The sequence below is a fragment of the Canis lupus genome, chromosome 33 (genome assembly GCF_011100685.1).
Source record: "Canis lupus familiaris isolate Mischka breed German Shepherd chromosome 33, alternate assembly UU_Cfam_GSD_1.0, whole genome shotgun sequence".
In the NCBI taxonomy this organism is placed as follows: Eukaryota; Metazoa; Chordata; class Mammalia; order Carnivora; family Canidae; genus Canis; species Canis lupus.
In genome coordinates this window covers 14,603,493-14,891,850 of record NC_049254.1, presented here as the reverse complement: position 1 = coordinate 14,891,850, position 288,358 = coordinate 14,603,493, and the positions used below count along the sequence as shown (strand labels likewise).

At 39.7% G+C, this 288,358-nt stretch overlaps 3 protein-coding genes, 1 long non-coding RNA gene and 2 pseudogenes across 6 annotated transcripts; 3 read left to right on the top strand and 3 right to left on the bottom strand.

The window, feature by feature from the left end:
• Positions 1-30,945: 30,945 nt before the first annotated feature.
• LOC607153 lies at positions 30,946-37,640 on the bottom strand (annotated as a pseudogene).
• A 6,520-nt stretch (positions 37,641-44,160) lies between these two features.
• Positions 44,161-58,562, bottom strand: C33H3orf85 (chromosome 33 C3orf85 homolog). The gene is made up of 4 exons (XM_038582480.1): positions 58,516-58,562; positions 58,363-58,415; positions 46,435-46,568; positions 44,161-45,018 (listed from the first exon to the last, which is right to left on the bottom strand). Exons 2-4 carry the CDS (start codon positions 58,409-58,411, stop codon positions 44,929-44,931), a joined length of 273 nt encoding a protein of 90 aa, XP_038438408.1. The 5' UTR covers positions 58,412-58,415; positions 58,516-58,562; the 3' UTR covers positions 44,161-44,928.
• A 16,893-nt stretch (positions 58,563-75,455) lies between these two features.
• Positions 75,456-257,680, top strand: MORC1 (MORC family CW-type zinc finger 1). Of its 3 annotated transcripts, XR_005383257.1 has the most exons (27): positions 75,456-75,585; positions 79,169-79,222; positions 81,420-81,454; positions 87,503-87,571; positions 91,222-91,312; positions 91,956-92,064; positions 96,174-96,333; positions 98,377-98,482; positions 115,122-115,247; positions 130,427-130,506; positions 131,397-131,467; positions 133,628-133,692; positions 135,038-135,181; positions 137,584-137,738; positions 159,117-159,245; positions 162,407-162,512; positions 167,402-167,540; positions 188,365-188,607; positions 207,722-207,788; positions 210,033-210,099; positions 213,245-213,391; positions 221,924-222,011; positions 224,087-224,140; positions 230,147-230,341; positions 233,311-233,910; positions 237,833-237,895; positions 257,553-257,650. XR_005383257.1 is itself a non-coding variant. In XM_038582752.1 (25 exons), exons 1-25 carry the CDS (start codon positions 75,521-75,523, stop codon positions 233,446-233,448), a joined length of 2,703 nt encoding a protein of 900 aa, XP_038438680.1. In that variant the 5' UTR covers positions 75,456-75,520; the 3' UTR covers positions 233,449-234,312. The 3 variants fall into 3 exon arrangements, 1 of the variants encoding a protein (XP_038438680.1); XR_005383256.1 differs by lacking the exon at positions 237,833-237,895 and having other exon boundaries at positions 257,553-257,680; XM_038582752.1 differs by lacking the exons at positions 237,833-237,895; positions 257,553-257,650 and having other exon boundaries at positions 233,311-234,312.
• On the top strand, positions 144,292-144,747 carry LOC106558161 (annotated as a pseudogene).
• On the bottom strand, positions 230,506-233,632 carry LOC111093738. The gene is made up of 3 exons (XR_005383258.1): positions 233,086-233,632; positions 231,328-231,427; positions 230,506-230,837 (listed from the first exon to the last, which is right to left on the bottom strand). It is a non-coding gene; the product is annotated as an uncharacterized LOC111093738 (long non-coding RNA).
• GUCA1C (guanylate cyclase activator 1C) lies at positions 237,188-271,683 on the top strand. The gene is made up of 4 exons (XM_038582753.1): positions 237,188-237,767; positions 257,553-257,702; positions 261,843-261,930; positions 271,048-271,683. The coding sequence occupies exons 1-4, from the start codon at positions 237,564-237,566 to the stop codon at positions 271,215-271,217; spliced, it is 612 nt and encodes a 203-aa protein (XP_038438681.1). The 5' UTR covers positions 237,188-237,563; the 3' UTR covers positions 271,218-271,683.
• The last annotated feature ends 16,675 nt before the right edge of the window (positions 271,684-288,358 follow it).

Here is a 288,358-nt window from a genome sequence, read left to right as displayed (position 1 = left end):
CCTAATTGCAAAGCTATTAACAACTTGACAGTTAACCCCATCAAGAAAGGTTCAAGGCAGGAAAGGCCTTGGGTCTCCCAGCATGCGGCCATGTGGCCTCTACAATTTTTCAGGGATTACCCGTTGAAAGCCTATGACCAGGCAATCACAGAAACCTAACTAGGCTTTCACACAGCCTGCTATGCCTTTATTACCTATTACCTACTTATTACCTATATAGATGCTAAGTGTAGGTTCAGGCACTTTCCACCGAAAAAGAGGAAACAAGGCTATGGGGTTTACTAGCCATCGTCTGTTAGGTTGCAACCTGATACACACTCACACGTTTCTGTTTTCTGGTCCTAAGATGGACCATTACTGACAAATTTCAGGAATGTGTAAATGGGGTAGCTTTTGAGGTATGGGACATGAGCAATATGCTCGTTCAGGCTAAACTGGACTCCATGGCGGGTGGTTCATGAAGCCAACACATTCCAATGTTTATTATAAATCAGGCCTTGGCATCAAGATACATGAATGCACATCTCCAAAGACACTTTATAGAGGATGATAAAAGTACTGCTTGAAAAGAGCCAAAGCAATGTATGATTCAGAAGGGGCTGGAAGTCCTCTTGAAGGGATTATGGTCAAAATTTGGATGGTTTTTCCCTGTCCCCAATAATTCAATGTCTGAGGCAAGCCTCACTACCTTAAGGCAGGCAGGGTGGAGCAAAGCCCCAAGAGGTTCTACTTCATCTCCAAGGGTCTTCAATGTTTCCTGCAAGCCTGGAGCGGAGCAGAACCGTGTGTGGCGGAGGCTGTACTAAGCACCGACAACAGTGCTCTATCGGAGGGTAACCCAGACAGATGGGGGCTTTGTTTGTTCTTTCAGAAATGTCTATCATTACAGAAGTAGTATGTTTGTGTTGCAGAAAGTTAATATGGGCAGGCACAAATGAAACCCTTACATTCCCTCCTCCAGAGATCCCTTTGTCACACCTTCATGCTTGTCCCCTCAGAACTTTCTCTGTGTATAAAATATGTACGTACATATGCTTACATACATGTGCATAGAATATATACATATATAAAATACACTCATGCTATAAACTTGCTTTTTACAATATGTTATTTAGAAATAATTTCAAACTTACAGGAAAGTTACAAAATAAAGATATTACAAATAACATCAATATACCCTTTACCCAGATTCACTTACCGTTAATTTTTTGACTCAGTTTGCTTTATAATTTGTACTACCTATCCAATGATCTAGCTCCCCTTCCCCCACTCCCTGAACCACTTGAGGGTAAGCTTTGCACATCCTTTGTCCTTAAATACTTCTGAACTGTATTTTCTAAAATGTTCCTTAGTTTGAAGAGGTCTAGAAGGTAGATGACTTGGATTTTTTTTTTTTTTTTTTGGTGACTTGGATTATTGGGGAAGGAAAGTACTAGAACTAATCTAGACTTGAACTACAATGCTAGAAAATACTAAATCCAAAAGCAAGGCTTGTACTCACCGTGTCCAGCAAGGAGCCAGCCCATTCTGGCTGCTTAACTGGAGATAATTTAAAGCAGAAGCCACTGAAATGAGTGCACATTGATTTTCTGACCTTGGACCCTGGTACTTGTAATCTGATCTGGTTACCTGTTTTTTTTTTTTACAGGCTACCTTAAGTGGGAACACATATATCATAAACATGAGCGTTTGAAGCCCGAAAAGTTTGACCTTCCTTCTAAAAACAAACTTGTTTGTTTTCCACCCTGCAGAAAAGGTGAGATATCTAGAAAGCTGGTTTGGAGGGAAGAGGAAGGGTAAATTTACTTGGAGTAGTGAAAAGAGGGAGGAGAGAAGGATGGCTGAGTGATGAGATACAAAAGATATGTATACAAATGTTCTAATTTTTCTTAAGTCAGTTTTTACAGTGTGGCTTTATTTTCTGGTTTCAAACACGGTGACTTCCCCCAAAGTCAATTTCACAAAAGGAAATTAATAATTCTTAAGCCAGATGGAAATGACTTTTGATTATCTACACTCCTGTTCATCTCTGATAGCGCCAATAATCAGGAGCTACCGAATGAAAGCAGGCTCAGATCTCCAGCTACAGAAAATAGGATCAAGGAAGATGCAGCCTATCAATTAAGGTCTGGTGCTAAAATAATAATAAACTAGGAATAAAACGTTCATATTCTAACTTCTGTTAGAGTCACTAATTTTCACCATGTTTCTAATGAGCACTGATTATTTTAAAAATATAGAAGTTCTGCTCTTTCACAATGCTGAGCACGCTGCTGGCGGGCATTGTATTCAATGTATCACTGGGGCTAGAAATGAAAAAGTCCGATTAGGTCATCTTGTCCACTTCCTGGGGACATGACTATGTCTATTCAACTGCAATGGCTCAGCTGATGAAAATTTCATTGTGGGCTGAGAACTGATTGCCCTGGGAATCAGGCTGAACGAGAAGATGGAATGGGCTTATTTTTAAAAAGAAAAAAAAAAAAGAGGAAGCAGATTGGGAAAACACCAGAGTAGATCATTTGTAGGATCACAGCTCTGTATGTAATGGTTAGAGGTCATAATTCATCTGTGGACAAGACTGTTGAGTTTATTCTAACTAAAAATGAAAAGTATTGTGTATCTTCCTTAGGAAGACTCTTCAACAGAACCAAGTTCCTGGCAGTCCCTGAAATCAGTTCTCTTTGGTTTTATTCTCATAGCTGAATTTTATATCAGGATGCAAATAAAAAGGTCTAGCAGAAAATGGATTTTTCCCTGACACACAAAGAAATTTAGCTCCCTGAAGTTTGTGTGGCTTTCCATGACCTCAACCTGATACCTATCTTCTGCATTTGTAACCTGCTAGGCCATTAGAAAAAATATATTATGAGTGTCCCTAACAATCGGAGGGAAACCCTCAGGCTTCACTTTAGCTTCACCTGATCGCAGTTTCTGTTTTGTCACCTCTTTGGCTTTAACTTTACCTGCTCACCTCCACCACCCAACTCTACTCCAGCTGTGTGGGCCTCCTTCCTGTTTCTCAAGCATGTCAGGGACTCTCCCACCTTAGGGACATTGTATTTGCCATTCCCTCTGCCTGGATGGCTTTTTCTTCGAATACAGGCATCACATCCTTCAGGTCATCTTCTCAATGAGACTATTCTGGGAAATCTTGTCTAACATTTTAGTCTTCCTCTGTAATATCTATACTCCTTACTTCTTGTGCTAATTTTTTTTCCTTTAGTACTTATAACACAGAATATGTAATTTACTTATTATTATTTTTATCCATGAATTTCTTCCACACTAGAATATAAACCTTGTGAAAATAGGAGTCTTATCTTTTAATTTTTGTTCCATTTCCCAGAACCTGGGAGAGTGGCTGATACATGAAAGGTATTCGATATATATTTATTGGATGGATGGGTGGATGGATGGTTGGATAGAGTTGTCTTTTGAGGCAAGAGTCCCATAGCTGGAAGGACTTTCTAACATTAACTCCAAATTTCCATACCTCAACTTCACCACTCACAGTCTACACTTAAGATCAGAAAAACCCTTGCAGAAAAATTCAACCGGAAATCTCAAGGAAAAAATGTACCTAAAGAAACAAGTAGTAATTGAAAGTGCTAGAGTCTAGATTTAGAGACATGAGTCTGAAAAGACAGAGACGTCAAAAAAAAAAAAGTAATCTACAAAATCTGAGTTTTTATAAGGAGAGACCCCATGTTAGATTTTAATTTCAAAGATTTATCTATTTACTTGAGAAAGAGAGAGAGAGAGAGAGAACTCAAGCAGGGGAGAGGCAGAGGGAGAGGGCCAGGGAGAGACTCGCAAGCAGATTCCCCGCTGAGTACAGAGACCATCATGGGGCTCAATCCCACAACCCTGAGGTCATGACCTGAGCCGGAATCAAGAGTCAGACCCTTAACCCACTGAGCCACCCAGGCATTCCTAGATTTTTATTTCAGATCCTTTCTAATGAGCAGAATAAGAAGTGTGAGGACAATCTATTAATCTCTGTGACATTGATTTGTTGAATGTATTTTTCCCTCCAGCCATATTGAGTGAGCTAAATCATGTTTTTTCTTAGGAGCTTCAACCTCTAGAAAATTATTTATTAGTCTGTTTTCTTAATGACTTGTATGAATCCATTGATTTGCTAATGAATGGGTAACTTATATAATTTTTTTAAAAAGATTTAATTAATTTATTTTTGAGAGAGAGACCACAGTGTGAGGGGAGGGTAGAGGAGGAGGGAGAGGGAGAGAATCCCAAGCAGGTTCCATGCTAAGCACAGAGCCAAACTCAAGGCTTGATCCCATGACCTGAGTCAAAACCAAGAGTCAGATGCTCAACTGACTGAGCCATCCAGGCACCCTAACGTATGCAGTTTCTAAAAGAATAGGATCAACTAAGTTTGTGGATACTTCCTTGGATGCTTTGTAGGAGACGTGCATCTTGGTACATTGAGATGAATCAGCAGCTTCTGACCCTTGAGATGTTGCCTAACACAGCACCATAGGAATTTGACTGTTTTGTAAAACAGTGAACTAATTTTTGAGGGGAGGGATGGGAGAGGAAGAGAGAGAGAGAGAGAGGATCTCAAGCAGACTCCACACCCTGTGCAGAGCCCAACCTGAGGATCAATCTCATGATCCTGAGATCATGACCTGAGCAGAAACGGATGGTGGGCAGCCCTACAGATACCTCAGCCCCACAGTTCTCTGTCTTCTGTTTTAGCACTGTCAATACGTGGCCTCCATATGTCTTAAGTCCAGGTGGCTTCTAGAGCCGTAACCATCATATCTGAATTCCAGGCTGATATGGGGAAGAAGAAAAATAGTCCTTCCTTTTCCTTTAAGGAAACTTTTCAGAAGTCTCACATCACCTACACATAGGACAGACTGCTGAGTAGAGTTGGGAAAGATGCAAAATGTAGATTCTGAGCTGGGTATTTTGCCAATTCCTCATAAATACAAGGTTTTTGATAGGAAAGAAGAGTCCAACTCACAACTTTAAAAGCCAGCTAAAATGCCTTTCTTTGTTCCTGAACTTTCCCGTGCTTACCAAACATTTGGTATTTATCTCATATATATGAGAAATACATATATCTAAACTTCTGTTTCTCTTACCATAGGAAGACTTTATAAGTAGCCTTTTTAAGATTTTATTTATTTATTCACAATAGACAGAGAGAGGCAGAGATACAGGCAGAGGGAGAAGCAGGCTCCATGCCAGGAGCCCAATGCGGGACTCGATCTGGGACTCCAGGATCGCACTGTGGGCCAAAGGCAGGCACCAAACCGCCAAGCCACCCAGAAATCCCTATAAGTAACCTTATACAAGTTGACATCTGGGCAGCCTGGGTGGCTCAGCGGTTTAGCGCTGCCTTCGGCCCAGGGCGTGACCCTGGAGACCCAGGATCGAGTCTCACATCAGGCTCCCTGTGTGGAACCTGCTTCTCCCTCTGCCTGTGTCTGCCTTTCTCTCTGTGTTTCTCATAAATAAATAAATAAAATCTTTAAAAAAAAAAAGTTGACATCTACTTTATAGTAGTCTTTATAAAAGTTGGCACTTTTGATCTTGGCATCTAGCGCACAGTGAGCCTCTGGTAAATGTTTGTTGAATCACTGCCTGCCTGTGTGCCTAAAACGACTGCTCCCGAGGTGGTGGATGAATGGCAGTTCAGGCCGTGATAAGTCCAGGCCTTATTTTTGGGTGGGAGCCGAACCCGAGGCTGGCGAGAACCCCAGGGTCAGGGTCTCTGTGCACGGTTGTGCTGGTTGTTTACTGCATCAAAAAACCAAAGGATGCCTGAGGTCTGAAATTCAGCCCTTGCTCTTTGTCCCAGAGGGTTACCCTGGAGCAGGGCTGCGGGGGCCTAGATGGGCCACTTTCTTTGGCCGAAGTCGCCCTGTGGCCACCGCACCAGGCTGCCCAGGGGGATCTCAGAGGCATTGGAGGTCACTCACCCCGGTGCGCGCTGCTCCAGCTGGCCCTTCCCTGGGCTGCGGGGAAGGGACAATATGCTGAGCCCGGGAAGCAGGAAGCAGAATCTCGTCTCCCCACCTCTTCTCTTCCTCTTGCCCTCCCCGAAGCACACCCTTTTCTTACAGTTCAACTTCCAGAACACAGGCTTCCACTGCTAAAAGCCAGGGTTATTATCTCTCTTTGGGGAGCCAGAGATTTAAGTCAAAGGAGGGGGGGAGGGGAAAGCATATGAAGACACAGGGGGTAACTGGATGCGGAACTGCCTCTTGACTCAGAGGCACGACAGGTGGCAGGAGGGCCTGGGGGGCGAGAAGCACACCTGGGGGGCGGGGGGCGCACCTGGGGGGGAGGGCACACCTGGGGGGGGGGGCGCAGGATCCTCCCGCCTGCCGTCGGGGGCCAAGAAGGGGCCTTCTGCGCTGCCTTCGTCTGCTTCTCTGGCATTGGCGACCCCTGTGACCCTGAGTGACCGACGCGTGAGCGGGGGCGGAGGCCTGTGCCCCCTCCTCCAGGAAGCCGGCCCTCCCGGAGTGCGTTGGGACCTGGAGACCCGGGGTCGAGTCCCACGTCGGGCTCCCGGTGCATGGAGCCTGCTTCTCCCTCTGCCTGTGTCTCTGCCTCTCTCTGTGTGTCTCTCATGCATAAATAAATAAAATCTTAAAAAAAAAAAAAAAAAAAAAGAAAGCTTCCTTTCAAAGGCGCACCTGCCAGCTTCCCCGGTGGCCTTGGAAGGATGCGCACCCGGGACTCCTCTGACAGCGGGGCCTCCTCTGACAGCTGGGCCTCCGCTGACCCCCGCGGCCTGGGATGCTGATTGTGGGGGCGGGGGTGGCGTTTGGGGTCAACAGGGCCGAAGGCGACAGCATTCTGAATCCCACGGAAGGAAGGGAACTCAGTCATAATTTCCAATTTCCCCTCCCAGTTTTGTTTTCATTTCTGTTCTTTCTAATATGATGTTCATTGATTCAGAATGACAAAATAAACTCATTACAGACACTCTGTAAGGTGCAGCTGGAGATTTGGGGAAAAAAAAAAGCATCTGTAACCCCATGTACCATGGTGAGAACTACGATGTGTTTTATTGAATATCTGTTGTCACTTTTCCCTCTTGGCAACGTTGAGTTCACCCTCTCTATGATGCAACTTTCCTATTTTACTGTTGCGGCTTTATTTTTTTTTTAATTTTTATTTTATTTTTAATTTTTATTTATTTATGAAAGTCACTCAGGAGAGAGAGAGAGAGAGGCAGAGACACAGGCAGAGGGAGAAGCAGGCTCCATGCACCGGGAGCCCGACGTGGGATTTGATCCCAGGTCTCCAGGATCGCGCCCTGGGCCAAAGGCAGGTGCCAAACCGCTGCGCCACCCAGGGATCCCCCCTGTTGCGGCTTTAAAATGTTAAAGTTCAACAAATACAAATTTTTTATTTTATTTTATTTTATTTTATTTTATTTTATTTTATTTTATTTTATTTTATTAAGATTTTATTAAGATTTTATTTATTTATTCATAGAGACACAGAGAGAGAGAGAGAGACACAGAGACACAGGCAGAGGGAGAAGCAGGCACCATACAGAGAGCCTGACGTGGGCCTGGATCCAGGGTCTCCAGGATCACGCCCTGGGCTGCAGGTGGCGCTAAACCACTGCACCACCAGGGCTGCCCAACAAATACAAATTAAAAAAAAAAAGATTTCTGTTGACCATTACAGTGCATGGTAATATCTTAATTTACTTAGCCATTGTCTAATTGCTGAACAGTAAAATTTCTCCAACATTTGCTCTTTTAAATAATTCTATAATGAACATCTTTGTGCATAAAACTTATTTCTGTATTTTAGATTTTGTCCTTAGGATTATTTCCTTGAGGTAGAGTGACTACACCCATTTTAAGGAAAATTTATTGCCAGATTGCCTAAAAATATATAGAAGCACCAGCTTCAGAGTTTCTTTAACAATGGATATTCTCTTTCTTCTTTGAAATTTTAGCTGATTTGGTGTATTTTCCCACCTCAAAACTGTCAAGAATTAAAAGCTAGATATGGGTTGAAGCACCAAACCTACTCTGCTGCACCAAAACTTCATTTTACCACGTTCCAACCAACGGATCTAGGAGTACCATCTAAGCAAGATTCAGAAGTAGGGATGCATTGTGAGGCCCTGTGCCTGAAAGGGATGTGCTATGCTCAAAGGCCCAGCGCGGTGCTCATCTTTGAATGTTGCTTTCTCATTGGCTCACCTCCATTAGCTGGCTCTGTGGCAGTCATTGATAGCCCTAGGTCTTTAATGGCTCCTTCCCGAGGCCAGGTGGCCCTACCTACCGGGAACAGCATGAGTGCTCTGCAGAGTGGGGAGTTAGTGCCAAGTTGGGCATGGTGGTTGGCTCTCCGAATAGAAGTTCAGCAGGAGAGCTGGAGTCCTGCTATGAGGCCAGGCTGCTTCGGAGGCACTGGGGTGAGAGGCCAGCACACCTGGCTTCTCTGGACTTAAGTCGATGCCCCCCCCCCCCCCAAGAGCTCAGTGGGTGGTGATGTATAATCCTGTTAGCCTATTGTTATTCCATCCATCAATAGCCTCAGTTCTGTTTCTTTAATTCTATCTTTCCTGAGCCTCTAAAATCTCTCACTAATTAGTACAGCTTTTCCGCCACTATCCTTGTTCAAATTTGTGCTCCTTCTCCTCCTGACACACCAAATCTTTCTTATCTTCCCAGGGCACCTCCAATCCTATTTTAGGTAATGTATCCCAGTAATTCTGAACTGCCGTTGTCTCTCTCTTTTCTATGTCTCCAGAGCTTTAAAAATTATTGCTGTTGACAAACGTTTTGGCATTTGATCACCTGCCATCTTGTATTTTCTTCTGATTTGTCTCTACAGGCAAGTCTTACGGCCTCAAAAATATGACTATTTTTTAGAAGAGAAATCTGAGTCTTTGTTTTATATTTCTAGTTTATCCTGGCATACTCAAGCTTGGATTTGTTGGACTGACATCCTTCTTAACTCCCTAGCTCTCACCCCAATCACCAACACAAAATTTACATACCTGAAATTCAAATTTACAAAATGTGTCCATCCCCACTGCAAATCTAACTGGTCTACTCAAACCTACTGGATCCCATCCAGTCTTCTGCAACCAGTGATCTTTGCAAACTATCAATTTGATCATGTTATGATGATCAACTTCTACACAACCTATTTTAAACCTGTTAATAGTGGCTTCTTTTTTTCTTTTGAAATTTATTATTGTAAAGAATATATAGACAACAAAATTTGTCATTTTAACCATTTTTAAGTGCAAATTCAGTGAAATTAAGTACATTCATGCCATATAGACCTTATTTCCAAAATTTTTCATCATCCCAAATTGAAACTCTGTAACTATTAAGCAATAATTCCTCATTGTCCCTATCCCAGTGCCTGGAAATGTCTAACCTACTTTCTTTCTCTATGAATGTGCCTATTCTAGATATTTGATATAGGTGGAATCATATGATATTTGTCCCTTTGTCTGGCTTTTTTTTTTTTTTTTTTTAATTTTTACTTATTTATGATAGTCACAGAGAGAGAGAGAGAGAGAAAGAGAGGCAGAGACACAGGCTCCATGCACCGGGAGCCCGATGTGGGATTCAATCCCAGGTCTCCAGGATCGCGCCCTGGGCCAAAGGCAGGGATCCCACCCAGGGATCCCTGGCTTTTGTTTTTAAACTTAATATGTTTTTGAGGTTTATCCATGTCATAGTACCTATCAGAATTTCATTATTTTTTAGGGCTGAATAATATTCTGCTATACAGATATAGCACATATTGTTGATTCATTCACCTATTGATGAACACTTGGTTTGTTTCCACTTTTGGACTATTGTGAATAATGCTGCAATGAAAATTGGCCTACAACTATCTGTTGGAGTGCCTGTTTTCAATTCTTTTGCCTTCTTTTTAATTTACTTTTTAAAAACAAATTTTGTAACCTAACCTATTAGACTGGCCTCTCCTATGTCCCATGGCCAGCACCTTCTATTCTCACATTTATTTGAATCCTTATTCCTGTATGCTTTCTTCTTGCATCAAGGCCTTGGCACAGGTCAGTGCATGTGTCTGTAACCCTCTCCCTTCCTGCATTTTACAAGTTAACTCATTCTTGCCCTTCAGACCTTCACTTATTTATTTATTTTTTTTTAATCTCAAGGAAGCCTTTGTTGATTCACCTGAGTGAATGCTCAGCTGAGTCCAGTGCTCCTGTTACAGGGTCTCAGAACATTCATATTTCTCTTTAGTAGAACTTATAACATTTCACATTTTTATGTATTTGTCTTTTCCAGAAGTTTTAAAATTCTTCATGGATAGAATTCATCATCAGGGTTTAACTCATCCTTGAATTCCTACTGCCTAACACTGGTGAATGGCACTTGCTAGATAATAAGGAAATATTTATTAAAGGACAGAATAAATATATATTTTTTCTAAGTCTCTTATAGATCTTATAATAGCCCATGGCATGTATCATAGATTCAATAATATTTGCCTTTCTCAAAATTCAAATTAGCCAACATCCATTTTATTTTGAATAAATAGGATGTTGAATATCAGAAGAAGAAAAACAGAGTTTGGGATGCCTGGGTGGCTCAGTGGTTGAGCGTCTGCCTCTGGCTCAGGGCATAATCCCAGGGTTCTGGGATCGAGTCCGGCATTGGGCTCCCCACAGGGAGCCTGTTTCTCCCTCTGCCTATGTCTCTGCCTCTCTCATGAATAAATAAAAAAAATCTTAAAAAAAAGAAAAAAAGGAAAACACAAAGTTTCTGGAATGCAAGAGGTGATAGTAATTTAAATATCTTTCTTTAGAGACAGTTGTAACTTCATACCTGCTGGATGAGATACCCTCTGTCAGGTGCCAGAGGGGTAGTGGCTGAGAAAGAGCATGGATTCCAAAAGGGGTTTAACACTGAGTTACCATATGAGCCAGCAGTTCCACTCCAACATATATACTCAAAAGAAATGAAAATACATGTCTCCATAAAAACTTCTACACAAATGTTTATAGCAATGAAATTCAATATAGCCAAAAAGTAAAAACAACCCAGTGTTCTTTAACTGTGAATGGATAAATAAAATGTGGTATATCTATGCAATGAAATATTCAACAATACAAAGATCTGGAGTACTGATACATGCTATAACATGGGTGAATCTTGACAACACTGTGTGTGCTAAGTGAAAGAAGCCCATTACGAAAGACCACATATTGTATGATTCCAATTTATTTGAAAATCCACAGAAACAGAAAAAACATTAGTGATTGCCTTGCTGGGGAGCTAGCAGGGAAAGGGAAATGATCTCCAAGGAGTTTAGAGTTTGTTTTGGAGTGATGAAATATTCTACGGTTGACAGTGTGCAACTCCACAATATTAAAAATCATTGAATTATATATTTGAAAAAGGTGAATTTTATGATATGAAAACTGTCTCTAAATATATTAACATCTTTTTGAAAAGTATATGAAAGTTAAAATCTTAAAAAACAAAACAAAACAAAACAAAACAATGTGGGCTCTGGAGCCACATTGTCTGAGTTCAGCTCTTGGCCCCTTGACTTCCTAATTATGTGGCCTTGGGCAGGTTACTTAATCTCTCTGCCTCTCAGAGATAGTGATATCTTTTTGATAAAGTTATGGTGAGAATTAAATGAATTAACATCCATAAAAGCCTCAGGTAAGGACCTGGCACATAGCCAGCGTTCAATAAAAGTTAACGTTATTGTTTTTTCACTGTTCTAGAACTAGGATTCCTCTGCAGGTGCCTAGATCTTCAAATGTGCAGGTTAGTTTTGACTTACTCTGGAAATGGTTCACTAGTGATTACTTTTCTATAGTTTATCTTATTGGTGGCCAGTTTCCTTTTCCCCACCTCTCCTACCAGAAAATTCACCTTTCTTCTGATTTTAATCTGGAAAATAGATCTTTTTTTTTGTTGTTGTTGCTACAACCCTCAAGTCTCTAGAGCATCTTTAAATGAGGTTATTATTATTATTTTTTTGCCATTGAGTTATAGACGTACTTTATATATTTTGACAATTAATCCCATATCCAATAAATGGCTTGTAAATATTTTCTCTCATTCTTTAGGTTGTCTTTTCACTCAGTTGATTGTTTTCTTTGCTGTGCAAAAGCCTTGTAGTTTAATGTAGCCCCATTTTTCTATTTTGGCTTTTGTTGCCTGTGCTTTTCATTATCATATCCATAAAATCATTGCCACAATGAATGTCATGAAGTATTTTCCCTGTTTTCTTCCAGAAGTTTACAGTTTTAGGTCTTACATTTAAGTCTTTAGCCTATTTTGAGTTGGATTTTTGTATAGATGGTGTGTAAGAGAAGGGTCTAATTTCACTCCCTTGCTTGTGGATATCTAGTTTTCCCAACATCATTTATCAAAGAGACTGTCTTTTCTCCACCGTGTATTGGTAACCTTCTTGGCAGTTGACCGTTATGTGTGAGTTGGTTTCTGGACTCTCTCTTCTATTGAATTGGTCTATCTGTCTGCTTTTTTTTTTTTTTTTATATCTGTCTGCTTTTATTCTGATAACATACTGTTTTAATTACTGTAGCTTTGTAGCATATTTTGAAATCAAGAAGTATGAAGCCTCCAATTTTGTTCTTTCTTAAGATTGATTCTAGAAATTGTTACATTCATAAAAACATACAATCTACCAAGACAGGGCCATAAAGAAATAGAAAGTCTTGGGATGCCTGGGTGGCTCAGTGGTTGAGTGTCTGCCTTCAGCTCAGGCTGTGATCCTGGTCTGGGATCGAGTCCCACATCGGGCTCCCTGCGAGGAGCCTGCTTCTCTCTCTGCCTATATCTCTGCCTCTCTCTCTCTGTGTCTCTCATGAATAAATAAATAAAATCTTAAAAAAAAAAGAAATAGATAATCTTGATAGACCAATAATGATTAAGGAGATTGAGTCATTAATAAAAAATCTTACAAGAAAGAAAAGCATGGGACCAAATAGCTTCACTAGTAAATTCTACCAAATATTTAAAGAAAAATTAATTCCAAACTTTATCAAATTCTTCCAAAAAATATGAAGGGCAGGGAACACTCAAATACATTTTGTAAGTGCAGCATTACCTTGATACAGAACCCAGACAAATGCACTACAGGGAAAGAAAATGCAAACCACATTTTTCAGCTTCCCTTGTGATTGCTACATATGGTTATCTGTAAGCTTTGGTCAGTAAGATATAATTAGAGGTGTACATGTCCTTAAAGATAAGGGGAATGCTTTTCCCTTTCCTTTTTTTCTTCTGAAGGAGGAGGAAAAGGAAGAGGGGAAGAAAACTACAGGCCAATAGCCCCGATGAATACAAATGCAAAAATTCTCAACAACAACAAGATACTAGCAAACCAACTCCAACATCACATTAAAAGGATCACACCATGACTGATAAGAATTATCCCTGGGGTACAAGGGTGGTTCAACATACACAAATCAATATACAACATTATCAGAATAAAGGATAAAAGTGACATGATTGTCTCAGTAGATATTGAAAAAATACTCTTTTTTTTTTAAAAAAGGATTTTATTTATTTATTCATGGGAGACACAGAGAAAGAGAGGCACAGACACAGGCAGAGGGAGAAGCAGGCTCTATGTAGGGAGCCTGACGTGGGATTTGACCCAGGGTCTCCAGGATCAGGCCCTGGGCTGAAGGTGGTGCTAAACCGCTGAGCCACCCGGGCTGCCCAGAAAAAAATATTCTTAATACCTTCTCATGATGAAAAACTTTCAACAAACTAGGAATAGGAGGAAAGTACTACAAATAATAAAGACCTTATATGAAAAGCCCATAGCTTAAAATCATACTCAATAGTAGAGAACTGAAAGCTCTTCTTTAATATCAGGAACAAGGTGAGGATGCCCATTCTTGCCACTTTCATTCAACATACTATTGGAATTCCTAACCAGAGCAATTAGGCAAGAAAAAGAAACAGAATCCATCCAAATCAGAAAGGAAGAAGTGATCAGAAAGGAACTAAGAGGTGAGTTGTAAACTGAGAACTACAAAACGTTGATGAGAGAAATCAAAGAAACAAATAAAAAGACGTCCTGTGTTTATGGATTAGATTTAACATATTAAAACGGCAGATTTTTAAGTTTCCCTATGGCTGCTTTTTTGAGAAAGGGGACAAGGGTTAGGACACAGTTTCTATAATCCTCATAGCACATCACAATTTTATAACAGTGTAAGTGTTGGTAAACATTTAGATTCTGGATATATTTTGAGTGTAAATTTAACAGAATTTGCTGATAGATTGGATGTGTAGTGTGAGAAATAGGAGTCAAGAACAAAACCAAAAACTATCAAACTCTTTTCAAAAGTGGCTGTATCATTTTGCATGAGCACAGCGATTTATGAGTAATCCACTTTTTCTGCAGCCCTGCCAGCATTTGGCTTTATTACTGTTTTTTATTTTAGCTCTTCTGGTAGTTCATTATGGTTTCAATTTGCATTTCCCTTTTAAAAAACTCTAAATAAGACAAACAACAACAAAAAAGAATGAGTGAAATGTAAGTAGACAGATGATGGCTTCACAGCTTTGTGACTATACTAATAGCCACTGAATTATATACTTCATAAGAGTGAATTTTATGGCACATCAATTATATCTCAACTGAGAGGTAGTGATTGCTGAACTCTTTTTTTTTTTTTTGTATTAAACAACTGGAAGAGTCTATCGGCAATCACCGAGATAGGAAAGAAGGGCAAGAGAGAAGATTTTTGCGGAAAAAGGAAGGGAATAGCAGTTGTAGATATATAGTTTGAGATGCCTCTTAGCATGTAGTTGGATGTACGAATCTGAAATGCCAGGGCAAGTTTCAGTTTGGAGATAGGAATTGGACATCGTCAGAATGTGGCAATTGTTTAAAGCCACAAGACAGGATGAAGTCACGTGGGGAAAGAATGCAAATGAGAAGAACTTGGCCTACAGGCAGTAGAGCACATAGAGGTCAGAGGGATGTGAAAAATCAGCAAAAAGAGACTGAAAAGGGGGTATTTGTGATGTAAGAAGAGAACCTGATGTCCCAAATACTATCTAAAGACCATGCTTTGTGAAGCAGAAGTCATCAATTCTGTCAAATGTTGCTAATGGGTAAAGTAAAATAATCACTAACTGACCATCAGATTTACAAATTGGTGATCATGTGTATCTTTGGGGTAAATCCCCAACAGTGCAATTGCTGGGTCGTAGGGCAGGTCTATTTTTAACTCTTTGAGGAACCTCCGAAGTAAGTCAGTCGGAGAAGGACAAACATTATATGTTCTCATTCATTTGGGGAATATAAATAATAGTGAAAGGGAAAATAAGGGAAGGGAGAAGAAATGTGTGGGAAATATCAGAAAGGGAGACAGAACATAAAGACTGCTAACTCTGGGAAACGAACTAGGGGTGGTAGAAGGGGAGGAGGGCGGGGGGTGGGAGTGAATGGGTGACGGGCACTGGGTGTTATTCTGTATGTTAGTAAATTGAACACCAATAAAAAAAAATAAAAAAATAAAATAAAAAAAAAAAAATAAAAAAAAAAAAAAAAAAAAAAAAAAAAAAAAAAAACAAATTGGTGATCATGACAAAAACTTTTTTGATGGTATTGGGAAGGAAAAGCCCACTGAGAGTTTCATAGGTGAGAAAGAGAGGAGGAATAGGAATTAATGGAAACAGAAATGGAGAAAGGAGAGGGAGAGAAATATGGGATCAACAGAGGTTTTTCTCCCCCTTTCTTTTGAAATGGGAGAAATGTATCAGGTTTATAGGTTGATGGTAAGAATCATAGAAAGAGACAAAATTGATGAAGCAGGAGAAAGAAAAGAGAATGTCTGTAGTGATAGTCTTGAATACAGGTGAAGAGGATGGAGTCCAGAGGCAAGTGAAGGGTGTCCTTGGGTAGGAGTCCAGACAGTTTATACCTTGCATAACAAGAGGAATGAGAGTGTACAGGGGCATGGATCTCGGTAGGCTGGTAGATGTATTTAGGAGTGTGTAGTTTTCTTCATATTAATTCTATTTTCTTAGAGAAATAGAAACCAAAACCACTGGCCAAGAGTAAGGATGGAGAAGGATATCCTGGAGGTTTGCCAAAGAGGAGGATATTAAAAGCCTAACTAGGGCAGCCCGGGTGGCTCAGTGGTTTAGCACCACCTTCAGCCCAGGGTGTGATCCTGGAGACCCGGGATCGAGTCCCACATCAGGCTCCCTGCATGGAGCCTGCTTCTCCCTCTGCCTGTGTCTCTGCCTGCCTCCCTCTCTCTCTCTCTCTCTCTGTCTCACATGGATAAATAAATAAAATCTTTAAAAAATAAAAATAAAAGCCTAACTAGAAGAGTGAGAGAAGGAAGGGATAAGGGATATGTAGTTGACTTTTTAGGCAGTGCCATGGGCCCATGTGAGAGATTACTCATCGTGAATTTATTTATTTTTTAAAGTTTTATTTCTTTATTCACGAGAGAACAGAGAAAGAGGCTGAGACACAGGCAGAGGGAGAAGCAGGCTCCCTGCAGGGAGCCCGATGTGGGACTCGATCTGGGGACTCCAGGATCATGACCTGAGCCAAAGGCAGACGCTTAACCCTTGAGCCACCAAGGTATCCCTCATCATGAATTTAAAGTGAGATCTATTGGCATAGTTCTGTGTTTTTTTCCTCCACCACAACACAGGTACAGGTGTGGAGTAAGCAGAGAGTTGGGTTCATCAGAATTGGGAGATATTTTTCAGATGAGTAGCCTGGGAAAGCATGTGCAGAATTGTGGGTATAGATGAGGAAGTGTTACAATGATGGACCCTGACTTCTAAGCCTGGAAAAGAGGAGAGCAAGGAGGGAAGGGCAGTGAATACAGTAGGCATACCAACTCTGCTTCATCTCTAGACATCTAAATCCAGCAGCACAAGCCTACTAAAAACTCAAGACTCATTGTAATATCTTTTACATGAACTCAGATGATGATATTCAAAGTTACAAATTAAAATCCTTTTACACATTTTTTCTTATAGGGAACAACAATTGGATGTGTGTTATCATTGCTCAAGGCAAGAAAACAGCAGTAGTCTGTTCATGACTAAACATGTTGGTGCTTAAAAGGACTCTGAGTCAATATTTAATGAACAAATTGCCATGCTCATTTCACAGATGGCATGATATGAGAAGGTTATCTATAGAATGAAGAACTAATGAATCCCTGTCAGGAAAACATGGGAACTTTATATATATATATATATATTGAGCTGCAGCTGCTGGAAACATCCTCATGTCAGAATATCTAAAAAAAGCAGTTTGTGCAGAATGCAGGAGACTTCTCTTCTGTGGTCTAAATCTGGAATACAATAAAATATCCCATACACAGTAGGCATAAAACAAGTATTTGTTCAATGAGTTGAAGGAATGAATACACAAATGATGATGAGTCATCTTTCTTAAGATTTTATTTATTTATTTATTTATTTATTTATTTATTTATTTAATCATGAGAGACATAGAGAAAGAGAGAGAGACAGAGACAGAGACAGAGACACAGGCAGAGGGAGAAGCAGGCTCCATGCAGGGAGCCCGATGTGGGACTCGATCCCAGATCCTGGGATCACGCCCTGAGCCAAAGGCAGACACCCAACTGCTGAACCATGCAGGCGTCCCATGAGTCATTTTTCCAACATGACATTTGTATATAACAAAATTTCCTGTTTTGCCTGCCCTGTGTAGGTTCAATGTCTTTTTGAGATTTTTGGTCCAATTTCTGGTTGGTGATTGAGGATGGTAGAAAGGCTGGTCAGAATGAAGAGGCCTCTAGTTGTTCAGGCATCATGATTCCCTGGCCAGGCAGGGCTTGTGCAAGTACTATTCTTTGGGAAATTGCTTGTTGTGAACCCTCAGCATTGTCAGCCTCACCACTGCTCACCTCCCTCCAGCTTGTCCACCTGGAAGCGGCTTTCTTTCCAGCAGTGATGCAAGCTCACCTCCACTGGGAAGCCGTTTCAAATCTACCTGTCTCTGGCCCTGGTACCTCTCCAGATGTGCCGGACTCTTCTACTTTGTAGACATCAGTCGCTTGCCTGGCTGAGAGCCTTTCCTCTACCATCCTCTGCACCTCCTCTGCACACAACCCCTGGCCCTGCCATCTTTCTGAGCCTTGCCCAGGGGAGGGCTGGACTCTGGCATGGCTCCATGACACCCACCATGAGAGCACAGGGAAGACCCTGGAGCTCGGGCCCAACACACTGTGCCCTCTCCCCTCCAGCTGCTCTGGCCACTCCCAGAAGCAGATGAAGCACCATGCAGTGGGGTCTGAGTTCTGACCCCCCCAGTCCTGGTCCATGCTATGTAATTCAGAAGTACAAGAGAGGAGATTCCCTCAACTGTAGCCAAGGAGAGACTGGTAGATTCCTATCTCCTCTTCCCTGTATGCCAGCCCCACTCAGACACTCGACGGCACCGAGGTTTTCATACAGCTGTCTGGAGATGTCTAGTGTGACCATACAGCATCCGTGTTTTATTGTAAATGCATCACCTTTGTTTCCTCCTCTTCTTGGTGCTCAGTAAAGGGTTAATGCAGGAGCTTTGGCCTAGGTTCTATTTCTGCGGAAGTGTCCATCCTCCAAAATTCCATAGCAACCAAGGCATACCTCTAGCTTAACTTTCAATAACCTTTGTTGTGAGCGTTAGTTTACTTTTAGAGAGATTCTCAAGGGCAGAGACTTCTGTTTCCTTCCATCTCATTACCAAGGGCCACGTTTGGAACATAGTAGGCAACTGAAGAAACAACCGTTAGTTAATAAATGGCCGTAATATCAAACTAATGTGTAATGCACTTAGTGCCAGAAGGTTCCTTAGGTATTTTTATTTTAACTCTTTACTACATTGAGGAACAAAGCTGAGGCTGAGAGAAACTGAGGGACTTTTTCCAAGGTCATGCAGCACCTGAGTAACCTGACTAGAGCCAGAACATTCCCTTCATCACATAGCACTATTTCCTTAATTGAAAGTGATTACTTCCATTTAGATGCCAAGTAAACAATACCAGGACCAATCTGACAAACCGGGGTTTCTCCCAGCTGCTTTAAGCCTCTGGATTAAAATATAGAGTTGGGGTGCCTAGGTGGCTCCATTGGTTAAGTGTGTGCCTTTGGCTCAGGTCATGATCTTGGGGTCCTGGGATAGAGCCCCCTGTCGGGCTCCCTGCTGAGCGGGGAGTCTGCTTCTCCCTCTGTTTCTGCCCCTCCCCCTGCTTGTGCTCTCCCTGTATCAAATAAATAAATGAAATCTTTAAAAAAAATAAATAAAATATAAAACTGGTTAACACTAACAATAGGAAACCATTTCTTTGGCTCTGTCCCCACCATACTACAAAGTCCTTGGGGTCTCTTTTTACTGGGTGTCTCTAGGTGGCATCTTTTTACTGGGTGTCTGTAGGTGGCATCGTCTGAAACGGTGAAAGTCTCCTGCACCTCCTCAACTCTAGCACCATGTTCTGGATCTCAGGGGACAGAGTATTGCTGCCCCAGCTCCTGGAGTACAGCAGAATTATCTGTTAGTTTTTTTTTTTTTTTTAAGATTTTATTTAGTTATTTGAGAGAGAGAGAGAGACAGAGATAGCAACAGAGATAGCAAGATGTGTAAGATGTGTAGAGATGTGTAAGATGTGTAGAGATGTGTAAGATGTGTTTGCAATCACACAGTCCTGCCAACTCCCACAGGGCACCTATCAATGCATTCCTTTCTTTCCTTTTTTTTTTTTTTTTTAAGATTTTATTTTTTTATTCATGAGAGACACAGAGAGAGGCAGAGACATAGAAGGAGAAGCAGGCTCCCTGCGGGGACCCCAATGTGGAACTCGATCCTGGGATCATGACCTGAGCCAAATGCAGACACTCAACCACTGAGCCACCCAGTGCCCCTGCATTCCTTTTCTACTTCAATTTCTAGCATGGTGTCCACAGCCAGGGCTTCCTAGTGCACGTCTGCAGGCTTGGCACACCTGCAGAGCCTCAAGTGCTCCTCCTGCTGCTGCACAGCACTCAGGCCTGCTGTAGGCCCGGCTCTATTCCTCAGGATACCTCTATACTGATTGGCTCCTGGCCCAAGAGTCAGTGTGTGGAGGCCATTCTCCCGTAGTGACCTGAAACAGCAAAAGTCTCCTGCACCTCCTCAACTCTAGCACCACGTTCTGGATCTCAGGGGACAGAGTATTGCTGTTCTGGCTCCGGCTCCTGAAGTACAGCAGAATTATCTGTCTACTCTTTTTTTTTTTTTTTTTTTAAGATTTTATTTAGTTATTTGAGAGAGAGAGAGAGAGAGATAGCAACAGAGATAGCAAGAGAGCATGGGCAGGGAGGAGAGGGAGAAGCAGGCAGCTGGCCGAGCAGGGAACCTAATGCGGGGCTCGATCCCAGGATCCTGGGATCATGTCTTCAGTCAAAAGCAGATGCTTAACTTACTGAGCCAGCCTGGTGCCCCTCTGTTTATTCATTCTTAACCACATCTTGAGGTCTCAGATGTGAATCTCCAAGATTGGATCAAGGCCACTGGACAATCTGAGTAGAGTCATGATTGTGGAATAGAGAGGTCCGGTGGAAGGGAGGCATAACAAGCCCCTGGCCCCATCACAACATGCTCCCCAGGATACCCAATGTCTGGCGCAGAGGTCGGCCCATGGCCTATCTTTGTCCGACCATGAGCTAAGAATGAGTTTTATGCTAAGGTGGTAAACACAAAGGACAAAGAGGAATATGCTCTAGAGACCCACGTGACACACAAAGTTTAAAACATTTAATCTGTCCCTTTACAGAAGGAGTTTGTGTACTCTTGTCCTTGAGAGAAAACAAAATGCAACAATTAGAAATGGGAGCCATAGCAATGCACGGTATGGACTATGCAATCATAAACTATATATCGCTTTCATATGTTTTGCAACTATACTAAAATCTGGCATTTTCCAGCATGGTGGGAACCAAAAGCATCGAGAAATAACTTTCATCTGATGATGACTTATCACAGCCACAGTAGATGACGGCTCTGCCTCCAGCCATTCTGAACTTGCGGGGCCTCCAATCTTAGAACCTGACCTGGCATCGGAGGGAAACTCCATCCTCTCACATTCTGTCCCATTCTTCTTCCTCTTCTTTGTTTTTTATACATTTATTTTCTGTGATTTTTCAGGGGAGTGGCTGAGCCTATTGCATTTTCTATTTCTTAACTGAATATAGTTGAAAACCGTAATAGGGAAAGTAAGTATCATCAGTATTCCCATAGTCAGGAGATGACCACTGACAACACATGGCTCTATATCACACTCAAGGCATTTTTCTACCCATATTACATGTGTTCATATATACTTTTCAAATGCTACAGGTAGTTTAATAAGTGGAGCTCTAGGACCACCAAGCAGGAGAAAAGCACAGGTGTCACACAGGTGGTGACATAGTGGGGACCAGGATGGGCTTAGCATGGAAATGGGGGAAGGGGCATCTGGGAGATGTGGCTGTCTCCTTATTCTGGAACCAAAAGGGAGTGCTCTACATAGGATGAGTACTTAGGATGAGTAGCCCTCTCCTCTTCAGGCTTGTCTGTAGATAAGACTCTTGGGTCTTAGACCACAGGTTCTTCAGCTCTATCAAGAGAGGAATTAATCTAAAAACAAACACAGTTGAGAGTCACACTGAAGCCCCTGCTACACATAAAAATAGATTTGATTTCTGTTTAACTTTATCCCAGTTGGGTTTAAAATAGACTAAAATTATAAATATTTGTTTCCTCTTCGTTGCAAACTTCCTTCCAGGCCTGACCTAAATGAAAAATTTAATATTTTTTGCAAATGTGAGGATGATTATTTTCCATTTATATTTACTTTGCCTTTGAAATTTAAATTCCTGAACCCTTTTTGGCTGGTTGTTTGCTAGTTCATCATTGGTAGATAAAGGTTCCATACGCCAAGAAATATTCTAGGTGCCAGGAACACAAGAAAAAGAAAACCTTGCCATGTGTTACTGGTTTATTTATTCATTTGAGCTTATTATTCCATTTCTGTTTTCTAAGTGTCAATTAAAAATAGCAACAAAGTAATGTCTTCTTTTGGCTAAGGAGAAAAAGAGACTTCAACCCTATTTCAGGAAATACCGCAGCTTACTGATGTTAGATTAAAATAATAAAGATTGTGACACTAGGGTCACGAATGTGCTTAACTTTATCATGTGTTGCTTTTTTAAAGTGGAATGAAAAGAGGAGTTTCTGTACCAGTAGCACCAAGCTGTTGTGAGTGAACTCCTGCTGGCTCTGTGGTCTGGTCTCTAATTAGCCAATTTCTTCTGTGAGCCTCAATGTCTTTTTTTTTTTTTTTTTTTTTTTTTTGGTAAAACACAGTGTCAAATTTGTTATTTATCAATCCCTTTTGGAAGACATTTAAAGAGAGAAATGAAATAATGTCCACAGCGTGTCATGTTTTATGTTTCTTGGAAGAGAGGTTCTTGGTAGCATTTTAAGGACAAGTTCCCTGGAAAAACATGAAGATTCACCCGAGCTGGTACTGGAACCCCCACTGAGAACACAGACTGGGCAAATGAACCTGCCTAGGTGGTTGACGATGGTAAGCAACCCAAAGCCTTGTGCCACTAGCTTTTCAGCTCAAACATCTCTTTAGTTATTCTTCAGTCACGATCCCCTTTTAAATCCTAGATGAAAGAAGAGATTTGATTTGATACCACATATTGGTATCTTGGACACCACGTACTCGGAATAAATACATCTCACAGTGGTACCTGTATCTTACTTCAGCTTCCTGGAGACCTCTTTCTTTCTTTCTTTCTTTCTTTCTTTCTTTCTTTCTTTCTTTCTTTCATTTTATTTATTTGAGAGAGAGAGAGAGAGAGAGAGAGAGCAGGGGGAGGGGCCGAAGAAGAGAGAGAAGCAGCCTCTGAGCAGGGGAGCCTGACATGGGGCTCCATCCCAGGATGCTGAGATCATGACCTGAGCCGAAGGCAGATGCTTAACCAACTGAACCACCCAGGCACCCCATGGAGACCCACTTTCTATCTCTTCTCCATCCTAGCTTGTTGTGGAGCTCCTCTCACTGAACCACAATAGAACCTAAGCAAATCAGACCAAAAAAAGAATCAAATTGTTTTAAAAAACAAGCAACAGAAAAAAACTACTGGAGAAGTTTTCTCAGATGATTCTCTGGATTAACCAGCGTTCATGTTCACTGTGCAAACAATCCCAACTGATGTCCATAGCCTGCTGAACACTTGCTGTTCTTTATTAAGTTTATTTACTTCTCCCACCAATTGAGTTGTATGTTTACCAAGATTCTTTTTTTTTTTTAAAGATTTTATTTATTTATTCATGAGAGACACAGAGAGGCAGAGACATAGGCAGAGGGAGAAGCAGGCTCCATGCAGGGACTGATCCCCAGGACCCCGGGATCATGTCCTGAGCCAAAGGCAGACACTCAACGGCTGAGCCATCCAGGTGTCCCTGTTTACCAAGATTCTGTTGTGTTTACCTTCAAACTGGATTAGGCTCCTGGTATTTGTTATTATAATTACCTAATTTGATGAAATTTTGCTAAAACTTGTTAAAATGAGTTTGAAAATTGTTTTTCCCAATAAAAGCTATAGATACTCAGGAATATAAAAATGAATCTTAAAAATAATTACTATTGGATTATATTTAGACAAGTAGCTATAGAAGATTGGGGTGAAGTAACAGAAATCTGGGATAGCAATTGAATTGTTTAAAAAACACGGACAGCCCAGGTGGCCCAGGGGTTTATCTCCGCTTTCTGCCCAGGGGGTGATCCTAGAGAATTGAGTCCCACATTGGGTTCCCTGCATGGAGCCTGCTTCTCCCTCTGCCTTGTGTCTCTGCCTCTCTGTCTCTCTCTCTCTCTCTGTGAGTCTCTCATGAATAAATAAATAAAATCTTTTTTTTAAAAAAAGAGAGAAAAACATCTACAAGTTCTTGTTTCATTAAAAACAAACAAACAAACAAAAACCAGAAACATAAAGCTGGAAATTATAGAGGTGAATTATAGATATGCTATAAGAAAGAAAAATAATATGGAACTCCAATCAGAAGAAGCATAATTAAAGAAGATACCAGTAAAAGAATAAGAAAAGATAGAAATCATTCGATATACACACAGTGATGTGGCTGAAACTCAAAAATATGATGCTGAATGAAAAAAGACATTGAATAAGAACAATAAAACCATACCAACTGTAAAAATTTAAATTCATAGACATGAAATAAAATTGCACATTTAAAATTTTTTTTTAAAGATTTATTTATTCATGAGAGACATGAATGGTGGAAACTAACCAGAAGCAAGCTGATTCTTGCTATAGAAGGTCAACAGACTCAGCAACAAGAGACCCCACGTATGTCTGGAGGCAGGGATGCAGGTACAGTTGGAAATGGGATTGATTGAAATTTCACTCAAAGAACAGATTCAACCTTGGGTCCCTTCCTCCAACCTATGCAGTCAGACAGCTTCCCTTCTTTCAGTGTCAGGGAAGCTGAGAAGTTTTACTTTCTAGAATGGAAGATCACAGTTGATTGGAGTGAGAATAAGACCATCTGAAAACTGGTAAATAGAGAAAAATAGTCTTATTCAATGGTGCATCTCTTCAGCTTCCTTTCTTTCTTGTGTTCTAGGACCCTATCAACTGGGTTTATACCTATACCTGCATCCCCAATTAAGACATTGGAGAATCTGACTCAGCAAGAGAAAAGACCCCTGGATAGTGACCACTGGGGAATCTGTCAGTGAAATGGTCAGGTCCTGCCCTACCACCTACAGTGAGCAAGCCAACTTGTTCCCGAAACACAGAGCTTTCAATTGGCTTCTTGGCAACTCACTCTTGACTACATGGGTAGTCAAGGATCACCAGAAATCCATTTTGGATAGTAATTTTACATTATAAAAATAGATTCTGGATTATTTGCTGTTCTGAATTATCCATGCCTTTGTCCTCTTTCCCTTGTCTAAGATTTTGCCTCTGATCTTTACATGAATGAGGATCCATGTCAATCTTCACCACATTCCCTAATATTAGTGTCCTACATCTCCTTGGCTAAAATGATCTCACAAGTGTTCACTCCAGGAGAACAAATGAAACTTAAATATGGAGGAAAATGTATTGTATTCTTTTTTTTTTTTTTTGTATTGTATTCTTTTAACTTCAATTCTGTAGCAGGTGGCCTGTCCTCATCACATTTCCATCAGCTGAGAACCTCCTGTAATGATGTGGGGCTTCCAGTTGGACTAAAACAGGAGACAATTGTATTTGGTTCAGACACATTTTGATTGGGGCCAAAGTTGGAATATTCCATCATCTGCCATTTTGAGTAGGTATATATGGGTGGGTGTTTGTGAGTGTATGTATGTACATACCTATACACCCAGGTGTGCACACATAACTATGCCCCAGTGCAAATGAGTGAGTGCTTGTCAAGCTTTTTGAAAGGAAATACACCAGCCGCTGGTGCACCTTGCCTTTTTTCCCTAAGAAATCAGGAATTTAACAAAGCAGTCAGAACCCCAGAAGAAATGCCCTGTTTGATGAACATGGAGCCATCCATGTGGTCATTCAGCAGGACTCTGCCAGTTTTGTCATCAGTGAACATCATGGCTGATGAATTAAGGCCTGGATACAATCTCTAAAGAGTATCTCTAGCTTTACTATAGGATAAAAGAGAGAGAGTGAAAGAAATGCTTGAAGAAGGACTTTCTTATCATAGCTTTGGTTTTCCCATTAATCTTCCTTTCCACCCATGATGCCCTTGTGCACTGTTATCTTGAAGAGTGTAAGCTGGAAGTACTCCTGCAGGATGATTGAATTGTTCAAATTTCCCTCTCTTAGTTTCCTATGGAAAGTATGGAGACAAGTGTTCCTGCTGCAGACTAAGACAAAAGCACTACTGAGTTTCTTGGAAGTACATTAACTCTGCTTTCTGTTTTCTGAATTCTGATGCTTTGACATTTAAGGTCTTGCAGACCCTGGAGGACTGCCCCTTGCAGGGCTAGACAATTTAGGCAGAGTAAGCAACTGGCCTGTGAGGATGCCTTTCAAATGCAAACCAACCACTTCAGAGCCCAGAGTCCTAATCACTTCCTTTATCAGCCTCTCAAACTATGGGCCATTATCTACTAATCACCTCAGGCCCAGATACCAGACAAGGGAGAGCGTCTATACCCCAGAGCCCATTGAAATTATTCAACGTAGTGGATTCTAAGCCTGTTTACTCTGCTTCTCTTGTTCCTTCCCATGGAAGCCATAATAAAGACTGTACCCATGTTTTCCACCACTCCCTCTGCCTCCTAACTGACCCTGGTGCTTCTCCATGTAGCCCTCCATGACGTGGCATGTCCCTTCTCCTGAGAATTATGAGTAACTATCATTTCAATGGCTATGGTCTCCTAATCTGTTGGCCTAAGCATCCCTAAGTAATAATAAAACAATTTAAAACAGGAATGCATGCTATACTGAGTGGCAAATCACAAGAAACTATATCTTGAGGTATAGTTCTTCCACGAGACTTTCTCTGATCCCATCAACTTACAATGACCTTATCCTCTTATGAACATCTAATATCACTGCCTATGACTCTCATTTAGAGACATATAGACATTTAGATATATGCCACTTCACAATAATGTTGTTTAAATTTCTTGTGTATGTTCTTGTTCTTCAGATGAAATGTAAATTTCTCAGGTGTACAATTTCTATCTTCCAATAACTAATGAACTAATGAATGAATGAACAAATGTAACTTACTAAATTTGACCCAAAACTTACAAAGATCTTACTTTGTTTTTCCTGAACTTTCTCCCTTTTTTTTTTCATTTTTAAAGAATATTTTATTTATTTATTTACTTGAGAAAGAGACAGAGAAAGAGAGAGAGTGAGCAGGAGCCAGGGGGAGGGGCAAAGGGAAAGGGAGAAGCAGTCTCCCCACTGATCAGGGAACCTGATGCAGGGCTTGATCCTAGGAACCAAGGATCATGATGTGAACCTAAGGCAGAAGCTTAACCAGCTGAGGCACCCAGGTGCCCTTTTTTTTTTTTTTTAAAGTAGATCCCATCTCCAGTGTGGAGCCCAATGTGGGGCTTGAACTCATGACCCTGAGATCAAGAATTGAGCTGAGATCAGAGTTGGACACTTAAGCAACTGAGCCACCCAGGCACTCCTGAACTTTCTCTTTGCGGATCACTTTGTATGACTGTGACAAGCCCAAAACTGCAAATCTGGCTGTTTTCTTCAAACAAACAAACAAACAACCCAATAAATACTGAATTATTTCCCTGTACTTGTAATCACATATAATTGTCATGAGCATCCATAGTTATTTACTGTCTGTAGGAATAGCATAGCAATATTGGGTGCTGGTTAAGAGTGCTGTTTTGGATTTAGACAGACTTAGTTTAAATACTAGCTCTATTACTTATTAGTTACATCTTTGGTCATTTTAGATCTTCAATTTCTTCATCTATAAAATGGGGATAATAATACCTATCCTAGAGGGATTTTATAAGGATTACATGTGTAAAGTTATTAGCATAGTACTGGTGTATGGTAGGTGCTCAGTAAATAGTATGATTATACATCTTGCTTTGCTTGGGACACTATTCCTGTTGTTCTAACATCATTATTAACACACTTTTTTCCCCCCCTAAATTTTGAAGTTTAGGCAATAAATTGTTCTATTATAATAAATGTACTTTTGAACTTTTTATACTGATCACTACTTAAATATGTGTGAAAATAAAATATATTTATAAATGAATACATGGTTATGTTGGGGCTGTGTTGTAATCCTTTGCAATACAGTCCACCCCATTCATTTGTCTCCATTGTGGAGAAGCAGAATACAGTATAGTGTCTAAGAGCACTGACTTAGGAGTCAGACAGCCTGGACTTAAATCCCAGCCATGCTATGTCCTACCTGTGTAAATTTAGATCATTTATTTACCTAGTATGTCTTAGTTCCCTCACCAGTAAAATGGGAACAATAAAAATGGTACTTTTATCATAGGGTGTCATGAGGCTGAAAATCAGGACATGAATTTTAAAATGCTTACAATAGTGTCTAGCACATAGTAAGTCCTCTGTTAATCTGAGTGGTTATCGTTGCCTCCATGTCAGTGGCACCTAAATTGAAGTCAGCTTGATTCTGTTTCCTGTGAATTGCCACCGGTATAGAAAGCAACCCTAATATTGCCTTCAGTTTAGCTTACGAGTCTGCATAAGTGTCTTAGATGATAAAGTCTTAGAGGAGTTTTGCACAATAGTGTGTGTGATTCTACAAGATATAAATATGTTTTACCAATGCCACGGACTGAATTATAGCCCCTCCATTTGTATGTTGAAGCCCTGACCCCCCGTGTGACTTTATTTGCGGGTAGGGCTATTAAGTATCTAATATTAAATGAGGTCATAAGGTTGGGACCCTAATATGATAGAACTGGTGTCCTTATAAGAAGAAGAAGAGACGCCAGAGATCTCTTTCTCTCTCTGTGCATACACAGAGAAGAGGCCATGTGAGAAGAAAGCAAGAAGGTGGGTGTCTACAAGTCAGGAAGAGAGTCCTCACCAGAAACCAACCCTTGAGCACAATAGCTTTGGAGTTCTAACCTCCAAAACTGAAAAAATAAAATTTCTGTTGTTTAGGCCACTTAGTCTGTGACATTTGTTATGGCAGTCTGGGAATTTAATACAGATAATAAAGGTTGTGCTCCCAAGATTAAGCATATAAAAAAAATCTGTGTATAATTTGGGAATTAGACTAAAAACAGTAGAGGAGCCCTCTGTTTATGGGAGAATTAGATCAAGGGACATCAAATAAAACATTGATATTGTACATCTGTGAATCTGCTCAAGGATGAGAGAACTGTGGTCAACCAGACAGTACACATCCTGTTTAAAGACACTAAAATCTAATCTTCCAAAGTCCCCATACAGGCTAAACAGAACACATCAAGAGGATACTGGTCCTGTGGCCCTGCTCTAGCAAATGTCTTTGGAAGTACTGATGAGTTGGATCGTCCTCTGGAGAGCACAGATATGGGGGTTTCGTGAGTGAATAGAATCTACACAGTAGAGAGATGAGGACGGAGGGTATGAGAGAGGCAGCCTGGTAGGGAGGAGGCTGCCGACAGAATTGACTGCTAGGGCTGGAAAGGGATACAGATCCATTTTGTCAGAGGAGAGGCATCATATAAAGAAGACTGGAAAACACGGATGGAAAGGTTCAGTCTGCATTTGGCTACAAGTTCTAAACTAATAAATTTGGATATCAAGTGGTTCATTTGAGAGAAAGTTATCATGAAAACATTGTTTTTAAATAAATTGTAAAAAAAAAAAAAAAAAAAAAAAAAAAAAAAAAAAAAAAAAAAAAATAAATAAATTGTAAGTGCTTGTTAGGATGTTTGGGAGAAAGAAGGAATTGGAATGAGTTCCTGAGACTGCACACACTCACCTAGAGGCTGGTTTGCCACTTGGTGGGCAGTGGTAGATGGCCGGAAGGCACATCACCTGGGGATTTTGTTAAGCTGTAGAGGATCATCTCAGCAAGTCTGAGATGAGGTCTGAGGTTCTACATTAAATAAACTGATGCTGATGATCCTGCTGGTACCTAACCACACCGCAGATTGCAAGGAAATGGATGACCTCTAAATTTACTGGTAGCTCCTTGATTTTACTACCTATCATGCTGAGAAAACTGACTGAAAATTTACATTCAGCACCAGCTTGAGTCATTCTGCCCGTCCCTAGTGATGAAATTGGGTATTCTAGAATGCCAACTCAAACCTTGCAGAAAAATGACTACACACACCTCCTTGCTTTGCAAAGACAGCACCACATACTGTGGGTTAACAGGAGCAAGGAGAAAGTACACACAAGATTTTGGAAAGAATGGAACTAGATTTGGACTTAATGATAAAAGAAACATTGTAATCTCTGGATGGAAAGATATAAAGGGAAGAATTATGGGACTTAACGATAGATTACTTTTGTTTAAGAGTACAGTTTGTATGCGGAATATAAAGAAAAAATGGTCAAAATCAGAGAAACAAAGTAGAAAAGCGGTTGCCAGGGTTGGGGAAATAGAGGTTGGTAAAAGGTACAGACTTTCAGCTATAAGATGAATAAAGTCTGAGGATCTAATAATAATGTGCTGACTATAGTTGATAACACGGTATGTACAATCGAAATTTGCTTAGAGAATAGAACTTAAATGTTCTCACCAAAGGAGGAAAAAAAAAGATATGTGTGTGGGGTGATGAATGTGTTAATTAACTCAGTGGGGGAACTCCTTCCACGATGTATACGTATATCCAATCACCATTAGGTACACTTTAAATATCTAACAATTCTATTTGTCAGTTATACTTCAATGAAGCTGAAATTTAAAAAAAAAAGAATATTGCTTTCTCACTGACTATAAAACTTAATCTCACTATATCATCATATAATCTGCATTAAGCTAGATGTGAACAAAATATTTTCTCAAATCATTTTTCCTAATAGCTCCTTTTAGACCTTGAAAGTGTAGTTATACAGAAAACACTTCATCAGCGGCATGCTAAAAAATATTTAAGAATCACAAACTTTCATTTTTTTTTTAAAAAAAAGGTTGTATGGATTTATTCGACAGAGAGAGAGAGAGAGAGCGAGAGAACCAAAGAGCACAAACAGGGGGAGGAGCAGAGGGAGAGGGAAAAGCAGGCTTCTGGCTGAGGAGGGAGCCCGACTTGGGGCTCAGTCTGAGGACCCCAAGATCATGACCTGAGCGGAAGGCAGAAGCTTAACCGACCGAGCCACCCAGGTGCCACACAAACTTCATCCCCCTAGCTACCCCTACCACCACTCCCCATCCCCGGCTGACGGAGAACCATTTATTACTTTTATGTACAAAAAATTCGACAGTGTCCACTCAGCCCAGTTTGGTGGCCAGTTCTTTGGCCTTTGCTCTTTCCAGCTTGGTGATGAGAGTTACTGAGGTCGGACCCAGGACGTTGCCTCCCCAGTTGCAGCAGATGCCATCATATCTGTCACTGTAATTGGTCCTGATGACTTAGCCCGAGCTCCTCTGTCTTCCGAGCTAACCTGTGTGAAGGCAACAGTGGTGCAGGTCCTCCTGTGGACTAGATGCCCAAGGCCTTCCGCCTGATAACAGAGTAGGGAACCCTCTGTCTTATGATACAGGATGGGCAGGAAGACCAGCAGCTCAATGGGATCCACAGAATGGGTGATCATTCCCAGCTGAGCCTTCTTGGTTTCCACCAAGATGGTGACAGTATTAACCCCAGCTTGAAGGACCGACAGCCTCTCCTTTGCCTGCAGCTTTCCTCTCAGCCCGGAACAAGCTCTGCTTTTTCTCTTGCTGTCTCTGGTCTGTGTTTGTGGGCCAGTTTAAGCAGTTGGGCTGTTGAAGGCCTGGGTGAACTGGTTAATTGTGGGAGGCACTTCTAGATGTTTATAGAGAATAGCCCTTTGCAGTTGTAGCTGGATGTAGTGGGGCCATTTGACAAAGCGGTTGAGGTCCCTCTTGGGCTGGATGTCCTGTCCGATGCCAAAATACTTGGGCCTTTTCTCACACAGGGGATTGACCACCTTCTTGGCCTCATGTTTCTTCACAACAGCAGGGGCCAGGGCCGCCGGCTTCTCCTTTCCCTTCTTTCCTTGGGTTGCTGGAGGATTGAGTCAAACTTTCATTTTTTAGGAGTTTTTCACCTAGGTACTTTTTCCCTTTTAATTCTTTGAGACACGATCACTTTTATAAAGTTAGTTAAAAATCACTACTTTAATACTTGCTTAATCCACTCTTCAAAAGTGCCTATCCATCGTTTTATCATATGGAAAGGTATGAAGTGGATCTTACAGAGGAATTGAGATGAAGGCTGATGATGGGCCGAATTATATTTAACATGGAATATTATGAAAAGGTGAATATAAAATAGAACATGGTGATAGTGACTTGTTTCTAAATCAAAAGGATGTTGAATTTTTAACAATAGGAGTAGTTTCTATGATTTTTGTTTATATAAAGTACCTCAACTCTAGAAAAGTAGAAGTTAAGGAATGGAAAATATTCTTTGAAATCATGTGTTTCATGACCTTCATTTTACAAATGAGAAAGTCAAGGCTCACAGCATCACAGTGACTTGCCCATGACCATTCAGTATATGAGTAGCAAAATTAGGAGTGTGGTTCTCTCTTTGCAGTAAAAGAGCTGTTTCCTTGATACCATATTGCTATCTTTTGGACAACCAGTAATGTTACCATTACTAAGATTAAATATTGTCCCTCAATATGCTTTGTCATTTTGGGAGAGACATGAATGATACCTGTGTGCATTCTGAGAAGATTTTATAGAAGAAAGAGGCCTTTTTCTTTCTAAAAAAAAACCTAAAAAAGAAGGTTTTTAGGACCCAGAGATGGCAATGTTAGCTCAAGCTCCAAGAGCAAAAGTAGCAGGAGATAATCCTGAGACCTGAGGACAGTGAGTACCTGGAACGATTGGTCAGCAAAATTGGGTGAGAAGGTGGGGCCAGCAATAAAAAATCTAGGAAAGCCAGGAAAGGAGTTGGACTCAAAGTCATAGCTCAGAGCCAGAACCGGTGGTGAACTGGGAACCAGTGGAAACCAGCTGTCAGAGCTTCTTGTCCCAACTTAGAGTTCAGTAACATCACATCAGCAGCTTGAAACTGGCCATGGTGGGAGTATTTACACCATGGGACTCGGCAAACTCTACTAACAAGGAGTTTTTTTTGTTGTTGTTCCTGGAGAGCCAAGGCACCACCATATCCAGACAAAATGAAAATCTACACTCCAGTAGCTGTCCTAGAGCCTGCAGGAGGAAGGAAAAATTGATAGGAGGACTGGGGAGATGGGAACCTCCACTGTGCAGTCTGTTGAGAAGTTTTCAAGGCATGTTTTCTCATCCAATTTTCATGGTAAATATTACGTATATGTCCATGGCCCTTTAATTTGTAGAACCAAGAGATCCTAATTTCCAGATTATTCAGTCGGGTGCTATCCATAGCATTCTGGATTTTTCAGACTTTGGCTCAATTCCAAAGTGCTTCAGGTAGGAAGAGAATGAGGATCCCCATCAAGACAAGAATAAGCTATGGGACTCCTAGGTGGCTCTGTGGTTGGGTGCCTCTGCCTTCAGCTCAGGGCATGATCCTGGAGACCCGGAATCGAGTCTCACATCAGGCTCCCTGCATGGAGCCTGCTTCTCCCTTTGCCTGGGTCTCTGCTTCTCTCTCTGTGTATCTCTCATGAATAAATAAATAAAATCTTTTTTTTTTTAAGAAAAGAATAAGCTAAGAAAAAGAGAGTCTAAAGACTGAAAATAATTTTGTATTACATTAAACTCTAACTCATATCTATCATGCCTAAGGCAAGGTAAGATTTTCATCAAAAATTACCATTATATTAACTTCAATCAGGTGGAAAACTCCCAGCATACCATACCCCACATCATGATTTTCCTTGTTACCATCAACACATCACCGCCACCAGAAGCAATAGCACTATCATTTATTGAGCAACTACCTTAAGCCAAGCCTTATGCTAGTCATTCAATAATTATTTATTAAATGGTTATCATGTGCCAGGCTTGTACTAGATTAGTAGTTCTCAGTTTCCTTGGTCCCAGGACCCCTTTACACTCTTAAAATTTGTTTAAGGCCTCAAAGAGCTCTGATAATGTAAGTTATAGCCATTGATACTCACTGTATTCAAAATTAAAACTGGGATATTTAAAAATATGTGTTAATTCATTTAATTATAATAATGTAAGCCCATTACATGTTAACATAAATAACATATTTTGTATGTAAGATAACTATATTTTCCAAAAGGAAAAAATTCTGAGAAGAGTGGTATTTGCTTTATAATTTTGCAAATCTCTTCTGGTTTACAGGAAGGCAGCTAGACTTTTTCATATCTGTGTCTTCATTCTATTGGTTGCAATATCTCTCATATGTGGTTTCTGGGAAACTCCATTTTACACTTGTGAGAATGGGAGTGGAAAAGGCAAATAATGTCCTAATGTTTGTACTAAAGGCAGTTTTGACCCTATGGGTCCCCTTCCAAAGTTTAGGGACCCCAGGAGTCTGCAGACCACACTTTACAAACTACCATATTACATTGGGTATTTAACCGTAGGGACCTTACATTGTAAGGCTAAGTCTCTCTTATGATGTATTTAAGCCCATAATCCTATAAGATAACTACTTCTATTGCCTCTATTTCTAACATGGGGAAACCGAGGAGCAGAGAAATATATAATATGAAGGTATTATTGGTAGGATTAAAAGTGGCAGAGCTGGTACTCAGCCTAGGTGTGTCTGATTCCTGAGATGATGCTTGTATCTGCTATACAAGCTGCTTCCTAATGCACACACAAAGAGCAAACAAAGTTCATTAACTACTTTTTGAAAATCCCACCTAGCCAGGAAAGCTCAACCATCTTTTGAAGAGATTCTTTACAAAACAAGTTCTAATCCAGTAGCTGCTACTATTCTTTTGTCATAACTGAAAATATGATGTCTAGGCAGGCCTTTTGTTTTGGTTTGGTTTGGTTTTTGAAGGATGGCAAGTGTCTGGGATGGCTGATGTACTCTGAGAATTTGGAAGTGAAGAACATGACCTGACCAGGAGATGACAGTCTTTGAAACAAGCCTAGCTGTATTGAGATCAAATAAGGAAAAGGTTGGTTTGGAGTTTTCGGGCAGTGAGAATAGTGAGGTGCCATGGTCAGCAGAGCTCTCTATTTCCCCAAGGATTCCTTTCTGGCTGCAGAGGTGTAGTGGCACAAATTAATAGCTTTTCTTTACTGAGACCAGGTAATAAATCTGGGTGCCATCCATGATGGTACTTAAGGGAAAAATGGGTTACAGATGTCATTATTGTCAGATGGCCCAGGGATGGTGCAGACAATAACTGTGACATCATCATAATCTATTGACAAAATTTCTCAGGGGTTTTATAAAGGAGACTCTCTTTACATATAATCTCTACTTTCTACTACCTCAGTAGTGTAGCTACCACAGAATTCTTTCAAGAATTATAAGGTCTGGAAAGAATGTTCAAAGATCACCTGGCTTTTCTCCAGCATTCTAATACTACAGTAGAAAGTGCATGAGCTTTGGAGTCATAGAGATGAAGGTGTAATTGCAGGATCTGCCAGTGATGAATTGTATGGTCTTGGATAAATGAGCTCCTGAGCTTCAGCTTTTCCATCTGCAAATTGGGGAAGACAAAATCATCCTCGCGGGAACATTGTGAGGCTTAAATGAGACACTAAGGAAAGGGCATAGCCCAGTTCCTCGCATTCGAAGACAGATGTTAAAGAGACATTACTTCCCTTTTTCCTTCTAAGTACAGCGACTGTAATTTATCATCCCAAATGAAATATTTCTGAGAACAAGGAGAGGCTCAGTTAATAATTATACCTGAATACCTGATGTAAGCTGAGAACATCTTGGGCAATCCAGGTGCATGATCGCCCTTTCTTTGTGTAAACTATTCTGGAAGGCAGCTGCGCATTGGTACTGACATAATTTTGTAATGTCAGAATAGTGCTTTTTTTAATTAATAAAAATTAATAGACCAGTTTCTAGAATAGTTGTAGATTTACAGAAAATCAAGGAGGTAGTAAGTACATAGAGTTAGTTTCCATATACCACCACCCTATACACCAGTTTCCGCTACTAACATTTTGCATCTGTGTGGTACATTTGTTACAAGTACTGAACCAATGGTGATATATTATTGTTCACGAACGTACATGATTTACACTAAAGTTCACTCTGTGTTGAATAGTTCTATGGATTTTGACAGATGCGTAGTGTCATGTTTGTCTCCTATGTCAATATCAAACAGAATGGTTTCAACATCTAAAAATCCCCTGTGGTTTACCAATTTATCCCACTCTGTCCCCAACCACTGGCAGCCACAGATCTTTTTGTCTCATATAGTTGAAATCATGCAACATTATAGTCTTTTCACACTGGCTTTTTAAACTTAGCTATATGCATTTAAAATTCGTCCATGTCTTTTCATGGTTTGATAGGTTCTATCTTATTGCTGAGTATTATTCTACTTGTTTATCCACTCACCCATTAAAGACATCTTGGTTGCTTCCAGTTTGGGGATATTATGAATAATGCTGCTATAAACATTCATATGCAGGTTTTCATGTGGATATAAGTTTTTAACTTGGGAAAAAAAAACCCTAGGAGTGTGATTGCTGGATCACATAACAAGACTATGTGTAAGCTTTGTAAGAAACTGTCAAGGGGAACCTGACTGCTTCAGCTGGGTGAGTGTCCAACTCTAGGTTTGGCTCAGGTCATGGTCTCATGGGTCATGAGATGGAGCCTTGGGCTGGGCTCTGCGCTCAGTGAGGAGTCTGCTTAAAGATTCTCTCCCTCTATTGCTCCCCTGACTCATGCACACATACATACACACACACACACACACACACACACACACACACACACACACACACATACTCTCTCTGGAATAAATAAATAAATCTTAAAAAAGAAAAGAAACTGTTTTCCAGTGTGATTGTACCCTTTGGCTTCCCATCAGCAATGAATGTGTCTCTGTTGCTTGATATCCTCACCAGGATTCAAACTAGGCAGTTCTCTCATTCTTTTTGTTTCTCACAGATCATCACTAATTCATGCAGTCCTCAATATACAACTAGCAATTCCTTAACTGTATAAATCATTTTGTGCTTAAGCTAGTTGAATCCCCTTCCCTAACTGGTTCCCTGAAATGTTATCAATCATGATTAATCTAAAAAGCCAGTTTTAAACATCAACAATAAGGAGGGTCATGATTATTTTTGCTCAAAGAATTGCATACAAATTTAGTGGTTTCTATGAAACTATTGTTTTGGGGTTTTTTTTGTTTTTTTGGTACAAGAGTGGTTTTATTTATTTTTTATTTTTTTAAATAATAAATTTATTTTTTATTGGTGTTCAATTTGCCAACATACAGAATAACACCCAGTGTTCATCCCATCAAGTGCCCCCCTCAGTGCCCGTCACCCATTCACCCCCACCGCCCGCCCTCCTTCCCTTCCACCACTCTGGGAAACGAACTAGGGGTGGTGAAACTATTGTTTTTAAAACAATTCATTTTTCTTAAACCGGAAAGTAATAGAATCCAAAACAATTAATATTTGAATTTTCACATATTTTATTAAATGTTCAAAATTAATCAGTTGAGAAATGAGAGACAAAAGGAGAGAGGTGAGGGAAAGGTTTCGCTACTTATCAAATACCTTGGGTTTTTTATTTGTTTGATGTCTGACCTGTTCTGCTTTCGCCAGAGTAGCACTAGCCAATTGTGCTTTTCATATGAAAATTTTGATTAGGAAGTGAGTCTATAACTCCCCAAATCTAACACCTGTCTTTGTGCTTAATATGATCTGAGTAGATAGTAGAACGAAATGAGAATGGAGCATGAAACCAAATGTTTAAAACCGAACACATCATCTCCTGACCTCATGAACCTATCAGAGTTTCCTGCTGTCATTTCTCCGTTCTGTTTTTGAAACCTCATTACCCATGTCACCCGCATTTGAAACTGTGCTGTCATCTTCGACTCTCTTCTCTCTCCCTTACCACTTAGTTATAAGCTGTCTTTGTACAGCAATGTTGTTTTGTTTTGATTATACCATTGCATGGTTGGAGCAAATGAGAAAAAGACAGCTACAATGTCTTGCCAAATGTAACTTTGGATGACATTGCTAGACTGGAACATATAAAACTGAATCTTTTAGTTCTTTCTTTTTTTTCCTCTCTCTCTCTTATATACCCTGTCTTCTTTAAGATTTCAGGAAATCTTAAGAAGGCAACTGAATATGCTTCCCCAAATCTTGCCCAGTTGCTAGGGGAAAGAAGAAAATGATCTCCAATAGTCACTATTATAATACACATTACCTAGAAAAAAGAGATGGATTTTCTACTAACAATTCTCTGTTAACACTTTGGCATTCATTCATTTGTCAGATTTATCAGTGAAAACCATGGAAAATAGGACAAAACTCACTTTCTGGGCTTCCATTTGGCTTTCCTCCAAATGATCTTCTTCTTCTTCTTTTCTTTTTTTAAGATTTTAATTAATTAATTTATGAGAGACATGCAAAGACACAGGCAGAAGGAGAGGCAGGCTCCTCACAAGGGGCCTGATGCAGGACTCAATCCCGGGACCAGGCTCATGCCCTGAGCCGCAGGCAGACGCTCAACCACTGAGCCACCCAGGCATCCCCCAAATGATCTTCTTTGACAATGACACCGGTGACATAGTATCTTTTCAAATACAGAGGCAATCAAATTACTCCTCCATCTAGAATCCTTCAATGGCTCTCATTACATGCAAGATGGAGTCTGGAAAGATTTTGGTGATTTGCCTCGGACTCATTTTTTCCAGCCTCTCATCCTTGGCTTACTCCTTCAAAAGCAGTGCTGTCATTCTCTGATGAGTCCGCTCTCTCCTGCACATGCTGTGAAGTTCACTTGACAATCCCCTTATAATCAGGACTTAAATTAGGCAGCGTGTCCTTTCTATAGCTTGTGCCAATTATGAAGGCAGAGTTTACTTACTCACTTAACAAGAATTCACTGAGAGCCTACGCTGTGCCAGATGCCACTCCAGGGCCTGGGGATGCTGCTGTGATCAAGGCAGACCAAATTCTCATTCTCAAGAATATAGACTAGTGTAGAGGAAATGGGTGGAAGGGGGAATTTTCACCTAATAAAGAAATACATGCTAATAAGTAAATTATAGGTAAATAAATAAACAAGAGAATTTCATGTAGTGCTATAAAAAATAGCAAGAAAGTAAAAAGCATAACAGACAGAAACTGCTAGAAGTTGAAGTGTGGCCGGTAGAATAATGAGTCCCTGAAGATGTCCACCTCCTAATCCTGGGCTGTATGTTATCTTGCATGGCAAAGAGGATTTTGCAGACGTGATTAAGGTTAAGGACCTCAAGATAGGGAGAGCATGGTGGATTATTCGAGTGGTTCCAATCAAATCACAAGTTCTTAAACAAGGAGGAGCTTTCCCAGCTCTGGTCAGAGAAAGAGAATGGTAGAAAAAGGAGCAGAATTGCTGGTTATGAAGATGAAGGAATGGCACCATGAACCATAGAACAAAATGTCCTACACAGTGGAAGAGGCAAGGAAGCGGATCCTCCCCAGGATGGGCCTGAAAGCAATGCAGCCTGCTGACATGTAGCACCTGTGACACCAGTGTCAGTCTTCTGGCCTACAGGAATGTAAGATTATAAATGTATGTTGTTGAGGCCACTAAATTGAGCTACTTATGACCAGGTAATCAGGGATGTATTCTCTGAGGAGGAACCCTTGAGCTGAGAGCTGAATGATAGTGGGAAACCAACTCATGAACTTCAAAGGAAGTGTAGTCCAGACACAGGGAAGCCTAAATGTCTGAGGTTGGAGCAAACTTGGTATGCTTAAAAATGACGTGGAGGCCACAATGGCTGGCATGTGTTCATGAGAGGGAGAGCAGTCCAGGATGAGATCGGAGCTCCAGGCGGGCCCAGGCTGTCAAGAGCCTTTTGCTGCTTTAACTTCCATTGTGGTTTTGCCATCATGGGATTGTGCACACATGGAGCGTCCCCAGTTCACTGTGAGTCCCTTGAGAGCCTGAAGAGCAGGGACCAGTCTCATTCATTTCTGGACCCCCCACCCCCCAGCATAAAGTTGTTGTAGCGCCTCAAACATACAAGCTCAAATGTACAGCTGTGGGATAGATGCTGGAGATTCTTTAGAAAAGCAGAACAATAGTAAGATTAATCTGTTTGGCATTACCAACTACTGAGAGTTCCCTGAATTTTAATTTCTTGCTTGTCATCATTGGGTAACCATTTTAGGGCATATTAAGGAAAAGTGATTTGTGGTAGTATGGTAGATCAAAAAGCAGCAATTCAGATGATAAAAAACAAAATTGTTGTCTGAGGTCCCTGGTGGGATTTTCTTTAACACTGCTATCATAATCAGGTTTATTTCTAGTTTTAAAAAATAGCAATAGCCCTTGGGTGTTTATTAAATAAAAAATTTTCCTAACAGAACTATTTTGAAAACCAAAGTGGAGATAATGTGCATTCTATTATTGCAAGCAAGTATTTGTAGAGGGCCTATTATGTGCCAGAAGCTTATCTCAAGCAAGCCCCACTCCACTCGGCTGAGGCTGAGGTTGGTGCTTTTATCATTTTCATTTCAGAGATAGGAAACTCAGCCACAGGGGGGAAATATGACCCCAGGTCTCTTGCTCCAGAAGCTACATTCTTAAATACCAGGTTACTTCCCTCCCTTCCCCCAAGAAAGGGGTAGAACCAGAAATTTTTTTTATTTTTTTAAATTTTTTTAAAATTTTTATTTATTTATGATAGTCACACACACACAGAGAGAGAGAGAGAGAGAGAGGCAGAGACACAGGCAGAGGGAGAAGCAGGCTCCATGCACCGGGAGCCCGATGTGGGATTCGATCCCGGGTCTCCAGGATCGCGCCCTGGGCCAAAGACAGGTGCTAAACCACTGCGCCACCCAGGGATCCCTAGAACCAGAAATTAAACATAAAGTCTCTCAGGAAAATGTATGGTATTTAAAGAGATTTAAAATTTCAACTCTACAAGTTCTGTTAATTTTTTTCTCTCTGTAGTTACTGTCTGTTTAAAGATCATCAAAGAATCCCTTGTAAAATATACTCTATGATGGAGCAAAACAGGATAGGGCTATGAAGGCATACCTTCCCTGAAATTGTCTGTTAAAAAATAATTAGCTTGGGTTTTAATATTATGATCAGAAGAAGAAAATGCTGCTGCTTTTGTCACTGATGGATGGGATGAAATATTTTGAATTCAGATAATTTATTTCTTTTTTACATTTGAACTGCCTTCTAAGACAGTTCCAATTTGTGATCTAATCTCCAAACATTTATTTTTTATTTTTTGTCTCTAATTTGAAAGAGTCTGGCAATATCTCTGCTTCAGACTGGTAGTTTGTATATTTAACCAGTCAATGCTAAATTACTTTCTATAAAATTAATTCAGGCTGTCACTATCATTGAAGATAACAGTGTGAGATATATATATTCTTTGCCTGGTTCAGTTGCCTGAGATGTTTTAGATCAATTTGGGGAAAATAAATGGAATAAATAAAATCAACAGATGAAAATAAATACCTTCATTTTTAATTTGTTCTATATGTACGGTACTCCCATCCATTAGTTATTCTATTTAAATTACAATGAATTGGTAGAGGAAGATGGATATCTTTTAAGATTGGGTCTGATGTGTTGGTGAAACTGAAGTCCAGAAATGAAAAATATTGAGTTCTTATTCAGTTCTTTTATCGATTCACTGGACAGCATGTGGATAAATTATATCACATCTTATTTGTTTGTCCTGCTACTGATATAAGAAAGTGTCTTAGTGTGTTCACGCTGCTATAACAGAACACCATAGACTGGGTGACTAATAAACAATAGAAATTTATGTGTCATAGTTTGGGAGCTTGGGAAGTCCAAAATCAAGGTGCCAGGAGATTTGATGTCCAGTGAGGGCTAACTTTCTGGTTCATAGATAAGTGTCTTTTTGCTAACTCCTCACATTGTGTAAGGGTCAAGGGAACTCTCTGGGTTTTTAGTTTTTATCTGTAAAATGGGATCTGTAGGACATGCCTTAGCTTGCTCCTCGTTAGACCTCAGAATGGAAACTTACTTCAGAAGAATTCAGAGTCACCACAGCATTGTGTTCTGTTTTTGAAGAGAGGGAGAGCACAGGCAGAGGAATCAGGACTTGATACCAGGCTCATGACCTGAGCTGAAGGCAGACACTTAACCGACTCAGCCACCCAGGTTCTGCAGGGCATTTATGTTTGTTTTATAAATATTTTATTTATTTGTTTGACAGAGAGAGAGAGAGAGAGAGAGAGAGAGAACCAGAGAGCACAAGTGGGCAGAACGGGAGAGGGAGAACTAGGCTTCCCCACTGAGCAGGGAGCCCAATGTGGGGCTCCATCCCAGGACCCTGGGATCATGACCTGAGTCGAAGGTGGACACTTAACTGATTGAGCCACCTAGGCAGCCAGAGCATTTATGTTCTTCTTTCTTTTCTTGTTCTCTTTTTTTTTAATACTGCAGTAGAACCTGAGAACATCCTGACTGCAGAGGCTGTATAGTCTCAGGAAGTGAGAAAAGGGGTAGCTTCTGATCCTCTCTATTTTTACTAATATTGTGTGATTGCTGTAATTTGTTCTGGGCTCTTAAAAAATGTTGAATGTGTCTTTAGTCTTGAAAAAAATAGATTTTACATGGAGTTTATAAATTAGATACAGATTAGAGCAAATCAGAAGACACTCCCCACCCCCCCACAAATCACTTACCATTTTGAGAAAAAAAAAACATCCGTTAAATTGAGTCAGCCAGATAATTGGTCCCTCAGTACAATCAATGTCTTTAAACACTGAATTAAAAATTGTTCCGGTCGAAACTAAATTTGCATGCAGACACTAAATATGTGGCACTTAGGTTTTCTTAAATCCTAAAAAAAACTAAATACCCTAAAAAAAAATGGAACACTGCCCATTTCCTGCTCAGCTGCGTGGAAGTTTAACTGCTGGATTTCTAGAGAAATTATCTTATGTAGACCAAGATTCTTTTCATTTGTTTGTTTTCTGATATCATATAAATTTCCAGTAATTTCTTGTGAAACTATGTTTGGATAAGAAACTTCCTTTCCATGCTTGTTTAATCCGATAACAACCTAACTGTAGAACTACGTTTTAGTGCTCGCTAAGTCAAAATTACCTTGGCAGCTGATTTATAATTTCACATTATTGGTGGCCCACAACTCACCCAGCATCTTCCTTGTTTTATGCTGACCAAAATGCATGAATTAAAGTCCTTTTCTTTTTCTCCTCCACATGTTGCCTTCATCACAGCTTCGTGAGTGTGTATGTGCGTGTGCACATGTATTTAAAATAGGTTGTAATGGTTAATGTATGTGTCAACGTGGCTGAGCCACTATGCCCAATGTGAGTGAGGTCAAGCATTATTCCGGATGTCTCTGTGATGGTGTTTTTGGATGAGATTAACATTTAAATTGGTGGACTTTGAGTAAAGCATATTGCCCTCCATAATGTGAATGGGCCCATCCAATAAGTTGAAGGCCTAAATAGAACAAAACACTGACCTTCCACAAGAAGGAGGAATTCTGACAATACAAGGCCTTAGGACTCAAACAGCAAAATCAGCTCTTGACTGGAGTTCTGGTCTGATGACCTTCAGACTTGAACTGTGACAATGGTTCTTCTCTGGTTTCCAGCTGGCCAGCCATTCCTACAGATTTTATACTTGCCAGCCTCCATAATCACATGAGCCAATTCCTTAAAATAAATCTTTTTCTCTGTATATACACATTCTATTGATTCATTCTCTGGAGAATCCTGATCAATACATAGGCATTCTGAATGGAACTTTGTGGCAGCAAATGTATATTATCTTTGAAACCCTGAGATGTATTAATATACAATCTCAACTTTCTTACTACAAACCCAAATGATTTATCTTCTTTCTTTTGTCCATCCAGTTGTGTTTTGATTGAAAAATCTATGTTTATATATTGGAAATGGGTAACAGTTAAATGGATAAATTATGTATCAGCCTCAACTTTCTCACTGCAAATTCCTCTAGGGCATGGAATAGGAAATGGGGAATACCAAATAGCTGCCAGCGTCCTCTTGAAGAGGAGAGTGCTGGGCTATAGTCTTCACATTGCAGCCTCTTAATGTTTGATTTTTCTGACATACTTGCTGCTGGAAAAGTGCTTAGGACTATTGTAAAACCACATAAGACCCACTATGGTCTTGGGGGGATGCTTCTGTTTACCAAAAGAAATCCCTCAGAGAACAATTGGCCTAGGTACATAGAGAGAAATTGACTTTGAGAAAACAAAATTTCCATCTATCTGTGATTTTGGCGGGCAATCTAAGTTACTGGTCATATCATCTCCTCAGTCCTCAAACTAGAGTACTGAAATGGTATTTTATGGGCATATGGAAAACTATAGCATAAATATAGTCCACTTTTCTTTAGAGTCAATTTTTCAGTTTTATTGAAAACCATAATAAATATCCCTAGCCAGCAAGTTAAAAGTGTTGTTTCAAATTGAAATAAATATCAATATATTATGGACTAGACTGCAAAACTTGCAAAATTTTACAAAACTCCTAAGGGCTTTGCACTTACAGATGAATGTTTCCAATGGGTTCCCAGTCATCATCTGCTCCCAAATAGGAGTTAAGATGATATTCTCTACTGCCCTCAGCAATACACCTTTGATGGAAAAGTTTCAAAAGCACTATTTTAAAATAGGCTGCCTTTAGAAAGTGAAAAGTATTGAAGAAAAAGGAGAGAACCAACTCCATTTGAGAGTTCTCTCTTCCTTTAATTAGTGAACTCTCTCAAAAAGGAAGCAATGGAAAGTAAACTATCAACAGTGAGTTTTAAAGACATTATGGTTTTGTTTTTAATTTCCTTCTCCGTAAAAGCCCCCTTTTTATAAATGTTATTTTAGTTCTCATTTTAAGAGCTATAATTTATTGAGGACTTTTAATTCTAGGTTTTCTATAATTTATTGAGAACTTCTAATCCTACTTGGGTTTTCATATTTACTCCTTTCAACAGCTCTATGAGATGGACATATTAAATAATCTTTAACAGCTCCATGAGACAGATGTATGAAATAATCTTGTGAGTGGCATGGATTTGCCTCCAGGTCTCCAAAGCCCATGGTTTGGGTTCATTGCCATGTTGACTTCCCCTATTTTTGCTCTCCTGGTTGAACCATCAAAGCACATTTACTGGGCAGTGGATACGTCAAGAGTGAAGGAATTCATATTCAGATAATACTCTGCTGTTGTTTTCAAAGCAGTCCATGTTTCATGAACCTGCAACAAAAGAAACTTCAAGTCATGATCTCTGAGTATGGAGAGTGCATGTTATATCAATTGTGTTTGGGTTATTGTACAGATAATCCTAAAAGATTAGGAAGTAGAGTGGAAGAATAATACCAAATAAGGTTTGGTTAACATACTTTTAGTGACCTGTATACTTGGTGCTTAAGTGTTTTCCAGTATTTTGGGGCCACTGTAGGAACCAATGTGGCAGTGTCCTATTATATTTGTCAGTTGATCATAGCACTGGCCTATAATTATAGGCAGGAGTACACTTGAAAATTTCAGTATTCCATAAAGAAGACACAGTCTACCCGCTTATGTAATATTTAATTTGCCAAATAAACAAATGTCTGGTTTTAATATCTCTAAATGATGCTTGTTGGAGAAAAACATGCATAAAACTAAATGCATTATTCAAGCTGGTGGTTTGCATCAGCAAATGCTAACCAGCAATGAGCCAATCCTGGTAGACCAGTTAAAACTCAACCATGCAGAGTAAGGACAGGACCCAGGCCCCAGAAAAACAAAAACAGTCATTTTTTTTTAAATGACTTTATACAACCCTCTAATGTAATGATAGAACCTGATACATGTGTAAAAGGGCAAACAAGTGAAGGGATTAATTAATTTGTTATACATTTTTATTTTCTGAACAGCTCAATTTTAAGAGGGAAATCATGAATAATTGAAATACTCAGACAATTCAGCAATTTCATTTGGCCTGGAGTTTCAGTGTTTTCTTTCATCAAAAAAGTAAACATGGAATAAAACTGGCTAAGGTACATTTCTTCTTTATTTCTCTTGAAGTGAGACTTCCAAATGAATAGAAAACTGTACAAAGGCAAGCAAATGAAGGAATGACATTAAGGGTTTGCATAATTATCACAGTGGAAAATAAGCTGTTGAATAACTGAAAGGGAACTAAAATGTGACTGTGATTCTTTCATCCACCTACACAAACGTGCAGTAATCTACTGAGATTAGACCGAGTAACAGTCATTTTGATAGTTCTTGAGAATAATGACCTTGATGGATAAGTTGTGCACCTTACTTCTGTAGCCGAGGTAAGGGAGGCTGGGTGCACAAGGCAAGCTAATCCCAGTGTGATAGTTACAGAGCGATTCACACATGAACGGCATGCAAAGGAGAGAAAGGAAAGAAGGGCAAAAAAGAAGCCCAGGAAAGAAGGGTAAGGCTTCAGAAAGGAGGGAAGCATTTGATTTTAGTCTTGGAGGAAGACGTGATGTTTACTGCACAAAAGTCACTTTATGGTGAGGAAAGGTCAAGTATAGCTCAGAGTGGCTAGAGAGAAAAAAATCATAGGTTGGGCTGGTGGTGTGCTGATGCCTGCTGTGGCAGTGTCTACTTAGCAAGATAGAGATGGTGCGTTGTTTCTAATGCAAATACCTGATCGGCCAGCGTGTTTCCCCACATATTTGGATTGTGATCTGGGTCCCAGTAATTCTGCAAATATATATGTCTTTTGAGATGTAGGAACTGGTTTGCTGGGTCCTCCGACAAAAATGGTGCTCCCAATGCTCCTGTAATTCAGAGTCCAAGAGCACAGCATCTTTTAGGGCAGTAGTTTACATCTCAATGTTTATCTTTTTAAGAGACACAGCTATGGCCTTTGGGAGGTTGGGTGCCTGAGAAGCGAGCCCTGAGAAAGCTATACACGGAGAAAGGTGACTTCTCCTCAGCTTTCCTCTATCACTGTGCTATCATCACCCTACATGTCCTCAATATAGTGCAGCATCAAAGCTAGTGCTAGATGGGAAAAATTTTTTAGAGCCTTCTGTACCTGCATGGGAGCCCACACACCTGGATTCAAATTCTAGCTCTATCACTTTTTTTGGACAGGTTGCTTAATTTCTCCTAGCTGTAATTTTCTTGCATATAAAAAGAAAAAAAAAGAAAAAAAAAAGAAAGAAAAGAAAAGCATAGTAATAACACAGTAACACAATAATATAGGATTACCATAAAGGGTTGGCTCTATTAATGGTTGTAAACCATTTGGCTCAAACCAGGCAGTCAACAATCTTAGTCTTCCTTTCCGAGCCTTCCAAAAGAGAAACATATCTTTCAGTTTGAAGTAGACTGCTTCCAAATCTGGCACCATGGCTTAAATTGTTAGTATTGATAGGTCTGTCATTGAATTGAAGAGGTTTGCATTTTGTATTCCTTCCCACTCCAGGATTAAGGAAGAAAAATGATTGTTTTTAAAACCTAGACATTTTTAGTATCTTGAAATTTTAAGTCTATATTGTATTTTCATTTCCAGATAAAACACAACCACATTCAGAGTTGTAATCTGAATCAATATCAAGGAAGAATACACTCCTGACCTATTTGTGGTAACAATACAATCTGTTCATTGCTTGTGATAAGCATTTATTACAAATGTCATGTTCAGTACTCCAAGCTTCATCATTAATAAGACTCTATTGACCAGGGTTATAGTGAACTATAAGATACGAAACCTCCCCTCTGTAGGGCAAGGGTATGAGGGAGTCCAAGATTCAAAATAAAACAAGGCAACATAGCATTTGATTGTGCCAAGGGAGTTTAGGAGAAGGTGTCATTATTGAGCTTTGGAGCTCTGAGGCACCAACAGACATTTTCATGGTCAGAAAAATTGCTGAACCTATTCCTTAAAGAAAAGATTAAATTTAGTGGGATAGGAGAAGGAGAAAGACTTTCGATTTTAAGCTGGAGGAATGGTGTGGCACTGGGAATCTGTAAAACAGATATCTGAACACAATGGTTATAGGTGGCTAAATTACTTGTGCGTGTGTGTGTGTGTATATATATATATATACACACACACATACACACAAATAACAATGAGAGTTGACATTTATTGAGCATTGTGCTAAAAAATACCTGAACTACCTTATTTAATACAACAAACCTAAGGAGCAGTACTGTCAATCATTTCATTTTGCAGACAAGGTAACTATATCACAGGAAAAGTTAAATACTATGTTCAAGGCCACATAGCTAGTAGGAAGGGGAGATGGAATTCTCCCTTTAAAGCCACTGTGCGATATTATAACTAAGAGACGGGAAGGCTTGGGGCCAAAGAAAAGCAGCAGCAGCAGTAATAGTAGTAGTACTACTACTACTAAATAATAATAATAATATTAGTCTTATGCATTTATAGAAAAGAGACAATCATTACTTATACATTTCCTATGATATCATGCTTTTCCAAGCTTGACCTTGAGTACTAAGCAGGGCTCTAATTATTAGCTCTATTACTTTTAGCTTAATTTGTTACCCTGCTAAGTTCTAGTTTTAACTACCTACTTATTGAAAATGACAACCTCTGTGGATGTTATACATCACTCAGGCTGCCTCTAGGTGCAAAACACTAGTGATGGAGGGTAGAAAAATGACTTACACATATTCTCTATGAATAGGGGGTTAACAATTTTAGTTATTCATGGTTTAAAAAAGAAAGGCAAAAGTCAACTTTCAGAAGATATTAGTAACAGATGATAGAAGTAATAGTGTCCTGCTTCTAGGTCATCTAATTCAATATAACTAAGCTAGCATGCCTGGGGAAGCCATCCTCTAAGATGTCCCCCAAAGACCACTGCCTTCTTGGTATCCATACCTTCTGTGGTCTTCTTTCATTCAGTAGGGCAGACCCTGGAACTGTGGAAATGACAGTGTGTGCTTTCTGTGGCTAGCACAAAATAGGTGTTACAGCTCCTGCCTTGTGCCTTTCTTGGATCACTTGCTCTAATGGAAGACCACTACCATGTTGTGAGGACACTCAAGCAGCCTGTCAAGGAACTGAATCCTCCCACCAACAGTCATACAAACAAACCACCTGGGAACTGGATGCTTTCATTCCAGTTAAGCCTTCAGATCACAACAGTCCTCACTGACGTCTATACTGTTATCTCATGAGAGAGCCTGAGTCACAATCTGTGACCTAAGCCACTCCCAGATTCCTAGAAACTGTAAAATAATAAGCATTGATTATTTTAAGTTGCTACGGTTTGGAGAGGTTGTTAGGTCATAGTAGATAACTAATACAATGCATTATGAGTGCCTACTGATGTCAGGATAAACTGCTAACCACCAGACCTGAGCCCCAGATGAAGCAAGTGAGTCCACAAATAGAAGAAGAAACTGGCTTCTAAGCTTACACAAATTTTGTGCCATGAGATCTCTACTTGCTCTGATAATCCTCATTGCATAGAAAGAGAAACAAAAAACAACCCTTGCCGCTAAGTAACTCACATGATATTCAGAGTTCATAAATAATTTATAAGGAAATATACTATGACCATACAGTTTGAAGGAGGAGTGATTAGTTCTGATATTGGCATGGAGGTAGCATGGAGGTAGCATGGAGAAATTGGTTTTGAGTTGAGCTTTCATGCTTATGGAATGTCTCCACAGTTAGGAAGAAGGGAGTGGAAGCAAAGAGCATGTGTTCCGGGCTGAAGAAGATTGGTGAGCCAAGGAACAGAGAAGCACAGTAAGGCTCAGATTTGGTGACCCCGACTTTGCCAATGTGATGGCAGGGTAGAGCTGAGGTGTGCATGTGGTCAGAGAGAATGTTGGAGGATTATTACTGTCACATCAAGGAGGTTGGACTTTATTCTTCAAGTAATATTTCTGAACAAGAAAATGATAGGACCAGATTTACTTGCAATTTTTTTGGTTTGATTATGATAAAATATGCATTATATAAAACCGTTTTAACCACTTTTAATTGCATAGTTTAGTGGCATTAAGCACATTCACAGTGTTTTCCAATCATCATCACTATCTCAAGAACTTCTCCCTAAATGGAAACTCAGTACCCTTTAACAATTCCCATCACTCTCTCCTCCAGCCCCTGGTCACCACCATTAGCTTTCTATCTCCATGAACTTGCTTATTGTAGGTACCTCATGTAAGAGGAATCATGTACTCTTTGTCCCTTTGTGTCTGATTTATTTTACTTAGTAGAGTATCTTCAAGATTTGCATGTTGAAGCATATATAAGCATCTCATTCCTTTTGAAACTTGAATAATATTTTGTACCTATATGCCAACATTTTGTTTACCCATTCACAGATACTTTTGAAAACTCCTTTGTCAGTCGTGTTAGAAAGCAGATGGTAAAAGGAAGACAGTGAGAGACACAGGTTGGAGCCTCTCGTAATGGTCTGGTGGAGAGATAAGTAGGGCCTGAATCAGGTGATTGACACCAGGGATGGGAAGACAGGGCTGATTGGAACAGAATAGAGAACTCATCCATTGGGCTCGCTGGTGCAGAACCACCAGCACTGAAGTTCTGGTTTTAACTGAGATGTGTTCATAGGCGACTTCCAGATTTCTCTTCATTCTCTTTGAAGAAAAGGTGTCAATTACAGTGTGACATGTGTAGTGTGTTCATATTCTGTTAAAAAAAAAAGGAGGGGGGTTTCAAAATGAAGAGAGTATTTAGGCAAAGAAGATCCAATATCGATATCTAATAAATATTTCTTTTTTTAAGATTTGTTTATTTGCTTGAGAGAGAAAGAGAGAGTGTGAAGGAGCAGGGGGAGGTGCAGAGGGAGAGGGAGAGAGACACCCAAGCAGACTCTCTGCTGAGCGCAGAGTGAGAAGAGAGGCTCAATCTCATGACCTGGAGATCACAACCTGAGCTGAAATCGAGTTGGCCACTTAACCGACTGAGCCATCCGGGCGCCCCTCTAATAAATGTCTCTACATAAATTATGCTTACAATATAATTTATAGCAAGATAAAGTACAGTAACCACTTAAGGTAGTGTTACTTGGAATCATCCAAAAGTAAAACCAATATTCTGTACCGTGGTTGTCCCGGTGCATTGTATAATCGCTAAGGGAAAAAAAATGCTATGACATAAATCTTGACAGAGAAGCATGCTTTAAAATATAAGTCATAGCTATTTTCAGCTCTAATAATTCTGTCTTTTGTAAATCTTCTCTCTTTTTGCTCACGGAAAATGTTTCACTGATATAATCTCCCCCTCCCCATCCCCCTGCCCCTGAACAAAGCGCCTACCTCACCATTATGCGCCCAACAGGCATCCAATAAATATTAATTGATGGCGATAATAGCATCACCCACAAGAGAGACAGAAAGTAGTATTTATTGTCCTACTTTACAAATGAGAAAATTGACACACGGAGATGAAATGACTCACTCAAGGTCACCTAGTAAGTCATTGGCAGGGCTGGAAATAAAATGCAAGTGATACAGAAGGGCACGCTATTATCCTCTCTGCTTGAGAAACTTCTCCTCCCTTTTTCATCCTGTCTGACAAACCTTGAAAGTTAGTGAGAGCAAGATCAGAGTTTGTGTTTGTAAGCCTATATAATACTGCTGGGGTTTGAAAACTGAACCCTGACTTTTATTAGTTTGTTGGTTTTTAAATTTTTTTTAATGTAGGCAGTATCAGCCAGGTTAATGTCTTTTTTTAAAAGTTAGAATCATAAGCTATAAAAAAAAATCTCCCTCTTTTTTCTTTCCAACTCCCTACACACCCTCCTTCCTTTCATCCCATATCATAGTAGTTTTAATAGGATCTGTCAAGCTTAGTTCTGCTATCTAAACATGTCTCAAATATCCTCTGCAGAAAATTCTGTGAGTCAAAATGAGGCAGACACTTCAGAATGTGGAGACGTTGGAGATCACAGCTCTTGCCACACAAACCAAGAAGGATCAGAGATGGGAAAGTCTTATCCTGGCCCTGCCAGTGATTAGTTGGATCATTAGTTGGTTACTCCTACCCCCCACCCCCGTTTCCTACTCTGTAAAACAGGGATGGATCATAGGAAGCTAACTAAGATGTCTTGTGCCTCTGATATTTTTAACTGGAATGTATTCATAATCAATAGGTCATTAATTGAAAACTACTTTCTCTGCATGATATTAGGGCATCAAAATATGTAGAATTTGCTTAATGGGTACAGCTCCTAGTACTGTCAAGGAGCTCACATGCTGAGAAATTCAGCACTGAGAGAGACAGAAATAAGTGAAAGAGAAGTCAGAATAGATCTAGCCAATAATTAAAGCAATACAAGTAAAAATGTATTCACGTTACACACAGAGATGAGAACCCATCATGGGCTGAGGAGCAGCATGCTGGTAATGGAAGATGTATAGTTAGAAATGGAATGCTTCCCTATTTTGCTATCACCCAGGGAGGGCTGAAAAAGAGTCTTTAAATTTGATAGTGGAGTCATAACTGAATAGTCTTTATACTGTGCACGTGACCATGAAGATGATCCTCGTGGTAGGAACCTATCTGCTAAAAAGGTTCCGGAAAGCCTGATGTGAAATGTTAAGATACAGAATCCAAGGACAGAGTCTGAGGGCAGAGTCCTGTTTTCTTCTCTGTGGAGGGAGCTCTTTTAGAGTAGCCTCTAACCACTCATCTCCCCTTTGTAGACAGTGCCCCTCGGAAGGGGCAGTGCCCCAGGTAACTGGTAGGTCCAAGAGGCATAACTTGGCATGTCCAGTCAGCTCCTACTTCTTCCTCTTGAGAGTTAGCTGCGCTCAGAGATCACACTTTCTCTTCTGGTTCCACAACCTGCAACCGGAGATGAAATTTGCCAAATTCTGGGGTCCAGTCAGCAGGCCCTTTCTATCTTACACTGCTATATATTCCAAATTAGCCTTTCCCAGTAATAAAGGGAATTGATTGCCTTCTATGATCATCTTTGATTTATTTTTCAACTAGATCAAAAGCAGGCCAAGAAAGGGGACAGGAGTTCTATGTGTCAGACAACAGGTCTATTGTCTCAGAGCCTCACTAAGAAATAGGAAAAAAAAATATAGCACAGACTGGGCACTCCAGCCAATAAGAGCCTGTCATCCCTGGAAAGCCACAGCTGTGAATATTCATAGGCAGTTACATGAGGGAAGGAATTGTATGTCTGTGAATAAATGTGATGGGATTTAGCAGGGGTAGAAGACACAAAAATGACCAGCAAATCCACAGGATGGGCCATAGCTAGCTATTTCCCGGAGAGGTGAGGTGACGCTGCTATTTGTAGTGGTACTTGATGCCTGGTGCCAGAGATGGAGAATAAGCATGACAGTCCTGCTACAAGCTTAAAAATACTCGGTATGGGATGCTGAACACAAAGCACTTAGCATTCAGCATAAGCAGTTAAAGAATAACAGTTATTGTTTACTATTTTTATTTCACTGAGTTTTAGTCACTTCCTGTAACATGTCTATGTCTTTAGAAAAAAAAAGACGAAATAAATGCTCAAGCACATAAATTAAGTATTAAAACAAAGTATAAATGGTCACTAGGGATTAAATACAAAAGAGGATCAGGAAAAAGTATATACAGGCATCTTGGCAATATGGCAAAATTTTCAAAGATCGCTCTAAGTGTAGGAGAAATTTTATAATTTTGTGAGTGATTCAAGTACATGTCATGTTTAGGTTCATATGTTTAAAGTTGAATCTTTTATTCTCTGGGCTAAGTAAATAATTTTTGTTATAAAATAGTTATCTTTTTCTTCCCACTCTAAATTTTCATCACTGACCCAAAAATTTATGGCAGAAGACAGAAGAGCTATATTTAGTATAATAGGCTCTCTCACTTTGCTGCAATTGAGATTAAAATTAATGAGAGAGAATGAGAGAGAAGAAATTTGGGGTTTGAGACAGAAAGAAGGAAACAGGAGAAATCAAGAAAAGAAATCAAAGAAAGGAGAGACAAAGAAGGGAAGTTACAAAAATGAAAGGTTACGAAAGGTGAAAAGCCATGGGGAAAGGGAACAGAGAAGTAAAAAGACAGAGGGCAGGATGGATGAAAGTCAGCTGGAAAGGAAGAAAGAGACACTGAACTTGGGGACCAGCTCTCAAATCCCATGGTTTTACTAAACTGTTAATGAAATGCTTTCGTATTTTGTAAATGAACTTTTAACTCAGGGAACTTTGGTTTTAGTGACGTTACAATTGCTGGTGTGTTGACTACTTTGCAAAGTAAACAGGAGCTAGTGTTGCTTGAGTTGGAGTTCAGTCTGTCTCGACCTGCTCTCAACGTGCTAACATACACCCACACACGTGCTCACATGCACTACCATGTCATTCCCTGAGGCATGTTTTGGACCTGGTAGATCTTTTATTAACTTTTGATTTTGTGGGCAGCAAAATGTGTAACTCACGAAAGACAGTGTTTTATATGAGTCAATAGTAACCCCTACTGGGTCATTGCCTGTGTGTGTTGATGGAATTTCCAACTCCAGTGCCATGACAAATGATGCAATGTGGGCAGGAAAATAGATGGCTTTTCGGCAACACCCAGAGAGCTCAACGGATCTAGTCATAGGCAATGATATTTTTCTCTAACTGAGATATTTCCCAGGTTATTCTCACTACTTGCTTTCTTGAGAACATCGATCAATCTGAAGCCAAAGTGAGTAGATAAAATTAAGAATGAGTTCTTATAAAAAAAAAAGCAAAACTATATCCAGAAATATAGACTCTTCAAGGAATGGGGCAGTGAAGGGGGGAGGGGTGGCTGGGTAACTGGGAAGGGCCCTTCCTTCCATGGATGGTGCTAAAGGCAAACTTGCAAGCACTGGCGGGGCCGAGTGGGTCAAGGGGAAGAAAATGTGAGCTTAAAGCTGTTATCTCAAAAACCCAAGCTGGGACGCCTGGGTGGCTCAGTGGTTGAGCATCTGCCTTTGGGTCAGGGTGTGATCCTAGGGTCCTAGGATCGAGTCCTGCATCAAGCTCCATGCAGGGAACCTGCTTCTCCCTCTACCTATGTCTCTGCCTCTCGTGAATAAATAATAAATAAAATCTTTAAAAACAAAACACCAAACCAACCCAACGACTCAGAGAAACAAAAACCTTCAGGACAAATTGCTCTTGGTTACTAGGTGTAGGGTGAAAAGTAAGAGCTAGAGTAATGCTAGAGAAACAGGCAAAAGGCAGTTCACTTCCCCTGTCTAAAACCAGAAGACATGCTTGCACTTCATGTGATCTGATCACAGGTCAACAATATGGGCACGAACCTCCAAATTGTCTCACATATGGGTCAACTTCACTGGTTTATTTACTCTGTGAAATACTTTCCAAATATGTGTATTTTCCATATGTCTTCTTTGTGTGAAATGGGGCTGTTTGATTTTGATGAGTGTCCTATGGAGGTGGAACATATGAGTTTAGGACTTCTGTTTACCCTCACCACAACTAGAAACTGCCATAGAAGGCTTCTGGTTATATCTCAGTGTGGCTCTGTTTATTCACCTAAAGTCACCCAGCTCCCTAACTCCTGGCTTGTTCTTGTAGAACCAATGGCTGTGATACTGGCTTTATTCCTTTTTCATGAGGAGGTCTTGTTGTGTGCTCCTTTGCCTATACCATAGCTACATATTCCATATCTAGCATGGCAGCACCAAGGGGACAGTTTGTTTGTTTATTTGTTTATTTATTTTTGGGGGGGACAGTTTGTTTAGATGAAAGAAGGGTTTTGTTACCGGAAGAGCTAGCTGTAGAATTTGCACATGAGTCCAGCATCCACCATGGATTAGCTGTACAGCTCACTTAACTTCTCTAAGCCAAAATTCCCTTATACAATGAAAATCATAATACTTATTTGCAGAGTGATTATGAGAGTTGACTTAAAGTAACATATGGAAAACCCCTGCCCACAGAATAAAGACTTAAAAGAGTAGTATTAATGCTTGCTGGGTTTATTATAGAAGGCAATTCTTGACCTAAATGCTGAAGAGAGGGTTTTTGTTTTTGTTTTTTAATCAAATCATGACACTCGGATTTCTAATTCTCTGACCGAGGAACCAGTTCCTATGTGTATAAATTACTATTTTAAGAAAATCAATAAAATGATTTGAGGACTGTGTTTATAAATGTAATTACTTGGGGAAGGTTCTTCATCATTTTTGGCTTCAGCATTCCCATTAGGAAAATGGATAATGAGATCTTTTCCCTATTTGCTTCAAATTAAGTTCTAGACAAAAGTAATTTGTTAGACAATTAATCTGTAATGGAGAAAACTTTTTTTAAATATAAAAACAAACTTTTAAAGATGGTTATTTTCTTATGATAAGTAGAAGTTTCCAGGGAAGTGTAGATCAATAGGTAGCATTCTTAAATGAAAAATGGGAGGGAGAGAAAAAGGGAAGAAAGTTGACCCAAGCTAGGATTTCCTACTTGAGAGCTGTATGATTTAGAAAGTGTCAGTTAAACAAATTATTAGTGTAACAAATGAATCTGGTTCTAACGACTTCCATGTACTCAGCCTACATGCAGGAGAGGCTTCTTTCCTGAGATCTGAAGGGCTAACCCCACCTTGTCAATGTTCCTCTGTCCTTAGGCTCTAATTCTCAACTTATTATTTCACGAACTCTCACCACATAATTTTATTTATTTGTGTTTTAAGTGAAGTCAGTCAAACCAGTTATCTTTCTAGATAGACATATTTGTATCTCAGCTGGAGCTAAACTTAATTCTGACTTGTTTCTTAGGAAAGTCCCTAAAATGGCCTGGGTGGCTCAGTGGTTGAGCATCTGCCTTTGGCTCAGGTTGTGATCCCAGGATCCTGGGATCAAGTCCTGCATCAAGTTCCCAAAAGGGAGCCTGCTTTTCCCTCTGCCTCTGCCTTTCTCTCTGTGTCCCAAATAAATAAATAAATAAATAAATAAATAAATAAAATCTTAGAAGAAAGAAAGAAAAAAGAAAGAAAGGAAGGAAGGAAGGAAGGAAGGAAGGAAGGAAGGAAGGAAGGAAGGAAGGAAGGAAGGAAGACTGTCCCTAAAAGGGCTCCTTTCAAATAAAATAAAATAAAATAAAATAAAATAAAATAAAATAAAATAAAATAAAATAAAATAAAATAATAAAATAAGATAAGATAAAATAAAATAAAAAATAAAATAATAAAATAAAATAAAATAAAATAAAATAAAATAAAATAAAATAAATAAAATAAAATGGCTCCTGGGTGGCTTAGCGGATTGAGCATCTGCCTTCAGCTCAAGTCATGATCTCAGCGTCCTGGGATCGAGTCTAGAGTTGGGCTCCTCAGCAGAGTGTCTACTTCTCCCTCCACCCCTCCGCATTGCTTATGTTCTCTTTCTCTCAAATAAATAAATAAAATCTTTTTTTTTTAAAGTCTCTAAAAGTCATTTTGCAGCACAAATTCCCTTTTGCCAGATATCTTTGACCCTGCACGTTCACAGGTGAATGTAGACCAGCAGCAGTGCTTTTAGCCTTGCGCTAATACACCATCACCCACTCTAAAGCCAACTGCATGGATCAGCAGGTAAAGCAAAGCAATAACTGATGGATTATAACTAGCCCATGACTCCTCATACACTCACTTAAACTGAACCAGCCTCACTTTCTTCATCTGGAGAGGTGGGCTGTAACCGGGTATGATTACACATCTTGATGATAATTGCCTAATAATAACTTGGCTAAAAATTTCTAAATCATTTATTTAAACATGTCCCAAATGCAAAGTATAACATTGGTAATTAAAATGATTTATCAAAATTATTTACATGCTTAAGAATATAAGGCTAGTTATATACACATACATATATGCCCACATATCTAGATTCATATTCTAGGTATATACCTATATCCTTTTATTTAGGACACACACATCTCTGTGTGTCTGTGTCTGTGCACCTCAAGAAAAATATGTAACTTTTTTGCATGGGCCTCAAGTTTATCATAAAGGTAGAAATTTATTCTTATTTAAGCATCATATCAGAAGTATATATAAATTGTAGAGATTTAACTGTGAAAATAATTTACACCTTTGTAAGTATTTTCAGTTTTGGTTACAAGAAAAACAAATGACCTCTCAGTTCCATTCAGATATAAGTCACTGAATTATTGGGTCAATTTGGCAGCAAATCATCTGACCTTCAGTGCCTTCCTTGATCTGTCTTTAAAACACCACTTCTCTGAGCTACAGCTTGCTCTAAAGGTTAATGAATTCACACTCTCAAAGTACCTTGAGGTCTCCACATAATGGTACTATGTAAGTATTACAGTTTCTAAAAAGCATTTAAAATTTTTCTTTGTTCAAGGACACAAGAGTACTTCTTTGGAGGCAACCCTTAAATAGATTTCTTAGCAATAGTGACACATTAATACGTTGATACATAGAAATAAAATGATCACACACAATTAACACTAACATGTTCAAAACCATAGCACGACACGATAGTTTGGTTGTCCTAATGTTCTAGAATTGATCTGTGGATAAAACCTATCTGTTCATTTCTTTGAAAAAGTCAAAAGGGGTTATCTGTCAACCTAATCTTTGTAAAAGACATGATAAATAAAAAAGAAATGGATTCTTACCTATAAGCAATGTTGAACACAGGGCTACTTGAAGCATTTTATAGGCCATAATCCTGTTTTGAAAAGAAAAGATTTATTTATTTTAATTTAGACCAAGCAAAGCTTCAGGGCATACCGGCTACTTTCCAGGACTATGAAGCATTTGCTGCATACCTGGCAGCCCTGTGAGCTGAGATAAGTCAGAGAGGCCGTTGCTTAAGATGGCTTTTTTATATGACTCCCGTCTTTTTACCCTTTGGACTTTTTGGACTGACTTTTTACGAGCTTCTTATATGGGCCATGTATTTACTTACTAATTTTATCATCCATCCAGACTAATGTCATACAATGTAAAAAAAAAAAGGGTGGAAAAACTGAATCACTCATACATTGCTGGTGGGAATATAAAATGGTACAGTCACTTTGAAAAAGAATTTGGCAGTTTCTTATAAATCTGAGCACGCAATTACCATACAACCCGGCAATTGCACGACTGGGCATTTGTCTCAGAGAAATGAAAACTTATGCTCATAGAAAAACTTGTACGAGAATGTTTCACTACATTTTTATCAGTAGTAGGCAAGAAGTGGAAACAACCCAGATGTCCTTGACAGCCGAGTGTTTAACATACCGAAATGCTTCTATACCATGAATTACAGTAACGATAGAGTAAAAATTACTGATAGACACAACAACTTAGAGGAATCTCAGGGGAATTATGATGGGTGATGGGTCCCAACTGGTCAAATATGGCATGATTCCATTTATGTAACTTTCTTGGAAATGATGGAAATTATGGAAATAATGAATAGATTAGTAGTTGCTAGGGGTTAGGCATGGAAAGGGATGGAAGATGTTATAAGGGGCAGTATGAGGGACCCTCATAATAATAGAACTACTTGGTATCTTAGCTGTGGTGGTGGTAGACCCAAACATAAATGTGATAAAATTGCACAGGACCAAATACAGATGTCTCAGATACATACATGCAAATGAGTACACCTAAAACTGGGGAAATCTGCATAGGATCAGTGCATCGCATCAATGTCAATGTCTTGGTTGTGATATTGCATTATAGTTTTGCAAGATGTTACCATTGGGAGTAATTGACTGAAGGGCACACAGGATCTCTCTATTATTTCTTACAAATGCATGTGGTTCTACACATCTCAAAACAAAATGTTTAAAGACAAAGGAATGTGTGGGGTGCCTGAGTGGCTCAGACGGTGAAGCCGTGAAGTGTCTGACTTCCGCTCAGGTCATGATCCCCCAGGATCCTGGGATTGGGTCCTGCATCAGGCTCTGGCAGAGAGTCTGCTGCTTCTTTTTTCTCTGCCACTCCTCTACCCTCGCTCATGCTCTCTCTCTCTCTCAAAGTAAAAACAAACAAACAAACACTTAAAAAAATGACAAAGGAATGTTTAACTGCATTATGGAATGTGTTTCCAACAAAAATTCACAATGAATAAAACCAGGACACTTTTTTAAAATTTGAGTTTTAGGGGCGCCTGGGTGACTCAGCGGTTGAAACTTTAGTGTAGGTCGTGATCCCAGGGTCCTGGGATCGAGTCCTGCATTGGGCTTCCTGCAGGGAGGCTGCTTCTCCTTCTGCCTGTGTCTCTGCCTCTCTCATAAATAAACAAATAAAATCTTAAAAAAAATAAAATTTGATTTTTTAAGCAACTACCCTTTTCTGTGGCATGATTAACAGTTAACTAAATCAATTTATTATTATACAATTTATTCTTAACAGCAAATCATGCATCTGTTAGCCAGTCTCATCAAAATTATGCAATCTGAAACGAACAGGTATAGAGATATAAAAGTGGTAGAAAATAACTTTCTTATCTATCTTAGAAACCTGGGTCTACCTTGTTGAGAGTTACACCTCTAATTACTGATAGAAGGTTTGGGAAGACAGATATTTGGAAATAGGCATGGTGAAATTTTGGCAGCTTATCCCATGTGTCCATCTATGTGTCCAGCTGTGGCCACATTTCTGTGATTCTTGTTTTTTATTTGATGGAGAGGTATAAATATGTCATTATGTCATAGACTAGAAAAATCTTAGGAAAATCAAAAGAAGAGTATTTTTATAACAAGAAGTACACTCACTCAAAGGAGGAATTCATCTTCGCCTCTTTTCTTCCATCCATTATTCTTCAACTTTTGGAACTGAAGTGAAGCTTGCCTGGAGTGGGAATAAGGGTGGGGACAGGGTTGCCCCCATCTCTTTCACCCTACTCTTCTCACAAAAGAGGTTATTAGTCTGTTATTTTGGTTGGGATGTAGAATGCAAGTATAAAATAACAATGGCCTTTCTGTGAACTTTATATATATTGTCTCATTTAATCCTCATGACAATGCAATGATGAAAGCATTATTATTATTTTACAGATGAGTAAATTGAGGCTCAAAGAGAATTTATAACTTGTCCAAAGAGCATTCAGAAATTACAGGGTAAGGGGCATCTGGGTGGTCAGTTGGTTAAACGTCTGCCTTCGGCTCAGGTCACGATCCCAGGGTCTTAGGATCGAGCTCCGCATCGGACTCCCTGCTCAGAAGGATCTGCTTTTCCCTCTCCCTTTGCCTGACACTCTGCCTGCTTGTGCTCTCTCCCTCTCTCTCTGTCACATAAATAAAAATAAAAATAAAATAGAATAAAATAAAATAAAAAATTACAGGGTGAAACTCTGCAGCAGAAGTGGAGCGACTGCGTGGCTGAGAGGCACAAACCAGTGAAATGAAACAAATTAGGTGACTGAGACCCCAGTGTGGTCTACAGGTGAAGGTGGCTTGGGCAACTCAATTTCACAGTGATTATGTATCATACGAGATCCTGTTTGAGCCAGAAAACATTGTCCTTCCTGGTGAACGAAGCCTTCTCTGATTCCCCAAATCAAATTTGGCTTCTCTTTCTCACATCTGCATCCTTTGGCAGTTGGGCCATGTCTCCCTGTACTATGCGTGGTTTCATATGTGTATTTCAGTGTTCCTGAGTGGATTCTTTCTGAAAGCTGCTTCTGCATCTTACTCCTATTTGTATGCCTTCGATGCCTAGCAGGGTGCTTATCATATAATAGCCCTCAATAAACATGATTGAACTGAATTGAATCAACTGATTCAAATTAAACGCAACTACGTTAAATCGAATCAGTATTTTCCTGCACTGGCCTATCAGTATTACAACCTTATCCGACTGGCTGTAAAAAGGCAAGTATAATGTAGCAGTTTTGTTTTTATGTTGCTGCTTGGGTTTTAAATAGTGTTTCCCAGAGCTTGCCTCTTCTTATGATCTATAAAGGAAAAAAGTTAGATGCATGAAAATTGGCAATATTTAATTATAAAGACATGGAAATGCTCTTTGAAATGAAATTGGAATATCTATCTTTGAGAAATACAAAGATCAAGTGGCATGAATTAATGAAGCTCATCAATGGAGTCTGTTTATAACTTTGATGATTTATACTTAGAAATTATTATTTTAATATGACACAATGGACCTTGGTAAGCTCCCATGGTCTTTTTCATATCAATGAAATATAAATGTGAAAAAAATGTGAGATCAAATCCAGTATTATAAAAACAATTTAAAGAAGAAAAAAGAAAAGAAGGAAAACTTTATTTTACCACGGAGCAAACAACTTGGTTTCTGCTTTGTCATGCCAGCAATACAATCAGATCCAATAAACTGCAAAGCTCTGGAGAATGCAGTGTTCATTTATAAAATTCTGATAAGAAGTGATGAAGGGCATGGTGCAGGCTCGCATCATTTAGTGACATCATCGGCATCAATAAAAGGTGAAGAGTCCACCAACATGTTGGAGGAGAGGATACTCACCCTTTATAAACATTGTACTAAACTTTTGACCGTGTTCACAATTGAAAATAAACCTGTGATAGGACTTCTTCTTATGAGATTACTTGAGATTTTTGAAGAATTGCTATGTGGGAACAAAACAAGTCAGTTTTAAACTGATTTGACTGCAATGAGTTTGTTGTCATTGATAGTCTAAGAGTTTAAGATGCCATCATTATCAGGTCAAACCTCAATTTAGGGATACACTTACTCTTCTGGGATGGATGGAATATCTCATCATAGCTGGCTATTGAGGCAGAGAATGTCATAGCAACTACGTTCCAAGAAGGAGTAAGGGTTTCCATAAGGTCTTGTGCTACATGCAGAAAGTAGCTTTGAGAAGGCCCATGGTGGTACATTATGACTTGGTTGGTATGATGCAGAAACTACTTTTGTTTATTTACTTATTTTCAAAGATTCTTTTTTAATTTTCAAGGAATCTCTATACCCAAACGGGGGCTTGAACTCACAACCCCGAGATCTAGAGTTACATGTTTTACCAACTGAGCCAGCCAGTTGCCCTAGAAACTGCTTTTATTTTATTTGTACTCTTTTTAAAGATTTACTTATTTATTTTGAGAGAGAGAGAGACAGAGACAGAGGGAGGGGCAGAAGGAGAGAGGAGAGAGGGGGAGAGAGAGAGAGAGAGAGAGAGAGAGAGAGAGAGAGAGAGAAGCGGAATTCTCACTGAGTATGGAGCCTGATTTATGACCCTGAGATCACTGCCTGATCAAGAGTCAGACCCTCAAGCGACTGAGCCACCCAGGCCCCCAGCCCTCCAAAACTACTTTTAAAGTACTTTGTAGAATATTGTTTAGCCTTGGAAGCTAGAGTTCCTGCTCCACCCCCCTCAATTTGTGAATAAAATAAAGCCTTGCTGAGAGCCAACAGAAGATATAGTCTCTCTTTAGCCTGTCCCCTCCACGTAAGTACATTGTACTCCCTCTTATCTATTGAGCCTTCAGGGCTTCTGTCTCCAAGTCATGGGGGGCCATGTACTCATCACAGTAAGAGCTGGATTAATTTAGAGAAATTACCTAAAACGTTGGAGAAATACATTCTGTATTTGTATTCATTTTTAGTGTGACTGTTGCAGATTTAAAAACTCGATATGGTGTGAGATGCCTTAGTTTTAATGTGGTTTGGAAATGTAGTGTAAGGACTTACATAATAGGCTTCTTGTTTACTAGATGTAGTTAGTTCAGGGTCTTTAAAAGATTAAATTGATCTTATCTGGTTTGGGGTGGGGGGTTGATTGTCATCTTGAGATCTAGGCCCTGGTATTGGCCAGGGCTCCCTTCTGCTCCCTCTTTCCCATTTATCTGCTGATTTGTGTCTCCACCACAGAGCAGTATATAAAGACAGACCATGAAGAGTTTTATAGACTTCTCCTTCAGGTATTATTCATTCATTCAACATCTATTTTACTTGGTCCTTCCTATGTTCTGGGTACTTGTCAAAATCCATCTATTTTGAACACATTTGATATACATTGTTCCAAGAACTAGAGTTACAAAGATCTATCAACCATTGTTTCTTCTATATGAGAAAGTAATTTCAGGGCAACTTTCCAGGGAGATGAGTTGCAGTTTTCCATGAAGACAGATATAGTTGGGGGACGAGGAAAATTTTAGGAATGGAAAGAGCTTGGTAAAAGATCAAGAGGCTTGAATGGAGGGAAGGCATTACTCAGCCATCATCTGAGGCTATCACAACATTTGTGAGTACTGTACTGGCCTTCTCTAAAAAGTCTCCATATTATTGATGTTTAATAATTTCAGTGATTTCTCTTGGTTATTGCTATAAGTAAATCAGAGTAATTTTTTAAAAAGATTTATTTGAGAGAGGGGGAGAGAAAGAGAGAGAGAACACTCACGTGCATTTTTGCACAAGTAGGTGGGGAGGGGCTGAGGGAGACGGAAAAGCAGGCTCCTTGCTCAGCCAGGAGCCCAACGCGGGGCTCCATCCCAGGACCCTGGGATCATGACCTGAGCTGAAGGCAGACGCTTAATCGACTGAGCCACCCAGGTGCCCCAAATCAGAGTAATTTAAAGATATACACCATTGATAGAAATGTACACAGTTTAGCAGTTTAAGCAAAGATGTCAATCTGTTTTATGCTATGGTGTTGGAATCCCAGGCTTCTTGATTAAGCTTTGAGGTACTGCGTGTCAAGGCATTTTCTTCATTACACACTGAATAATCGATAGTTGACAATATGTGACATTTATTGAGCATCTGCAATTCACTAGCTAGTTTACAGAGCACAGAATGATCAAGGGGCCCTGTCCATCAGCTCACTATCAAAACTCAGTCTGTCATGTGCTAGGTCTTTCCTCCTTCACTAAACTAAAAGCAAAGAAAGCATTTTTCGAGATCACTACAGGAGAGAATGGGGCCATATTTTCTCTACAGGTAGCTCTGTGGGCATTAGTATTAGTTCCATAGGGAAGCAATCTTTTCCCATGGTTCTGGTAATCTCAGAAGATAAATTTGATGATCTAGAATAGATTCGAAGTAAAGGCCGTTCTATCATTTCATGATGCTTTTTCTGCTCTGATCTGCAGGCAAGCCCTTGCCACTGTGATTTTCTGAAGATCAAAATGTAAGTACAGGTGTTTTAGTCTGGAACATATAAAAACAATAGTTGGTTTAGCTTTAAGAGATTTAAAGTATCACTTGAAATTTCTACTTCCTTGGGGAAAAAGAAGGGGATTTAAGATAAAGGAGAGTAATATGGAAGAAGGCATATAAAAAATTAAATAGTGGAGCACTTGGGTTGTTCAGTGGTTGAGCATCTACCTTTGGCTCAGGTCATGATCTGGGGGTCCTGGGATCAAGTCCTGCATCGGGCTCCCTTCAGGGAGCCTGCTCCTCCCTCTGCCTATGTCTCTGCCTCTCTGTTTGTCTCTCATGAATAAATAAATAAAAACCACAAGAAATAAAAATAAAATAAAAATGAAATACTAGGAGAGGGTAAAGGATCTGGGGAGAGTGAGAACATTCTTCAAACTGAGAATGTTGACTTCTGGGTTGGAGGTGGTGGAGGTTAGAAAGAGGGATGGCACAGTGGCTGGAAAAATGGCAGCAATTGCTTCCCTTTAATTGTTTTTGGGCAGCTGTGTTAGTTTGCAAGGGCTGGCCATAACAAATATCACAGACTGGTGACTTAAATTATAGAAATTTCTTTCTCACTGTCCTGGAGACTAGAAATCCAAGATCAAGGTGTTGGCAGTTTTGGTTTTCCGAGGTCTCTCTTTTTGGCTCTTTATTGGCTGCCCTCCTGCTGCCTCTTTGCAAGAACATCTCTCTGTGGGATCCCTGGGTGGCGCAGAGGTTTGGCGCCTGCCTTTGGCCCAGGGCACGATCCTGGAGACTCGGGATCGAATCCCACATCGGGCTCCCGGTGCATGGAGCCTGCTTCTCCCTCTGCCTGTCTCTCTCTCTCTCTCTCTCTCTCTTTCTGTGTGTGTGTGACTATCATAAAAAAACAAAAAAAAAAAATCTCTCTGTGCATTCATACATCCCCGGTATCTCGCTGTATGTCCGAATTCCTCTTTTAAATATACCAGTCAGCTTGGATTAGAGCATATCCTAATGACCCCATTTGAACTTAATTACCCCTCTAAAGACCCTATCTCCAAATTCAGTCACATTCCAAGGTAGGAATGTGTTAAAGATTCAACATATGAATTTTGGAAGGACACAATCCATCCCATAGCAAAGAGAAAAATCCATCAAATGTGAGTACTTCTGCTTTCTACTAACCCTTGTTTTTGCTTAAGGAATAGGAGTGTGGAGGCTGATAGAGGAAATTTGAGGGGAAGAAGAGTCCCCATGAGCTCCAATGAGGATTTGTCAGCTGGTGATGTCTCCTTCGTGAGATCGCCTTTCTCTCTTGGGTGGAGGAAAGTTCTTCTACAGTCCCCCTCTCCATCTCCGCTGAATCAGTTTCCATCCCAGGAATTCCAATATTGTTCAATGATTTATATCTCTGGCTCATGTGTTGGGCTAATGTAAAATTTTAGTTCTCCTTCCCATTGAGGTTGACTAACAAGTTAATGGGTTTGTTTCTTTTCTTTTTTTTTTATTTTTTATTTTTTATTTATGATAGTCATACAGAGAGAGAGAGAGAGAGAGAGAGAGAGGCAGAGACATAGGCAGAGGGAGAAGCAGGCTCCATGCGCCGGGAGCCCGATGTGGGATTCGATCCCGGGTCTCCAGGATCGCGCCCTGGGCCAAAGGCAGGCGCCAAACCGCTGCGCCACCCAGGGATCCCGGTTTGTTTCTTTTCCTAGCATATGATGGCATGCCTCTTTCTAGGAAAAAGTCTTGCTAGTGCACTGGAAGTTGATAATAATCATTATTCATCTTCTCTGGTATTTATGGGGATTTTTATCTATAAGAATTAGATACAAGAGGAAGGGATATACCACTTTAGGGTGGTGATATCTACTCCAAATATCACACTTCATTGGTGAGAGCCAACCTAGTGATGGGGGTCTGTTAAATGATGGAGTGACTAGCTTTGGCAGGAAATGATGTTCTGAATAAGGCAACAACCTAATTTACCAATACTAACCAATTCAGTGGTTAGTGATCACAGGGTGGAGAATGTTTCTTCTAGAAATGCGGAGGGGGAAAGCTGGAGGATTAAGAAGAAAGGGATAGCCCCCCCAAAGAAAGAGATGCAAAGAGAAGCATGTTACAGAGACTGATGCAAAGTCAGGAGGCTTCTGTGGAAACGATTCAGGCTCTAAGCAAACCACTCTCCACCTCCAACCTCCCTGTGCCACACCAAAACTGAATGATTTGGGGTGAAAAGGTATGGAATTTGGAAGCCTGAGAGGTGTGGATTCTCAATCCCGGTATGTACACTTCACATCAAAGCCTATTGGCATTTTTTGTTGTTTAGATGTTTCCTATAGCATTATATGTTATCACTCACCAGACCCAGGAAGATGCTCCGTCATTAGCCACGTGTCACCAGCATCAGGTCTGAGAGCACGCTGCCCACTCTGGACATGGCTTCAGTCCCCATCCAAGGTGGGAAGATCCAGCAAATGTCCTTGAGCCAGAAGAGCAGGATAACTTCAGTGTTTCAACTCAGAACCTTGCAAGTAGCTACTTCTCCCTTCAGCTCACACCCTATTATTTCTTCCAGCAGGATCTGTGAAATGAAAGTCTTTATGCCTTGTTGAAGAAATTTCAGGCTACAAATAAAAAGAAGGTGGAGTGCTGGGCCGATGGCAGAAGATTCCTGACATCATATCACAGGCTCATTTCTTTCACATGTTGGATTTTTTTCATTCTTTTATCATTATGTTATATTTATAGTGCAACAGAGATAATTTACATTCAACAATAAAATAAATCAAACCAAAAACTATTTTGAAACTGTTATGTAGCTTTAGTTATAGATAAAAGCTATGCTTGATCTAACTTTTTTTTTTTTTAAGATTTTATTTATTCATGAGAGACACAGAGAGAAAGAGAGGCAGAGACACAGGCAGAGGGAGAAGCAAGCTCCACGCAGGGAGAGCCCGATGTGGGACTCTATCCCGGGACTCCAGGATCACTCCCTGAGTTGAAGGCAGGTGCTAGCTAAACCGCTGAGCCACCGAGGGATCCCTGATCTAACTTTTTAAATTATCATTGCAAAATTCTTTGAGTTTACCTCAAATAACAGAATTCTGGCAATTTAATATAGGAAGAATATGATAACAGTAAAAAAAAAATATATATATATATATATATATATAGGTAGTCAGCAAATTTTACATCAGAAACGAAAGTTTATTTGAGTGTGTAAAACACATTAGGCATCTTCTGGATGTTGTGTTATGATATGACGGAAAGACAATGCAATTATGGGCAAGAAAGATCCCTAGACTGAAAATTGTCTGTCAGAGAACATCTACAAAAATCTATTTCATTTCAAAGGTCTGCAATTTGAGTGAACTAAGTAATATTAAGAGGTTTTTTTTTTTTTTTTTTTCCCAAGGTAGGAAATACGTGCTTACCTCTTTCTTTGAATTACCAGTTATTCATTGCGCGTCTGTAAGTACTATGAGCAAAGGTCAAGGTACGAGTCTTCCTGACATGTGTGAGGTTTTTTCCACCTTTGAACTTTTAAAAAGACTTTTATTACAGAGTGCCCCAGAGATCAAAATGTCTTATTTCATTACTTTGCATTCTAAGAATTCACTAAATTTGGCTGTTTGCAATGGTTTTTAAGGGGATTTTGTTGAAAGACAGTGGAGCCAGTGTGAAAGGAATCTGGGTGCTTTCTTTTTCTTTTCTTTCTTTCTCTCTTTCTTTCTTTCCAGATTTTATTTTTAAGTGATATCTACACCCAATGTGTGGCTCAAACCCACAAACCCCAGATCAAGGGTCACATGTTCCACCAACTGAACCAGCCAGGTGACCTCTTTAATTTTCTATGAGTGAATCCCAGAAAATACAAACACAGATAATGCTGTCTTGTCCTTTTAGGTCAAGGCTGATGTATAATAATTTTTGACAGCCTACTGAGTGGCTATATAACCTTAATTCAGAAATTTGGTGTTAGTATATAAATGGAATTTCTGTACAGAAGATTTTCTTTGCAGATTTTTTTTAGGGGGTAAGTCTTTTTTTTGGGGGGGGGTAAGTCTTGACCAATATTAACTTATATCCACAAAATGTGCATTTCCCCATTTACCTATGTGTGTATCTTTATTTCCTGGTGAATCTAACTGGCTTCTCCCATTTTCATGAGTTCCTCAGGCTCTGGTTTCAGAGGCATACAAGACTCAATAATTTCACTAATACCTTCCATAACGCAAATTATATTGTACTGAAAAATGACAATCTGGCGTTAGCTAACTCTACTGAAGACAGGAAACCATGTATGTGTGTGTATTTTTTTAAATTTTATTTAGGGAAACCGTAGATATATTTAAAGCACATTGGCAATTCTCTACTAGGATGTGCTATTTAATACTAAATCTTAACGTGACAACAACGAACTCACTGTCTTCTACCTTCCGCACGTGTAGTTTTTTGTGACTTGCCCCCTACTATTAATGGCAATACCATCTCCTCAGGACTTCAAGCTTAAAAGCATGGAGCAACTTTTGCCCTCTCTTTCTTTTCTTCTTCCCTCAGACCCTTGAAGAACTAAATTAAGCCACCCACACTTGTATTCCCCCCTCCTTACATTTACCATTACCTGTTTTTGGTGTGTTTTGTTGTTGTTGTTGTTTTTGAGAGAGAGCACAAGCAGGGGTGGAGGGTGAGTGGTGGTGGGGATGGGGAGGTTCAGAGAGACAGGGAGAGAGAATCCTAAGCAGGCTCCATGCTCAGCTCAGAGCTTGATTCGGGGCTTGATTTCATGATGCTGGGATCATGACCTGAGTCAAAGTCAGGAGTTGGAAGCTTAACCAACTGAACCACCCAGGTGCCCCTTACCTGTTGATACCATTAAGAAATGCCCACTCTCAAGTTTTCCTAATCAAGACTTTTTACGTTCACCTCTTTCTCTCCATTGGCACCACTCCAATTTACTGCAAGTCTTCTGAAGGTTACCTTTCCAGCTAAATAAGCTACCAGGGCCCTTCAGTTGACCTCTTTCCCCTTAACATTAAGACTCCCTCCAGCTCCAAAGTCTATTCCTCACTTTCTGTGGCAATAGTGTTCTAACTGGACTTCCTACTTCTAGTCTTGAATTCCCCCAGACCAGTATTCACATGCATCAAGAGTGATCCTTAAGAAGCATGAATTTATTCATGGCATTCCACTGCTTCAGATTGACTCTGGCTTCTCACTCCTCACAGGATACATTCCAAATTTTTCAGCACAGCATTCAGGGCCCACCACGATCTGCCTCCCATTTCTTCCCCAGTCCTCTCTCAACTCACACTCCCGCCCCTCTGCCCCACTTTGCTTCCCACACTGCATAAATGATGAGCTACTTGCTGAACATCCACTTTGCCTTTTTTCAACTCAGCATTCCACCTAGAATGTCGATCACGATTCTGTCCACCTGGCAGATGTGAACTCATTTTTCAAGTGTCATTGCTCTTTTGAGATCTTTCTGAACCCATCTCCCTCTTTGGAGCCTCCTTCTCTCAGAGGGCCTGTAATGCCTTAATGCCCTAATTGGTGCTTCAAAGTCCGTGAATGTGGTAGAAATTGTATATAATCTCTTTTTGTCCCCATCCACCTTCTCTCCTATCTCTCTAGTTAGAGAAGTTGGAAAACTGGAAACACCTTGGCAGCCAAGGCTCTGCATGTGGAAAACATTGCTTTGTTTTGTTTTGCTGCTACCGTGCAGGACGTGAGATGTGAGTGTATCCAGGCAGCAGTCAACCTCAGCATTTCTGTACATGGAAACCATCCTTGTGGGTAGTTGGAGGCAGTTGTAGCAGTTCCATCAGCAGACTGCTGCCCTCTCATCTGCACCTTCATGGTGGGAGCCTGAATTCAACTATCACTGGTGGGCTCCTGATTTTGACCCTTCTATCCCTTCCAGAGATTTTACGAATACCCATTTCTCGGTAGTATATTCTGTTGTGTCTAATGTAACTGGAATGGTTTCTGTTTCCTACATTGAAACCTGATACTGTCTGCCTGTATTAAACCATACCCCTTGATGGAAAAACCAAGATTTTTCAAAAAGATTTTTCAAAAAGATTTTTATTTATTCATGAGACACACAAAGGAGAAGTAGAGACATAGGCAGAGGGGAGTCTGATGCAGGACTTGATCCCAGAACTCCAGGATCAGGACCTAAGTTGAAGGCAGACACTCAACCACTGAGCCACCCAGATGCGCCAGAAACAAAATATTTTTATATTCTTGGAACCTACCATAGAGGTGGCTCTCACCGAACAGTTGTCTGATTCACTGGATGAGCCAACCAATGATGGCTCCAAATTACATATCACTTAAACATAAACATCACCCTAACACTCCAACTCTTCTTTAGTTCTCTGCTTCCTTATCTGGTCAACCTTGGCCCTTCCAGCACAGCAGTCTGATGATTCTAGTGATTATATTCTGTATACATACTATGTTTTGTCCTTTCCTTACTTCTGTGTTCTGATGGTGGCTTCTGTCTACAGTGTCTTCCTTCCTATGAGCTCACATTTACCACCTCTGGCAAGAGAAGACTTCTAAATCACAGCCCAGAGAAAATAATTCTCTGCTTATGCCCAATGATGGAAAGAAAGTATGTTTTTGGGCTTTATGGTATTATTCTTTGTCACTATTGGTTAAGAATAATTTTGGCTACAAGCAAAAGAAAACTGAATTATAATTACATATACAAATAAAGACTAATGTTAAATTTTATTTCATAACACAAATCTCAAGATGGGTGACTGCTGGCTTTGGGACAGCTTCATATGATTCTGTTGACTTTTTCCTCATGGATACCTAAATTCAGGTATCATGCTCATATTTAAGTTAGAGACAAGAAAGATGGGAGATGGAGCCAGCCCTGCCTCTGTCTTTTATCAGGAGAGCAAAAGCCTTCCTGGAACCACTAAGCAGACTTCTGCTTCTATCTTATTTATGAAGACTCAGTTGAATGGCCACCCCTTGCTACAGGAGAGACTGGGAAAGCAAAGCAAGTCTTCACCTTCGAAAGTGGAAAGAGGAAAGTTGGGGAAATGACTAATGGGTTAGCCAACCGAAGATGACTACTATATTTTCTAACTTTATTTTGTATTTATTTATTTATTTTTAAGATTTTATTTATTTATTCATGAGAGACACAGGCAGAGGGAGAAGCAGGCTCCATGCAGGGAGCCCAATGCGGGACTCGATCCCGGGACTCCGGGATCACACCCTGAGGCCAAGGCAGGCGCTAAACCACTGAACCACCCAGGGATCCCCAATATTTTCTAACTTTAATAGTCATTATTCTGGGGCAAGCTCTAGGCCTCATATTTTCCATAGTCTCCAGAAATGCTTACCATAGTGCTGCATACCTGGAGTATAAAGACTGTCAGTTACGTGGATAATCAATTCAAAAATATTGGGGAAATAGCAGGGAGGGGAAATTTAAAAATGAGAACATCATCTGCCTATCTTATCATTGATCCTGATTTTAAGGAGAGTCAGTTTCTACCATTTTCTAACATGGAGTTGACTGGGAGAGATGAAAACACAACCAACCAGGTTCAGAATTTGCACAAAAGCAAGAAAATAAGCAAGCAAGAGTGAGTTCCTTTCAGAGATATTTCACTATTATCCATTAAGTGTCACTGGCATCTTTCAATATTACCACCTCAATAGTATTTTAGCTTCTGTATTTATTGTAATGTACCGATTTCATTTCTTAATTATAATTCTTAAGAAATGACATATCATTGTGTGTGGTTAGTAGGTACAAGCGTCTGGATTTTTTTATGTTGATAAATTTTGTCTTGAGTTTTAAACATGTTTATGAAGAGTAATAAGATGTTGGTTTATACAAATTTATTTATTTATGAGAGAAAGAAAGAGAGGTACAGGCAGAGGTAGTCTTAAGCAGACTCCACACTGAGTGCAGAGACTGAAGAGGGGGGGCTTATCTCATGACCATGCGATCATGACCTGAGCTGAAAACAAAGAGTCAGAGGCTCTAAACTGACCGCGCCACCCAGGTGCCCTCATACAAAATCATTTAAATGAAAAGGGGGGAGTATAGTTTGAAAGATCTGAGCCATTGTTTGTGACTAGTACATGAATGTTGCAAAACTGAAATGTCTAGTTAGGAAGAGCTGACGAGTCTCTTATCCCGAACTGACTCTCCTTAATATCAGGATCAATGATAAGATGGGCAGATGATGTTCTCATTTTTAAATTTCCCCTCCCTGCTATTTCCCCAATAATTTTGAATCATAAAATAAGGTTAAAATGAACCTTGAGGCAGAGTTGAGAGAGGTGGCTCAGACAAAGAATCCCAAAAGCATCCTATGAAGAGAAACAAGATTTACCTTTATGACTGGAGGGTGGTTAAGTGGAATTGAAATGATGAAGGGGAAAGGCTTTTGGGGGTTGCATGCAATGACTCTCAGGCCTCTATTTTAGTAGATCTAACAGATTCCCTTAAGTGCCCATTATCCAGGCCAACCAGTACTGTCTGGTGCTTTGGGGCTGGCCACTTACTGTAGGAGGGCTCTGCTCATATTATTAGAAGACCTGCTTTTATAATAATCACACCCTTCCCTCTGGTAGAAATGAGATATTACAGCCTTTACTAATTACAGGCGGATGGCCCCGGTGCCCTCCCAATAGTAAATTGCTTTGCGATAGCAGCTGGAAATTGGGGTAGTAAAATAAATCCAGAAGAGGCTTGTCAAGCCTCTCTTGCCCATAAAATGAAAATAAATATCATATTTCTGAAGTTCTATGGAAGGAGAAATTGGAAAGATAGCTCAAGTTGCTTAGTACAGAGAATTCTGCTATCAAAACACCACCACGTCAGCCACCGTTAAAACAAAAATGCAATCAGAAAAATTACTTGAAATGTTTATGTTTACTTCCAGTTTTCAAATTAGAGCATCATGTTCCTTTGGGTTGTCATTCAAATTCTCTCTTCCTCTCCTGATTCCTATAAATGTAGTAGCTGATAAACTACCTTTTTTTTTTTTTTTTTTAGGAGTAAAATGACTATCCCAAAACTGACAATTTTCTTTTTTCTTTTTTTCTTTTCTGAGAGCCTCCTTGCTTGTATGATGCCCAGAAATCACAAACCCATCTAGCTCAAGTTCTTTATTCAACAGACGCTCATTTCTGATTTTCAAACCATCACAGAATCTGCGGGTGCTATTGGACTACCTGAGTTTGCAAGTCACCTAGCCCTAGATGGAATGAGTCTGAACACTTTTTAGAGGTCAACTAGGTTAACTCGTTTCTCATCAACACCAGGACCTTTCCAGAAAGCATCTTTGACAAGTCCTGTTTCAACTTGGGTTTGGTGACTTGGAACTCAGTGCTCTGTGAGCAACAGCGTCTGGCCAGCTGGTGCTCACAGTCCTTCCTTGCGTCCCCACCCCCTCCGTGCCCAGAACCTTCCCCTGCCCAGCTCTCTCCTTTGGAACAGTCCAGAATGTCTGTCTGTTCTTTGAGCCGGGCCAGCACATGAAATAGTTGACTATCAGCTGATAGGTGAGAAAGTCTCTCACGGAACACAAGCTCCACATCACAGCAAAGTCCAAATTCTGCTCCGATTGCCCTCAGTCCTTTCTTTCCTCCCTGGCTTCATCCCGTTTCTTGTCTCTCTTCTTCGAGGGTATCAAGCCAAGAACCGCCGCGAGGTGAGCGCCGGGGTCAGCACCCAAGACGCCTTTCCCCGGGCGGCTGCGTCACAAACTGGGCGAGCGAAGGAAAACTGCCCGTTTCCGTCCTGCCCCGACGCCCGCAGCCTCCAGCCCCGCCTCTTGGCTCGGCGGGTCCCGCGCGCCCCTTTCCCACCAATTCTGATCGCAGCCCCGGGCCCGCGGGCCGCCTGCCGACGGACAGCGCCACTGCGCGGGGCCCCTACGCCCTCCGCAACGGGAAGCGGCCGGCGCGACGCCGCCTCGTCGGAGGAAGGATTCGAGCCCGCGACGCCCGCGACCCGGGACCTGCCCTGCCGGCCGCCGCCCACGCCCACGCCCACGGCTCCGCTCCGGGTGAGCGTCACCCCCGCCGGCAGGGGCGCGGGCGTTTGTGCACAGCCCTGGGCCTGGCCGTGCGCGTGACCGGCCCGGGGGCGTGGGCTGCCCGGGGGCGTGACCAGCCCGTGGACGTGGGCGTGACCGGCCCGGGGGCGTGAGCGGCCCGTGGGCGTGGACTGCCTGTGGCATGTGCGTGAGGAGCCCCTGAGCGTGACCAGCCCGAGGGTGTGGGCGTGATGAGCCTGTGGACGTGACGAACCCGTGGACGTGAGCGTGCCGAGCTCATGGGCGTGGCCGTGCGCAGGGCGTGACGAGCCCGTGGGCGTGCATGTGCCGAGCCCCTGAGCGTGGCCAGCCCGTGGACGTGGGCGTGGCCGTGCGCAGGGCGTGACGAGCCCGTGGGCGTGCATGTGCCGAGCCCCTGAGCGTGACCAGCCCGTGGACGTGAGCGTGAGCGTGCCGAGCTCGTGGGCGTGGCCGTGCGCAGGGCGTGACGAGCCCGTGGGCGTGCATGTGCCGAGCCCCTGAGCGTGGCCAGCCCGTGGGCGTGGCCGTGCGCGTGCACGTGGGCGTGCGGAGCCCGTGGGTGTGGCTCGCCTGTGGGCGTGGCCGTGCGCGTGCGCGTGGGCTGTGCCTGCAAAAGGGGTGGCCGCGGGTGCCCCGAGGGCTGCGGGCCCCGGGGGAGGACATGGGCGACAAGTACGGCGGCCTGCGGCGGGCCCAGCTGCACCTGGATTTCATCCACGCCAACTCGTGAGTGCCCGCGGGGCCCGAACGGGGGCGGCTCCCCACGCAGCCGAGGAAGGGCTCCGCTGCTCCCCCTGCGAAACACCTACTTGGGGGAAAAAAAAAATCAACTTGGTATCGATTTATGGGAATTTTATAGACTTAAGTTGTTCCTATTAAAAAATGAAAAAGTAGGAAGGATGCTATTCTGGGCTAGATTCTGATTTTCAGAGAGAGCGGTGGGGTGGGCGTGCTGCAGTTGGGGTGCGGGGGCGCTTCCACAGGCTCCAGCCTCCGCACCCGGGGAGTCAGGAATCCTAAGTCCCTGTGATTTCTCTGGGCCGCACACTGACGGGTTGAGGTTGCGCTCGGAGGATGCTGTGTATTTAGGGATTCCAGCCTCCGCGGCCTGAGTCCTTCCAAAAACGGAGCCTCTTCTGGGCTAGAATCCTCATATTTTAGTTATTGCTAGAACCCCCCCCCCCCGCGTCTCTGTCAGCCCCGGGGGCCTTCTGGGGACTCCCCAGGTGCTCGTTTCAAAGGCCCAGACTGCACAGGCACATGACCCAGGTTTTCTGTCCCACGGGCACAGCAGACCAGCGAATGCCGCCTAATTCATACCGATGTGCTGGGTTTTTGGAGTCTCTGACTAATCTGGATTTCCTAAAAGTGCTGATTGATGCAAGGGATGCATCATCTTAAAACCACAGAAATAGAAGCATAAAGAATACCAGGCAAGGCCCGCCTTGCTGCCTGGGGCAGACATGTAATTTTTACAGAAAACAAAATAAAACAGGCAGTCATGGGCAGCTGTTTAGTCTTTTTTTTTTTTTTTTTTAATCTGTCCATCCAGAGAATAATAATTTCCAGAAAAAGCTGGAAAAATTAGAACAAATAATTAAAAGCTAACTGAAGTGGAAGACAAATGATGAGATGGCGATTTTGAGTAGAGTCTTAAAAAATTACAGGTGGAATGCTGGAAGGACTGTGAATTCTGGGAAACTCCCCTCAGCCTCAGTGTCATGTAGTTATCATAGCTGCGGGGCCGCAGGCACCTAGTGGTTCCCCCTCGCCCACAGCCCATCATCAGTTGGTGGCCCGAGAACTTCACAACAAAAGTGACAGCAGCGTGAAGCAACGAGAAAATCAGATAGAAATTGGCATTTTCTCGGCTTCTCCGGATAGATTTCTGATTGCAGAAAAAGCAGGAGTGGTTTTTTTTTTCTCTCTTGCCCCACTCCCATATCCGATTCAATGTCAAGTCCTCTTCATGCCATCTCTGTGTCCCCAGGCCTCTGCATTGCCCCTGCCATTGATTTCAGTCCAAACTAGCTGCCATCGCCCCTGTGAGGTACTCCACAGAGCCTCTCACCTGGCTCTCTGCTTCCCCTTATTGCTCCCTGATGAGCTATTTTCCTGAGAGCTGCCAGAGTGAGGTTTTTAGCAATATATATATATATATATTTTTTTTTTAAAGATTTTATTTGTGTATTCATGAGGACACAGAGAGAGGCAGAGACACAGGCAGGGGGAGAAGCAGGCTCCTCGCAGGGAGCCCTATGCGGGACTCGATCCCAGGACCCCGGGATCATGACCTGAGCCAAAGGCAGATGCTCAACCACTGAGCCACCCAGGTGCCCCCAGAGTGAGATTTTTTAAAAAGTAAACCAGATATGTCACTCTCTTTAAAACACAACAGTGGTTTCCAGTTGCATGTCGGGTAAGTAGGAGGTCCTAAGCGTGGTGTAGGAAGCACTGCCTGGCCGGCTGGCCACCCTGCGTCCAGCAGGCAGGATCTCCCCGGTTCACTGTAGCCAGAGCATCCTGGCCTCCCGGGATCATCTTTATGTTTATTTACTTGTATGTTTTCTACGCGCCCCCCCCTGCCCCCGCCCCCCAGCTCCAGTCCCAAGAGGCTGAAGCCAGGACTGCCCGCATTAGCACGTGGCAGGCAGGCTGTTAAAATACACTATGAAATAGTGTAGATGCCTCTATGGCATTTCTTGGTCAGAATGACTGCAATTACTTTTCTGAAGTATTGTCTCTATGTTGGATTTTTGTATATTGAATCATGTGTTTTAAATTCACTGGAGAGGGGATCCCTGGGTGGCGCAGCGGTTTAGCGCCTGCCTTTGGCCCAGGGCGCGATCCTGGAGACCCGGGATCGAATCCCACATCGGGCTCCCGGTGCATGGAGCCTGCTTCTCCCTCTGCCTGTGTCTCTGCGCCTCTCTCTCTCTCTGTGACTATCATAAATAAATAAAAATTTAAAAAAAAAATTTAAATTCACTGGAGAGTCCTGTGGTTTCAAGTGCTGCTTTTGTGAAGCATATAACCTTCACTTTTGCTCTGATTTGGATTTTTTATACACTCGATTTCTTTTGAGCGAAGGCCATCTTTTCACAGCAATTGTACTTAGTTTTTTTTTTTTAATTACAAGTTTGAAAGCTGACTTGAGTCAAGAGACCCCCACATCAGCTTATGTTTAAAGTTTAAAATTAAAAAAAAAACAAAAAAACAAAACAAAACGGAGGGACGCCTGGGAGGTGCAGTTGGTTAGGCCACTGACTATTTGGGCTCAGGTTGTGATGTTAGGGTCCTGGGATCCAGCCCTGCATTGGGCTTCATGCTTAGCAGGGTGTCTGCTTGAGGATTCTCCCTCTCCCTCTCCCTCTGCCCCTGCTTGCTCGCCCATGTATGTGTGTGCATTCTTGCATTCTAAAATAAATATATCTTAAAAATAATAAACTTTCAGCTAACATATTGTCTTATGGCCTGAGGCATTTGGAATCTCTGAGACATTGCAGATGATCTTTCTTCCTCTACAAATGAGCAGATCTGTTTTGATAAATAGGTCTGTCTTGCTTCTGTGACCTGTTTACTAAATATAAAAGGAAAATTGCTAATTGACTCTTCCCTTAATGCTGTGATAAAGTTGCTGATGGAAATATCCACATCAAGAAATGAAAAGCAAGTGTGGGCCCCTGATGGCAGCCTGATTTCACCCCCAGATGAACATTCAAAGCCTTCAAAGCATAAAGAATGATGGCTGTCTAGTGTGTTCTGTCACCCAGGACCTAGCATGAGGGGGTGCAGGGGAAAGTGACCACAGGTAATTCAGAGGACAAGAGGCCCTGCAGAAAAAATAGGGATTAATGGGGCAAACAGGGGGTCCCTGCCAATGCCTGCGCCTACAGGTAGAGTCTTAAGCCCTTTTGGTGTGCCAAGGTTTTGATCAAGATCTTTCAGAAATAATTTGACCTTAAAGAATACAGTTTTAAGGACAAGTTCTCCAAAAAAAACACTTGAATACATGCTTATAAAGCAGTTTTAAAACATCACAACTTGCTGTAAGTACAGTAAGGTCCTTGATGTCTTTGTTTTATTAGGAACAGAAGGCCATTTTGGCTATATCATGTTCTTAGCCTCGGCTTTGTAATGGACCGCATCTACTTGAGCATCTTGACCGTGCTGAGAAAGTTGTTTCTAGAATAAGTCCTTAATTGATTATCTGTCCTGAACTGGAGAACGCTTGTCTGCAAGTATCTTGAAGCGTTTACACTGATCACAGAGTTGGTTTAACTTTTGGTTTTCCCTCTTTCTTCATCAGCACCACGCACAGTTTCCTTTTTGGAGCACTGGCTGAGTTGCTGGACAATGCAAGGTAAGGCTCATCTGTAAACTGCTCCTATGTGGCAGAAGGAGATTGGCAAAGAAAAATTGACTTCAGACCCAGGGGAGTGAGAAAAATGTGATCAATAAAACAATTCTCAGAGCCGCATCTATAAACTGGCAGCCCTCTGCCCCCGCCTAGCCTGTCTTGTGTTTGTTTGACTCATGGTGAGAGTTTGCACTGTAGTTATAAAGAAAAGGAAGAAAAGAAGGGTTTATGAAGGTTAAGAAACAGGAGGTGCCACATATAAAATGTGGGTCCCTGGCCCTTCACTCCTCCCCCCCCCACTTTTTTTAACAATTAGATGTAGTAGCCTTGAGGCTGCTCAGTGGGCTCAGGTGCGTAGCATGTGCTCTCTTGGGACAGTCTGTGCCTTCGGCTCTGCCATTCCCAGTGCTCCCCACAGGCAGCCTGAACTCCTCAGTTCCTGTGTCTGCAGCAGACCCTTGAGTTTGCCAAGGCTGTTCAGGTGCTAGTAATTGATAGCGGATGTAGCTGTTTTATAGATTTACTCAAGATGCTTAGTTCTTATGATGAAGGTCTTTATAAAGTCCCCGTGTTATTCTAAAAAATTCTATCATTTCATTTAAGAGTTTGATGGTTTCCTGTGGTTGGCAAAAATTAAAACTGGAGAATGTGAAAAGGATGTTGTAGACAGCAGGAAAAAATGTGGCAGTATAGGAGGAGATGATGGTTCAGGCCTCTTTTCCTGTTAACAGCAGCTAATCAGAGAAGAAAGTACCTGGGCTAAAGTACAAAGCTTGTTACAAAATGTCTTAATATGCTGTAGAGGTGAATGATTGTTTTATGTCTCATCCCGTGGCATTTCTCTATGAACAAACCCTCTCTGAAAATTCCATTTCAGTGCAGTGACATTTACTGAGCACCTATTAGGTGTATGGTATTTTGTGTAAAGTATAATTATATAATGGGGGTAATGATACTTAGGTATCATGGGATTGTGGTAGGAATTAGGAAAAGGGGCTTAAAAATATTTCATTCACTGTTTATTTGACACAACCAAAATGCTCCAAGAAATAACAGTAGTCCCTCCAGAATTTCCAGAAAGGAGGAGCTTAAAAGGCAGCAGTTGGCTAGAGGAAGGAGCAAAGGGGCCAACTTTGAAGGCTTGTAGAACAAGTCAGTGTACCTACTCAGATTTATTTGGTGTAGTTTTGGCTTAGAATTGATGGAACTTTTGGGAGAGACTCAAATTTCCCATTTAGAGTCCCAGTGGTTGTTATTATTCTGAGTTTCCCTTACTCAACACATCCACTTCTGCATCAGCTAAGACCACTTTCCTCATTGTCTTCACCCCTCACATTGAAACTATGATTTTTTGGCTCTTGCTTTTTTTCTTTTAAAATTTCTACTTAAAAAATAATTTAAAAGATACATAAATAATATCCATGAGTTGTAGAAAACTGAGAAAATAATAAGGAAAAGTAAGGCATCAGTAATCTCATCACATGGCAGGGAGGTGGTATCAGCATGCCTCTCTGAAAAAGACCAAATAGTAAATATTTTCCCCTTGCAGGCCATGTGTTTTCTGTTGAAACTACTCAGCTTTTCCATTGTGGTGTGAAGACAGCCATAGGCTATATCTAAGTGAGTGGGCATGATTGTGTTCCAATAAAACTTTATTTATAAAAACAATGTGGTGGGCCACATTTGGCTTTTGGACCATAATTTGCCAATCTCTGATCTAGAGAAAACCACTGTTTTGATTTCTTTCCTCACACATATGAACATGTATATCATATATGTCATTTAAAAAGATATATGATCATACAGTACATGTTAGTAATTTGCTTTTTCTTTTCATTTTTTGGGGGACTAAAATATATCATGAAAATCTTTCTGCGAATTATGGATTATTATCCAACTAGGTTTTCTTTTTTATATTCATATCTGTTTTTGGTGAGCTTTTTGGTAATTACCATGAAATTCCATCTCATATTTCTGAGTTTCAGGTTTTGTGACATTCTCAAATTATGAGTGATCATAGATCTTAGTACATAAATGTAGAGTGAAACACTTTAGTAATTGTTTTGAAGCAATTTAAGTGGATTTGTCTATTGTTTGTTATCTGACAATAGATTATACTTCATGTAAGCAATTCAGATAAATGTAATTTTTTAAAACATAATTTCATATTGAAGCAGTGATATTTTTATATTGTTTCCAGAGATGCAGGGGCTGCAAGACTTGATGTGTTTTCAGGTGAGCATTTTTATTTTCCTCCTTTTTTTTTTCTTTCCTTCTAATGGAAAGCCTATAGTTATTTTGCTTTTATTTCATGAAGTCAAAGCACATTTTATAGATTTTTAATGTAATCTAAGTGCTTAGTGAGTACAGTGACCTTATGGGGAGCCAGGTTGAGAAAAGTATACTCTGAGAGTTGAATCGTTCACTTGTTAGGGGACCTATTTACAAAATTAGATCTTCCAGGGTTTTCTGAAAGCATCAGAGTGGTGTGGAACTATGTGTCTGCCATAAAAAAAATTTTTATTTTAAAAAGCACATTAAGTTAATGGTTATTCGTAATTAAGTATACATCAGTTTCAACTTATCATAGTGTTAAAATGTGTAAGTGAATGTGATATTTGAATGTTTGGGGGCTATAATATTCAAACCAGATACGTTTGCTTCACGGACTTCATTTTTAGTCACCAAATATTTGTTGTACTTATTAATTAGTTCATTTCGTTAGACTGTGTTGCAAATGAACTTAGGTTCTGAGATCCAGTCTTGTATTTAATACTGCCTAGATAAATGTCTGAAGTGTTAAAACTGATCCCCAACCCTGAATCTGTCAGCTTTCCTGTAAACATTGGCTATTAGTCATAGGCAAGAGGATATGGTCCATGATGTAATCTGTATCTATAATTAAAAAGCAACTCTGTTCAAGTCAATTTAAGTGTTTAAGATCCTGTGGGACACCTAGGTGGCTCAGTCGGTAGAGCGTCCAACTCTTGATCTCAAGTCTTGGTCTCAAGGTTGTGAGTTGAAGCCCCACATTGGGTATAAACATATTTTAAAAAGAAAAAAGAAAAAGATTTTGTGTTAGGTGGTCCTTTTGGTTCATGAGACATGGACATTTTAAGACATCTGAGAAAACATAATAAATGAACTCTCTTCTCTTTCTACTCTTCAGGTTCTGAAAAGTTTGGGAAATAAAGCAAGAGAGCCTTTATTATTCATAAATGCTAGATTGGAGTGTGGAGCTTAGGTGTGAGAAAACCAGTGGATTTGCTCATCATACTCCATAATTAGATACTTGCCCAACCTGTGGAGTCAGGCTTCCCCTCAAAATGGTCTGCCTGGAGTGAACAGAACAGATCTCATGCACTCTGAAAGCAGCTCACTCCCAAGAGGGGACAGAAGAACTCTGAACTGAGCCTCCCTAGGTGATTCTTCCTTAGATTACCAGTCAGATGAGTGAGAAGTGAGTCAAGGGACAGAGAAGGGCCTCTTTACTAATATTAATGGCACTCCATTGTACATTCTACTAATATTAATTACACGCCATTCTACTCCATTGGAAACACCAATAGTGGAGAAAATGTCGTCTTCCCTTCCATTAGATAGGATTGAGTAAGTGTTGCTTGTGCAGGGGAGACTCAAAGAATAGTAAGAACACAGAGAAAGGTACCTCATATGAAAGAGCTAGGGCCTGAAATATGGATGTGGTTTTCATCAAATATTGTAAAAGAATATTCCTATCTGAGGAATTATTGTGAGAAAGAGAATGGAAGTAGATCAGTTCAGAGATTCATTCATTTATTCAATAACAGTTTAGTATCTGCCATGAATGAACCAAACCATTACTCTAGGTGCCAGGGACAGCATGGAACAACATGTGTGACTAAATATGTGTTGTCAAGAACGTGTGTTCTCATGGGGGAGAGATAGACAATAAGGAAATGAACAAATAATACACCAGGCAATGGAAAATGCTAAAAGGGGGCGGGAGTGGGATAAGAGAACAGAGAGCGATAGGCAGGGTGTACTATTTTTTATGAGGTAAACAGGGAGAGTTTCTGTAACTGAATGCTGTACCATCAATGAAGGGATAGTAGGGGCGTGGGGCTATGGAAACAACCTGTGCAAGATTTCATGAGAATTTGAACTCGGGCAGTGGTCCTAGAAATGGAGAAGGGGAAAGGATTTAAGTTGCATTTCACTCAGAGCATACACACATATATAGTTTTAAAGATTTTATTTGTTTGAGAGAGAGAAAGAGCAAGAGTGAGCATGAGTGGGGGATGTGTGGGGAGTGGAGAGAGCGAGAGGAAGAAGCAGACTGCCTGCTAAGCAAGGAGCCTGACAGGGCTTGATCCCAGGACCCTGGGGCCATGACCTGAGCTGAAGGCAGACACTTAACCGACTAAGCCTCCCAGGCACCCCCAGAAGATACATATTATTGATGAAGGGTCAAAAAGTTGAGAAGAATTATTCGGAATCACAAAGTACAACAAATGTAATTGGAATTTACATGTTAGGTTCTCTTCGGTTTGTGGCAGGACACCAGCAGGGCATGGCAGTACTCATTTCCCAACATTCTCTAACACTCGGCATATATACACACATAAAATCTTTGCCATTTGAGTTCAAAATGGCACTTCTTTTTAAATTTAGGTTATATGTGTTTTGTGAAAAATTGAACTTATGTTATTTGTTTTTAAATTACCTATTCATTAAAAAAGTACTTATTCACATAATTTTTTTTTTGTTGCAGCAAATCACAATATGGCTATCAACTTAGCAAACTGATTTTTCTTAAAAAAAAAAAAAATGAACCAGGGTCAGGGTTTATGCAGCAATAGATTGAATTGATATGAGGATAAATAATTAAGTCTTGGGTTAGTTTTCAAATTATTTACAGAGTCCCCTGAATTACTTTCCGGTCTTGTTTTCTTCAGTAACTTGAGGGAGGACCCTAAAATTCAAATTAAACAAATTTAGCCATTGTTGTTTTATCATGCATGTGTATTGGTTCTAGTAAACATGGATTTGCAGTCAATACTTGTGTGTGTGTGTGCTTACCGAGTGTCGGGCACTGGGTTAAATGCTGAGTACACACAGTGCCTGCTTTAAAGAAATTGGTATCCTAGTGCGAGGTCTTTAGAAAATATGTATATCTTCACTTTTATGGGTAGAGGGCCCTTAGCGTTCACTAAATCTCTGAGGCAACTGTGTTACAAAAAGTAAAAGCCACTAGTTTGAAAGAGAAAGAGATACACGAGCAGGTGGGAAACACAAAGTACAGAGAAAATGTGCATTATGGGTGCCCAATGATGTGTAGGAATGAGGAAGTGCTCTAGAAGGAACCTTTCTAGGAACTAAAGACCTAAAGGGGAAATAGGCCTTTACCTGGTGAATCAGGGATAGAAAGGGAGAAAGGACAGTGTAGTGCAGGGTCTTGAATCTGGAGAGTGTAAAACATGGATGGAGTCGCAAAAATGCTTGAGATGCTCAGGATTAGTTAAAGAGAATATTTGTGTGGAAGTGGATGTATGGTAAGGGGAGGGAGTATGGGTAAGGGGAGGGAGTGATGAGAGATGAGCTTGGAGAGTGTATTTGTCAGAGTTCTTCCAAGAAACAGAACTGGAGACAAGCTAAGTGTAGGAGACAAGCTAAGTGGACAGACAGGTAGACAGACAGACTGGCAGATGTGATTTGCCTCCCTCCCCTGACTCTAGACACGTACGTGTATTTCAATATCAATGTGTGTGTGTGTATGTGTATCTGTATCTGTCTATATCTATAGATACTGATATAGAGAGTTTGGGGGGGTGGATGAGAGGGAGAGTTGTTAAGGAATCAGCTCACAGATGGTGAAGGCCGACACATCTGCAATCTGTAGGGCAGCTGGCAGGGTGGAAAGCCAGCTAAGAGATGACGTTGCAGTCTCAGGTTCTTGATCCTTGCGGTAGACCAGCAGCCTGGAAACTCAAGTACCATTTCTATGTGGCAGTCTTGCTGCAGAAGATTGCTTCTTTGGGAAACCTCAGTCTTTGCCTTTAAGGCCTTCAGCTGATTGCATGAGGCTTCCCCACGCTATGGAAGTTACTTAAAGTCAGCTGATTGTAAAAGTCAGTTATATCCACAGATGTTTTTGTAGCAACATCTAGACCAATGTTTGATAAGGGCACCAGACTTAACCAAATTGACACATAAAATTAATTGTGCAATGCACACTGGTCTGTGCTCTGCCTTTAGCAAGGAGTAAGGCAGTGGTTGCTGCAATTCAGAAGAGAGATAATGGTTTCCTGAACTAAGGCAGTGTCATGGGGGTAGAGAGGCATTAAGGAGGTGGCATTGAGAAGACATATGGTGATCCTGAGGTTTTGACTTGGGCAGATGAAGCCTAATGGCAGAGTGACGGCCACTTATTGAACAGAAAACATCATAAGGAGAAGTAAGCCTGATGAGGAGAAGGTGCTGTGGTTTGTTCTGGACCTGCATATTTAACAGATAATAGATATTTATCTGGAATCCTTAGTTTTAAGGAATTGAAATAAATCAGGTTAAGCTTCAGGGTGGACAGTAGGGGACTATTACATTTCGAGACTGTGATTGTCTGTAGTCACTCATTGGGGTTTATGGAAAAACTAAGCACTGTACTTGTCTAGGGAATTTTCAGTCTTTCCCACTGATTCACCAAAGAAATGCCCTCCTTTCTGTAAGCTCCTTACATGAGAACTTTATCCCAAGAGCTGCAAAATCAGTTGTTGCGTCTATGCAGAGCCACTTGAAGCTTGGATCAGGTGGTTCCCAGGGCTGATACACACTAGGATAATTGGGAATGTTAATTCCTGAGCCTGGCCCAAGACCAGTTAATTTGGAGTACCTCCATGTGATTAAAATGTTCAGCCACGGTTGAGAATTACTGCACTGTGCAAGAGTTGGTTTCCCCTGTTGAATAGTGGAGAATGTCATCCTCAGTCAGAGGGGGGTTGCACAGAGCAAGATCTAAAGTGGGGGAGGAAATATTCTGACACAGAAGTTGAGGTAAGCACTCCGGAGGACCAGGCAGAGAGAGAAACTGGGAAAATGAGATGTAGGGAAGATCCCAAGGGTTTATAGACAGGAAAGGAATTAGCAGGGGTTGGGGGAGGGATTAGAAGTAGGCATGTGACCATAAAATTATGAACCCAGAAAGCTTAGGTATGTGTTTGAGATATTTATTTATAAATTATCTCGAACATTATTTAATTTTTAAAATGTAGGTTAGGGGTGACCATTGAACACAGAGTTGACTAAACAAATGTGCTACAAAATGAATCATAGATATAGAGTTAGCAAATCAGTGGCTACCTGAGGTTGGGGTGGGGGGACGGGTACGGAAGGGGGCAGAAGGGAGACTGGAGAGACAACTAAGGAAGAAGAGGTCTGGGGTGATGGGTATGTTCATGACCTTAATTGTGGTGATGATTTCACGGGTATATACATATGCCACAGTTCATCACATTGTACACTTTACACAGAGGCGGTCTTTTTTTTTTTATGTGTAATCTATTTCTCAACAAAGCTATTGTAAAAGAGAGAGAGAGGTGATAGAACTCGTATATCCAAATGCTGAAATTACCCTCAGAGCCAGATTACAAACTGAGCATTAAAATTAGTCTCATTAGTTTTAGTTACACCTTTCCATTTTTTTAAACAAGAGATTATTTTCTGTTATCTTAATGATATCTCTTAATCACCAAAATTGATTCCAAATAACTTAGCCATTTTCAGAAATGCATTTTCAAGAGGCAAATATTTGCTGCCACTAAGAAGCACACACAAATGGGTCTTATGGGAATTAACTACTTAGACAGGAGGCTGCAGAATTTAGTAAGAATGGCCTGGGTTGACTTCAGAATTAGTGCTTCGGTGGAAGGGCATAAAGGTTGATCAGTGCAGTAGAGGGATCCTGGGGTCACATCAGCAGCTACCTTTATTCCCGCTCCAAGGGTGGAAAATACCTGAAGTTTAAAGGCCAGTCCGATTCCAGGGCAGGGCATGCCACACTGTATACATAATTTATTAATGTGTAGATGTTTTATGTTAATTGAAAGCCTTTTTGGTGCATGACTCTTTTCCCCCTGCAGTGTCCTGTGAAACCATAGCCAGGACACCTTTCTGAGCGCCATCATTGTGCCATCACTCTGTCACTCAGCAGCTGCCTTTGAGGAGGACAAATAATTATGTAAGCAGCATGACTTTCTGATGAACAAATTAAGGCCAGTATTTATTAGTAATAACTGCTTTCTCTTACAGTGGATAATGAAAAACTGCAGGGTGGATTCATGTTGTGCTTCCTGGATGATGGATGTGGGATGAGCCCTGGTAAGTTAATTATCTAGGTACCTAACTGGCTGTTCGAGGAAACAGTCTGAAAACCCATAAAATAAATAAAAATAAATTGAGCCATCTATGCAAAAGCAGGTATGGAGCTATTAGGGGAAAAATAAACCCCAGACTTAACATATTGTTGAACTTTTTAGATTTAAATATTCCAGCTGACAGAGTAAATTCATTGTAATCATCCAAACCAAGACAAAAAGTGAATGTAGATAAATATTGCAAGAAAAATGAAAAGGAGAAGGTATGATTACTTGCAAGAAAAAGCATCTGGGAATGAATGGAAAAGGAAGGGTAACTGGATGGATTTTGAGATTGTTTGAGCCCACCCTTCAGATATTGTTTGCAAGAGGCCTGGGGCAGTTTCCAGTGCCTTTAGGCTATTTTTAATTTTCTGCTTAACCTTGAGGAAGAGGTTATCTCTTCTAGTTTTCAGCGGTTTCTTTTTTCTCTGCGTGTTCAAAAGTTTAGTAGCTTCAACTATTCTCACCATAATGAATACATCTACAATTCATTGCATGATTTTTTAAAAAGATTTTATTTATTTATTCATGAGAGAACACAGAGGGAGGCAGAGACACAGGCAGAGGGAGAAGCAGGCTCCATGCAGGGAGCCTGATGTGGGACTCGATCCCAGGTACCCAGGATCACGCCCTGGGCCGAAGGCAGGCGCTAAACTGCCGAGCCACCTGGGGATCCCCTTGCATGATTTTTTTGTTGTTGTATTTATCTTCAAGGCTAACCAAAACTCAACACATAGTAGGTACACGATACCAGTTTACTGTGAAATTAAATGTTATTTCCTCTGATTAAGGCTTTGAGTCATTTGGGATAGCTTATCCCTGAATTCTTGTTTAACTCTTGTTGCTGTCCCACAAGACCACTAAGTTCAAAAAATCGTGAAGTAATTCAAATAATATGGAGCAGTTCTGGTCTGTTCTACTCCAGCGGATAGGACGCTCATCAGTGCTGCTGAAAGCAAAGAATACAAAGTAAAGCAGTTCTCTTCCAGCCAGTCTCTGAAGTACTCCCTGGGTATGAATAGTCAAAGATTATTAGGAAGTTTAGAAAATTCTCAGATATGTTACTCAGTTCTCATTCTGAATTTGGATAATTTTGATTCTTCCAGGTGATTTTGATTCAAAGTACCGTTGGTTCTTAGTGTTTAAGAGAAAGAACAGAGTTTGTGAGAAAATCATGATGAAAAAAGTTTTGTTTTTCACTTCTAGGCTGACCCTTAAGTTCGTTTTCCTGAATTCTTAAACAACAGAATATGTGATATAGTTTAAGTCACTTCCTTAAAAAAGAAAACAGAAAGAAGCAACTCCTTTTATATATGGCCATGAGCAAAATGATCAAAACACAGAAAAGTGGCTAATATTCAGATCCTCAGAAAGAGCTCGCACTTCAGTGGACATGTACAGTACTATTTTTAAAAGCACACTAGTGTTGAGAGAGCGATTCTGTGTTAACATTGATTGGAAATCAGGGTGCCTGGGTGGCTCAGTCGGTTAAACGCCTGCTTTCGGCTCAGGTCAGGATCCCAGGAGTTCTGGGATTGAGCAGCATCGGGCTCCCTGCTTCTCCCTCTCCCTCTACCCCTCCCCCAACTTGTGCGCAACATGTGCACGCTCTCTCTCTCTCAAATAAATAAAATCTTCAAAAAACCCCCCATATTCATTGGAAGTTAAGCAATGAGTTAGAAGGAAGAGTTTATCTGATGACTGAAAATAGAATCTTATCTGTGGCCCAAACGAAGTTAAATCAACCTTGACCCAGAGTAATGATAGGAATTTCCACACTCTTGGCTTCTAGTCTTGCCCCATCATGGTCCATTCCTTACACAGTGATCCCAAGAGTATTTGTTTTCTTTTTTATTTTTTTTTAAAGATTTTATTTATTTATTAATGAGAGATACGGAGAGAGAGGCAGAGACACAGGCAGAGAGAGCAGAGAGAGAGAAGCAGGCTCCATGCAGGGAGCCTGATGTGGGACTCGATCTTGGGTCTCCAGGATCGCACCCTGGACCGAAGGCAGGCCCCAAACCACTGAGCCACCCAGGCGTCCCTTTGTTTTCTTTTAATATAAATCACATTATATCCTTCCCTTGCTTAAAAGCAGTAGTGGTTTTTCATTACTTTGGGATACAATTTATACTCCCCAGTAATGCTTGTAGTTTCTAGCCTTATTTGGCAAGAAATCTTTGTCCACCTCTTTGACCATTTCTCATGTCATTCTCTCCCTTGGCTTATAGCACACCAGCCATGCCTGCTAGCCATTCATTTAAAGCTCATCTCAGATGTGACCTTATGAAAGAGGCCTTTCCTGATCATTCTGTCTGAGGGCCCACTCCTATTAATTCTCTAGCACAGCACCCTGGTTTTATTTCTTCACTTAATACTCTCAGAAGTGATCTTGTTTGTTTCTTTTAATCTGTTTCTCCTACTGTGACATAAAGTTGTGGGCAGAGGTCATGTCAGTGTTCTATACCTGTGCCCAGAACTCTGAACACCATATATGGGAGTCTGTGAAGTGTGCTTGAAAACCACAGAATATGGTCTCTGGCAGCCTTGGATTGTTATCCTTATGGTGGCATTCATCGGCTGTTTCACCTTGGGCAGCCTACATATACTCTTTGAACTTAAGTTTCTTCATAACATGCAGATCATCATAATAATATCTATTATGTAAGTTTGTTATAAATATTAAATAGGTGGTGCATGTAAAGGATATGATATAGTTCCTAGCATATATACTAAACAATAAATGGTAGCTAATGTTGTTATCATGGATACCCTCACTTAATGCCCAACCCCTTATAAGAACATGTGATAGAACGTCTAGTTGGCTTCAGACAAGCAGAGTGTCTGGTAGCCTTTACACACCACATGCCAGGTGCCGCTGAACCATAGCATGTCTGCACACAGATTGACACAGGTCTTTGAGACACTTCTAGAGTGTGTATTCAGGTAGGCCCCCTGGGAGAGCCATTTCTACCTTTCCCTGTTTCCCTAGAAGCATTCTTGTTCCTGGAGGTATGTATATTTTGAAGTTTAGACGATTCTTCTCTAGAATTCCAGAATGCCCTGGAGAGATCTGGAGGATGACTCGAAGAGTCTGAAACAAGTGGCTCTTCTTCCCCAGGGAGTGTCAGGCCAGAAGTCATTCTACCCTGCTCAGTCTTACATGGAGCTGGATAAGGGCCAAATTCATGGAAAATAACTAGTGGTACAAATGATTATAACATTTTTGATTTATTGGTACTTAGCAAGTGGCATGTATTGTGTTCAGGGTTTCACAAACAGATGATCTTATTTAATAGGTTTGTTTTTATCATCAACTCTGTAATGTAGGTATTAGTGGTTCCCTTTTAGAGATGAGGAAATTAAGACTCAGAGTTTCACTCTGTTTGCCTAAGGTCATGTGGCTAGATCTGTCTGACCTCCTTCAATGTATTACAGTTAAGATCTTGGTCAGAGGTCATGGAGTCCAACAAGGATCCTTGTCACTGGGCTAACCCAAGAGGTATGGATTTGTCCTAATGTCCTAAGATATGCTGTGATATCCTGACAGCTGGACCTATGGCCAGTGTCAATCACAATTTCTAACCACCTAAATGTCTTTGTGAATTATAGAGGAGGCTTCAGATATCATTTACTTTGGAACATCCAAGAAACGTTCATCAACCTTGAAGTTTATTGGGCAATATGGTAATGGTCTCAAAAGGTGAGAATTTTTTTCCTTTAAGGCATGTATTATTGGGAACAGTATTTACTTAGACACAAACTTACCCAGAATGATCTAGATTTGTAAAGGTTAATAATATAAACTTCAAAGTCCTACTTGTTTTGGGATTTCCATACCTATAACTGGCTTGGATCTTTGTAACATTTGTAAGTTTAATTCTCAAATAGGTGATGAATCGTCTTCCAGGTATTGAAGCAGAAGCCCTGTACTTCCGAGCTTCCTTGAGTCTCTGTGTTCTCTTTTTTCTCAGAGCATATGTTAGTGTAGGTGTAATATGTGTTCACAGCTTATTTTATTAGTCTGCCTCAGTGTAAGGTGAGGACAAGGGTATATTATCACCTATGTGTCACCTGCTGCAGACAGATGATTGTTCTTTTCTTGATTTCTGGATAGCACCTTATTTTTGGCAGTCTTGTCTCAAGCAAGAGTGGAGAGCTGGATTGGTTCAAATCCATCTGCTCTACTTTGAGGGGAAAAAGAAACGATTTATACCCTTTCGGTGATGGGTCAGCAAAACAGTGGAGTTACTTCTATCAAAGAACAATTCATCACAGTGATGAATCCACCTATTTCTTTATAGTATTTGAGATGTAAACCAGCATGTTCTCAATTTTTAATATAGTGGATCCATGAGGATCGGGAAGGACTTTATTCTTTTCACAAAGAAGGAAGAAACGATGACCTGTGTGTTTTTTTCTCAGACATTCTGTGAAACAGAAGGTCTTAGTGAGGTAAGAGTTGAGATTTTCCTTTGGTTTCCATGGTAACGGTCTTGTTTTCATTTATCATCTCAGGAGGTGAATCTACAACAGTTCTTTTCTGATTATGATCGAGAAATTTAGAAATGTATTTGGGAAATGGAGAGAGGGTGGCTGGACGCTTTGGGTTCATTAGAGGCCTGTCCTGTTGACCATTCTTGAGTGGGTTTTAACTCGTAAGCAGTTTTCAGAATGTTTTCATTATCCATGTGCCCAAATCTCCCAGAATAAGAGGCTCCCTTTGGCACAGTGAGCTTTTTGGAAGGAGCCTGCAAAATACTTCTGCCATTTGTGCCATAAATGGATTATCATTTTAAGAATAAATATTGGAAAAAAATAAAGATGAAATCAGAGAGGGAAACAAACTATAAGAGACTCTTAATCATAAGCAACAAACCGAGGGTTGCTGGAAGGGAGGAGGGTGGAAGGATGGGGTAACTGGGCGATGGGCATTAAGGAGGGCACGTGATATAACAACCACTGGGTGTTATATAAGATTGATGAATTATTGACTTCTCCCCCTGAAACCAGTAATACATTATATATTATTTAATTTAATTTAGATAAAATTTAAAAATTAAAAAAATAATGAAAATAAATATTGGATTAAAAGGGTAGGAATACAAAATCTAAAGAAACTGAGTGCAAAATAGAGTAAAAATTGTAACTCCAGTGACCATAATTTCAACTCCATTTGATGACCTAGCTGTACTTTATTAATTAGCAGTATCTGAGTTTTACTATTCAGAATGTCCGTGTAATTCAATACAGCGAATGCAGGTAAACAAACTACCCAGCATGGTTAGATCCTGTGGCAGGGAGAAAACCAGTGAAAGATCATCTGACCATCAAAGTAGTCACAAAATATAGGCAAATGCATGTGAATTGGATTCATAACAAAATGAGGATGTTTATAAACAATTCTGTCCAGTGAGTATGCACTTCTGCTGTTACAGAATTGTCAAAAGCAATGGGATAAATGGAGGGATTAGAGAGCCTTGATTGGTCAATGAGGGTTTTATGGAGAGAGTTCCCTTCGCAGTGGAAAGGCTGGTATGTGGAGAGAAGTGGCGTGCAGCAACTCTCACACTTGGACAGGAGTATAGGATTTGGAAGGACAGTGGAGATGTGAAGTTGTTCCGCAGGGGTGCAGCATGCGCACTGGCAGCAATGGAGGGGGGCCTGGTAAGGAACAATCTGTAGGCAATAGGGAGTAGCTGAATGGGAGACTGCTATAAGGAAAAGCAATGCTTTAAGTATTTATGTTGCCATTTATGTATGTAAAGGCATGGAAAATTGGGCCAGAGCTGAGGTTATAGCATTCCTAAAATGGGCCATTCCCCCTTTTTTTTTTTTTTAAACTGAAACCGGCAACCCCTTCCTATTTCCACTTCTACTCAGGCAGTCTCTTTCAACAATTTTAGCTGATTATTTTTCAGTATTTTTCCGTGTGTCTCTATATAACATACTGGTATTACTGCTTCTTGATTTGATGTATTATATGATAACTGCTCATTATAAAGGGATTTATATATATTATTTCCTCTGTTCATATCACACATACACACTTTTCCTGTTCTCCACCCTCAACATATCTGCATTATCATTTTATTTCTGCTAATGTTCAGTATTTATAAGTCTGTATAAACACTATTCACAACTTTATCATGTCATAAACTGGTTTTCCCTTTTTCTGCACAATGTTTTCTTTTCCTTGGAATTATTAGTTGTATGGTTGGTGTTCTATGTACCTACCACTGTCACTAAATATTGGTTGGGTTTTCTGTCTTTGTCACTATGTTAACCCCAGTCTCCAGCTGTGCTTGGCTGAGCCCCATCTTCCTGAAGACTCTGCTCTGGAGTCTTCTCCTGTGTTGCTTCTCGCTCTTGCTTTCCATGGCTAGTGTTCCACTGTCCTCCCAGGATCTGCCCTTGTTAACAATCCTCTGTTAGCTTTCTTAGTAAAGGTGCATGAGAGGTCAAGTATTTTGAGACTTCATGTGCTTGAAAATATTTTTAACCTACCTGAGCACTCAGTGATAGTTTGGGTTGGTGTTATTTGTAGGTTGGAGTGAATTTTCCCTCAGGAATTTGAAGCCATTGCTTCATCATTTTCTTATTTCTAGCATTGTCATTGAGAAGTCTAAAGCCATTTTAATTTCTGAGTCCTGTGTGTGACATATTCTCCCCCCGCCCCCTGCTTCTATTTTTTTAAAGTCAGAGAGGGCAGCCCTGGTGGCTCACCAGTTTAGTGCCGCCTTCAGCCCAGGATGCGATCCTGGAGACCCGGGATCGAGTCCCACGTCGGGCTCCCTGCATGGAGCCTGCTTCTCCCTCTGCCTGTGTCTCTGCCTCTCTCTCTCTTTCATGAATAAATAAATAAAATCTTAAAAAAAAAAAAAAGTCAGTAGAGTCATCTTTGTCTCCAAAGTTCTGATTTAAGTATTTTGCTTCTGGGTAGCTCTATTCACATCTATTGTGCTGGTTGCATATTGGACACCTTCAATCTGGAAATACCTGTCCTTCAATTAGGAGATGTTTTTCTGTAATCTTTAATAATTTTCTTCCTTTCATATTTGCAACTTCTGTTCTTAGCGCTTGGACATCTGGAACTAGTTTTTTAATTCTCTTATCTTTTCCCTTCTATTTTCTGTTCTTTATATTTTTGTTTTGTTCTCTGGGAGATTTTCTAACATCTATCTTCCAACCTTTTCATGTATTTTTTTTCTATAGTCCTATTTTTCATTTCCAAGAAGTGTTTTTAAATTCTCTCAATATTCTTTTTTAAAGACATATAGTTCTGTTTCATGGATACAATATTTCCTTTTAGCACTCTAAAGATATTAACAATGATTGACTTTTCTTTTCCCCTGAAATTTTCATCTTCCTCCTATGGTTTTTGTTTCAAATGATTTGCTTTGCTTGTGCCTGTTTATTTGGTCTATATTTATCATATTAGAGGCTTTTCTCAGATGGCTATCAATCCTGACTACTTTAAGGAGTATTCCAATAAAATTTGGATTGAAAGCTCTGCGAGAGTAGGATTGGGGTTGGAGGCTTGGCAGCTGTGAGCATCACAGTAGTGAGCTCTAGCTGTGCTGTATTATTGGGAAACCCTCAAGGTAATTTTATGTCTTTCCTTTGGGGCTAGTCTGATATCTCAGGGAAGACTCCTACAGTCTTCTGCCTGAAGGCTTGGCTAAGAGCTTTCTGGGACCCAAATGAGAGATGAGATCTGGGTTCTCGGCATCCAGTGTGTACGCTTTTCATCCCTCTGATCTCAGTAATGTCCCCCTAATAACTGTGCCTGACATATCCTCTAATCTAGAAAGGCTTTGTTCCATTCTTTCTAGAAAATAAGCATCCAGTCTCTGTGAAGATAGGGGCACTAGTGCCAGATGGGCTCCGGATGCTACTTCCAGTTCTCTTCTCCCTTGATCCCACCTCCTGAGTTAACTCATGCCATCAGTCTCTGAGCCTTTTATTCTGAATTGTAAACTGGCTGGTTTTCTCTTCCAACATTGGCCTCAGATTGATTTTCCTGGATATGCTTTCATGGACTGTTCAACTTCTAGAGTGCTGGTACCACCTAGCACTCCTCTACCATCCTTCCCATATTTCAATAGGAGCTGAAGTAGGTTCCATCTGTCCCCACATCATACAATGGAGCATTTCTTTTATTTATTTATTTATTTATTTTTAATTTTTATTTATGATAGTCAGAGAGAGAGAGAGGCAGAGACATAGGCAGAGGGAGAAGCAGGCTCCATGCACCGGGAGCCTGATGTGGGACTCGATCCCGGGTCTCCAGGATCGCGCCCTGGGCCAAAGGCAGGCGCCAAACCGCTGCGCCACCCAGGGATCCCCAATGGAGCATTTCTGAATAAAACTCTAAGTATACATAATTGTTATGTGTCTCTTTCTTATAAAACTAAAGTAAATAAGAATAAACTTAAACTCTTAACTTTGTGTTTTGTAATTTTGGCTAGATGAAGAATGGACTGAATTAGGATCAGACAAAAGGATGATGGTATTTATTTGTGTATTTCATAGTAAACTGATGTGTTTTCTTTTTTATATAGGTTGTGGTTCCAATACCTTCATGGTTAACAAGAACCAGAGAATCTGTCACAGATGATCCTCAAAACTTCTCAATAGAATTGTCTATAATTTTTAAGTACTCTCCATTTAGAAATGAAGCTGAACTGATGCAGCAGTTTGATGTGATCTATGGGAAATGTGGTAAGATCATCAAAACTCTGAAGTTTTGTTGAAAGTATTTGTCTTCAATGTCTTTCAAAAGATACTTTACATATGCTTTTATATTTTTTCTATTTATAATACCATGCAGGATCTCACATGGGGGCAGTCATTCATTTTATCCGTATGAATTCTGTCTTAAGTGAATCCAAATATGAATAGCTCTAAGTCCCTGACACTGGGTGAATGATTTGTACTTGCATGAGCTTGGTGCAGACTAGATGCGAAGACAATGACATAGTCTGTGACCATAGGGAATCCATAGTCCCTGCACTACATAGCAAAGTTAGGAGTTGATCCCATGTGTATAAGAGAGTTAGCATTGTATAAGCCAGTGAATCCAGTTGTCTGAGGCAGAGAGTTAGCAAAAGCTTTGTGGACATTTTCCAAATTAACAGATCTTTCTGTATATTCTGTATTTCTATATTCTTTCAGCCTGTACCAGCTTTCTACTCAACATGTAGAAGGCACTGAGTCTACTAACATTTTTCAGTGTCAGTTTTTCTCCAGACTTCTACCTTTCATATCTAGAACAAGAAGAATCTTACTCTAGAGAAAACTGTGCATTTCCTTTTTGCAACTCTTTGATTTATGGAATGTTTATAGTCAAATTTTGAGAAATTTGTTTCTGACTTGGCTTGTATTACCTTCAAAATTTCTTCTCTAATTTGTGGCATTTTGTTTAACAATGATATTTTTGTCATCCTTTCCCTTTTGTGTTAGACTAAATCTAGTAGCAGTTCAGTAAATATTAATTTCATTTTTTTTAAATTTTGAGAGTGTTTGTACAAGCAGTGGGGGAGGGGCAGAGGGAGAGGAAGAGAGAATCTTAAGCAGGCAGCAAATCAGCACAGAGCCCAATCTGGGGCTCGATCTCACAACCCTAAGATCATGACTTGAGCTGAAATTAAAAGTCAGGTGCTCAAATGACTGAGCCATCCAGGTGTCCCTATACGTGGTATACTTTAAGGAAAACTAATGTAATTTGTTAGTTGACTTTTAATTGTAAAATATTCATGTAAATACTAATGAAGGGTATACTATTTTTTGAATATTTTTCTAAGTGCTTTATAAAAATTAACTCATTTAATTCTCAAAATAATTTATGAGATATACTGTAAATTAGAGAAATTAGGTTCAAAGAGGTTAAGAACTTTATCTGCAGTCATTGCACTGCTAAATCAGTGGTTGATTCAGGATTTAGACACAGGCATTCTTAATCACTGTCCTGTGCTGTTCTCTCTTGTGTTTTAGTACTACCAAGAGAAGTATAGTTGGTTGTTCTTTTAATTTCTCTGACAATCCTGCTGGTATCATAATCAATTTTGTAAAGAATTTGTATTATTCTGTTAACTATGCTTTGGGGCAGGAGTCAGCAAACTGCTGCCTGCAGGATCGAATCCAGCCATACTTGTTTCTGTAGATAGAGTTTTAGTGGACTACAGTCTCACACATTCATTTATATGCACTGTGGCAGCTTTCGTGCTACAATGTTGGAGTTGAGTTGTGATTAGTTAGTTGTGACAGAGACCGTTTGGCCTGCAAAGCCTGAAATGTTTATTATCTGGCCTTTTACAGAAAAAGTTTGCCAACACCCACAATAGGGGCTAAAGCAATTCTTCATATTTGTACAAATTTTAAAAATTCATCTTTGTTCTTATGTGCATTGATTTCAGTTCCACCGACGAGAGCTTTACCTATAATGCAAATTTAGCTCAGACTCCTAACAATTTTCATAATGCAAATTATGAAAAAAGTGCCAAAGTTTAAGAATCCACATTGAGAGACTTATAATGAATAGAATTGGAATAAGCAGTATAATGTAGAAAAACTCAACACTCTTTGGCAGAGAATGGAATTTGCTGTAAGACTTATATCTTGGAACTTATCCAAGCATATTATTTACTGAAGTACGCAAGGAAATTTGGTCTAGAGTAGGCTTAATTCCGTAGATGAGATAATAGCACCATGACTAACACTTAGTGTGAAGTATCAACAAGTCAAATGTCCTTTTTTCTCTGCTAGGTACTTTGCTGGTTATTTATAACTTGAAGCTCTTGCTTAGCGGAGAACCAGAGTTGGATGTTAAGACGGACAAGGAAGATATACTGGTGGCTGGAGCCCTTGAGGAGTGAGTAGTGTCTGTGTTTGACAGGATGTCTCTCCATAATGGCAGCAAGCTGGCTTTGGAGCTCTGCATCCTGGCTCTAGGTCTGAGGCCCCTTGGCCTTAGCACTAGGGCAATTCATTTTATCTCAGTTATAGAGGAAATAGTGGGGCTAGACCACTGATTCCCAGACCTGGCTGACCCTCTGGATGACCTGGAGAGCTTCTTAAGAAGTATAGGATCTTGTCTTATCCCAGACTCTGCTGAGCTCCAGTTATCAGGACAAGGAATCAGTATTTTTCACATGTTCCCCAGGTGATTCAGAGGTAGCAGCACACTTGGGAACCACTGGAATAATGCTTGTAAGCTTCTCTAATTCTGAAACTCCTATTCTATGAATATTAAAACTGAAAAAAACCCTTCAGAGTTCATTATTCATGGCATATCATTAAAAATGAGCATCAGTATGGTACGAAGCAAAAAGAAATATGATCAACTGACAGTTCAGAATGACCCTATGAACTTCATACTTGCAGTTTACAAGTAAAAAAAAAAATGACACATTCATTTTTCTTGGCTATTAGGGATCCATAGGAATGGGAGAATAAGGAGACAGAATAAGGAATGGGAGAACATGAGTAAAAAGTGTGGAGAAATAATGAAACAATGTCTAAACTTAAATTTCTCTAAAATAACTTTGTATTTGAAACTTACCAGCCTGAGCCCATGGTCTCTTAGTGTGAGAACTCTGGAGCTGGAAGGGATTGGAAGGAGTTAAATTCAATCTTATTTGATCTAAAAATCTTATAAAAATAAATTTTATTTATTTGAGAGAGATTGAGCATGAAAGCATGAGCAGGTGGAGGGGCCCGATGTGGGGCTCCATCCCAGGACGCTGAGAACATGACCTGAGCTGAAGGCAGACACTTAACTGACTGAGCCACCCAGTTACTCCCAATCTGATTCATTTTAATTAAATACTGGTATTGTCCAATGGAAATATAATGAGAGCCACAAATATGAACCATATATGAAGTCTAAATTTTCTAGTAGCCCCATTAGGAAAAGGTCAAATTAATTTTAATAATATTTTATTTAATCTGGTGTAAAGTGTAATTTTAATATGTAAAATATTAATGAGACATTTTATACTCTTTTTTATCTACTAAATCCTTGGAACCTAGTGTGTGTTTTACATAGCATGCAGCAGTTTGGACACATGTGGTCAAGTAGCTACCACATTGGACCACACAGTTTTAGATTAAGATATTGAGACCTGAGTAACTACATAAACTTGACAAAGAACCTCTTTTACTTTTGTCTTTGAGGTGAAATTTGAAGGTCCCATCCCCAGTTTGAAAATGTAACGTTTGATAACGTACTTTCAGATGATCTTTCCTACTTTTTTCTAATTTACATTTTTCTTCATTTCATTGTTATAACAGTAATTCTTAATTTACACAGAAATGAAGGTATTTTTTTTTTCCAAAAGAAAAAAAAATCCAGTCTCATTACTGTTGTACAAATGCTGGGGACCCTTTTGGCAGCATTAACACGCCGATATCAGAAAGGAGGCGCAGAACTGTTACTGGCACCTCTGTCACCACCTCCCCCTCCCCTGTTGGCCCAGCCTTTCTGCCTAACAGCTGTATCCAAACCCAACATCTCATGCTATTTAAAAGCTTAGAGCCCAAGTTTTCAAACAGTTATCTGTCAGAGTGCCTTGGCATTTCAGCACCAGCATCAGGAAACACATACATTATTAGAGAAATAATTTGACAGCTAATTTCTTTGGGAAAAAGTTCTTACTGTTTCTAGATTGTTTAATCGAGTCAGAAGCTTCTTAAGCCATTTAAGCTTTAATCACAAAATGAAGAAAATGGATCAGACCCAGGATATGTATAATTTAATTTTGGAATGTTGACCACATTGGATTTCTTTTTTGTTTGTTTGGTCTTTCAGCAACATTTGTTTGTAGTTTAATCATAAGAAAACCCTTTTAAAGGCAGGGTGGGGGATTTTTATGAGGATGCATTGTCGTAAAGAGGAGACATCATTTCTCTGCCAACGGTGCCATCTATACATTTCACGGCTTCTGAGGAGTCTCACAATAGTGTCAAGGAGGGACAGCAGTATCACCTTCTGTGGGGGAATGATGTATAGTTTTCCCCTTTGAAAAGTCAGTGAGCTCTGACATTAACACCCAATTCCTCTTCATGAAGGGACTAGAAAAACGTTGACTCTTGCAGCTGAAAGAATACTCTAGTCGAAGATGGATCTTTTTCTGATTCTTCTTCCATTTATGACTTCTGATTTTTGAACTTCTAATCAAGTACAGTTATATTATCTTGGTTTCGAGAACAAGTAGTTTACAATGTAATAACTCCTTTGCCCCTTCTTTTTCTTGTGGTTATTGTGTCCCCTTAAAGTCATTGGGCATGATTCTTCATCTGTTCAAAACAAGTTTCAAACCTTGCAACTAGGCAATTTCCACCTTTGGTGTTAGATGGTGTGGTCCTGCTGATTCTGAAAATAATTTAATTTTCTACATAGAAATAGGAAAATTCAAGCTTTCCAGCTTTTTTTCTGTGTTTTTTTTCCTACCTGTTTGGTTTACTATAAAGTCAAAAGTGAAACAATATTTTAAAAAATTTTAAAGAAAATAATTTATATATCATAATTGATTATGAATTTTTTAAAAAATATTTTGTTTCCTGTAGTTTTTATTTTATTTTCAAAGATTTTATTTATTCATTCATGAGAGACACACAGAGAGAGAGAGAGGCAGAGACCCAGGCAGAGGGAGAAGCAGGCTCCATGCAGGGAGCCCAACGTGGGACTCGATCCTGGATCTCCAGGATCACGACCTGGGCTGAAGCAGTGCTAAACCTCTGAGCCACCCAGGCTGCCCTGATTATTAATTTTTGTTATTCGATTCTAATGTTTTTTAAGTGTGATTCCTCATTTTCCTTTTTTCATTTACAATTTGTTTCTGAACTTTGTTATTATGTAGTCTTGGTAAGTCTCATTTCATAATGATTTCTTACTAAGTGGTTTTATAATAGTCCATTAAATTGATTCATTCTAACTTACATAACGATTTCTATATTTTTGGATGGTAGCATTGGTCTCACTGTTTCACATTATTTATAGGTAATATTGAAATAAACATTTTCTGGCAGATGGATTTTTCTCTTCTTTTGAATTTTTTTTTTAAGACAAATTCCCTGGAAGGGAACTACTGAGTCAAAGTGTCTGAATCTTCATACAGTTATTGTGAATATTTGAATTGCAATCCAAACCCTTTTTTTGCTTCGGGCTAAGGCTTTGGGATGAGGGTCTACAACCATCATCCAACCATCAGCGGGGCCTTGTTTCAAGATGACAGTAACCTCATGAAAATTTCATTAGGAGTGATGTTCAAGCACAGAGGCAGTAGCATTTGCTTTGGCAACATCACTGTAAAGACAACCTGTTTTCACTTAAATTAAAAAAAATTATGTAGATAGATAAGTCATCTCAGAATTTCAGAATCAGCAGAAGTCTGTATTTAACGTGTGATATATTAAATCAGAATTTGAATCTGTGAATGTGGCATGTGGAGAGTGCCAGGGAATCATACATAGTTTCAGGGTGATATGCAGAAAGTGGGCTGTATCCGCAGGGAAAGAATCTGCCATGTTAAATTTAGGCAAAGTGCCTAAAAGGGAAGGGAAGGGAAGGGAAGAAGACAACATGAAAAATAACTTTGGAAGGAATCAAAAGAAAGTTAAGACTTTGGAACAAAGTGGCAGGGGAAGGGGTGAGAATATGGAATATTAATGAAAATAATACTGAACTAATGATGGGAAACAAGATGTTTCTTCAGAGCTTAGACAATGTTTGTTAGTTTATGTTGTAATTTTTGGAACTCTGGACCATGTCCCACATCTCAAATTTTTGCAAATTTTACCCCCTCCCAAGTCCCCCCCACCCTTTGAAGTAGTCAAAACAAAATCAAGTTACTTTGTTCTTTCCTTCTCCCTGATGGCTGTTAGTAGCTTTTAGTAACAATCACACAGATGATTAAAATCAGAGTAATTTGCAGAGGTCCCCTATTGATTGAATACAGTAGGACTGAGCAAATGGAGATGACAGGTGGTAGATGGGAGGGTTTAAGATGCCTCACGTGGGGTTAGTATAAGTTGGCGTCTGCAAAATCGACAGAGCTATAATTCTCCTTCGGTATTCCTTACCCAGAGAGTCTGTGTGGACAGCAGGTATGGAATGACTCTAATTCAGATGTTTTAAATTTAATTCATAGGACTTAGAATTCTTTTTTTTTTTTTTAAAGATTCTATGTATTTATTCATGAAAGACACAGAGAGATAGGCAGAGACATAGGCAGAGGGAGAAGCAGGCTCCCTGCAATGAGCCTGATTTGGGGCTTGATCCTGGATCCTGGGATCACACCCTGAATTGGAGACAGATGCTCAATCACTGAGCCACTCGAGCATCCCAGGACATAGAATTCTTTATGTGGATACCAGTATAGAATTATAATTTCATAATCGAGATCTTGAAATTTCATAGAAGGTATGCCGCCAAATCCTGGATCCAAGTGTAAGTTTTACGCTCTCCTGTATCTCACTCTTCACTTTGGTCTTCTTGGTGGCCCAGCCCCTGCTCCAGGGACAGTAGTCTTTGGGGCAGAGGGTGGAGTGGGCCTTAAGTAGTACACAGATATGAGTGTATTCAAATCTACTCAAATGTGCATAAATACATAAATCAGTATAACAGTGCTTTCTCATTTTCTACCCCAACCCCTCCAGTCTTTCTTCTACTATAGAAATAATTTTGCAGCTTGGGATCTTTAAGTATATCATCTAGATTTTTCAGTATTTTTCAGTTTATATTAAATTCATACCTTTTTTCTCCTTAGCTCTTTCTTTTGAAATAATTTCAACTTTTCCAACAGGGTTGCAAAGATAATACAAAGAATTCCAATATATCTTTGCCTCAGCTTCCCCAGATGGTGATATCCTATCACATTTGCTTCATCATTCATCTTCTCCCTCTTTTTCTCTTTATGCACAGCAGGGACCCATGCATTCCTTTTAATTTTAAGGGTAATAATCTGTTACTATCAGTATTAATTTTGTGGTTAAAATTGTCCTAGAATTGGCTACTGGGAGCCTGTTCAAGCTGGCTTTTGTGTTCTTTTGACATATCACCATCATTTTTGAACATTTTCAGCATCATAAGATATTCCAGGCTCATATTATACTTCTGTTGCTGTAACACAATTGACCATTCCTCCAAGGAATCCTGGTTTCTTTCATTGGATAATCGTATTCCTCTTTTTTAAAATGACTTTTTAAAAATGGATGTGAAGCAATAAATTACTATACATTGGTATATAACACTTTTTTGTAATATTCAGTTATTTTACATTGATGTATTGTACCTCAAAACTCATGGGCCCTTAGACTGACTTCACTTTTTCACTATTTTAACAATGGTGATCTTTATGGTTCTATTTTGGGGCACTTGCACAACTATTTCTTTATTATCAATTCTCAGAAATAATATTGCCAGATTAAGTGGTAGTAATTTTAAATTTAAATAGATAGTACTAAATTACTGTACAAAAAGCTTAAACTGTCTGTGCACCTAACCAATGAACTGAGTTTTGTCAATGCCCCATTTTCACTAAGATACGATGTAATCAAACCTTAAAAATTTTGCCAGGTAGATTATTTCTCTGTGCTTTGTTTTCTTCTGATTTTGGCAATATTAATTATATTTTAATGTTTTGTGGATGCTTACTTTGCTTCCATAATTCGCTTGTATCTTTCACTTTTATTTGTATATTTCTATTATGTAGTGTTATTGATTTTTTTTTTAGGAACTTTTATTTGGTTCTAGCTATTATTACTTTGGATGTTAAATATGAGGAAAATATTTTCTCCAGTCTGACACTTAGTCTTTTTTTTTTTTTTAGATTTATTTATTTTTGAGAAAGCGAGAGAGAGAGAACACTAGTACAAGCAAGCAAGCAGCAGGGAGGCACAGAGGGAGAAAGAAAGAGAATCTCAGGCAGACTCTCCACTGAGTGTGGAGCTAATGGAGGACTTGATCCCAGGACTCCAGGATCATGACCTGGGCCAACACTGAGAATTGTGTGCTTAACTGAGCCACCTAGCTGCTCTGACATTTGACTTTTTTCAATTAAAATTTGTATTTAGATAATTATCAACTCTTAAGCAGTTAAATAATGTAGAAAAAGCCTGTGTACCCTTTGCTCAGGTTTCCCATTGCTGTTACTTTGCTAAACTTACAATACAGTATCACAACCAGGGTATTGACAATGATGAAATCTACCCAGCCTGGTGCAAATCCACCAACACATCAGCACAAGGATCCTTCTTCTTGCCTTTTATAGCCACATACACTCTCTTCCCTCTCTCTCCACGTGACTTTTAATATCATTAGTATTGTCCTTTGTCTAATAGAAATTTTTGATATTTTAAGGTCAAATCTGTCAATATTTTTATTTTTCTTTATGAGTTTCTTTTGTGTTACTAAACTCAGATGTTCCTTAACCAAATATATTTTCTTTTAGTATTTGTAGTTTATTTCTGTAGCTTTTTAATCTATGTGGAATTTATTTTTTGAGCATGGCGTGTACATGAGGTAGGACAGATTAATATTTTCTAATGGATATAGCACTTTTAAAATAGTTCAGCCTTTACTATTTATTTGAAATGCATTAATGATATAAACTAAATTCTCATCATATATGGATCTGTTTCCGGATGGCCTAGTTCTTTTCATATATTTTTTCTGCTCTTAATTCATTAAAACTTTTTAATTGCTATAGCCTTTATAATGTGTTTTGATATTTGGTAGGGCAAGTACTCCTTCACTGTCCTTTTAAACATATTATGATTGTTCTTGCAGATGTTCTTTTCCATATGAATTTCAAAATCAGCTTTTCAAGTTTTATTACAAAAAATGCTCTTGGGATTTTGATTGGTAGTCCATTGACTTTATGGATTAATTGGGAAAGAACTGACAGTTATGTTTTTGTTCTTATTTCAGTCTTTTATATAGTTGAGTGGAGTTCTACATCATTATATATATCATAGTAAAAAATCAGGCTTTGGTAGTTAGGCTATCTGAGTTCAATTTATAGTTCTATAAGCTGTGCTAATTTAGGGAAAGTAGTTAATACTACAGAGCCTCAATTTACTTATCTGAAAATGGCAATAACAATAGTAGTAGTAGTAATAGTAGTATTATAGGGTTGTTATGAAGCTTAGGCGATGTATGAACTTAAAAGTGCTTAGATCATTACCTGGCACAGAGTGCATACTCAATAATTGTTAGATATTATTATATCTTCATATAGGTCTTGTACATTTTTTATTAAGTTCATAGGTATTATGACTTCTTGGCATTCAAAAAGGATTTTTTCTCCACTGCTTTTTCTAATTATTGTTAATGTGCAGAAAGGAAAACCGTTGACTTTAAAAAAAAACAGATTTTATTTATTGGAGAGAGAGAATGAATAAGTTGGGGGAGAGGCAGAGGGTCTCTAAAGCAGACTCCACTCGACCCCATGATCTTGAGGTCATGACCTGAGTCAAAATCAAGAATCGGGTGCTTAATAGACTGAGCCATTCAGGCATTCCTAAACCATTGACTTTTGACTATTGATTTTATATCTCACCATTTACTAAATTCTTTTATTCTAATAGTTTTCAGTTGGATTTTCTCTATAAGCTTTATTTGCAAATAATGATAGTTTTGTGTCTTCATTTCTATTATTCTATTTTCTTGTTCTAACTAATTATTTAACTCCGAGTGGTAATAACAGACATGATTTTTGGTTTGTTTCTATCTTAATGGAATTCTTTTATCTTTGACCATTAGGTGTGATATTTGTTCTAGTTATTATTCCTTTTAATCAATGCCTTTTGTCAAACTGAGGAAGTCATTTTATTTCTAGCTTATTGAGTGACTTTTATTTATTTTTCATATCAGGAAATTGGTGTTAAGTCAATGCTTTTTGACATCTGTTGAGGTGATTTCATTGTTTCTCTTTTAAACTGTTTAAATAGTATATTATTCTAGTAAAGTTGTGATATTGAACTATCATCCTTCCATTCCTCAAATGAACCCTAATGGTTCATGATGTAGTAGTATTCACTGTGTTAATTTCACTAGTATTTTATGTAATATTTTTTCCCTTATGCTTACACATGAGACTGGGCTATAATTATGCCTTTATTATACCTACTTTATTTAGTATTGGTGTACAGATTATGGTAGAGTGAGTTGAGAAGTTTTTCACCTCTTTTGTTGATTTGGAAGAGTTTACATAAAATGAGCCTGTTGTTTGCCTGTGGGTTTAGTAGATATTCTCTGAAAAATCTGTGGTCTTATCACTGTCTTTGTTTTTACTTTCACTACTTTTGAATTGTTCTATAACTGTTAATCTATTCATATTTTAAAATTCTTGGGTCGGGATCCCTGGGTGGCGCAGCGGTTTGGCGCCTGCCTTTGGCCCAGGGCGCGATCCTGTAGATCCGGGATCGAATCCCACGTCAGGCTCCCGGTACATGGAGCCTGCTTCTCCCTCTGCCTGTGTCTCTGCCTCTCTCTCTCTCTCTGTGACTATCATAAATAAATAAAAATGTAAAAAAAAAAATTAAAATTAAAAAAAAAAAATTCTTGGGTCAAGGGACTCCTGGGTGGCTCAGCTGTTGAACATCTGCCTTCGGCTCAGGGTGTGATCCCGGGATCAGGGATTGAGCTCCACATCGGGGTCCCTGTGAGGAGCTGGCTTCTCCCTCTGCCTATGTCTCTGCCTTTCTCTCTCATGAATAGATAAATAAGTCTTTTAAAAAAATTCTTGGGTCAAATTTGTCATTTATAATTTCTTATAAAAATATTTATTTAGATTTGTAAATTTGTTGATAAAATATTCTTATCAAATTTCTGTTTTATCCAATCCTATAGTTATATCCACTTTTACTACTTTTATTGCATGTTAGGCCATCTCTTTTTCTTGGCCAGAGAGATTTAGTTGTTTCAAATGTCTTTAGAAACAAAATAATTCTGGATTCTTTTTAAGTCTACTAGGTTTATATTGTATATTTCTTATTTTCTCCTATGTTCTTTGGATTTATTTTACTTTTTCTGCTTCCTTGAGGTGTATCTTTTATTTGTTTACTTTCAACCTCATTTGCTAAACTAAACTGAGGCTTTTATGCATCCTCCTAGCCCCACCTCCTGCATTATGGCTCTATTCTACAGATTTCAAAAGTAGAACTATCATTATTGCTTCTTTCCTTTTTTTTTTTTAAGATTTATTTATTTATTTATTTATTTGAAAGATAGGCAGAGAGAGCATGCGAGTGGAAGGAAGGTTAGAGGGAGAGAAGCAGAATCCCTGCTGAGTGTGGAGCCCAATGCAGGGCTCATCCCACCATTCTGAGATCACAACCCCAGCCAAAACCAAGTTCAACAAACTGCGCCCCCCAGGCGGCCCCCCCAGCTTTTTAAGATTTACTCATTATTGCTTATTTGTAAATAGTTTATAAATTCCATTTTGATTTTCTCTTTAGCTCAAGAGTTACTTTTAAAAAGTATTTTAAAAATCTACAAGTACATAGATTTTTGGGGGGTGGTGTCAAATATCCTTTTATTGTTTTGATTTTATTATATGGTGATCAGAGACTGTAGATTGCATTATATCTGCTCCTTGAAATTTGTTGAGATTTCTTGTGGCCTAATGTTTTAAACATTGGAAAAATTGTGAATCTCTGAAAAAGGTTCTGTAACATCAAGCTTTTAATTATTCAGCTCTTCTATTTCTTTTTCCTATTCAATCTCTCAATTTCTGAGAGCAGTGAGTCTTATAGCGCCTATGTTTTTGTCCTATATTGTTTTTTATTCTAATTTTTGCTGTATATGTTTCTGAGTCATTAGATCTATGGCACATACACATCTTAAGGAACCTTTATCAATATAAAATATCCTCTGTATCCAGTTAATACTTTTTAATAACTTTGTTTCTATTTTTGTCTGACATTAACCTATGTTTGCTTGATTTTGGTTAACTTTTCTTACCATATATTTTTCTACTGTTTTATTCTCAACAGTGTGTTTAATTTTCAATTTGTCTCATAAATGGCATATAACTAGATTTGTGACTCAGTCTAGGTGCTTCTATCTTTTAATAGGAAATTTATCTAGTTTATGACATCTGCTATGGCTGGACTTTGCCCTCTCATTTTATGTTTTATATTTAATTTGGTTCTTTGGTTGTCATTGGTTTGGTCTTGGGTTTGTTTGTTTGTTTAATTTTGTTCTAATTTTTTTCTCCCCCTTTGTGAGATTGGTTGATTTGTGATTTTTTTTTTTTTTTTTTTTGCCAAGAAGGAAGTTTCATTTTTTTTTTCTATTTCAGTATTTGAAAATTATTTGTTCCATTCTGTTTTTCACAGTGGATTACCTTACATTTTAAATAAACATATCTAAATTTAGTTTTCTTATCATAGTGTAGAGTTAATTAATATGCTTCCATACCAGTTCTACCTTTTCTGATTATTATTCTGTTTGAATTTATTTATAAGAATATTATATCATACCCTGCATAGTTATTTAGACTAAATTAATAAGATATATTATTTTTCTTTGCTTACCACACCATTTTTCATGCTTTATCTTTTTATTCACTCATTAGTTCATTTGCTGGGTTATATCCTCAAATAATTATTTCAGAGTACATTGGAGGTAAGTTTTTTGGAAACTTATATCCTTAAAAGTGTCTATATTTTTCCTTTCCTTATTAATATTTGTTTAAATGAATAAAGAAACATTGATTCAAAAATCAATGTTTTGGAGCACCTGGGTGGCACAGTAGGTTAAGCATTTGACTCTTGGTCTTAGACCTGTCTTGATCTCAGAGTTGTGAGTTCACGCCCAGAGTTGGGCTCCACAATGGGCGTAGAGCCTACTTTAAAAAAAATTAAAGTTTCCATCAGCTCTATTGCTCATTTGACTTCTTGAATTCATGAGAAGTCTGATGTAGATGTCATTACTGAATTTTTGTAAATTACTCATTCCTTCCCCCACTCCCACACCAAATAGCTTTTAGGAGTTCTCTTAACTTTAAATGAAATTCCACAAAGTGTCTATCTGTGGGTTTTGACTTTTTAAAAATTCTTCATACTCAGGAATCTTGTCCTGCAGATTCTTGGGGGACTTCTAACTTGCTTATTTCACATTGGTCCTGCCTTCAAATAGATCTAGACCTAGTCATTTAGCATCTCCTCTACTGCTATCCTTGTCTAGCCCACTGTCAAGTCTCCCCGGGGGTTATTTTAGAGGGCCTTCCACCAAGCCGCAGGTCTCTTTGCTCCCACCCTTTCATCCTTTGAAAATTATGCCAACCTTGCGATTCTAGCAGCCAGAGCAGTCTTTAAAAAACTCTCTAGACAAGAGTTCCCTATGACTTCTCTTTACACTCAGAGGGAAAGTGAAGGTCTTTATAATGCTCTGCTGTATCCTATGTGATATTGTCCTCTGTAATCTGACTACTTGTCCCACTCCTCTCTAGGCACACAGGGCTCCTTACTATTCTTTGTTGGCAAGAGACAAGTATGTGTTCATAGTTCCCAACTTGATTCTGTCTATGTCTTTGATTTTTTTTTTAAATAGTCCTATATGTAATGGCATGATCTGTCAGCAGAGACATGAAGCCAAACTGAAGATTGTGGGGAGGGGCATTTGCAGTCTATTGCCATATTAACTTTTCCTGTGTCTAGTAAGGTACAAACAAAATTTAAAAATGTGGACACCAGACCCTTGAATCCAGTTCTGTCCATTAAGTTGAAAGAACCAGAACCTCAAGCTCACAGGCAGGAGAGTCCTGGGAGGTGCGGCTGTTGATCCTCTGATGCCCACTCCAAGTCACATTGCAGCACCGTTCCTCAGGCCAGTCCTCCCTGGAAGCACCTGGTACATTATAGAAAGAATGGGCTCTATAGTTGCTTAGAACTGGTTTCCAGTCCTGGTTCTTCCCCTTGAGTAGCTTGCTGTAGATGGATTCATTTTGCATTCACTCATTCAGTAGATATTTATTGTCAGACCCTGTTTTAGGAGCTGGGTGATATATTAGGGAAAAAACCACAAATATCTCTGCCCCAAAATGGCTTGAATTCTATTGGGAGAGCTTTCATTCTAGTGATAAATTATCTATGGTCTCTGAACTTCAACTTCAGTGTTTACATCTACAAAATGAGACTGTGTATATAGCATCATCTACTTAGTATCAATGCTGTAGAAATAGAATAGGCATAGTACCTGGCACATGGAGGTTCCAAATGCATTTTAGTTGCCTCCACTCTGCTTTTGCCTACAACACTTCTTTTTGGCACTACTGTTATAGTACTTTGGAAACTAACCCAGTGTCTGATATATAACAAGCAACAAGTGAATTCAAGTAAACTGAATTGAATGCCAATGTCTAGGTAATTTTCTAAGGATGTGTGAAAGTATCTACTTTCATTGGATGGTACTGGCGCTCTTAGTAGTGGCTTCTACTCTCCTCTATCCTTGAAGATCATTGGAGATCTTTATTAGGGGCAAGAGGGGATTTTGGGAAATTTTGTGAAGTGCTCCTGTTACCTTTGAAATTTCTTTTGGGTTCCAAATTGTGAAGACTTGATCACTTCTATAACATTTTCCCTGATTCCCTTTTAGGGGTTAAGACCATGTGAACATTGTACCTGTTCTATTATGCATGTGATTTCCCTGTGCCATGTTGCTTTTGTGACTTGTATTTTTAAGATTATAAGTATTTTACATATTCAGCTTTATGAGAAAATGCAAGAAAGCATAGACTCTAGTAAAAAAGGCATGTCATGGAATTGTCACTGAATTGTCACTGAAGGGGCTTGTCATACCCCTGGAATCCATCATGGCTTAGGATCTCAGGCAACTGGAGGAACCCATCTTAAAAAACAACGCTGAGAGTGATGATATAATGTGGAATAATGGAGTTGAAATTTTGTGCTAAGTAATGTGTTGAAATTAGATGCCACATTGCCAGTGTGTTCCTAAATTGACAGTCATTGGGCAGCATTCCATAATGTCTCTAGTTTATGTCTTAACTGAAGTTACAGCTTCAAATTATAATGTGCTGCTTGCCATAGCATGGTTATGACAGAAGCACTTTCATTACTTTGCATAGCTTATAACTTTTCTTTTAAATTACCTCTTTGAGTTGACATTTCTCTTAGGTATAATCCACCTTAAGATTAAATTTGGTTAGCCCCTTCATAGTTCAGAATCTAAACTAGTTAAAAATCTTTATGAACTTCCTTATATTCAAGATAATATAGGCCTTGTTAATTTCAACTTTAAGGACTCCTCAGAGATTTTGTAGGGACTTTAGCAATAAATTTAGAAAACAATTTTGGTTATAATATGCAGTATTTTCATGAATAAAAATATGGCACTTCTGAGCTATTCCAAAAGGAATCTAACTTATTGCCTGGAGTTTAGAGTCATTTTTGTCAACTGTGGACCTTACAAGGGCAGTTCAATGGGAGTCCGTTGTCTGTGTACCCATTGTGGATAGATGTAGAGGGTGTCCTATATCCAAATACTGCTTCTCTCTTTCAGACAACCATTTTTACATACTGCCCTGTCCAGCATGTCTACCAAGCAGTGATTCTCAAAACTTGCAGAGTTAAAGGAATCACCTGGGTAACTTAAAAAAATTTACATTCTCAGACTCCAGCCACAGAGAATCTGAATTAGTAGATAAAGGAGATATGATACGGCCACAAGACCTCTCTTTCTGGTCCCTTTCCTGTCCTTTACAGTTTGGTGACCACACCAACCTACCCATGATAGGCCACATATGGAGCAACACTTAAAACAGCAACAAAACATTGTGGATAGATGGGGAGAAGAAAGAGGCCACACCGAGGCCACAGCCACAGCTGGAGACTGATTTAGAGACTTCTTAAGAATTCCCAAATGCTGAGCAAGGGACAAACGCATAGACTATTCCATCTGCTGTTATATTCCACAAACTTTCAAGCCAGTTTCTGGCTTAAAACACTCTTACTTCCCCATATCTATCATGTGACTGTGCATGCGCCTGTTGCGGGGGAGCACCCTCTCTTCCTTTCTTTAGTTGATTATAGCCAGTTAAATAGAAAAATGAGAGAGAGATACAGATGAAGAGATATGGCACTTCTGGCAAGATTCAGGACAGAAAAGAAAGCAAACAAGAGAACACTCCTTGAGAAAAATATGTGAAGTAGTTCCTGGTTGGTGGAAAATAACAGTATTTTTTTTCTTACATCTTTTTTTTTTCTTACATCTTTTGAAGATAACGTAGTACACTTCTATTTCAGCTTCCGTAGTAACTGGCTTTATTTATAAAAAATTGATAGTATCATCATTGAAGATGATCAATCATTAAAAGTCTTTCTTGTAAAGGGAACTCCCTGTTGTTCATTCTAAATTAAGCCAAGAAAGTCCTGAATAAATATCATTGATGCAACAAGTATTTATTGATGAGGATGCTAGCCTCGTGGGTTTACAACCTGGAGGGGTTGTAAACTAGTTAAAAATAGTGACAGTGGCACACTACTAAGTGGCAAGTGCTCTGATGGGGAGTCACAGAAGAAGAAGGGGAGCACCAGAGCCACATGATTCACCCAATCTTGCAGAGTGAGGGAAGGCTTTAAGAGGTTAGGAGATCTCAAGTTGCGCTGTGAGGAGGGTAAAAGGAGTTAGCCAAAAATGGCCAAGGAATGGGTATAAGAAAGCCTGACCCATATCTAGAGAACTGAGAGTGATCCTCAATGCCTACACTAACTACAGCTGGCACTTGGTGGGGCTGCCCACCACTGCCCAAGTTAAGTGGTGGCCAGATCGCCAAGGATCTGTGCTAAATCCCATGAGCCCTTCCAGTGAATTTCCTAACATAGAGGACATCCTGAGGATCACCAGCACACCTGCTATGCCTGTTTACCTATAGATATTTATTGGATGAGGACAAAAAGTGAGCTATCAAATGGTAGAAATACTTGTTTCCTTATTTGTTTTTGTATAGTATCTTTTTTTTTTGTATAATGTCTTTTTTATTTTTTATTTTTTTTATTTTTTGTATAATGTCTTTTTTAAACCTAAACTTGTCTAGCCCAATTTGATCTCTCATCATTATTTCTCAAATTCTCAAACTTGGCTCTGAATTACTTTTGACTTTTACTCTCAAATGACAGAAATATGTTAGCTTTTAGGAGAGTCAAAGAAAGCTACTGGTTCTAAGGGCAATTTTTAATCAAGAGATCCAGAAAGGATTTGAAGCCCTTGGAGTATTTATAGTGTCCCAAGGTGACACTTTTTCCCCCCTTTTTCTTTTAACAGGTGAGGATTTACTTGACTGTGTAACTTCTGGTGTAGTAAAAGCCACCCATGGTATTATGGTGCTATACCATAATGCAGATAGCTTCTCTGGTCATGTTCAAGATACAGTAGTATTTATGGAATAATAGCCATGGACCAGATACTTTTATATATATATTTATTGGGAAATTCTACTCCAGTCTTTCTTGAAAATAATTTCTTTTTAAACAATTAAAAGAATTCCTAAAGGAACTTATGACCAGCCAGGAAATCTTTGGATTTCTTACTGGCTTTATCTTCATTTTGGGAAATTCCTTAAAGCTCTGTCCTTTCTTATGGAGTAACTGGCAGTGGTCTGTGACTCTGTTGAGCAGTCCCCCTTAGACAAGCTTTCTGTTTTTTTTTTTTTTTTTCATCATCTTTGTCTCCCTCTGGACTGAAGTAGGATTGTAAACATGGTGGGCGTAGGGCTCCCTCCTTTCTGTTTGACCTTGTACCCTTCATAGTAGTGTTTTCTGGGGCCCAGTAGATAAAGAACACTACTTCCCAAGCACAGCTGGGCTTGTTTTTGATCTTTATTTCTCATCTAATTGGAGAGGATTTACAGTTCATAAATGGGCTCTAATAGGGAGCGTCCCTGGAGTTAGTATACAGCAACACAGTGATTTCCCAGCAACCTGTGGTTTTACAAGGGTAGCTTCCTTCACAAGTCTATTTACGTTATGTCTGCTCCTGCTTTATTGCCTTTCTGTCCTTTAATTTTCTCCTTTCTCCTCTCTCACTCACCACATCATCAGACTTCTCCCCTCAGCTGGCCATAAATACTTAATACTTATTGCACTTACAGAATGAAGTTTAATATTTATTGTTCATGATTTCCTATGCAAATTAAATTAAACATTTTTATTGTATTTCTCTGTTTATAGTAACTTCATGGAAATGTTTCTTATTCATGGGGGCCTAGATTTTTTTTTCCCTCCTGTTATTTTTGAACAGGGGCATAGTTTTGTTTGTTTGAATTGGTTTTACCCTTTTGATCCAATAGCTTTAATGAATAGTGTATTTTCTATTGCTGGTGTACATCTACTTAGCATCAGTTGCCAACAAAAATTCAGTTCTAATCAAAGTATAGGTGATTTATATAGTCCTTTGTATTTAGAAGCCTGCCTAATGAGGTATGTGAGTATTGCAAGATTTGCTGGTGCATCCTCTACAGTGTGCCTTTTGATATTTTCTATTCTAGTTTTCCAGAGAGATGGTCATTCAGAGCCTACACATCTGTTCTGTATTTTGAACCTTGGATGAGAATATTCATTCAGGCCAAAAGAGTTAAAACAAAACACCTGTGCTATTGCCTCTACAGACCCAGGTAACTCACTTTCTTTCAATTAACTTCATAGAGTTTTTATTATAAAATCAATATTGCCCCTTCCCCAAATTGTCAAGGTGATTTGATAGTAAGAATTTTACAATTTGATAGTAAGATTTTATAATTTGATGGCAAGGTTTATACTCTTGTAAATAAAATTCAGACTGCCTCTGAAAGGTTTGCTGAAGAGTAATCATGTGTAACAAATATTTGGCCATAATAACAACACACTGCCGTGAACTCTCTGAAGTTAGAGAATCATTCCAAGTAGGAATTTATTGTTTTATGAATCCTAGGTTCTTTGTTTATGATAAGTTCCATTAAAAAAATCATAGTTCACTATGTGTTCTGTTTACCCAAGGTATTTGAACTATTAAATCATACATATATGTGTGTATATATTATGTGTAGAATGAACATATTTATAAACACAAATTTGGTTCACTTATATTTTACCATGAACTAGTTAACATACATAACCAGACATAGTTACAAATTTTTCTTGTGATGAGAACTTCTAAGATCTAATCACTAGCAACATTCAAATATGCAATATAGTATTGTTAACTATGCTGTATACTACATCCCCATGACTTAATTATTTTGTAACCGGAGGTTTGTACCAACATAAACTTTTTAGAAGCCAACATTTACATATTATAAAATTTACCTTGCCCAACTATATATGCAATCATAACAGTCTGTGTGTGTGTGTGTGTGTGTGTGTGTGTATTCTTCCTGGATGGTCTTCATTTACTCACCAAAACAGTTATCCAAAGATTATCCAAAGCATAAAAAAGGTAAGATTAGCTCTGGTTTTGAGGAGTTTAATATCTACTGGGAGAAACATTTAATGCCTATATGCTGTCTCTCTCTCTCTCTCTCTCTCTCTCTCTCTATATATATATATATATATATATATATATATATATATGTCTTTTTATATGCATTGTTTTGTTTTTTGTGGCGACTTTGTAGGTTGTGTTTAATAATCACCATCTCAGAGATCAGGAAATGTCACAACCAGACAAGAGCTCAGTATTCTGGCTTCAAATTCTTGACCAATTCATTCAATGCTCCTTCCCCTATACCACCTAACTTTCTAATAGACCTACATTTGTTATGTTGTCTTTTTTCCATGAAAAAGTAGTGGCTGTCCTAGGATCTTGCAATTACTCATACCAATATCAATATTAAAGTTACAGATCTCTTAATTGTATGCCCTGGTGAATAAGTCTAGTTATCATGTGTCACCATACAAAGTTATTACAGTATTTTTACTATATTCCCTATGGTATATATTACACTCTGATGACTTATTTTTTTTATAACTGGAAGCTTGTCCCTTTTAATTCCCATCACCTGTTTTGCGTGCCTCCAACCTCTCCTTCCTCTGGTAACCAATATTTTGTTTCTTTTATCAGTATCAGTCTGTTTCTGTTTTGTCTTGTTTGTTGATTTGTTTTTTATATTTCACATATAAATGAAATTATATTGTCTTTCTATGACTTATTTCACTTAGCATAATATTCTAGTTTCAACCATGTCAATGGCAAATGGCAATATTTCATTTTTTTATGGCTGAGTGACATTCTGTGTGTGTGTGTGTGTGTGTGTGTGTAGGTAGGTAGGTATATGTTTACATTTTTTTTAATCCATTCATTTGTTGATGGACACAGGTTGCTTCCATATCTTGGCTGTTGTAAATAATGCTCCAATGAACACAGGGGTGCATCTATCTCTTTGAAATGATATTTTTGTTTTCTTTGGATAAATACCCAGAAGTGAAATTGCTGGGTTATATGGTAATTCTTTCTGAAATTTTTTGAGAAACATGTTTTTGAGAAATTTGGCTGTACTATTTTACAGTCCTACCAACAGTGTACAAGGGTTTCTTTTTCTCTGCATCTTTGCCAACACTTGTTATTTTTTGTCTTTTTGATGATAGCCAGTTTGACAGATGTGAGGTGATATCTCAGTGTGATTTTTATTTTCATTTCACTGCTGAGTAGTGATATTGAACATCTTATCATGTGTTTCTTGGCCATCGTATGTCTTCTTTAGAAAATTGTCTATTGAAGTCCACCTGTTTTTTAATCAGGTTGTTTGTATTTTTTTTCTTTTGGATACTATGTTGTGTAAGTTCTTTATGTATTTTGGACATTAACTTATTATTGATTGTTTGATTTGTAAATATCTTTTCCCATTCAGTAAGTTGCCTTTTCATTTTATTCATGGTTTCCTCAGCTGGGCAAAAACTTTTTAGTTTTTTGTAAACCCATTTGTTCATTTTTGTCTTTGTTTCCCTTGCTTGATAAGACTGTTCTAAAATAATATTGCTAAAAAATAATAATATTGCTAATACCAATGCCAAAGAGTTTACAGTTCTATGTTTTCTTCTAGGAGTTTTATGATTTCAGGTCTTCAAGTCATACTTTAAATCCATTTTGAATTTTTTTGTATATGTTATAAGATGGTGATCCAGTTTGTCCTTTAACATGTAGCTGTCCAGTTTTCCTAACACCATGTATTGAAGACATTGTATTTTCCCCATTGTATGTTCTTGCCTCCTTTATCATAGATGAATTGACCATATATGTGTGAGTTTATTTCTGGGCTCTCCATACCTTTCCATTGATCTGTATATCTGTTTTCATACCAGGACCATACTATTCTGATTACTATAGCTTTGTAGTATATTTGAAATCTGAAAGCATGATACCTCCAGCTTTATTTCTTTCCCCTCAAGATTGCTTTGGCTATTTGGCATCCTTTTGTGGTTCCATACAAATTCTAGGGCTCTTTGTTCTAGTTTTGTGAAAAATATCACTGGTATTTTGATGAGGATTGCATTGAATGTATAAATTGCTTTGGGTAGTATGAACATTTTAATGATGTTAATTCTTCTAATCTATGACATTGAGACATCTTTTCATTCATTTTTGTCTTCCCCAGTTTCTTTCATCAGTGTCTTAAAGTCTTTAGAGATCTTTCACCTCCTTGGTTAAATTTATTCGTGGGTATTTTATTTTTTAATGCAATTATAAATGGATTGTTTCCTTAATTCCTCTTTCTGATGGCTCATCATCAGTGTATAGAAATGCAGCCAATTTATTTTAGAGGGTTATATTAGTTTCAGGTGTATAATATAGCAATTCAGCACTTCCATATATCACCCAGTGGCATACTCCTTAATCCTCATCATGTATTTAACTTAACTCCCCATCCCTCTTGCCTTATGGTAATCAGTTCTCTGTAATTAAAAGTCTATTTCTTGGCTTCTCTCTCTCTCTCTCTCTCTCTCTCTCTTTTTCCCTTTGAAGCACAGCCAATTTCTGTATGTTAGTTTTGTATCTTGAGGCTTTACCAAATTTATTTATTAGTTTTTTTGTGATCTCCTTAAGTTTTTTCATATGTAATATCATGTTATTTGTAAATAATGAAAGTTTTACTTCTTTCTTTCTAATTTTGATGCCTTTTATTTCTCTTCCTTGCCTAACTGCTGTGGTTAGGACTTCTAGTACTATGTTAAATAAAAGTGGTGGTGAGAGTGAGCATCTTTGTCTTGTTCCTGGTCATATAGGTAAAGCTGTCACCTTTTCACCATTGACTGTGATGTTACCTGTGGGTTATTTTTATATTGAGATATGTTTCTTCTACACCCATTTTTTCATAAATGAATTTTGTTTTATATTGAGATATGTTTCTTCTACACCCATTTTTTCATAAATGAATTTTGTTAGATTCTTTTTTCTGTATCGATTGAGATAATCATATAATTTTTATCCTCTCTTTTGTGGACATTGAACCATCCTTGCATCCCTGGAATAAATCCCACTTGATCATGGTGTATGATCCTTTTAATGTATTTTCAAATTTGGCTTGCTGATATTTTGTTGAGAACTTTTGCATCTATGTTCAATAGGGATATATTGGCCTGCAATTTTCTTTTTTGGTGGTGTCTTTGTCTGGTTTTGTTATCAGAATAATGCTAGCCTCACAAAATGAGTTTGGAAACATTCCTCCCTTTTAAATTTTTTGGAATAATGTGAGAAAAAAATTGCCATTTTAGTTATCGTCTTGCTATGAATCTCTTTGGGTTCATCCTGTCTAGGACTCTGCACTTTCTTCCCCAGGTTAGGGAAATTTTCAGTCATTATTTCTTCAAATAGTTTTTTGCTCCTTTCTCTTTTCCTTCGGGGACTCCTGTAATGTGTATCTTAGTACACTTGATATTTTCTAGAGATTTTTAAATTTACCCTCATTTTTAAAAATTATTTTTTCTTTTTGTTCTGATTGAGTGATTTCCACTATTTTATCTTTCAGTTTGTTGATCCATTCTTCTATATCATCTGTCTGCTGTTGGTTTTCCTTTAGTGTATTTTTTCATTGCATTTATTATATTCTTCAGCTCAGATTGATTCTTATATTTTCTAACTCTTTGTTGAAATTCCCACTGTGTTTCTCCAGTCTTCTGAGTCCAATCAACATCTTTATAATCATTACTTTGAACTCTTTGTTTGTTTGTTTGTTTGTTTTTACTTTGAACTCTTGGCTAGGAAAATTACTTATCTCTGTTTCATTAGAGTTTTTATCCTGGAATTTAATCTTGTTTTTTTTTTTTTTTATTTGGAAAAGATTACATGGAACAGCTACCTGTCCATGTTTTGAAGTAATGGCCTTGTATAAGTGTGTCCTTTGAGTAGACTCTGTGTGCTTTGTCGGTGGCTTTGAAAGGCCAGCCGGACAGGGTGTGGGCTGGGGTGTGCCATACCAGGGCTGCCTTGGAAGGATAATTGGATCAGGCAAGGCCGTGCAGGTCCCAGAGCATGTTGGGGCTGCTTTGAGAATATGGCTGAAGCTGGTGTGGGCCAGGGGCCTGAGGCACACACTGTGGTAGGCTGGCTAGTATACCTGGACCCTGCTCTCATTTGTGCTATTAAGGTGGAGAGGGAATGTAAAAAATGGTGCTCATCCAGATATCTTTGACCCTGGAGAGAGTTCCAGCAGTTCCCCACCCATTTGGTAGGTGCTCTAGGGTTTATAAATGGATTTCCTTCACTTACAGTCTTGTTGCCCTTTAAACTATTCTTTTTTTCACTGTGCCCCAGGATGGGTGAGTCTATACATGGGCCCCTCAATGATATCCCTCCCGGCTGCATGTTGCCACATCAAGGGTGGGATTTCTGTTGATATTGTCTCTTTTTCCTACCCTTCTCTATGGTCCCCCTATTGTTTGTTGTGCAGATCCTGTTTCAGTCAGCCTTAGTTCTTCTTCAAGAAGAATTTCTGTATGTGTAGGTATAGATTCAGCATATCCACGGGAGAAGGTGATCAGGGTCTTCCTCTGCTGCCATCTTGGACTGATTCTCTGCTTTACTTTTGATTTCTGATTATACTGTAGATAATAGTTGAAAAGAAGTATATCATGCCTGAGGCTTTCTTAAGAAATCTTCTGTTTGTTTTCCAGTTCATATCAAAGTGATACTTCCTTTCCATCAGTCTCATTCTTCTGTGAAATATTAAGGGTCTCCTGGATCAATCAATTTTAAAATTCAATTATTTCTTTCTTAGTGAGTTTGGGTAAAAAATGGTTTAAGCCAAAGGAAAATGTGGATTTGTCTCTATTTTCTCAGGGAATTATCTAGTAAGTTGGATTTCATCTACCTAAATTACTGGTATCAAGAGATAGCTGTTTTCATTCTAGTATATTTTTTGTTCACCTTTCTTTTTTTTTCTTTTAAAAAGATTTTATTTGTTTATTTATGAGAAACACACAGAGGCAGAGATGTAGGCAGAGGGAGAAGGAGGCTCCCTGCAGGGAGCCTGATGTGAGACTTGATCCCAGGACCCCAGGATAACCCCCTGAGCCTAAGGCAGATACTCAACCACTGAGCCACCCAAGCATCCCTTTTGTTCACCTTTCAAAGTGATATTCTTAGGGATATGTTACTAGGAAGTAGATATTGTATAAATGCTTATTTTTTTTCCCTAAATGATATTTAGGGAGGCTTGCACCTTTGTCAAGTTTCCTTTGGGGTTCCAATAAACTGTTACATCTGGTATTTGGTATTTACTGTATGGACAGATTTAATCCTTCCTGGCTTTGTTCTTTAGGCTTACCTCTCTCCCTGGCATATTTATTTGCATATAATTTCCTTCACAGTTTCTCCGGAGGCAGAATTTTTGTGTAAGAAATTATACAGTACCTCCATGTTATCTCATCCCTAGTGGGTTAACCATTTTCCCTTTCCTTTCCCTCCCTTCCTTCCTACCTCCCTGTCTCCCCCCTCTCTTATTTCTCTCTTTCTTTTCTCTTCTCTTCTCTTCTCTTCTCTTCTCTTCTCTTCTCTTCTCTTCTCTTCTCTTCTCTTCTCTTCTCTTCTCTTCTCTTCTCTTCTCTTTCTTTTCTTTTCTTTTCTTTTCTTTTCTTTTCTTTTCTTTTCTTCCTGAAAGGCGTTATAGCTGTCATCACTGCATCAGAACAAATTAGGAGCTAGTAATGAGCCTATTAGATCAAAGTAGGGATATGTAAAAGGTATTAAAAAGTGACTAATTACTTTGTCCACTTGATCACCTAGGCTCTAGTAAACATCTAGAAATGAATCCTGAAATATTATTTATAAGAACACATGACTATACATTGTGGTTAGTCATGTTCTGTATTTCTGTAGCAAACAGAAGAAAGAATACCGGGTTTTATTCTTGTGGGTAAAATTACAGTTCCTTTAGCTACTTTCATCCCAAGGTCTCTAACAAGTTCAGAAGAAGACGAGATAGGAATTTTCGTGTCATATCACTGGTTTCCTTCCTTGATCATATTCTGTTCAGTATTTTTTATCAGTAACTTGGGTAAAAAACAAACATGTTTGAATTCATATTTGACCCTGAACTAGGAGGAATATCTTCCATTAAGTGTAACAGAAAAAAGAAATGAAAGAGTTTAAGTCCAAAAGATAAATGTAGTATAATATACAGACCTGAGTTTAGATTTTAAAAAATCTATCATATAAGCATAGACTTAAAAGTGATTTGTGAAAAAATAAAAAGTATAGATGTCTTAATTGACTATAAGCTTAGGATTAGCTGACAGTGTGACCAATTTGCTAAAAATGTTTATGGAACTCAGTGAGCAGAACAAGATGGTGAGAGTACTGATAAACCATGTCCTGCTTATACCATGTCTGGAGGGCCACATTCAGATGGGGATACTTTGGGAGGTTATGTGAATTTACTAGCTCATAGGAAGTGAACTATCTGGCAGGGAGTCATTGTTGTAATTGAGCATCATTTTATGGAGGAGAGAAGGGCCTGAATGAAAATGTGTTAGCATTATCATGTGATAGCTGGAACTCCAGAGGGCAGAACTTGAATGGCTGGATAGGAGTTGAAGACAAAGCAAGCTCAGCAGGATGTTTTTGCAAGGAAGAGACACAGATTACCGTTTTCTATTATTGTTTAGTATAAGGATATTCAGAGAAGTCAAGTTAACACAAGTCAAGTAAACAACTGCCTCACTGCCACCTTTCCATGAGTATTTCCACAAGGAATGTTCCATGGGGGGCATTCTGGAGAAATGAAACAGCAGCCCAGTGTTGCTCTGGATACAGCTGGGCTCTACTTAGCTGTCTCTGCTGGATGTACCTAGCACTTGTTCCTCTAAGAGTAGATTTTCCACGATCAAATTCAAAACTTCTCAATTGGACAGAGTTTGGAGATGAGACACACCAGAGGGGTTTGATTGCTCATGTAGCTTCCTGTGGTTGAACAGTCTCTGGTTCAGCTAGGAGATTTAATATCCAGAATACGAATCTAGTGTGTCTAGGACAGCAAATTTAGTTTCTTCTGACACACATGGCATGAGATATAGCAACTCAGAGAGAGCCATAAGTGTGGCATGAGATTAATGAAGTTCATACTCTTTAACAGTGGAAGGAAATCCCACCCAAGGTGAGGACACATTTGCTCCTGGAAGAGTCTAGATTATAGAAGAAATTATTACTTTTGGATGAATTTTAGCTAGGTGATTCCTTAAAGGCTTTGTAAGTCGTAAGTCTGTATTTCTTGAAGTCTTAAATATTGTTTATTTGTATTAACACAGACAAGTTGATATATGGCCAAGTTACTTGATTTTAGGAATCAGCACTGATTTTCTTTGGCTTTGCATTCTTTAGCTTTAGTAGAGAGCTAGCTCTCAGATTTATGCAGGCATTATATCTCTGCATATTAGGTCTAAAGACAGATGTAAAATGGTCACTTCTGAAAACTCTTTAAGGTAGACAAAACTAAAATGTCTGAAGATCTTTGTTCTTCATTAAAACTGTTTGTCATAGACCCATAACACTGAGAGGAGCCCACACGACATGGAATTGGAGTCATCTTGCTTTTCATAGGAGCAGCATGGTTCTTCGTAAGTTATTCAGGGACACTAAGTTTATGGTTTCCTGTTGACTACTCTGTAGTACTATGCTTGTTGGGCAGTCTTTCAGTTTTGGGGGTGTGCTTCCTACTCCCTCAGATCCCACCCACCTAAGTAGACTAATAATACTTTAAAAGTATTTATTTTATAAACTGTGCATCTTATGTGTCCCTTCATGAATTTGTATGATCTTAATTATATAATAATCTATTGGTATACGATAGCAGATGCAAATAAAATATGGATAAGCCCAACCTGGATCTGAGTTTTGTTATTTACTATTTATTTACTATTTACTATTGTTATTTACTATTTACTATTGTGGACCTTTGACACTTCCTCTCTACTGTGCATTGGGAATTCCTCTGCCCCTTAGGGTTGTTGTGAGGATGGAAATAAAAATAGGTTTTGTTTTAAACATGAAAATACTCAGCACAGTTCTCAACAGATTCGCAAATAAACATCAGTTGTTACTGTACAAATGAATAATGACAAGTGAATGGAATGACTGCTCTGCGTGAGGCAGTGTCATAGGCATTTGGGACTCAGCACGAGCAACAGCAGAAAATTTCCTGACTTCATAAGGCTTACATTCTAGTGGAGAAAAAAACAATAAGCAAACAGTAAATAAAATAGTAGGTAATTCTAAGTGCTATGAAAAGACACAAAGCAGGACAGGAAATAAAAACCTAGGGATAGGAGTTGAGTAACTGTCCGAGATAGGAAATCAAAGAAAGAGGTTAGTTCTAAGCAAGTAACCTTTGAGCAGAGAGCTAAATAAACTGAGGGAGTGGGAGTGAATGTGTTATCTACCCTTGCATAACAAATCACTCCCAAATTTAGTGGCTTATTAATAAAAGTAACCATTAGTTATTTATCAGTTTCTATAGGTCAGTTATTGGACAGTGGTTCTATCGGGTGCTTTTATCTTAGGATTCCTCTTGAAGCTGCTGAGAGATTTTGACTAGGAAGGCTGGTTAGTTCCTCTTTGCAGGGACCGCTGCATAGGGCTTCCTGAGTGTTTTCCTGGCACAGGAACAGGCTTCTCCCAGAGTGAGCAATTCAAGGGAACAAAGGAGAAACTGCCATCTTTTGGAACCTAGCTTCAAAAGTCGCATACCACTGCTTCTGCCATGTTCTTTTGGTCACATAGGCCAGCCTGGATTCAGTGTGGGAGGGCACTACACAAAGGCATGAATACTAGGGGTAGTAGCTGTTAGAGGATGTCTTGGGGGGGGGGGTGGATACCACAGGGAGTCATGCAAGAATTTTATGGAAGCTTTCTCCAGGAATAGAGGAGAGCAGCTGTAAAGGTAGGGTAAAAAGGCAAGTATAGCTAGAGCCACAGTGATGGGGAAGAGATGAGGTAGATGAGCAGCATGGCAAGAAGTGGTTGTATTGAGAACGTAGAGCTTTGAGAAACGCAGCATTACTTATGTTTTTAAAAGATTATTCTGGGGATCCCTGGGTGGCGCAGCAGTTTGGCGCCTGCCTTTGGCCCAGGGCGCGATCCTGGAGACCCGGGATCGAATCCCACGTCGGGCTCCCGGTGCATGGAGCCTGCTTCTCCCTCTGCCTGTGTCTCAGCCTCTCTCCTCTCTCTGTGTGACTATCATAAATAAATAAAAATTAAAAAAAAATTATAAAAAAAAATAATAAAAAAATAAAATAAAATAAAAGATTATTCTGGCTGCTGAGTGGAGAGTCAATTGTATAGGATAAGAAAAGAGGAAGGAAGATGACGTAGGATACCATTACTGTATTCCATGTAAGAAATTATTGTGGTCTGAGTGGTAGTGGTAGTGGTAGAGTCATGACTAGTGTTTGGATTATAGGATGCTGTAGAGACACAGCCAGCAAGACTTGCTGATGGATTGGATGTGGAGTGGAGAGGAAATGAGGAGTCATGAGTGCCTTCTAAGTTTTTTGCCTGAAAAAACTATTAGGAATGATAGGGAAGATGCAGGGTAGAGGTGAGGAGTGGTGGTGAATGGAATCCTTTCTCCTTGTTCTGGATGTAATACATTTGAGTGGTCCCTGTAACTTCCTGGTCGAGCTATCAACATTATACTGGGCAGAAAATTTTTGATCATGCCTCATTACATGTTTTGATGTATAATTAAGTACTATAACTATTTTATGGTGTCACTAGACCAAGTATACTCACATAATTTAAAAAACAATAATTATGATCTTGAATACTGCAACATAGTTATAGTTCATAACTGTGGGCTAATTTTTTCTTCATAATAAAGGTTCAGAATCGTAGTTTTCTTTACTTGTGTCTGTTTTACCAACTCAAAAATTTTAACTACTATATTTTGTATTAGCCAAAATGTTTTTCACAAATTTTGTACTTGTGAATACTAAATGCCAATAAATTTTTAATTTTTACAGATTGTTATGATTGAAATAGTCACTCAGAATGCTCTATTATGCTATACTCTATACTTCTGCAACATAAAACCTTAAAATTACTGTTTTTTCATATTTTTATTTCTCTTGAGGGGGAATAGTTTTATTTTGCTTTTAAAAGTACAAAATTAATAAAAATTCAAATAGTACAGAGTTAGATCTTGGAAAAAAATCAGATAACTAAAATTCTCCCTTACCACTAGTCATTCACTCTGTCCTCTAACAATTCATAATCTCCCAAATGGGAACCTCTGCTAGAAATTTTATAAATACTCTTCCAGATTGTCTTACACACATTTACACACATGCATGGATGCACGCACACAACTTTTATACTTAGAATTCTTTTTTAAAACAAAATTCATATGCAGCTTGGTCTTTTCACTTACAAATTTTCTTGGAGACCTCTCTCTTTTTAAAATATATTATGTAGTACTCTATGGTTTATTTAACTTTATTGTATATATTTAAGATTTTTAGAGTTTTTATTGTTACAGTGCTGAACTGGACATACTTGGGCATCACTGGACAGATGTGCCTTTATGCTAATTTGCCATTCTTTCTATGGAACAGACTACAGAAGTAATTTGAGCTAGAATATAGTCACACCATTAATTTACCTTCTAAGAAGTAGACCCAATTTATTCTTACACCAAAGGCCCTTTTCTGCTTCCAAATCTACATTTACTATTAATAATGTTTTATTTTTTCATTTTTGCCATTCTAAGGAGTAAAACATATATATTGTTTTAGTTTTCATTTCCCTCAGTGTTTTCATTGACCTTATGTTTTCTTCAGCTCCTTGGAAAGACAGTATTCAGTAGATTGCTTTATGTAGAAAGTGAACATCAGGTATTTGAATGTAGCTTCACTGATGGAAAGAAACAGGGAAGTAGAAGGTGAAATGTTTGAGGGAGAGTGAAGGCCTAAAATGTGTCAGAATGTGGCATTTTCAAGAGAAGGCAGAAACAGTGTGGGAGCAGAGGTGTCAAGTCAAAGTGAAGTTTGGGCAATGGATTTGGAAAGAATTCTAGCCATTGAGGAACTGGAGGTGCAGTTCTAGGGGGGAACATCATTCCCCTGCCCTTAGCTGCAAGGAAGGAGGAATAGACAGCTGGATGGATTCTCTTCCTTGTCTTCCAGGGCCTGCATTGCTCTGGCTTTGTTTTTTAAGATTTTATTTATTTATTTGAGAGAGAGAGTGCAGATAAGCAGGGGGGAGAGGCAGAGGGAGTGGGATAAGCAGTCTCCCCACTGAGCAGAGAGCCCAACATATGGGGCTTGATCCCAGTACCCCTGGGATCATGACCTGAGCCAAAGGCAGATGCTTAACTGACCCAGCCACCCATGAGCACCCAGAGCATGTTGCTCTGACCTTTTTTTCTTTTTAAATATTTTATTTATTTATTCATGAGAGACACAGAAAGAGAGAGAGAGGCAGAGACACAGGCAGAGGGAGAAGCAGGCTTCACGCAGGGAGCCCGATGCAGGACTCGATCCCGGGTCTCCAGGATCACGCCCTGGGCCAAAGGCAGGCGCTAAACCGCTGAGCCACTCAGGGATCCCCTGCTCTGACTTTTAAGGGCATTTTTATTCTGCAAGAGTCCACCAGTAGGAAAAATGAGAAGTGTCCACTGAAGTAGATTCCTAATTATGGATGAGGATTGACTGAAAATTCTTTCCATATGAGAATGGGTAGATTCATTATACTGGTTTTCCACAAGTACATATATTTCTTTTTTAACTTTTTATAATTGTTTTAAACAATTGTAAATTTTTAAAATAGATTTTACTTATTTATTCATGAGAGACACATAGAGAGGCAGAGACATAGAGAGAGAAGCAGGCTCCTTGAGGGGGGAGCCTGATGTAGGACTCAATCCCAGGACCCCGGGATCACACCCTGAGCCAAAGGCAGATGCTCAACCACTGAGCCACCCAGGCATCCCAACAACTGTAAAATTTAAATTGTGAAACTATGCAGATCATCTGAGATGTTCCAGGTCACCTGGAGCCTGGTTGTCTCAGTGACACAGACTATGAAGAGAGTATATGTGGTTTTGGTCTTTGTTGTTTAAAATTAAACATTAATGTGCAGTTGGCACCTCTTGTGCCACTTTTACTTTTTGGGATTGTAAACACAGAGTATATTAAATGCTTGAATAGTTTAATTCATAGCATTTTTAAAGGATCACTTCATTGTTCAAAGTTTCTCCTCAGTTCTGCTTTAAAACATATTTTAAAATGAATGATTCAAACCAGATTAGGTGATTAGTATGTGATTTAAAGAACAATGGTAATTCCAGTAGATAGAGACCAATATTTTTTTTACTTTAAAGGTTAGGTTCCGCTGTTTTCTAAATGTTATAGAGACTGATTTGGAATATACCTTGGTTATGACTTAAGTAACTAATGTTCATTGTAAAAGAGAATCAAGGGAAAAAATTGAGGATTACTTACCTTAGATTTTATGGGTGTTCCTTACTTGTGGTTAACTATATAATCCCACTGGAAAATGAACATTAAAGTTAGTCATAAGGAGAGAAAGTTATTATAACTTGATCTATTCATTAAACCGTCGAAGTAGATGAATATAGGATGACATTTAGCTATTTTTTTGAACATTAAGCCTATTCATGTAAGTAACTGGAAAAACTTCAACAAATTTTTCAGCGTCTTAAAAGGAATTTATCTTGCTACTTATTTCTTTTCCTTTTTTTTTTTTTTAAGATTTCATTTATTTGAGAGAAAGAGAGCACGAGTGGGAAGAGGGGCAGGGAGAAGCAGGCTCCCCACTAAGTAGGGAGCCTGATGTGGGGCTTGATCCCAGGACCCTGAGATCATGACTTGAGCCAAAGGCAGACGCTTAACCGACTGAGCCACACAGGCACCCCTAGCTACTCATTTCTTCATTCTTAACATATTTCCCCTCTAAAGCACACATTGAGGGAGCAAGTACTTAATGTGATATTAATAGATAGTATTAGATAATAGGTGTATTGACAACTTTAATTCTCGTAACAACCATGTGAGATAGATACCACTGTTACTCTCCCCATTTGCAGATAAGGAAGTAGAGTCACAAGAAATGAAATAATGGGGCAGCCTCTGTGGCTCAGCGGTTTAGCACCGCCTTTGGCCCAAGGTGTGATCCTGGAGACCGGGGATCCAGTCCCACATCGGGCTCCCTGCATGGAACCTGCTTCTCCCTCTACCTGTGTCTCTGCCTCTCTCTCAATCTCTCTCTCTCTCTCTCTGTGTCTGTCATGAATAAATAAATAAAATCTTAAAAAAATAAGAAATGAAATAATGTGCCTAGTCTTACACTACTCCTAAAGGACACGAAGGCCTTTAATTCAGACAGGATTGGGATCCAGGCAGTCCACCATTTTTTTTTTTCATGTCTGTTGAGATAATGCAAGAGTCTTAAAACTATAAACAGACTTGAGCTAATAGGTATTTAAGTTATATGTGACCTGTTGTACAGTGATAAATTTGTATTACTGTATGCATTATTTAAAAATCAGACCATATAAATACAATTCTAGATCAAGCCATTGCTTATAAGTATAGATTCCAGGGACTGGCAAACCTTTTCATGATAAAGGGCTGATAGTAAATATCTGGTCACATCCATCTCTTTTTGCATATGCTTATTTTTTCCTTTATATATATATATAATATATAATAATCCTTAAAAAGAATAATAATCCTGAAAACTCATTCGTAGGTCTCAGGCTATACCAAAAACAAGCTGCTGGCTCATTTTGGCCTATGAGCCATAATTTGCTTATCCTAGCTTGGACTCAAAGGCATATATATTTATTTATTTATTTTTAAATTATTTTTTATTTTTAAAATTTGTTTATTTATTTTAGAGAGCACAACAGAGGGAGGGACGATGGGAGAGGGAAAGAGAGACCCTCAAGCTGACTCCTCGCTGAGCACAGAGCCTGATGCTGGGGCTTAATCCTAGGACCCTGAGATCATGACCTGAGCTGAAATCAAGAGTAGGATGCTTAAACAACTGAGCCACCCAGGCATGCCAAGAGCATATAGATTTAGACTCTCCCTCTGCCTAAGCATTTATATGGGCAGAAATTTTGTTATTTCTCTCCTGAAGTTCCCTTACAAAAGCAAAATTGTCAACTATTAAAAGACAAGGAATTTTTCCTAGGTATAAAATTTGCTGATTTATCAGTTGGATACAACTTATTCTATGAATCTTTATTAATAATTATGTGTATTTGGAGTATATATTCTTCCTAAAGAATATTCTCTGGATATTAAGTATTTTAAAATGATAATCTGACTTGATTATGTTTTTTTTTGTTGTTGTTTTCAGAAAGTATCTATATGTCACATCTTCTTTTAAAGAAGTATTTAAAAATGAAGTTAAAAAGGCAGAAGAGGCAGTAAAGATTGGTATGTAATTACCTATGGCTAATCATTATTGTTCATTCAGCCAACATTAATTGTGTGCTTATTCTGAGATATATATACTGTTCTAGCATTGTAGGAATGACCACAATTAATCAAATTCCTGCCTCTAAGGAACTTTATAACACACTTTTCTATTTCTAGCTTTGTTTTATCATGGTGTTATTCATCATTATTATTATTATATCTTATTTACTTCCTATTATTCCAAGTACACACTTTAACTAGACTGATATATATTAGAAATTCTGATTGGCATAATGCTAATTTAGATCATTTTAGAGAGTAGCACTGCATGCACTTTATTTTTTTTGAAAGGATTTATTTATTTATTAGAGAGCACAGAGGAAAGTGAGAGGGAGAAGCAGACTCCCCGCTAAGCAAGGAACCTAATGCGAGACTCAATCCCAGGACCCTGAGATCATGACCTGAGCCAAAGGCAGACAGTTAACCAGCTGAACCACCCAGTACCCCAACATGTGCTTTAAGAAGGAATGTTCCACATGTTTACTCCCCCCACATGAAGACAAAGCCATTCTTTCTCAGTGGTCCAAGAGCAAGGAGTAACTTTATATTTCATGGATTTTAGAGAGTTTTCAGTCAGACATTCAGTCATAGCTCTTCAGTTTGTATGTATAAAGTTATGCCCTGTCAACTGTAATGCCTCAGAGGAAGCCCAGTGTGGCTACCTACACCTGGCATGTGGGAGAGCTATGGAAGGAATAGAGATTATTGTCTGTGAACCATTCTCTGAGATTATTGTCTGTAAACCATTCTCACTGGTTACAGCTAGAGTGTGTGTATGTATATGCTGCTCACTTAAAATTGCTTGAAAGAATTTCCTGGTGTTGTAATTACCTTGCTTCTGCTTCCAGCTAATCTCGTATTGAAAGAAGCACAAATCACAGTAAACCAGCCTGACAGGACTTCTTTGTCTTCTGCCAAGGTATGACACATAGTCTTCTTAAATGGCGAAATGTCATTTGCTTTTTCCTGCAAACGGTTGTCTCTTATCATTTACTTCCTAAACTTATAAACACAGACAAGCTCAGAAGCTTAAGTTGATTTTAGCCCAGGTAAACAGAACGGAGTCGTGCAGAGAAAGGAGAGCAAAGTCAGCGGTGAGAGGAGGCTGAGTCTGAGAGCAAAGATAAGAAACATGGGGTGAATTTGGAACAGCGGGGAAGAGTACTGCAGCTCGTTTCTTTAAAATGAAAAGAAAAGTAATATGAGAAAAGGAGAAAATAATGAAAAACTAGCAGAGAAAACTAGCCTATCAAGTTTCCTTGAAAATATCTTTTCAAATTATTGCTCCCTACAGACCTGAATAAATGGGGAAAGCAAGGAGAAGACTAATAAGCCATCCTTTTTTCTGGTGCTAGGAATTATGTGCTATAATTATGAATATTAATAACAGTACTTCCAGCTTACAAAGCTCTTTTCTTACAAGTTGCTCAACTCAGTTCATAAACATTTTCTGTAATCCTTGCAATACGCCCATGAGTAAGATAGGTTATAAAGAACTATTATTATTAATTATAATGCAGGGCAACTAAGAAAAAGAATACTGCTGTGGGACATGTATTGTAAGTTTGCCACCTTTTACCGAAAATGTGGTACAAAGCTTTCTACCACGGTGAATTATGAAGCTAACCTTTTTTTCCTTGCACATAAAGGAATAAAAAAGTATATGGAGAAAAAAATGCTTCATTTTACCTTTCCTTCATCCTTTTTCTGCAAACTCAGTCTATGAATCCTTCCTGTGATTTGACCTTGAACTTTCAAGGACCAGGGCTGTGTCTGATAAAGAGCTCGCTCATATCTAAAGATCATGAATAGGGAATGAAATCAAAGAGTAGCACATGGTAATGCCCCAAAGTTATGTATGGCTTTCCCAAAATTCTCTTACTTCTTCCTTTTCAATTATTATTTTAAGGTAAACGTAGACCTATCTTACTGTTATTGATTTTTAAAGAAAGGATTAAGCTTTTTTATTTTGTCTCTAAGAAATCAATTTCCTTGGCTTTATGTATTTGAGAGACAAGAGAAACAGACTCCTTCTAATGGGTCAGGACCTCTCTTTCTTCTTGCCTTAGCCTTACCTCTCACTGCCTCTTTGCTCTGTGTTCTGAGCGCATTGACAGGAAGGGTGGGGAAGTCTTTGACCACCCTGCTTTGTTGTTCAGCAAAGAGAGCAAAGCAGAATGACCTTGGCTTTCAACCTCTTACATTCCTCTAGGCAGTTGAGTGGTTGAATTTGAAGTGAAATACTTACCAATCATTTACCATTTGCTTTTACTTTAAAGTCCATGAAAATAATGTTCGGTAGTGGCATACTCACCAAATGAGACGCCCTGCCCTGTCTTTCACGTCAGGTGGCTGGAACACATTAAAAATCTGTTGTCATTTGTGAAATAATAATAATACATTGTTTATTTTCTGGCTGGTTAGAGGGAGTGTACTAGACATAGGGCAGTGAATGAGCCAGTATATCAAATTAAAAGAGAAGATAAGAAAGATAGGTAGGCATTGGTATTGAGGTACTCTGAAAGGGAGAAAGCCTCAGGATGGCATATCCTATAAAAGGGACAGCTTGGGGAGTATTCAGCATATCTGGAACTTGGTATAAAAGAGATATTTCTTATGAGACTGACAAAAATTTTTAATTACAACTTTTGTTTTTCCTGAAGAAGCTGTAGTGATTGATCATGGGATTTGGCATTTTGTTGTTTTTGTTGTTCTCAAGTCAGAGTCATTTGATATACTAGTACATTGTATGACTTTGCTAAGCTTTTATGTAATTTGTATGAAAGCCAGTGTGACATTACAGGGAGCAATGGCTCTTTTGCTAAAAGGCAGAGAGAGAACTTTGGCATATGTGCAAAAAGAGAACCACGGGCTATGATTTGGTGTGTCCTCTTAGCTGCTGGAAATGAATCATTTTTCAGGTATTTATTGAGTGGCTGCCGTGGTACAATTGCATTAGGCAATGTGACCTATCACTATTACCCTTGTGAAACATTTGGATAATAGGATAATAAATATCAGCTAGCTTTCATTAATTTAATGGAATTATGTTCTCTCCTAACCAAATGTGCTTCCCTAGGTTGCATTACAGAAAGCTCTGGAAGACGTAGAAGCAAAGTATAAGACTCTTAAAGAGAAACGGAGGTGAGAAATAAAATTTTCTTTCCACCAGAGTCCTCTGCACTTCGATTAAACAAATTCTGATTTCTGAGGAGGCAGATTTGGTTAACATGGTAACTCCTCTTTCTCAGCTTATGACATCTTCTTATATTAAGCATAATGTGGTCAAAATCCCCAAACCACATAATCAATGAGAGTATTTATAAAATATGTATTTGCATGCACCAAGTGCAAAATTAGCTCAGTGTCCAATTGAGGAAGTGCACTCTGCCCAGAGGATCGGCTGACTACTTTCTCTGTGTCCTTTGGCAGACACAAGCCTCTGGAGGGTTGGTCCTGGTTTCTTTTCTCTTCCAATACTGCTTAAAATTTAAAACAGAAAATGTATCACATGTATAGTGGAATGAGGAGAGCTACTAGTTGGGTGGAGGGGAAGAATTATATTTGGTACCATTCTTGGTAGGGAAAGGAAAATAACATTGTTGAGGCACCAACTCTGTTCCAGGTTTATACTTAACATTCTCTCTTCTGGTCCTCATGGCATCCCAAATGGCTAAGTATGTATTATTCCCATTTTTCAGATGAGACAGAAAGTTGAAGTGACTCATCCATAGTTACCTGGTTATATTCTATTTGAAGCTGGATATGTCTTTCCAGTTCGTCCATCCAGGCATTTTTCATGGCTCCAGGCAGCCTCCTGTTACTACAATTGTTTCTATCATATTCTGTTATGTCTCAATTTCTGTTTTTACACTTTTAATAGAGAAGTCACATAAAACATGATATAGCAGGACAGAGTCAGAAAAACAGGAGCTCATGTCTGTTGCCCTTGTAAACTTGCTATATTAACTCTGATTTACCTTTGACTTTGGAGGAAAAGAGAAAGCTAAAGAATGTCTTTTGGCACATTCCAATCTATATAGGATATTTGGAGGCTTGAGGACATGCTGAAAGTTAGAAATCACATCTGGTGTTAAAAATAACCTAAATTTTAAAATAGTCAAATCACCATTTTAAAAAAATGCTGCAGTGTACATATTAGACCACTGAGCATTTCACAGATCATTTGGCACTTTCTAGTTCTTGGAAATTAAGGTTGGCCAACCTGTTTTTTTTTTTTTTTTTTCCAACCTGTTTTTTAATCAAGGATTGCTTGTGTTTGTTTGACTGGAATGGCCATCATGTTCATGCAGAATACTTGACAATACAGAGATACTGAGTGTACCCACTAGATTTTGCACAATACCGGAGTATTTTACATATAGTTCCTTTGATGTTTACCTTCTCAGTTTAATAATTAGCAGTTTGTAAATTGTGTATTTTTATTTAATAAAAACTTTTTTTTTAATTTTTCTAAATATAATGCCAGAGAACTAAGAAAAGCAAGGACACTCTGCTTGTTCTTTGGAGTGAACATAGAGAATCGAAGCCAAGCTGGGATGTTCATTTACAGTAATAACCGCCTGATCAAAATGCATGAGAAAGTGGGCCCACAGTTGAAACTGAAGTCCTTGTAAGTATGTTTTTGTTTTCAGAGGCATAGGCAAGATGAGTGAGGTTGCAGTAAGATTTTGTCTGTGGAGTTAGATGAGTGATTAATCATAATGGGAGCAGGTGTCATGTCCTCCGTTCACCCTTCCCATCAGTGCGCAGGCATTAATCTGCCTAATTTATAATATCAGCAGAGCTGCATGCCTGTTCTAACGAAAAAGTATACTTTGGGAAATTTTTTCAATACATTTCCTGAGCAATTTGATATTTTACAATTTCTTGCACCATCTACTAGGGTTAGATTTTTAGTATTTTACCAATTTAAAAATAATACAAGCATAATAAAGAAATTTTAGGATAGAAAAATCCATAGTCCCATAAAGCAACCCTTTTGACATTTTGTGCAACTGTTACATGTGTCAGTTCTTGCCAGTTATCTGCATAAGTGTGTATTATTAACACTCTCCAGCCTATTTGGATTCCAGAATAATATACTCTGGTGCTTTTCCGATGGTCTACAATTCCATGGGCTGCTTTCATGAATTATGTAGAGTCTCAAACAGGGTAATTGTGACCAGTAAAATGGCTCTGGGGTCAAACACAATAATTGTAACTATTAGAATGGCTCAGGGGAACATTTTTCATCTTATTTCTCACTCTCGAGGAATTAGCAGTTCATTCATTTGTTCATTCAGCAAGCGCTTATATTGCAGTATCATACACCAGGCACTGCACTAAGCTGTGTAGACAAGATGGTGAACCCCTGATACCCTTTGCTAAAGAACTTATAGTCCAGTGAAAGGGACAAGCATATAAATACATATTTTTTGTATTATGTGGAAACAGCAAGAATGATCTTTAAAAAATAATTAGGCAAAAAAAAAAAAATTAGGCTACTCCCTTGCTTGAAGCCCCACTGCATGTCTAATACAACTGGTTGCCATGGGCTTCCAGTGATCTGGCCTCTGCGTGGCTCTCTGACAGCCCCCTCCCTAGCTGCCCTTTCACTGCATTCTCCCTACACAGGCCTACAGGCTTTCTTAAGCTCACTCCTGCCAGAGTGCCTTGACACTTGCCATCCCTCTACCTTGAACCTTCTGTCCTCAGATCTCTGTATTGCTGGTCCTGGTGTGTTACTTAGGCACTAACTCCAAAGTCCCCTCCGTAGGAAGTCTTCCTCATCTGTCAAATTAAAGTTAGCCCCTGCCATCAACCCCTCTACCGTATCACTCTTCACATGTTACAATACCTGCTTTATTTTGCTCCTACTATCACCAACTGTAATGATCTGGTCACCCTTACTGTATGCTACCCTTTAATAGAAGAAAAACTATAAACAGGGACCTTGTTTTTCTTGTTCAGTACTGCATTCCTAGTTCCTGGAATAGGGGCAGGTGCTGAGCATGGATGGATGGATGGATGGATGGATAAATAGGTGGATGAATAAATATATGCTAGAGGCAAGCATCAAGTGCAAAAAAGAGCATTTGGGAGAGGTAGTAAACCAAACTGGGGGAAGTTGAGTCAGGCTTCCCAGAAGAAATGATGCCCAAATGTAGACTTACAGAATGAATAGTGAAGGGAGGGCAGGGGAGAAGGGGAAACTAGTGGAAAACATGATAGGCAGCAGCCCCACATTGGGAAGGCTTGGTTTGTGTGCCTTGCTGAGGGGTGTTGGGAGGGCCACACAACTAAATGCACTTTCCCAAAACAGGGAAACTAAGCAGAATTTTCTGTCATTAAGAGAAATATCTTAGTTATATATATATATTGCAAGCTGCTAAAAATGTGAAAAAAAATTGAATTTATCCATCAGACTCACAGGCAGATACCTATTACTTTTTGGGATACTCCAGCCCTTATGTTCCTATGTTCCTTTAATAGAACTCACTAAGCACCCCATGGACCTCTGCAATGATGAGGACAAATCCAACCTGACAGATGAAATGAGGATGGAGAAAATGACTCTTTGGCCAGATCATGAAGAGTCATGTTAGTCTATTTCAGCAAGCATTGTTAGTGGTGACTAGTGCTAACAGGCCTTCTCTTCCCACCCACCCTGACTCCCATATAAGGTTTAGGTTTAGAAAAGGAGTCATATTAATTTAGTAACAGTATGCATTAAGAGATTTTTTTTTTATTTTGAGACCAAACATACTTAGGTTTACCATAAATTTATGTAACAAAATACAGATATAACTTGCTAGACTTTGATGACATGGTCCAGACCAAGTAAATCAATTTATTTGTAAAAAAAAAAAATTCTGATTTTAAAATTTATATTTACTTTTATATTTACTTTTCCTTTTTCCTTAGCTTAATTTCACAGAATTTATTTATGTGTATATTTATTTTTCCTTTTTCCTTATATTTACTTTTCCTTTTTTCTTAGCTTAATTTCACAGAATTTGTTTATTCTCCCAGATTTGGTGCAGGTGTGGTTGGAATTGTTAATATACCCTTGGAGATCATGGAACCATCCCATAATAAGCAGGAATTTCTCAATGTCCGGGAGTATAATCATCTGCTAAGAGTGATGGGGCAGTACTTGGTCCAGTACTGTAAGGACACCGGGATGAGTGAGTATTCAGTAGTCATAGTAAGAGATACTTAATCGGGAATCAACTTGTGTGATTTCTTTAAGCTAGAATGATTGTGCTGATTTGGGCAACCAGTAGCCCAAAGCCCTTAAAGAGAGCTCTTTTTATTTATTAAAATAATAAGTAAGGGAAATGAGAAGGGAGCTGGTCTCAGAATCTTTCCCAGAATATTATGTGAAAAATAAGGCAGCAGATTAAAAATTGTAAGAGGAGAGCAGTGAGCAGAAAGAGGACTGATCATGGAGGAAGGAAGCAGAAGTTTGCTTCAGGTAAGCCTCCGAGGCCGCTCGAAGACTGTACCGTGTAGGAAGGAGCACTTAGTTCCAACAGACCTTAGTGGCTCCCATAGCATTGTTATGTCGTGCCATAGCATAATCATTGTTGACCCTGGATAACTGTAGATGGGTATTTAGCCTTGTTTTGTACAGCTAACAAGTCTAGAATATGTTCATGAGATTTTGATTAAAAAAAATCACTGTAATAAATATATTCGGTAACTTAAGATAAACTCTAGTTACCTGGAAAATGCGGCTTATTCAGAGCACTTCGTTCTCCAGAGATACCTGAACAATGAGATGGTGTGCTGTGCATTAATGAAATAAACTTTCTTTAAGTTATGCAGACATAGGACTTCATTTATGGAAAGAAATAGACGGGCTACTGTGTTTGTTCAGTGATTTGCATGAAGTATGTATAATTCATGCATATCAAAAATTATGTCTCTACCCTTGAGACAACTTAAAATCTTACTGCTCTACTTGAAGTTGTGATTTTTAGAATATTTTCTTTTCTTCTGTACTCACTTAGCTCAGCCCTGAAATTTTCATGTAGCAGTGAAAGAGGAAAGAGTTTGGGTACTTGGGAGAAAAATAAGAGTGGGGATGAAGGTGTGGGCACAGATTTCCTGCCCAAGCTGCGTTTTCATGCCATGGTCTAAAATGTACTCAGAGTGGGCAGCATAAGCATCACCTGTGAGCTTGTTAGAAATGTAGCATCTCAGACATGCTGGACTCCAGTCTGTGTGTCAGCAAGATCAGCAGTGATCTGGAGGCGCACTGGAGTTTGAGAAGCACTGCTCTGAAGGGTATGTCCATGCAATATTTTCTTAGCATAGATACACTTTTCCCACATGTATTTTTTTTTTTCTCAGAGACATGTCTGAAGTTATACTAAGTGTAGGAATGAGTACCTTATTTGGCAGGTTATGCTTAAAGCTATAGGAAACAGAGGGCTATCCAGAGCGAGATATAAATCAAGGATCTACTCTCCAGTCTTGAAATGCTAGCATGACATAGTACAAAAGAAAAAACATTAAGCATTTGAAAATTGTATGACTTCTTGACTCTCCTATTTTTTTCTATAACCTTTTCCTCTTGCTCATCCTTGGAATAAGGAGTGAAGCCCTCAGAAAGTGGCATGAAACTTAAACATGATGGGATTGATGTCCATCGAGCCCACACTTCCTCAGGACAGCCATATTGAGCCCTGTTCCAGGGAGGGCTCTCTTGAAGCCCCTTTTCCTGGCTTGAGGGTACCCTCCTAACAACTGTACTCTCAACTCTTGGGTGTCACTTGCCTGCCTTCCTGCCTCTGTGTAACTCCCCATCTCAATCTAGTTTTTTCAGAAACTTCTCAGTAGATGTACTAAGATGCAAAATAAGTTAGGTTTGTGAAGGTTTTAAAAAGATTTTATTTATTTGCAAGAGAGTGAGGGAGAGAGATCTCAAGCAGTAGGGAGGGATAGAGGAAGAAGCAGACTCCCCACTGAGCAGGGAGCCCAATGTGGGGCTCTATCCCAGGAGCCTGGGATCAGGACCTGAGCCAAAGGCAGATGCCCAACTGACTGAACCACCCAGGAGCCCAGGTTTGTATTTTAATTACTAGTAGTAAATACCATGTTGTTTTCCTAATTCTGTAATTACCTATGAATTGATTTAGGGCTGGAGGTACTTTTACAAAAGGTATTCCTCGAGAAGGAAGTCCGGGAGTAGAGAAAGGATAGCAAGCATGTGTATTTGTTCATATAAATGACAACTTCATCCCAGAACTTCTTATCAAACTGAATCGAGTAATCAAGGTCAGAATTGGCAGTCTGAGGAACGGTGCTGAGGAGATGGACTTTCAAGGTCTTTGTATATTAATTCCCACAGGAATAACCAAAGCTATCTCATGCTTGCCTAATACGCTAATAGCTAGTATTATAGGCACACAGTTTTAATGACAAGTATTTGAGTAGATTTTTGCCTTATAAATAAAAGATGCAATCTTTTGTATTTGCTATAAATCTGATCCGTTTCTATGGAAAATTGAGGCAGAAAGGGAAAAATCAAATCCGCAGAAAGGGAAATGGAGAGGTAATGACTTTGTGTCATTTATCAAATCTGCATTTATGTTTGGCACAGTTGATGCTAACTAAGAACCTCAGAAGTATTTTTCTTGTCTCCAGTCTGACCTTACCTCACTGTCTGCTACTATGCTTCCTGAAGCTTTATGCATCCTTACAGTGAAATGGAGATATTGATCATCAGCCTTTTGGAGTAGGGAGAGGAGGAGAAGGAAAAGATAGAAACATCGAATGAAATTTGGGTTTGAACAGAAGGAAGTATGTAGAAATTTATTACAGAAGTTTTCTAAAATGGATAATATAGCTGATGTACCACGTGAAATTTGTGGCATAATCATAACTTCTCTGAGCAGAACTCAAACAATAGGACCTCAGGGTGGCAAGGAAGCTAAAAATCATATAAGCCAGTCACCCCCCTGATGCTTTCATCCCCACTACCTCATCCACTCCTGCCCCAGCCAAGCAGACCACCATTTTAAGCCTTAGTGAGGGTTTCCTGTGAAAGAAAAAATTGGCACTTCTTGAGGCAGCTCTTGAATCTCTCCACAACTGTAATTAGAAAAATACATTTTCATATCAAAGTCAAATCTATTTCTCACATGGTGTTTCCCTCATTCACCTGTGGCAGGAACAGAATGTTATAGGAGTGACAAATCAGACATGGTCCACCGTCTCTGGGAATCTGCAGTCTAGCAAGGCTAACACAATTTGACAATTAGAAATAGGATTGGTACCCAACAGAGAAGAATGGGTCCTGCAGAAGCCAGTGCTTTGGGAGCCAGAGAGGCCTTCTTGAGGAAGTGATGTTTTCTGAAGGATGAGGAGTTAGCCAGGTCAATAAAATTTTTCCCTCCTAGGGCCATGAAGGATAGGCCAAAAGCCTTTCCAAAGGACAGCCCCTTTCTGTCTCTCTCCAGTCTTATTTTATTGTAATATTTCCAACTCCTGTTGCTAGTTTTCATTTGACAAGGTGTTAAATAAAGTCACTATTTTAACATTATACTTTATAAAGGGTGCTGGCCATGTAGAAACAAAAATTTCAGATGAAACTCAGCCTTGAATAAAATAGGATCATCATCTCTTTCTCTTAGGTTGTTGTAATTCTATTGATGCAGCCTAATATATTAACTTTCAGTAAGCACATTATTGACTTCCAGTGTCTTTATTGCCAATTAAAATCTTTAATAAAAATTTTAATGCATATTCTTGTTAAGCCATACATCTTACATTTTTTTCCAGTATTTTTGGACCCTAGGATATAATCATACATTTAGTCCTATTAAATGCTACTAAGCCCATCCTTTCAGGAATCTCTTGTTGACTTCTAACTAATATGCTATTTTTCCAGAGTTTTCTCTATGATTTCATTTAAATCCTGTTGCATAAAATTTAAATCAAGCTCTTGTCCCTTCACGGAGGGAAGAAATGGGATACTGGATAAAGAAATTAATCATTTACCAATCTTCCTACTTAGGCTATCATCTCACATCAATTTCTAAGTTTGTGTATAATTTTGAAAATGAGAGATAATATTTGTTAGCTGAATGGTTTAAAAAATAGATAATACTTTATGTCTTAGGTTGGGCTGCTATAACAAAATACTACAAACTGGTGGTTAATGAACAGCATAAATATATTTCCCACAGTTCTGGAGGCTGGAAGTCCAAGATCATGGTCCCAGTATGGTTGAATTCTGGTGAGAGCTGTCTTCCAGTTTGCAGACTGCTGATTTCTTATACCCTCACCTGGTGGAAAAAGAGTGAGCTAGCTCTCTGGTCTCTCATAAGGGCACTAATCCCATCGTGAGGGCTCCACTCACATGAACTAATTACCTCTCAAAGAACCCACCGCCAAATACCATCACACTGGGGATTAAATTGCAATATATGAATTTAGTGGGGATGCAAACATTCAATCTCTAACACTCTAATAGCTAGATATAGTTAGCTTCTCACAGCAAATATGGTCTCTTTTATGATATGCATAAGTCTGTAAGATCTCAGAAAGGCACTACGAGAAAAATGCAACATTTCTGCTGCAGACACATGTTGACTGAGGAGGTCTATATAAGTAGTAAAAGGTGAGACTATGAGAAGTTTATTTGGAGATGTAGGTCAAGAAGTAATTCATCTCTTTTTAGTTTTTGAAGTTACAGATTTTATGTATTCTATTTCATTTAAAAATATATTTTCAATGTTATATGTTATATATATATTTAAAGATTTTGTTTATTTATATGAGAGAGAGAGAGCATGAGCAGAGGAAGGGGCTGAGGGTGAGGGAGAAGCAGGCTCCCCGCTGAGCAAGGAGCCTGATTTGGAGCTGCATCCCAGGACCCAAAGATCATGGTCTATGTGAAAGTCACATGCTTAATGGACAGAGCCACCCCAGTGCCCCTTATATGTTATGTTTTATTTTGAAATTTTTCATTCCGGTATTACAGACTGAATTGTTTCATCAGAATTCGTATGTTGGACCCCTAGGACCTCAGAATGTGACCGTTTGGAGACAGGGCCTTTGAAAAGGTGATTAAGTTAACACTAGGCAGTTAGATTGAGCCCTAATCCAGTCCAACCAATGTCCTTATAAGAAGAGGAAATTTGGACAGAAGAGAGTCCAGGGATGGGTTTGCGCAGAGAAAAGATGATGTGAGAAAATAAGTTCCCATTGTTTACGCCACCCAGTGTGGTTTTTGTTGTTGTTATGGCAGCTCTAGCAAATGAATATATATGGGAAATTGTGAAATTAGACAGAATTAAAAAGAATATTATAATGATACCCATAAATCCATCATCCAGCTTCAATAGTTATCAACTCCTGGGCAAATTGGTTTCATCTATATTCCCCTACTCAACAGTTAAATTATGAAGAAAATTCCAGACATTATATAATTATATCAAATGTATTTATCATGTATTTTTAGAAGAAAGAACTCCATTTAAAACAAACATAACCCTAGAAAATTATCAGTATTTTTTTAATACCATAAAAATAGCCAGTCCATTGTTACATTTCTAATTATCTCTTGTCCTAATATATAATTCATGGTCCTTTTCACCCATCCTCCTATTTCTCTTTCTCTCCTGTTTTTCCTTATGATTTATTTGTAGGGAAAACTGGGCTGGTCGTTTCATAGTTGTCACATGCTCTAAATTTTGCTCGAAGCATTACTGGGTGTGGTTTAACAGGTTCTTTCGTTCTGTTGCTTTTTCTGAAAATTAGAAGACTCTAGCAGCTTGACCAGATTCAGACATAGTGTTTATTCATTTGTTTTTTGTCAAGATGCTTCATAGGTAGTCTTGTGTTCAGCCATCAAGTTGTCTGAGTTTCTCTCTTTTAATGATGTTAGCAGTTAATGATTAATACTCAGATCCCTTAGGGGTTCCAAAATCTTCTATCCTAATTCTATCATATTTTTATCATTTATTCACTCTAATACTTCTTATCAAGAAAAACTTTTTTCATCTTCCATTTGGTAACCTATGTGAACTTTTTGACAGAAACAACATAGAGCTCTATACTGATAAAAAGAACTTGTATTGAATAAAAGCTTTATTAGAAATGAAATTAAAGCAATAAAAATGATACAGACATTTGCCTGACTTATATGGCATGAATATATACTCTGTTTAAAATCATTACTTCATGCCAATTCTCAGCAAATAGTGGGATGGTTCAGAAGTTCATTGAATTGATTTCTGTTTAAAAAAAATTACATTCTTAGATTTTATCCATTTACACTGCTTTCACCTGGTAATTGAAATTATCACCATCGACAGTACTTATGCTTCTTTTCCTTTCTGACTGCACTTGTATTATTATCATGATAATGACATTTTTTACATCTACAATGAATTCTCATGCTAAAATATCTTGGAGGATCTCGCCTATATTGCAAATAAAATACTAAAAAGCCTAGTAGCCTTTTGTCTGGAATTAAATACACTCTTATTCTTACAGTCTCATTTCCCCTGCCATACCAGAAGCAAGACCTCAAAACTCTATTAGTCCACTTGTGTGTGCCTCAGTAAAGGAGAGTAGGTTGCAGCTTAATGACTGAATTTAAAACATTGCTGTCAGAATTAAATGTAAATTGTATTAAGAAAAAAAGTAAGGTTGCGTCGGCCAGAGTCAGAGTACATATAGGAAATCATTGCATTCCCCATCCTGAAGCTATGAGGTCAGATCATGGAGATTGATCATGCCCAGCCCGCGGTGCATCCACAGCCTACCCCCTTCTGAGAGCTCACTGGGATTATTCACGCTGTGGTGGATGGTCTGCCAAGCCTACAGCAAGTGCTGGAGAGGGTCATCCAAACATCAAGTCAACTTTTGTCACCTATGGAGACTGGGACTTGAAAATCATGCTCCTGGGCCTTGGGCCAGTGCCAGTATTCGGGCTTGCCAGTGGAAGATTACTTCAAGCAGTGGATTAATCTAAAAAAGGTTTACAGCCTCACCATGGGCTGCTGGCCCAAAAATGGACTTCTAGACACAAATAAGGACCTTAGCCTGTAACACATAGGCACAGATGACTGTAAGAACATCTCTAAAATCATGAAGATACTTGCATACCAAGTCTCATTGTCAAGCAGATATTGCCAGTCTGATTGGCCAAGGACAGGGTGGGGCAGGACAGGGTAGCTTGGCCCAGCCCAGAGCCTCCTTTCCCTCTCCTGAGGGGAAAAGGGAGAGTGACACAGCTCTATATCCAGAGTGTCCCCCAGCCTGCTATGTGGGCTTGTGCCCTGGGGAAGGACTTGGCCACTGGGCCCCTTTGGAGCAGACATATTGTGTCCCCCACCCCAACCCCTCAACCTCAGCCCAGTGTTAGTCCTTCCCATTGTGGGCCTGGGCTAGCAGGACCAGGCACTCACTGCCTCCCCCCTGGTACACAGGCTCTGCTGGGACCACCAAGCCCCCTAGTGCCCCCCCTCCCATCTGTAGTGCATGGTATGTGGTGCCCCCAGGACTCCAGGTCAGATCAGGCCCCATCTTGCGTCCCATCCCCGCTGTGAATGTGTCACTGAATAAATTTAGTCAGGGAAATGAGAAAAAAAAAATAAGTTTGAATCTTTAGATTTCTGAGAACATAAGTAAGTCAGTGGGCTTTGTGTATGTCTGAATACATCCTGGTAGAAAGAAACTTTGCTAACCCAGATATTCAGGAGAGTGAGCTGGCTGGCTAGGCAATTGCCCATAATGACACAATTCTAGGACTATGCTTTAGATTAGATTATTATGTCTAATTTTAATTTCCCCATTATAGAGGGAATTAGAAAAGTTGAGTGTGTGCACAGAAAAGCAGTGAAAATGATTTTAAAAAATTTTAACCTAAAAAGAGAAAGTAAAAGTTTTTTCTTCCTGAGGGATGACAAAGAGGAAACCTAAGTTTTGTCAGTTTTGGTTTTGAAGGCTTGTTGTCGTGGGGCCCCTAACCCTCTTCCTTCTAGTGTCCAGCACAGGCAAAGGCATGTTTCTGAGCTGGGAGCCAGGGAGCCCTTAGAGGGCTTTAGAGTATGGTTTGGAATCTTGGAATCCCTGTCTACCAAAAATTGGCTAAAACGGCATTATACCTTATACATACATACGCTACAGTTTTTCAAATATGTGTTGATGTAGTTTTGGTAGTAAAATCTAGAATCACACAGAATTCAGTTTGTTTATTTATTTATTTTTGTCGTATTTTCTCAGGTCGGGGGTCAGGGTTAGTGGTTCTGAAATTATTTTGCAGCTTAAGGAGATTCTCATGGGAAACTACGGATATGGAACAAGAGAAAATGATGCTATGTTGCCGGGTGAGGTAATGAAGTTGACACTTCCAGGGAGTTGGACCAATTCCTCCAACTCCTGGAGCTTTGCCCTGGAGCCTACTGTGCTCACAGTAGAGTGAAGTGAAAACATTCTGGCTGTGGCTGCCACGGACCATCCCAGTGAAGTGAGACTTGCCCAACCCAGGCCACTAGCCCCAGGAGGGAAGGCAAGGGGCTGTCAGCAGCTTCCCCAGCCCTGAAGACATCTTGCTTTGCTGTCCATCAGTTCACATAAAGTACTTGGGGAAGATGGTCATGTAGCAGCTCCTGTGCCACGGGCCCTGCTGACTCTCTAAGCCGCCTTGGCGATTGGCTTCAGAACCCTCCTCAAGAGTGTACAGGTATCACTCTGAATTGATTAGGGTTGGCGTGTTGGTTGAAACCAGTTTGCCATCTCTAACCAAGAGACTCCATCATGAATATAAATGATCAGTGATCACACATGGATCAACTTAGGAAGGGTCTGATGTCTGCCTTTAGCTAAGAATGAGGGGTAACGATCAACAGGACAATTTCAACAGCGGAGGAGGCATGCTGTCCAATCCCCTGAGGATGGATATGTAATTTCTATCTCAGGAGATCTTTAAAAATAGAATATAATCATCTATTTAGTTGCAGAACTACCTGAAGTCAGGGACCTGATTTGAGCACCTTCATCTTATGATTTCCTGGTCCTTCGATTTCATAACTGTTTTAGCCTTCCTTATTTTGATTGAAACCATTACAGCTTTGCTTTGGTAGCTTATTACTGAATTTTATTACTTCTTCTCTTGGCTAATTGATTCCCTGGATGTCTTTGTACATTCTGTGAACAGATATGAAACATCTAGGAGGATGTTAGGCTTCTCCTCTTTTTAAGATGCAGAGTCTTTGTGAGCTGCTCTTTTAGTTACTGGTGTTTGGGAAATGTTTAGTAAGTTATTACAACAGTTCCCATTATTTTTCCTGAGTTTTAAAAGGCTCCTGAAAAATTAATCAGATTAATTTAAACATTTGCAATCTTCTGAGTAAAGTACTCTATACATAGCTAGCAGTAAATTAAATTTTCAGTTGCTTTCAGATACTCATTCTAGAAATTAGGACTTTAATTCTGTGTGCATTAATCCCTGATTATTCCACTAATTTAACAAGCTTGTTGATTATTCAAGCAAAAATCTCAAGATATGTATTCTTTTATAATTTTGAATATTACCTGTGTGCTTGCAGCCATTTCCTGTTTGCAAAATAAACTGAATTTTCAGATCAGAATGCCTTGATAATGTTAATATAATTTTGGAGTTAATAAAGTTTGGGTTATCTTCATAGTACTCTTTTTTTTTAAGATTTTATTTATTTGTTTGAGAGAGAGACAGAGATAACAATAGAGACAGTGAGAGAGAATGCAAGTGAGGAGGAGAGGGAGAAGCAGGGTCCTGGGATCAAGACCCAAGTCAGGCTCCCTGGGGTCATGACCTTAGCTAAAGGCAGGTGCTTAACAGACTGAGCCACCCAGGCGCCCCTTCATAATACTCTTTATAAGTGGAAATATTTAAGATATAAAGATTTTTTAAAAAATCAAATTCTTTTCAAACTTTGAAATTTTACCTCTCTTAATTTATTTCTAGATGAAGGGGCGATTAAAAAAAACCCTCATCAAGACATTAACAAAATGGGGATGCCTGGGTGGTTCAGTAGTTGAGCGTCTGCTTTCGGCTCAGGTTGTGATCCCGGTGTCCTGGGATTGAGTCCCACATTGGGCTCCCCGCAGGGAGCCTTGCTTCTCCCTCAGCCTATGTCTCTGCCTCTCTCTCTGTGTCTCATGAATAAATAAATAAAATCTTAAAAGAGACATTAACAAAACATTAACAAAAACATCAGTTGTTAAAGCCACATATACAAATATATAACCAGATGTCCATAATTATATACCACAGCATTAGGCAAGACCAACCTAATGTAATGAATGATAATTATTATTAATGTTACTGTTTCTTGCTGGACTAGGATAGACAAGAATTTTTTCCAGCTATATTAGGATATAATTTATTTAAAAAATTGTATGTACTTAAAATGTACAGCATGGTGATTTGATATACATAAACATAGTGAAATATTTAGCACAGTCAAGTTGATCAACACATCCTTCACCTCCCACAGTTATCTTTTTGCATATGTGTGGAGGTGAACGCTTAGGATCTATTCTCTTAGCAAATTTCAAGTACACAGTACAGTACTACTAATCATAGTTGCCATGCCATACATTAGATCCTCAACTCACCATATTGCTCAAAGCTTTTACCCTCTTACCAGCATTTCCCCGACCCTGTAGCCATTGGCAACCACCATTCTACTTTCTGTTTCTATGAGTTCAACTTTATTTTTTTCTTTAGATTTCTGTGTATGAATGATACCATACAGTGTTTTGTTTTTCTCTGTTTTTTTTTTTTTTTTTTCATTTAAGGTAATGGCTTTCAGGTTCATTCATGTTGCAGATGGCAGGATGTCCAACTTCTTATGGCTGGATAATATTCTGTTATCTAATCATATTTTCTTTAACCATTCATCCATCAATGGACATATAGGTTTCCATATTTCTGTATCTTGGCTATTATGAACAATGCTGTAGTGAACATGAAAGTCCAGATATCTCTCTAAGATACTGATTTCATTTCCTTCTGATGTATATCCAGAAGTGGGATTTCTGGGTCATATAGTAGTTATATTTTTAATATTTTGAGAAAACTCCATACTGTTTTCCATAATGGTTGTACCAATTTACATTCCCACCAACAGTGCATGAGGGTTCCCTTTTCTCAGTATCGTCATCAACATTTGTTATCTTTGTCTCTTTTTGATAACAGCCATCCTACCAGGTATGAAGTCATGTTGTGCTTTTGACTTGCATTTCCCTGATGATTAACAACTTTTCATGTACCTTTGGCCGACTATCTATTCATGTCCTTTGCCCATTTTATTATCAGAGTGTGAGATTTTTTTTTTGCTATTGTACAAGTTCCATGTCTATTTTATTTTATTTTATTTGTTTTTTTTTTCCTTGTGTATTTTAGATTTTACCTCTTTATCAGCTACACGGTTTGCAAATATTTTCCTCCTCCTGTATGTTGTCTTTTCATTTTGCTGATTGTTTTCTTTGCTATGCAGAAGCTTTGCAGTTTGACATAGTCTTGCTTGTTTTTTGTTTGATTTTTATGTTTTGTTTGTTTGCTTTTGTTGCCTGTGCTTTTGGTGTCACATCCAAAACAGATCAGTGTCAAGAAGCTTTTTCCCTATGTTTTCTTCTACGAGTTCTATGGTTTCAGGACTTATGGTTAAGACTTTAATCCATTTTGAGTTCATTTTTATAAGTGGTATAGGATAGGGCCCAGTTTCATATTTTTGCATGTGGATATCCAGTTTTTTCAGCACCATACATTGAAGAGACTGTCTTTCCCCCATTGTGTGTTCTTGGTACCCTTGTCAAAGATTAGTTGACCATATATGACTAGTTTTATTTCTGAGCTTTCTCTTCTGCTCCATTGGTCTATGTGTCTATTTTTATGCCACTATCATACTGTTTTAATTACTGTAGCTTTGTAATATGTCTTGAAATCAGGAAGTGTGATGTCTCCAGCTTTTTTCTTCTTTTTCAAGGTAGTTTTGGCTTTTCAGGGTCTTCTGTGGTTCCATACAAATTTGGAGATTGTTTTTTGTATATGTCTTTTGCATTGAATCTGTAGATTGTTTTTAGTGGTATGGACATTTAAAAAAATATTAATTCATCCAGCCTAAGAACGTGAGATATCCTTCCACTTATTTGGTATCTTTTCAGATTTTTTCATCAGTGTCTTACAGTTTTCAGAATATAGGATTTTTACCTCTGGTTAAATTTAATCCTAAGTATTTTATTGTTTTTGATATTGTAAATGAGATTGCTTTCTTGGCTTCTCTTCCAGACAGTTCATTGTTAGTGGCAGAAATGCAACTGATGTTAGTATGTTGATTTTGTACCCTTTCTCTTTACTGATTAGTTCTAGCAGTTTTTTGGTAGAGTCTTAGGTTTCCAGGTATACTATCATGTCATCTACAAACCAGAAAAAATTTTTTGTGCTCTTCCTTTCTAATTTGTATGCTATTTGTTTTTCTTCATATCTAATTGCTCTAACTAGGACTTCCAGTACAATGTTGAATAGAAATGATAAGGATAGTTATCCTTGTCTTTTTCCTAATCTTGAAGAAAAGTTTTTAACTTTTCACTATGGAATATAATATTAGCTATGGGTTTTACATAATAGCCTTCATTGTATTGAGGTATATTCCTTCCATACCTAATTCGTTGAGAGTTTTTATCTTAAGAAGATAATGAATTTTGTCAGTGTTCTTTTTTTTAATTGAAGTGTAGTGGACATGCACTATTAAATTAGTTTTAAGCGTACAACATATTGATTCAACATTTATATATATTAGAAGTGCTCACCATGATAAATGTATCTGTCATCTGTCATCATACAAAGTTGTTACATATTATTACCTATATTCCCTATATTGTACTTTGTATCCCTGTATCTTACTATTTTATAACTAGAAATTTGCGCCTTTTCTCTTTCCTTCCTCCTTCCTTCCCTCCTTCCTTCTTCTTTCTTTTTTTTTTTAAGATTTTATTTATTCATGAGAGACAGAGAGAGAGAGAGAGGCAGAGAGACAGGCAAAGGGAGAGACAGGCTCCATGCAGGGAGCTCGACATGGGACTCGATCCTGGAATGCCAGGATCATGCCCTGGGCTGAAGGCAAGCACTAAACCGCTGAGCCACCTAGGCGTGCGTCTCTTTCTTTCTTTCTTTCTTTCTTTCTTTCTTTCTTTCTTTCTTTTTCTTTTCTTTCGTTCTTCATAAAATAATCTATTCTTATACGCTCTCTCTCTCTCTACCTACTTCCTCCCGTCCTGCCTTCCACTTCCCCCTGCCCTCCCTCCCGTCACGTCCCTCCCTTCCCTCACGTCCCTCCCTCACTTTCTTTCGTGCTTTCTTTCTTTCTTTCCTTCTTTTCTTTCTTTTCTTTCTTCTTCTTTCTCTTTCTTCTTCTCTTTCTTTTTTCTTCTTCTTTCTTTCTTTCTTTCTTTCTTCTCTTTCTTTCTTCTTTCTTCGTATACTTGGTGCTTTGCTTTCTTTCTTTCTTCTTTCTTTCTTTTCATTTATTTATTTATTTTAGAGAGATTGCATGGGGGGAGGAAGTGAGGGAGATGGGGAGAGAGAACCTCAAGCAGCCTTTCCTCTCAGCGCAGAGCCCCATGGGGGGCTCAGTCCCATGACCCTGAGATCATGACCTGAGCCAAAATCAAGGGTTGGAGCTAAATTGACAGAGCCACCCAGGAACCCTGGAAGTTCATAACTTTTAATTCTCTTCCCTTGTTTTGTTCATCCCAACTGGAAATCACTAGATTTTTCTCTATGAGTTTGTTTCTATTTTGTTTTGCTTTAGATTCCACATATAAGTGAAATCATGTGGTATTTTTCTTTCTCTGATTTATTTCACTTAATATCATCTAGGTCCATCCAGGTTGTCACAAATGACAGATTTCATTCTTTTTATGGCTAAGTAATATTCCACTGTATGTATATACCATATCTTCTTTATCCATTCATCTGTTGATGGACACCTCGGTTGTTTCCATATCCTGGCTGTAGTAAATAATGCTGTAATAAACATAGGGATGCATATATCTTTTTGAACTAGTGTAAATACTTAGAAGTACAATTGCTGGATCATACGGTAGTTCTATTTTTAGTTTTTTGAAACTTCATACTTTTTCCATAGTGGGTGCATCATTTTGCATTAACACTCACTTTGCACAGAGTTCCCTTTTCTCCACATCCTCCACATCCATTCTCCAACACTTGTCATTTCTTGTCTTTTGATAATAACCATTCTGACAGTTATGAGGTGATAATCTTATAATCTTATTGTGGTTTGATTCATATTTCCTAAATTGTTAGTGATGTTGAGCATCTTTTCATGTGTCTGTTGCCTATCCATATTTCTTTGGAGAAATGTGTCAAGTCATCTACCCATTTTTTAATTGGATTTTTTTATATTGAGTTGAGTGAGTTCTTTATATCTTTTTGTTTTGTTGAAATTCTAGTTAGTTAACATGTAGTGTAATATTGGTTTCAGGAGTGGAATTTAGTGATTTGTCACTTATATATGACCCCCATTGCTCATCACAAGTGCCCCCATAATACTTATCACCTATTTAGCCCATCCCCCTCCCACCTCCCCTAAAGGAAACTTCAGTTTGTTCTCTATACTTAAGAGTCTCTTATGGTTTGCCTCTCTCTCTTCCTCCCTCTTCCCCTATGTTCATCTGTTTTGTTTCTTAAATTCCACATATAATTGAAATCATATGATATTTGTCTTTCTCTGACTTATTTTTCTTAGCATAATATACTCTAGCTCCATCCATGTTGTTACAAAGGGCAAGATTTCATTCTTTTTAATGGCTGAGTAATATTCCATTATATATTGATACTATAAACACACACACACACACACACACACACACACACTTTTTGAGGAATCTCCATGCTGTTTTCCAGAGTGGCTGCACCAGTTTGCATTCCCACCAACAGTGTAAGAGGGCTCCTCTTTCTCTGCATCCTCACCAATTTCATGTATCCTGTGTTGTTAATTTTAGCCATTTTGACAGGTATGAGATGGTATCTCATTGTGGCTGTGATTTGCATTTCCCTGATTATGAGTGATATTGAGCATCTTTTCATTTGTCTGTTGGCCATCTGGATGTCTTTGGATAATTATCTATTCATGTCTTTTGCCCATTTCTTAATTGGATTAATTGTTTTGGGATACTAAGTTTGGTAAGTTATTTATAGATTCTGGATGCTAACCTTTTATCACATATGTCATTTGCAAACATTCACTCTAGAGGCTGCCTTTTAGTTTTATTGATTATTTCCTTCACTGTGCAGCTTTTTACCTTGATGAAGTCTCAGTAGTTCATATTTGCTTTTGTTTCTCTTGCCTCTGGTGATATGTCTAGAAAGAAGTTGTCGTGGCCAATGTTGAAGAGGTTGCTGCTTGTCTTTTCCTCTGGATTTTAATGGTTTCCTGTTTCACATTTAGCTCGTTTATCCATTTTGAATTTGTTTTTGGGTATGGTGTAAGAAAGTGGTCCAGTTTCATTCTTCTGCTTGTGGCTGTCCAATTTTCCCAACACCGTTTGTTGAAGAGACTGTCTTTTTTTCTATTGAATATTCTTTCCTGCTTGGTTGAAGATCAGTTGACCATATGGTTGTGGGTCCATTTCTGGGTGTTCTGTTCCATTAATCTATGTGTCTTTTTTTGTGTCAGTACCATATTGTCTTGATGATTACAGCTATGTAATGTAGCTGGAAGTCTGTAATTGTGATGCCTCCAGCTTTGTGGGATCTTCTGTGCAATATTTTAGATATTAACCCCTCATTGGCTTTATTATCATTTGTAAATATCTTCTTCCATTTGGTAGGTTGCCTTTCTGTTTTGTTGATGGTTTTCTTTGCTGTGCCACACTGTTTATTTTGATGTAGTCCCTTTTGTTAAGTTTTTGCTTTTGCTGCCTTTTGCCAGAGAGGATCCAAAAAACTGCTCAGATTGATGCTCAAAAGCTACTGCCTACATTTTCTTCCAGGAGTTTTATGAGCTTTTGTCTTACATTTAAGTCTGTAATTCATTTTGAGTTACTTTTTGCATGTGATGTAAGTTTCATGCTTTTGCGTATTGTTGTCCTCAAATGCCCTTTCTATATCTATTAGGATGATCATATGTTTTTTTATCTTTCCTTCTATTAATGTGGTGTATTGCATTTGTTGATTTGTGTACTTGAACCACCCTTTTATCGAAGGATAAGTCCCATTTGATCATGGCATATGATCCTTTTTTTGTACTGTTGAATAGTTAGAGGAGTTTTCCATCTGTATTCATTGGTGATATTAGCCTGTACTTTTATTTTCTTCTGGTGTCATCTGGATTTGGAATCAAAATGACGCTGGCTTTGTAAAATGAGTTTGGAAATGTGCCCTCCTTTTCAGTTTTTTGGAAGAGTTTGAGAAGGAGAGGCATTAATTGTTATTTAGATGTTTGATAGAAATCACCAGTGAAGCCATCTGGTCTTGAGCTTTTATTTGTTGGGAAATTTTCAATTGTTGATTAAACCTTCTTACTAGTTACAAGTTTTTCAGATTTTCTATTTCTTCATAATTTAGTCTTAGACATTTGTATCTTTCTAGGAAATTACTCATTTCTTCTAGGTTATGCAAATTGTTGGCATATAATTGTTCATAATTCTCTTATCTTCTGTATTTCTGGGGTATGAATTGTAATATGTCCTCTTTGGTTCCTGATTTTGAGTCTTCACCTTTTTCTTAGTTTAATTAAGGGTTCTCTATTCCTATTGATATTTGCTATTTCCTTCCTTTTTCTAACTTTGGGTTTCATTTGTTCTTTTCTCAGCTCCTTGAGGTGGAAAGTTGGATTATTTATTTGAGATCCATCTTGTTTATTAATGTAAAGATTTATCACTATGAACTTTCTCTTACAACTGCTTTTATTGCATTTGTTAAGTTTTGGTGTGCTGTTTCTATTTTCATTTATCTCAATATATATTTAAATTTCTCTTTTGATTTCCTCTTTGATCCATTGGCTACTCAAGAGTATATTATTTAATTTTTACCTGTTTTTGAATTTTTTCTATTATTAATTTCTCATTTATAGTATTATAGTCAGAAAAGAGGGATCCCTGGATGGCGCAGTGGTTTGGCGCCTGCCTTTGGCCCAGGGCGCGATCCTGGAGACCCAGGATCGAGTCCCACGTCAGGCTCCCGGTGCATGGAGCCTGCTTCTCCCTCTGCCTGTGTCTCTGCCTCTCTCTCTCTCTCTCTCTCTGACTATCATAAATAAATTTTAAAAAAATTAAAAAAAAAAGATATTTCATAATGATTTTAGTATTTGTAAATTTGTTAAGACTTCTTTATGATATAATTTATCCTGGAGAATGTTCCAGGTATGTTTGAGAAGAATGTGTATGTTACTGCTATTGGATGATATATTGTGTGTCTCTTAGATCTATTTGCTCTAAAGTATGGTTCATGTACACTATTATTTTCTTATTATTTTTCTCTGTGATTATCCATTGTTGAAAGTGGGATAATGAAGTCTCCTACTATTATTGCATTCTCATTCATTTCTGCCTTCAAATCTGTTAATATTTGTTTAATGTATTTAGGTGCTCTAATATTGGAGATGTATATATATATATATATATATATATATACACACACACACACACACATACATACATATATATATGATTATTATTTCCTCTTAATGAATCCTATTTGCATAGGATATCTTTTTCCATCCCTTCACTTTGAGCTTATATATATCCTTAAAACTGAAGTGTCTTATTGTCACCATATAATTGGGTCTTGTTTTTTTAATCCATTCAGCCACTTTATGTTTTTGATTAGAGAATTTAATCTATTTACATTTTACATAAATATTGATAGATAAGGACTTATTATTGCCATCTTATTGAGTTTTTTAAAGATTTTATTTATTTATTCATCAAAGACACAGAGAGAGGCAGAAACATAGGCAGAGGGAGAAGCAGACTCCCTGCGGGGAATCTGATATGGGACTTGATCCTAGGACCCCAGGATCACAAACTGAGCCAAAGGCAGATGCTCAACCACTGAGTCACCCAAGTGCCCTTCCATCTTACTGTTTTAATTATTGTTTTTAAGCTCCTTTGTTTCTTCCTTTCTTGGTGTCTTCCTTTGCAATATGATGGTTTTCTGTAGTTTAATGCTTTTAATCCTTTATCTTTTTGTTTTGCTTTATTGTTTGTTTTGATTTACTTTTGTTTATCATAGGTTTTGCTTTGTGGTTACTCTGAGGCTTGCATAACACATGCTTTAGTTATAACAGTTTATTTTAAGCTTATGACAGGTTAGTTTTAATCTCATACAGAAGCTCTACCTTGTTACTCCCTTTCCCTACATTCTTTATTTCACAATTCACATGTTTTAATATGATATATCCACTAAGAATTACTATAGTGATTTTTAATACTTTTATCTAACCTTTATACTACAGTTAAATGATTTACCTACCACCAAGACAGTACTAGAGTATTCTGAATCTGATTATATACCTACATTTACCAATGAATCTTATATTTTCATGTTTTCAAGTTACTAATTAGTATCCTCTCATTTCAGCTTAAAGAATTCCCTGTAGCATTTCTTGTAAGATAGATCTGGTGGTAATGGAATCCCTCAGCTTTTGTTTGGGAAATTCTTTGTGTCTCCTTAATTTCTGAAGGGCATCTTTTCTGGGTAAATTATTCTGGCTTGGCAGGTGGTGGTGTTCTTGTTGTCGTTTTTGTTTTGTTTTGTTTTAGCACTTTGATTATATCATCCCACACTCTTGATTTGCAAGATTTCTGCTGAAAAAGCCGCTGATAGCCTGGTGGAGGTTCCCTTGTATGGAAGGAATTTTTTTTTTTAGGGTATCTGTATAAATCTCTACAGACTGAGTAACACATTAAAAAAAATTAGAAACTGGCACTATGTTTCCTCCTGCTGCCATCCCTTCGGCTTACTTGCTGAAGCATTTGCCTAGTCTTAAGGGTCCAGTCCTTGGAAATTTGTTTTAATAACATGTTGTAAGTTGTGCACATTGGAGTAGTTTCTATCTGGAAAAAAAAAAAAAAAAGTTGAAGAGTTGAAGTTCTGTTGACAGTTAGAAAAAGCCATTTCTGACTCCCAGAGGGAATAACTATTTTCTTTGTTCTGATATCTGCTTTGAATAGTATAATACCTTCTATCAGACCTGCTCATGATGTTGGGGCTACTGAGTGCTCTGTCTTCTGCTTTGATAGCCAATCATTCTTTAGTATTATTTTGTCTTATAAGTAGACCTTAAACTCTGTGTGTCCTAAAAACAAGATCCTAACATAGCCACTGTATTCAAGGATTTCACTATCTAGAGGGAAAAAGAGGCATAAAGTAAAGTAAAATGTAATGCATGAGCATTAAAGGGTGATATGGTCACAGAGCAGGGATCATCGCACCCTTGAGAGGTATGTGCCTGTATTTCTAACATCCTAGTAGTTTTACCACCCTTAAGGTGTTTTATGTTGGGGTTCACAGCTGATATTTGTTTTAGAAGTTAGTTGGGTTGTGTTAACTGTGTTTAGTTAATGTTTCATGGAGAGATGATTTCACCTTCATTTTAACCCACACGGCACATTAGTAAGGTATTCTGTCAAGATTAGTAGCAACATTTTTTGAGGGCTTGTTATGTGCAGGATGCTGAGCTCTGTGTTGAGGGGATGCAAAGTTATAAAGCACAGTTCCTCCTTTGAAAAGGTACAGTATCCTTGGGGAAGCAATATTTAGAGAGAAGATGAATATAATACAGCAGTGACTTAAATTTCTGCAGAATGCTATAGTTTTTAATACACCGCATTTATTCTTTGTGATAACTCTGTAAGGAAAGTTGTTGTAAACACTTTATGATAAGAAAATTCGGTAGCTTCCCAGTTATACAACTGATGTGTGGCAGAGATAGCACTCGAAGCCATCTGACTTTAATCTGCAGCACCTCTTACTTTGACATAGTAAGAACTGAGTAGTTCATGTGGAAATCAGAGAATGAGGTCTCACAAGCCCTGTCCAGACACCAAAGAATATTTCAAGATCTGATGTGCAGTGAAGAAGTGAAGTTTGGGCTGGGCCAAGACTAACTGCTGCAATTAGCTGAAAGTCAAGAGTTTGAGTTGAGAGGATCCCAAGAAGCAAAATTTGATGTGAGAGCTGCTAGGAGTTTTGTGAAGAGACAAAGTAGGAAAGCTGGGAATTTGTGAGGGCAGCTTTCAGCCTGGCCCAAATTCATACTTCTTTTGAAGACTGAGTTCCTTCCTTGCTGGTCTTAATGGCATGTGACATGCTGAACCTAAACTTTAACATGAATAGTAAGGAGTGGGATATTTATTTGTATTTTGCATGGATTATACAGTCATATGTTAAGGCTGATATGAGGCTGGCTCTACTGCATGTATTTTATTTCCAAGGTGTGTATGTTAGATTCTCACTGTACATTGGTGAAATGCCACATTTCAGGTGCTTGGTATCCATATGTGGCTGTGGTTACCATATTGGACAGAATGGTAAACCTGAATTCTTTCTTTTAAAGTTTTTAAAGCAATATATGCACATGTGAAAATATTCAAGGTGTTCAGAAAGTAAAAAATGAATAGTGGAAATGTCTCCCCCCCCCTTCTCAATTTCTCTCCCTCTTCCCAGTGCCTCTCTCTCTCTTTTACTATTAAAACTTTCTGTTATTTCCTTTCAGGAATAGGAAGACATATCCATTAAAGTTGTGTATACATAAGCTTTTTATAAATTTCAAAAATTGCCTACTGTTTCATTCTTTTAAAAAAGATAATCTTTAAAAAAAAAGTTATTAATATTCTATCCAAGAGATCTTGACAAAACTATGCATTTAGCTCTAACTACCTCTTTTAAAGGTTGCCTAGTGTCCCTTGTTTGGAAATAGAGTTTGTCAGTTTCCTATTTTAGGTTTTTATGTTGTTTCCTTTTTTCTTTTTTTTTTGCTGTTTAAACAGTGTTGTAATATATATAGTCTTTGTTTTGTATGTTTGGGGAGTATAGAATCTGGGGCAACAGTAGGACATAAGACTGGAAAGGAGACCAGAGATACAATAATGGTGAAAAAAACTGGCTGTGAGGCAAGATGATAAATATCTATCAATAGTCTGAAGAGTGGCCTTTAAGTTTCATCAGTACAGTCGCTTCTGTGGGAGTATTTAAGAAAAAAGTTTTAAATGTCAGTATATTTTATTACAATATGTATATGTTTTTCTAACATCTATTGTGTTTAATTTTGTTATTAAAAATATTGCAGTTGTAATATATTTATTGTATATAGTTTGGAAAATACAAGAATAAAGCAGAAGACAAATTTCACCCACGCAGAGAAAACTAATATTAATATTTTTATTTCTTATTTCTGTATATGTATTAGTTTTTACACAGTTGAGATCATATTGTATATACACGTGTTTATATTCAAACTTTGCTTATCATCCTAATCTTATTGATTTAATTTTCTTTCATCATTTTTTGCCTGCCTTTTTTTTTTTTTAAGGTAATAGAAATCTAACATTGTTTTGGAATGAATTTGGATACCAGCATAACACAGACATGGAGAAATCTTTAGATACTATTCAATATCAAAGACGAAAAGCCCTGGCTATCCCATTCATCATTCAATGTGGTGAGTGTTGAATTTCATTCCCATCAGCAAACATTTAGTGAGTTCCCAATAGCAAATCTTTGTGCTAAAAAATGGGTTATGGGAGAGATAGAGGTGGGTAGGACAGAGTTCTTGCTTTCAAGGAGGTTGGGTCTAGGAAAGGTTCAGAAACGTATGAGACTAATTGTAATAGAGATGAAAATTAGGTAACTGATGTCAAAAAGGCATAAAGTTATTTGAGGCTTCAAAAAAAGGAGGTGGAGGAAGTTGAGGCCAGGTTTCTTGACAGAGGTAGCCCTTGCCATGGTCTTTAAAGTAGCTTTTTTTGTTGTTGTTATTGTTGTTTGTTTGTTTGTTTGTTTGTTTTTAGCTTCTTCGATGTGGCCGCTTCTCTCCCTTTAGTTGTGGAGTTTTTTTCTGCCAGTCTTCAGGTCTATGTCTGGGGCATTTTAGGATGATGTGATGGGATGAGGTGAACCTGTGCTCCTTCAGTTCTGCTGCCATCTTCCTCTATATCTCTCAAAGTTAGAATTTTGAGAGGCGGAGATGTAGTGGGGGAATGTGTGTTAATATCAAGTGTATATACTTCAGCTAGAATTTTTGTGATAGAATAATTAAAATGGCTTTTAAAAATTTTTAATATCTAGCATGATGTTAAATATATAGTACTTAGTAATTGACTACTGAATGAATGATGAATGAATAATAAGAGACAAGAGTATTTAGTTTGAGCAAACCTATTTGAGGGCCTTGAATGCCAGAGTAAGGAGTTTTACTTTGATAAGTAATGATGAGGCTTTGGGAGTCTTTCAGTAGGAGAACATCACTGAAGCATTGAAAACTTATTGTGTGCCTCTAATACATCTTCTAGCCGATGTACAAAGGGTTAGAGAATTAAAGATACTTTACATCTGCAAGGAATCTGCCACCCAGTGGGGAAGGCAGCCAGGCAAACAAAAAAGTGCTTAATAATGTGCAAAATTCTGTAGTTATTTATGGCCCAGGGAACACCTCTCCCACCTTGTCCCTGAGTGGTCTAAGGAGGACCTGAGCGTCATATGTAACTTGTAGTAAGGTAGCTCTGAGAGCTCAATGCAGGTTGATTTGGAGGAGGGCTAACACAAAGGTGGGGGTCAGTGGGGAGCTGACTGGCATCATCCAGGGTCCAGGGGAGAAATTGTAAATGTCTGAAGATAGGCGTGGCTGTGCGATTTAAGAAGAACATACATGACACAGATATTTAGAAGGTACAGTTGAGGAAATTCATGACTATATGCAACAACCTGTTGGATGATAACAATAATGGCTAAAAGTTACTGTGTGTTTTTGATGTGTGCAGGGTACTTCCAGAATCCAGTCTCCAGTATCTGAGAGCTACATGAAATTGGGCAACTCTTTAAGCTCTTTAAGCCCCAGTTTTTCAGACTTATAAAATGGAGTTAGTGTTTGTAGCTACGTCATACAGCTTTGTGTAAATAAAGTGAACCAACACATATAAAGTTTACAAAGTTCTTAGGTTAACATATTATTAGGGTTCTCCCAGAGAAACAGAAGCAATAGGATAGATGGATGGATGGATAGATATTAATTGTGGGGAATTGGTCCACATGATTAAGGAGGCTAGAGACTCCCAAGACCTGCAGTCAGCAAGCTGGAGACCCAGGAGAGCCACTGGCTTAATTCCAGTTTGAGTCTGAAGGCCTGAGAACTGGGAGACCCAGTGATGTAGGTTCAGTCTGAATGTTGACAGGCTTGATACTCAGGAAGAGCTGTTCTTTTAGTTTGGGTCTGAAGGCAGAAAAAAACTGATGTCTCAGCTCAAAGCAGTCAGGAAGGAAAAGTAGTTCCTTCTTGCTAACAGAACAATAAACCTTTTTGTGTCCATGCAGGCCTTCAACTAATTAGATGAGGCCCACTCACATTAGGGAGGGTAATCTACTCAGTCCATCAGTACAAATGTTCTCATCCAAAACACCGTCACAGACACACTCAGAATAATGCTTGACCGAATACCCAAGTGTATCCCATGGCCCAAACTGACACATAAAATTTACCATCGTAAATAATGCCCAGCAATGTTGGCTTTTATCATTATTACATCTTTTAATCCTCAATGATCTTTTTAAGTAAGTGATAATATTAATGTCTTTTTACAGATGATGATGCTGAAGCATAGAGAATTTGTCCAAGATGATAAAGGTAGAAAGTGGTTGAGCTGTTCTAGTTCTTACCACTGTGACTTGAACATTATGTGTTCCTAACCATTGTACATACTGCCTTAATCTTAGATGAACAGACAGAACGTTTACCTAAGAGCCATTAGCCATTCTATGTGGATAGAATTCAGGATTAAATTTGAGAAGAGCTTGGAGAGAGGCTGGAGTGCCATGGTTCTACAGGGAAGAAAGGAATGAAAGGAAGAAATAGACAAGTCAGAACTCCAGAATAGGCTGGAGGATGGGGTAAAAGCAAGAGACAAGCGCAGAGCAAGGAACTGTGTAAATGGTTCAGAGAGCTTGATTTTCCTTGTTATGTTATTTTTGTGGTTGGACATGGAAAGTGGTGGTAGCAGATGGATTGTTGATCAGAGAAAATGGAAGAGTTGGGTCACTAGAAGTCTTCTTGTGGTTCAGGAAGAGGTGGGGAGGGACCTATTACCAAGATTCTTCTGGCTGAAAGGAGCAGGAACCAGCTGGAAAGAACTGAACCAATAACAACAATAACAACAATAATAACAGTAATTTATTGTGGTGTGTTGGGGTAGCTGATAGAATCCTAGACTAGTTGTGCCATCAGATGTAAAGTGTGTGGTCATGGCTTAACTTGTCTCTGGGTTGAAAGGTACATCATACGTTCGAGGGTTTTTTTGTTTTGTTTTTGTTTTTTTAAAGATTTTATTTATTTACTTGAGAGAGAGAGAGAGAGTAAAAGCATGGCAGAGAGGAAAGAGCACGGGCAGGGGCAAGGGACAGAGGGAGAAGCAGACTCCCCACTGAGCAGGGAGCCTGATGTGGGACTTGACCCCAGGAGCCTGGGATCATGACCTGAGCCAAAGGCAGATGCTTAACCCACTGAGCCAGCCAGGTGCCCTCGTCATTGGCATGTGCAGTCTGACATGTTACTCTGCTGGGTTCACTCCTGATTGTGATCTTTCTTTTGTGTGATTTTGTTTTCATTATCAGATCTTTGCCTTAAATGGAGAGTCTTGCCTTCTTCTATTCATTATCAGGAAAAAGAATTTTTTGACCTCTGGATTTGTGCTAATAATCCTAACCTCTTGGAAAACAGGTATATTTTTATAGTTTTCTAGAATTTGTTAATCCATTTTTAATTCCTAAAATGCATATGTGTGAGACAGGAATATGTCAGCTGTAGATAAATTTTAGCTTAATAGCTGTCATCCCTGTGAACTCTTTCTAGCTCCTTGCCACCTGTGGAAAGATACTTCATTAGTGTGCTTTTCCATCAAGATAAGAGACCTGCATGTAGCTATTTGCAAACTTTGGGATGTGCAGCTCTATGCTTCTGCCGGCAGGAGACCATGACCCAGTGTTTGAGTTTTGCCTTCCAGTTCATTTTCACACAACATATGGCCTTATCGTAAAGGAGGCTTATCCAGAGGGTGTCTCCAGGGGCACTAACCTGTTAGACCATGTGCTTTTTCTATTTAAGTTTTATATTGATTTCATTGCTTTGTGCTCTTGGAGGAAGAAGTTCAGACTAAAACGGGAAAAAGACCGATTAAGTATTGATGAATGTCTCTGTTATTACAGGCCCTTTAGACCTACATTATTTTCCTTGGTGGGGAAAGGATGAGGATCCCCCTTTAATGTAGGCACCCTAAATGAAACATTGTTTCTCCGTGGAATTCTAAGTTCTTTGGCCTGGATAAGTGAATCAATATTGCTAATATAGACATTAGAGTAATAACTCCTGTTTGGTTATTTTTATCCAGCCCTAAAAAAAAAAAAAAAAAAAGAAAGAAAGAAAAGAAAAAGAAAAAGAAAAAGAAAAAGAAAGCACACACACACACACACACACACACACACACACACCAACATTGAGATACTGCTGCTACTACCCCTTCTACCTGGAGTTCCCAAATTATCCATATTTAGAGACTAAGGAAAATGCCAAAAATGGTAAAGGCTCTTAGATTCCCCATGGCCCAGGGGTTTTTATTCTTGTTTCTTGGTTTGCAGCAGAACTCATTTTCGCCAAATAAAATTTGTCCAGACCCCAAATGTATAAGATAAATGCAGAACTTTCCTGATTAAATTGGAAGCTGGGAATCTTGAGAGCCAAAGACTCCACTTCTCATTTCTATTCCATACTCTCTGCAAAAAGCCTAGATCTCTGGGGAGCATGATTATAAAATACTGATCTAGCCTCCTTCCCTCATTTTAGAGAAGTGAAAATTGAAGCCCAACGGGGGCTAAGAAACCTGTTCATGCGGCTACTGGCCAAGGTCTGTGACTCCTATCTGGGTTCTAGCCTGGCTTGAAACTTAAATGTCTCCCACATAAGAGCCAAGATTGGCGCAGTTTCAATATTAAAAATAGTTACTAATATTGATCCCTTCCTGTAAGCTAAGAGCTTTTCACGCAGCATTAGTCCAGAGTTCTGAAACTGGGGCCAGACGGCCTGGGTTTGATTCCTCTGGCTCCGTTAGCTGTGAAATCTTGGGTAGGCAACAGAACATCTCTTTAACTCCGCTGTCGATCACTTAGAATAAGATGTAATCAGAGTATCTTTTGCATCTTTGCTGAGTCCAGCTGAGCCCCTTAGGAGTACAATTTACTGAGTGGTTACTGGGGCTTTTTAGTTATAAGCTTTGAGAATTTAGGTCGCTCCCCACAGATCTAACATATATTTATGATTTCATAGCCCAGCCTTGGGCATTATTGGACCCACGAACTGAGATCTGCCCTCTCCAGCTTTCTTTACCTCTAGTTTACCATTGTCTGTGAACTGGTGTCTCTGACCCTCACCCTCTTCTCCTTGAAAAGTGGTGTTGCCATCACAGAGCATTGCAAGATTAGTTTCAGTTCTGCATCAATTCTGTCTTTTTTGCACGCCCAAACAGTGTTTCTTGTGATGACAGGCAAGAGAAATTTAGCCACATTGACAGAAAACTGATGGTCCTTCAAAGCCTACGATGCAGAGTCGTTCTATATTTATAATTTAAGTCCTTGATTCTTGAAATATACTGACAATGATTTTGACCATGTGTATTTCATTCCCACTGAAAAGATGAGGATAAAAACTATGCTTAATGTGGCAGTAAGAGATTTAGGGGACATGTAAAGAGAAACGCATGATTATGAGGCAATTACTTGAGAGTTGACACTTCCTTTATTAGAAGTCATTAACAGCTCTAATTCAATACAGTAGGAATGACCATGAGTACTTGGAGAACACTCCATAAAATAGCAACCCCTATGCCATTGGATTTGAGAAGAATCACATAAAATCGGTGTATTCAAGTGATGGGAAAAAAAAAAAAAAAAAAAAATAAAGTGATGGGAAGTACAATATAGTTATTAGGCAACATTCAGTAAATGAAAGGCCAGAGTAATGGGGTAAAATGTAGCATCATCTCTGTTTACAGACAGTATAGTGTTATTGTCTGCAGTTAATTGCCAATTGTCAGCAGGGTTAATGCCAAGGAATAGCATTTAAATGAACAATGTCTAGGTAACCAGAACTTGGGCAGGAAACATAATAACAGCTTTCTCTTACATAGCAATTATATATGTTACCCCATTTCTTCTTCGCAATACCCGTGTGAGCATTCATCGTTTCTCAGAGAAAACAGTGAGGCCAGTGACTCGTGCAGCTTGCCTCCCTAGAGCTAAAACTAGAAGCCAAGCCTTTTGATGCAAACCTGTACTCTTTCTGCCTTATCACACCCACTCCCTGAAGGCATCCTCTTTGTGTATGTGCTTTAAATGTTTTAATTCAACTTTAGTTGACACACACAGTTATATTAGTTTCAGGTGTACAACATTTACACACAACACAGTGATTCAACATCTGTATATGTTGTGCTGTGCTCCCCACAAGTGTAGCTACCATCTGTCACCATACAACACTATTACAATATCATCGGCTACATTCCCAGGGCTATACCTTTTATTCCCGTGACTTACTCATTCCAAAACTGGAAGCTTGTATCTCCCACTCCCCTTTGCTCATTTTGCCCATCCTCCCACCCCTTTCCTTCTGGCAACCACCAGTTCTCTATATTTATAAGTCTGATCCTGCTTTTTATTTGCTTATTCATTTGTGGTTTTTTTTAGATTCTGAGGGTATCCTTCTACATTTTAGGAAGCCTAATGCCAGTCGTTTACTCTGTGGTGGCAAAAAACACCGTATTACAAATGGTAGTATTCAGAGTTGGTGACTCGGGCCAAGTAAAATGAAGCTATTCTTTTTTGGACCACCAGAGAATCTTTTTCTTTTCCACTTTAAACACACAGGGAGGCTAGACATTTTTTATCACAGTACCATTTCCATTACATTCACGCTATGCGTTTATCTGCATTTGAAAATAGGAATCACCAGTAGGGTAAAAATGATGCCTATCATTTGATTGAACCAAAAATGTCTGAATTGTGAAAAGGATGTTTAAAATACCCATGGCTCATACTGCAATTTAAAATTCTTTAAAGATAATTGAAAGGATTGTATTTTATTAAGATACTTGAAGTTTCTCTTTTCTGAATAAAAACTTAATGTTTTTATGTTAATGTTAATTTTTTCAAATGAAATAGAAGCCTATATAGGTCCCACTCCACAGATGCCTTCAAATCAATACTGCAGGTGGCTGTAAATATATAGTCGATGTCCCCGGATTTGTTTCTCTACCACCTTTTTTGAAAGTAACAATAGGAACAAATACCATATGTGGGGTGGGAATTAAGTGTTTTTTCACAGTTGTACTTGAATATGATTGTAGTTCCTCACTCTTCCTTCTTGCTAGGGAGAACCGAAATATATCCTGTGGCCCTGAAAAACAGAAATCATGGGTTTGATATGCTTTGCTTTTCCTGAACTGTTTCAAAAGGGAGAAGGCCCTCTTTCTAGTCTCAACCTCCTTCTCCCTGTCCTAGCGTAATAGCACATTCATTTCATACAGACTTTGTCCCTTCCTCCTCTTTTTGGTTCCTATTAATAATAGAAAAACCCTTACGTAAAGCAGGCTCTTAGAATTGAGCTTGGCATTTTGCCCCACTCCTGAACATTCCTAGCCATGCCTGAAATAAAGCCATGCCCGATGAGAGATGAACATCTTATCCTTGACAAGCCTTGATCCCAAAGGAAACTATAGCATCTCCCTCTCTTGATAGTTTGGCTAACTCAGCTCCCCAGAACACAGCCACGGAACCAAAAGTAGAAGGGGAAAGAAAAGGCCTCTAACCTCCCAAGCCATATGTCTCAAAAGTCATTAGTATTTTATGTAACCATAACGAGGGAGGCTCATCCACAGTCCGCTTGTTGTTCATTTATATGCAGTTCTCCTTGATTCTATAGTACGTGTGTTAGCCCAGCAGTGATTAGGAACGAACAGCAGTAAGGCTGGGAAGCACAGTGGCTGCCAAAAGCAGGTCCGCCACGACAGCCGAGCAGAGGATGTGAGCGTGCCACAGCCGGGGTCACGGGGCTCACCCAGGACAAAGGGGTGACCCCCGGGCCTGGCACTGAGCACCGCATCCCACACCACGCTTCACCGTCAGCCTTCACAGTGGCTCGGTGTGTTTCAGAAGCAGAATTATTTGGTGTAGTTTAGAGAGACATATGGATTTCTATCTGAATTTTTTTGGGGAAAAAGACATTCGGCAATAATGAGATAAGCTTCAATTATCTAAAAGCATTTTTGCAAAAAGGCTTTGTTTCATGATAACGCAGGATAAATGAAGCATTAGTGAAATAATGAATATATATTCTCCCATTCTTGTAAATATGCCATCTTCCACATTTTCCCTTAAGCTCTTTGCCTTGCAGACTAGAGATTTAATGTCGTGTGTTACCTAAAGTCATCAACTTGCAGCTCTTGCTTCGTATTCAAGTTTTGGATATAAGGCATAAGGAGTATCTGTTTATAGAAGTAAATCATCTTTTACTGACGGTAGTTTTCTATTTCCTCCTGACGTTGTCTCCTGTTGATTGTGCAGTTGTTGTCAAGCAGAACGCCTACCTTCCATCCCTCTGGGCACCATGAACACAGTGTCGCCATCAAAAACTGAGAAAGAGAAACAACTTCAAGAGGTGGTGCAAAGGTACCACAGCCGACTGGCTGAACAGCAGCCACAGGTGAGCTGTTAGTCTTCCCAAACTCTACTTGAACCCTCGAGCTGTTGGTTTTATGTGTGTGAATCAACTAATGTGCTTTATCCCTGTAACTTGTGTAGCTTCTTTTTTTTCCATCCTTTTTTGTCATCTTTTTTCTTTTAATTTAATTTATTTATTCATGAGAGACACACACACACAGAGAGAGAGGCAGAGACATAGGCAGAAGGAGAAGCAGGCTCCCTGCAGGGAACCTGATGTGGGACTCCTGATCCCAGGAACCAGGGATCACGGCCTGAGTCAAAGGCAGATGCTCAGCCACTGAACCACTCAGGTGCCCCTTGTCACCTTTCTTTTAATTTTGGCTCTAAGGACTGTTCTAGAGATAAGCTCAAGTGCCCCAGAGGCTCAGAAAGGGAGGAGAGTTAAAAAAAAAAAATACTACCTGTAATATTTAAGCCAATCCACATGACCATGCATGTGAGAAGCAGGGGGATCTGTTTCCACCCTGCAGATGCACAGAGAGCCTTGTGCAGATGACATAGTCAAGACTGGGACATAAGTCTGTATGATTGCAAAGCCTAGGCTCCTTTTATTTCTTTGGGCTTCTTCCCTGAGGGTGGATTTTTGAGGTGAAGAGTTGTCCTTTTAAAAAATATTAGCCTATTAATACAGGAACTCAGTGTCACTTAATTGTTAAGAAAATTCAATAAATAAAGCATTACCATCAGTAAATATAAGTAACCATGACAATTTCAAAGGAAAGAAAAAGTGCTATGCAGAAATACTGTTTTAATCTCTTAACTAATAAAGTAATTAGATCTCTGTTTACTTTATAGGTTCAATACCCAAATTCAGCATTTTTAAATTGGATAGCCTGTCAACTTCCTCAAATAGAACTTGAGGAGGTCAGCAGCACATTTCCAAATGTGTTGACTCCTCTGTAAATGTCAGGAAGTAAAATACTTGAATAGGAAATTCTTTTATGGAGCAGGAATAAAGATTCTCAGGCTTAGCGTCTTATTATTATTATTATTATTATTATTATTATTACATATATTCCTGTGCTTTGAGAAGATCAACTTTCCTTTCCACCTCATTTCATCTTACCTCTCCCACTTTACTAGGGATCTCCCATACAAATCCACAACCGCTTAGGACCACAATCAAAGAAACCTGACCTTCCCTTTTAGTCTGGAGTCTCTGGGTCTCTTGGGAAGACACCGAGAGTCAATTTTGCAAACACGTTCTCTTGAGCATTCCCTGTCCCTCCAAACTGGTGAAACTATCTACAGTTCTTAGAGCCTCTAGTCATGGGTTTGATAACAGAGGTCAGAAGTAAGGGTATCACAGCCTGCAGTTATTTTAATAAACAAGTAGGTAAAGTCAGATCTTCCCAGTGTAGAATGTCTTCATTTGGTTTTTTGCTTCTTGTTTGCCACTCCCTATAGATTTGCCAAGGCAGACGGCTTCTCCTGAAATGACCCCATCTTTATTGCAGTCTCTGGATGCTTTTTTTCTTTTCTATGGAAAAGAAAAAAAGCATGACCCTTGGATAGTAATAGTGCCAATCACAAAGTCTTAATTACCTTTTTGTTTGTTTTATATTGGAATTTTTTATTCATTACTAAGGTAGAGATTTTGACGGTAGCTGTTGGGGTAACAAATTTGGGCCATCCATTTTGCTTTTTCTTTCTTTCTTGGTAGTTGAGTTTTTCATAAGAACTTGAGCCAGGTTTGTAGATTCAGATTGTTTTACATGTAAACAAGCTTAGCAGTATTTGCATAGAGACTTGTTCCCATCAGTCCAAAGGACCCAAGAATCCTCACCCTCCTCCCTTGCCCCCTTTTCATGAAGGTCATCCAAGTGTCTTCAACTCACTTTCAGCACTCTGTGCCCTTAACTGACCCTGGTTTTGTGGTCTTCGAGGAAAGCTTTGTTTAGCATTTGCCAACCATAGGCAGGCAACCTGTTAATTTTAAGGCTGTCATTGAGCACATACTTACCTTTGGGTGCGTCCCATGCCAGGCGTTATGGGGAAGACAGAGTACCCCTGATACCACCATGTGAGCTCTGTGAGTGCAGGGATAGTCTTGGTTTTGTTCACCATAAATCTGTTACCTAACGCAGTGCCTGGCAAGCAGTAGGTACTCAGTAAATACTTGTTGGATCAATAAATAGAACATGCACTCAGATAATAAATGGTCCTTTTGTGGACCAAGCCTAATAGCTATTTGGAAATTAGCAACCACCGCCACACCACACAATACTAGTTAAGCATTTGTCTGATCACAACTGAAGCCACAATAGAAGTTTATTACGCAGAGAGAGGCGGACAGCTTTTTTTTTTTTAAATGTCATTTTCTTTTCTTTTAGAAGACTTTATTTATTCATGAGAGAGACACAGAGAGAGGCAGAGACACAGGCAGAGGGAGAAGCAGGCTCCATGCAGGGAGCCCAACATGGGGCTCGATCCCAGTCTCCAGGATCACGCCCTGGGCTGAAGGCAGGCACTAAACTGCTGAGCCACCCAGGGATCCCAGAGGAGGACAGCTTTAGTCAGAGAAGGGTTCACAGAAGAAGTGGCACTTGACTGTGTCTCGAAGAGTATTTAGGGTAAACAGGGAAATGACAGGGCAGGCATTCTAGGTGAGAAAAACATTATAAATGAAGACTTGGGAGATTAACAATGACTTTTTCCTTCATGGTGCCAGTTTTTTAAATTACATGCTAAACTTACATATTTTAAAAAATAGACTCAGCATCTGTGTGACATGAAACTCATTATAAAATATAGTAATTGCTGAATAGAAGACCTCTAGAAGGTGACCTCAATTCCCCTTTCACAGAAATAACCCATGAAAGTATTCAAAAACTGTATTTTGGTGATAGCTGCCTGATGCCAGAAACCAGACTCAAAACCATCCAATATTCATTGTGAATTTACTCCCTTCCTGACTGCCTTTTAAAAGAAGTTCTGTTAAAATGCAACACAGGTAGGGGTGGGAAAGCCAGAAAAACAGGACTAGTGCCATTCAGGTGCAGTGCAGGCATGATTCAGGTGTAGGGTAGACACCACGGGAAAATCGGGAACTGGCTAGTGTGTTACCATGATTCACTGTGTTTACTGGTGGTGCCCATTCTCTCCTATCGGGAAATAATAAGGCGCATGCCATGTAATTACGGTCTGCTCCCTCTTGTTCTCTCTTCCTGCCTCCCACTACCAGTGCCTACTTATCCATTGACTAGACTGGGAAACAAATATAAAAATAACCCAAATCTGCACATCCCATTTCTTACTGTCTTGTAGTTTATCTTTCATGGCTGAAGGCATCCTGCTGTGGAGAATGAAAAGTTGATTAGGTAAATCAAAGCCCTTTCTGGACCTTAGAGTCTGGGGTTGTGGGTTTTGTGTTAAGGACAAACAAGAGTGATAGATTAATGGTAAGAGAGAGAGAGAGTTTTTTTTTTCTTAAAGATTTATGTACTTATGAGAGACACAGAGAGGCAGAGACACAGGCAGAGGGAGAAGCAGGCTCCATGCAGGGAGCCCAATGTGGGACTTGATCCCAGGACCCCGGGATCACGCTCTGGGCCAAAGGCAGATGCTCAACCGCTGAGCCACCCAGGCGTCCCTAGGAGAGAGAGTTTTATGGTACAAGTACGTGAAGTGGACAGACAGCTACAGCCCCTTCTCCACCTCTCACGCACCCTACCGCTGTGTCGAGTGACTAAGTTCTAGGAGTGCCACGTACCTGATGCCCTGGTTAGACGATGCTTACAGTGAGTCAGGGAACTCTTCTGGAAAAAGAGGTATCTCAATGGTTAGATCCGGTCCTTTAGGAGAAAATGAGTAGCTAGATCCAAAGCTGTCATTTCCACAGATGGTATCTTATGTAATCCCTGCAACAGAACAGTCATATCAATTATAGAAAAAGAAAGAAGTACAAAGTGGTTAAATAACTGAATCAATCACACATTTTTAAATGATGAAGTTGGAATGTGTTTCCTTTTTGTCTAATTTCAGCATGGCTCTGCTCATAGTCTCATAAGGATAAATACAGTCAGAAACCTAAGAACACTTACAAAGGCAACAAACTGATAAACTGCAAAACATATTTGTTCAGGGAAATACTTAAGTTCAGTAACCTCATGGGAGAGCTCAGATTCAAGATGTAAACTGATGAGCTGTGTCAGCAACCCAAGACCCTCCCTATAGATTGTGCTTCTGAAACAGCCCTTTCCACTCTTTCTCCTTTCTGGAGAGATGAATGAATAATCTGTCCCTAACTCAGTGGTTCAAGTTCATTTCTCAGTACCTGCTGTTTTCTATACCGAGTGACAAGTGCCACCTGCTGGCCAAACGGTGAAACATTTTCATTTTCATCCTGTTGCTCTTGACTGCTCAGCTACTAAGTAGCCTATTATCTGGATAATTGTTATTCTGTTTTTTTTTTTTCCAATAAACCTAAACAGTACTTTTAAAACCATAGAGTAGAGATAAAAAATCAATTTCTCTGAATTTGAGGAGCTTTCCAGTCCTCAAATTTGCCCTACCTTTTATTACATGGCAAGGACGACTGCATCACAATCATGCACAGGGGATATAGTTTTAGGTGCATCTCGTTCAGGGGGTTTTGGTACCACTTTAAATCCACTTAATGCCTTTAGTCATTATAAAACATCATAACTTGATTCCCTGAATAAAGCCTGCTCTACTCACTTATACATAAGTAACGTTAATGGGCATATATTTGGATAATCCCTGCTTGTGCAATGTGTGCTGTATCACTTATGTATCCTATAGGGCTTTCTGGGTTCATCTTTTCTGAGTAATAACTTCTTATCCTACAGTCTAGGCTCTCTCTAATCTGACACTATTTGCCTTTCTGGGAATACCATTGACCTTTGAACAACATGGGTTTGAACTGCGTGGGTCCATTTGTGCAGATTTTTTTCCCGAGAAATAGAATACGGTATTGTAAATGTATTTTCTCTTACTTATGATTTGATTAATAACATTTTCTTTTCTCCAGCTTTATTGTAAAAATGCTGTATATAATACATCTAAGTACGTGTTAATTTGACTTCAGACTCAGTAAGGCTTCCAGTCAACAACAGGCTATTAGTGGTTCAGTTTTTGGGGGAGTCAAAAACTGTATACAGACTTTCAGCTCTGCAGGTGTTGGTGTCCCAAACCCCCTGTGTTGTTCCAAGGTCATCTGTAGTTTCCTCCCCTCTATGGGATCTCCCCTAGCCATGCCCTAGTCCTTAGCTATGCTCTCCATTTCCATTCCTTCCATATTGTCTGGAGTGGCCACTGTTTCTTTTTCTCTTCCTTAAGATCTAAAAATAATGCCATTCTTGCATGAGGTTTTTTTCTCATTTCCTCCCTGTAAAAATGTCTTCTTTCCAGTTCTCTTTGTCCTTAATGGGTCTTCCTTAGAACATGTTTTATTTTCTACCTGGTGTAATAATTACTCATGTGTCTCTTCTGTCTCCTCTTAGGCTGTAAACTTTTATTTTAAAAAATTTTTTAAAGATTTTATTTATTTGAGAGAAAGAACGCACAAGCAAGGGGTGGGGCAGAGGGAGAGGAAGAAGCAGAATCCCCACTGAGCAGGGAGCCTGATGCGGAGCTTGATCCCAGGACCTGGGATCATGACTTGAGCCGAAGGCAGACACTTAACTGACTGAGCCACCCAGGTGCCTTAAACCATAAACTTTTAGAAACAAGGGACCATTTTTATTCATCTCTCCATCCTCCAAAACCTACGCCTGGACCTTTCATGTACTAAGTACTTACCAAACGATGAATGAAGGATTGAAGGAATAATTTGATTTATGCAGAACTCTTCACAAATAGGTCCAAGGCCAAGTATTTTCCATTTTACCAAATTGATTGACTCTGCAAAGGTTAGACTTAACTCTTTCTGCATATATTATTGGAGACCAAAGTGTTCTTACACTTGGTCAAAATAAGGTGTGGCATTTGTATGGGAGTTATAGAGACTGTATTTGGATTTTGTTTGCCATGATCATGGTCTTGGCATCAAGTGCAGAGCCTGTGTAAAATGTCGTGCTTGTTGAAAAGGAATTCCAGCAATAGCATTCTGTTCTTTTGCAGTGCTTCCGTGGACACAAAAAAATGAAATAGTGTAATCTGACAATTCCCACACTGGTTGTTTTAGCATTAAATATAGAGCAAAGAAGGCTTCCTGAACTTTTAGCTATGTTTTTCAAATTGAAATGGCATATCTGAATACAACTTTGTAATGAAGAGTATGAATGCATTTTCCCATTTAGAATTTAATCTTTTAAATGTGTCACTATTGCGTAGGATGCTGAGATTTCAAATCTGTATAACCACAGAGACAGATGCCTTAGAAAATATATTTATTCATCAAGAGTACTTTTCAGCCTTCTTACATAAACTGCCATGGTTTAAAATTTATGATACCCAAAGACCCTTGTCTAACAAGAAGCTATTATAGTCACTGTAGTTGAGATATTTTACTTTATTACTCTTGGTACAAAGATCTCATTTCTCTGTGGTGATGCATTGTTTTTCCAAAAGGAATAATGCATAATATACTCACACTTGCGGGCCCTGTGCTCACAGCATAGCAAATGAGATATTAAGTGAGTTGCTTCTGTCAGAGTAGTTTAGCAGTTCGTTGAGAATGGATATCATGTGTTCTTTCTCTCGTGTACCTCCCATCACCACACCTGGCTCAGCGTTGGGCACAGTAGATGGCTACCAGAAGATACTCACTTTCTTAACTGGAGTTGCTTGTCCAGATTATTTTCTAACTCATCCTTTTCCTGAGGCGCTGATGTCAAGCTTCCTGACAGGACAGCACTGTGGCTTACTGAACAAACTGGGGCAGTGCCAGTAGTTAGAGGCACATCAAGACAGCCAGAGCAGGACACTGCAGGGAGCAGTGTGGTGTGAGGAGCCCAGGACACCCCCTGTTCCTGGCTTCACAGATTACTCCATTCTGCCCTGGAATTTGGGATCAAGAAATTTCATCCATTGTTGTCTGCTCCTGGGTCTCCCAAACAGGACCCAGTGCGGCTGCTGGGGGCCCATAAGAATGTGATTCCAAAGGGAACTCCTCCTTCCTCCAAGAAGAAGAGAAGTAGCTTCTCCAGGGGCAGGCGGTCTTGCCACATTACCTCCCTCGCTCAGCATGTCAGTGAGCCATTCCTGCCCACATCCACAGAGACGGAGAGCATAGAAGTTCAGGTGTTTGCTGAAATGATTTTCACTGGAGGGAATACTAATTTGGGTTTCGAAGCAAGTACACCTATTGGATCTCTGCCCTATAAAAATTCTGTGGGTGCCTTAACTGCATGTACAACCAGTTTTCATTAGTGTGCATGCTCTTGGGGGACAATCAGAGGCTGCCTGGTGCCCCAGAAGCACTGCGGGGCCTGTTTCCTGACCGCTCAGAGTAAGGTGCCGACATTTGGCTTCCTTCCAAAGCAGGCTACTCTTCAGTCCCTTCTAAAGGAACCCTGTGCACCCTGAGCACCAGCATTCCTGTGTCTCCCCCTTCTAAGCTTGGATCCCATTTCTCATCGTGTTAGACCTCACCTCCCCTCTCACTCAGGACCCAGCCTCACATTTTCAGTTCAGGTTCACGATTGTTCTGATTTTGAAGTCAAACCTCATATCTTGTGCCTCCTGATTTAACAGTTAACTCTTTGCCACCTGATCATATTCTTACTTTGAATTTGGTCCCTTCCTCTATCCTGACTCCTGTAGGCTTGAGTGAAGTTCAAGTGTAACCTCCATTTTCTACCTTGTCCTCGATCAGCGAGTGCTGATTCCCCTGCCCCCTGTCTCAGGCTTGCTCTCCCAGACCCAGCCTTCGAATGAAACAGGGTGGTCTCTTGACACACTTGGGGGCTCTAATGCAGACACAGAGGATTAACTGTTATTTGCCCATGACCTTTTCCTTATAATGATCTAGAATCATCCTTCCTCTATTCAGAGAATCCTCAAGGAGGTCTTCTAGTCAAGACCATTAGTAATAATTCCTGGCATTTGAAAATAACAAAGTATTATTTAAAATGTTTCTGAACAAGGGAAGATCTAGTTTTTTGGACCTTGAAGCTTGTACAGTTTTGCAGCACCCCCCCCCCAAGAAAAAAAAAACTATAAAATATATAAATATGAAGTTGGGGAACAGAGCCTTGGAAGGGGCCTATGTTGGGGGGGGGGGTCTTGAAGCCAAAGCTTCATTTGCTCTTTGGTTTATCTGCCACTTGAAACAAATGGCCAAAACAAGCAAATGGCCACTTGTGCCATTTGATCTCCACAGGAATTTTTTTAGTAAAAGATAACTGCATTTTTTTTAAATTTCCAATTCACTTCTCCTCTCCAATTTCTTCCCCAAGATTTCCATAATCATGGATATTTTGGTGAATTAAAAAACTACCCTGAATGATTAACTGTACATATTACATAGATGAGGAATTTTTTTTTCTTTTTCAAATTTTCATTTAAATTCTAGTTAGTTAACATACAATGCAATATTGGTATCTGGAATAGAATTCAGTGATTCATCATTTCTTTCTTTTTTTTTTAAAGATTTTATTTATTCGTGAGAGACAGAGAGAGAGAGAGAGGCAGAGACACAGGCAGAGGGAGAAGCAGGCTCCACGCAGGGAGCCCGAGGTGGGGCTCGATCCCAGCTCTCCAGGATTGCACCCTGGGCTGAAGGCAGCGCTAAGCCACTGAACCACTGGGGGCTGCCCTGATTCATCATTTCTATACAACACCCAGTGCTCATCCAAACAGGTGCCCTCCTTAATACCTGTCATACATCTGGCCCATCCCCCCATCCACCCTCCCCTCCATCAACTGTCAATTTGTTCTTTATAGTTAAGAGTCTCTTAAATGGTTTGTTTACCTCTCATAGATGAGGAATCTAAAGGAGAAGGATGAATGAAAGGATTAAATGACAGTAGTGCTTAGAATGTGTCCCTGTTAGAGGTGCTATAAGCATACTGACTCACTTAAAACCTATGACAGTCCTATGATTTTTATAATTTCTCATTCATAGAAGAGGAAATTGAGGCACAGAGAAATAGCTGCCAAGAATGGAGTTAAGAAACTGGTTAACTGTGATTTCTTCTGACACAGTCAGGCTCCAGGCTCCTCAGTCTGTTATTAAGCCATGCGCCTCTCTTTACTTAAGTCACATAAGCAAGAGAGGAATACAGATAAACTTAAAATATGAGATTGATTATTTCAGAGCTATTTGAACTACTCTGATATCTTTCCATTTAGATTGATAGGTCTTTAGTGTGGGAGAAATTGAGAAATTAATAGCTAGCAGCAAACATAATTTTTCTTTTTGAGGAGCTCTGTCTCTATTAGGCAGATATTGGAGGACAGTGATCTCTTTGGAAGGCGGTACAGAGGGAGGATGCTTAGGGGTTCTTTAAAGATGGTGGAGGGAGCTGAATGGTGGGCAGCACTGGCCTAGTGTCAGGCCCTTAACTGCAGGTCCCAGCTCTTGTTCCTAAGCAGCAGACCTCACGCCTGTCTCAGGTCTCTAGTCCTTGATCTTAGTATCTCCTACCCCAATAAAAAGAAAGGGGTTAAAGGTGCATGGGTGGCTCAGTTGGTTGATTGTCCAACTCTTGATTTCTGCTCTAGTTGTGATCTCAGGATTACAAGATCGAGACCCATGTCAGGCTCTGTGCTGAGCGTGGAGCCTGCTTGGGACTCTCTCCCACTCTCTGTCTCTCTCATAAATAAGTAAATAAATAAATAGAGATTAAACTAGATGTTTTTAAAGACTCATCGAAATTTTAGAGCCTGTGAATATTGCCCATCTTCGTTACAAGCTGTTAAGTTTTAAATATCTATATTTGTTTATTTTATTCTGAATATAAACATGAAGTTTCTGGAGCAAAGAAAATTATTATTTAATTATAGCAAATAATTGTGCTGACTTGCATTTGCTCTAAGTTGTATCTTGGAGGCAATGGATGAGATGAGTCAGATCTGATGTTCTACATATACCAGAGTTTGTACTACTGGTAAAGAACTCCAAGGAAAAGAAAAGAAAAGAAAAAAAAAAAAGGAATCTGGATGTTTATATAGGAGGGGACACCCACCTTCTGTTCCCCTCCATACACACGTATCTCTTTGCTATTTGGGAGGGGTCCTGGAATCTTACTCTTACCCTTTGGAATAAGGAAAACTTTTGGAGGAACTGGTAACGTTTTTCGTTAAGGTCAACTTCATTTAGTACATTTACGTGTGCCGATTTATTTTAGTTCACTAATTATATGTTATCCCTGTTTCCACAGAAGGTATTTCAATAGATGAAACTAAAATACCCTACTTTTTGTCTTAATGGTTTAGAAAACCTTTTTTGCAAACCTTACTTTTATAGTGTTTTGTTTTAGTCTTTTCCCTTTAATTCTGCTGGGTTATTAAATTAAGTGTGCAAGTATTTTTGTATCTATTATGATGTGGTTATTGCACTAAGTCCACTTTTTAAAATACTTTTATTATTATTATTATTATTATTTAAGATTTTATTTATTCATGACAGACACAGAGAGAGGGGCAGAGACATGGGCAGACACCACAGGCAGAGGAGAAGCAGGCTCCCCTTGGGGAGCCTGATGTGAGACTCAATCCCAGGGCCCTGGGATCACGACCTGAGCCAAAGGCAGATGCTCAACCACTGAGCCACCCACATGTCTCAAAGGATATGATTCTTAACAATGATAATCTAGTATTGCTTTTTCTAAAGAAGAATAGGACCATCAGCTGAGGTGAGAGGCAAGCTTTATGTTCAGGGCATAATGAAGCTTTGGAACAATCTTTGTCAGGAGGGACAGAGCTAAGGATAGTAAAAGAAGAAGTCCAGAGAAGATGAGAACTGTGCCTTTTTTTGTGGTGTGGGTTCAAAAGTTATGCAAATTTTAGCAGCCTGAAATTTCCGAGCAGACAGGGAAAGTGATTAGTGATCTGACTGATTTAAGGCTGGAGTTTATCTTCCTGGGTGTAGCAGAGCATAGCTGAAATGATGACTTGTTTTTCTCAGGCAGGATGGGGAATGGAAGGAAAACCAAGAGGGGGTGTGATAAATTGAGAGAAAAGAGAAGAACTGAAGGAGAATAAAAGTTTCAGTAGCTATCAAGAGCATTTATAATCCTGAGAGAATTAGAAGAACCATAAATGATAAGGAAGTAAAAGGATTTCAGAGCTGGAGAATGTTTGAGAGATGGAAAGATTGGTCTAAGTTCACTTGAGCAACTCCTGGAGTTACAAGGTGGAGGAAAGCATGTGATGAAATTAAGGAAAAAGATGAAAAGTACTCAGTTAAAATAATTGGATCCAGTATTATTAAGGATATGCTATACCTTTACTGCAAATATAGTGAAATTATTTATACTGTAGTGAAATTTTCTGGGTATAGAATCATGCAGGGAAAGATACTCAGTGTGGCTATCATTGAATGCCTCGTCCCCTAATTACTGCTATGTTCTTCTAATTACTAGTGAATTTTGCCTTTATCTGGAGGCATTATTACAGGCATCTGGAACTCATTTCAGTGTCTAGTATTGGCTCCCGTATTGCCTTAAAATGTTTTATTGGCCACCACTTTTGATGTTTTTCTGTTCAAAATGTAGCTGAGACATTTTAATTTTTGCTGTGTTTTTCCATAATATCTGAAGTTCGTCTGTAGAAACACAACTCTGAAATTAGTCATAGAAGAGGAAAGTTTATGTAATTTATAAACGTTTTTATTTACCCACAATTCTAATTTAGTGATGTGATTAGTATAGATCAAAAGTCATTACAATGAAACTAACAAAAGTCATTATCTTTAAGCCAGTACCAAAAATGAGACAACCCAAATTAGAGAACTGAATCAAATATAGTTCCTAGGCTAGGCTCAATCCATTTTGCTGTATCAGGAACAAAGCTCATCCCAGGGTGATACAAACTTTGGAAGAGAGTATATACTAGCATTTCATATAAAGCATCTCAAAGATGTGATAATGTCCAACATGACTGGAGAAGTAGTCACATTATGCATGCAGAATAGACTTGTGGCTGTGTTTCAACTGTATGGAATAGATGAGCCATAAGCACTGGGAGCATCTATTTATTGTTTCAATCATCAATTATCAATGTTTTATTGAGCACCTATAAAGTGCTAAACATTGTATTAGGTTTTACAGATAAAAAATGGGTTTGGAAGTTTACAATTTATTGAGACAGACACACCTGTTACCATGTAGTGTGATACCATCATAAAGAGACGAAAAAGTGTTATAAGAAGAGACTTCTGGTATAAATGTGGCTAGACAGACATAGCATTTCCCATTCTTTTTCTGGAAGTCTTCTTTGAGCAACATGGAAAACAGAAAACAAAAATGTGAACTCCAATTTCAGTCGTACTAGGAGATATATACTAAAATATTGCTCAGGGTTGTTGCTCAAAGCTGTCAAGATAATGCAGGAACTCCACAGGAGGTAGGGGAAAGAAATGGAAGAAAGAGCCCAACAATAGCACATCTAAGGAATTAATACAAATACACTTAGTGAAGAAGCGTACTTCTGGGGATTGAAAAGAGATAGCCACTGTCTGCTATAGCCAGAAGGCAACAGGAGCCCTCCTGGACCTACTCTGGTTCACAGAAGGAGATGTGGACTGCACATGAAAGTATTCAACAAGTCGTATTTGCCGAGGGGTGTGTGTGTGTGTGTGTGTGTGTGTGTATGTGTGTGCGCGCGCGCATGCATGTGTAGAGATGAGAAGAAAATAAATGACTTGTGGAGTTAAAAAAAATAACTTGTCTAGAATCTTATCCTCTCTTTCTATAGAAAACTCTAGCAAAGACCTAGTCCTAAAACACCTAACTCATATATGTTTAAGAAATGAACTAGTACAGCAGCTTAAAAAAAAAAAAAGAAAAAGAGAAAGACAAAAAACAAAAGAAAAAAACATTTCAGTAAAATATAAACAAGATATCATTCCATAAGAAAAAAGGGAAAAGAATCCAGTAAGATATAAATGACATGACAAAAAAGAAGCAACTACATCAATTTCTGATAAAAACATCAAATTCGGAGCAGAAGAAAACTTAGTGTGATAAAGGGCAATCTATAAAAAACTTACAGCCAGAACTGTACTTACAGTGAGAGACTAAATTCTCTTAAGATGAATTAAGCAAGAAGGTTTGCTCTTAAACTCCAATTCAGCATTCATTGTACAGGAAGTTCTAGACAGTGCAAGAAAGAAAGAAAAAGAAATAAAGGACATTCAGATTGTCAACAAAGGTAAACTTTTTCTTTTTAGTTGTGACGGTCTATGTAGGAAATCAGATGGAATCTATAAAGAAGTTACTAAAACTGGTGAGGTGAGCTTAGCAAGGTTGCAGAGTACAAAATTGGTATATAAAAATCAACTATTTCTACATACTAGCGCAAACAATTGAAAGTTAAAATTAAAAAAATAATATTTCCGGGCAGCCCTTGTGGCTCAGCAGTCTAGTGCTGCCTTCAGCCCAGGGCCTGATCCTGGAGACCAGGGATCTAGTCCCATGTCAGGCTCCCTGCATGGAGCCTGCTTCTCCCTCTGCCTGTGTCTCTGCCTCTCTCTCTCTCTCTCTCTCTCTCTCTCTCATGAATAAATAAATAAAATTTTAAAAGAAGATATCAAGACCTGTACACTAGAAACTATAAAACATTGCTTAAAAAATTACATGAAACAAATGAGAGATAACCTATGTTCATGGGTTTGCAGATTCAATATTATTAAGATGTCAGTTCTCCCTAACTGGTCTATAGACTTAACCCAACCTCAATCAAAATTCAAGCAAGATTTTTTTTTTTTTTGGTAGAAATTGCCAACAATCTAAAATTCATGTGGAGTGCCAACAGCAGTAAAAATAACATTGAAATAGAACAGTTGGTGGACTCTCACTACCTAATGTCAAGACTTATTATAAACCTACAGTAATCAAGACAGTGTGGTATTGATGTAAAAAGAGACATAGAGAGCAGTGGAATAGAGTCCATAAATAGACTCACATGTATATGTTCAGCTGTTTTTCAGTAAAGGGACCAATACATTTCAATGGGAGAAAGAATAACCTTTCAACAAATGATACCAAAATACTTGGATAGCCATATGTCCCCCAAAATAGTGAACTTTGACTTTTACCTCAGTACTGAAATTATCTTGAAACCTTAAATGTAAAAGCTAAAACTATAAACCTTTTAGAATAAAATATAGGAAACCATTTTAGTGACCAAAGGCTTGCAAAGATTTTTAAAATATGATACAAAATCACCAACTCTAAAAAAAATGACAATTGGGTTTCTTTAAAAAAAAACTTTTGCTTCTCAAAAGTACATGATTAAGAACTTGAAAAGACAAGCCAATGACTGGGAGAAAATATTTATAAAACAGTACCTGATACTAGATTTGTATCTAGAACATGTAAAGTACTTTAAAAACTCAGTGAAGAGACAACATACTTTAAAAATGGGCAGATATTTGAAACAGACACTTCACTAAGCAAATACACATATAAACACAAGCATATGTCTACATAAAAACTCGTATGCCCATATTAGTTTTGTTTGGAATAGCCAAAACCTGAAAGTCACCCAAATGACCATTAATGAGTGAAAAGACAAATTATGGTCTCTTCAGTGGAATACTACTCTAAAACAGAAAGGAATGAACTGTTGATCCATATAGCAACATGGATTAATTTCAAAATAATTCTTCCTACTGAAAGAAACCAGAAAAAAAATTCATACTATATGATACCACTTAATCGAAAATTCTAGAAAATGAAGATAATCTATACTAAGAGAAAGATCAGAGGATAGGAAGGGGTGTAGAGAGGGATTGCAAAGGAGCACAAGGAAACTTTGGAGCATGATCAGTATGTTTATTATCTTGATTATTATGATGACTATATACATATGTCACATCTTACCAAATTGTACACTTGAGTTGTGCGCAATGAAGTGTATGTCAGTTATGGCTCAATACAGCTGGAAATGTAAAAAAAGAAAATGTTGCCGCAGTTCAGAAGAAAATTTTACATATACATTTAGAAACAATTTTTTACTTAGTAAAAAAAAAATAAGTTGTTGGTGGTGTTTTTTGTTTTTTTATGAAGGAAGACGTCTAAGAAGAAATATAGGAACTTAGGAAGAGATGTTGAAACAGCAAGAGACAATGGAAATGAAACATGATTTGGTAGAACTCAAAGAAGAAATAGAAAATATAAATAGAAAAAATAAATCATACAGTTGGAAAGAATACAGAGGCAGGGGATAAAAGCAATAGGGATAGAGCAGGGGTCAGCAAGCTATTACCCATTGAGTAGATCTAGTCTGCTACCTATTCATGTATGGCCCTTAAGATAAAAAAGATTTTTGCATTATTGGATGATTGAAAAAAGGAGAATATGCAACAGAGATTGTATATGGTCTATAAAGTCTAAAATATTTGCTATCTAGCCCTTCACAGAAAAAGTTTTCTATCCCCTGCTATGGAGGATAAATGTGAAAAAGCAAATAAAATGAATAGAAATTAGGAAGGACTTCCTTATAATTACAAGGAAAATGACAATAGAAGGAGATTGAGTATTTGCATAACTGGAATACTCTTTAAAGAAAAAGTAAGGGAAGAACACATTTTTGAAAATATAAATCAGGAACACTTTTGATTAAAAACAAACAAAAAACCTTGATGCTACATATTTGAAACAGTATGCTGCATGGTAGGGTAAACTATCTAAGAATAGTCAGCAATAAGACATATCCTGGAAAAGTTATTCAGCTGTACAGAAAAAGATAAAATGTTTTGATGAGTAGGCATAAAGATCAAATCACTTAAAGAGACAAATTCAGATTCGCTTCAGATTTTCTATGAAAAACTCAGCTCAGGTGACAGTGAAGTAAGAACTCGAAGATTTTGAAGTATAAACCAATAATTTTATATTAGCTATACCATCTTTCAAATAAAAGCCTACAAACAGTTTTGAAAAAATAGGAAAAAAACTCAAGAATCCCTTTTTGAGGAAAATAAGTAAAAAGCAAATTTCAGCCAGGCCTCCCCTGATGTCCTTTATTGCTCCTCCATCTACTTTTTATTTATTTCCTTTTTAAAAAGATTTTATTAATTTATTCACGAGAGACAGAGAGAGAAGCAGAGACACAGGCAGAGGGAGAAGCAGGCTCCATGCAGGAAGTCCGATGTGGGACTCGATCCCGGATTCCGGGATCAGGACATGAGCCAAAGACAGACGCTCAACCGCTGAGCCATCTAGGCATCCCTAAGAATAAGTTTTATAAAATTAACATTGTAATGGTAGCCTGTAGGGGGAAAATATCCCTTCATAATATCAGAAATACCCACATAAATCAAAAGAAAATGGACTGTATCATTAAAAACTTAAAAGAAATGATAAAAGCAAAATAAAATGACAACTATACCACCCATATATATGTTATCGTTAAATACAAATGGCCTAAATCTAGCTTGATAAAGGACAAAGAACTTCAGATTGCATCACAAAGCAAAACTCGATTCTGTGCTGTGTGCAAGACACCCATCTAAAAAGGCAATGCAGAAAAATTGAAAATGTTATTTCAAATAAATGTACAAAAGTAAAATAGAGATGCAGCCTACTATTGGTTTGGAATTCAAGGGAAAAAACACATTAAATGTCCAAGGAAGGGCATTAAGTTAAAGTTTTCAATTTATAATGAAGATATATCAATTACCAATCTCTCATATCAGCTAATGTAGTGTTGAGTTTCATAAAGCAAAAACCTACAAATGATGCATGGAGAAAGAGTCAATCATTGCTAGTAATAGGAAACTTTGTTGGCCTTCAGGCTAGGAATATCTAAATAATAATATATAATAATAATGTATATATGATATATACTCTGTACTCTCAAAATAGGGAATGTACTTCTTATCAGTGCTCTTGAAATATTCACAAGGATGACTGTACACTGAGCCACCAAAAAGCCTGGTGGGGACAATGTGTCTATCAAAATTACAAATGCATAAACCTTTTGATCCAGAAATTGCACTTTTAGAAATTGATCATATATACATACTTATACAAATATAAAATTATCTATTTACAAAATTACCTATTTTATATGTCATTACAAAATACTTTGTAGAGTAAAATATTGAGAAGGCCTAAATGTTTAACAAAAGGTCTGGTTAAACGAATTGTACAATACATTAGAATATGATGAACCTGTAAAGAGAAGTTTTTTAAGTACTAATAAAGATCTTTAGGATGTATCTTTACTGAAAAAGTAAGATGCAGACTGCATATACAGTATACTACCATTTTTCTCTACCTCAAAAAAAGTGAAGAAAACTTACTTATATATACTTCTGTAAGTATTGGGACTTCATCAAGGTAAGAAGCTTTTGCACAGCAAAGGATACAGTCAACAAAACTCAAAGACAACCTACAGAATGGGAGAAGATATTTGCAAATGACCTATCAGATAAAGGGTTAGTATCCCAGATCTATAAAGAACTTATTAAACTCAACAGCAAAGAAACAATCCAATCATGAAATGGGCAAGAGACATGAAGAGAAATCTCACAGAGGAAGACATAGACATGGCCAACATGCACGTGAGAAAATGCTCTGCATCACTTGCCATCAGGGAAATACAAATCAAAACCACAATGGGATCCCACCTCACACCAGTGAGAATGGGGCAAATTAACAAGGCAGGAAACAACAAATGTTGGAGAGGATGCGGAGAAAAGGGAACCCTCTTACACTGTTGGTGGGAATGTGAACTGGTGCAGCCACTCTGGAAAACTGTGCGGAGGTTCCTCAAACAGTTAAAAATATACCTGCCCTACGACCTAGCAATTGCACTGTTGGGGATTTACCCCAAAGATACAAATGCAATGAAACGCCGGGACACCTGCACCCCGATGTTTATAGCAGCAATGGCCACGATAGCCAAACTGTGGAAGGAGCCTCGGTGTCCATCGAAAGATGAATGGATAAAGAAGATGTGGTTTATGTATACAATGGAATATTACTCAGCTATTAGAAGCGACAAATACCCACCATTTGCTTCGACATGGCTGGAACTGGAGGGTACTATGCTGAGTGAAATAAGTCAATCAGAAAAGGGCAAACATTATATGGTCTCATTCATTTGGGGAATGTAAATAATAGTGAAAGGGAATAAAGGGAAAGGAGAGAAAATGAATGAAAATATCAGTGAGGGTGACAAAACATGAGAGACACCTAACTCTGGGAAATGACCAAGGGGTAGTGTAAAGGGAGATGGGCGGAGGGTTGGGGTGACTGGGTGATGGGCACTGAGGGGGGCACTTGGCGGGATGAGCACTGGGTGTTATGCTAAATGTTGGCAAATTGAACTCCAATAAAAAAAAACAAAAAGAAATAATGCTATGAGTTTATAGAAGATAAAGCAATGAATTCTTTGGAGGATCAGGGGAAGTGAACTAGAAGCAAGAAAAATAAGATGATAGAAAATAGTTCAATCAAGAGATGATAAAAAGCTTTATACAATTTGATGACTTGAGGCTAGTACAAAATTTTGGATTTCAAAGATTGAAGTGGAGAAATCTGTAAAGTTCCTCAGTGGAGAGGATTGAGAGTGACGATGGCCCAAAGATAACCCAGCCATGGTGTCTGGGTGTTTGGTGATGTCTCTAATCAGGAGAGGAAATGCACCAGGAAGTACCGGTTGAGGGTGATGTGGTATAGAAGTAACATAATTCCATTTTGGAAGGGTTGTCTTGAAAGATGCCTGCAGTTTATGGAATGTTCCAAGAGGCATTTGGGTCTCAGGACAGAGAAAAAGGGACCATTTCAAAATCCGTGCAGGCCATCCACATCAGAAAAGTTTTCAGCAGAGAGCAGAACCAACCTTTAATCAGTCAGGACTCTCAGTTTTTGGGGGGAAGGATACTTAGAAGAGGAAAGTAAATTTTAATGTCCTAGAGAATCTGGCCATTGAGCTGGTTACCACACTGGTGTTTGTGGCACAGTAAACATTAATGGATGTACACCATAAAGGAGGTCCAAGCAGACCCCTAACTTGGGTCATATCCCAAGGGGAGTGGACCTGAGCCTGGGTGCAGGTCCTGTATTACTCTCCATCTTCTCTCTGTTTCATTAACATCCCATCATTTTAACATGACCATCATCATCACAAAATACTAGTTTTAAAGGTTTTTTTTTTTTTCAGGGAGAACAAATGCTTCCTCTCACTCTAGATGTGCCTCTAAGTACAAGCAGCATCCAGTTATAAGGGACACAATCAAAGGCAGTCTACCCTCAAAAGTCCCTTGAAGTTCTGACCCCAAGCTCTGAACTAGACAGAGCTATTGCTGCAGGTCAGGATTCATTCCAGATGCTGGGACCTGCAAGCAGGGAACAAAGGGTCTCCAGAGAAAGGAGACAGGGGCTGTGGAGACATGTTTGATACAGTCATGCCCTGAAATTGCTCATGAGATATCTGGTCTGTGATGCTTTGACAAACATTCTCTTAGGTTACCCAGTTGCCACTGATCACAACACTGCTGCAGCTTATCTAAACTAAAAGGGACCCCTTAAATTATCAGGGAGGATGTGCAATCTTGACACTCCTTTAAGAAATGAAGATTATTGAATTATTGTAATATTCCAGTTGAAAGTTCTTTTTACTTACATTCGTCTAATGATTTTTTTTCTATAAAAGCCTCAGTTTGTACCAACAAGTAGGATCACTGAGTTCACTACTACCTGCCAAACTTCAACATCTAAGGTGAATAATTAAAGTAGGATTTAGCCATTTGTGTCATGTTTCCCATATGAAGGGTAAGACTTTTATCAAGGGCCAAGTGTCACCATCGTTAATGAGGTTCAGAGAGTGAAGCACTAATACATATTTTTAACTATTATTTTTTGATTTTATTAGAGTGATACATGTTTAATAGGAAAAACTTACAGAATAAAGTAAATAAGATACAAAAGAGAATTTAAATCTCCCATTATCTTACTGTCTGGAGTTGATGACCATTTTAGATATTTTAATGTATTTTCCATATTTTCTATGGTTTATATATGTGTCTGTGTACATATGTAATCGTATATATAGAGAGAGACATTGACTAATTCAGTCTATGGATATGTATTTGCCTAGAAATATGTTTTCTATGTAATTCCTACATTGTTTCTTTGTGTTTCCCAAATGTCCAATTATCCAATTACATTATATTCTTCTAATGTCTGTTATCTGAAGTTTACATTTTAGAGAGAATATTTTTTAACCTGTAGGGCTTTTCAGTTATACCAATCACACACAAACGTGAGCACACGTGGAAAACTGCAACTTTAGTTATTCATACTTCGTAACAGGAAGGTAAATACTTCCAACAGGAATACTTCCATACTTCCAACAGGACTGGTAAATCCCAGCCAACCCTGAGCTAGATTACTGACATGCTTGCACCAGGGAACCAAAGGCAAGTAAACCTCTGTTGGGAGGAAGTCAGGAAGCACACTGTGTCCTCCATCCGTAAGTCTGCATCCTCAGAATCAGAAGATTTCTTGGCTCAGGCCAGCTCTACGGAATTGAATTCTGAATGAGCCGTCACAATGATATATACTTGCTAAAGTCCATCTTCTACAGCTCTGCTTTTTAAAGTGTTTTTAAAGTGTTTATGAGTAATAAGTATCACCCAATACCATCAGGTTTTGAGGGAAATTATAATTAATTATAAATAAGGTGGCTACCAAATAATGAAAGCATGATCTTTATTATTTAAGGAAAGTACGAAAACACAGAAATTCAGGCCTTGGGGTGATGACTTGAATGAAGAGTCTCTTGCATCCTTTGAGCTTTCTGTCAGCCACAGAGGCAGGAAGACAAACACAGAAGGGTTGGACTCTGATGTGGAGTACGTTTTGGACACTAAAATGAAGAGGTCTACACAGAAGAAAGTGAAGCCTCAACAACACAGACATCCAGCAGCCCTGCCGGAAAACACCCGACTAGCCCAGAGGTCCCAGGTATTTGTTTTTCTTTTCTTATCCACAGATGTATAGTAATTAATTTATTCTAGAAATAGCATTAGGTAAAGTTTTGCTTCATTGTCATGTTTTTAAGGCACCCTAATTAAAGCATACATACATATTGTCTCTCAGTTTCCAGGACAAGGTCCCAATTTCTTTCTTTTTCTTAATTAATTTTTAAATTTTATTTAAATTCAATTTGCCAACATATAACACCCAGTCTCATCCCATCAAGTGCCCTCCTTAGTGCCTTTCACCCAGTTACCCCATCTCCCCACCCACCTCCCCTTCTGCAACCCTTTGTTCGTTTCCCAGAGTTAGGAGTTGCTCATGGTTTGTCTTCCTCTCGGATTTTTTTTGCCACCCAGTTTCCCCTCCTTCCCTTATGGTCCCTTTCACTATTTCTTATATTCTTCCACATATGAGTGAAACCATATGATGATTGTCCTTCTTCAATTGACTTCTTTCACTCAGCATAATAAGGTCCCAATTTCTATTTTTTCTTCTTTGTTCTCTTTTGGAGGAAATGTCAGATGTCTCATATCAGCACATCAGCACAGTATGTAATGCTCAGCCAAATGAAGGGCCCCAAAGAGTGCCTGCATGGGAAAAGGATTTAAAATCTGTGTTTCAGAGAAAAGTATTCATAGAGAGTAAGCCTGTAATCTTGAGGATTCTGCATTCAGTGCTTTAGAGCAAAAATGCTGAGCCAAATTTTATAATAGGTAGTTCCCCCAGTAGTCAAGGTTCTGGAAAAATGGGATATGAACTCGATAATCCATTTAAGTGGTAAGACTGATTTTAACAAATGTACCACCCCACAATTTCCAAATGAATTTGTTTCACCTTCATTCTGACAATATTATTCTTTTTTTTTCTTTTTTTTTTAATTTATTTTTTATTGGTGTTCAATTTACTAACATACAGAATAACCCCCAGTGCTCGTCACCCCGTCACCCATTCACTCCCACCCCCCGCCCTCCTCCCCTTCCACCACCCCTAGTTCGTTTCCCAGAGTTAGCAGTCTTTACGTTCTGTCTCCCTTTCTGATATTTCCCACACATTTCTGACAATATTATTCTTATTTAATTCCTTTTTGAGAACTTGTTCTCAGATTTAGCTTATAATAATAAGAATACCTATGATTGAATGATCATTTACCTTGTGCCAGATTCAGTTGGAGGTTGTAATGGACAATATCTCACTGCCATTTAAAAATTTTTATAAGGCAAAATGCATTGTCTAGTTTATCTGCCTTGTTTAGCAAATTTGATTTCTAATGCCTTCTTACTATATCCCAAAACTAAATTTACCTTTAAAAGGTAGAGATGAGTTACCAGAGAAAATATTCAAATGCATTGCCATAGGCTCTGAAAGCAGTAAACTAATTTGATCAACAAATATCTACTGAACTTTGCCTTGTGTAGAGATACTGTGTTAAGCATTATGGGGGACAAGATGTTTTAGGCATTGTTCTTTCAAAAGGAATTATCCTGAACAATTGTTACACTGCGGAAATATCTCACATGTTCTTTTATAAAATCTTTGGCAAACAGTGTATAGACTCTTCTAGAAAATCTTTAGTGACAGAAACTTACTACCTCCTAAGGTCACCTTTCTCATTACATTTTTGGGTAACTCATTCTCTTAAAATATTTGAAGTCCAGTTCCCTGTAATTTTGAAATTTGAGCCCTAAATCTTTCTTTGAGGCTATAGAAAAAACCCTATCTACAATTGACAGAATTATTTGTCATAGTTATTTTGAATTATATACGTACAAGTTTATAGATACAGGAGATAATTATTTAACCTTTGCCATGTCTAAAATACTGCATGTTTATAATATAAAAATTATTATATCACTTTATAGTCATATCTCTTTTAACCCTGATTTCCATTTGTTAACTGGACAGTTTCAAGATTTGGAATTTGTTGACATATTTTATGAGTAGATTGCAAACTGTTAAAACATATAAATGATTGAGAAGTTGAAGTGTGCACAGGTGTTAAAACATTTTAGACTTTCAATATAGAGATTCATTAAGTGTGAGGTGTGTGTATGAAATCATCTATTATGTATACCATTCGGTATGCTAGCCAACTATGGGGGATTTAACTGTGAGCACACCCACACACGGTCCCTACCCATGTTAAACTTACCTAGAGCAGAGATTCCAATAATCAGACAAATGTAAACTACTATTGTGGCAGTTTTTAGTGATTTAGTAGCATGAGTACTTGTAATAGGGGATTTGACCCTGCCTGGGAAGATTGACTGGAAAAAAATGATGAAAAATCCTGAAAAAATGATGACTGAATTTTTAGGCTTGAGTTCCAGTTGGTAAAAAGAGAGGAAGAGCATTTCCAAACAATGCAGACACGTGTGAAAAAAGGATGCTGGTGAAAAAGAGTATCTTAAGAAAGCAAAGAAGCTCTAGCAGGGTGGAGACGGAAAGGGGCTAAGGTGGGAGATGCGTAGAAGTGAGCAGAACCATGCAGGTCCTCTAGGCTTTGACAAGGGGTTTTGCATGTATCCTAAAAGCAATGGGACACCATTGAATGGAAGTGATGTGATTATATTTTCCTCTAGAAAAGATTGCTGGCTGAGCGTGGAAGCCTGCAATGTGTGGGCGGAGCAGTCGGGGGAGCTGTTAACAGTGGTCTGGTGGGGAAGCACTGGCAGCTTGGGCTGGGGTCATGGCGGTGAGGCAGAGAGGAGTGAGTGTGTGTGTGTGTGTGTTCCTTGTGTGTTTGTCTTGAGGAGGGGACACTGACCCACGTTGGTGATGTTTTGGGTTTAGAAGGTGAAGCAGAGGGAAATGGCTAGGACAGTTTCTGGCTCTTGCACCTGGTTGGGTGGTGGTCCCATTCTTTGAAATAGAGAATCCTAGAAAGTGGCTGGGCCTGTGAGGGGCAATCAGTTTCTGTAGTTTGAAGCCTCGAAGAGGACATGCCAAGGGAGGAGTAAGAGTAAGAAGAGAAGAGAAACTAGACGGAAGGCTGAGGGATTTTCCCATCTAGGGGCTGGCTGTCAGGGTGAGCATGCTCAGGGGATGGTGAAGGAATGGCCAGACAGGAAGAGGACATACCAGGAGCTTGTTTCATCAGTAAAGCCTAGAGGGAGAAAATGTCAGTTCAAGGAGAGGTTGTCAGAGAGGTTAGATTCTATTGAAAGGCCTGAAAATGTCCATTTACTTAACGACTTAGGGGTACGAGGGATGATCTCAGGAAGAATTTTGTTGTTTTTTGTTGACATGAAGGGGATGGAAACCAGATTAGAATGGAATTATTAGCAAGAAGAAGGTGAAGACATGGAGAGAGTTTGTATGTCAACTTTTGGAAATGTAAGATCATTTCACTTCAGAAGATACTCTAGACAAAAATCTAGAATCGAGGCAGAGAGATCAGGAGACTCTGAAATTCCCTAACATTTGAAAAATGAGTTTAGCCAACCAAGTTTTAAACTGCAACTGAAACAAGTTGCAATTACTTGAGGATTATTTGCAGTAAATACCTAATATCCTGTCTAATAAGCACACCGGGCATTACCACTACCAGAGGAGGTTTAGAAAGCGCATGGAATTAGGAAGGCAGATATACTCCGCGTCAGTCTTACAATGTGCTCCGAAAGCTTGATAGCAATGGCTCTGCAATTAGCTAATGTTTTAGCTTAAATGTACCACAGTTTGGCTTTATTAACCCAAGTAATTAATTGTTCTTCCTAGAGAATTGTTTTAATCACACCCATGTGTTTCTCAGAAGGTTCTACCTTCTTCATCCTAAACCATGTTTCCCTCATCTCCTGAAAGCAAGACTCTCAGTAAAAATAATATTCTTGTTGTTTCTTACATCTGCAGCTGTTAATTCCTTTTAATTTTCTCTCAGTGCCTTTCGTTAATCTGTTTCACTGAACAAACACATGTTAAGCATTTATGCTGGGCCAGGTGCTAAGGACTCAGACTGACACAGTTCTTGCTCCCCAGAAGCTGAGAGTCTACCTGTAGCCATTCCAGTCAAAGGAGACTTCTCCCTGCATCACACGTTTATTTTTTTTATTTTTTTATTTTTTTTTTTCGTACCAGGTGTTTCTCATCTTTTCAAATATGAGGATTTGTTTTTAAAAAATGACTGCAGACATCTCATGTAATACCAAGCATGCCTAGTATCTGTTGATTAAGAACTACAGGAGAGAAAGCCATCAGAGATATTTTGAAGTGAATGCATGTCTTATGTCCCTACAGCAACATATACATAAATTTTAAGAACAATGTGTATATCCATGTCAGACATTATTTATTCAGTGTATGGGCAGTAATTCATGGAGATCATTTGCAAAATACCATAAGCCCTTTGATTCACTGTGGAGCCCCATAGTCTCAGCCACTCATTTCACAGTTAATTTGCCTGATACTCTTTTTTTTTTTTTTTATTGTTGTGTATTGTTATTTAACTTTTACAAGTGCTTATTTAAATCACATGCTTCTTCAGGGCAAAGATCAGAAATTGAATTTCCCCGTTTATCCCACAGAAGTTTGCTTCTGTATGGAAGTGAATGGAGGCTGAATAAATGTGGCTTAATGTATACCAGTGATTGCTACTAACCCTTATATATCTTCTGTTAATATCTTGGAAAATGAATAGGAAGCAGAGTCAAAACATTATGCAGGAGTGCAAGGCTTTGATTGGAGTTGAAACAAGTGACAGTGATCCAGATATAATCTTGGTGAGATAAATTTTATAGGTTAAATGACACCTTGAGTTTGATTCACGTTCATGAAGATTAAAGGAATTTAAGAAGCATGTCATACTAGTACCTCAAAGTAACTGTGAAACAGTTAATAACCTAGTTTTTAGATGAAGAAACAAGACTCAGAAAAGTTACATATCCAAGGTTACACAGGAACTAGTGAAAATAGAACTGGGATTTGTACCTCCAGACCACTAGTCCATGATGCTTTTCACATTAGCAGTCAGGGTGAGAAAGATTTAATAGTATGCAAACCCATATAAATTATATCTATAACTTGAAGGTCATCCTGAACCCTGCATGCCCTAAGCATATGACCCTTTCTATAATTCATAGTATGGATCCCCACCAGAAAGTGACTTAACTGACTTACCTTAGGCCACTGCCAAAAGCCCTAGAGAAATCTATTAAAGAAATACAATTGTATTTGTTTATCCTCTAGATTATGTATCCCTGATTCTGACTTTGGTGGTCCTTATCGAAGAACTATGTGTCTGACTCTCCTGTAGATCGCAGCAGAGTTGCTTTGTCTCACTGATCACAGTAAGGAAGAAAGCCTTTGGTATTTAGAAAGAACTGACTCAAGGACTGGCCACGTGAGGAACACTTCATCTGCAAAGCCATGTGACAGACATTGTCCGTTATGCCATTTAGTGTTCTTTGTACTGTAATTTAAGAGTTCATTTAGACATCAGAATTTAATGTCAAGAAAAAAAGCTATTTGGTGCTTCCTTTTATCAGAATATGAACTGTATCGCTCACTGTAGTTCTTTTTACTTAGATCGGCAAGAAGCTCATACCAAATTTTAAATAAGAATAACTCTAGTCACCTAGATGGTTGCTGTCTGTTGACGTAATATAAGGGAGAGTATTGAGACAGGGACCTGGCCTCGCCTGGGTGGCTCTGTGGGTTACGTGTCAGACTCTTGATTTTGGTTCAGGTCATGATCTCAGGGTGGTGAGATGGAGGCCCTGTTTAGGATTCTCTCTCTGCTCCCCACCTGAGTGTGTGCGTGCTCTTTCTCATCCTCTCTCTCTCAAAAAAAAAAAAAAAAAAAAAAAAAAAGAAAAAAGAAAGGGACATGGTCTCATTGTACTTGCCTTTAGGTAGGATTATTTGGAATTTGTAGATTAACTTTTATTTACCAGTGAGCCAATAAAGACCTTATGTCTTCTGACTGCGGCCTAATTTCTCTGCCTGTCAACAGAAAATCATTGTCAGAAAGCACACAGTACGTACACAGTATAACAATAACGGAGGTTTTCTTTAAAAATTTTTTTTCATCATGGGATATTTCACACATAGTACCATCAACTCCTTTGTGCCCGTTTCGCGGCTCCATGGTGACCAGATCACGGCCAGTATCGTCTCACCTGCATTCCCTACCTGCCCCCTCACCCCCAGGCATCACATCACTCCATCCATAAACCATCATTACTTTCAGAAGCCCTCTGAAGGGACGCTGAGAAGGTCTAGGAGTAATTTGTCAAAGGGAGCAGGAAAAACCTTCATATTGACAAAAAGGAACAACTAAATCCAGGACGTGAAGAAAGGAGACACCAAAGCATTTTTCAAAAGGAAAAGAGTCAAAATTCAATCGGCCAGCAGAAAGGAAGAGGAAGGGCAGCTAGTGTTGGAGAGCACCACCGCCTCTTAGAAACAGGACGTGATGCAGCTGCACCTGTGAGCAGTACTAGTCACGGCCTGCTTTCCAGAACTTTGTTGGCATGTTTTTCACGTATCCATCCTCGTCACCTCCCTAAGCTTTGCATACGCTTTTTAGCAAGTACTTTTTTCAAAATTAGATATGACATTTATATTAAAATTGTCATGGGTTTTTAATGTAATATTTCTCAAGTTTTATGTTGTGTCTTATGCACACACGTGTGTGTAGTAGGGTTTATTTGTGCCCCATTGATCCTAGCGGGAAGTCTGTTCTCAAACTCAGGGTGCCTAATTTATTTAGATAAATACGAATTATCCACAGATGCACATTAATTTCTGTGTTTGGCTGTAGTTGCAGTAATTCTAGTAAGAGATAATTGCTTCTGGATGTTTGTACATACTTTTCTTAAACTCGGAAGTTAAAAAATGATTCTTCTTAACCCCTGGGCTCTACCCAGTTCTCTTCTACCTGTAGTGCTTACATGTGTGTGTGTGTATGTGCTTTAATTCTGACTCTGTCCCTGACTCATTTAAAGAAGGAAGACACTCAGGGCTAACAGTGCTGCAAGAGGTTCTCACTTAGAGAAGAAGAATTAGCTACTACACAGGACACTTCTCACTCCCTTGCAACCAGGTGGTTTTTATTGTTTTGGTGAATTTACTGGGGCCCAGGGCCTTATTTTCAAGTGTAATGGGCTTAGAAATATATGTTCAGCACATCACAGAAAGCCCATCTCACAGGGATGATTTTACATTATCCAAACTGATGAGACTGTTGCATAGCATCATAATAGCAGTTGGGTCATTCGAAAGATAAATACAGCCTCTACCCAATCGGAAGGCGCACGCTGACCTACACTGTGCACTCTCTCCCTTTATGCCAGTGTGCCTGGGCTGGCCGATTACAGTCTGACAGGTGCTGGTGAGTTATGGGCCTGAATATTTAAAAGGCTTCCAGCTAAGGCAGGCTGCCGCGTCCACCTCCCCCCAAGAGCACGATAGTGACAGTGTTGCCACTGTGACCGACTCTACCACTAAACGGGCACTAGCCCAGCGCCCAGGCCCTGTCTCACCTGCGCTCCTAGGTGTCCCTTTTTCGAATGGAGAACAAGTCCATTGTGGTAAGCACATTCTTTCCTTGGCTGTGTCTGTCCATCTGCCTTCTGAAAGGATTTTTTTTTTTTTTTTCTTCATAGTAGCATGCTTCATCTTTCTCTCCTCCAAGCTCTGGGCACACCTCACGCTAGCTCTCCTACCAACAGTTGCGCACCTTCACCTGAAATGATGAGAGCATTGATGGCTTTTCAGACCTCTCTCGAATCTGAGCACTGCCAATTACTGCTGCCATGTTAGCATCCGTTCTCCTACGTCATCTCATCTGCTGTGGCTTAGGGTTACGACAGTTTGACCTCTTTTCCTAAATTCCTCCTCTTCTCATTCCACCTCATGCTTGATTGAATGTTCTTCATATTCTTTTCTCTCCAAGGCCCCTGGTCTATTGAAGCTATTTTTTTTAAGAAAAATGTATTCTTTGGTTTTATTTCTTTTCTCATTGAGATAATGCTCATTTTCTAGCCATTTTTAATGTTTGTCTTTTTGTTCTCCACCATGTCTCACACTTAACATGCTCCCAGATCATTTATGTGGCACTGGGCTTCATTTTCCTTTTCTCCAGTTGCTTCTGATCCCATAGTTTGCTGGTGTCACCTCTGTGGCGTTTTTTTTTTTTTCCCCTTCTCAATATTAATTTATGCTTGGCCTTTTAGCCAGCGCAGTCTATTCATTTTCAAAGTCCATGCAATAAGAGTGTTCTTGGTAAGACCTTGCATGTCATTTGGCACTGTGGAAGTCTCCAACTGGGATTCAGTTAAAACTCTAGGCATTTTTTAGAAATTAAAAAACTGTCATGAAAATAATGAGGAATTTTTTAAGAACATCTTAAACCCCTTCAAAATGCCCTGGGTAGCCTCCCCGTTGGACCTTTGGAGACATTACGTGTGGAGCTATCCGTTTGCCCTGCAGCAAACTTCTTTCATTATTTTTCATAATCTTGTCAGCACAGGTACGGTTCCCTCCACCACTTCAGGGTAACTAATGTGACCCAGATTTATTATCTCTGACCCTGTAAAACCATTCTGAAATTGTACTGTGTGTGTGTGCCTGTGTATGTGTGTTTTAGTGGGGTGAGCCTTTCCTTTTTCTTTGTTGCCATGATGAAACTCAGGTACTGTGCTTCACTTGTATAATCTCACCTAATTTTCTTTGTAACTTGAGGGATAAATTCTCTTTTCCTCTCCATCTTACAGGCAAGGAAAATAAACTTGCTCAGGATCACACTGCCACGAAGTGGTCACCTTGAACCCTAGCTGTTCAGCTTGAGCTCCCACTTTCTTAACCATATCTCCTTATGACTTCTCCCTTTATCATCCATCTCCATATACTGTCCCCCATATCCGTTCACCCAGCCCATTGGTTGGAGTACACAGATACGCTTTACTCAGGGCTGAGGATTTCAAGGTACAAATAAATACCGCATTGATTAACATTCAGCATTTTGGCATAGACAGGTTTCTTGCATTCCATAGATGGGCCTTCTCCAGGCAAGAGTTCTGAATTCATTTAAAAAAATCAATCCATCCTCCTTGCCCACATCAAGCTAACTTCCCTTTAATTCATTTCTCCTGTTATCCACCTTAAATATGACCTTTCCATTAAAGTTATTTTCTGCTTAAGACCTGGCTCTTCTCTTTCCAGGCACCCCAGACTCACATAGAAATCATCAGGATCATCACCCCAGGGATGATTCCTGGAGAGGAGAATCTTCTCCACATCCAGAATGACTACTTGTAGTAACATGGTTGTGGTCATAACTTGATCACCAACCCCTTCCATGGGCTGGTGTTACCTGACCTTTGGCCTCCAGAAAATCCTATTGTTTTTCATCTTCCAGGCTCAAAATACATACCCTGTCTTCTCTTGATTCTGAACTCTGTCTCAGGCATTTCCAAACCCATGTGTAAAGTTCAAATTTTGTTCCAGTTAACCCCAAATGGGAAGGAAGTAGACATTCTTTTAGGTCACCTCTTAGATGCTGAGCCTCTGCGGGAAGGAATCAATGTCTGAGTAAAGGTTGCTATAGTTTCTGCTTTACTAGATCATTACCCTGTGGTACAGTTGTAATTAAGAATTTGTCTTAAGTTCAATTAAAAACGCGAGAGCGCTGCTATGTGATATATTGGCAATTCAGCTTTACTCCAGGCAAAAATTTGGCATATGAACCTCGTACCCCATTGCTGCCCCTCAAAATGAAGCCATCTGATCAATTGGCACTGCACCATGCTTAAAGAAGCCATAAAAATAAAAGCAAAACAGAGGAACTAGACTACCGAGCATCCTAGCAAAGAGGTTACAGTCTCAAGTTATGTCACCAGATGAGATAAAGGAAGAGACTATACAGATTAGATGTCCTAGGGGGTCTGTTCTGAGAGGTGACTGGGAAAATTAGCTTGCCAGCCTACAGCAGATGGTCAGGAAAGCAAATGATCAATTTGAAGAAAGCTTCAAAGTTCAGGAATACCAGGGGAATGACATTATCCATGCCAACAGTAAATCAGAGGAGTTGAATGAGAATAATTTCTGAGACTCAAGCCAGAGTGTGAAAGTACCAACTTTTTGTTGCACATGTGCATGCTTTTATTCATCTTCAGAGAGCATGTGCTCCAAATTGACATTATGCATATTTTCTGACTCTAATATGAAACATTTACCTTCTTCCTAAATACTAGTATTTGTTGTTTTTCCATATTTTATAATAATCTTTTTTTTTTTCTGTTTCTGCTCTGAATATCAATGGCAAACCCCAGGTTGCTAGAACAGTAAAAACATCTGTCATGGTTACTTCAAGTTGGGTTAGACTTGCCTAGTTAATAACCAAGAACCATACTACCTTTTTGATTGGCCTGACTTGAACCTTTTTGTCCTCTGTGGTCATTTAGGTCTTTTTTGGCTTGCACCTGGTCTCAAGAGCAGATTGGCAGATGGCATTTCATTTTCCCAATCTGCATACATTTAAAAAAATTTGATGGCTAGATCATCGTTGACAGATGTATTTTAAGAGTTTGGCAATGGGAAGCCCTGTATTTGCTATGAAAGATGTAACCTCCAGTGTCTAGCCCAGAATGTGGCACTTTCTGGGGCTAAAAAAAGACATGTGAATAAAGGAATGAGTAGATGGAACCATCTTCCCATCTCAGAATGAAGTCCTTAACACTTACACCTCATTAGTTTTTTGGGGCATCTTTCAAAAGAGACTGATTCCAGCTTCAGAAAGTCATCAACCAGCTCTGAATCTCTAAGGCCACTGACAGAGTCTCCATGGTATATTAGAAAAGCTGAGGGACATCTGGAATAGCTGATGAGTCTCCAGTGTCTAGATCTATGCTCTGTGGTAGCAAGAACAACTAAACCATGACACCCAGAAACAACAGTTACAAGCACTCTGTTTTGGCATCAGTACAATATGACAATGAAGTGAAAAGTTGACTTGGTAACCCAAAATCAGGTTAAAAAAAAAAAAAAAAGGAAAGCAAATAACATGCATAGCCAGTCAGTCCCTGAATCAGCTGCATTCACCCCTAATATGCATCATTTTTCCGGCTCCTAACAGAAATTGTTCTTTAATGGGGGAACCTACAATGGTGTTGCAAGAACGTGATTTCAGATGATCGAAATTGCCTTAATGTTAAAAGCAGGCCATTTCTTAGTTTTCCAGATTGATAATGTTACCATTGCCTCTGTATGAACTTGTGTAATGCTGTGATTGTTGCTAACAGTATCAGGAATTTCACAGGCAGAGCCAGCTCCTTTATGAGATAAAAACCAGAGCTACCCTAAGGGCTCTGGAGGAAAAAATGTCTCTACTCACTCTCCACAGTATAATTCATCAGCTCACCAGCACACTTACAACAGACACGGAGACAGTGTGTGATACAGCCCCTGATGTAAAGGAAGATCTCGTCAGCAACATTTGAGTCTGAATTTCCAGTGCCAGTGTGTGGACTACTAGTAGCTGGGCACCAGTTAAGATCAAATGTATCGAACAATATTGTATCAGATATTTTGAGAGACACCAAATAAATATATTTATATATGATCCTTCCTCAAAACGAACAAGAAAATTGGAAGATAATTTTACAAAACCACATGTTAGCATTATTTTACAGAAAGTTGACAGACACTGCCCTCTGACAGACCCACCTAGGTTCAAAGTCAGATCTACATGCCGCTAAGTCAGTTGTATCAACTTATGGTCTTCTGTTTTCATATCTAGAAAATGGAAATAATACTACCTACTCTCAAAGTTGTTGCAAGAATTAATGGGATGATTTGTGACAGAATAAAAATGATTATTGGTGTTATGAGAAACATTTTTAAAAAGCATTTTCTGGGATTCTGAAGAGGGCAAATTCAACCTTTATTGGTTGGGCCAGGAGATGGGAGTAAAAAAATGAAAATTGAGAGAGTGAAATTGCTTTGTGGAAGCAAATGGAGAGCTGGAGGGGGTGCATGTGAGGGGTTGGAGAAAGGAAGAGGGTCATCCCAGAAGCCAAAAAACATGGTGCTGCAGAATTGGCGAGGCTGGAGGGGAAAATGGGGGGAGAGAGGTGAGTAGGCAGCCAGTGGTGGAAGTAGTAGAAATAGAGGTGCTTCAGGGTGATTCAAAAGAGACTTTTGCATTATGTGACCACTTCCTCCATTTCGCAACACAATCTTTAGTAAAAACTGTACATCTTTTAATGTTTTGTAGAGTTGGATTTGTTTTTGGGAGATGGACCCAAGTTTTGAATTCTGCTGTGAAGTATCATGCTAGGATCAGGGCTCCTATAGGATCCTGGTCTTATCTAGGCTACATAGATACGATGCTTGGCTATTAATAAAAAAACTGTTTGTAATTTACTGTTAATAGTTTTTCAGAGAAAGGAAGAAATCCACATGGGCTGGAGTAACTTAAAAGGACATTTTGGAAAGAGTAGGATTTATTCTTGTCTTGGAAGGTGGGAAACAGAGAGGAGAGAGAGGTGTGTCCTGTTAGAAGTGTGTGGGCAAAGATGTGGAGGCAAAAGTGTACATGGTGCATATAGGGAATTCTGACAGCCTTCTGGTTATAGCAGAGGGTGTTCGTTAAGAAGTACTGACATTGTGCTCACATATCTTAGAATCCCATTGAGAAGGGCTCTGAAAGTCAGACATGGAGTTCGTACTTGATATAGGACAAGTCAGGACGTGTGGAAAGGTTTCGAGGAGGAACATTTGATCGTGGAGATTTTGTATAGGAAAACGAATTGGGTTATGGTGATGCTGCTGTCCTGGATTGGAGGAGAAGCTAACGACCAAAAGGAGTATCTGCTGCCTAAAGATTGCAGTATAATGATGAGGAAAACTAGCCATTTGGAAGGAAAAAGCAGAGATCGGAGAGGAGTGTGGAAGAATGAACAGTGAGAGCAGTTTGGGGCAGCCTGGAACAGCATGTTGCTGCCAATAGGAAGAGAGGAGCCGACAGGGGATCTGAATATGCACCCATGGGACTGAAGATTTGACGTTTCAGCAAAATGTTCAAGTGCACATGTCCTGAAGTCAGTTGGAAATGAGCTGGAGCAAAGATGGAAAGTTAGGGTTGAGGATGCTGATCAGGCCAGAATTTGCATAAGGGTGATAGTTGAACCCTCTGAAATTGTAATGGGTTCACTGATGGATTAAGTGTAGACAGAAAAATCAATATCCCGGGAGACTTGGGAAACAGAAGGTTATAGAAATCAAGGGAAGAAGGAATGGCAAGAGACTTCCTCATGCTTCCCATCTCAGTAAAGGGCACCGCCATGCACAGCTACTTGGGCCACAGCCTAGGAGGCGTCCTGAATTCTTCTCCTTTCACACCTGGCACTCAACCTGTCAGCCAGTCGTGCCCAATCAACCTCTGAATGTTCATCGACATCTCTCGTCGAGGCTACAGTGGTGGCCCTCCCTGCAAATGACTTCACTGCCCCTGGTGGCATCCACAGTCTCAAACTCTGTTTCATCTAAAAGACAGGTCTTACCACCCTCCTACTCGGAACCCTCCAGTGGCTTCTGCTCACACTTGGAACAGAATGCCATGTCCTTGCTATGCCCTCCAAGGCCTCTACCACTTCATCCCTCCTTTCACTTCACTGTGGCCTCCCTGACCTTCCTTGGCCTCCCACACCCTGAGCGTATTTTTGCTTCCCTGGCTTTTCCGTTGCTGTTTGCAGTGCTGGGACTCCACTCTCCCCAGCCCCCAGCGACATGCACATACTGCCGGGACTTTCTAGGATTCTGTGAGTACTGTCACAGACATGGGGGAGACAGCAAGAAGAGAATAGACACTGCTCCCTATCCTCGTGGTGCTTCCCTTCCATCAGGGGACCCAGACCACACATAAGACAAATAAGGAAGCTGTGTTTCCTTGTGTTGCAAGGTCAGTGATGGCAAGAGCTCAGGAGAAAAGGAAAGCAGAGGAAAGGGGATAGGAAGGGTCAGGGTCAGGTGTAGAGAGGGTGAATGAGTACAGTTCTGTAGAGTTGGCATGAAAGGCCCTGCTGAAGGATGTGTGAGGAAGAACCAGAAAAACGTTTGGAGGAGCAAGCGGATCAACAGCAAACAAGCCAAGGCATCAAGAGAGGAGAACATGTGTGTGGCAAAGCGGGTAGGGAGGAGGAGACATGGGGGGTGTGGGGTGAGAGCGGCGAGGCCCAGGGAGGCAGCTGGGCTTGGGTGCGGGGACTTAGGCCTTCCTGCATCTCTTACCCGGGTTACTTCTCTTCACAGAACGTAACGTTACCTGACATCATATCACGTATCCAGATTTTTTATTTACTTAACATCTCTTTTTCCCTCACTATTAATAGTTTGTGAATAAGCTTCACAAAGGCAGGACTTTGTATTCTTCATCAGAACAGCATCTGACCCATACTGGGAACTCAGTTTTATTGATTAAATTTGTGGATGAGAGAGAGAAGCCTAGAACGTAACGTCCACTACGGAAGAGCAAAAACAGAAAGGGCCTTTGAATGCGGCAAGAAGGCGTTCCTGGCCTGGGAGTTTTTTCGGGTCCTTGATAATAACAAATGCTTGTGTTGGAACTAGAGGGGCAAAGAACTAGAAGGAAGGAAAGCAGGCAGAGTGACGCCAACCGGATCTTAAGCATCCTTAACAACAGAAGTAACACAGCTGACGGTTTGTTTCTTCCCCTCTCTCTAACTTATTTATGATTTATTTATCCTCTTAAATAGATACTTCACCAAATTGCATCCCTGGGAGAACTGACAAATCCCACTCTGCTCATTGTTAACATAATTTTAATTAAGGCATCTAAAACCCCATGTTAAGACTTGACTATAATCTCATTTACTGTGTGGGAGGTGTTACCTGGTTCGTGACTGAGATAAAATCTTAGGAAGGAGATATCCCCAAACTGCAGAGCATGAAACACAGTTACGCCTGAGAGACTGAAGAACCCTCTGTAATGAAATGAAGTAATGTATATGAAAGAGCTTTGTAAGCAGTATCAAAATATGCAAATAGTGTCATTGAAAAGGCAAGTCTCAGCCTGAGAAAATTCAGACCTTCAAAGCCACAAATATATTGTGATAGAAGAGAGCACCCTGTGAACTCAGGTAATATACGGCTCATTGGTTGGAGTCATTGTTACATCCACATAAGGTATGGATTTTTAAAAAATATATCTGCACAGATATTGATGGAAGTATAAAAATCCCAATAAAGGAATTTGTAGAATAAAGTAAATAGATAGACATAGATATTTAAAAGGAATTAGTGTAGCTGTGAATTGTTGATCCAAAATCTTTTAAACATCTCTATGCCAAAGGATAAAGAAAATACAAGAAAGGAAAAGAAGATAATCTCTCCTGCAATATAGATGGGAAAGCTTTGTATAAGTATCATTTTTGGGGATCCCTGGGTGGCGCGGCAGTTTGGCGCCTGCCTTTGGCCCAGGGCGCGATCCTGGAGACCCGGGATCGAATCCCACGTCGGGCTCCCGGTGCATGGAGCCTGCTTCTCCCTCTGCCTGTGTCTCTGCCTCTCTCTCTCTCTCTCTCTCTCTCTCTCTGTGTGACTATCATAAAAAAAAAAGTATCATTTTTGGAGTGAGGGGACACATCCGCCCCTCACGGAAACAGCCTCCACAAGGCATGACTCAAAGCAGAGAACTAAACAATAAAATGCAAAAATAATTTCATGACGCTGTGCTAGTAACACCAGCAACCAAAGTTCCCTACTGGGACTGCTGTCATTTTGCCTAATCTTGGATGCTTGCATCTTGTCTGATTTTTATCACAAGGAAGAATTACCAAAGGAAAGGAACACATTCTGAGCTGGATCATCATGGATTACAACAAAGCGGTTATAACTAAAGGCATTAAGTAGTTCCTGTCGTCAGCTTATCTTGTGGTTGCTGTTCACGGCGGTGGGAAATAGTCTACGCTGCTTATAAAAGAGTCAAAATATATTTAGTTCAAAGTTAGAGGCACTTAAAAAAGGCATGTAGATTTCCCAATATCTCAGCACATTAGAAGAAAACTTACAAGTTTGATGATACATCGGAGAGAAGTAAGATGGACATTTTAAGGTCATTTTGCAAAATGAACTTTAAAAAAATACATGCGTTTTATTTACTTCTAGGGCAGGAGTTTATTTACAATAAAAGTACTAAACTATCCTGAAATGGACAAAAGCAACTTACCATCAGTGTTATTTCTTTCGCCCTAGAAGGACTTTTCTTGCTGTGGATCTGGGTGAAACACAAGCAGCAGTGATGGGCCACCTCCCAGGCCTCCCAGGCCTTTTGTTGCTAGGCTGCACGTGTGCCCATTTAACCTGCTTCCTGACGAGCACGGTTTCTAGAATGCTGTATAAAATAGGCGCCTGCCTTGTTAATTTTCCCCATTCTCACTGGTGTGAGGTGGGATCTCATTGTGGTTTTGATTTGTATTTCCCTGATGGCAAGTGATGCAGAGCATTTTCTCATGTGCATGTTGGCCATGTCTATGTCTTCCTCTGTGAGATTTCTCTTCATGTCTTTTGCCCATTTCATGATTGGATTGTTTGTTTCTTTGCTGTTGAGTTTAAGAAGTTCTTTATAGATCTTGGAAACTAGCCCTTTATCTGATACGTCATTTGCAAATATCTTCTCCCATTCTGTAGGTTGTCTTTGAGTTTCGTTGACTGTATCCTTTGCTGTGCAAAAGCTTCTTATCTTGATGAAGTCCCAATAGTTCACTTTTGCTTTTGTTTCTTTTGCCTTCGTGGATGTATCTTGCAAGAAGTTACTGTGGCCGAGTTCAAAAAGGGTGTTGCCTGTGTTCTTCTCTAGGATTTTGATGGATTCTTGTCTCACATTTAGATCTTTCATCCATTTTGAGTTTATCTTTGTGTATGGTGAAAGAGAGTGGTCTAGTTTCATTCTTCTGCATGTGGATGTCCAATTTTCCCAGCACCATTTATTGAAGAGACTGTCTTTCTTCCAATGGATAGTTTTTCCTCCTTTGTCGAATATTAGTTGACCATAAAGTTCAGGGTCCACTTCTGGGTTCTCTGTTCTGTTCCATTGATCTATGTGTCTGTTTTTGTGCCAGTACCACACTGTCTTGATGACCACAGCTTTGTAGTACAACCTGAAATCTGGCATTGTGATGCCCCCAGATATGGTTTTCTTTTTTAATATTCCCCTGGCTACTCGGGGTCTTTTCTGATTCCACACAAATCTTAAGGTAATTTGTTCCAACTCTCTGAAGAAAGTCCATGGAGAGGATGTGGAGAAAGGGGAACCCTCCTGCACTGTTGGTGGGAATGGGAACTGGTGCAGCCACTCTGGAAAACTGTGTGGAGGTTCCTCAAAGAGTTAAAAATAGATCTGCCCTACACCCAGCAATTGCACTGCTGGAGATTTACCCCAAAGATGCAAATGCAGCGAAACATCGGGAAACCTGCACCCTAATGTTTATAGCAGCAATGTCCACAATAGCCAAACTGTGGAAGGAGCCTCGGTGTCCATCGAAAGATGATGAATAAAGAAGCTGTGGTCTATGTATCCGATGGAATATTCCTCAGCCATTAGAAACAACAAATACCCACCATTTGCTTCAATGTGGATGGAACTGGAGGGTATTATGTTGAGTGAAATAAGTCAATCGGAGAAGGATAAACATTATATGGTCTCATTCATTTGGGGAATATAAAAAATAGTGAAAGAGAATAAAGGGGAAAGGAGAAAAAATGGGAAATATCAGAGAGGGAGACAGAACATGAGAGACTCCTAACTCTGGGAAGGAACAGGGGTGGTGGAAGGGGAAGTGGGCGGGGGATGGGGGTGACTGGGCACTGAAGGGAGCACACTTGATGGGATGAGCACTGGGTGTTATTCTATATGTTGGCAAATTGAACACCAATAAAAAAATAAATTTAAAAAAATATGCGCCCGTGTTTCCTGGCAGGGGAGAGGAGAGGTAGCCGCTCCTGGTGTGTGTTTAGCAGGGCACAGGGGGCTCGAAGGGCGACGAGCCCCGACTCAGTGGGCAGCTCTTGAGAACCAGCAGCTCCGCACCCTCCACCGGGCCGTGGAAGCGGGGCCGCAGTGTGGTCCCAGCACAGGTTCGGGGGCTGCAGATCAGGAGCTCTCGCCTTCCCCCGGCCTTCTCCATTTTCAGCTTTTGCTGCCTGTTCCCCCAGCTCCTCACAGATTTACAGACTACACAAAGGGAACATTCTAGGGCCGTTTTCCTTGAGGGCATAAACTAACTCTTGCTTTCTCTGATGTAAAGACTACATTTCCAGAAGGTAGGTTTGTTTTGTGTGAGCCTTGCAAAATGGGTCTTCAGGCTTCCCAAAGCAGTGGCCCACCTGGCTTCTGGATGGCACGTCCCACCCCCAGCTCTCCCAACGCCCAGTGCCTCCCACGCACCCCAGACATCACACCATCACACACACACACACACACACACACACACACACACACACACCCTCAGGTGCCACCAACCCTCCTGGCTCCTGCATTCAACACATTAAGGCTCTGTAACCCCTCTTAGGCAGATTTCTTGGAATTTTATCAAAAGACAAGGCATCCCTTTCTCAATGCCCAGGTGCATGCCTCATTCCCATCCCTGTCTTCTTCCCCATAATGCTTTGGGGCCTCAGGCCCCAGCCTCCCCAAGGTTTTCATTGCACCAACTGCACTGATGTTGAGCTCCTGCTCTGTGGCTGTTCTGAATCAACCACGAGTGTGATAAGCCTCCTCAAAACAGCAGAGGCCCCATGGTTGCTCCTGGCGAACCAAATACTTGGCTCATTTGTTGGAGTCATTGTTACATCCACATACGGTATGGATTTTTTTAAAAAAAATATCTGCACAAATATTGATGGAAGTATAAAAATCCCAATAAGGAAATCTGTAGAAGTAAATAAATGACAATTGTGATGTAACCATCCTTGAGATGCACGCCAATGTAATTTTCTACCATGTGCATGATTATCTCTTTTCATGACGTGTATAAACTGTACTTCTGGTCTCTCTCTCTAATATGGGCATAGACACTCAAGGTCATTTTGTACCCTTTGATACATCCTATATTTTTGTGCAGCTTTAAGTAAATGGCTTGTTTTTCAGGTTTTAGGTAAAAGTGATGCTGATGTTTCATTGAAACAAAAAAAGGAAGTTTCTCTTATGAAAAGAGGTAAAAAAAAAATTTCAGTTTACCTATGTTAGCTGTAATGTTTGAGTTGTTTTCAATGTGATTTAGGTGGCATATCTGATATGGGATACAGATTGGAAGTTAGGCAGCATTTTGGATTTTTAAAAGTTAAAATGTGTCGTTCCAAAAGTGGGAAGAGGGGTGGGTGGAGGGTGAGCCGCCAATCTCATGTGTTTCAGAGGTCACAAGAGATGTTCACTTCCTAAGGAGAGTCCCCCCGGCACTGCCACATGGCCTGACGTTCCCAGAGGTAGACGTGTGCCACTCTCTGCATTGAACTCTGTTTAGACATTTGCAGTGTTTTGATATGAGCTCTTTAATTTTCAGACAGTATTTTGAAAATTATAATGACAGTCCTCTATCTTTAATTATTTAGTCCTCTTCCTGCTTTCAATGATTCCCCTGAGACTAGTTCAGCCAACATCTTCATTAGTTCCTTTGTGCCCTTTGGACATCCTTTGTCTCAGTTGAGAGACTTGACCTTTTTGAAACTTAGAGTTGCCATCTTATACTATTCAATCCAAAACCAATTGCCCTGGATAGAGAAGCTGGGAGCAAACTGGACTTAGGAAAGTTCTGTCTGTTATACCACTGGACCGGAGCAGCAAGCCCATCATTTCCATGGTCCCCTGTTATTCTGAAATAAGTTTTAAAGCCTTTCTTTCTTAGCCTCTTTAGCAAGCCTCAGCTCATTTTGGCTTCCTCATTCCCAGTCCCTGTATCGGTCCATGGCATCATTCTGTGTTCACTGTTGGTCCTAAGCTCTCTCTTCCTTCATACTTTGTTGCTCAGGTAACCTAATCAGTCATTCACACACATCTTTATATTGAACCCATTAGTAAGATCCCTCAGAAATTGCACTTTTTTTCTTTTAGGATAATTTGCAATTCCACAATCAGGATTTCTTTTGTAAGGCTCTCTTAATCTTAAAGCCAGTCTTTTGTAGAAGCTTCAAACTATTAACATGATTTCAAGTATGTGCCTGTTAGATTTCTAAATTGTAATGGAAAAATTGTTAATACAATTTTGATCCTAAAATTAATATTTAATTTCAAATATTCATCCTGGGTTTGGAATGAAAAAATTGTGAAATAATTTCAAATAACCATAATTATAGATTAGTTGGCTCTTGGGCTAAAAAAAAAAATCACTTTTTATTCAAGCCAGTGAGTAAAACCAGTGGTGCCTACAGTATGCTTAGGAAGCCTCTTTCTGTGTTTTCTCTTTTGTATTTACTTAAGGAGTCAGGTAGATCCTCAGCCATTCCCGCACTATCTACAGCTTCCTTTGTTGCTCTACTGCTCCATTTGGCCTTTAATGGTCCTACACTTGTTGACAAGGGTTTACTTGGTGGAGTAAGATATTTGGACAGTTACCACAATGAATTCTAGAGATGGATGGAAGAAAGACACATTGATGTATTAGTCTACTGACTCTACCATACTTTTAAAACCAGTCCAAGGATTCGTAACATTTCTGCTCCTCTATGAATTGCAAATGAATCACTCTCTTGAACATACAATTCTGAAGTCGCCTCAATGAGAAGGTCGACTAGATGACTCCAGATCTCTTCCTGCTTTATAATTAAACTCTCTACTAGAGATATGTTTGGGGTTGGCATCTGTTAGGATGTTCTTGAACCTGAACCTAAAATGGAATAGAGTGGGATTCTAGGGAGAAGATGGGAGGTTGTCTGGGCAGAGGCTGGTGAGGAAAGGGAATCCCGATGGCCTCAAGCAGTCACCCGTGCACACCCGTCACGAGTAATAAGCATCATGAATAAGAACTTAGAAAAAATAAATTACAAAGGCTCTTGGATTATTATATACATCATCTACACTTTATTAAAAGGTTAATATAAGTCACATTAAGAACATATTGGTGCAGGGACGCTTGGGTGGCTCAGTGTTGAGCATCTGCCTTCAGCTCAGGGCATGATCCTGGGATTTGGGATTGAGTCCCACGTCGGGCTCCCTGTGAGGAGCCTCTTTCTCCCTCTGCCTATGTCTCTGCCTCTCTCTCTCTGTCTCTGTCTCTCTCTCTCTGTCTCATGGATAAATAAATCTTTAAGAAAAAAAACATATCGGTTCAATATCCTTAATAAGGAGATGTTTGGAATAAAAAGCCAAATTATAAGTAGTTAATAAACTGCCGACACTTCTTTCAGTTCACTTTATTGTGTGATTATCAAAATGTGATTGTCTTCATTTTATCGGTCTTTTGAAGAAAAGCAGGAGCTGTGCAGTGATAATCCAGAAATAAAGAGAAACTCTTCATTACCTAACCGGGAAAGGTGAGTGTACCGCAATTATACAAATTCCAAGTGAGTGCAATTATACTGTTGCAAAGTAATTATCAATGTTTAAATACAAGAAGAAAGAAAATAATAGCAACAAGCAAAGGCAATTAAGAACAGAACCAAAATTACAAAGGAGACAAGAAAGAATAGAATACGGCTAGGTTTCTTACCTTTTCCCCAAACCTTTTTATTTTCTTTTGTGAGGATTTGGGGATAATGAAGTGGAACAGGCTTAACTTCCTACTCACCGCGAGCAGCTAATTTAAATTACTGTAATGCAGTCAAAGAACTGAAAATGTCACATATATAAGGTGTGAATATACAATCAGGAACCTGGTTTTTTTGTGTGGCTCATTATCTGTTATATGTAAATATAATTATGATAATCATTGCGTTTCTGGAATTTTCTTGACCTGAGACTTTTGTCATTTTTAACATAAAATCAGCTGAATATTTTGGATGCCCAAGAAAATAGGAACATTTTCAAGGAAGCAAACCCTTACCCTCACTCAGACAAACTTGTCAAAGGTGCTTTCCAGGCATTTAGACCCAGTGTCCCTGGATCTAAATCCTGGGCTCTTTTTGCATTGGAGTATAGAACGAAGTGCCAGATAAAAACATCTTTATTCTCTCTACCTGCTGACAGAGGAGCCCCTCTGATCCTCACATCCCCCCACTTCCCTGTTCTACCCAGAAGCCTTTTGTGGCCCTATCACTTGCAAGATAAGTTATAAACTATCCCTTAGCATGATGTCGGTCCCCTTCACTCTTGGCCCTTCCTATAGCCCCCACTCTGCTTCTCAGTTTCGGAATTGCTTTAAGCCCTGTTTTATCACACTTCCATCACTCTTTCCACACTGCTTCCTTTGCCCTCTGCAAGCTGGACACCAGTTGTAACTCTTTCCTTCAAGGTCTGGTTCAGGTGTTCTCCCCTCTGGGGCCCCCAAGTCTTGCTGGCAAGCTCACGGGTTTCAGAGAGCCACTGTTGCAGTGATCAAATCGGTCATCCCTCAACCTCCATAATTATCTGTTAAATACCAGCTATATTCTGACATACAATGGTTTGCAACACCATCATCCAGTCCAGTGGGATTGTCCATTTGAATGTCTGTCTTCCCATAAGGATGGGGGGTGTATCTTTTCTTCTTCATAACTTCAAGTGTCTGAGAAGTCTTCCCACGGCACTCCATCCAAAATTGCCTGTCCCACTCCTGACGAGGCACCCTATCAGATCTTAGCATCCTGCATGGTTTTGTTCAGAGCATTTGTTACTATGCTAAAGTATCTTATTGACTCAACTATTTCTTTTAATATTTTACATTCTAGCGTGCTCTTTCTGTATTTTTCACTGGGAGCTAATTCACTCCACAAGAGCAGGGCTCTCTTGCTCTCATCTCTGTGTCATTAGTGTTCAGAATAGCAGCTGACTCCAAGTTGGTGTATTTGTTGATTGAATCAATGATGCCGTTTCCCCTCCCCCCATTCCATTGCTAGGCCACTTTATGGACAATGGTTTAACCTAGAGTTATTTATTAAAGTTTGAGTTAAAATTTCAAATTCACCCCCAAAGTAAAACACATTATGTGTGTGTGTGTGTGTGTATGTATTATATGTTACTCTTAGGTTTTTATGAGATTGTGTGTGTTTGTTTTTTTTTAATCATCTTTGAGTTACATCTACAACATGAGTGTTAGAACTGTGGTCCAATTAAAAGTCTTCGTGGAAGATTCTTATCAAATTCACTAATAATGGTAGTGATGATAAAGATGATCATAATAACAGTAATAATTAGGTGCTATTTACTGAGCACTTACTAAGCATAGGCATTGGGCTGAATTCTTTGTATGTCTTGGCTAATCCTCAGCACATTCTCTGTGGTGGGCACTATTATTATTTGGCAGGAAGAGAAACAGGTTCAGGTGTAGTACATTTTACCTTTTACCCCCCAGTGCCGGCATAACTTTTCAGCATCCCAAAAAATGTTAAAAGAATTTTTTAGAGGATTACTTTAATAAAATTTTAGCATAAAGAAAGTTATAGTTAATAGGCTTCAAATATTGTACAAATAATTCTTGAAGAGACAAGCATTAGTTATAATATTCTTAACCTTAAATAAAATTCAGCTGAAGTTAGTAGAATCAATGCCAAAAACGTGTTGACGGTAGAAACACATTCCATTTGATACAAGCTTTTGTCCAATTTTTAAATGACCCATACAGTATAAACATATAAAACTCTCTAGAGCTTTAACACTAGCATGAAAAGATGACAAAAATCTCCTCCTTATTTGACAAACAGATCCCTACATGATCTCACCCCTACCTTCCCATGCAGCTTGGCCTCCCAAATTGCATGTCCCCCAGCCCTCTTGAACTTTTTTCTGTTCCCACAATACTGAAAGCTTGGGGTCTCATTAACATGTTACACTTTCTGAGCATTCTCGCTGTGAATTATTCTCTATGCTGCAGCCAGTTTTCCTTTTAAAACATAATAGATAACCTTGCTTCCATGTCAGAAACCCTCTAGTGGTAATGTCTGCTCCGCTTAGAATAAGCTCCAGTTCATGTCCTGTGGCCATGGGTGCCAGCCCTCCCCCCACCTCCTCCCACCCCCCCATCCCCTCTTACCCCTACCCCCTTATCCTCCCATCCCTTTCTTCTCTACTCCAGCAGCCCTGCCTTTTCACTGTACCAGTAGTCCTGCCTCATTACTACCCAGGATCATTACACATCACCTGGAACACTCCTCTTCCTCCAGATCTTACCTAAGTGCTTTCACCTGACTTTGCCCCTTTTTGTTTTAGTTCTGTATGTACCTTCCCCCAGGCTAAAACAGAACTTTAATTCAAAAGCCTCTTTCAACAAATGAGACAAATGGTATGTGACTACTGTTGTTGAGAATACATTACCACCAATTCTGTTTAATTGTGGCTACACAAAAACCTTGAAACAAAATTTGTCAGGAATAAATAGTAATTTTTCCAGTTGAGAATTGATTTTTTATAACTACCTAAATGAAAGTTTTTAGCATGACGTATATGGCCTCGCTCTCATTTGTTGTATTTTAATGTCTCTGAACTTATTAGTATCTTATATGATTCCGGCTTTGAAATTATAAGTCTCAGCTTGTTTTTGCACAGTGCACTGATGGAAGATTCAAGTCCAGGTTCTGGATGCAACGCCAGCTTTTCTGTGAGTGGTGGTTGTAACGTCGCTTCTGTACTGACAAAGTCTTCCCAAGGCACATCTATCAAGGAAACAGTAAGAAAACTGTCGTCTAAATTAAGGTAAAGATATTTGCTACCATACTTCTATATGCTTTGTTGAACTTTCTAAGCAGTGACGACTCCTAATCTTTTTTTCCCCCTATTGAGTAGTAAAGTCTTCAAGAAGATTCAATAGAATGACTTTATAACTTGTCTCCTACCTGTACTGATGCAGATACACCATGGGTTAAATGTCTTTTTAAATAGAACTGTAGTCGCTAACTGCCTGTTGTCATGTGGTCTGGCAGTGGGATAGATGTTAGTTATCTCCTGGATGTTACAAAGAATTTTTACTGAATTTCTTCTTCCCTCCCTCCCTCCCTTCCTTTCTCTTTTATTTTTTATTTATTTGGTTTTTGCCTGACAAAGACCCTCCTAAGATTTGTGTGGCCTTCTGAAAAGTCTCCCTTTGGAGCTTTAGACACTAAACTTATTAAGGGAAATTGAGTTTTACTTTTTGGTTCAGTGTAGAATGTTAATATTTGTGGACATGGCAAATGAGGAATTTAGATGTCTGGATCTTAATTCCTAAAGGATGGAGACAGAGATGGGATACAGTCCAGGATTCAGAATTTTTCCAAATAGGGGCTGATGATAGGAGGCTTTATAATCAAGCCAAAGAAGTTAGAATAGAGAAGAGTGCTCTTAAATTAGTAACCTCTGGAGAGGGAAGGTGCAGGAGCAGTAACACCACTAAATTAGCAGAGCCAGTTGGTTTGATTAGGGTTCACAGACTGTGAGTGGCCTGTGTTGTAAAGTAAGAGGCTTTCAACCAAGGAGAACACACCATGTGCCCTAACTAGATCGTATTTTCCATTAGGACAGTTTCTTTGACCTCTGATCCATGAGTGATTACAAAAACTTCCTGAAGAAGAGAGTTGGCAAAGGCTGGAATTAGAAAGTTGGCAAAGAGAAATGTAGAGGTGGAGCATATATATAGGGAGCTGCAACTTCTACTCAGGCTTTGATCTTGTGTGTGATAGTAGACTGCAAAGCACTGTAAGACTTGAGCTCAATTCTGCAGTTGTCCTGGGCTTTCTGGAAACTTCTGTGGTAACATTCAGGGCTGTGGGGCTCTGCATACAGGCGCAACGATGCCCCACCTGTCCTTTAGAAACACTCTCCTAGCATCTACCCTGCCCCAGCAGAAAGGAAGAGGCACTCTTGGTGATACGTAGGTAGATCTTCTTGGACTTTGCATCAGGGCACATCTTCACTAATGATACTAGGGTTCCAGAGACAAGTTGTTGACCAAGAAATGGAACCAGAGGGCTACATTTCTGAACACTGAAGTTTTGACCACTAAATCTGCACTGATGTCTGAATTGGCAGGCTTCCACTAGCCTGGGAATGGGATGGAAACAGGCCAGACCTCAGTGTTGTACAGATATTATGGGGTTGAAAAAGACCACTTGCCACCCAATGATCTGGATGGATGTCAGTCTCATATTGTCATGGTCTATAGTGTAGTCATTCAAGAATGGGATTCTCTAGCCAGTTCTGTCAGTATTTGCCCAGAATTAATATGTAAGCTCTTCAGTTTTGAAGTTGGGTAGCCAAATGTGAATCCTGATTTGTTCCTTACTGGTTCCAAGGTTCAGGCATGTCAGTTGAGCACTACGACTATGCAATAAATTGTATCTATGAATGTGCCTGTATATATCAATAAATGGGTACATATTACAAAAGATGCATGGATCTGACCACATGATTGGAATTTTGCTTCTTGATAAGAATAGCTATACTTTTGAGCTGTTATTATATTTTAGGCTCACCCAAGTATCTTATTTGTGTTATCAGCTCCTTTCTCCCACAAACTTATGGAGTTGATATTATTTTTTTTTAATGGATGAGGAAACAGAAGCTTAGAGAAACCAACACACTCAAAGTCATAATTACACAACTACTAGGACAGGGCTGGGTTTAAGCCTAGGCTCCCTGATATATAGTCTCATGCTCTTAACCACTGCGTATACACACAGACACAGGTGTATAGACACATGCATATACATACAGAAGTGTCTATATATATACACGTCTATATACCTTAGTGTGTATGTGTGTATGTATATATGTTCGTACACAACTTATAACACACACACACCCTTTGGGGCTGTCCACACTGGGATCTGTAGAGACCCGTCTGCGTTGCAGCAGAGTTGGGGTATGCCTCTGTGTATCATCATTTTCCTTATTTTTCCCTTGGCTCATTTTTGTTCTGCATTTAAGTGTATCATTATTATTAATTTTAATGTTACATGTGATCAAAAAGGAGATAATGTGATTGAGAGTGCTAGGACTTTAAAGTATGTTCACTTCTATAATTAGGCATCACTAGGAAATTAAAGTTTCCTGGATACCATCTCCCTAATGAACATGTGGAATCTTTGCTGCTTGAAATCACTGTACAATTATCAGCTGAACACTCTGAAAGCCAAACATATTAATAAATCAGCTCTTTTCAGGACCAGCTTGAATTTTTTTTTGTGGTGATTGTTTTACAAAAATATTAAGTGGGAAAAGAATTGTACAGAACACAAAGTTTAACTGGAATAAAATGGGCTCCTCATTCATCAATCTTCTCTTTTGCCTTGAGCAGCATGTAGTATGTTTTCTCACATTTCACGGATGAAAACAGATTTCTTGTCTTCTTTGTTATGTTTACCCCCTGCACTGCGCTATTCTGTGTCTGGTCCACGTGTTATTCATTGTGCTAACTAGACCTCACATTCTCAAGGTGTGAGGATCACAGCTGGCTGTGCAGAATGTGGAAGGTACCGTGCGTTGTTCACTGATGCTTGTTCACTAGGTTTGCCTTGCTTGTCACATGATGAAGAGAATCGTTAGAGCCCTTTCCCTCCACTTGGTTCACTTTGGACGTGCCATCATCCTTATCCCTTTCCACACAGCCAAAGTGGAGTCCAGACACTTCTGTTTATTTCATGTTAATGAAATAAATTAATAAAAATAATCATTTTCATTGTTCATTTTCATTACCTGATTACGCTCAGTTTAGCGTTTTCTGACTTACATTACTTTTGTTTTGTGTATTAGTTTATTTAACCCCCAAATATAGTTAACATATTTGAAAACAGATTGGATTTTCCATATTTGTCTAGCATATAATACTTGGTATTCAAAAAATAATTTTCTTTTCTTTTTAGTAGCCTCCATGCCCAGCATAGAGCCCAATGTAGGGCTTGAACTCATGACCCTGAGATCAAGACCTAAGCTGAGATCAAGAGTCGGGCACTTAACTGACTGAGCTACCCAGGGGCCCCTCAAAGAATACTTCTAATAAAGCTGAGATGGATTAATGTTAAATGCAGTGAATGGTATTGCTGGATATTAAAATATTTTCAGATTATGGGGTGTGTTAAGTCAGAGGTAGCAGAACTAAACTAGGATCCAGACTGTTAAGCTGTATCAGATGATCCTAATATTGGAGTAGTATTCAATCTCAGGTTACTCTCAATATTAATCATCATAATAATACATATTTATTATGTACTTTCTGTGTACCAGGCACTGTCTTAAGGGCTTTCCATGTGTTAACTAACTTTTAAACTTTTCAACAGCCCTATAAATAGACCTTTATTATCCCCATTTTACAGATGAGAAAAGTGAGGTTTGTAGAGGTTGAGTGATCTGCCCAGCATTATATAACTCTTGGGTGATAGAGCTGGAATTTGCATCCTGGCAGTCTCATAGTCCTTGCTGTTAACTGCTAGCCCTATAACCCCTTGTTTCAGTTTATTGTGTATATATAAACTTGATAATAGGGCAGACTTCATTTATTTCAACTCTGCAAAAGCCCAAACATGCTTTGTGTTAGCTTCAGTTTTAAAAGCATCAAAAATAAGTTTTAAAAAAAGAAGTCCCCAGGGGATCCCTGAGTGCCTCAGCGGTTTAGCACCGCCTTAAGCCCAGCGAGTGATCCTGGAGTCCTGGGATTGAGTCCCACATGGGGCTCCCTGCATGGAGCCTGCTTCTCCTCTGCCTCTCTCTCTCTCTCTCTCTCTCCTCTCTCTCTCTCTCCTCTCTTTCTCTCTCTCTCATAAAATCTTTAAAAAATAAATAAAAATAAAAAAATAAAAATAAAAAGGAAATCCCTTGGTACAGGTTGCTGCCAGTTACTGAAGCAAGAGAAAAGCCCACAAAAGTAAATACACTAGCAGTTGAGGTCTGTCAAAAAACGTGATCTGATATCCTGGTTTGGGGAAATGAAGCTTTGCCATTTCAATTCATCCTCATCTTTCTCTTTCACTGGGTTGGAGAAGAGAGTTTCAATCTACCTTGAGTAAGAGGCTTATTCTTTTTCTTAGCCAAGACCAAGCTTATTTTATTTTAAAGATTTTTTTTTGTATTTATTTGAGAGTGAGAGGGAGAGGGCATGAGCAGAGAGGGGAGGCAGAGGGAGAAGCAGACTCCCCTCTGAGCAGGGAGCTGAATGCAGGGCTCGATCCCAGGATTCTGAGACCATGACTTGAGCTGAGGGCAGATCCTTAACCTACTGAGCCACCCAGGACTATGCTTATTAACTTGGTTACTTTTTAAAAAGAGCAGCTGGATGACTAGGTATTTCCGTGTTTCCCTGCTCATGTCTAGAGACAATGAAGCTGTATTAATGCAAGTAAGAGATTTTTCATAAGCAAAAACCACTCCGTTGAGAAGGGAATAGGACCATGGAGTGCAAAGGAAATGACCCTTAGCTGCAGCGTTTCCAAGCTTGGCCACCACGGATGCAAGCAGTGCTATGCAGGGTTGTAGCTCACCCGGCTGATCTCTGTAAAAACTTCCAGATCAAATTTGCAGATCTGGATGTGGATTTTATAGGAATTCAGCCGGGATGGGCCTCATAGCCAAGGAAGGACCTCCTAGGGTCCTGGATGCAAGTAATAGCTCTGGAAGATCTTTAGGATATTTCCTTCTTAAATGCTTGAGAAGAAAGTGTTAAGCCAAGACATTTTCCTTGATTTTCTTGTCAAGCCTGAGGGTAGAACTGTGAGTAGATGCTCCATGGGAAGGAGGGCTGTTCCTACGGGCCAAGAGGCCTGTTGAAAAGGCAGCACTTGATTCATGAGTCCCCCCAGGTGCACAGTATCCACCTGGTTCTGTGGATACTGGTGAACAGACGCCACTTCATCCCTGCAGCTTTGTGCTGAGCGCCTCCTGGCCCACCTCCTGGAAGCCCCCCTTTCACGGATTAGAGGATCACTGTGTCCTAAGGGGAACCTAAAGTTTGTGAGTGAAGAGAGGTTTGATCCACTCTCAGGAACAAAAGAAGGTGTCAGCAAGGAATACCCCTGAAGAAAGGGACTCAAGGCAATAAATGAAGGAATTTTCTAAGAGTTCTTAACTACACTCGCACCCTACTTCTGCGATGTTTGGGGTCTTCACCGTTTTCTGACAGCACCTAAGTTTTTCTGAATTCACCTTTCAGGAAAACAAAGAAGTCTGTGTGTTTATGCTTGGAGACCACAGGAGCTGTATAATTTTTCCTCTGACTTGGTGTCTTATGGGACAGAATCCCCGAGGGAAAAGCTACTTAGCAGCAGCTCTGGGGAGGAGAGAGTGAAAGGCAGAAACCGGAGGCCCTGGAGGGGGAGACAGGAGAGTGCAGGGGACCTGCTAGGGCCCATGGGGGGTGGGTCCTTAGTAATCAGGAAACCAGAGAGGCTCAAAGTAAGAATGTTTCCTCAATCAAAGTTGTTCCATAAAGATTACGTGAAGTTACGTCTATGAAGCATATAGTAGCCCTCAGCACATTTCTAGCACTTTCTAAAGAGTGGTGGAATGTGACTGGGGGGCTCTGTGTTGCCAGAAAATACTTGTCCCCGGGGCATCTGGGTGGCTCAGTCGCTTAAGTGTCTGCCTTCAGCTCAGGTCATGATCACGGGGTCTTGGGCTCTCTGCTCACTGGGGTGGGGGGAGCCCCTTCTCTCTCTCCTGATCCCTCTGCTTGTGTTCTCTTTCTCAAGGAAATAAATAAAATCTTTGAAAAATAAATTTGTCCCCAACATGTAGTGCAGTGGCCTGTCATACTTGCTTCCCATGCCCCCGCCTTCCTACCCCACAGTTGGCTAACAACTCCTCCTCCTCTGGGGCTCCCCGTGACAGTGAGGGCCCCTCATCGCAGTGACCGTGGCACTGCATCCCATTCTCATCCCAGCACTTACCACCCTGTCCTGGAAAAGCTTGCTTCCCTGCCTGCATTCCCCACTACTGAATGCCGAGTACTAAGAATGTATGGGTTCCTAGCATGGGGGCACGATGCCAGGCTCTGGCAGGGGTCCCTGGGTAAAAGCTATGTCATAGTGGGGTTCAGCGAGTATCTGGGGGATTATTGAGCCTGAGTGTTTTGAGAAAATACAACATGGCAAAAGCTGTAAAACTTTTACATAAAGTTGTATTTTAAAATGGTATCTATCTTTAGAAATAATAGTAGGTATGTGTGAGAAATTACTTAGACTCTAGATGATGTTTGGCGTCAGTTCTGATGTAGAGATTGCGTAGGTTGAGGACAATTCAGAAGTCACCGAGAATTTTTTCGTAGCCCCCTCCCCTCCCCTGCACCCTCTCCCAGTCCCAACCAAATGCTACCAGCACCTAATACCTGCTTCTCTGGAAGCACCTCCCCAGAAGATTGCTGATTTGCTCTAGATCTAAACCCAAAAGAATTTAGGCCCCCCATAAAGGATGGTTGCTCAGGAGAGGCTCGAATCGTGTGCTGGAGGACGGGAGACTGAATGTGGAGGGGGGCTGCTTTGTGTAAAAGACCTCCCCCTTTCGGCCCCACCAAACCAGTCCTGGCAGTGACCACAGGCCCTCTTTGCTCAGGACTCCAGTTGTAGCTCTGCTTTCTATGCCATCCGATTTCTGCGCATCTCAGATACCTGCTGGCCACCCACCTCCTTACTAGCCAGGCGAGGAATTCTGGAGCGTGTGTGTGTGTGTGAGATGTTTAATGTTACACAGCGCTGAGGATTTTTAATGTTTTGGATTAAATTTTTCTTAAAACTATAAATGATTATTAAACAAATGATCTTAAAACACTTGAAATATAAACTATGTAAGAAACAGCTTTTTAAAATTTTTGAGTGCCGTGTTATTTTACGGTTGAAAAATCTTGTGAATCCCTTGGATAATATACATGAGGTTCTTAGAACCCTTCAACATAAAAACACTGTACACTTTTAAGATGTTGTAGCTATAAATTTCTAGATTTCATATTCTCCCAGGAATGAAATATGTATCGCCCAGGTGACTAATCCCAGAAAAGCTGTCACACTACAAGGGCGGGGTGCTGCTGCCTCTCGGCAGAATGAAGCACCTGTCAGAACAGTGGCCAATCATTGTTGGGAAAGAGAGAGTCCGTGTATGATTTCTAAGAGCAGCCACAGAATGCAAGATGAAAGGAATTACTCTGGAGAATTAAGTTCTCTGGTTTTCTTAAGGGAGAAAAGTAAGTAGACAATGTCTTTCCTTCAGGAATTTTGCAAAGCTAAGTTTTCTGTAAGAACTCTCAAGAAGGTGAAGGGCTTTCCTGGGCTGCTTGATTATGGGTGGGGGTTGTGAGCCCATGCCTGTCTCCTGCCTCCTTCCCTCCCTCCCTCCCTCCCTCCTTCCCTCCTCCCTTCCTCCCTCCTCCCTTCCCTTCCCTTCCCTTCCCTTCCCTTCCCTTCCCTTCCCTTCCCTTCCCTTCCCTTCCCTTCCCTTCCCTTCCCTTCCCTTCCCTTCCCTTCCCTTCCCCTCCCTTCCCTTCCCTTCCCTTCCCTTCCCTTCCCTTCCCTTCCCTTCCCTTCCCCTCCCTTCCTCTTTTCCTTCCTTCCTTCCTTCCTTCCTTCCTTCCTTCCTTCCTTCCTTCCTTCCTTCCTTCCTTCCTTCCTTCCTTCCTTCCTCCCTTCCCTTCCCTTCCCTTCCCTTCCCTTCCCTTCCCTTCCCTTCCCTTCCCTTCCCTTCCCCTTTCCCTCCCTCCCTTCCTTCCTTTCCTCCCTCCCTTCCTCCCTCCCTCCCTTCCCTCCTTCCTTCCTTCCCTTCCTTCCCTTCCTCCTTCCCTTCCTTCCTTCCCTTCCTCCTTCCCTTCCTCCCTTCTTTCCTTCCTTCCTTCCTTCCTTCCTTCCTTCCTTCCTTCCTTCCTTCCTTCCTCTTTCTTCCATTCTTTTTAAAATACACTTTAAATTTTAAAGATAAATTTTAAGATAAGTGTAGGTTCACAAGCAGTTGTAAGAAATCATAGAGATCCCCTGTACCCTTTATCTACCTCCTCCCAGTGGTAACGCTACCACAGGATGTTGGCGTTGAGGCAGTCAACATCCAGAACGGTTGCATCACCATGAGGATTCCTCCGGTTGCCTTTTCATAGCCACACCCACCTCCCTTTCCCCAGTCTGTGCTTTTTGGGGAAGACTCTGAGGACAGTGGTAAAAACAATTTGGTGGGCATGTTCACGTTTGCCAAGACGTTTAACACCCAGGAGATAGCGGTTCTAGCAGGCGACTGCTGCGTCCCTGTCCTGGCGTATCACCATCTCTGCTGTGCTCATCTTCCTAGGGAGTTTATTCTGAATTTTTTTCCTGAGTATCAGCTACCATCAGGATTTGGCTACACATCTGTGGAGGATCTTGCAGCAAGTTTTGAGGTAAGCCGGCTTTATTGGAACTTTGAGAGAATGACAGATAAGCCTGAACTTAATCTTCATCGCAGACAAATTATGAAGCGTTAACAGGAAAAGGACCAGGAATGGCTTAAGTGAATGAAGATGGAGATTTTTGTACCACATTGATGACTCAGAATGAAAAGTACATTTATAACCAGTGTGGCCGAGGTTCAAATAAGCTCTACAGACTGAGAACAGTAAGCTGTAAAGATGAAAAGAAACAGGAGGACATGGTCCCTGACCTCCCTCCATGACACCAAAAATAGAGTTCCTGTTGCTTGGGTTCATTTCCTCAGCCACCCTTTATGAGGGGCTGAGGTGAGGATTGGGTGGGTCAGCCATGCAGGTGCCCAGGGCACTAGTCTTATTAGAGTGACTAACACATCACAGGGAAAGATGAAGAGAATTGTATTGACCAAATCTCCTTTCAGGGTCAGTGCCATGTGTGCTTAGAAGGAAAACTTTGTTCGGTACCTGGGCTCACAGTGGGTTGTCCCCAGACTGCTAAGTCACTGAAGGCTGTGGTGAAGCTGAGTGAGGTTGGCAGGCCTGAGACTGCCAGGAGCTGCTGACTGGAGCCGAGAAGAATCTTGGGGTACAGAGGATGGGAGGTGCCTTGGAGTAAGGAAAGGGTTAAGGTATAGGCAAGGGAAGGTAAGGGGCCCCTGACTGGGCTCCTAGACTCTTCCTGGCAGGCAAAAGAGCTAAACCAGAGTGAACAAGAGAAAGAGAATAGACCAGACCACCCAGCCCCAGATGTTAGGGAGTATTTTTCTTTGGTGGCTACAGTGTAATAACAGAAAATGACCAAACCTCAAAGAAGTAAGTTATTAAGGGTGTTATCAATAGTCCTTGCTCAAATCAGAACAGCTCAAGGATCTCAAGGTCACAAGTTCCCTGGGGAAGCTCTCCATAAAGGACCGTGCCTAAAAGCCCTCAGTGGCAACCCATTTGGGACCCCTCTTACTCTAGAGAGCTTTCTTTTTCCTTTCTTTTCTTACCTTCACTTAATAAACTTACACTTCACTTCACCCTTTTGTGTCCCCGAGATTCATTATTTGACTCCACAGGACAAGAAATCTGCAATCTTGTAACACCTTCTTTGACTTCGTGCTCAGCATTGCTTGTGGAAAGGACAGATACATATGGAAAGGCTAGTAATAAAAAGAGCAGCAAATAATTAACTTAATGGAGATGCCATATGCCTTCATCTGATCCTAGGGGGAATCCCTTAATTTTCTAATCTACAATATTATTTCTGCTTCCTCACCTCTACCCTCACCTCACCTTCCCCCCTCCTTCTCTCTTTCACCACCCCCCCACCCCAATGCCAGGCTTCCAACTCTGTGACTTCACTGGGTCTGTCTGGTGAGGCCCGTGACAACTATGCTGACAAATGCAGTAGTCACTTCTCATCTTACCTGACCTCTTAGAGATCAACCCAGTTGACCACATTTTCTTTCTTGAACCACTTTCTTTGTGTAGCCTCCATGACAACATATTTCCCATTTTTTTTGCTTTCCTTCCTTCCATCTTTTCTGCTCACAACTCATTTCCTTCTCTGGTTTCCAAATGTTGGCATGTCTGAGGGCCCATTCCTGGGTCATTTTCTTCTCTCTATTAAGGGCTGTTTCTAGGTGACCTCAACGAGTCTGTGGCTTTAGATACTATCCCATATGCCAGTGCCTCCCCAGTCTACTTCTGTGGTGTTCTCATTTCATTGAAGAAATCCAGACTCCAGCTACTTCTTGACATCCTCTTGAATATTCTTTGTCATTTTATTTGCCTTCACTTTTTTTTCTCCTGCAGTTGTTTAACCATGTTGTTTATTAATTATGTAAACTGCCTTAATCTTTTTTTGGAATAAGGTGAGGTATATGTCAGGTAATTAATTTAATTAGACCCAGGCTTAAAAGACTCACAGTACCAGTGTCGGCCAGTTCTAGGCTTTGATGTTTTTTTTTTTTTATACTAGATACTTGCATGTTATAATTCCATTGTAGACAGCTCATTCTCTAAAAGTTAATATCCTGTTCTATTATCATTTACAAAAACAGCTGGAGCAGTGCCCAGAGCAGATAAACAAAAAGCTGAGAATGTGCTTCAACCAGGTAAGTTTTTTTTTTTTTCCAATGCAGTCATTTATATTCTAATGATCCCATATTCCAAAGGAGAAATAATATGCATTTCCAAATGTTAGGTTTGGAAGGAAATCAAATTTGTATTCTCTTATCAAGACTAAGATTAATATGTAGCATATCAGATGCCATAAAGCAACATCTTTTTGAATTTTAAAATGTGAATATTTCCACAGCAGAAAGCTTATGAAACACTGGGAGTAGGACTATATTTTGAATGGAAAATATGATATCCAGCGTCTTTAAGAAATAGATTAAATCCTGAGACACTGGACTAAATCAGGAGTCACTGGTAGATTAAAGTTTTTAATTATTTTGGACAATTTGGTATCTCTGGAGGTTTTTTTATATGTTTTTTGTTTGCTTTTTAGTATCCTGTCAACAATTTTTTAAGTTTATCATTTTTCTATCATAAAAATAGTTATAAAAATAATTAATGCTACTAAAGGTACTTAGGCTTACAAGCCGTCTTCTGGAAAACTGTCACAATAACATGCAAACCTATAAAGACTAGGAGGTGCTTGGTGCTTCATGGAATCATGAGAAGCACCAACAGAAACAAAGGCACTGCCTCATCTCTTTTGTAGGGAATGGAGTATGTTTGGATATTCTTGTTTCATAAATGAGATAGAATTACAAAAGACATATAACCAGACAAATTTGAAATGAAAATTAGAACTTGAACCAGATTCCTTCTTAGAAAGGCTGTATCACAAAGTATTTGAAGTATAGGATGTACCTAAATTTCACACCCTTGTGGATATATTTGCCTTTGATGTTTCTGAATGAGGGCCTACTGGACTGTGATAAACAGCTGGAAATGAATGTTTCCCATCATTGTGCAACTGAAGAGTGAGTCTATTTCCCAAATAATGTCTGTTGAAAAGGAGTAATTGAACATTTTCAGCCTAAAGATGTGCTTGTCCACATTTCCTAGATTACAAGACAAAGTTTTCATTCAATATATTTTTGATCCTATTCTAGTACTAATATTATTTTCAACCATGAATGTAAAACAGGGATTGATCAAGAGCCAGTAAAGGGAGGCACTAAACTAGACCTTTTATAGTCAATACTTCTTTTAACCCTCCCAACACTTGGAGGTAGATGCCACTCTCTTTATGTTGGTAATGAGGAACTGAGAGTAAGATATTATTACAATGTCATGATTCAAATAAGTAAGTTGAAACCCAGGTTTGTCTTACTCAAAGCTCATTCTCTGCATCACTGTCTTGCATCTTATTCTTATCCAGACTGTCATACTTCATCCTGTGATAGAATTTGGATGTGTTACTTGCAGTAGGTATACCACAGCTTCTCAGCCTTTCGGTGTAAAAGAATTATTAACTTACTGCAGACCTCTATGTTGCATAACGAGACACGTATGGGAGGATGCTGATTGTGGAAGGGGGGGTACGTGATGGCCATATTTTTAGTGTCCCACCAGGAATTGTCCCAACTCTAAGTCTGGCAGCCAGCTCAAAGAGGTACCAGTAAGGCTCCTGGATGTTCCCACAGGTCTTCATATTTACTGGTTAGGGAACTCTGACTCAAATGCTTACCACCATGAAACTTAGAAATTTGCTAAGGATTAGGTTGTTCCACATCTTACTTTATCCAGGCTTATGTCTGCTTCTAAGTGATATTTTTCTGGTATCTATATGATCTGTAATGGAGCCAAGTTGTTGTTGGGTTTTGGAGACCAGACTCAGTAAGGTAAGTATTTATACAAGGTGATGAGTAGAATCCTCTTAATGTTGAGGGCAAGTGGGATTCAAAGAATCAAAGCAAGATAAAGTCAGGAGACTGTGACTTCCTATTGAAACAGAGATGTTGCAAGCAAAATACAGAACGATTTTTTTGTAATCATGACTTCCCCAGCATGAAACTGCTTGGTCATGAGGACTTTATTAATGATTGGTAGTTTTAAGTGCATGGTTATAAAAACTATTAAAATCATTTTTTGATACCCATGTAGAGGATAGACCTATGCAACTTGCTTTAAGCTATGTATTTTTAATAAAGGCGGCTACATCAAAGCACAGGAGGACCCTTGATAAGTTACAGATGTCTCTGGTCACCTGGCCCTGGTTTCCATAACTACTATTAGTAGTAGATGATTTATGACTGTATGAGTGGTCCTATACAACTTGACATGAACCACCATTTTTTATTCTTTCCTCTCACAAGCCCTATCCGAAATAGGATTGCTCCAGCCTACTAGACTTCCCCATACTGTCCCCCAGAACACTCTCGTCTACTCTCCCATTCTGCAGTTGGCCTCTTGAAGTCCTGCCCACCCTATGTGGAGCCAATGCCACCTTCCACTTCAAGCCTCCCTCAGTACGTTCGTGTGAACCTAATCTTGACTTTCTGTGTTTTGAGAGAAACTTAAAACTTTTTTAGCATTAATTACATGTTTTGCCTTATATTGTAGTTGTTCCGTCTATTTTGTTTTCTCCTTAACTAGATGATATAGACTCATTGAAATTAACAATTGTCTCTAATCAAACTCTATATCCTGCCAGCATTCGGTAGTACCTTTGAATATCTGGACCCTACCGTTTGCATTGGATCAAGGTTGGCTGTCTCTGCTGTAGTGCCAGCCCCCATAAACACTCACATGTCATATACCTACAAATAGAGTACAAAATCTATAGGGCTCGGAGGCCAGCCTTACTTTGTGCTAACTAGTTAGGATTCTGGAGCTCTCCAGAGCTGTGAGAACTCTGACTTTTTAAATTCAAGGCAGAAAATTAAAATCTCAGCTGAATATCCTTTCTTTCAAATCCTAATTCTGTTCTGAATTAATGGAGTTTGGAAAGAATTCCATTTTTGATCCGCCAAAATACCTCTACAAGAGTAGGTTTAACCAGCAGAACTAAGCCTCTCATCTTGTTAAAATTCTCTACTCATCTTAATTAAAATGTTAATACAACCTGAAGTCCTTTTACAATGAACTTTGAAAGTTCTCAAAATTGCTACCTTTTATAGAAACTTATTGGAAATGTTAGCCTGAGAAAGGCAGAAGAATAAATCAGGAAACTGGCTGGTTGTGTTTGAAGGAAATATCGTTTCTTGGTTACAAAACTGTGAACTTTGAGAGACTAAATATGACCTTGAGAGACTATGACCTTGAAGGTAGGGTTCTGTATAAGCATTCCTAATGTCATACTGTATGAACAGTGTTGTCTTCTGAACTTTTTATTTTGAAATAATTATAGGCACACAGGAAATTATGAAATAGTAGAGAGGTCTCATGTACCTTTCAATTTTTCCCAATGCTTATGTCTTATGTAATTATAGAATTATAGTAGAATATCAAAACCACAGAACTGAAGTTGGTAAAATATATGTCTCATTTTATTCAAATGTGTGGATTTGTGTGACCACCACCAAAACCAGGATCCAGAAAGAACTCCCACCACTACCGAGCTCTCCACGTTCTCTCCTTTATAGTCACACTGCACACACACCCAGGCACCCCAACTCCAGGCAACCGCTAATCTGTTCTCCATCTCTATAATTTTGTCATTTCAGTCATGCTGTAGAGATGGAGTCCTTTAATATTCACTTTCTGTCTGGCTTTATTCACTTAGCATAACTCCCTCCATATCCATTCAAGTGTTTGTCAATAATACGTTCCTTTTATTGCTGAAAAGCAGTAATGTTGTTTTTCAGGTTTCTTTGAATTTTACGTGTTTCGGTTTGTTTTCTCACTACTGTTGCTTTTATCAAGAAGCGTTCCCTAGCTATTGCTCTGGATGGCAAAAGCTGTGAAATTGTAGAGCTCTGAACACTAGGAACTCTGCGTGACTGGTGACATCTGAGCTATCTATGACCCTGTCCTCCTTATTCTGGCTGAGTTGAATTATTTATCCTACTCCCCCTGTCTGGCCTTGGGAGACCCACTTCCTGGGGTTGACCTCTGTAAAGCTTCCTGGAGGAAGTGATCACTGCCTTAGTTGTAAGTCATCAACTTCTTGTAGGTTGAATTGAAGATGTTTGAAAGTTCAAAGATCACCAGTTCCCCTCTGTGCTCTCAGAACATAGCCTGGATTTCCGGGCAGGATCGGCCTGCGTGCTTAAAATCCCCTTGCTGTGAATGCTGCACATCTTCTGTCCTAACTCCCCACTGTCTAGTACCAACTATGTGGCAGGCATGGGAAATACAGGGGTAAACAAAACCAATTTTCCTTTTTTTTTTTTTTTTTTTTTACATTGAGGTTACATTCTAGAGGACAGACAGGTAAAGCATAATGTAACATCACATAATGAGAGACACTAAACATGTAAATAAACATAAAATAGTGCTGCAAGGCCCCGGGATAGACCATAATGGTGCATGTTGGGGAAAGGGCAGGCTACTTTGGATGCTGTGAGCAAGGGATACCTGAGCCATGTTTTAGCCCAGACCTGAGGCAAGCAGTGAGCCTCATGGAGATCGGGGTTAAACTCACTAACAGAGAAAGCAGCAAGAGCAAAGGGCCTGAGGCAGGAATGAGCTTGGTGTATTCTTAGAAGAATGACATTTGCAACTCAGGAAATAAGGTAGATAGTTAGGGGCAGGCCAAGGATTTCAGCATCATGTTAATTCTTGGTACCCACACACAAGTGCCCAAACAGTTTGAGACTCTAAAAATCTGATTTCTTCACATGGCAATCCACAGATTTTACAATTAAGTCTCACTTTAAATGGAGATAGATAGATAGATAGATAGATAGATAGATAGATAGATAGATATAGATGGTGTGTGTGTGTGTGTGCGCGCGTACGCTTGCATTTAAGTCATGATCTCAGGGTCCTGGGATTGAGCCCCGCGGCCTGGTGGGCTCCCTGCTCAGCAGGGAATCTGCTTCTCCCTCTGCCTCTCCTCCCACTTTTGTGTGTGTGCGTCTTTGTATCACCTATAACAAAATTCAATGCCTTGAATTTAGGAGGTGGTTAGCGAATGTTAGATGGACTTCAGTGTATTTAGGGGGTTTTGTTTGTTAAAAGGATTTTATAGAAAGAGGAGAAATATGTGAGCGCAATGAGTACTTAAAGGGGCTGATGGGGACAGTGCCTGGGAGGGGCCTGATGAGTTTGGGTCGGGGTGGGGGAAGGCAAGAGTAGACCCAGAAGTCAAATGAGACCATCTGGCAGTTTACCTGGCAGCCCAGACATATCAGAACACAGAAATCTTCTTATTGCAGAAGCATTCAAATGTGTATCACAACAGGATTTGCTCTGTATCTCTTTTCTCAGAACATCCCCTGGCCCTCTCCAAGTGTTGATACGAGCAATTAATGTCATTTTGAAATTGGAGCACTTGGCCTCTCCGTTACCTTTTCTACTCTGTGAGTGCCTCAGCCACAACATGAACTCTTGGGAAACAACTGAGACTGTTGAATTAGCAAGGGCCATGTGTGTAGGGAAGTGACCGTACTCTGCATCAGGATAAGGACCCCAACGAGAGTGACAGAACAGGAATTCCTTACTGTAGCTTCTGCACTTTCCAGATGCCACAGACTTGAGTTATAAATAACATGACATCATCAGGAAAGCCCCGAGTGGCCGGCCATTCTGTCGTTGCCTGTGAGTTTCTGGTGCTGTGGAGAGAGGGTCACAGGTACCACCAAATGCCCCCTTTGTGCCTTGCATACTCTGGGGTCACTGGTGGGCAGACAAATTCAACCATTACTAGATTCCTTTTCCATTTCAAAGCGAGGGTCTCCAAGCTCACCCTAGTATGCCTCTCCCATCTTTATAGTTACTGGAATATTGGACATTTTTTCTTGTCTCTCCTCCTTCCATCAGATTGCAGGTTCCTTCAGGGTATTACCGTGTCTTAGGTTTTGACCACCTGTGGTACACAGGTATAGAGTTGACACTTGGTAAATATGTGCAGAATTGGGATGTGAAATCGCTTTCTGATACCAGGAGGGAAGAGTAATACTTTAAAAATATACTAAAACTGGTTTTAAAAACGTTCCCAGATCCAGAATGTTTACATGGTCCAACATGAAAGAGAACTAAAGAGAAAAATTCAGTCCATCACCTATGATGCAAATAGAAGAGGAGTCGTTAATGAAATATCTCTGAGACAATGTGAAGAAAAAAGAAAAGTTACTGAAAATAAACTGAATAGTCTTCGGGAAAAACTGGCAGTTCTGTTGCAGAAATTCCAGCTGGTAAGTAATGAAATTTTGAGTAGTAGGGATATACTTTGTGGAAAGAGCATTCCGCTAGCTTCCTGCCCTGCCATCGTCATCCACTTTGGACAGGTCACTTAACCTAGCCCTTTCTCTCCCTGTAAGGATATTGATATCATAAATAAGTGAACTTTGAAAGTATATATGAGAACATTTTTTAAAAGTCTGTTATTTTTTTCTTACAAAAAACAGAACCTTGGCTTGTGCTGTTTGGTATAGTTTGATCAACTTGTCTCCTCAGTAGCGTATATCCAGTAGGAAATTTTTTCTAATCTTATCAGACAACAAAACATTTTAATGTTTATCTCAATACATAATTAGAAACGGACTCTTCTAATCTTTGAGGAGAGGTTATAGAGGTCAGGAAACCTTGTGTAAGTGTGCTGTTCATCTTGAAGGCATAAAGAACAGGGCTCCTGTGATGGATTGGGCTAATGAGGAAAGGTCCGTCTTCTTTCTACAGCAAATAGAAATGCTGAATAGAATACATTAAAAATTAAATGATGTATAGCATAAATTCAAATTTCCATAAATTCTAGAAATAAATTGAGAAATCAACAGCAAGCCTAGGAAGCACGTGGTAGTTTGTACTCAGACTTAGGCCCTGAGCCGGGATTGGAGACAGGGCCTTCTGGGCCATCCAAGGTGAGAGGGCAGGAGCTGAGGCCCCACGGAGAGCCCTGAGTGGAGGCTTAGCTTGCCTAGGAAGAGGGGTCGGGGAGAGACCAGGAAACTCGCACCCATCAGTATAGTACGTGATGAGCTTGGGCTTTGAAGCCAGGCCACTGGCTGTGACCATTTCAAGGTGAATCCATTCCTCCTTCACAAAATACATATCTTTTATGTTCTTTGGGATTTCTCTCCTAGTGAATACAAAATGAAACTCAGAAAATATTTTTGTTTAAGTAGATGGCCAAAAAAGATACCGCCCTCCCCCTGCCTTGGGTGGTCTGGGAGACACTTACTGTGGTTATTGTGTCTGTAAAAGGCAGCAAATATTTTTATGTTTGAAAGGTCCGGTACAGAGTACAGCTTCAGTGATGATTGTTGTTTTAGTAACAAAAACTAGAGAGACCAAAGAAATTCTATATCATAAAAATCAAATACTACTCTCTATCAAAAAAGTTCATAAAAATTACTGGTTTTCATGATAGCAAATCTCTGCTTGGCTAGGAGAAAAAAATGAAAGAATAATGACTTACTCTTCCTTCTATGCCAAACCTCTAGGTTCCTGCATAGTAGCCAAAGGAATTCTACTAATTTGCTTTATTCACAACATTTAGTAAGGAGGTGAAGGGGCTTTAGCTCACAGAGTATCTGTAAGGCTTCATCTAGTATCATTGGAGAGGTACTCAGAGGACTCCTGCCCAAATAGATTGACTCTCATCCCGGACTTGAAATGTCGATTTCCACTGCCTCTGATTGCTAGAGCAGCTATGCTAGCATAGAACAAAGATGAGAGACGAGGTGGACCCGAAGCAGACGGATGGAGCAGGCCCACGAAGAGGCTGGGGACAGAACCAGCCTCAAGTCCTACTAGGAAGTCTGGCTTGCCAGGCGGAGAGCAGAGCCAAAGGATTAGACTAGACTGAACAGACTCAGAGCCGTCGGCCCATCAGTGCCAGAAGGGTCACCCAGGGCCTTCCTCAGAGCCCGTGAGCATCTGAAAATCTAGGTGAACGTGATTTTCACCTGAGCTTGTTTTTAGGGACAGGGCCCCGGTCATAAAGCTGGGACTCAGGACAGTCCAGCTTTGTCAGAGGCCTGGGGCAGAGAGAGCCAGGCAGAAAAGCACAGTTCATGGAACCAGCTGAGGGATGGAGAAGCCAGGATGGTGGTGCCAGACGCTGACTGGGAACAATCCTAAAGCTGGAATTGTTTCTGAAAGGTCCTTTCTAAAAATTCTCTTCTCCATCAGCTCCAGTTGGAGAGCAGACTGATCCCAGGGCTGGGCTTTGGAGGGAGTGAGATTTAAGTCAGGAAAGAGGGAGTATTTGTCCAGCTGTTCAGAGATTAAGCACCCCAGGGAAGCAGAGGGTAAAATTGCACAGAGAACTTGGGGAAGGAGAGAAAAGGAGATGGATGAGGGCAGCAAGCCGAGCGTGGGAGGGAAGATGCTGCAGAGGGAAGACGAGTGACAGAGGAGTCCAAATATGCCTACTCATCTGTTTTGCCTATAGGGCTAAAGATTCATGAACTTTTATTTATTTATTTGAGAGAGAGCGAGAGAGCACAAGGGGGAAGGGGCAGAGGGAGATGGAGAAGCAAACTCCTCACCAAATGGGAGTCTGATGTGGGGCTCCCAGGACCCTGGGATCATGACCTGAGCCAAAGGTAGATGCTTAACCGACTGAGCCACAGAGGTGCTCCAGACACATGAACTTTTAAATTGGAACATAAGGGGCGCCTGGGTGGCTCGATCAGTTAAACATCTGACTTTGGCTCAGGTCATGATCCCAGGGTCCTGGGATCGAGCCCCATATCCTCTCTCCACTTGGCAGGGAGCCGCTTCTCCTTCTTCCTCTGCCTGCTGCTCCACTTGCTTGTGCACGTGCTCTCTCATCTCAATCTCTTTCTCTCTGTCTCTCTATCAAATAAATAAATCTTAAAAAAATAAATAAAATGGAAGACAAGAGGCTATAATAGAGAAGAATGAAGTGGAGACAGAGTGGCTTTAGGAATATGACAAGTAATTAAATAGAAGGAAAACCAGTTGAACTAACCTCCACATAAAAAGAAAAAAAAATGATCCAAGTTCCTAACCACCTGTGAGCATAAAATGAGATTAAGTGTGAAAACATTTTAAAAGATTAAAGGCATTATTCCAGGGCAAGGTGGGTTTTGTGGCTACATGCATCATAGGGAAGACTGTTCAGAGGCCACCCAGATGATAGGAATAAACCCTGCAGCTTCTTCGCCCGCTGTGACTGTTGATTCTCTTTCCCCAGGGTAGTCCGGCAGGAGACCTGGAGCAGATTGACGGTTATTTAGAAGCTTTGCTTAAAGAAGATAATCCCCTTTTTCGGAACGCTTTAAATAAAGTGACTACAGATGCAGGACATAGTCTCCCTTTAGAAAAAAACTGAAAATAGTTCTCAAAACTAAAAGTCAGAAAAGATATTTCCTTTTAAAAATGCTAATAAGAAAAAGGAAGATTCTTTTCAAAACATATTTCGCCTTGTACTCGTTATTGTACAGTTTGCTCTGTTAAATTCTAAGAAAATTGTGTATTTTAGAAATAGAGACTGATTTACAATGTACACATTTGCAGTTCTGTTCCAGAACTCTGTTTTTTTCAGAAACTAGTTCTAGAGTTCTCCAGTTACCACGTGAGCAATGAAGAAAGGGAAATGTCAGTTAGGCCTAATTTTTTTTTTTTTTCACTTAAAAGACTATAAAAACTAGAAAACAGTGGTTTTTAAAATCCATGTACAAAGGACTACAGGATCACCTCCTCTTAAAGCTTTCGTTGAAAAAGAAAGACCGTATGTCCTTTCTCCGTGATAGCCAATACTCAGGAAAGCAGGAAATATATATCCTCAAAAACTGTAAGATATAACTTCTATGATAATTCTATTGTTGAATGGTAGTAAAAGTACAAATCTTCTAAGTATCATGTGAATACATATTACAGATATGTAAGAATTGCGTTTTTATATTTTCCTTAATAACTGATTATTTTTATTTGTTTAGAAATGTCTACAAATTTGGACAAAAGCAATAAAACATTTAATGTTGTGGAATTGTATAATTTTAATTTTATGTACATACACACAGTATAAAATTCAGAACGTGTGAGATGGGATATGGTGGAGAGTCTTCATCCTATTCTTTAAACACTTAACTACTCCTCTCCAATGGTGTGCTTGTACCAGCTACTTGTGTCCATCCAAAAACAGTGTACAAAAAACCGTATAAGTCATTATACAGATATAAATATAGACATGATGGCCTCCAAAAGATTCTGTTGCTTTTTGCAGTTAATATGCTTTCAAGATCATTCCGTATCAGGATCAGTACATGGAGAACTTCTCATCTTTCCCGCTCCTTATTTATTTTATTCTGTGGACATACTAGAATTTATTTAATTATTCTCATTTTGATGGTCCCTTGGATTTTTTCCCAGTCTTTTGGGTTTATATGAACAGATCTCTATAAATAATGTTTATTTTACACATGTACAGTTAGTTATATTTTAAATAAATCTCAGAAGATGAATTACTGGGTCAAAAGGCATGTACATTTTATTAGTAGTAGACATTGCCCAATAGTGCTCCATAAAAATTTTATTAATATATATTCCCACAGCAACATATCAGTGCCTGTTTCCTCACGCATTCATCCATCCAGTGAATTATCAAGCTTTTTTATCTTGCTGACCCAAGTAGGTGAAAACTGGTATATCCTTGTAGCTTTAATGTATATTTCCTATGCTATGAGTAAGATTGAGCATCTTTTCATGTTTAAAATTCGTTTGAATTTTTTAATTTGGCTTTTTTCCATTTTTCTATTTAATGGTAAGTATTTTCTTACTCATTTATAGGGACAATTTTTATATTAGGGAAATTATTTTTTTATATATGTTACAGCTATTTTCTCCTAATTTTATATTGAAAAAGATTTTACAGTGTTTTGAGTCATGTGGGATTAAAAAATTGGGGGGAGTAATTTCCTCTTCTTTATGCTTTCTGGTTTTGAGTCCTATTTAGAGGGGACATTCCAATGCTAAAAAGTATAAAGAAATTTTGCCTTGTTATAATGACTTTAATCATTATATTTTAAATATTTGATTCATCTAGAATTTATTCTGGTGAAGAGAGTAAGTTAAAAATCCCACTGTTTCTGTTCCCAGTGTTGTCCCCCAAAGTATTCATTGAATGACCAGTCTCTTCCCCATTTGATCTGCAGTGCCAGCTTTATGTCCTGTTAAATTCCTATTTGCATTTGGGCCAAGTTCTTAAAAAAAATTCTATTATTTTTCATTGATTGTTCCAACTTTTCTCATGTTGGACCCGTGTTGTTTTGGTAGGAGTTGTCAATAATTTTATATTTTAGAATTTTCTTTTGTATCTTTGCATGTTTAATTCTTATCCAGACTTAGAGTTCGCTTTTTTAGTCAACACCCACCCCTCAAACTTCATTTGCATTTTGTTTGGTGTGTGGTGGTATAACAGATTAAGGTACAATTGTCTTTTTTTATATCAAGTCTTTCTACCCAAGATCAAAATATGCTTATCTGTATGTTCAAGTCTTCATTGGTGCCCTATATTAGCATTTAAAATTTTTCTTCAAATACATCCAGCACATTCTAGTTAAATTTATTATAATTTAGATTTATTCTTTGACCTTTTAGAAATGAAGTCTTTTTCCCATTATCTTAGAGTAGATTAATGTTTTGTATAGCAGGATTCCTGAGTTTGGGATATCAATATTGTATCTAATATAAGAATCTTTATACTGTACTTTTAAAGTCTTATCAGCAAGTAATTATGCAGATTTTTTAAAAAGCATCATTTACATGAAGTAACACAGTTTCTGCATCTCAGGTCCTTATATTCTTGATTTATCCAAAATCTTCCTTCCATGAGGGATTTCCTTGGCCCCTTGAAAACTTTCATTACCTTCCTCTTCCATCATCACTAGCCATTCTTTACTTAATATAAAAATTAGTGATTAATAAATGTTAATGGTGATAAGTCAGTGCCTCTGAGCATCCTTCTGGCAGACATTTAGAAAAGGTCTGCACAGAGACTCCCCCAGAGAATGGTCTTTGAAGATCCTGACAGAATATTCCTCATATTTCCTATCCGAACGGAGTCCTCATTGGCTTATCATCTTTCTTTGTCTTCCACATAAGGAATCTCATCTAGTCTAATGGTTTCGAGTAATACTTCCAAATGAATGAGTTCCACATTTCTCTAATCTTATTGAATACCTGTTATTTAACTGTAATTATGGTTTCAGAATTTTTCTATTTAAAATCTACTTTGGTATGGTTGAAACAAAATTAATCCTATATACTTTAAGGACCCCCACCTCCTGTTAAGGCACTTCATGTAGGTCCCAAGGGCTCCAGTTCTCCGGGGAGCTGGGGCTTTAAATAGGTAATCAGTTAGGACTAAGGAATAGGAATTAAGGCAGAAACCAGACTTAGGAACTGAGTCACTGTGAGAATTGGGGGGGAAATGGAATAAGGTTAGGAGAGGAGAACCACGCTCAGGACCAGATGACCCTGGGTGGGAACAATGGAATTCTGTTACTTGTACGTATGATTGGCAGCAAGATGGTGTGAGGGCCACACAGGGCAATTCATTTCCATTACTGGACCACGGATATAGTTCTTAGGCTCATTCACCCAGTTTTCAAGTCCTATGCAACTGGAGCTTGATTCAGACAAGACTAGCTTGGGAACTGGAGTGGGGCAAAACTAGCAGGTACAGGGCATGGGTAGAAGCAGACTTGAGAGACAGAAAAGACAAACAGCAAAAAATAAAATAAAATGAGAACAATGCCTGAAGACACAGCTTAATATGTCTCATTAACTGCAGATTGCACTTTTCTGCCTACCTCACCTACAAGTGTTTTTACTGCTACTAATAAGGCTCTTTCTACCCATTTCCCTCTTCTGTACATGACTTCCTTTACATTTTAACAGTACTCAAAATGTATCAGTTTTCCATGGCTTCCGACTTTTTGTTTTCATCTAAATTTATCTCCACAGTATTTAGGTATGAAAAAGCAAATATTCTCATTACTGTTTTACAGATGGGAACGCTGAGCCTGTAATGCTTCAGTGCACTCAGTAAGTGCAAACAAAGCCTTGAGCCCAGGCTTCTAGATTGAGACTCAAGAGCTCTTTCTGTCAGACCCCACTCCACAATGTGGGCATAATTTATGGCTGACAGTATGGCAAGGATCATTCTTTTTAAAATATTGCCTCTGCCCTTCACAGAAAACTGTATCTCTGAGTGGCAGTAAGCATGATCCCATCAGTTAGCGATAAATGACCTTGTCTTAAAACTGTTCAGATGAGTTAATCTCACTGGCTTTCTATTCTTATTTGGCCTATAGCTGTAAGAGGTTTAGAGTAGCTCTCTTAAGGCATATGTTAGCCTCCAGTTTTAGTGAAGGGTGAGGAACTAAGTCGGTAGGCACCTTACATGAAAGCAACCTGAGAAAAAGCTGGAGACCGTGAATCGCGATGGGAAATAACGAATCCAGAGCTGGTGGTCAGGCAGCAGTTTCTGCTAAAGAGACCTATGTGTGGTACAGAAAATTTATGAGGGAATATCCATCTGGCCTGCAAACACTTCACGAATTTAAGACACTCTTGGGTCTGCAGGGTCTGAACCCAAAAGCCAATCAACACGTTGATCAAGTCTATAATACCTTTGACATGAACAAGGTAAGAACTTTACTTTTTATTTGGCTCTGGCTCTGAATTTTCCCCTTTTTAAAAATTTGAAATAGCCCGAGGTAAAATGTGTGCATCTCACCGAACAGGGAGCTCTTCAGAGAACCCACAGCTTGTAGGTAAGTGAGTCATTAAACACAGTTAGCACTGACGGCATGAAAGTAATTGGGAACTAGCCTCTCCGCCCTTGGAAATGTTCTGCATGTAGGGAGTTATTTTAAAACCAAATTAAATCTCGGCATGGAATTCTAATGCTATCGTTTAAACAAATCTAATAAGTGCAGATTGATTTACAAAGACTGTTTTCAAAGTATTTAATGCGTTGGTGACATTTTATAGAAAAGCAAATTACAGGAATCTGCTCTAAAAAGTGTGATTGCATCTAGATTGGCAGGTAAAATCAATACAAATTCGCCAACATGTTGTTTGTACTCAGAAGTTGGAACGCTGGAATACTTTTTCATATCTGACCAATTTAGTTGGGAAAAATAAAACAATTTAGCTTTAAATTCAGATAAATTTTAGTTTCTAAAGATTGATACTCAACTAGTGTCTTGAATTTACTCATTCCTGAGGAGTTGTGGCACATTTGATTTTCAAGACTTGAAAAAATACAAAGATGAGGAAAAAAATAGTAGAAAAAATAAGATAAAAAAATTAACAATCTAACCAAGCAGGCTCATGTTTTTCCTGCCTACTTTTGCTTGTGCATTTTAGTTATTTTTGCCTGTATATTTCAAAATGGGCTGATTCCATCTAGGATAAAAGGGAAAGGGGAAGTACAACTCATTGAAAAATAGATGACTTTAATAGGCTGTGTGTGAGAATAGATGGGAAAGAAGTGGTCATTAATTCAATACAATTAAAACAATTGGCTGCCCATTGGGTTGTATGGAATCTCGCACAGCCCTCTGAACCCTTTTCCAAATCAAAACAAAAACTTAAAAAAAATATAACAACCAACCAAAACAACAGATGATTTAAAAGGAGGTAACAGCCAGCAAAACTAGGAAGAATTAAACCTGTGCAAAATCAACATTCATTTTAATTTTTGTAATAATGTTGGGAACAGATTTCTTTTAGGACATTGTGTTTTAGGGTATGTTCTTCATTATCAAGCATGAATGAAGCACTGCCTGCTTAGCATGACAGTGTTTTTCCTCCTCATAAATTTTACTTAGTGTAGATGCAAACAAACAGTTCTGCCCCCAAGGAGCATACAAATCAGTGGGAAAATGAGGCAGATCCTGCTTTTGTTCTTAACGTTGAAATACGTTCTAGGTATGCTATAAGCTGAATGTGTGTGGCTCCCATGTTAAAACTGCCAGTTATTTTTACCAGCAAAAATGGGATTATTTGGAAATAGCAGAAAATTGCAATTTTGGACAAGCAAGTTATGGCCAAACCATAGGCGTGTCTGCAGAACAAAAGAGAGGAACCCTCTAGTACAGAGGAAAGGGTGAAGTTGGGAAGGCTTTTATGAGCAAAAGGTCTGTTGGAGTTAACTGGGGCTTTGAAGTATGGTGGCTTTTTTTTCTTTTGTTGTTTGAATTGTGATAGCATCTCACTGGGTGGACTGTTGTGGGGTGGTGGGGTTGGGGCGCTGCTTTTCCCCCTGCTGGGGTGGAAAGTAGTAGTGTCAGCAGGCAAGATCCAGTCTCCTCCAGTGGGGTCTGCAGTTGACCAGGAGTGGTAGGGCGTGAGAGCGCCCCCTGCTGGCCCCCTGGCTCCACTCTGAATGAGCTTTCCTTTTTCATTTGTCAACTGCCCAAACTCCTCTGTTGAAATCTAACATCATCCCCATCCCCACCTCCACCCCCAACCCCAACCCCCAGCACCAACATGATAGTATTGGGGGGGGGGCGGTCTCTGGGAGGCGAGTAGGTCATGAGGGCAGAGCCTTCATGAATGGGATCTGTGCCCTTATAAAGAGACCCCAGAGAGTTTGTTCCTGGTTGTGGGGACCCAGTGAGAAGGCTGGGTGTCTATGAACCAGTCGGGTTCTCTCCAGCACCCCAATCGGCCTGACCCTTGATCTTGGATTTCCTCAAAGAGCTGTGAGAAGTACATTTCTGCGTGCTTTAAACCACTCAGTCTATGGTATTTTCCTTAGAACAGCCTGAAGTGACCAAGACAGGAAATTTGTGTGTGTGGGGGGGGTGGCTGTTGTCTGCCTCTGCGTGTGCCTTTCAGCTCCCCCTCTCGGCCATCCTGTGCTTCGGTCTTTGTGTGTCTGCTGTTGTCCCTCTGTGCCTGCTGCTGTCCCCTGTGCCTGCTGCTGTCCCCCTGTGCCTGTTGCTGTCCCCCTGTGCCTGCTGCTGTCCCTCTGTGCCTGCTGCTGTCCCCTGTGCCTGCTGCTGTCCCTCTGTGCCTGCTGCTGTCCCCTGTGCCTACTGCTGTCTCCCTGTCTGCTGCTGTCCCCCTGTGCCTGCTGCTCTCTCTGTGCCTGCTGCTGTCCCCTGTGCCTACTCCTGTCCCCCTGTGCCTGCTGCTGTCCCTCTGTGCCTGCTGCTGTCCCCCTGTGCCTGCTGAAAGCAACCGCTTCACCATGGAAGTCTGTTGCTCTCGATGGCAGCTTCTCAGACTCAGTCCTCCTGAGGGGCTGGAAGATGAGCTGCTTGCAGGTTCTTTAGGTTATTCTTCCAAGTAGCCGGTGACACATCCCACACCAGAGATTTTGCTGTTAGCCCAGTGTTTGTGGAAGCGCTGCGGGTCAGAGGTTGCTGTGTGACAACAGGAACATGTGAAAAGGAGCTCTGGGTAGAGACCTGAAGTGCTGTCAAAACCAAGTGTACTGTTGAGGAAGGTGGGGGCGGACGGCGGCCAGATAGGTGGTGTGGGCGCCTGTGCCATTGGACTGTCCTCTCCGGGACCGTGGTGGGGACGGCCAGGCCCACCTCAGCTGAATTTAAATGACTTGGAAGTTCTGCTGGTATTTGCGATCTGTCATAGAGATTTTATGTTTGCCTGGGAAGCAAGTGAACCTAGGCAGTGATGACGGATGCCACACAAGGTGTGGGGGGTTTGGATATAAAATCAGGTTGTAAAATGAGAAGAGGAAGGGGGGTTCATTATCAAGTGATAGTAAGAAATGATGCGCAGTTATGCACAGGAAAACAAAAAGAAAAAGCCATATATTTAATTAGATCAATAAAATGATCAGCTGTCCAGAATCCTGGAGAATTTACTCTTTCCGTGGAGCTCCTCTACAGTTTTAACTATTCTGGATGGAAATCATTCTAAAATGCATTTCATACTCCCCTGCCTCCTCAAAGTGCTGGTAAAGTGTTTTTTGATATCAGAGTCATTATTATGAACATTGGTTGTTATGTTTTTGAAATACCACGAAGCAGCCATGCCTGTTGAAGTTGCTGAGGCTAAATTTCCTAACGTTAAAAATCATGAAAATATATGCTTTTATCATGTTTGCTTTTTTTATTGTTTTTCTTTCTCCCTGCTGTCAAACACCCCTTTCCCAGCTTTCTGATCTAATAATAATGAGCTTCCAACCTCTTTTTTCTCTGTCACTTCTACCCTGGCTTTGGCATGTACCCAAGTTGACTAAGCCTATTGGAATTGTGCTGTAGGTAGAAATAAATAGATCCTAAAGTTTAGTGCATAAAGTTTATAACAATTCTTGTGGCTAATCACACACCCTTGCAGGCATCTCCTTGTCACTCGATAACAGTAATTAATGATTGAGACGTGTCTAACACTGTTCTAGGGATGGCACATAGACTAACATATCCAACATCACAGTGATAATAGAACCTAGAACCTACTTTACGGTAGTGGCCATGATGTTGGCCAAGGTAATTGACCAAGATCCCAGGTACATTGCTTTGAAATCTTCCACTGCATGCAGGGCATCCATGCTTAGGTTTAGATTACCACCAATGATTGAGTGCAAAAGAAAAAATAAGGCCAGCCCATTCCTAAGACCCAGGATTCCTTCATCAGCAGGCTTCTCCTCAAGGATTCCCTGGTGGCTTTGTCAAACCATAGGTTTCAGGAGTATCTAGGACACTTCCATCCAAACCTCTTTTATACCCTTCTTCAGCTGGGTCACAGGAGCTCATTCAACCTTTCCTGACTTCCTTCCTGTTCCATTCCCTATACCATTTCTCCAAATAAAATATTTAAATTGGGATTAATAGGTCTAATATGCAATGAATAAGAGTCATAGGAAAAGAGCCCAGAGAAAATGTAAGGTTATAACAAAACAAACCAGAAAAATTTCCGAGACGTATTAGAGACATGTTTCACAAGGGGCCCAGCACAATAAATAGAAAGACATCATTCTACAGTGTACGTGGAGAAGTTTTTTTTTTTTAATTTTTTTTAATTTTTATTTATTTATGATAGTCACAGAGAGAGAGAGAGAGAGAGAGAGGCAGAGACACAGGCAGAGGGAGAAGCAGGCTCCATGTACCGGGAACCCGATGTGGGATTCGATCCCGGGTCTCCGGGATCGCGCCCTGGGCCAAAGGCAGGCGCCAAACCGCTGCGCCACCCAGGGATCCCGAGAAATTTTTTAATGGAGATAAAGAGAAGATCCTAAAATCTAAAAAGGAAAAAAAATCATGAAAATCAAAATAACATTGAGCTTCATAACACCTACACCACAGGCTAAAAAAATGTGCTTCACACTTATTTATTAATAGTGAGCTGCTGGAGCAGGTGCTCCAGCAAAAAGAGAGAGTATATTAACAAAGAAGGAGAGAGTGAATCCAACATAGGAAAGCAGGCATGGGCAGTCTATGGTCATGGAGACGAAAAGTCCAAATCAATAGTTGTCAGAAAGCTCAGTGGACTGTTAATCCAGATGGCAAGGGAAGAGGAGAGTCAGAGGAAGACCTAAAAAAAATTAACACTGATGGATTATCTTTTATGTTTGAGGATTTCAAAAACAGTATTAATTTACTAATTGATATTTAACCAATCCAATGGTGCCTTTAAAAAAATTAACAAGGCAAAGTACAAAGAAAATTATTGAAATTTAGAATGAAGCACCTTTACATTTTTTTATCATGAAAACTTCAGGCCTATGCAAAAGCAGAGAGAATGAATAATCCAGTGAGCTCTCACAGACCAATCATCTGTCTTCAACCATTCTTAAAATGTAGTCATTTCATTTCATCTATCCTCCCACATTTAAAAATTTTTTTAATTATTTTGTAAAAACTTAGAATCTTTTTAAAGTTTTAAATTCCAGTTAACAGTATTATAGTAGTTCCATGTGTAAAATATAGTGATTCAACATGTCCATACATCACCTGGTGCTCATCACAAGGGCACTTACTCCCCATCACCTATCTCCTCCATCCCCCCACCCCCACTCCCCTCTGGTAAACATCCATTTGCTCTCTCTAAGTCTGTTTCTTGGTTTGTCTCTCTCTTTTTTATTTCCTTTTACGTGTTTGTTTTTTTTCTTAAATTCCACATATGAGTGAGACCATAGGGTATTTTGTCTTTCTCTGACTGATTTATTTCACTTAGCATAATACTCTTTAGGATGACCACCCGTGTCATCGCAAATGGTAAGACTGCATTCTTTATTATGGCTAAATACATATATATGTGTGTGTGTATGTATTTATACATTTATATATAATGGAATATATATACACATTGGAAAATATATGTACATATATACATGGAATATATATATATTCACACATACGTAATGGAACATATATACACACATTGGAAAAAAATATATATATATCACATCTTTATCCATTCATCAATCAATGGACACCTGCTGCTTCCATATCTTGGCTATCGTAAATAAACAATAGGGTTTATTTGGCTGTTATAAACATAAGGATACATGTATCCCATAAGCATACTTTTTAATTATTCTTTGATTTGAATTTTCATCCAAAGTTGATAGGTGGAAATTAGTGGCTATGACTCTTAAGTCTGTTTTGTCTGTAATAGTTCCCTAACCACCTCCTTCCCCCCACACCCCATTTATGTCATTAATTTGCTGGGGAAAGTGAAAGTGGTTCTGTAGAAAATTTTGCATTCTGGATTTAGTTGATTGCTTTCTAGTGCTATTGAGCTTTCTATTCTTCATATTACCCATAAACTGATATTTAGCTAGAAACTTAAATAGATTCCGATTCACTTGCTTGGCAAAAAAATACTTCATAAGCATATAATTATTGGTTGTCACACTTTTCTTGGATTGTCTATTAGGTTCGGGAGGTGTCAGCCTGATAATGATGAGGCAATTATTAACTCCATGTAAAATAAAGAAGTGCGTAATTTTGGTACACCAATGGGCTATGCAAAGAACAAAATGTACTTAGTCATTAAAATTAAACTCTTGACTTTTAGATTAACCTACAATTGTGAGAGTATGGAGGAAGAACTATGGTGTGCTGAGAAATGTTTAATAACCAGTTCTTTAGAGGCAGAGGGGACGACCTGGCAACATATGATTTCCATGGTGTAAATACTCCCACCATGGCCAATTTCAAGCTACCAACCATTTAATAGTTGGCCTGCAGAATTCCTGAAAATTTAGCAGTCAGCTCATGCCACCAGATAGAATAGGCTCCAGGATACCACTAAGATATATATGAGGGTCATAGAACTAAATACCTACCATTTGCTATAGCAGGAAATAATATCTAGAATTGATAAATCTAAACATAAGTAGAATAACCATCATTACAAACATGTAAATAAAGGCTAGAAAAAGTAACCAAGTTCAAAGTTTTAAATGATAAGCCCTTTAGTCTATTTTCAACTATGCAATAATAAAATCAAAAATGTTTGGATAACAATAAATTTTTAAAAGACAACCCAAAAGATATTAGCACATCTTTGTAGGTGAGGTGAGTGATGGAAACTGCACTCTTCAAAATCAAGGTGGGTCTCTGCACAAGGAACAACCTAGGTTCCTTTCTGCAACTATGAATTATCCATCCCATGATGGAAATCCTGTGGACTCCAAAGCTGACGGTCCAGCCTGGCCCAAACTTGTCAAGAACATGAGGTCTCCATTAAAAAGTACAACACACTGTAAGTGTGTGGCTCTTGTGATCCATGTTAAACCCACACGGGGGGAGATGGCGGGACTTGGAGTTACTTGAGCTCCAAGCACTGATGGTGCCACCCCACTTTAATAGTTCCCGAACTACCTCCTTCCCCCCCAGCCCACCATTTCCTCCTTTGATTTGCTGGAGAACATGCTTCACTGCCTATATGGAAGCTGATGAGTGGCTGGTGAACTTTAGAGCTGAGTCTGGGCCAACAGAGATGCCAAAAACAAGAAACCCTGTGAAAATGACAATGCTGCTGGCTATTGGTTCCTAGAGGGCAGTGCAAGCGGACAGACACAGCCCTGTTCTCACCTCGGCATCCCAGTGCTTCAGCTGCAGATTGATGCAAAATGCCCAGTTCCCTGGAAACTGCTTCCCGCTCATGGCATGTGGCTGCACTCTGGGCTCTATGCATACAGATGAAGTCGAACTTATTTCTGCTGTATTGAGATCCGGGCAGAGCCTGGCAATAAAACAAGCACCCAGCACTGCTATTCGACTCCAGCCACCCTGCTTTCTTCACACGAGATCTACAATTTGCTCTTCACCTCTCCTTTCTCTTTTTAAGTCCAATGGTGCATGAATTTATCCTTGTGAAACAACAGTGCAGAAACATGAACAATAAACAAATTAATCATGCCCTTCAGATCCTGCGCGCTTTCCCAGACCAGGATCCTACTGTGGCGGCATAAAGTAGATGTTGACCAAATATTTACAAGTGATTAAATAAAATAGTGACAAATTGATTAGCCTCACTTTTATATTTGCACTTTTTTCCTTTCCATTCCTCTCTCTCCTTCCTTCCTTCCTTTTTTTTTTTTTTCCATATTATTACCAAGAAGAGCTACTGTGTCTTTCAAAGGTCTAACTTAGTTCTCAATGACAGTGATTATCTCAAGGGAAATTTTAAAGTTTATTTTTTTATCCATATTGCTTTTAAGAATTTCAGCTCACACACTCAAGCATTCACAGAATGTAACTTTAGTTTTCCATAATGGAGTTCATTTATGTTTTGAGTCCCCATCCCCATTTTACCAAGGAGTGTTCCCCCTCCACCCTCCAGGGTTGCATGTAAAGCCCGCGGGTGCATCTAAATCGGCATTAAACCAGGCAGAGGAGTAGGTGTCCACACTGATGTTTGCTGAGACTGCATCTCTCCTGCCCCACTCACGGGGCTGTTCTCTGCAGGTGGGCCTCGTGGGTACGTTTCTCTGAGCTTCCTGCTACTCCTAAGCACTGAAGCCTCTTAGGCAGGCTCAGGACTGTCTGACCAGACACTCCCGCCAGCCCTTCCTCCCAAGCCCAATGAGCGAACCACAAAGTACTTCTGTTCCTGTACCTGCCAAGCCCACCTGGCATTCCTGTCCCCCAGACCTCCAGCCATTCTCGGCCCTCATAGAGCAGCACCCTCTCCCCCTCCCCATTCACCAGTGTCTTGCAATTCTCTCTTCCTTCCCTAGTCCACACCTCTCCAGCCTATGGAATCCTGATCAAGTTTGGAAGGACCCAGGAGAAACTTGAGAAATGGGCTCTCATTATGTATTCTTTCAAATCTTTTGTTTCTGGCATAAATTTTATGCTCTGAATCCTAAATGGCTTAAACTATTGAAACTCAAGAGCTAAGAATGAACTTGATTTCTGCTTTTCTGCTACAGGGACTTAACTCTTAGGCAATGAAAATCTTCACTGAATATGGAGGGCTAGATGATAGAAGGGATTAGCAGGAGCGGAATCACATCCTTAATACACCATATTATTATCCCACTGCATTTGCAAATATTTACTGAGTCCCCGGAGGTGTGGCGGAAGGGAGGTAGACACCAAGTACATAGGCATTGTTCCCTGTCCTCGAAGGAGTTTATAATCTAGTGGGATGACAAATGCATCCTCAAATAAGAAAAGGGAGTAAAGAATCAAAGGCAGAGAGGGCAAAGCATACTATTTAGTTGCAAGGTTCTAGATGGGTCTCAGGTACTACGGGGCTTTATTTATTTACTTAACATAGAGCAAGCACAAGCGGAGGGAGAGTCAGACTCTCTGCTGAGCAGGGAGCTGACGTGGGGCTGGATCCCAGGACCCTGGGATCATGACCTAAGCCTAAGGCAGGCGCTTAACTGACTGAGCCCCCCAGGCGCCCCTACAGGGCTGCTTTTACACCCTGCATGGGGATGTGACTGATGGGCCAGTATCTTCCTGGACAGGCAGACTGTATGGAAGGGCCGGGGGACTCTCCAGTGTCATCCCAGCAGGACAGGCAATGGTAGAAAAATCACACTCAAATTGGGGAGGGGTATGAGGATGGGGTGAGTAGGGAGGTAGGTAGTGGACAGTCACCAAAGGGCTTACAGTCTAATTGAGGATAGAAGCTATGTTGTGACTAAAAGCCCTTCCAGAACCAGGCAGTGTAACAAACTATAGCAGGACTGGTACAATTCAAGTTACATTTACTGGGATCCGAAGATGAAGCAAAAACTAAAATGTAGAGTCAGAAAGGCTTTTTGGGAGGCACTTTGGGACCTTGGAAGAAAGGGAAGAGCTTATTGCTAATAGATGCTAACACTTAGTGAACACTCCTCTACCAGTCACTGTTGTAAGCACTTCAGTTATTGGGTTATTGGGTTCCTCACAACAATAATCTACAAGTAGCTACTATTTTTAACATTCCCATTTTTACCAATGAGGCGACTGAGGCACAGAGAGATTTAGTGACTTGCCTGAAGCTACACAGCAGAATTGGAAGGCGGGTGGTCCGACTCCAAGGGCTGCACCCTAAATTGCTATGGACCTTCAACAGAGGAGTTGAGAACTTCAACAAAGAGAACAGCTCAAACACAACTACACGGTGGGAGAGAGAAGGGTAGGTGGGAACCTAAGGCAAAGGGTGACCTCCAGAGCATACCTGGTGACCGCATGCTTCAGGTGCCTCACCTGTGTCTTTGCCGCCTACAGACTCCCCGTTGTTGCCACTGCGTGTGTTCTTACATCAGCCGAGAAATGACGTACCCCAAGGGACAAGATGCCAGTAGTGACTTGCCTGGAGAATCTCCGAGCAGAGAGGGAGCCCCCACCCCTCTGGCTCCTGGTGACATCCTGACTCTGCGATAGGCGCGAAGGTAAATGTATGGCACTGCGCCACATCCAGGCATCTGGGCTTTCTCCAAACAGTGCCATTGTGAGCTCGGAGATCAAAAGTAGGAGCCTCGTAGGGCTGGTTGCCCCTTGTAGGACCCCGAGGTCTACGAGCAAGATAAAATGGTTTCTCTGAACTCACGGGTTTGGCACTCAAACCATAGACGGGGTGATGGTTTAAGCCAGAAACGCTGTTGTCAGCACTAGGACACATTTAAACCCTAGGATAAAACAAAACAGCAGGGCAAGTTTTCATGTCATTTAAAGTCACCTCCTCAGAAAAATCCTGGAAATCAAGAGGGAAGGAATGTGAATGATTTCTTAGAAATATGGGTGATTAAACTGTTAGAGAGAGAGAAGGCAAAGAGCAAGCTATGGGGTCTACAAGACGATGGCTGCAGTATGTGTGCTTGTTTACCCACAAATTCGTTCCCGGATCCAATCTTACCTCAGTGCGTTGGAGGTCCATATGCTGTTTTTAACGAGCCTTTCTGTGAACCTGTAATCCTGGGCCCAGGCCAGCCCAGGGCGGTGGAGGGACTGCAGGAGGCGTGGGGCTGCGGGGTCCTGTCCCAGCTCTGACCAGTATCGCCGTGCGTAATCTTGGACAAGGTTCATCACCTCTGTGTGTGTCAGGGTCATCGGTTCTGAAACCGAGACAAGACTTATCCAGTCTACACTACCGCTGAGCTCGTGTGAAACCATGTGGGAGAACACTTGGGGAAGAGAAGCAGGTAACTCTGACCTCAGCCCCCTGTGGCTGAGTGAACACTGAAGTTTAACAGTGAAGATTAACTTCAGTTTTTATCAAGCTCAAATACCCGAATGAAAGGGTGGATCTAGGGGTGCAGAGGTCGCTTGCCCCCCCCCCCCATTCCTCTTCTTTAACCCATCCAAGCGCTATAGATGGTCATTTGTGCCTCCTCCAGTGCTTGCCAGTCTCGGGATGCAGTTAATCAAAGGGGAATCACCTTCCTTCCAGCTGTCCTTCCGACGCGGGACACGTGCGTGGGAGCGCCAGCTCTACTTGAAATTCAGACGTGACCTTTAGTTAGTTGGTTCCTGAGCTTCTCTTTGTGCGAGGACTCTTGAAAATTGGGGCAGGCAACCTGGATTCTACCTCGTGTCATAAATGTAGCCGTTCATTAACCCCCGGGCTGTGCTGCACCTTCTAACACCGGATCGGGTCGTCTGGCCTGCAGGGTGACGCAGTGACTGCTGCTCTCCGCAAGACACGCTTACTGGAAACATGACCATCTAGTAGGCTGAAGACCACTAGGCCGCAGTCTCTTAAGGGGAAAGACCAAGGCTACTACTCCAGAACCACCCACTTAGAAGCTCTCAGGAAGCATTTGTTGGTGATAATAAATCACCTCCTATTTGTTTAGCACGTGGTAATTTACAGGGCATTTTTCGTAAATAACATCAATTATCAACATTCTGGCTGAGTTTCTCACCGAATTTTACCTGTTAAAGACATCAGCTGTACCTGCTGACATATATTTAGACTTAAGCTGTTGTAACTCGTATATATGAACCAAATCTATTGGAGTTCTCAGATCTGGCTGCGTATTAGGAGCACCTGGGGATATTATTAAAATCACCACCAGTCGGGTTTCCACCTTAGTCCCGCCAAATCAAAACAATTTGTGTGTTTTAAACTGCCAGGTGGTTTGAAGGTGCAACCAGGTATGAGCACCACGGTTACGGCAGAAAGACTACCGTCACAGTACTAGAAAGTGGGGCTTTAAGCCCATTTCTGCTACCGAGAAGCCTTGTAGCATGGATACGTTTTAGAAAAGGGACTCTGGCTTCAGAGCTGTTAATTCAGAGGCAGGTCCTCTGACTGTTCTTTCCATTACATAGTGGGGAAACACAGCCTTGAAGCAAGTAATACAGGTATATATGTTCCACCATCTGTTCTGCCTCTGTTTCCCTCTTCTGCTCAGTAAAGAACAAAGATCTAGGCTCTTCCATGGGAAATAGCACTCTTAGCAGATGACTGATTTAGGGTAAAGCTGGATTTCATTTCCTCTGTGACAGTATTGCTTGGGGAGACACATTGGCTACCTAAAGAAGTTCCTTCCAGAAGGCTGCCATTGCTGTAGTCACTGTGGGTCTTTCGTGGTGAGCTCATGCAGAAGTGATCGAACCCCGACAGTTGTCTTGCCTTCCCCAGAGCACCTGAGACCGGCTTCTAATTCACAGCAGTCAGGACACCGCTGAGCTGGAAGCATGCTGGGGTCAGATGCTCAAGAGCTTCCTGATTGATATCCAGGACATCAACTAAGAATCGAGGGCTTGTTTGATAAGTATTGGGAGAAACCCTTTGTCCCAGAACCCTTGAATTTTGTACAATCATGGTCAAGAACAACTGCGTTTGATCTGCATAAAGATCGTGTTAAAGAACCGACCTACCAAGCCAGCAGTGTATTTCTCATCTTAAAGAGGTGAGTCTCTTTTCGGAACATTCCAGCAATTCCGTGGCTGACGGAGGCTATGTTTGCTGCTAACTTAAGTGTCTCTAGGTGAAAATGGGCTGGGTCATTAATGCCGAAAGTAACTTTTCTCTTACGGATTTCAAAAATTCACAAAAATATTTAAGTATTCGATATTTAAGTATTCAAGGGTGTCTGACAAAATTGAGATGGCCCTTCTATTGCCTAGTTTTGGGGAGGGCAGTTCCTAAAATGCAAATCAGATATCACTGACGATTATTGATCAGTCATATAATGTGCTTATGCTGCCTCTCTGGGTTTCCTTACTCTGACCATCTGAGCAACCATTTCCAGGCAGACATCTGAATTCATATGTTGCTGCGGACTTGCCACAGCTGGTAAAATGTCATTGGAAAGTGTCACATATAAAAGAATGAAAACATCTAAATGTCTTCAGGTTAGGGGCTGTGGCAATTCATGAATTTTTCACAGATAGTAGTTCTGTGAAAAGTAGCAGACCGTTAATGCTATGAGAGGGAATAGGTTTAATCTGGGGAAATAGTTTGGAGGATTTTTGCTTGACTCGGCTCATCTGTTTTCCTGAACAAGAGGGTGCAATAGGACAAAAGTGGTCTGATCCCTCTTTGTGCGATAATAATTCTATTTCTATGATCTTGGTGTCACTAGAACCCAGGACACTGTGCTTACTGGTTTATGCCTTTCAGGGCGTCTTTCGGGTTAACTGAATTCAGGTGTGTAAAGCAGGCTGCCTGGCCCTGTGTGCATAGCAAACGCTACACCAACATCAATAGTTGTCATTGTCATTATGATTAATATGATTGTTATTTTTACTATTTGCAAAACGAAGGACTGTTTTTAGAACTGAAATTCAACGATTTGAATCAGTGGAATGAAGCCCAGTTGCCCCAAGGACATTACCCAGATTATAAATCTGTGGCTCTATCCCTGGGACAAAACTCCAAAGCAGATGTCTCTGAAGTATATCGAGATGACATTTCAGTGTCTGTTTCTCAGGGTCTCTCAGGCGGAGAGTGATGGCAGGACCACACTGGCAGATCAGAGGATACCTCCGAGATCTCTTCCCTGGGGCTTTTACCCAGTGGGTGGAAGGGCTGCAAGGCGGGTGTGCACCCCTGAAGTGGGGGAGCCAAAGCAAGGCCCAGCTGCAGGGCAAAGGGACACCCCTGAGTCCCCCCCAAGAGCAGGGGTGAAGACACACAGGTTTGGCTACACCAGTGTGTAGTCTTCAGGTCGTGGACGGGCAGCTGGGGAATTCTCCAGAGAAACATAGGCTGGGAGGGCTGTTGTCTCTGGGGTGCTGGAGGCTAAAACCTGGGCAGGGGAAGGGGCTAAGGATTCCAAAATGGACAGAAGTGTTCCTCAAAGATGCCAAGGAGCAGCAGAGGCAAGGAGAGAGGGAACTCCTTTTGCCCTGTGGAGCCAGATGGCCAAGCAAGCCAGGTGAGAGGGAGGCCTGCAAGGGGTGGCCCCAGGAGCTCTCTGGGCTTACAGTCTCCCTGAGATGAAGCAGCTCAGGCCACACAAGCCAGCTGTCCCTCAGGCAGCACCAGGTATGAGGGAACACAGGTGCCAAGGCTCAGCATCTTCAGACATTCTGGGTCACCTGACTTTTACCAAATCATCTTACGTATCACGTATTACCAAATAGTTTACACGTGTGAATCCAGACCAACACACGGCACTGAATGCATCCCATCTGGGCGGACCCCTCTTCTAGAAGGAGAATTCAGTTGTAATGAGTTTTGAGGGCAATAAATATTGGGTGGTACAATGAAGAGCCTGAGAGTAAGGCTGACTGAATTTAAATCCTGGATCCACCTATGTCCGAACTTTATTATTTAACTAGTCTAGTTTGCCTCTCTGAAAAATCCGTTTTGTCCTCTGTAAACTAATAATAATTAATAACAATAATAATAATATAATAATAATACCTGTCAGGTTGCTGTTAGAATTGGAGATCATGCTTGGAAAGTGACGAGCACAGCACTTGATTTTATAGCTTTATACTTAGTAATAAATAATCAAATCATTGTTTCATATGAAACATTTACATTTTATAATTTAACTTTCTACCTGCATTTCAAATTGATCATATCCTGGAAGCAACTGTGACTTATGGCAGGTTGTTAACATTGCCTGGAACCTTATAGTCCACCTGTGGATTTTCTGCTGGACAGAGCACTAGCTTGTGTTTTCCTTATTTTTTATTGTATTAGACTTCCAAAGTTTCATCTCTTTAATGGTAGAAAGAACAAAAAGTCTTACATATATTTTTATCTTTTTATACTTTCTTTATAGATTTAAAAAGTATGCCTTATGGTTCCCGTATATTTTAGAGACCATGAGAAAGCTTGGATTTAAGGTCTCCATATATTTTTTCTCTCTCTTATTTTCACCCCCCTCTACAAAATGATTCATAACATATTAATGGACCAAACTCCTTTGGAGCCTGAGAAACTGTCATGCTTCCATATCCTGGTCCTGTTTAACTCTTCCCTTTGATCCACTCCATCCTAAGAACATAATGTATAAATCTATAAATGTGTTGGAATTGAAGTTATTTTGGTACCCATGCTCCCAAACTCTCCTTTTCTGAGGCTCATGAGAATGGCTTTGTGGTGCCCCATTTCCTCTCTGCCCTCAACCTCAAAGGAGGATCCCACCATTGTCAAACTAAAGTTTTAGGATTTGTGATGCAGAATTATGGGACAAAATGAGAGTGAAAGGCTGGCTCTCCTGCTCCAGCGGGCTGGGCAGTGGAAGTTGTTGACAGTGGAGCAGCAGGGCGTATGTGTGGGAGCAGGTGGGAGAGGAAGGGGGTGTTGTGAAGAAATCCATAAATTTCTTGCAACTTATGATTGTTCCTGAAATGAAAGTACAGACTTGCTGTTATTTTGAAATTAATGTTTGATTGCTGGGCTGTAGGACTCTGTCATTATTCTGAGATTGAACCATGTGGGTCATGTTTTTTCTGATTAGTCTTAATAAGGTTACATAAATTCAAGTGAGAATAAGTTAATTACCACAACCACTTGGGCAGGTACATAGATGATAACGTTGCCTACAAAGAAAGACATCTATAAGAAAAACAGCCTAGGTTCATGTTCCCAAATCTTAGGATACATCAGACTCACCTGGGGAGCATTTTAAAATGCAGACTCTTAGGCCCCATCCCTAGCAGTTTTGATGCTGTTGTTTGGGGGTCAGGTTCTAGGATTCTGCATGTTTCATTGTCCCCCTGTGATTCTGGTGAAGGGAGTTTAGGAACCCTACTCTGGCACAAGGCCAATCGGTGTCAGACATCTCCAGACAGTTCTATGTGCCACAAGGGCTCCAGTAGCTCAAATACAGAAATAAGAACTTAACAGTGTCCCTTGGATAGTCTCAAAGAAAAGTCTTCATCGCATTCTTCTTAGTCATATTTGCAGGAACATCTCACCTTCTCTGTGGCTCTTATCCCCCGTTCCATGTTTGAAATCTATAGGTGAACCGAAGGCAATAATTATTTAATCTTCTGACACACAGAATAAGCATTACCTAAAACTCTCTCCAACACTAACACAAGCCATTAAATTACATTCACCAGAGTTGTCTCACTAATGCAAATTTCTGCAAAATCTTACCAGAAAGATAATTGGAAAGAAGAGTTGGCTGTGGATTGTTAAGTATTTGTCTAATTACATAATGGGATGCTGAAATGAAAACAGATAATGTTTTGCTTGCAGGAGATTTTGGAAAAGGCTGCACTTCGTCTAAGTAAAAAAGGCTTCCTTACCCACCATCAACTTTGGTTGTAGATTAACTAGATTGTCCATTTTAAAGTCGTACAATGAAAATATTTATGCTTATCTCCTGGTACAGTTTGCTCAGAGCTTCCAGAGCCTGGTTTGGAAGGAGTGAGGGCCACTCGCCCACTGTGCCTAATCATAAAATACCAAATGTTCTAAAAGCAGCATTGCTCAGGCTAGCCTGTTGCCATTCATCATGCAGGTGACGCTAAAACTCTAATCACTGAAGCAGGACTTGAGAAGTGAAACAAACCATCACAGAATACAAGGTTTTTATGGAAACTTTATAGCCAGCCAGCTCAGTCTTCTTAGAGAGGATGCTTTTGTAACCTCTGGGCAAACACACGTAAGAACCATCCAGGAAACAGTTTATATAAATTTAAATATATATATATTTAAATTTATTTAAAATTTTAAATTTATTTAATCATGATAGAGAGACAGGCAGAGGGAGAAGCAGGCTCCATGCAGGGAGCCCGATGCAGGACCCGATCCCAGGTCTCCTGGATCATGCCCTGGGCTGAGGGCGGCACTAAACCACTGAACCACCGGGGCTGCCCCAGGAAACAGTTATATTGATTGGTCAGTCTAGAGACACAGGAGGAAGACCTGGGAGCCAATGTGCCCTGGCTGGATACTGTCCACTCACTTTATATCCTCTGTACCTGCTGGTCTTGTCACTGAAAAATAATGGTCATGTCCCACTAAGTTGGAAGGTATTTTGATGTCATCTTAAATGAATTTCAACTCTACGATAACATATTTCCCTTGTCTCAGCCATATGTAGGCTAGGAATTAATATGGTGAAGTGGTAACGACCAGTGAGAAAGGCAGATGGAGAAAAGGTAAAACCAACTTTGTTTTGTATACTTGAGCAAATTTCCTTTAGGAGATCCATTCAACCAGACTCCAGGCTGTTAGCAGAAGTCTTACCGCTTACAAGAAATATTAAAGTTATTGATGGGGTAAAGATATCAAAGTTGTAAAATGTAAACATCCAATACATGCAGTAAAATTTTAAAATATTTTCTTATTATATTTTTATTACATATTGTATAAAATTTTTAAAAATAATACATTTTGAAGACAATGCTATAATGATTAGCACATTAGCTTTCAATATCCAAGATATTGTAGTAGTCTTTAAAAAAAAACAAAACAAAACAAACAAAAAGCTGTTAACCAGCCAAGAAGGCTTTGCTTCATATCCACAGCTACTGGGGATTTTTCAATTTTTTTTTTTATAGATTAGACACAAAAGCTTGAGCCTCAAAGCAAACACATACCATTTACAGCCCTTTATTTCCAAGGGAAAGGGGTATTTTATGTCACATCCTGTTTTGTAAATAGGACTCTGCCTTCCAAAATTCCAAGGAGAATGCAGCTGACAGCATGCTTTCTTGGACTGCGCATGCTACCATTGGCATCTGAATTCCTACGGGAGCTTAGCAGAGAGTGGGTCACTCACCTCCCTAGAGCTGGTTATCTTTCTTAAGATAGCTGAGCATTGGGTTGAGCAAGGTTTGAAGGATATGATTTTTTTAAAGATTTTATTTATTTTATTCGTGAGAGAGAGAGAGAGAGAGGCAGAGATATAGGCAGAGGGCGAAGCAGGCTCCTCATGAGGACCCTGATGTGGGACTCAATCCCAGGACTATGGGATCACAACCTGAGCCAAAGGCAGATGTTCAACCACTGAGCCACCCAGGTGTCTCAAAGGATATGATTCTTAAGAATGATACAGACTATTTCTGTTTCAACTGAGAGTGTTTTACCAGTTTAAAACAGAATGAGGCGAACTGCATAAGATTGAGAGCCTTAAATAATCTTTTCTAAGATGGAGTAAGATGGAAAAATCTTTACAGAAAAGAGACTCATAAATTTTGATTCATACTGAAAACGATGTACTTAAAAAGAATCGTGGAGTTTAGCATTCCAAAAAGATCAGCTGGGCTCTCTAAAAAGGAGTGCAGAATTTAGGTCTTTAGTATTTCCTTTCTATTAGAGATTGGTACCCCGTCTTCTCCTGAGTGGAGGACAAAACCTGAAGATATTCAGAAGAAGACAACCACTGTAGGATGTCTGGTGGTGAGGACACAGCCCTCCCTCATGGCATTTCAGAATTTTTCCCTTTTTTTTGGCATAAGGAGTAGATACTTCCTCTAAAAAAGACACCTATATATTTAAGGTTACCTGCTTCCTTTCGTTATACCATTTTACCCCTGTCAATAAACATTTTTTGATTTTCTTCTTTAATATCAGGAACAGAGCCCAGCTCCTAAGAACAGCACATCAAGTAATTCAGACAACCCCTCCTGGTGAAAACCTGATGTATACATATAGATAGTTGTATGTTTATATACACATTTATACATATTAATAGAAATTGCACATCTTCACTAGACTTCCAGACAGAGGGCAGCCCCAGTGGCTCAGCAGTTTAACGCTGCCTTCAGCCCAGGGCCTGATCCTGAAGACCCGGGATTGAGTCCCACAGTGGGCTTCCTGCATGGAGCCTGCTTCTCCCTCTGCCTGTCTCTCTCTCTCTCTCTCTCTCTCTCTCTGTGTGTGTATGTGTGTCTCATGAATAAATAAATAAAATCTTAAAAAAAAAAAAGACTTCCAGACAGAGTAGAAAGAATGAACTAGAAGCAATATCTGAAAGGATAATGACTGAGAATCTTCCAAAACTGACAAGACACTGTGAATTTGAGAAGGCTCCTTCCCTGCAAGCACTCATGATTCAATTAGATCAATGAGTAAAAAAAAAAAAAAAAATAGTTAAAATGCATATTTTCAAGTAAGGAAGTGGAGGATTTGCACAGGAAGAATAACATATAAACTGGAAGGTCAGGAAAGGTATCCAGAGTAGATTTTGTTGGAGTTAAAGCACGAAGAGGACAACTGATTATTTTAACATACTTATTTTAGTTAACTATCATAATTATGTTACTTATTTCACACATTAAATTATTCAATTATCTCAAATATCTCAACAATTATTTTTATTGCAATAGTTTTCTCAAATAGATGAGCAACAGCATTAAAATTCTGAAGTTGAGTTTACAGACTATACTCCAAAAAGCAAAGGAGACAATTTTTTTTAACATCTAATCTATTTGACTTTAAAGTTACTTGTTCCTATAAATTACCCATATTTTTGTTTGTTTGTTTAACTAAATGCCAGGGGAAAGTTCTATGCTGAAATCTTGTGGGTTGTATTAATTTGTGCTAATGGTCCTGCTCATGAACCATGACTTCTCAAATAAAAAGCAATTGATTTTCCTAAGATACTTATTTTCTTTACCACCTTGCTTTCTATAGGATGGATTTATTGACTTTTTAGAGTTTATTGCTGCTATAAATCTGGTTATACGAGGGAAAATGGATCAAAAATTAAAATGGTATTTTAAACTGTATGATGCTGATGGAAACGGTTCTATTGACAAGAAGGAACTACTGAACATCTTCATGGTAAGTGAAGTAGTGAAGTAACTTTGTAGGACATTGTATAGTTCATGCAGTTTTCCTCCCTCTGGAGCTGGTGACAGCTCTCTAGATGATTGGTGACTCTTGGGATATACATTTGGAACCGCTGGAGCAACGTGAGTTTCACCATGCTGTTGGTTACTGAGTGTGCACCTGCAAACCAGCACTTTCTTGTCGGTGTTCAAATTCACAAATGTAGCAGATGAAAAGTGAAATAAACATGATCTAAAACAATCTTTTTGTCTTCATCTGTGCAGTTTTTTTAGGAGCAGCTCAAATACTAGATGGCCTAGATAGCAAGAGCCATGGACTAAGAACATAGGTACCTGAGGACCCATCTTTCTGGAGGCTCGACTAAAGTATTTCTAATAGGCAGCTCAAGGATCTTGGGTCCTTTCCAGCTCTAAAGTTCAATAATTCCCTTTATAAATATCACCCCCCTCCATCACAGAAATGGGAATAGTTATCATCATGTATAAAATGAAGTGGATCATAGATTAAAAGATGATTCAGCGGGACGCTATACCTAAGTGAGGATGTGAGGTAAGATAAACATTATGAATGCAATATAGTGAATTTGGACTCAGAATTAGAATCAGGTCTTAGAAATGATCTGGTCCAAAGTCTTTCATTTATAGATGAAGGAGTTTGAATTACAAACATAATACATAGTATAAATATTAGCAAAAATGCAAAGAAAAATAAATGGGTAGAACTACAATTATAATTAAACACCTCAACAAATGGGCAAAGTTCATATTTAAGACTGTTTAGCAAATGTAGAGTTAACCAACATATGCAAAGAATTCAAGAGAATAATACTAATGTCGTATATTATCATATATAATAATCTCACACAGGCAATTTACAAAAAAATGCCAAGATGCACTTTGTAATTGAATTTTGTAAGCATTAAAATTCAGAAATTCTGTACCTACAAAATTAGGAATTGAAAATACTCTTTAGAGTATGCCCAATCCCATGTAAATTTTAGACTACCCTCTTAAATAAACATACTCAAATTTATTTTAAAAACATTAAATATGTAATATAGCATGCAAATATTGAGGAATGCCTCCAAAGCAGTACTCAGAGCAAGGGTTCTTATCCCAGGATCTATGGATCTGTGGCCTTTGGGAATCCTTGAAGACCCTGAAATTGAAGGCAAATTTTTCCCTGTATGTTATCCATTTTGGGGGAGAGAGTGATAGCCATTAGATTCTCAAAAGAATTAGGAGGAATGAAACGATAAAAGTGATTTTGCCTAAATCTTATGGAAATTTTTGGACAGACTCATTAGTTAAAACGTATAACTTATGTTAGTAAAGAAAAGATAAATATTAAGTAGCTGATTGAGTTTTTTTTCTTAAAGTGTTTATAAGGAGAAGAAATAGGGAAATGGAAATAATAAAAGCGTAGAGCAGAAATTAATAGTTGATACTATTTGTCTCCAATTAAATTAATAAAGATTAACAAGAATAAGATGTAATTCTGGCCAGGGGACTATAACAAGAATCTTACACACTGTGGAGGGACTCTAAATGGATATAACATTCCTGGAAATTTGGTAATCTGCACCAAGAGGGTAAAAATTTATCTTTATTTTAGAATCAACATTTTTGGTCAGGAAAAACAATCATTAACATCATCAAGATAAAAGTTCTATGATTGACATCACAGAGTCCCTTAAAATACTAAAAATAAGTGACTTAAAAGAGGAAAAATTTTAAATAAATTAATGAAACAGAATATGTACTTATAAAAAATGAGTGGTTGACACACATGTTTTCTATATGGGGGCAAGTAAAAAAAATAGGGTAAGGAATAATACATGCAGTTTAAGTTCTCTCAATACATGCTAACAGGGTGTTAAAATATAGCCCAACCATCAAAAGATCCAAAGGAAGTACTAGATTTTAGGCAAAATTTACAAAGGAAGTAGTTACATCTTAATTTCACTTCAAGGGCATAAAATGGTCCGGAAGATTTTTTTTTTTAGAAGGGTTATTAAACAGGATTTCTTGGGTAAGAGCCCTCAAGTCAATAGCATGGTGATTTAAGGAGATCATTGATATTTGGGGAACACTGTGTTCCAGTGTTTAAATCTGAGAAACCTAATGAAACAGGCTGTGGCGGCAGAGTAGAGGGGTACGTTTAGGAAGTATCTCATGCCCAAAATTAGTTGGGATGAAGGTTTTTTCATGGATCAGATATGGGGGGGAGGTGGAGAAAGCTGACGTAGAGTTGTCTTAGATCTTGTCCGGCTGGGCCACATGGAGGAGTGAGGGCATCCCAGAAGAAGAAGGAGCTGGCGGTAGAACTGGAGAGTGGTTCTCAACCAGGAGCCATGTCGTCGTACTCCTTCTCCCCCAGGGGACATTTGGCAATGTTGGGGGGCATTTTGGTTGTTAGCAGGGGAGTGAGTGGAAGAGGGTGTGGTGCTACTGCTATCTATTGTTTAGAGACCAGGGGTGCTGATAAAGTCTCCAATGCACAGGACACTTCTGAACAAGAAAGAATTATCTAGTCTGAAATATCTATTATGCAGATGTTGAGAAACTCAGACCTAGAACTTCTAGAAGGAGCCTCCTCGAGGGGTCAGCTAGAATCAGAATGCATGATGCACGTCTAGGGGATTGCAGGAGAGAGTCTCAGGAATGAAGGAGAGGCATGGTCTCAGACAAAGAGTGGATTTTAAACATCCGCCATCCAGACAGCTCTGACGCTAGATAACCGTGACACTGCCTGCCAGGTCAGAGCTGTCCTGCTTTCCCATCTCTCCCCCTCCTCCTGCTCCCACTCAGCCAAGGGCTTAGCAGGAGAAAATGCAGATATGCTAAATAAGGGAGGAAAGAAGGAAACAACCCATGCCTCCTTACCTGTCCCCCAACCATGTTTCTCCTGTAAGAAGAGGGAAAACATGGGCAATGCTGATGACTCCCTCCGAAAATACCCCTTCAGGCCTCATCAACCTTCCAGTCAATCTTTCAGTCTCACATATATTGCCTGGAGGTGGGTGACAGACAAATCCTAGGAATTTCATAATCTTTTATTATGACTTATATATGTGGTCTGGTATCTCTACCAGGGATACTGGATGCCAAGCCAAATTTTCTAGGCTGTCGGGACACTGAGAAACCCTAAAAACACTCATCTAATAGAGGACATTAGATGTAGGTAACCATTATTCTAAGTATTATACCCTATACTGTGAGACCTTGACTTGCTAAGGCCACAGGGGTGGTGCTTTACCACCGCTCCCTAGGACCCTGGATTCAGCCTCAGTAATGCTTGGGAAGCAGCGGAAGAGATAGTCCTGTTTCAGACTGTGCCCTCAATTAAAATATGTTGCCAGTGGTTTTTCTAAAGATCCCTTCACGTTTAGTCATGACAGTTATGTTCAAATTCCCAGATGACTACTCATTCTCTCTCTCTTTCATTTTATTATGAATTTCTATATCAAACATTGGTCGTTTAATTTAATCACCTAGAGGTGGGGGACGAGGGAAGAATGGTTAAATTTTCCCTCTAGGAAAGCTGGAAATGTCATTTTCCCCAGGTCTCCTGACAGCCTTTATGATGAAAAGGTGCTGGCAGGATGTGAGAGAAATTCAGTGTCCTTCGAAGGCACACATATCTGTCTTCCCAGTCGATCATTCTACAAAAGGGCAAAAAGGACCAGAGGTGCCAGTGTCAGAAGCTGGAGGGGAAGCCTTGGAGGCTTACAGAATATCCTTTCATGTTTCTCCATAAGAATAATGATAATTGGTCTGAAGTTGAAAACATTGCCTGTTCTCTAGGTCCAGAATTCTTATAACAGTGGCCGCTACATTTTTTTTTTCTCCAGTAGCCTTCTTTTGCATCTTTTGTGACCTGATACGTTGAATGGCTCCCTTTGTGCTATACAATATCAAACTTCAGATTGTATGCAGTTAATTAAATGTCTAAGCCTCATTATCCTGAACTGACATCTAATCTTTTTATTTATTTTTAACAACTAGAACAGGTTAGACAGCAAAAATGACACGAACATATCCTCGAATTCTGTTACATTGGGGTAGAAATGTCACAAAATGTATTTGCTTCCAGCAAAGGTGAACTCTCTGATTTAATTTCTCTTTGCAGGCTGTACAAGCCCTCAATGGCCAGCAAACTCTGAGTCCTGAAGAATTTACTAACTTGGTGTTTAATAAGATCGATATAAACAATGATGGTAAGGCAGTCACTCTCCTTGGAGAGTTTTTTGTTGTTGTTGTTTTTTTGTTTTTTTTTTTTTAATTTACAAAGTAGGAGATGGGGGTGGTAGGAGTGCCCTTTAGGCAAAAGCATGAACCCTTCAAGAAAATCCTAGTTGTGATATGACTTGGACTTCATAATTTGGCCAATTCAATGTTCTCCAGTCAGTACAATTTTTAATTGAGTCAATATTTATTGACTATACACACACACACATATATATATTTATTGACTATACACACACATATATTTATTTATTGACCACACACACACACACACACACACATATATAGTCAATAAATATTCACTGAATTAAAAATTGTACTGACTGGAGAACATTGAATTGGCCAAATTATGAAGTCCAAGTCCTATCACAACTAGGATTTTCTTATATATATTTTCTCTCTCTCTCTCTCTCTCTCTCTATATATATATATATATGTGTGTGTGTGTGTGTGTGTGTGTATACACACACATATATTCAATTCATGGTGTTTGACACTTTTGAATATATGAACACAAGTAAAGGGAGGTACAAGGAAAGAAAACTAGGAGAATATGATATGAAGGAGTCTGCTGTTTGCTCTGTGATATGTTCTAGTAATTACTCCTTTCTACTGGAGGTGTCTCATCACCTTGCAAATAAACTCAGGTTTTCCATACTATAAAAATCATCACTTCAATTGTGTGATTTTCTTCTACTATCAGATTTTTTTCCTTCCCTTTCACTACACATTTTTGGGAAGAGTTGTACTTGCCTTCATTTCTGTTCTTTGTACCTTTTCTACATTTCTACTCTTTCTGCTCATCTCTCCATCTGCTCTTGACACCTCAAAATCTGGGCTCCTCTTAGCTCGGAGAAGGTGCACTTCTTCAGAGGCTGAGTGCAAGGGAAGACACAGACATTCCAAGAGAAGAGGGAGTGCTGACGCCAAATGACTTTGATCTCAGTAAAGTGGTAGGGGAGCATATTGATTTGAGATTGAAGCAGCGTATCTAGGAATGTTCCTTAAAAACAGAAAGTTTGATGTTATGGAGTATATGATGTTAGTAAGTGGTTTAAGGGGGGTAGGGGACAATGGATATGAGGTACTAGGACTTGCATGGCCATGGTAGTCATCAATCCAAGATTCCTTTTTCCACGGAACCAACGTGCCCGCATCTTGTAATGGACACTAGAGGGCAGTAGACATCCATGTTGAGTGTGGCAGTTTGCGCAAGTCTAATGTGGCCGCTCAGTCTGGCAGGATGGGATGGAGGAGGCCGGAGGGACTTCACATGAAGTCACCATTGTGAGTGAGACAAACAACTGGACAAGAGTATAAATCTCAGAAAAACACTTGGGGAATGTATCAATATGTATCAGTGTATCAATAGCATCAATAGCATCAGTCTCCCTCTTACGACCCTGTCCTCAATTCCAAGTCCATATGCTCATTTTCTAATTTGCCAAGATCAAAGCCATTTGGTTGTAATCACATATATTTGGGTCTATATAGATCGAGGACAGAATAAATCGGTTCATGCGAAAGCTTGAGAAACACGGAGTCCGACTACCCACGACTGACCAGGAAGCTAGGTGAAGGTAGACAAGGAGCAGAGAAATGGAGAATGGAAGATCTTAGGAGGCCAGTGAAAATCGTATTTGAAATATGCAACTGAAAACTCTGATCACTAAACAGGACAAATTCTGTAGGTTTTGTTCAGTTTTAATTTTTAATCTTAGAGGTGCTGGCATGTGGCAGGGATGGAAGGAGAGATGATAAAACATTTCAGCCTGGGGCTGAAATCGTTAACCAAAGGACAATTGCCCTGGAAATTGGTGGGGGGGGGGGCACATTGTGAATGTTTAAGACTTAGCAACACAATGAGTGTCAAAAGGACAGTCAAGAATGTTTGCAAAGATCCCTGGATCCTGCTTCTAGCGATGGAAGTGAGGTGACAGGATAGTGAGGGGATAGGACCTCTCCTGGAGAAGTATGAGGGCTGCGGTGGCCTTGGTTTCTATTAGTGTGAGGAAAGAGATAATGTGTTCCAGAAAACCAGAAGGATTTGTTTTCAATTTACTATTGAAACAGTTTCCTCAAAAACAAAGTATAAGCAACCAATGAAGTGGGGGACTGAGGTTGGAGGAGCCTAGAAGAAAAATGGCAGGGAGGGGGGTTGCAAAACAATGCAAATCTAAAAGCCTGTAGGCATTTTCTTGGGCAATAACTGAGGATACCAGCAGCCTGGGAAGTGGGCTCTCTGACTGGGAAGAGAATGTGAAAAAAGAGAGAATATATTACAGTTTCTGGAAGAGCTTAATGGAACTAATCACGTGAATCATTTTCTCTGATGAAAACTTGTATTTAAGAAAAAAGATGCCTATCATTACCTTTACAATGAAGATATCAAACGAGCTGCGTTTTGGAACAACAGTGAACCACCATTTCTTGGCAAATGCATATACAGAACTAAAACTGATAGAATTTGCTTTTATATGCAAATTATCAGCGGTTGTTTTATCATCTCATTAAGAGACAGCTGGGTCATTCCCTCTGTCAAGAAAAGGATGCTAAAATTGTACTGTTGGACAAAGACGGCCCAGAGCACCAGAAGGCGAGGAAGGGGAAGTAATGAAGACATGGAAGGTTGATATTTGCAGAAGTGTAAAAGGATTTTGCCAGTATTTGACACGGGAAAATAAAGTGTGTTACACATAAAGGGGAGCAGACACCACGGGGAAAATGTCTATTCATGTTTGCACAAGCCTAAGTATATACACCTCAAATAGGATTTTTTAAATTTTTGATTATCGTTCTTATCAAAACATCAGTGTTGGTAGAAATAGAGATGTTCGGTCAAATATAGCAGAATAGCGTTGACTATGTACCAGCATATTTATTTTATTTTTCAAAATGAAAAGCAAGCACAGCATTGGTATCTGATAATTCAGTGAATATTGAAACCAGAGATGAAGAAGATCGCAGCACACCGGGAACTTTAGGAACATATACGAAAATCCCAATTTCACTGCAAATTGTTTACAAAAGAATGACCAACATCACCTTTGTTGGGTCAGAAAAATACACAACGGCTATGACGTGTTCTATGCATGATTATCGTGGTAGTTAGCAAATCACAGAAGATTAATCAAAAGAGAGGCCTAGGATAAATGCTAAGAAAATAAAAAGATGAGGGTCTGCAAACTCCACGAGGGCAACTGTTTCTGTTTTATGTACTTTGGTATTTCTTGCATGTTTATACTTCCTGACATGTCGTAGTTACTCTATGAATAATTGTCAGGTGAAGGAGTGTCTGGTAAGAAGAAGCCATGAAAAGTGAAGGAAGAAATAAAAAAGAAACAAGCACAACATGCAATGTATTTTTTTTAAATATTTATTTATTTGAGAGAGAAATACAGCAAGAGAAAGAGAGCGTGTGCTCACACTAGTGGAGGAGAGGGAGAGGGTCAAGCAGACTCCCTGCTGAGCAGGGAGCCCAATGTGGGGCTCAATCCCACAACCCTGAAATCATGACCTGAGCTGAAATCAAGAGTCGGATGCTTCGCCGACTGAGCCACCCAGGCCCCCACAACATGCAATGTTAACTGTAGGAAGAAAGGTGTCTGGACTATTTTAACATATATGTGCGTACGCATTGCTACTTCATAAACTGCAAGTGCCACTGTTTAACGGGAGCCAATTGCCAATGGAAAGTGAAACTGGGGGACAGAAAGAGGTCCAGGGGACTCTTTCGTTTCATCACACCTTAATGTAGTGCTTATGCTTTATATCATGAGCATGCTTTATTGTAATAATTCAGCAAGCTGCTTCTAATCGTGTATTGTGCACAAAAGCACCAGGAAGGGAACCTTGAAGAGGATCCCAAAGGCAGGGGATTGAAGCTCAGCACTCAGTATTACTGAGGAATGAGAACAGGCAGGACAGTAAGACAAGTCGGGACGCGTGATTAACTTGGCATTCGGGTAGAGGGTGGGGGTGACTGGTTGATGGGCACTGAGGGGGGCACTTGGCGGGATGAGCACTGGGTGTTATGCTAAATGTTGGCAAATTGAACTCCAATAAAATTTTTTTTAAATAATTGGAAAAAAAAAAAAAACTTGGCATTCTGCAACCTTTGCTGCAGGAAGAACAGCAGTCGTGTTATACCAAGCACTGCCTCGGAGTCGTTCTTGACATGATTTAGGAAGATTTAGGTGCTGTTCACAACATCAAGTGCGGAGAGTGTCCAGGCAAGTTGACCCTGGCGCCAGGAAGCGCAGGGACAGGGGAGACATGAGTGGCTCATCATAATACACCGTGAAAGTGAAAAGACAGACTAAGGCCAAAGAGGAAATGAAAGCAGTGACTGTTGGGTGGATATTTTGGGTAAAGGAAAACAGGGACAGAGCATGGAGACATTTTATTGAGCAGTTAACCGGAGGGACCAGTGTTCTTGCCTGGGACATTGTGGAAAGCCACGAGAGTCACAGTGACTCAAACTGGGACGCAGAGCACACCAGGAGATAAGAGGGAATCGAGTTTTTCTCATATAAAAGAAACTGCTGTTCTTAAAAACTCTGCTGTGAAGTGCTGCCGAATGCCTCTAGTGCCACCTTGCTAATGACTCCAAAACTGAGTTGTGTAGACTCTTCACTGGTGTCCGCCCTTGAAAGTCCGTTCATTCTCATCTCCTGAGACCCCACCTCCCCTCCCATCTCTGCTAATTTCCCAGCCCCTCTACCCTGTTTCACCAAATTCTAATTTAAAAGAATTAGAATTGCAAAAAAAAAGAAGCCCTTTACACAGACTGGTTTCTTTTAAAACCAGGCTGACTTCTTGAGAGCAAAAATAATAATGTGGGCACTGCACAGCAAATTTTGGCTTTTTTTTTTTTTTTTGAGGTGGGGGGTTGAAGGTCCTTTTTGTTCTTTTATGAAAGATACTGTAAGATGTTAGTGGGAAGAAATACAGGATCCAGGAATATCAACAAAATAACCAGCGAGATTGCAAAAACAAGGTTAAAGAAAATATTCATGGGGAGCTTCTATCGTCAGTGAAGCTGCTGAAATCGGGAGTGAGTGATGGAAGGGCACTGACCTTCAGGGTCTCCAGGAGGAGAGAATGTATCCACAAACACAACAAAGAAAACTAAGTAATGTAAATATAAATGATGAGTATATATCTATTTCAACCTATAAAAATAAAATTGTGTACTTTCTGAATTATGCCCTACAAATAATATAATGTATCTTTAAATATAAAACAAAATAATAAAGACTCAAACAATTGTTTTAGATCCTTCTTTTTTAAAAATTTTATTTATTTATTCATGAGAGACACAGAGAGAGGCAGAGACACAGGCAGGCTCCATGCAGGGAGACTGATGCAGGACTCGATCCCAAGACCCCAGGATCATGACCTGAGCCCAAGGCAGATGCTCAACCACTGAGCCACCCAGGTGTTCCTGTTTTAGATCCTTCTGAGTCCTGTGATCTCCAACTCGGTCACCTCTTACTGGCTTTGGCTCTTTGCTGGTAGATTTTTTTTTTTTTTTTTTTTTTGAGGGGAGGCTTCTGGTTGTGCATAGACAATCCTTTCTCGACAGATTCAGAAACCATCCTTTTAATTTGTTTGGGCATAAATCAGGCAAATTAAAAGGGATTAGGAAGCAATGTTTAGAAACGTCAGATAAAGGAAAGCAATTTGTCAGCATGTTTTCTGAGCACCTGTCACATTCCAGCACCGTCGTCTGCCGAGCCAGGTGGCGGAGGAAGTGGCCCTCTGTAGCTGGTCCTTAATCCATGTTTGATGAATAAATGAATGAACGCTAAGTGCTAGAGGGGAAAGAGGAAAATTTCAAAGTGAGGACTTTAGATAGAAATAGTAAATATTATAAGCTGCTATAGGTAGAAGTTGGCTCAATTTCAAAAAGAATTTTTTTAATCGTAAGTGGTTAGGAAACATGAAAAAAAAACAAATATGCAGAGTTCACATGTTTTGAGAAAAGTCAAAGAACAACAGTGAAGAGTTCCATCTTCTAAGTTGTTAGGGGAATAGAACTTAAAGTTTCTCATCACAAGAAAAAAAGTGTAAAGTGTGAGTATGTGAGGTGATGGATGTTTACACTTCATGTGAGCTGTTGCAATAAATACATGAATCAAATCACTGTGTCGTACACCGTAAACTGACACAAGGTTATATGTCAATTCTATCTCAATTTTTTTTAACTTTTTTTTTTTAAAGAAACTCCATTTTTTCTCTCTTTCCCACCCCAGTAGCTTGTGTTGCCTTCACCTGACATGGTGACTATACCCTCCCCGCGCTCAGACTTAGCTCCTTCCTCCAGCAGTGGTGGCGACAGACAGGTGTTCCAGCTGAGCGATCAGAACCCACTTCGGTTCCCCCGTCTACACTCTCGCTTCTCTTGGGGTCATGCGAAGCCCCTAGAAATTTGAAAGACTTCTGAGTGGGGGGATTTAGCAGCTACGATTTCCCTTTGCAAAGGACAAGATTGTCCTGTTGTTATTTATGGTCCCGTGACCCCCTGCTCTGCACCCATCTGACCTTCCCCAGCCACACACTTACTACTCTTCATTTTCAGTTTTCTCTCCTTAACTTTGGTTCATCCCACAGTTAGACTCTCCCTGTGAGACATAGATGATTCCTTTCCTACCCTGTGGGTTCTGCACAGACTCCTTTGGCATAAGGAAAACCTAAGGAACAAATTCTTAAAAATGTGCTTTCGAATTTGCAGTGCCACTGCAACTGAAAGGGAAATATATTTTTTTTTAATTTCTTTTTTTTTTTTTTTTAAAGATTTTACTTATTTATTTATGAGAGAGACAGAGAGAGAGGTAGAGACACAGGTAGACAGAGAAGCAGACTCCATGCAGGGAGCCTGATGTGGGACTCGATCCTGGGACCCCGGGGTCACACCCTGAGCCAAAGGCAGACTCAACCACTGAGCCACCCAGGTGTCCCTGAAAGGGAGTATCTTATGAGAGTGTGATGATCCATGCTTATTTATATTTGAATCACTGTGGTGGTGTTTTGGATATTTGACTTTACTAAAAAGTACAGGTACAGTGTAACTCCCGACTTCAGGTCCTGCAGACCCTCTGCCCCAGGGGCACATTCTTAGTTACTAAATGCTCTTGATTTGTCTTTGGCTGGTCTTCTACCAGGCACAAAGCCAATCTGGTAAAATCTCTTTGAGATCAGGAGCTACGTCTCTACCCCTCAACTCCAATGCACTCATGTGCAGCTACCTCCCAGCAGACTCTAAGCCTAGGGTGGGTGGTGGTCCACTGAGGCCAAAGAAAAGACTCAGAGACAGTGATCAAGACATAGGTGGTGGTTTTTTTTTTAAGATTTTATTTATTCATTTGAGAAAGAGAGAGCATGAGTGAGGGGAGGGGCAGAGGGAGAAGGAGGAAAAACAGACTTCCGGGTGAGCAGGGTGCCTGATGCAGGGTAAGACATAGGTTTATGGGGGAAACTTACGTACAGGGAATCCAGGAGTGGCCACCTGGACAGAGCATCTGCTCTGGCATCTATGTGCAGCAAGTTGTCTATCATAGCAGTTCCACCTAGCAACTCTCGGTGGCCCTCCCCCTCCCTGCATGGACAGCACTTCCAAGGAAATCAAGCTCTGCCACCTGGACACTGTTTTAAGGGAGATGCTCCAGGTTGGCCAGCCCCAGAGCCCCTGACCTTGAACACTGAACAACACATTCCACCACACAGTCTGCTTGATTGGACATAGAGGGAGGACGGGATCTTTACACTTCCAAGACAGATTAACAGGGGCATTTGGGGATGTTTGCACAAACTAGCTATCAGCATGTACCATAAAACTCATAATGACAATCCAAGTGAGTCAACAGTACCTCCCATCTCCCTAAATGTTGAAGAGTTGTCTTGTAGGGTGAGGATAGTGACAAAACATTGCAGCCAGAGCACATGAGTGTAAGGAGATGGTTTTATAGCCCTGGACTGGCCAGCATGGGCCCAAGGCCTAAGTCAAGGTGATGAAATTAGGAATAAAAAAGGAGAGGGGTGCCTCGGTGGCTCAATCAACTGAGCATCCAACTCTTGATCTCAGCTCAGGTCTTGATCTCAGGGTTGTGAGTTCAAGCCCTGCATTGGGCTCCATGATGGGCATGGACCTTACTTTAAAAAGGCATATCAGAAAATGGCTGGCCAATAATTATATGGGGAATGAATAAATGTTTAACCTTCCTAGGGGTGCCCGGGTGGCCCAGTCTGTTAAGAGGCTAACTCTTGGTTTGGGCTCAAGTCATGATCTGAGGGTTCTGGGATGGAGACCCCAGTCAGCCTCAGCACTCAGTAGGGAGTCTGTTCGTCCCTCTCCCTCTGCCCCTCCCCCCTGCTCATTGCTCTCTGTATATATTTCTCTCTCAAATAAATAAATAAAATCTTAAAAAAAAATGTTTAACCCTCCTCACAGCTTTGGACACTCCCTGCAATTATTTCCTCAGGGAGAAGAACATTGAAAACGGCCTCGCATGCAGTCATTTCCTCTTCATCTTAGAAATCAGCAGTATTCATGCTTCTATCACTTGGTCGTTATCTTCAAGATTAAAGGTCAAATAGCCAATATTATGTAGAGACATAAATGTGTATGTGAACACAGGTGCATTGCTGATATTCTCAACTTAAAAAATAGATTGTATTTGGGGCACCTTGGTCATTCAGTTGGTTAAGTGTCCGACTCTTGATTTCAGCTCAGGTCACAATCTCAGGGTTGTGAGATTGAGCCCCGCATTGGGCTCCATGCTGGGTGTGGAGTCTGCTCGAGATTCTCTCTCTCCCTCTTCCTCTGTCCCTCCCCCAACTCCACTTGCATTCTCTCTCTGTCTCTCTCTCTCCCAAAAAAAGAAAAAATTGTATTTTTCATCTACATTTTCATTGGCAACCCTACCACTGAATGCTTTTCTGTATAAGGATATTCAGAGAACTTAGAATCTGGTTGAGGTGAAAGAATGTCTGAGAAATATCAATAAAAGTACAAAGGAATATATTGTATACACCAGGGATTGGTATGAACAAAGCCTCTTGTTAATTTTTCACTTATTATTTTCTAGGAGAATTGACTTTAGAAGAATTTATCAATGGCACGGAAAAAGATCAGGATCTTCTGGACATTGTTTCCAAGAGCTTTGACTTTTCCAATGTACTAAAAGTAATCTACAGTGGGAAACAGCCAGACACAGAAGGGAGGCTTCCTTCAAACCATGTGAGAAGACTGATCTAGGGAAGGTGGAAGTGAAGCAGCCGTGAGAATGCCTTTCCCGACTTTCAGTGGATGCGAAGAAATGAAAATCTCCCACGTACATGCTGTTGATTTCAGGTTTTTGTTATAATTGGTATCGGCTTGGGAAGACATCACCTAAGTCCCATAGAGACTTCCATAAAGATCGTAGACAAAAGAATCGTTGCTTTTCTGTCTATACATTAGTGATCTCTCTGGATTAGAACATGATGATTAAACTGGGGGATTGTCGCCACATACGTTCAAAATAGAGCTCACATGTAAATTTCTGTGCACACCTAAATTAATCTGCATCTTGAAATAGCCCTGGATTACCTGGGCAGTGTCTCCATACTTTGACATTCTTCTTAAACATGCATTTGGCAAATGTGTTTGCTGCCTCTTGGCTCCTGTTGTATCTGCGTATTATAAAGGACCAAGTTCTGGTCTATAGAGAAACTTTTTTCTGTCCTTTTTTTTTTCTTATTCCTTACCCTGAATCCTGCCTTGAATCACTAATACTGTTCTGCTCCAGAAGGAAAGGTCTTAAGCTATGTAGTAAAAGAGAAAATTTCAGGCCAGGCAATGAGAACGTTTCCGCTGATTTGTTATAAATCTGGGTCCAGTTGTGCATGAAAATGCGATGCATCATCTGTAATTATTATGCCAGTTGGGGGTTTGATCAGAACAGCAGACAGCCAGGCTATGCAACAACAAGCACTTGACATTTTAAACAGTCTTGACATTATAGCTCTGACATTTCATTTTTTATATCCTTTCCAAAAAATGAAATGATGAATGAGATTTCTTGATGGGTTAGAACTTTTTAAGTTTTGGATTCTATATCGCAGGCCCATTAGTACATCTGTCAACGCAAGGCTTTCTCATGGAAACACAGTGGTGGCTGAAGAGCAGATGTGAACTATCTTTTTGTTAAGACCTTCCTAATTATGCTTTCATATTCAAATTTGGGTGGAAAACACACAAGTGAAACTACAAAGACAGACGTAGCTGGCCCTGTCTCCCTCATGGTTACAGATGTGGATAAAGTGTTGATAGAGGTATAGATGAGTCATCCATGGCAGTAGGAATGAAGCATAAATGGAAGTAGAGAAGTTATAGATGAAGACATAGATGAAGGTAGTATAGATGGACGTAGAAATATTCTGTGGTTTTCCAAATGATTTTGAGGAGATTCCAAAGAGGTACACAATATATGTTGACATAAGTGTTGCCGATAAAGAAAGAAAAATCACAGCAGCCATAATAAGTTCTACCCATTGGACTCTGAGCTTCCTAGCAGTAGAAGGGAAAAGGGAAACATCATTACAGTCCTGCCCCAACAGCCCGATCCTGGCGTGGCAGTTCATTTCATCCCTCCTCCCCCTACATGCAAACATTCCTCTGAGGCACCCAGTGTCCTTTCCAAAGAAAAGTGAGCCCCAGCAGCCCCTTCCAAACTTCTATGTTCTAATAACTCTAACCTTTTCCTTTTGTTCTTCTAGCCTCAGAGGGTAGCTGCTTCCAGGAATTTCTGTGTTGCTTCGTCAGTGTCCTCTCTTTGCTTTTCCAGTCCTCCAGTGTCTTTCTCACTAATACCTTATATTGATGCTGTTAAAATAATCAGTGTGGTTTCTCTTTCTCTGACTGGATCCTGACTGATTCTGCACCTTGACGGACTGAAGGGTCAGTCCTCATCCAGGTGAGCAACCCACCTCCTCCTTTCTTTGCATGCCCTGATCCTTGCTCCGGAACTGAGCTGAGTGGGCTTGTTGACTCCTAATGGCCCAGTGGAGTGGCTGTTATCCATCTCCACTTGATGTTTGGCAGCTGAGACTCTGGATAAGTGAGACCCCTTCCCAGAGTTACTGTCTGGTAGTGTCCCTCCAGCTCCCCTATGGGCTGAGCTTAACAGGGAAACAACCAGCAAAGGAGCAATGTACTAAGTAGGACACCAGCCTAGCATCACAGCGTGAAATAACAGGAGGATGAAGTTGGAGCCAAGCATATATAGCCTAATTATCAACACATTTGGGATAGGCCAAGTAGACACCATAGTTTCCATCAGAGCACCCAAGCTCTGCTCTACCCCAGGCCCCACCTTGCACTTTATGCTTTGAACCCTGTAGATCTCATCTGACTTCCCCAGGCTCCAGTCACCCTGTTGTCTCTTTATCTGGATCCTGCTCCACCCATCACCCACTTTGGAATCATGAATGATTTGTCTAGTGTACCCAGGTTAGGTTTTGTTTTTGTGTTTTGGATGCTGCCTCTTGGGTTTGTTTCATGCACTTGACCTGATGCCTCTCAAGTTGACCTCACAGCTTGTGGTGGAGAGAAGAGAGTGGTACCCCCTTCCTTTGTCAAAGAATAGCTTCAGGGATGCCTGGGTGGGTAGCTCAGTGGTTGAGCGTCTGCCTTTGGCTCAGGTCATGATCCTGTGACCCTGGGATCAAGTCCCACATTGGGCTCCCTGCATGGAGCCTCCTTCTCCATCTGCCTGTGTCTCTGCCTCTCTCTCTGTGTCTCTCATGAATAAATAAATAGAATCTTTTTTTAAAAAAAGAATAGCTTCATCTGTAAGAAGGGCAGGCAGGCCCACATACACATTTTTGTTAGCTTCTTGGGTAAAAGGATTAGTAGGTACTGAGAATGTGAAGATACTAGTTGCCTGTCATAAGAAAACAGATCATAAAATAGTATCTACTTCATAGTTTTGCTGAGGATGGTCCTAAGAAGGCAAAAATTCTGAAATTCAGGTTAAAAAAATTTAGATTAATTCATGATAAGGTGAGATAGGAAAAAAAAAAAAAGAGTCCAGGAAAACAGAACTACACCCTTTCCTTCAAGTCTCTCTCTCTCTCATAGATAAATAAATTTTTAAAAAATAAAGAGAGAGAGAACGTGAGAGGGCCAAAGGGAGAGGGAGAGAATCTAGAGCAGACTCCTCTGAGTGTGGAGCCCAACTTGAGACTGATCTCATGACGCTGAGATCATGACCAGAGCCAAAATAAAGAGTTAGAGGCTTAACCAACTGAGCCACCCAGGTGCCCCCTCAAGTCTCCATTTCTTTTTTTTTTTTTTTTTTTTTTAAGATTTTATTTATTTATTCATAGACACAGGCAGAGGGAGAAGCAGGCTCCATGCAGGGAGCCCGATGTGGGACTTGATCCCGGGTCTCCAGGATCACACCCCAGGCTGCAGGCGGCGCCAAACCACTGCGCCACTGGGGCTGCCCAAGTCTCCATTTCTTAAGGTCAATCTCCCCAAGGTCATGTTCTTCTCCATGTTTTCCTCTGCAGGTTTGCATCATGAACCTGGTCCAGGAAATAGTCCTGATCTACATACAAAGCCATGTTACTTGAATGAACTGGGTATTTTAAAATAAATTTCTTCCCCTTCAGATGCTAAGCTTTAAGTAGAGCCTACTGGCCAGTGACTTTTTTTTTTTTTTTTGCAGGTTTTTAAAAAAATTTATTTAAACAGAATTCCTAATGATTTTACAGTAAAATTTCAAGTAAGGAATTTTATGACAAGTGTGTGAAGAACTGCAACAACCTTAGGTTAATGTCTAGACTATCACTCTCACTTACCCAAAGGGCAGTTGATACAATGAGAATTGTAACCATCTAATGAGAACCAACATCTTCCACCACATTTTTCTCTTTGTTTTTATAATGCCTTGATGCTCTGAAGGAAAGACACTATTTTAAAAAGAGATAAGGATGGAAGGTATTCAAAGATTTCATCATCTTAATCTTATAAAGATGATCCCCTCCCCCAAAAAAGATTAAAGTCCTATTACATCTCTCTATGGATTTGAAGATGCACCAGGAAGATGGCCTGCTTCTTTGGTCTAAATCTTGAGAAAGAAAGGAAGAAAAAGAGGAAAAGAGATGAGTGGCAGCTGGTCCAAGATAAGAACAAGCCCTAATATGAATTCTCTTCTTTCTCTTCACATCAGTGGCTTGTGAGTAGCTGCTCCTTCACTCTTTTTGTCAGAGACACAGAATATTCCACCTAGAGAAACACCTGCTGATACAGAACTGGGTTTAGATCACAAAGGCTAGGCCATGGGGGCAGGAGAATGGTTTAAGTGGGGCAAATAGCTCCTTTATTTTTCTTTCCCAAATGTGTTGGCACAAACTTAATGGAGAATTAAATGAGAAAGATAGTTTGTCTAAAATTAAATATGTGGCCGAGAGGCAAAACGAAGAGACCTAAAGGAAGGGTTAGCGCATTAAAGAAACAAGCTGAGTTCTGGAGGCAGCCTGCCTGCTCCACCTCCCCCCACTCCCCATTTATATTAGAATAACCTTTAAACGTGAAAATGAAATACAGAAAAGTCCTGACATTTGAAATCAAACTAGGGTCTTATGCTTGCTAAAGAATCTAAATCATTAAAAGTGTGTGGACAAGGAATAGCTTTTTTAATACTTAGAGTTTGTTTCTGGGGCCAGCAGTAGGTGAGCAAAATTGGACATTCAAATAAAAGCCAGAAATACCAAGTTTTATCAGTAGGGTGACTGACAACATTGAGAAAGATATTTAGGTAGGCAGCATTTCTTGATGGAGACAGTACTGGAGTGAGACCATGTGTGGATTCCTGGGGCCTCCAACAAGCCATTTGCCCTCTGGGTCTTGGCCTCCTCTGCTCTCCAGAGAGGGGACAAATCTCTGAGGTCCTTCCCACCTCCATTTTTTTATGAGTCCATGAAACCTTCATAATGCAGGGAATGACACCTCAGTACCTCAAAAAGATTATTAATTATTTAGAAGCAACATTTATGGAACAAATTGTATTTGGTACAATTTTTTTACTCATGGCCAATGAGTAGAGTAGTATAGAGATTGCTCTCTATAGGCTTTATGTTGTCTTCCCTTGTTACTTTTTATCCCTACCCATGAATGGTTCTTCTTCATGTATAGAACAGTAGGCTAGTGATGGACTTCCTACCTAGAAGGACCTGAAAGTCTTTTTTCAGAATAAAAAAAGTTATATCCCTAATATCGTTGGTGATTCTTATGCATGGGCAGGTATGAAAACCACAGCCACTCACATGTCTTCTATGAGAGAAACTTCTCTATGGTCATCCTGAAAAGGCCAATGTCCAGCCATACTCTTCCTTCTTGCATTGATCTTTTGAGTTCCTTAGAGCCATGGAGTCCTGCATACTTCATTTAGAAGACATAGCAAAAAGGTGACAGACTTGCATGCATGCTCGCTAATTTAAATCCTGCCTCCATCACTCACTTGCTGTACTACACTTGATAAAACATTTGCTCCCAATAAGTCTTGAGTGTCCACATGACATGACATGAGATAACAAATGTAAGCACCTAGCACAGTGCCTGGCATGTTACATCCTTAGTACACGCTTGCTCCTTTCACCTTGTGCATTTTTAGAAGTTTAGCTACATGGAACTAAACTTACTTCTTAGGGACTGGTTTCCATTCTGACCTAGAGGGAGGCTACATTCTTGTCCCAGACTCTTCAATCTCTTGCTTCTCAAGTCACGTTTAATTGGCCCTTCTAATGAGGTCTGAGAAAACAATTATCTATAAACTGTTATCTCGGAATGGGTAAAATCTTTAAAGTGCCCACAGGGAATGGACCCTCAAACTGTCAGTGCTACAGACCTTAAGATTTTCCTCATGCTGTTAACATGACAATGAGCCCTCATCCATTCATTTTCAGGCAAAAATCTTATAATTAGACTACACGCTTGGTCTCTGCTCCAGCACATATGGTCACTGTTTTTGCTCAGAAACATTATATTTCTATAACATTTACACTTCTAATGAGCATCATAAGAAATATAAAAAACTATACTATAGTGTGGGGCATATAAAAACTAACAACTCATTGATATAATTTAGATATTATGATCATTTAATATGTATTATTTAGAATAATATATATGAGATTATTAAGTAAAAATATATCCGGAACTCAATTTCTTTCTTTACCAAACTATCATCCCCCCATCCTCCCCCATGTTACCAGCCTGCTCTCGGCTGTCATTGTCACGTACCTGGATTATTATAGCAACCTCCTAAGTAGTCTCCCTGCTTCCAAGCTTGTCCCTCCACAATCTGTTCTCAGTAGAGCAGCTAGAGGGATCCAACTAATTCACAAGGGCAGATCACATCATTCCGAACCCCCAATGGGAGTGGCCTTCAGATCCTTACCTCATCTGCCCCTCTCCTCTCCCCTCCGTTTTCTCATCTCATGGCTGCTACTCTTCCTCATTCACACCATTTCAGCCATAATGGCCACTTGACTCTTTCTAAAACACACCAGCCACTAGCCTTCCACAGGGACTTCTTTCTTGCTGTTCTATCTGCCTGGGATGCTTTGCCCCAGATGTCAACATGGCTGTTTCTCTCACCTCCTTCAAGCTGTTGCTCAATTGTCATCTTCTCAGTGAGGTCTTCCCAGCACCTGTTTAACATTGCAAATGTCCCCAACACACCCTAAAGCCTCTTTTCTGCTTGGATTTATCCCATGGTACTATCACCTTCTAACCTGCTCTGTTATTGCTTATTTTGTTTATTCATTGACTCTCCCCATTAGAACACAAATCTCACAAGGCAGAGGTTTTTGGCTGCTTGGTTTATGAATATACACTTAAGACAGCCTGGCACACAGCCAGCACTCAACAACTATTTCCTGAATGAAGAGAGGAACTACAAAACTTGCCAATGATTATGTATCTCAATAGTGATGCAGCCAACGAAGGCTTCCTTAGTCTCTTTGCAGTCTTTCCCCTAGTCCATGTGTCCCTTCATTGTGTCATAAAGGTCATGAGAAGTTATTTTTTTTAATTAACCTTTGTATTAGTTTCCATGGGAACTCATATAACCCAACTGATGCTGCCATTTAAAAAAATGCTTTTGAAATTGGCTTTTAAGCAGTTTCTTGATCACACAAGAAAATCATTATGTTATCATATTATCATCACAGCTGGCTGATGGCTTTGTTTTGTGTTTTGTCCATTTTTTTAACCTAAGTGATATTTGCTTATCTATACTCTGGTTATCTGACTTGACTACAAAAGATTTCTGGCTCTTTTTGGAATTCAAAATATATTTTCCAAGAGTAGGATGATATGCCATCACTGAGAGCAAAATGGTTCTCAAAATGTGAATAGATCTTTAAGTATTTAAAGATCTAAACAAAACAAAAAGCATCTAAACTATTAGATCAAAATTTAAAGGCAAATAATAAGTTGAATTTATTTGTACAGTGTGACAAAGGTCTAAAAGGTAAAAGTTCAGAAGAATTTATAAGACTCCAAAGATGGGGGGGTTACCTGCATAGAAAATTTGCAAAGGTACAAGTACAACTGAGTACTAATTAACAAACACCATAAAGAATCTTCAAAGTCACAGCTAATAGGAAAAACAAAGCTCATTGCAAATTAAAACAAAACTTAGAAATAATTCCACATATCAAATTTAAATATTCTTTTAAAACTCAATCATAAGATGGTAATAGTAGGGGAAGCAGGATAATAGATACAAGAGAATTCTTTTATTTTTGTAACTTTTCTGTACATTTAAAATTAGTTCATAAAGTTAAAAAAAAAAAAAGAATGGATATTCTGTTGTATTTCATTGCTCTGTCTATCCCTGCATTGGTTCCATACTCCTTTAATTACTATAGTGTTACAGTAGTCTTGATATCTGATATCTGCCTTCTTTGCAATTGTCTCAGCTTTTCTTTTTTTTTTTTAAGATTTTATTTATTTATTCATGAGAGACACACAGAGAGAGGCAGAGACACAGGCAGAGGGAGAAGCAGGCTCCCTGCGGAGAGCCTGATGCAGGACTTGATCCCAGGACCCTGGAATCACCACCTGAGCCGAAGGCAGATGTTCAACCACTGAGCCACTCAGGAGCCCGTCTCCCCTATTCTTGACCCTCGGCCTCCCCATACAAAATGTAACAACAGCTTGTCAATTTCTGCAAAACCACTGCTGGGATTTTCCGTTGGAATTCCAATGAATTTATAGGGTCAGTTTGGGGAGAATTAACCGTGCAAAGTAGGAGCCATACCAACAACATATTGTGCATATATCTTCCTCTGTTAATGCTCCCTGAGCTTCTCTCCCAGGTCTTTATATCAGGTAAAGCTGGGCCTGATCAGAGTTTGGGTCCCTCCAGACTTACTGTCTTGTCTGATGAGTGTACAGCCTATTTTTTCACTTGGAGTATTCCCTTCTGATAAAATTTTAATCTGGTGTGGAAAATAAAGCCTTTCTTCCTGTCTTCTAAACCAAGTCCCAGTTTAGCAGGCATATGTATCATGGTTTAGAGTAAATTGATGACTCTGCTTATACCAGTTTAGGAGTAGAGGATGTGGATTAATTCCAATGTAGTAGTCAAGTGCAGAAACCTAGCTCATTATTCTGTATGTTGGTAAATTGAACACCAATAAAAAATAAATTTATTATAAAAAACAAAAACAAAAAAATAAAAAAAATAAAAATGCCAAGGGGTAACCACTTTACAAAAAAAAAAAAAAAAGAAAGAAAGAAAGAAAAAAAAGAAAGAAACCTAGCTCAAAATAGCTGAAGTCGCAAAGGGAATCTACTCTTCACATAAACATGCAGGCAGCTAAATGTAGGGCTCAGAGGATGTAATCAGCTCCTGGACCTCTTATCTCTGCTTGTCTCTGTACATTCCCTATACATTCCTGAGGCTGGGATAGATGGCCACTAATGAATCTGACTTAAATTATTCTTACAGTTCTCATTCCAGAGGAAGAGGGTCTCTTTCTCTCCTTCACTGTCTCCCTCCCTCCCCCCTTAGAACCCATATAGCAAATCTGAGGGAAGAATGACTTTCCTGCTTGGGTCATTTCCTGCATCAATCACTGGGGACAAAGCAGATGGAGGACTTGACTAGCCCTTTCTGAATTGATATACATTGAAGGGCAGGCTGTGTGGGGATGAGGGAGGGACCATCAACAGCCTCATCTGAATCCGAAAATAGGTTCCCTACAATGTGATTGCTGGATTGTATGATATTCTATTTTTAACTTTTTGGGGAACCTCTGTACTGTCTTCTACAGTGACTGCACCAGTTTGCATTCCCACCAACAGTGCATGAGGGTTCCCTCTTCTCCACATTCTTTTCAATACTTGTTTCTTGATTTTTTTATTTTAGTCATTCTGATAGGTATAAGGTGATATCTCATTGTGGTTTTGTTTTGCATTTCCCTGATGATGAGCAATGTTGAGCATTTTTCATGTGTCTGTTGACTGGGTATTTACCCAAAGGATATGAAAACACTAATTTGAAGGGATATATGCACTTCTATATTTACTGCAGCATTATTTACGATAGCCAAATTATAGAAGCATCCCAAGTGTCCGTAGATAGGTGAATGGATAAAGAAGATGTGGTATGTATATATATTATATATATAATATAATATAATTATAATTAATAATAATATATAATATAATCATATAATATATACACACACAATGGAATCTTATTCAGCTATAAAAAAGGATGAAATCTTTCCATTTACAACAACATGGATGGGTTTAGAGAGTATAACGCTAAGCAAAATAAACCAGTCAGAGAAAGACAAATACCATGTGATTTCACTCACATGTGGAATTTAAGAAACAAAATAAATGAACAAAGTAGAAAAAGAGAGAGAGGGGCAAAGCAAACAACAGACTCTTAACTATAGAGAACAAGCAGATGGTTACCACAGGAGAGGTGGGTGGGGGGATGGGTGAAATAGGTGATGAGGATTAAGGAGGGCACTTGTTGTGATGAGCACATGGTGTTGTATGGGAGTGTTGAATCGCTCACTAAATTGTGCACCTGAAACTAATATTACACTGTATGTTAACTGTTCTGGAATTTTTTTAAAAAAAATGAATGGGTTCCCTTCATCAGAGAGGTCTGTTTCAGAAGGGAAGAGAAACTGGGTAGAGGAGAATAGCATGTCACTGAAGTTTCTAACGTACTGGGCCTTACTCACTACACGCCTAGCGGTGTCCAACCTTTAGAGAGCTAAGTATCAGACAAAGTAAGGTTAAACACCTTTTATTAAGTGTCATAGAAACAAAAACTTACAGTATCTATGCAACTATTAGGCACTGCCTGGAAAGTAAGAAAAGTTTATAGTCTAAAACCACTGTAGAAATCCTTTTCTATTTAGGATTTTAATCTGTAAGTGCTTAGGACGATTTCCACTGCTGATGTGATCCCTGGAAGACACTTTCCCCCTGCTGGCTTTTCCCCTGCTGGCTGAAAAAGGTGCTCCTAGCAGGTTACTACTAACCACTGCTCTAGGCATTAGGCAAGCCCTCTACCACTTTGGTGACCACAAGCAGGCTGCATATTACAATCTTCTGGGAAACTGTTTAAAATTGCTTTGCCCAGGCTTCAGATCTCTGCGATGGGGACCCAGGCTTCAGTATATTAAAGCTCTGCAGGTGATTCCAATGTGGAGCGAAGGCAGGTACTGCTGACCCAGTTGGTCGGCAACCTGCATGCGACTCCTCCTAGACAGGCCTTCCTTCACTACCTGGGTCTTAAAACACAAGGAACTAAGACTTAACATGACCTTACAAAAAATGGACAAGAAAGGAGCTCTGCCTCAGTTGGCTGTAGGCCATGAATTCCGAAGAAGTTCCTGGGCTAGATGGTATTTACGGTATATTTTAAAAATTGAAAAAAATCATAAAAATCTAGATTTTTTTCAGTCTTCTCTCGAAAAGTTGGAAGGTTGGGAAAATACTGGGCAGCAACCAGTCAGCTGCTGTTGAGTAGCAGCTGCCCTCTCTGGGCAAGAAATGTGCTTTTCAGTTTGTCCTGGTTTTTTACCACTCTATTAATATATGCAGTTTCACTAATCAAAACCATCTGCCTAGCGTTTTCCGGCATTTGAGTGTACGGCTGCTTCTAACTGCTGCACCTCCCTGTAACCCTGGCAAAAATAAGTCCCTATATAATATAGCCTAATTCATTACAACTGGGTTCCCCATTGGGAGAAATGCCTTATAGTAAAAAGGTGTTAACAACTTGTTAACAAGTTGACAAAGTATTTATTATCCTGACCTTTTCCCCTGCACAGAAATCTTTCTTGAGTGACTGTCAGGATAGGTCATAGAGACACTAGGTTCCCTATAGATATAGGGACACAGCGATGAACGTATGCTCGTAGATAAGATGCATATCATACCTCTACCAAGTCTTCCCATGACTATCAAAGGGCCATAAAAGGTGCACACGCCAATCTCAATGCTTCTCTTCACTAAGGCAAAATTAGTACCTTGAAAGGGAATTGATTCAACTCAATTTAATTCAGCAGCAACTAATAGCATTTGTGCAGGACGTTCCAATTAAAAAAAGAGCCTTTCACTTGTCATTTGATCCCCATAGAAGCTATATGAAGAAGGTTTTATTATGATTTGCGATATAATGCTTTATAAAAAAATATATATATTTGGTCGTTTGGATGACCTAAAGATATTTCTCAGGTAGATTTGGTCTTCGTTCACAGTCCCTGAAAATACTTTAGAGCCACAAAGGGGAAATGGATGTCTTGGTATTTAAAAAGGCAACTTTGGATCCCACTCAAGGGCAGGGTCTGGTTGCCAGGAGGACTAACTGTATGCTTAAGGGGTTAGAACTTTTATTTCTCCGCCCTCCCCGCCCATGCCCCACGCCCAGGGAGGGGAAGAAGGCTGGAGACTGAATCAGCCAATGGCCAGTGATTTAGTCATGGCTATTTAGTGGAGTCCCCATATAAACCCAAGAAGACACCATTTTGGTGCTTTTACAGAGAGCTTCATGCTTGAGGAACCAGAACACTCCCACGTGTCACCAGTTGGGCCCCAAGCTCCACCAGGACTGAAGCTCCTTTGTGAAACACTTGCCCCACGTATCTCTTCATTGGACTGTTGAAGCTGGTAAAGGTAAGCAAGCATTTCCCTAGTTCTAAGCTGCTCTAGCAGGTTAACTGAACCTAAGAAGTGGTCGTTGAAATCTCCCGTGTGTAAGCAGTCAGGGAATAGCCTGGGGCTCACAATTGGGATCTGAAGAGGGGTGAGGGCAGCTTTGTAGGACTGAGCCCTTACCCTGTGGAATCTGATGCTCTCTCCAGCTAGGTCAAAATTGCCTTGAATTTAAAAACGTATCTATATGAAGGAATGATACTGAGGAAACAAGAATGAACGATACTTCAATACACACTTGGAATAATAGTCATAACAATTTTTTTCAGGCTTCTTCCCCTCTTGGGACACTGATCCTAATTAGAATTGCTTTTCTCTGTCTAGTTATTTGTAGGCTTATTGATCTGCCCTCCACAGAGTGAATCTCACCACTGTCCCTGTGTTCTCAGTTCATTTGGTGAAAAACATTGTGCCAAGCAGAGCGAGGGGTCCACTCATTTGACTTCCCCCAAATAGCTCCAGCATCCCACATTGCCCAAGATGATTACAGGCAGTTTGGTACAGTAGCGGCTATCTTCATTTGAAGTCCAAAGACTAGGATTTTATTCCTAGCCCTGCCCCCTACTCTGCGGCCTCAAAAGGCAACGTAAATAAGGAATAGGAAATGAGCAAGACCAATGAATGCGACTTTCTGTGGCCCCCTCACTACCAACCAGCCTGTACTCCTGAAATACCAACCTCACCAAATAGCCTACTATTTTAACTTTTACAGCTTGTTCTACTTCTTTCCCCAGCACTGTAAGACAATAAATATTATATGCATCGGGGACCAGGCAGATGTGGACAAAGGCATGTGTGTGCCCGCTTTGGTGATGTGTTTTAGTTGAAATGGTTGTGACAGCCAGGCTCTGAGGCAGGGCACAACTTGCCACTGTTCGGTGACTTAAAGTGACTGCAGTTGATTTTTAAAAGGATTGCATTTAGGCTGTTCTGCTCTGGTGAGCAGTTCATTAGGCTTGGGATGCCTGTGAGAATTGGACTCTGACTTGGTGGAAACCTTGTATAAAACCAACAACATCCTTGCTGATCCAGACACCTACATGATATTTATCAGGAGAATTCTTAAGTTGATTGGGCTCAGCATTTTGTTATCACTTCTAAATATTTGTATGTTGAATTAATTTTGCTTTCTGTTAGTAAGTTTTCCTCTCCTAAGGGGAGGAGATTTTTGTTTTCGATGAGTAATTTCTGATTTACTTCCTGTCTTCTATTGATAAGTGTCACAAAAAGTGAATCCACATAGAGGGCCACTACTGCATGTTGCTACAGACTCTAGGGAGTGTGTGTGTGTGTGTGTGTGTGTGTGTGTAGACATGTGTATAAAATGTTCATACATAGTGGCTCAGTGGTTGAGCATCTGCCTTTGGCTCAGGTCATGATCCTGGGGTCCTGGGATCGAGCCCCACATTGGGGTCCCCACCAGGATCCTGCATGTCCCTCTGCCTATGTCTCTGCCTCTCTCTGTGTCTCTCATAAATAAATAAAATTTTTAAAAAATGTTCATACATAGATATGACTCAGTCCACACCATTGGGTGTGTAGGGGGCAACACATTATTTTTCTATAACTGAACTTAAATTCCATTCGGGATTGCCATTCTTCTGCTAATGGAAATGCAAACTCAATTCATGAGCTCTCTTCCATTCTCTCTTTCACCTGTCTAGAAAACTTGTTGAGTGTCCGTGTATAGGAGGTTGTCACATCTCCAGTTGACTTATGTAGTAATCAGGGATAATCATAAAAATATATTAAAAATATCTAAAAATCAAAATGGCACAGGCACAAGAAATCAAAATGGATGTCTATAGTAACTAATTAATACAAGTGAACAGCACATTCTGATGACCTTGCCCTTCTGGTCTTCAACTGTTGCTTCACCCAAGCCACAGCTATGGCATTCTATTCCCACAGCAAAATCTCTTCAAGTCTCTGTGCCACATCCAAGTGCTTTCCAGGAGCATTAACTATATTGTACTACTTTCATCTGACTTTTGGCCATGGAGACTATGTCTTCTCTACTGCTCCTTAGGTCAAGGGGGAGATTATGGGCCTTGAGATCTTCCTAGATTCTACTCAAGAATTAGATGGGGAAGAAGGTTGATATCAGAGGGCTACACTCCTCTTGATTTTCCCTTCTTATCCAGGTTTAAGTTGGGTTTGGACCAGGTTACAGGTTAGGATCAGGTACCTAAAATGGCCAGAACACAGACAATTTTCAGAAATCTTCTAGTTTTATTATTTTATATTAAGTTTTTGCCTCTGAAAGAATCTAAAGAATATTTAATAGGGAGTACTGTAGCCTGGCTTTTCATATATATTCCCCAAATCCTGTTTAGGACAAAAATTGAATGGTTTGGAGTCCTTCAAGGATCTTTGCCTTTGTTGTTGACAACCAGGGGTCATTTTTCTAAAGTTTTGTTGTTTCATATCCACCGAGGCAACAAATGTTGCCCATTATGCAGGAGAAGGTTCACAGTATAATAAAGGATATCAAGAATGGGTGCCTTCTCTTCTGGCCTTTTCAGTCTTGGCCACAGAAATAAGATGATGAAGGAGATGTCATCGTTCAGAAAGTGTCACAGTAAGATGCACATGTTGTGCCGCTGCTGTGACCGTAAGGCCTACCACCTTCCAAAGTGGACCTATGGCAAATGTGCAAGCGGAAGAGAAAGTGTCACTGGAGTGCCAAGGCTAAAAGACAAAATACCACTGGGACCGGTCGTGTGAGGCACCTAAAAATTATATGCCACAGATTCCCTGAAGGAACACCTCAGCCTAAGAGGGCAGCTATCATGGCATCCAGTTCATCTTAAGGATTTCAACGAGTCGCACAATAAATGTTATGGTTTAAAAAGAAGAAGAATGTCAAGAATGTCAAACTTCCTGGCTACTGTATATTTAAATATCCACCATCTATGCTTTAGACTTCTGACCCATCTGTCAAGTCTGTACATGGACATCTCAAGCACAAGAACAGTCTTCCTTCTTGAGAGCCCACCCATCTTTGGGCCACATCATTGGGAAATTCTTTGTTATAATGGTCTGAAATCCGTCTCTGTATTACTTTCCTAAGGTTTTTTTTTTTTTTAAGATTGTATTAATTTACTCATGAGAGACAAGGAGAGATATGGAGACACAGGCAGAGGGGGAAGCAGGTTCCTTGTGGGGAACCCAATGCGGAACTCAATCCCAGGACCCCGGGATTACGCCCAGAGCTGAAGGCAGACGCTCAACCACTAAGTCACCCAGATGCCCCCTTTCCTAAGAATATTAAAAAGAAAAGAAAACAACCAGTTACTCCTGTGTTCTCACTTGTCTCCAGGCCTCCTTTGAGATATTCTGTTCATCCTCTTAGTCACCCAAAGACAGGACTACACGCCAGTTTGCAGAAGATGACTTTTTTCGAATCAGAGCGTTTTGTGTAGCTTGTCTGCCATCCAAATTCCTGCCGAAATTCCTGATTAGCAGTCTGGGCAACCAGCTTGGGATCAGTATGCTTCATCTGCCAGTGAAAGGATTTCAAGCCCAGTGGCACATGTTGGAGAGAGGTAACATGTTGGTCCTTGGAATTGGAACCGCTCCACAGACCATTAGCATGAGGCTCCATGAGCCCTCAGTCGTCCAGCTCTGTCTGGGGCTCAAGCCTCATTCACGCTCTGCTTCCCCTGTGCTCTCATCATACCGGACACTTTGTCTTTTCAATTTCTCTTCACTCACCATGCTTCCTTGTGACCCAGGCCTTCGTCCTACTATACCCACTCCTAGAAAAGATTTTTCTTCTCCTATTACCCTCCTTTAGAATTTAGCTCAAATGATACGTCCTCGGGAAGCTTCCCCAAGGTCCTTCATGAGATCCTTTGTTTCTTATTCTTTTCCCTTGGGAGTCACTGATTTATACTTCTTTGTCTAATTATTAATTTCCCTTAGGCTATCCTTATGGTTTATCATCCAGCTGGCACGTGGTAGGCATTGCACAAATAGTTGCAATTTTTTATTTAAATTCAATTTAGTTAACATTTAGTGTATTATTAATTTCAGGCACACATAGTTTCTGAATGAATGAATGAAAAGTCCATACCTATATGTAAAGCGAGACCTGAGCCCGCTTACTCAGTAGCCCGCTTTCTCTATTCTTTCCTCTTTTTATCTCCACATGTTTCTTTTTCCTCTTTAATTGCAGTGTCTGCTTCCAGCAAGCACTGAAATCAAATAGATGGTTAAACGTGTGTATTTTTTCTGTATGGCCAATTATAGGCTGTGGTGATGATTATTCTATGGAGTCGACCAGACCTAGTCTAATGAGCAACAGGAATCTGAAGGGAAATATTATTTCCCAGGGTCTGAGTGAGTGATTGCAGCAGAGGTGTTGTGGAAAAAAAGAAAGGGTGGGGGTGGGAAAGAAAGAAATCCAGTGACATTTTTTTTTTTCAAAAGTCATTTATATTGCTTTGTAATATATACAATATATCTTGTCATTTAGCCCACCTATTAATGGAGGAAATGTTCTCCAAAAGTTTATAATAAATAACAAGTGTTCCTGGGTGGCTCAGTAGGTTAAGCGTCCACCTTCAGCTCAGGTCATGATCCCAGGGTCCTGCCCACGTAGGATTCCCTGCTCAGTGGGGAGTCTGCTTCTCCCTCTGTGCTCTTTCAGGCTCTGTCTCTCAAATAAATAAAATATTTTTTTAAAAAACAGTTGATAATAACAAACTCTGCTCTTGTTCATATTCTCTAAAAAGTAGCATACCTCAGATCAGATGTCATTACAAATCCCTTAATTTACAACTTCCTTCCGATGCAGCCCACTAAGTTACATAAAACATCGCTGAAATACATCTTCATTTTACATGGAAATCAGATATGGTAATTTGAACATCGAAGGCAGGCTTCAACCGATTCTTGATTGTATTTTCATAAGTGGTAGTATTTTTCCAGTATAATTTTTTTTTTCGACAACACATTTAGAAACTCTAAGCAAGAACTAATATTCAGGAAATATTTATTCTGACCCGTTGCCTCTTTAGGAAGGCAAGTGGTCAGAATAAATGATTAGACATTCACTTGGCACAATTTTAAATGCTAATCTTGTTATACTGGTCACAAAAATGAAACAAAAGAAAACAAATTTAAGCTTGAAAAATGATGGCAATCTG

Coding starts and splice junctions, on each gene's coding strand:
- GUCA1C (XM_038582753.1), top strand. CDS start 237,564: ATGGGAAATAACGAATCCAGAGCTGGTGGTCAGGCAGCAGTTTCTGCT. Junction 237,768..257,552: donor ATACCTTTGACATGAACAAG/GTAAGAACTTTA, acceptor TGCTTTCTATAG/GATGGATTTATTGACTTTTT. Junction 257,703..261,842: donor AACTACTGAACATCTTCATG/GTAAGTGAAGTA, acceptor TTCTCTTTGCAG/GCTGTACAAGCCCTCAATGG.
- C33H3orf85 (XM_038582480.1), bottom strand. CDS start 58,411: ATGGCCTATAAAATGCTTCAAGTAGCCCTGTGTTCAACATTGCTTATA. Junction 46,569..58,362: donor GTGTTCAACATTGCTTATAG/GTAAGAATCCAT, acceptor TCTGAATTACAG/GAGCATTGGGAGCACCATTT. Junction 45,019..46,434: donor GAAACACGCTGGCCGATCAG/GTATTTGCATTA, acceptor CTTTTGTTGCAG/GTTCATGAAACATGGACTGC.
- MORC1 (XM_038582752.1), top strand. CDS start 75,521: ATGGGCGACAAGTACGGCGGCCTGCGGCGGGCCCAGCTGCACCTGGAT. Junction 81,455..87,502: donor AAGACTTGATGTGTTTTCAG/GTGAGCATTTTT, acceptor TTTCTCTTACAG/TGGATAATGAAAAACTGCAG. Junction 135,182..137,583: donor CAGTTGAAACTGAAGTCCTT/GTAAGTATGTTT, acceptor TTATTCTCCCAG/ATTTGGTGCAGGTGTGGTTG.